Source organism: Amia ocellicauda, chromosome 20 (genome assembly GCF_036373705.1).
Source record: "Amia ocellicauda isolate fAmiCal2 chromosome 20, fAmiCal2.hap1, whole genome shotgun sequence".
Classification (NCBI taxonomy): Eukaryota; Metazoa; Chordata; class Actinopteri; order Amiiformes; family Amiidae; genus Amia; species Amia ocellicauda.
Genome location: NC_089869.1, coordinates 19,344,204 through 19,627,716, shown reverse-complemented (window position 1 = coordinate 19,627,716; position 283,513 = coordinate 19,344,204). Strand labels below are relative to the sequence as shown.

Here is a 283,513-nt window from a genome sequence, read left to right as displayed (position 1 = left end):
TGAAACATAATTACATTTTTTTAATTCCTTAATTAAATATAAACAGGTAACAGCTTTCTATGGCTCTATGACACAGTTTGCTTTTCATTATTGTGTTATTGAGTATATATATATATAAAGTATAATCATATTTATACTGCTATTTTTATCGTTTTACCAATTAGCTTAAAAGCTGCACTTAAATCAACTAGGTTATGTCACCTCCCTCGCCATGTTTACTTTACTTCCTGGCTACTACAGAGTTATTGACTTAAAGCAGATAAAACAATGCTTTAAACAGCTGTAATAATATAATAGTATCTCGTTCATTAGAAAATTACCCAATTCAACAATGTTTGTGGAGAATGCAAATTGCCTATTATTTGAATATTTATGTATGATATAATGTAATCTGTAAGGTTTTATATATATATATATATATATAATCACACACACACACACAGTCACAATATAAAGGAAAACGTTCATTCTTGTTTTTAATTATTTTCCTCTCATTTTGTGCCTGGTTGGCAGTAAATATATTTAACTTTGAGTCTGGTATTATAAAGTAATGTAGTCATTAAGCTGCTTGATTTGAGCTAGTGAGAGGGTAATAGCATGTGTATTCAAGGCACCATCAATCACCCAGCAGATGTAAGACATCAGACACTGACACAGTGACACCGGGGGATAAAAAGCACGCTCCTGCAGTGCAGTATTCCTGCTAATATAAAATAAATACTCGTAAGTAGAAAATGTTTGAATATCAAGCTATCCGTTCATGACACCAATGATATTATCAACAGCGAAACATATTTGAGAGTCTGTTCATGTTTACTTTAGTAAACATGGCTGTAATTGATAACCAGCTAGGACATGTTGTTCTTCATTGTAGACAGTTTGAACAATTCCCATTATATTTTATGGTTGAAGCTGCTGTAAGCTATTATTTTCACACACACACAGAGACACACATTTCTATCAATGAAAGGTTGTTCTATGTGTTAATATTGTACACAGCATTAGAATATTGAAATTATATTTCACTGCTGCTCAACAAACACCACATTCAAATATTGCTTTTCCTAATGGTTAATAGCTTCAAACATCAAAATCTAATAATAAATGATGATATCATTGCTGGGAATAATTTGGTTTACGCATTGTATGTTTCAGTATCTGCTTTGCAGCATGGATTTTTTTTGTTGTTGGTGACAATATGAGTATAGCAGATTGATAGCCTAATCTTTCTCTTTCTGAGCTGCACTGGAAATTTGCAGTTTGAGGGCTTGTGGGCTTATACATATATATATATATATATATATATATATACACACACACTCAATAACAAAATAATTGAAACCAAACTCAGTGTCATAGAGCCATTGAAAGCTATGTTTATATTTAATTAAGGAATTAATGTAAATGGGTGTGTTTGTGTGTGTGTGTGTGTGCATGTATGAATGTATGTATATACACACACACACACACACACACACTTACACACACAGGCACACACATGATCAGTGCCAGGTACATTCCGAAGGCTGTAATTGATATTAAGCTTCCTCTGAATTATTTAGGTTGCTCTGAATCATACATGTTTAATGCAATGTATAATTGTGCTTTCTAACAGTTAAGTTTACAATAAGAAATAGTTAATAACATCAAAAACAATAAACTGTTTCCTTAATTTAAGATGATAATTATATATGATTTTATATAATGTTTTGGGTGTGCCAGATTTAGTTGTATTTCAAAATTATTCAATCAAAGCATTAATATAAATACATTGTAATTTGCTGTGTTTCAATTTGTATTCAACATATTTAGCCAAGTGTCTATCACACAGCTTCTAAAGTGTTTTTAAACCTGTTCTGAATTCACGGTACTACTGTTTTAAATAATTGCTCCCAGGGATTCAGATCCTATCCACCTCTCCGTAAGTAATTCAGAGAACATGAGCACAAACAGCGTCAGCATTTTTTTTCCTTTGGAGATAATACTGTATAAAAATTAATGACAAACTATTATCAACTCTACACTGCCACCTGTGGAGGAAATTGGTACTGAAAGTTTATTTTTATTCCACTTAAGTGTTCATCTAGTCATTGTTTAATACAGAGGCAAGGTGTATTTTATAGGCTGATGTGTAGAGTAAATATAATCTTACCGGGCAATTTAAGCTCATTGATTTATTTCAAGAAAATGTACTCTGGTAGTGTTTCAACTGCTTACAAATGTATAGGTTTAAATATAACATCTAAGTCAAGGACTGCAAATCCCATGGTGCACAATGAGTCCCAGAAATAATAGCAGCACGTCTTCTGGGAAATAAAGACATTTCTGATTTCTCAATGCATCAGGGAATGGGCTGCAGTGCGATGGGTCTCGTTGCCTTCAGCTCCAGTGATGGAGAGATTTATCAGAGAATCATGAACAAAGCCCAGTCTATTTCCCTTTTTAATGATGTCTCTTCTCTCTGAACTTGTGCTGTTGTTTCAGAGCGGCAAACTTATTCCCCTCATTTCAGCCACAAGCTAAACTACATCAACAAATTAATCGATTGAGCAAAAAACACTGCATGATCTACAACAGATGAGCGGTTTACTAGCAGTTGGATATATATCTTAATGTCTACACAACAAAACAGAAGTAAGATTGTATTAAGATGACTAACATACATGTATTTGAATGTGGTAAATCGTTTGTGTGCACAATGACTGTGGGGTTTTATGATTATAACTTCCTGTTCTGAAAAGTAATCATTTTCTGTTGTCAGGGACCTTTGGGTGGTGGTCAGTTTCTATATAATTCACAGATCAGGCAGCAAGCTGAAGCAACACTAGGAGAAATATTGTCATACTTGAGGAAAGATATATCTTCTAAAGGTTTTGATTTCACCATAATAGTAAACTGACTCCTACTGCCTACTACCACCCCAAACTAAAGATGCAGTGGATCCACAGAAACAAAAGTTGAAATTAAACCAGGATTAGTTTACTCACCAAATTACTGGGCTGAAGTTGTGTATAAATGATGATACTACAGAGCTGCTATGGGGGTAGGGATGTGGTGTCTGGGTGATTACAAGTCCTGCCATATGAGTTATCATGGATTTCTGTGCTCAACGATCAGCCGTAAGGTTAATCAAATCTTTCCTAAGCCCTAAGTCAAACAAATATATTTAATTTCTATTTATGTCTTGTCGTATGTTAACAAATAATCTTTATACAACCACCACTACTGGATAAACAGTTCAATATGTTAACTGACTTATTGAGTAACTAGTGTGAGTTAATAATGAACTATTCCTGCTGGTCAACAGAATTCAACATGAGTGCTTATTGTGCAGATAGAGAGAGAGAGTAGACATAACAGCAACAAAGTTATTGAGCACACTTAGTAATGCATACTTTGTTTTTGACTTTAAAGTCTGCAGTGAAATGTAGTATCATCTCAAATGTCCTAAATTCCAAGTCATTATTGAGCAAAATACAACAGTGTAACAGTTCTCTAATATTGGGTTTCTTGGTTTCTGAAAGTTCTGTTTATTTCAAAAGCAAGCAGTTATTTTTTACAAACTGACGCCATTACAAATTGCTTCCAGATTTGGAAATAAAACGTATTTAATTTGAGAGGAGTTAAAAAACAGTCACAAGAACAAATTCATTTGACATACATGAGCAAGAAATAACTATAAAATGAAAGCCTCGGGCCAACTGTAAACATTGCAAATAACAACAACAAAACAAAACCCAATCCGCTGACGTGAAGAGTCAATGGATACAGAATGATGGTTATTTGTATTGGAAAATATTTGAATGGATTCACTCCATTTCCCATACGACTGCTACTGTAGTTATGACTAACCTCTCCGACAAGTGGTGCAAGGTAAAATTACTTAATGTGATTCAAAAACATCCAACTGAAATGAATTACAAATGCACCATTTTGTAAGCAGTGCAGGAATTACTAGCTTATGCAACGTGTGAAAAAGTACTCACTGTACTGTTGCTGAAAGGCCACCGCTTGTGCTTTGGGTACTAACCTTTAATAATATGTTTCCTAAATTTCATAGGGGCATACTTCTCTGGTAGTGGGGAAATAAAATGTTAAAGTCTTTGGCATTATTGTGAGCGGCACTGACAGTAACTGACGTTTTCCCTTTCAAATTCTCCGATTCTACCTTTACCTTCAGGTTTAAAGTTCTAGTGGAAACGCTTATATATTCTGATCCTCTACAGGATGACAGTAAACATGACTTGAAGGAAAAGGATTAATGACACTTGGATGACTGGATTTAATTAAAATTTAAATTAAACAAATTTAGAAAGATAACAAGAAAGACGTTCCAATTAGGGAGGTTCATTTGATGGAATGTCAATGTTTAAGAGATAAAAATAAAATAAAAATAGAAAATACAATCACACGAGAGACATCCTTCTGCATCTTTCCTTTGAGGCCAGATCTTTTAGGGACATTGGGGGTTTAAAATGCCTTTCTTTGGGTATCATCCTGTACAGCAACCTAATGTGTGTTCCCTTTTCTGTTGACATTTTAATTAACTTGTTGTATAGTGAGTTGAAATAACACAATCAATTTAAAACCATTGAGGAGGCCATTGATTATCGTGTATGTATAGCATTCCCCTGGGGATTTGTTGGCTCTAACCTTGTGAATCTATATAGTTAAAAACAAAATAATAAAGCTATGTGGAAAACAAATATTGTGTACAACACTATTTAATAAACTACTACTAATAATATGATGCTGTTTTAAAGACAGGTTGCATTGTTCGTGCTGAAGGTTATCATGCAGGTATAAATTAACTGAGAAGGAAACAGTTAAAGGTGGAGTTTTTACTTATTGATCTGACCTCGCAATATACCCGAGAAAGATTGAAACACTGAAGATTGGACGCCTTTCTTCGAATAGCACTTCAGTGATTGAAACCAAGTCCAATTGAAAGACTTTTAAGTTCCATCCACATATGTACAGTGCATCTATTAAAACAATATATACAAACGCTGGCAATAAAAACCACTGTTATATTATTTACACTAGTCCTCGCAAAAAAAAACACCACAAAATCATTACCGTGGAAATGTGGTGAGATTGTTTTTCACAATCCTGCATTCTGTTTGTTACACAATGTACGATTCTGCCGTCTCCTAGGCAAATTGTACATTATATAAACATTAGCATTATTATACAGGATAGAGGCTGAAGCAGAACGAGGGGAGAAATACTAAACTCAAATATAGTAGCTCGCTGTAGCATCAGGCCACATGATTCTAGGTGGTTTAAAATTTCTGATTTAATTATATTATACACACCTATCATGTTTCCCACCGTGCCTTTTGAAGTCAGGCTCTTTTGAGATTAGCAGCATTGCCACATTCGAGTGTAAGTAAATAGTTCTCATAATGATTTATCTGTAATTTGAAACATACACATGTATTTGCTCTTTCTTCACAGAGAAGGGAAATTCTTTCAATGTTAATTATTCTAGCCGACCATTATGCTTTCAAACAGCTGTGCTTTTTTTCTTTTTTTGTTTCCTCCTCAGTGTTTAATGTTGTCACATGTACATCAGCCCCGGCCTCATGTCTGAAGCATATTCAATTCGCTTTGCCCCATTTCTTTAGGGGCTTGTATTGAAACACCTTCAAAGCTCAGATACATTTAAACCGATCAGATCAGTACATTTATTTATATATGCAGGAGAATACTCTACACTATGCTAGGTGCTATGTGCCTACAATTTAGTTTAAATCCTATTTATTACTCATAAATAAGTTACATGTTCTCTAGTGGAGATCTGAGCATGATAAGTAAAGATATTCAACTTTACATGAATCAGTCAAGTGCATAATATTTAGAAACAAATGAAGGCCTATATGTTATATTTCGATAAAAACTCAAATCTGCTTGTTTAAAAGCAACAGATTTATAACAGACAACATTATATATCAATGTGCTTTTTATAGTCCAGATCTGTTAAATGTCACATACAGAACACAAGAGATATTTTCAAAGAGACCAACACTACAATGAGATATTCATAAGTCCTTTCCCCCCCCTCAATCATCAGACCAACTAAGGTTTTCTTTGTGTGTGTGAATATCAAACTCCTGAACCAACAAGCTCAAGTTTACATTTTCAATCTATTTTTCTGAAAGTATAAACAAGAAAATTGCTTTTTTTTGTATTGTGCACTTTGCACCTGTGGCAATTGTAAAGACACCTATCACAATTTGCTCCAGCAATTTCAAGGAAATCTTGGTTCACATCTCAGGGCGTTCACAGCATTTATTAAAAGCAATTTTCTAGAAATCTCTCAGACTGACATTGTTTTTTTTCATATTTACAGCAACAATGTTGATTGATATTCAGCACCGCAAAACATTGGATATTATATTTAATTTCCCTAACTCTAATATATGCAAAGGGTAACCAGGACATAAAACACATGGAACTGCAGGCATTTTGTTATTGTGGTCGATGTAAGCAGTTACAACACTGTAATTTAAATACTCTGATGTTTAACTAAAATGCAGACAAAAATTTGCTTTCATAACAAAAAATACAAAATCTTACATTTTATGACATGCACAACTTCCTCCATTGACTTGGCAATATAGTTTTAATGTATATATATTTCACAGTACAATTATCAGTACTAGCCTAGTTCCCTGAAAAGATATGGGGTAATAAATGACGAAGATATTTCCTTGTCCTTGTATTGAAAAGAGCTTACGTAATAAACTAAATACTGCATTGTACTGTACTATAAAACAAAGACAAAATGACTCGTCCACCATCACCCATTCTCGTTTTATTTCAGTAAATAGACTTGGAGCTCTAACACACACACACACACAGGGCAGGTTCCTGTCATATCTTTGCATAAGTGACAATATGTCAATAAGGCTTGAGCGTTGCAACTGCTTTTTCATTTTACACCATCAAATAAGTAAATGCATTAGCATATCTCCCAAGATTAGATTAGCACTAATACATTAAATGATGTATTGTGCAGAAACCAAGTAAGAACAACAAAAGAACGGTCCTAACAAATGAGAGGAGAAAGGTACATCATGAACTTGATTTATTGCAGCCTTCACAGAAAGGAATTAATAATTTACAAGGGATCTTTAAGTCTCAATGAATACCATTATGTAAGCTACATTCATGGAGCTCACTAGAACTTCAAATTAAAATAAACAATCAAAGACTGTCTTTAATGGGTTTAATTGTGGGTTTTTGTTTTTATTAAAGTCAGCTGAAAAATGTTCTTTTAGTTGAATAAGTGTCCATTACTTAACAGGAACAATGTTTATATTAATGTGACTTTGAAATGGTGACTGAGATCACATAATGCTGATGTAGACAAGACAATGTATTCTTTGTTATTTGCCCATAACTGAACAGCAAAAAAGGAAGCCACATCAGTATACAGAACATGCTTAAAATTATATGCAAGTGTTTACAAGCTTTAATTCTGTTTCCAACAATAGAGTCTCTTTCACCTCTTTGAGCATTTCTTTGTGCGATTGATGATGTTTTATTCAACAAGGCCAACATTATTGCTGTGTTCTATAACATGACTCCAACCACACTGAAATGTAACGGGGCATTCCAGTATTTTGCAATGAAAACAAGGTTTTAAATTACATGGTAATTTAGGAATGTGTGCAAAGCCAAAAGGCTGTTATAACATTCAAGGGTTCTGGATAACCCTCATAATTTTTCAGCACAAAAGCAAAATCAAGCATCTGGTTTTATGACCAGGTCAGACCAAGTGTTTATATCCTTAAATAATTTTAAACATAAATTATAGTTTTCAGATGACACAGGAAATATTTTTATTGTTTTTTTAAACTGAAAGTAGAGCTTATCTTACATCAAACTATGATAACATTGTTTAATATTTAATGTTAAGTCATCTATGGCTTGTATATTGATTCACAATGGTAGTTACATGACTAATCAAAGCCAGGTGGCTCCAGTATTCGATTCATTTTGAATTTATGAAATCCTGCTTGCTTTGTTCATTATTCTGGCCCTAGTTTGAATATCTTGAGTCAATAAAAAAAAAAAAAAATGCCTATTGCACCAAGCAGGAATTTGTTTGTTTAAAATGGCCATGTGTTTAAAGTTAGCAGGAGAAGGTTATTTGCCAACGTAATACACAGAATTAGCTTTTTTATCTGATGAGAGAGTCTGCTGCAGCCAAAGTAATACTAGAAAATAAACAGGATTGATTACACAGCACCTTTAACAATTACCATAACCTTGTTTGTATACCTCAAACGTTCATTAGGTTTATTTTAAGAACTTAATAATATCTAGATTGAACAGAAATGTGTTTTGCATATTATCAAGCTATCATATCAAGGTTGATAAACATGACATAGTTCAGCTCTTAAAAGTATTATGGAGGATGTAAAAATGGTTATTACCACACCAGATGACCTTGATCCTCATAAAGGCGACTGACTAAGAACTACAAAATACAGATTAACTTGGTATGGCTACATACTCTGTTGTATGTAGCTATACTGGTTAAGAACAAATAAAATACAACAATAAAACTAATAAAGAAAACAATGTGGTGCTCTATTTGGGTTAGTCCTTGCTGAAAGAAATATAAAATAAGAAGTCTGTGTACATGGATTATTTTGATAAATGTATAAATAACAACAGACTGCTGCTCACGATGTATTTAAAAGGCTGCCCCCTATAATAGTTTCTGCAGTCCTAGAAGAGGAGCCATTTCTCTTGCAGGTGTGCTATAAAGCATTAAGCCTTTTTGATATTTTCCAAATTAAGTGTTTCAATTAATCTCTCGGAGGTCAGACAATAAAATGCTTTCAGCTGTGTTCACCTTGAACCACTGTGATCGTCGCACATTTGTTTCTAACGGAGTGATCATGGCATTAGAGGTTTATTCCCCCCCAAAATGTGACAATAAATAGCAGTAGTTAGGGTTTCCCTTCAGGGAGTAACACATGACCTTGTTATGCCTGCTGATGTACATCTATAAATCCATCCAATTTGAATCCACTCCTGGATGAATGACACTCCATTGGGGGATGTTAATATATACATGATATCATTCAATGTATGAGAACAAGCCTCACCGAGGTCTCGCTTGGTAGTCCAAGGGCATATAAAGGCAATCCCCAGTCTGCCGCAGCTAGTTGCTGTCACTACGGCTGGGTGATTAGACATAAAATAAGCATGGAATAGCACTTGGAATGTATTGCCGTTCTTAATATCGCAGAGATACGCTTCCCAAGGCCGACGTGCCCGATACGACACAGACTTGCAAGGCCAGAGTTCAGCCCAGAGTCCAGCCTGCACCATTTACATACATGATGTGTGTCGCCCCAGAGCTGCTGGTGTTTTACGAGGAATCGATACATTACAATATCATAACTATGTATTAAAATCACGATTTCAAGTCATCCCAACTCATGACAGTTTCAGACATCTCTGGCTTCAACCCAACTGAACGCTGAGAGCACTAGTCTTGGGTCCCAAAGTATTTCATTTGGTAGGGAACCCAGAATCTGGTACGACCTCTTCCAGACAAATACATGAAGAAATGACTGCTTGCAACAGCTTTTGATCGTAATGACTGTAATTAGTATCAATGGATCTACTCCAAACAATAGCAAATGTCAGGGTTCTTCTCCAGCACCAAAGTAACGTATCTGATTAATTAAGTTAATCGATTGAAAATTCTCCAATCAGGCTCATAAGTGCGTGTTTATATGTGAAGCTGAAGACAGACACTTGTGGCTCGGTGCTGCAGGTCGGCCGTTTCACCAGCAGAGGGCGATGTACATCAAGGTCTGGACCTTTCCCTAAAATCCTTCAGAGCCGAACTATAAATGGGGTCACAATACATTTGGTTCACAAATGAAACCATCAATCAGTAAGGCCCAATACAGTCGGCTCCTAACATGTTCATATCTTGTAAATGTCCCCTTAAAACGTGAGTAATGGTGGTTAACTCACTCGCCCCCCGGCAGTACTCCTATTGCAAACACATGACAATAGTGGAGGGAAATATATTAAAGTTAATAAGCAGCCGTAGTGCACATGGGTTGTTTTATTTACTTATAATAAAAAGTATACTCAAACAAATATTTATTTTCTGATATTGGTTTAGATTTTTTTCACAGACTATAAGAAACGGGTTCTTTGTGTAAATGAAGTCCAATATAAGTCTGCCATGTTTACAGCTGGAAAGTTTCTCCAATCCCCTTCACAGTACAGGAGGAAAGAAAAATAACACAAAGTCTGTTACCCAGAGCTGGTAAATATGAACCGCTTCATTTACTGGGGGTACAAAAGATATAATAACAAAGTTAAACATTTTTATCAACCTTGCTCTTTTCCCTTAGCCATTTACAATGTTTGCAGTACATTGTTTAAATACCGAGCTAAAGGCTGAATCAACTGTTTAGGCTGTGAGTTACACACACCGGGTTGCAATAGCAGCTGTGCATTTTTAAGACCGTTAATGACTTACCAGAAATTATTAGTGTAAACAGTGTGCAAGCATCTTAGGAGGATTTAAGGTTGGCTAACACAGTGAAAGGCAGGTTTTATTTGGTTTGACTTTTTCGGTGGTATGTTTCACACATTTTAAAGGCTTAGTTTTACATTCCTTTCATTTTTGATTGATTCAAATGTACTCTTAATCTTTCTAAACTGGATTGTATGTTCATTCTTTATTTCTTTTTTGGAGAACTGCCTGAATATTTTAAAAAGGTACCGTTTAAAAAAAGCTAAATGAATTCTGTAAGCTTTATAACTAGCAAATCATTATAAAAGAAACAATTGCTGACAAAATATTCGGTTTCGGGGCACGATGTTTTGTTTCCCTGCAGCATCTCGAATGGGCTTAAGACTCTTTAAGTCGATCTATTCTAGCAGCGTAGGTTTCCTCCTGGACTCGCAACCTCTCACTGATCTCCATCTGTAAAGACAGAAGACGATGGTCAGAACGTCCCGTTACAGATATCTCTATACAATAACCACCATCCTGTTTGTAGACATCAACTAGACGCCTAGCAAGGCATTGTGTGATAACCTCTGATCACAGCACACTAACTCCACTGTGGGCTTCTTGCAAGCCAGTAACATTTTGAAGATGCAATGATCTATCAGACATGATTTCCCAAGAAGGCTTTATCAGTGGGAACAGAAACAGACATCTCAGAGATAACAGTATATAAGAAAACAGCATTAAGATGTACTATACATTAACAGTAAGGAATTATTCTCTAATTTCTAATTCCTGATATGTATGAATGTATACCTATTTGTATTATTAAATAAAAACTATTTAAAAAGCCTTATCACAAGACTGGTAGTGGTAAATCCATTAAAAGGAATAAGCAGCTTAAGCAGCATATAAGACATGCATAAAACGCAGTGCTTGCCATCTGCATAATCTTGAACTGTTCCCCCTTTCCGTTCAAATTATAATTGAAACCCAAACCGAAATGTAACACTGTGACCCGACTGCAATCTCACCACCTCTGCCTAGAAGAAGCAATACATTATGGATAAACACAAAATTAATTATGATTTCTACTGAAGGTCATTTGTCTCATTTCTTATGTAGTTCCAACAAAAGTCAGATTTTTATTATTACAATCTATATCACTTAAGTAAAACTTGATGTTGTATAGCTGCGAGACTTATTTAAGTATAAAGCAATTATAGCGTTTAATAATGTGGAATTCAAACAGCTGTTGTACTGCCCATATATCATGTGTTTCCCATTTGCGTCCAATTTATCACTGCAAATGTTTAACACATGTGACTTACAGTTCAAACATAACCCTCTAAACGTGGAAGATCATGGGCAATTCATTTCAAACCTACAATGTAGCATTTTGACCTCTAACATCACTTTTTAAAGCGAGAGCACAAGGAATATAACTGTGTCCTATTTGTGTCTTTAGCCAGTGTTATCTTTAACAGGGCTTGCGAGTCAATGCTTTTTTTTTGTCCTGAAAAGCGATTTTGTAGTGGATAATCATTATTGCTTGCGTAAGGCAACAGTGGCATTTTGCTGCGTACATTCATGACATTTGAAGAATCGTACAGCGGGCTCTTTCTGTTCCCTGCCTAATCTCACACTATGAAACCTTTCATTTGCCAATCCACTTATGGAATTTTAACAATATGGTTTGAGAAACAAGGAATTCAACCACAGTCTTCATGAGATTTGTAAATTTAAGAGATTACCATATAAGGATCAGACTGATGAAACCCACATGAGTAATTATACTCCTGGGAACTTTCACAACCAAAATATCTTTCAAAAAAAGCGGATGTTATCATTAAATATCACTCTTAAAGGAGAAAAGCAGATTTAAGTGGCAACATTAGTCAGCTGGGGGGAAGAAAGAAAAAAGGTTATTTTTGACTTAAACGAACATTGATCATAAAGGTCATATTCACCAACAGTGAGAAACAGCGAGAGCCCTAGATATTCTTTTAATACACTGAAATTAAATACGTTTCATCAGAGCTGCAGAAAGACTTCAGCCCGAATGGCAAGCATGCAGGAAATACACAGACAGAAACAAATGACTCTGTGTAACCAACTAATTTGTACGTGTATAAACTCTAGCGCTCTTGGGAAATGATATTTTTTCCCCTTTATACACATAATGCAGGAAAATATTCTAATTTTACCATACAGGTCAGGCAACTTCATTGAACTGCATGCTGACCTTCTGTGGACGTGGAAGCAGGCCATTGTGAATTTATAAAAATGACTTCAAATATCCTACTTCAGGCAATGCAAAAGCCAGATATACATATACAAAACCATTTCACAGAACTGTGTTCATAGAATCCCAGGTGTGTGCAAAATAAATTACCATTTCAAATTTGACATAGCTGAATAAAAGTGCATTTTTATTTATCTATTTCACTGTCTTCCAGCTCTGAGAAGCTAACAATACTACATTGTTTGTCATTTTAATACAATCATTTAAAAAAGTATCAAAAGTAAATGTCTTAGATAACTAATAATAGTTCAAAGATTACATTTATGTCAATATGAAGCAACTCGTATATGTATAGGCCTATTGTAGATGTTTTGAATGCTTTTTCAAAAGACCATGAAACCATTTGAAGTAAACTGATTAAAGAAAAGGATCTTGTGCTTTTGATTTGACTAATGTAGGACTTCCATTGCTGCCTTGTAAGCCCTGTTCGATTAGGAACAGGAAGCATTTAGGGCAATTACACAGCCGCCACAAACAACAACACGACATATCTTTCTAATTCAGTTTACGTCTTAACATTCTTGATATTAACCTTATCAAAGGAGAGTGCAAGGGTTTAAATGGGAAGGGACTGGAAGCTTCGCATGAAGAACAGAAGACAGAAGATGGACAAAAGAAGGTATAGAATGGATCTCAAGAGAAGAAACATCTAGGAGACCAAGTAAAAGATGGGAAGTTGCTGGTATGACCTGGAAAAGAGTCGAAACAAGTGGAAACTTGGGGAGGCCTTCATCTGTGCACCGATAAAGTCTGCCGATGGACACATACTATAGTTGCACAATACTGTTGATTCATGTCCTGTACTTAAATCACAAGACCAAGGCTGTCACTATGTATTGGCTATAACATACCTGCAGACTCCCGAGCGCATCTCCCGTCAGATGCCCCAGCACCGATCTCACTTCTTCTACAGCGAACCCTTCATGGGGATCCGTTACTTCAGTGTCAGCTCCAGACTGTGTCTCTTCCCGGTCTCCTCTCGGTTCTTTAACCAGCTGGCAAATTCAAAGTATGATGGGTCTCATTAGAAAATGACATTTCTAAAACAGGCATGTTTGTATATTTATTGTGATCAGACTAGCACTGTGTGAAATATTACCCTTTAATTTAAAACATACTTCTGTCATGTAGGTGCCAATACATGTTAGGGTGCTAGGGTGATGACGATGGGTATTCATCTGGCTATTCATCACTGAACTGAATCCTTGATTGGTTTTTGCATTACAATTTGATAGGACTGGTTATATAAACCTTTGAATAAAAATACTTGATGCATATTTAATCATCACCGGAATGAATTACTCTCATGTTAAATGTAAAGTTTATATAATCGGCTCATTATGAATGCTGCTCTGTGAATGAGTTATTAGAATAATGCATATTTGAAGTAATTTATTTAATGTCTTTAATGTGTGAAGTGGTGAACTTGTTATATTTGAGTTATTAATGTATTTAAATTTCATAGCAGTGTTTCTCTTACCCTTGGAGACTATCTTCAGCTTTAGATTTACATCCTGTTGGTTTATATATAGATATGGTCTATATAAAGATAAAAGTAGCCCAAGGTATCGGAACAGAATTGTCATCAAATACCACTTTATATTTCCACAACTATATATAATTATTTAAAAGAGCTTACATTGTTATTGAGCCCTTGTGGTTTTGTTTATGTTAAACACACTCATTTACTCGCACCAGATGATATCAGTTTAAAAAATGCTTGGTCAATTAGACAAATGACACTTACTTCTGCCGATAGCTCGTCTGTGTTCTCTTCGGCTGGCTGTGGGACCACATAGCGAGAGAAGATGTCCGAGGACATGCCTTCTTCCAAAGGTGCCACAAACAGGCTCTCTCCAGATCCGATCACTTCGATATCTTCCTTTAAAACAGAAGAGACTATCTCAGCCCAGTTGACCTTATGTTAGACAAACACTTTAACGTTTCAATGTTTTGCTTTTGTTGTTTTAAAGAAAGTCCACATTAGAAACACTGGACAAATCATTATCTGTATCTTTGCATTAATAGTTCTCATTAACTGCTATTATTTTGTTAGATTTTTTTTGTGATAGTTTTAATATTAGCATCACATATATTACATAGTGTGTGTACATATACATATATGAAGATGAATGCCATATATAATATATTATATATATATAGATAGATAGATAGATAGATAGATAGATAGATAGATATATGAATGCATGTTGCAAACACTTAAAATAAATCACAGCATATTTGAAATATTTGACAAAGGATGAAAGATACGGTAATCTTCCAAATTAAAATCATTAGAACATTTGGTTCCTAGAGCAATAAAACAGTCGAAAACAAACATTTTGCTTCAATTACTGCCACCTGTTGGGTAATATTGGAAACACATCTGAAAAACTAAATATGAATTTGAGGATTGCTTTATACACAGGGCTATGAAAGCAGACACAAAGGACACTATAGAAAACAAAAACACCTGGAACCAATTTAATATCTAAAGTGGAAACTTGATTAAATACTGAGGGAGATATGCAATTTTAGCTTTGAGAAGAACTTAGGAGTATGAGTATAATATTGGCATAAATACCCCCCCCACCCTCAAACCACTTCCATTCTCAGTTTTTTATGTAATCCTGAGATCTAGAAAGTATATATTGCCCTCTAATGTTTGCAAGGAAAACAGCTTGACCTAGTAGTAGCAGCTGAATAACATATCTACTTAATTAATAATTTTCTGGAAAGTGTTACAGTTAGCTTGGCAGCAAGCACCTACACTACATCCAAAATCAGCTGAAAACCCACAGAGGCTGCAAGGTTTATACAGAGTGGGTAATTAAGATGTAAGACAAAGACTACAAACAACATAATGTGATCTGGCTATTGAAGCCACATTACAGAAACATCACAGACATGTCTTCCTTATGTTTCTTTGAAAAAACAATACTTGTTGTATGGCACTATTTAAGGCACATTTAAATGGAGATATGTAATTGTTCCAAAACAAACAGCAAGGTGTATTATTTTAGTCTGGGGATTAGCTTTAGTTGCAGCCTCCCTTCCTGAAATGCGATCGGCTTAGAGAATATATTTACTGATATTCAATAGATGTCTTACGCTCTTCATCAAAATAAATTAAAAATGGGCCCATTTATGCAATCTGACATTTAGCGCCCATTACGACTGCTGTGTAGCGTTTGACCTGAATTACAGTTGCTGATCCTTGGTGTACTGCAGTAGACTCAAAAGCGAAAAAAACAAACCTACAAAACTGTCTGAAGTTCAATGCAAAATAAAATCAGTGGTTAACCTTGAAAGAAGGGCTGCTGGCACACAGATATTATTATTTTTCTTTGAATTAAAATGTGTCAGAGTACAGCCTGTCTTGTATTAATAAAAGGAGATGTTGTGTAATTAATAACAACAATGTACTAATATTATCCATCTGTGTTAAAAACAAAGCTTCTCCTATTTATCTTCATTCTTGAAACACCCATGTAGCAATAATGCACGGTGAAATTTCCGATATATAAACATTAATTTATGTGAAGATCTAACTTCAAACATGCTTCCAGTCCTTGAATGCTGTAAATGATAGCGTATCGGGGTATAAGGATGTTTTTGTTATTGCGGGCTCAGAAGTTTAAAAGTGGCGTGCATTTGATCCACTGCTGTTTACACAGGACAGAGCTAATTAAACGGCCTGCCCTTGAGCCCATCTGCTATGTTTCTGCCACTAGCTGTCTGGAGACATGATACATGCACTTCAGCAGCAGAGGCACTGATATTAGTTTTCCCATTTTCGGGTGTTTTTTCACAGTGCTAAGAAGCGCCACTCTCTTATCCCAAATCACTCTTCCAGCAGTTAAGTGGCACTTCCTTGTATAGTCCATTTAGCATAGCTTCCTAAGTTTAGGCAATTTTGATAAGCACGTTTAAAAATGAGCTCATCCTCATAGTCTCAGTCATGCGACATTTTCTGGAAACAATTAATTTACATAATTGAAACGGCATCAATGAAATGTTGCCGACCACATTTTCTTCCAGTTTGAGCCAGTTAGAAAACAAAAACAAGACTTCATTAATTGGAATACGCTGTCAGCAAAAGGTTTGTTCCCCCCTCTATAAGAAAAAAATGTTAACTCAAGTTGTTTTGTTCAATCTGTATGAATACTATTTTTGAACATGTATTTATATCGATTTAAGCCATATTTTCTATTTCGAAGGACAATAGATCACTGGGAACAAATACAGGAAAGGCCAGTCTGTCTTCAGAGGTCACTGCCCTTCCTACTAATACTATATAATTTCCTGTCAAAAGGGAGACAGGTTTCAGTGTGAAGCATATGTTCTTGAAATATAACTAGAACATTGAAACATGTTTACTTATAAATATTTAAGAAAGTAAAATACAAATCTGTATAAAGAACTAAAATAATGGTTTAAAAAACATAACACGGGCAAATATGTAAATATATACATATATTTTAATGATTAATACCTAATTTATGGATTTATTAATGCAGGAAAAAGAGGGTATTGAATCATTGAAAGACTTCACCACATCCCCATTTTCACTGCAACAACCATTGCCAACTGTAATAAAAGTTTATGACCTTCTGCAGAAAAGGAACTTGACATTCACCAAACCTTTTTTCTAATTACATTTTTTTTATATAAAGTAAAAATAATCATTTATGTAGCAAATGAATTGTATTGATTAAATGTTTATGAATCCTTCCTAATGCCACAGCTGCTGCCATCTGGTAAACGAGTCTCCTGCTCATTAATCCACTCCTTGGCAAATAAATAAACATGGACTTTCAAAGGCCTTTTCCCTATTTGTTTAGTAAGTGAAATGGCTTTGATTACACAGATTGTACGCTAGAAGGAGTAAACATAAATTTACAAGCTGCTAATTATAGGGATAAAAACTGAAAATCAGAATAAAGATTCAATGACAATTATTGCATGGAAAAAAGGGTAAACATCGACAAAACTCCTTGCTTCTCAGACTTTTCAAAAGCGCTCTTGCCAGCAGTACCTCAACACCTCGTTTTACATTTCCTCAATACGAAATACTAAATAGGTGTGGTTTTCAGCTACATAGGCTATATCCTCAGAAACTCTTTTCAGATCATACACCGATGAATGCTATAACCATAAATATTAGATATTACATGACATTTTCCTCTTTTTATTCATTTTAAATTAGAAGAGTGTGCAAGAGCATGAGTTGAACACGCAACGAAGGTGGCAGACTTCAGACATGCATTATTAATGAAAAACGGAGAGCAAATGAACGCAAGACAATCTTACTTCAATGCCCACGATGAGTTCCTCTCTTGGATGTTTAAAGAGAAATTCATACAGTTTATAATGTTGAAACACACTAGAAACAAACACAGAAAAGATAAGCAAGGGTAAATAAACACATCTGAACAGAGGACACGATCTCCAAAGGCAAAAACACCCCGTGTGCATGTCAAACTATTACATCTCGATGTCTTAAGAATGAGTAAATTAAAAGATTAGGCCACAGAAAACTCAACCTGCCAAAAGGGCAAAAATGTCTAAAAAGTGTAAATATTGCTTACGCTATTAAGTTTATTGATTCACCTATTTGCATGTTACGTCTATCCAAGATGACTTCAGATGGTAACAATAGGAAAATACAATTAATGACATTAGAATAAACATTTTGAAATCGTAATAGTAAACATTTTCAAACCATAAACAAGTTCAAATTACAAAAGGCAAAAAGCTCAACAGTTTGTATGGTACTAAGCCTACAGTTTGTTCTCTCACTTGTTTATTCCAATCAGTGTTAATGCAGTGTGTGTATTAATTTGTGTAGAGTTGATGTGACATGGTAATTAACTAATCCCCAACATTTCTATTACAGTGTATACATAATGTGTAATTTGTTTTCATTTATCATTGGTAGGGTTGGGCAATATTTCATTCTGTAAGCATTTTTAGTTTATTTTTCCAGAAAATGAACCAAAACATGAATAAATATGTATAATTCTGTTTTCATTCAAAGGGGAAAATAGCTGATAAATGTCATCAGCAGAATAACGCATGCAAAATAACGATTACATGGAGAACACTTGAAACAGAGCTGTATTGAGCTTCACAGTCCACAGTCATGCAGACACATTAAAATACATTTTGACCACAACAAAGATGCTCGTTTTAGGAACACAATGACAGTATTTTCAAACAGAGAGGGATTTTATGAGATTGAAACACTCATGACTGAAGAACTGTATATGTGTTGTATACACAATAGCTTCAGACTGATAGAATAGTGGTTTTATATACAATATCTGGTTAGATAACAAATGCCATCTGTAACTTGTTCAGGCTTTTGGAATGCAACAGAGCACTCTCAGTCAATGTTTGGGAAACGTTCGTTTTTATCTCTCCTGAGACAGTGAGAAATCCTGGCCACTAATGATTGCAATATGTGTTTCTCAGTCCATTAGGTTATGAATTATGCATTTTATGAACTTTAAAGGGAGGGGTAAAAACATGATTAGAAACCGATTTTTCACTTTACCTTTTAATGATACAATTCCTGCTTTTGTTAAATATTGAACTAGCAATTTGACTGTGGGGCTCCATTACAGAAGACTGAGTTTGATTGTTTTGAGAGAGATCGCGTTACTGCTGAACGCAAGACATAGCATTTGGGGAAAATGAAGATAAATAATTCGGCGCGAAACATATTTTTATATTTATGTATTCAAAACCATGAATTTATTTTTGGTAACTTTCTGTCACTTAATAATGTTATTTAGTTTGTTTCTTTTTTTCTCCTCTCCATAGCTATTTCCCATTGGACAATTACATCATAATAGGAGAACATATGTCAGAGTAAAACATGACAATACTAATCAGTCTTCTCTCTGACAATCACCAGCTTATTTTCAATTTCACCTGAAATGCTTAAAGATGGCCGTCAATGAATGGAGAAAAAGCTGATTCCTCATAAAACAAATCACATTCTTCGCCTGGACACAAATTGTCAGAGAACAGTGGATACTGCGATGAGGAAAACTGTGGGAAAACTACCTGGACCTGAAGTAGTCAGTGATAGACGTAGCTTGTGCCAGGCTGAAGAATTCATCTCCCTCCTTCTTTGACAAAGCCACCTGCCCAGTTTCTGCCAGCGCCGTTGCAAACTCTTTGAAGTTATCCACTAAGGGCATCTGTTTGTCTGTAATAAATATGTATTTGATATGAAATTTTAATTTTGTTCATGAGAGGCCCCCGTCTGACTCATCAAGTAAAAGCCTCTGCTCAGAGAAAGTGCAGACCATGACATGGGTCAAGTGTTTTGGGGATCCTCCACCGAGCGAAACTGGCCAAGCCAAGCCCTAATGGGGTTGGGAGGGCTTGAGCTGGCCCGCGTTTCCACCACCGGTCCAACAACAGCGATACCTGCTGCTTGCGTGGAAACTTTTGGGAAGGGGTATTCTCTCAAGGACATGAGGTGATTTATCTCAGGATTTGAGGATTTCAAACCCATTGTCTTCACTTAACAAGATACATCTGTCAGCCCCCAAGTGAAATAAGGCAGTTTTTACATCATAAGTCTTTTAATATACAGGCCAGAAATACACAAATGACAGCCAAAGTGTCAGAACTTAATTTGCAAATTGTCTTAAATGAACAGAGCTTTGAAGAATCATAAAAATAATCATTATTTTCTCAAGAAAAATAATGATAATTATATAAATGCCTCCAAGTTATTGTATAGTTAGGTTTGCAAATTGGGTGTCAGTGGGTGGGATTTGCATGCTCTCTTTATGGCCTTTAAATCACACCCTGAATGAGTAGTTCTAATACATCAAACCAAGACTAACCCGAAGACGTTCATTGTACGCTGATATTACCCTTGATATTTTCCAATACCATGTGTTGGAGAGTCATGAAGGCCGATATTTGCTGGACCGTGAAGTTCATTTCTTTTGCCCACCAGAACCCAGAGACGTAGAAATCCAATAAAGAGGCTTCCTTCAAGCATGTCTGATGGTTTTCAAATCCGAGTATCTCTTCCAATTTTCTATGGAGAAATACATACATTTACACATTGAAATACATACATATTTACATTTTTAATGCACAAGCTGCATTATGAGAATACATCATTTTTTTCTATTTCTTTATTACTGATATTTAAAAAAAGAAAGAGCACTATACCGATCAGCCATAACATTATGACCACCTGCCTAATATTGTGTAGGTCCCCCTTTTGCCGCCAAAACAGCCCTGACCCGTCGAGGCATGGACTCCACTAGACCTCTGAAGGTGTGCTGTGGTATCTGGCACCAAGACGTCAGCAGCAGATCCTTTAAGTCCTGTAAGTTGCGAGGTGGGGCCTCCATGGATCGGACTTGTTTGTCCAGCACATCCCACAGATGCTCGATTGGATTGAGATCTGGGGAATCAGAACCAGCATTCACTTTTTCAGCAATTTGAGCTACAGTAGCTCGTCTGTTGGATCGGGCCACACAGGCCAGCCTTCGCTCCCCACGTGCATCAATGAGCCTTGGCTGCCCATGACCCTGTCGCCCTTGGACCACTTTTGATAGGTACTGACCACTGCAGACCGGGAACACCCCACAAGAGCTGCAGTTTTGGAGATGCTGTGACCCAGTCGTCTAGCCATCACAGTGTGGCCCTTGTCAAAGTCGCTCAGATCCTTACGCTTGCCCATTTTTCCTGCTTCTAACACATCAACTTTGAGGACAAAATGTTCACTTGCTGCCTAATATATCCCACCCACTGACAGGAGCCATGATAACGAGATTATCAGTGTTATTCTCTTCACCTGTCAGTGGTCATAATGTTATGGCTGATCAGTGTATACTAAATGCACCTAATAAACTGTACAGTTTTAACTTCATTCACGAATGCACTATACAAAATAACTAAAAACTAGTTTGAGATCCTTACTTTTGCACTTCCTCAACACTCAGCGTCAACAGCACGGTAATCTGTGCAGAAGACAGGATTGTTTCAGGCAGGGGTCCCCTTTCACTGGCATCTTTAGCCTGGAAGGAATATTGAAATAATCCCATTATTACATTACAAAACAAACGTGGAGCTCAAGTCATTTCACCTCCCGAAAGGCAATTACCCGTTTACCAATGAGAGTCGGTACCGTTTCAATTGACCACAAACAGATGCGCTCTAGTGTTTAAACGCGCAGCTGTCCATGCACCCGTGTTTGCAGGACTGGGTTGTTCCTACAGGCCTGCGACGCGTTTCCCACCGTTAACACAACGACGCCACAGGACGAAATATAACCACCGAAGCTGATCCTATGTCCCCTACATGAGCCGCAGTCGGCCTCCTGTCGCTGGCGGGGGCTGCAGGGCCGTCCATGGGCGTCTCGGCGGCGCTTTGTTGTCGCTCGTCCAGCCGCTCCGGTACTTCCTGCTTCCCCCGTTACCGCGGCAACGACGGCCCGGGACTGCACGTGGGGTTAGGACACGCCCCCTGCAGCGCATCCTGCACCAAGCTCAGCATGCTCTTTAAAAGGAGGGATTTAGTCATTAATAATCTTATAAACGTTACTACTACTTTAGTAAGCAATCAACAGTATTCATAATAATTCTTGTTACTGTTGTTTTTTCACACTGTAGCAAGCTAATCATAATAATAGTTGTTGCTGGTTGTTTAAATCTGACTTTCCTGCATCCGTGATTTAAACTTAAACTATCCGAATGGAGACACATGTTGTGGTTGGTGCAGACGTTTCCTGCTGCATGCTTGCTCAGGCTCGTCACAACAAACATTCCCACGTCTTGGTAATAGTGATACTATCTGTGCTCAGAAACAGTTACCATTGGTTTTCATCCGTTTCCTGTTTTTTAAGTTGTAAAATACTTCTTAGATATCCTTCTTAAACAGTGGAAGTCGTCCATTTGGAGCTCTGTGGGGTCATGATCAAGCTGTCGACTTTATGATGCAAATAAAGACACGATTAAATACATATATACAAAAGTTGTAATGCGTCCTCTGAGATTAATCTTTCTTAATGTATAATATGCACGGTATATTACTAAAGCGAAGGTCCTGTACAATCAAAGCTTAGTGCGATGGATAGACAGCGAGCTTCAAAGATAAACTAGTGCAAGTAAGTGCAAAACATGCAGAAATGAAATTATACCCAATTTTGTGCATGTTCCACCATTTGTACGGGATTGTATGGAATCAGAATAAGCGCAATGTATTTCTAAGTAACATAAGTGAATTAGCATCTTCCACTGTGACCTAGTAAAACGAGAAAGAATCTGTGACTGGTCAGGACAGGAAAATGCTTACGTCACTGGCTGGAAAGGAGGTGTCAGAAATAAGCACCCCCTCCAGCAACACACGATTGTAGTATTAGGGGGATCGCACTGAGAAAGTGCTGCAGACTTTTCCTAGATCAGCCACCATGACTTTCTTTAACTTCGTGAGCGCCGTGATCACCAGGTTCTTCTTTATCCTGCTGTCCCTGATCGGAGTGTGGAGGGTGACTTTTGTCAAACAGGACAAACTGTACTGGCTGCTGACCATCCTGTACTTACCTCTGGTTGTTGAGATGATATTTACCTTGAAGAGGAGGAAAGGACGTGACTATAAGTGGTAAGATTGCATGAAAGTTTCATGAGAAAGTTTTCCTCTGCTGGAATGTTATCAATCTGAAATAAATGATAGGGAATTTAGAAACATTATATTATTTTACATATGCATTTTATGTACAATCATGCATGTAAAATATACAATGTGATCACACGTTCTGTGTTCAATTGTGTGGTTTGTTTCAGTAGTAGCTGGGGTTGTAGTAAGACACACAAACATGGGCAGTGAACAGATATAGCCTGTTAATGTGCTTAATTGTTATTACAGTTATTTAAAGCAATAAGAGTGGAAAATAGAAAAAGAAAAGTGGGGGAAAAACAGCCCACTCATAAGTTTGTACAAAAACACACTACCGGTACATCAAACAAGGACATTGTGCTTTTCAGACATCACAATATCCTGCTCTTCCAAAAGCAAGCATGTGGAATAAATTAAATGTAACAGCCTTTTCTGTAACAATGTGACCATTGACGCTGACTGGCATAATTGTCAGTGTAAATGTCAGTCTGTTTTTTTCTTAATAATATGCAGTTTCTGTCAGGATTGTATGGGATTTTCCCACACCTCAGATTGTTAAGATATATATTTGTTGCCATACCTTGCCATACTGATCAGTATTTTTATGTTGTAACAAACATACACAGATATTATTTATATTTTATTTGTCCTGGCTTAGTGTTTTTTTTTTTTTTTTGGTAATATATTATTATTGTTATTATCATCATCAACAACAACTAAAATAGCATTTTCTATATCTCAGGATTTCGCCAGCGATCTTACTGTTCCTTATAAGCATAATACCATCCATCTGGATTTTGGAGCTGCACCACCAAAAAAATAAAGCAAAAAATTCAGAGGTATGTTTTATTGACTTAAAACATTATAGATACATAGATAGATAAGTACTAGTTCAGCACAGAGAACACTATAAAGATTCCAGGTTAACACTTTGCAATAATGGGCACCAATTCTTAACCAATTAATGTGTGAATCCAACAGGACAGTAACATATGAATCCTTCATGCACTCCCACTATTAGATGTTGATCACATGTATCAGCCCCAAACCCAAACCTAGTCTGTAACACAATCACTAACCCTGACCCTATTTACAATTGTTTCTATGCCTCCTCAGTATGTAACAAACACTTAAGATACATAACTGATAAATTATTATATATAATGAACAGTATTAATTGCATTAAATGTTTCACCAAATAAAATTGTTCCAAATGAAGTGAAAGGTTTCGGGCATTTTAGCAAATGTCTGATTCAGTCATGCATGTTGTGATATGACTAAGATTGCCAGACATTTGCTGAAATGGTTGATTTTAGGAGCATTTTATTATGCAACATGCCAGATGTTTCACTTAATAGCACCTTTGTGTGTGCTAGAGGAGTCTTATATCTGGCCAAAAGAATTCCACCCTCCAGTGTAAATTGTGGAAGGTGGTTTGGATTGTTTCCAGACCATTAATGCAAAAGTTAATTTTTTTCTAGTGCTTGTGTCTTTCTGTTGTCCTTCTATCAATTTAAGTGAGTGTTTAACTCAAAGGTGATTAGCAAAATCTGCAGAAGAAGGGCATAGCATTTACGAAAGAGACTTTTCCAATGCATACCGTGAGTGTTTGCTTTGTTCATTTATATACAGTTTGCTTTCCTTTGGTCACTAATCATTGCATTTCTGTTTTCTTAGTGCAATCATTTGGATTCAATCGATAACATCAAGAATGTTTTGAACAGGAAAAATGAAACCTTTGCAAAGGTGGTGAACCTGTGCGATGATGCCTGGATCCTGGCGCTTCACCAGATCATGCTTATTCTGCTGATCGTGGGGAAGTGGCTGCTGCCCATCGGTGTGGGCATCAACAGGGACCAACTGTCCCAGCTGCTGCTCATGTTCGTGGGCATAGCGGCAGATATACTTGAATTTACCACCGAGACGCTCTCCAAAGTCAAGTGAGTGACAGCTCTATGCTTTGTTTCTAAAAAGTTTGTGTTAAGGATATCCTCGGGGAATTGAAACAATGGGACTTTCCTCTCCTGTTTCTCCTGCTCTGTGTTCAGTTGAGAGTGGAATTCATAACTGACCAGCTCTCTCTCTTGGATTAAGATTTCCTTTGAATGAAACCCAGGATTTTTCAGTCCATAGTACAGCTTGTGATTTTATTGGCGCTCCATTCATTCATTAATTCTGGTGTTGTGGCTTTCAAATGTCAGGCTTTCAGTTCTGATTGGCGTTTTCAAGCGTTGAGGTGTTTTTAATGCTGCACCATTCACCGAGCCAGGAACAAACCATCTTTAAAATGGTATTGGAAGAATGGTTAATGTTGTTAATATTGCCAATATCAATAAAAAACATCTGAAGTCAGCTACACTTCATCGGACAAAATTGCACTATTCATGCTGTCTTGTTCCACACAGGCATAAATGCAGCCCATAAAACCTTTACTCTTGTCTTTCCACAGGGATGGAAATAGTTTGGTGTATATCATCCTTTCTGTATGGACCCTGGGTATGCTGCAGTTTCCATTTCATGTTGCAGGTTTGTCCCTGACTCTTTTTATTTGATTTGTTTATTCATTTAAAATCCAGTAATCATTTCCAATATTCTCCAACAAAAAGGCAATTTATATTACAACCGGCTGCGAAGTGGGTTGTAGAGCAAAGTGAAAAGAGACAGGATTTATGTTTTTGTAAAACTAGAGAGTAAGCATTTCCCTATGTGGACAATGTTAGGGTTAAGTGGTCTTTCGGTGGCCCTTGCGCTGGCACTAGTACCGAGCAGCAGCCAGGCTTTGAAGGAGGGTGATTGTGAAGTGTGCCTTAGCGTTTTGGGGAGGTTTTACCAATCTCTAAAAGATAACAAAGTGGATTTCACAAGGCAGCTATAGAGAAGGCACTGGTGTGAACCTGCAAAGACGTAAAGGGCAAAGAGAACAGACTGTGTTACTACATTGGTAGTGATGCAGCCAAAAAATTTATCAATGAGGTCTCCAAGCCTTTGAGTCACCATGTGCCTGTGGTGTAAATCTGTGAGAAATTGAAGAAAATGGACACCCAGATTTGTGACCTAAAATATGATAAACAAGTGGACCTGAGCACGGTGGACCTGAAGAAGCTGAAGGTGAAGAACATGAAGAAGAGGAGTGGGGCGAGACATGTAAAGGCTGTGCTGAGAAGTCTGATTTTATTCGCAAAATCACTGAGCTCATGCCCAAGTATGCCCCCCAAGCTGCCACACACAGACAGATCTCTGATGGCCAAGCCTGTAGAAGAGGGTGCAGGAGGGATGATTGGGGCGCCGGGACAACCTATCACAGACTGTACATTGCTGTAGTTCCTCATTAAAGCGATAGGCTTTTTTTTTATTTATTATGACAAGGGTATCTTGAAAAGGAGAAAACAACAAACAAAAAAAACATCCAAACAATGTAGGGAAGCAATAAAAAAGGCAAACAGAGTGTTAGGGTATATTGTCAAAAATGTAGAACTGAGAACAAGGGCAGTGATGTTCAGACTGTACAATGCACTAGTTAGAGCTCATCTGGATACTGTGGACAGTTCTGGGCTCCACACTTCAAGAAAGATATCGCTGCTCTAGAGGCAGTTCAGAGGAGAGCAACCAGACTTATTCCAGGTCTGAAGGGAATGTCCTACTGAGAGACTGAGGAACTGAACCTTTTCACCCTGGAACAGAGGAGACTACGTGGGGACTTGATCCAAGTCTTCAAAATCATGAAAGGCATCGACCACATCAAACCAGAGGAGCTTTTCCAGATCAGCAGGGACACACGCACCCGGGACACAAATGGAAATTGGGCTTCAAGGCATTCAAGACAGAAAACAGGAGACACTTCTTTACACAGAGAGGCGTCACAATCTGAACAAACTCCCCAGCGATGTGGCTGAAGAGACAATTTGGGAACATTCAAAAACAGACTGGATAGGATCCTTGGATCACTTAGTTATTAATGGACACTGAATGAGCACGATGGGGCGAATGGCCTCCTCTAGTTTGTAAACTTTCTTATGTTCTTATGTTCTTATATGATTGACTTGAGTGTATTTCCATTGAATCATTCACTGAGTGTGTGCCCAGGCCCTTGATAATTGCTAAATCTCCAGCATGCAATAGGACAGAAAGATACTGAAGCATGAAGGACCATTGAAAGTAAATGGAGATGGGTCTTCTTTCCCTCACAAAATAATGCCTTTAGTGCTCAGGTGGACTAATCAGAAAAGCCAAACAGAGAACCTAGTCGTAGACGAGTCAGGCAGATGGCCAACAAGACACAAGAGCTTCCTGCTGTCCCTGGCAGTGCACTGCAGCCCTGAGATGCTCACAGATATCCATTCAAACATTCAAGGGAGGCTTCCAAAACTGTGTCAGATTTCATAGTGACTTAGCAATGCAATGTAATGAGCACTGAAGCCACCTAATGCATGTCACTCCTGGCTAAATGTGAATTGTAGGCGGTTTGCTGAGAGGGCTATTACAATAAGCGTATCCATTGTAACCAGCACCTTTGCTATTTTAAGGGCTTTATGAAATGTCGTCCAAACTCTGAAACGATTGGGTTCTATTTGTTCTGTTCTTTTTATGTTGCATCTAAAAGCAGGTATGTGGTAATTTAGCATTCAGCGTCTCTCTTTACAATCTCGTTAAAATTAGCATCATAACGGTAATGACAGCTATTATTACTGCTGTTCCTGTTGCGGGGGTTGTTACTTTTGTTACCTCAACAAGACAGGAACGGCCACACGATGAGCTCACCCCCCGCTCTGTGTTTTCCCCGCAGTGGTGAACTCGAGTGCTGACGATAGCAGGGAAGGACAGACAGCCTCTTTTATGCAGCAAAACCGATCTGAAATCTGGTGCATCGTGGAGAGCATCCTGATCCACGACGGGCCGTTCCTCGTGGTGCGCCTGGTGGTGATGATCGTGTACAAAGTGATCAATCAAATGCTGGTTTTCTTCACCATTAAAAACCTGCTGGTCGTATCACTGCAGATATACCGCCTGTATGTCTTAGTGCATCGCTACAGATTGCCTCTCCAGCAGCAGTAATGACAGGGCGTGCAGCTTGACATGTGACGAGTCCCTGTTTCATTGCCCTTAACGAAGATATCACATATGAGGACATTTTTGTTTTATTTTGTATTTCTAATCTTCTAAATTGTGGGATTGAGTAAATTGTTTCGGCAGGATTTTAGTAGTATTTTAATATTTAATATTTTAATATTATTAGCATCTGCTTAGTGAATGAAACAGAGACAGTGATTTATGTATCAGAGGGAACACTTTGTGTTACTTTGTGTTATGTTACCCATGTTTTTATTGTAATTATTGGACTAATGCTTCTCATTCTCATGCTGTCATTAGACAAGTGTTAAGTGTGTGAATCTGAAGAGACAATCATTAATCTGACTCATATATTCAATTATTAATACACAAGAACACATGAGAGGGAGGCTATTACGCAACTTGCTCATTGCTAATCAGTCACAGAATCTCAACAAACCTTTCCTTGAATGTGTGAAAAGTATTTCAGCCATCAATTACCACAAGTGTCGTTTTCAAAGCGGTTTGCGGTTATGATTTGTTTCAGTCAGGGACTCCTGTTTAATTTTTGATTAATGACCCACATCTTAATTCCAAATACTGTTTGGAATTACACACACGCACATCTGAATACCTTAGAAGGTGCTGGGTATCGAAAAAGATCATATCAAATAAAAAGAAAAGAATAACAGGTATCCTGATGAAGATCTCTGGTAGATCGAAACGTTGTTGAAAACCTGAGAACCATCTTTAACTCAGGGTGCACTATTTATAATATTTTTTTCTTTCTTATTTTTTTCCCCCCACAAATGAATGATTCTGAAACCTAAAAATGAGCCCAGGAGCCCTGAATATTATTGGTCATATTTCAAGTTTCATGACTAATTTCCCAGACTTTTGGTTTTGCAATCGCAATTTCTGCTGTTCTGGCAGCACAAGCATGAGATCAACTTAAAATAAGTACAGATGGTAGGGTTTTAAACTTGTCCAATGTCTCTTTGGGATGACTTAGTGATCCTGCTAATAAGTGCTAACAGAATAAAATAGGATATTCTTAGCACAATTAATGTCTCTTTATGACATCTCCTGTTTATTAAAGGAATTTGGAGGTGTTTCAGTTATACAGTTATCCATCGGATAAGTAGGAGAATCAATTACTTATAGATGCACGACCACACATTTGATCTCAATGTTTACATCATAAGTCCATAAGGCAAGAGCTTATATTACTAAAGCCTTGTAATCAATCTAAAATTAAAAACAGACATATGGTTACTGGGACACCTTATTCTCATTTAGGTTTTTTTAAGTGAAAAAATTGATTTGAATAATTAATGCTAAGCGTTAAGTTGATTAAACAAGTTTTAATATATTTTATCTGCACATTTCCATTATTTGCAATGTGAGAATGCTCTCAGAGGGGCACGATTCTTGCCTACGCCAAGTTTTCCAGGAATGCAACTCACACGTGTCTTGAGGGATTACTGTCAGGGGCATCGCAAGTGGGTAGGCATCCTAGGCAATTGCCTGGGGCCCCGGGCTGAGGGGGGCCCCCAAGTGGGAACCCCCCCCCCCCTCGGTCCACCGCCCACGGGAGAAAACTCCGCCGCATCCCCCACCCTGCGGCACCACCGTCAGAATTATTTTGCCTGGGGCCCCCACATACCCTAGAATCGCCTCTGATTACTGTATCTGGTACAGTGTTACTAACAATGTTTGTGTTAAATAAATAAAAAACAGCTAAACCATGAAAGCAGGTTAAAACTTAATGCAAAACATGTAATGAAGTAGGATAAAGCATGTTTAAATCAAAAAGATCTGGAGTAAAATCTGTTGACTATTGTAACAGCATAGAAAGAAATGTGAGCCAAATGTGTACTGTTTACGACTGAGAAGTATTACACAGGTAGAAATTTGTATTTCATTTGAACAAAACATCTGACACCAGAAGAATTTAAAACAAACTTCAGTATTTTTGTCTTGTTCTATTTTGTATGAAAATAAACAGTTTTTTGCTGTAATTCGAACTGTATTCTGTTGGAATTCTCCCACTGAAGTTACAAATGCAGAGAAATAAGATTAAGGTTACATTTCAAATACTAGGTCAATCTCAAACTTTTTCTCACTTTTTCCACTGGCAACATTTGAATTCTTATACTACAAAATCTGTTATATTAATTAATGTCGTTAATCTCGAGGTGGACCCACTATAGTCATTTTTTAATTGGAAACTTCTCTGTTGAGAGAAAAGTGCATTCAGGTTAGTGAGAGGGAAAGCGTTTTGGAGTTGTCAAACATTTCATGAAATGATGGTGCACACACTGTGCAGATTACTCCCAGAAGAACCCTGGATATAATTCCTCAGTGATCCTTGATGAAGGCCCCTATTAAATGCAGCTTAAATGATTTATAGGCTACACTGAAGGGAAATCCCAACACTCAAACAGCAAAGCCCAAGTGTACAGCAAGCTGGCATCATGGCAAACAAAACATTCAATTTGGGAAGTCCCTCTGTCACTCCGTTGAAAGAAGAACCCAGATTACTCAAGAAGAGGCCTGCAAATGATAAAGAAACATTCTTGCTTGGTGAAATCAGTCCGTTTCGTTGGCCATTCAAATGTATCAGTGATGTCACAGAGAACATCTAAATCCATATCTGCTCCTCTTATGCGGAGGAATGGGAACAAACAGTGTTGAACAGTACTAGTCACACGTACGCTCCTTTCCAATTATTTAATATGGAATAAGGTTGCTTATTTTCTTCGGTTGCATGACAGTAATGTCAGATTGTGTAACTGTGTAAAATGCAATTTTTTCTAACAGGGTAAACTCAGCTAACATGTTAAAGATGTAATTTATCTGGCTACTTGGTTGAAAATTGTTTCCAAATGTTCAGCATTCCCATTATGACTCTACTACAGTTTGACTCTGTGCCACTTTGGATCGTTGTTGCTGTAGGACTGCCAAAGGCCATTCAATACTACAATAGACAAAGAACCGCTCATTGGCTTCTTAAAAAAATACAGTGACTCATATTGCTTTGAATCATTTTGGACTGGTTTAAGCAAATCTAACAGCAGTTTGTTATAGTCTATAATTTCAGATTTTATATTATTCACAAAACCAGAATCGGTACATTATATATGTGTGAAAGCTTTGCGATTATGTCCCAAACTCTTGGAATACATCTTTGATGAGGGATAGGGGGAGGGAAATACTGTTAGAAGAAAACCTGACATAAACCTGAAACCGTATGAACATTGGTTCAGTGGAACAGTGGTTATTTTTTAAACATGATAGTGATCGGTAGTGGTATGTAACTTTTAACAGAGGCAGCCTTTAATTTCCTTTGATACTATTGAAAGCTGGTGTATGTTTTGGTCTCAGATGATTATTTCTTATGACCAAGTGAACATAAACATCTTCCCCATAATTCCTCCATTCGACTTCAATAAATAAATGATTTTAACGGCAACTCAGCAACTCAAACACTGAAATTTGTATGAAATTCACTACAATAATGATGGTTAAACATGGAAAAAGGAAGTGCTGTGGCATACCATGGTACCACAGAGTGCATGTTTAACCACAGCAGTGTAGATGGACATGGAGATGAGTGACTCTTCCTAATCAGAATAAGGAAGGAAAAGAAGATAAACAGCACATTGCTGATGTTTGCTCTCTTTTGGCTAGACGACTCAAAACACCACCTAAGCTCGGTTTCTGGCAGTACACAGGGTTGTATATACAGGAAAAATGCGTGATAACAGCCCTGGTAGTGTATCTTCCTGCTTTTGTTTTGGAGTTGAGGTTCACTGCCCATTTCAAATATTCATCCTGTTGGTCGATTCCACATGAAATAATAACTAGTGCTTCTGAAATTAGGAACATCTCTAATATAGCACTATGTATTGTTTTCTTATTTATACCGTACTGTGGTAAAACACATTGAGGAAATTGGAAGTGCTAGAAATAAAGTCGGTCTTTCCGCGTGTCTGTGTCTGCTGCCATGTTAGAATAACAGATTTAAAAGGAATATATTGAAGACACATTCACTGACTGACTACTGTTAAATTGAGCTCATCCATCTTCTTAGAGTCTGCAATAAACTGTCTAAGAGCTTAATAGAGTGGACTGCAATTAATGAACAAATGGGCTATTGAAGATTGAAATAAATAAAACTGGTAAGGCATTTCAGACACTGAGTCACTGCCATTCAAACTTCCACCACAGGATGGCACTAGGAAAAAAGGAAATGTTTTAAGCAGGTATCAATCATTACAAATTCAATTTACATAAAACAGAGCAATTCAAAATATAATACATTTTACAACTTCCAATTTACAATTTACACAGGCAAGTACAGTAAGTGAGATCCTAAGATGTAGGGTCACAGTCAAGGGCTACGGGAAAGGGAGCAAGGAGGAAACAATCAAAAACGCAAGAAGCAAATAAAACATGGGAGAGATCATCAGTAATGCTTGTTTTCTCAATCAACACTTTCAGTTTTTCTATATTAAAACTGCCATTGAGGTCAACTGTCACTGTCTCAGGGGTGGACCGCAAGGCAAGGGAGTTAGGACCCAGGTGCATTGTTTGTAGAGGCTAACAAGACACAAGGACTAATCAAGGACGTGGTCGAGAGAGACAGAGAGACACAAAGACAGGACTGGGAGCGAAAGAGGGAGAGAGACAGGAGAACAAGGAACCAGGAGAACAAGGAACCAGGAGAACAAGGAACCAGGAGAACAAGGAACCAGGAGAACAAGGAACCAGGAGAACAAGGAACCAGGAGAACAAGGAACCAGGAGAACAAGGAACCAGGAGAACAAGGAACCAGGAGAACAAGGAACCAGGAGAACAAGGAACCAGGAGAACAAGGAACCAGGAGAACAAGGAACCAGGCTTGGTGACACAGGTAGAACTGACAATACTTTGCCCTGAGTGAGGGCAGTGAGGGGTTTATAAAGGGAAGCAGAAACTAGAAAGGCAGGAGCAGGACCAATGAGAGCAGAGGAAAGGAACAGAAGTGCACAAGGGTGTGTAGGAATGTTAATTGAAAGATTGACAAAGGAAAGCAGTGAAGAGAGAAGGAAATAGCAAGGGAACATTGGCGGCATCTAGTGGGGATAGAAGGTAATGGCAAGGGAACCATGACATCAACAGGTTTCAGAAATGTTGGGAATTGAACAAAGGATTTTCAACATATGAGATATCACTGCGCCAATTTAAATGATAAATGGCTAGTGATTAAAAAGGGGCTCTACTTTTTTCTTCTTCACGACACACTTTCTCATAGATATCAATTGTTCCTGAATGATTAGCAAACTATGCGTTATATGAGGAGTGTCTCTCAAGTGCCTGTGGTATAACCCATACACTAGACATTTGGTAAACACATTATTTTTATATTATTGTATGAGTGTATAAAATACACATTACAAGGAAGTTCCCTCAATTCCCTCCCGAAATTACAGTGAATAGGCATGAGCTACAATGCAGTGTTTAACTGGTTGACTAAATACACGCCTCACCAAAAATCACAATTAAAGAAGTAGCCCTCATGACTTTACATCATAGAGCTCAATGTAAAGGGGGAAGGAAACCATTTTTGGAAATTGTTAACAGAAATATGTTGACATTTATTGACGACTTTAACATTCTCCGTGTCTAAAACCTTTCAAGAATGAAAATGTGCCCTATGGGAGAAACAGTGCACAACAATGCACATTGTAAAAAAAACAGCAAGGAAACTTAAGAGTTTCCTATTGGCTTCTACTCCACATCCCTCAGCGGCAGGACGGTGATGAAAGGACACTGTTCCCAGAGGAATGTGCAGTTTTTTTTGGACAGGGTATGATTTCCTAGAACGAAAGGATTTATTTTTACTTGTCACAGCGTCTGTACACACTTTTCAGATTCGGGTGATCAGCTTTCCTGGTTTCTGTGGAGGAGAAAAAATTAAATCAAATTTAAGTACAATTTAAACAGATGGTTTCCGAAGAGCCCCGTAAAGAATTGAAGTCTTTGAAGCACAGAGGATATTTCTTTAAGGAGCTCGGGAGAATCACGTGAGGGGGAACCCCACAGTGAAACTTAATTCTTAGCAGAAATTAGTACATCCATGGGTAGTTCTCTTATCATAGAAAAAGAGAAGTGAAAGTGGATAGAGGAACTTCTAGAGGATGTACCCTTAACAACCGCCTTGTTAGCTAGCTTGATAAATCCAATTTGCTAGGTCTGTATATATGCTATTATTTCTAATGCTAATATTAATATAAAACATTTATACAGTTAATATAAAACATTATACCGGTTCTTCAGTCCCTCCTGTTGGCAATAAAGCAAAGCGGAAAGAAGCCAAAAGAATCGTGTTTGTCATTTACAATAATCTCTTCCTCCTGAGGGGCAGGTGGTCTGGTGCTGCGTTTTCAGCTCCCATCCATCCCAGTCTGCCACCTATGAGGTAAGTATGTATGTACAGCGAGGTATTCACATAATCAGGGGATAGGAATGTCCTTTTCTTTGCTTTGTCAGGCAAACGATGCTGTAACCACACCTTACCGAATATTGAGCTCTCTTATGGAAGTTGCAATGGCCACCTGCACCTCAGATTATTATCAGGTTTTTATCCTGCCCCAGGTCATAAAGGTCAACCCGTTACAGTGAGGGAAAAAAGTATTTGATCGCCTGCTGACTTTGTACGCTTGCCTACTGACAAAGAAATGATCAGTCTATAATTTTAATGGTAGGTGTATTTTAACAGTGAGAGACAGAATAACAACAAAAATATCTAGAAAAACGCATTTAAAGCCGCGCCCTCGGCCTACTGTGTCTCAACGACAACGAGAACACCAGCCTCTTCTCCATATGCACCTCTGCCACTACGGGTCAAACATCGGTTCCTTCAGGACACGATTCATAATGTGCATATCTGCCATATGGAATAGATCGGTCATCTGAAGACACAATGTGTGGTTCGCACAACATCACAGATCCTCCTTATAAAAGGCATCTCTATCACATGGACAGTATACATTCACATAGTATAAGGACAATTAAAAACAATAATTATCTTGGTTCTAGTTTATCACAAATTATTTCAGTATAGCACTCAGCTGTCATCAGCAGCATCATATCTCCTGTGTTTACTGAATCAACTTTACTTCCTAGTGTAGATACTTTTTGTGTGGAGCTGTCAAGCTTTCAAAACAATGTGCTTATCTCTTTCCTATTTTTATCCAACTTAAATATCTGAGACCATTTTAACATTACATTATTACAGCAGCTCCTTCAAAAACAGAGTTAATAGTTGTTAGGTTAATGATGGCAGTTATTAATCTTCTTTACTTAATTATTTTTTTTACCAATAAACCATCATAACCATACATTTGTAATTATTTTCATAGAATCATTAGGAACAATTCCTATTTTCATTATTATTATTATTATTATTATTATTATTATTATTATTATTATTATTATTATTATTATTATTATTATTATTTATTTCTCTAATATTTCCATCCAACATTGCCATTGTCTTTATTTGTATTTTACTCAGTAATGGACATTCATTGTCCCTATATGTTTTCTTGGATTAAACCTTCATTGTTAATTATGGATTACATAATTCCATCCTTATTTTACAAAAGCTAAACCTGTACCAATATCTTTGTATAAACAATATCATCTATAATTTCACAAAAGTTAGAACCAAATTGGCACTGCTCTAAGGCCAATTCTATCACCAAATAGACTTATTATGCTATATACCTTTTTAACTAGAGCAAATATGTATTATTTGTTCCTTACAAAGCACTGGCTTTGTTACCACATACAATTATAAAACTAGTTTGTTTTTTGTCACTATTATACACCATAGTAATATTATTCAATGTGTATCCACTTACAGTTACATTGAAACATTACATATCATTTCACATTTCAGTCATACAGCCAAACAGCACAGTTCTTTAAATCCAGTAGTCAATCTATTAAACTATGGGAAGGATAATTAATTAAATGCCCACCAGACTCTGTATCCTTCAGTTGCACTTAGATTTAAAAGAGTTTGGAGTTGTATGACTATTCATGTTTCCTTTTAATCTAGTTCCATAATTATTTGTTTGTATACACAGCAATTTCCTTTTCAATGTATTGTCCTTTTCTGAGATTTCTTCAGGCCTTTCTCCAATTTTCCTGAAAGTTAAAATTATGTTATTTTCAGGAGAAATTAATCGTTAATGCTCTGTCCATCTATTCTTGGGCATCACCATCCTCCTGTTGGAATCAGCAGAGTTTCTTTATTACTATTACAATAGTATTCTTCTACAATCCACCTCCGTCCTGTCCGTCCACATAGACACTGGTGGACAGGACAGTGGGTAAATCAGTGGTCATGAGGACAGATTATGGGCCGCACCACTAAGAGCGGAGGCCAATGCAAGAGGGGAGAATATGCACTTTGATGTGTCATGGCATGTGGGCAGGGAACCTGTGGGAGATATGTGAGAGATATTAATTGCTGCAGGCTTCTGCAAAGACAGATGATAGTAGTTATTTTTCTATTAATCTGTATCAACATTAGCATTAGCATTAGTAATGTAGCTATGCTTTATTTCCCAGGACGTTACTGTTTGTTGACACTGTTGCTCTGTTTGTAGTACAACAATTGCATTTAGTTATAACGCAGCTCTCCAATCTCAGTCTTTTAAACGTTTTCTTTTTTTCTTCTCTGAGATTGCTGTCTGACAGGCGTGCAGGAGCTCAAGCCACAGACAATTTCACAACCCCTACCCCCCCTTTCCTGGGGGGTGGATCCCTTCCTCTATCTGATTGTTGGGGTCTTTCTATTTGTGAAAGAACTATTTCCATACAGTTTTTTGACTTACACTTGCCATAACCAATTATGTATTTATTTTACATTGTTATACTTTAAGTAAATTCCTTATTTTCCCTCATATTCCATTCAATCACCATCAGAAACTCTCGTGCTGAAAGTGGCAGCACATTTGTCCCACACAAAACAAATTCTCCTTTCTTAGCCTTTTAAGCCTTTTCAACTCTCAAACCCTTTTAAACTGCATGGTTAACTTTGCTCTGTCAGCTGTTCTTTCTCCTATTCCTAATTTCTTATTATAAATGTATTCAGGTTATATTTATTAATATGTATTATTACTATTTAATCACATATTTCACTCCATTATTTTAGCTAATGAATTCAAATATTTACTTAAAATATTTTAGGAAAATAAGTCTTTTCATTGATCTCAATAATGATTCCCAGGTACTTCAGGAAAACAAATTTTCAAGAAATGTGTCCAGTCAATGATTTCCCCAATGAAGAGCCTGCATGGGCACTAAGACTGTCCACCTGCGCGGCTCATATCTGCCTTTATTGTGTCAACTTTCTCCTATTGAAGTCCAATCTACACCGGTACAGGTTCAGAAGAACTGTTCCCGAAGCCAGATTGAACTGATCAATAGTTCATTTCTTACCTACTCAGTGTATTTAGGGATTTTGTGTTATTACTGGTGAAACTCTTTGTTGTGGAAATTATAGCAATTTATACATATTATACATCCATATTTCTAGGAAAACTTCTCAGAATTATTGCAGTTTCCTCAGATTCCTATTTTTTTATATTTTGTTCTAATTAAATTTTCATTTTTATTTCTGGTTTGTAAAACCTATTCTAATAGTATTTTTTCTTTACTCTTCTTAATTTAATATTAATCGAGCTCACTTATTCTAGACACATATGCTTCTATGGCATCCTTAAAATTCTTATCTGTTTCCTACATCGTTCATCTTAAAGCCAGGGTCTAATTTAACTTTTACTTCAGGTATTTTATGCTAGGCACCAATATTCAAATATTTCTGAAAGTAAGACTATAGTACGTCACCAATCTGTTTGCATTCTCGTGCCTGTATTTTCACATAAGGCTCTCTGTCTCATAATTCCTGTTTTCACAGACTGTCAGGGCTGCAAAGACACCAGTCTCTGCTCGAAGGCTGGCTCATATGGACTCCAACCTTGAACAAACAAATCCTGGTCCTTCTGAGTCTTAGAGGACACCATGACTATTTATTTCTCATTATTATTAATTGATCTATTTATTTAGTGTTTATTTATTTTGTATTACTTTAACATTTAATATATTCTTTCAAATTTCTGATGCCTTAGGCACTCTGTACACAGTTAAATATTTAAATCTTCATGAATCTGTTGTAAAATACCTGCATATTTTTTAAATATAATTCTGAAATTATTGGTTACTTCCATTCTCATTCTTATTCTGGGTTTTGCACAATATTTAAAATACAATGCATACAAAACATAGACATTTACCTTACATTACCTTCAGACTATACAAATACATAAACATGCAAAGCATATACACCTTGATATCCAAAGATAACACAGATACGAGATCTGTGGCATGTTTTATTGAACAGCCTTTATCATCTTTCTAATTATGTATTATTTTATTAATTTATTTATGAAGCTTCTTATTATTTAGAATAAAATGCAAAATACTCTCTCTCATTGTGATAAATTTCTTCTCTAAATTCGTATTATTCTGACAAAGAATTATGGAAACTTTGTCGGTTTTATCTTGTTTTTACTTGATTCCACTGCTCTCTATGTTATTATTATTATTATTATTATTATTATTATTATTATTATTATTATTATTATTATTATTATTATGGTTATTATGGTTATTATTTATTTCTTGGCAGATGCCCTCATCCAGGGCCACTTACAAAACATAAGTGCAATACAAAGTCTTACCAGGGAGTCCAGTCAGGATCCCACTTTGCCTTTTCCATTTTAAGTTTAACATTTTTAAACTTCCCTTGTAGGTATTCACATACAGACACATCCTGTGATGCCATTATGTCAATCCTATATTTTGCCAGCGATGGGGCTAATCGTTGGTCTTACAGTACCTCAGGTTCAGTTTGGCTATTGACTGCCACTAACACTGGCCTTAGCATACAAGGATTTCCTTGGACAGCATAGGGCTCAATAGGCCATGCAATGCCGTTCAGTTCCCTTTGCATCAGTCCCTCAGATCTGTCTCGGTCTGGAGTCTCCTCACTGAGCTGCGCATTCACTAACACACAAACTGATCTCCCACTCCGGGGCTCTCTGTGGTTTCTGGTCTCTGAACCTACCACATACAGTCTTAACACACATAACAAACAAACTGTACAGTCACACATTTACCCTTTATTCTCTGTGCTTCTACTTCACAGGTTCAATTTTAAATTACACTCTGAGAGCCTCAAAAATCCCGAGACCAAATTTAAATATACAGGGTGGTAGAATAAAAACTGACCCATTTTGGTCACAGGAGTGGAGGCAAGTGGTTCGTAACGCCATGTGAAGAGCCCCGTAACAAATTGAAGTCTTTGAAGCAAATAGGATAAATATATTTATTTAACGAGCTCAGAAGAATCACGTGTGAGGGGCAACCCTGCAGTGAAACTTAATTCTTAGAAGAAATTAGTACAGTTTTAATGGAAAAATTACGTAGGGTACTGTGACTGTTTATTCAATCAAAAGCTTCAAAAGGTGCAAGCTCTGCAAAGTTTGTAGGCTGTTCTTCCGGGGCGAGAGGGGGGGGTCATCTTGGAAGAAGAGACACAAATGGACACTAAGCAAACTTGCAAAAACCTGTGGGATGTACATCCGTGGGTAATTCTCTTATCATAGAAAAACAGAAGTGAAAGCAGACAGAGGAACTTCTAGAGAATGTACCCTTAACACATTTTTGCTAAATTAAATTTTTGCTTGTTAAATCCAGTTTGCTAGGTCTGTATATATGCTATTATTTGTAATGCTAATATTAATATAAACCATTTATACAGTTAATATAAAACATTATACCAGTTCTTCAGTTTCACCAACCTAGATTAGCTCTAGTCTTGGATTACCCTATTACTGTCAAAACTGCCAACTGGGTTGCCAGTAATCTACCATATCAAAAACAGTATCTTAAAAATTCACATTACGGTAATCAATTCAAGAATACCTTCAATTTTACTTAAGAAAAATGTTATCTAGACACCGTAAATTACCATATGAATTAATTTTTAGCAGCATATCACATTACAGTAATTGGTAGTAAAAAAAATAATCTAGAAAACCTTAAAATGTACAGTAAAGGAAGATCATCTGGTGTCAGTAAATTACAGTATAAATAGTAGTTTTATTACAATAATCCCTCGAGATATGCGAATTTGAGTTACGTGATTTATGAATGGACATCCAAGCAAGAGAATCGATATCAAAATGAGTGACTTTCTCGTAGATACACATTTGATGTCAATGTTTACCAAAGTCTATTCCAGAGCCAAGGGAGCTGGCAAGAGATTATTTTACTAAAGCTTTGTAATAAATCTAAAATTAAACCAAATATATGCTTAATGTGACAACCTAATTTCATTAATTTAAAGTGCTTAAATAAATTTGAACAATTAATGCAAAGAGTTAAGTTGATTGAATAAGTTTTAGTATAACATTTCAACTCTTACAATTTAGGACTAATATAATTACACAACATAGAAAAAATTAGGGCAGCAAGGAGTCACAAATACAAGAACCAAACACAAAGTGCATGACTAAGAATTTAAATTAAATCGATTTTAATTGAATTTACAAATACAATGTAAAAACCAACCGATCATCTAGTGGACCTGTACTTCTCTGTTTTACTCAAAACACCCAATGTTGGTTAATTCACTTAAAAGCCGTTTAACAGCGCTTTGACAAAAGCTTTGTTTACATTCCTCTAAAATTGCTCAAATAGCACTAACTGAATTATTTTGAAAAAAGTCTGCCAAAGATTTCCATCACTAAAGCAAATAAGAGTGCCAATAGTTAGATTGAGAGTTAGATTAAATCACATTTTATTTTCTCCCCTGAAGACAACACTTAAACACAGGGAACCTTAATACACAGAAGTTAATATAAGTTAATATAAAACTAAACTAAACTAAAAAATATATACATTTAATATAAAATACAAAGAATACATCCTAGTTCAAGGAGATAACAAGTGTAGACATGATGCAGTGAAGTCCTAGGTATGAGCTAAAGGGAACAGGGAGCATATGAGAAACAAAACAACAGTAGACCTAACAATGTATAAGTAACCAGGAGCACAATTAAGCATTGTTACATAAAGTGCAACGTTACAAGAGTGCTGAACAGCTCAGGAGAGTAAGCTGCTATATTACAAGTACAGTCTGAGCAGATGTGTCTGGAGTTATCTCAGGAATGTGGTCAGGGACTCCAATACTTAGGGGTGAGGGTTGAAACGGAGTGGGCTATGAAAATGTGCCCAAGTTAGTCTTCTGGTGCAGCAGGACTAGAGAGGTCTGGAGGGAGTGTAAGGAGAGATAAGGTAGGTCTGAAGCTAGCTGAAGTTCTGAAGGTCCAGTTGAGACAACAGTAGATGAGAGTCAAAGTCCTGAATTGGATGTGAGCCGAGATAAGGAGCCAGTGGAGGGAGTTGTGGAGTAGTGTGTGCAAATCGGGGCAGAGAGAACGCCAGAGGAGCAGCCCAGTTCTGGATGAGTTGGAGGGGGTGGGTAGCAGTTGCAGGCAGGCTAGCCAGGAGGGAGTTGCTTCATTATAGCTCAATAAACTATATTGGTATTATTCTAATTAAATCAGGCACTGAGTGTTCTTTGACCAAGGGAATTGAGATGGAGAGATCAGTAGAAGGGGAGGAGGAGGAGGAGGAGGAGAAAGAGGAGATCAGATTTAGAGAGGCTGAACTTGAGGTGATACAAGTGCATCCAGGAGGAAATAGCAGACACGGAGGAAGAGATGAGAGATGGGATGAGGGGAAAAGACAGGAAGATCTGGGCATCATCTGCACAGAAATGGTAGGAGAAACCATGGGATGCGCTGAGGGGCCCACATTTGCAGTGTGGACTGTAGGAGAACAACCAGGCAAGAGCAGTTCCAGAGATTCCAAGTTTGGCAAGGGAGGAGAGGAAGATGGAATGATCAACGGTGTCAAAAGCTTCAGAGAGATCAAGGAGGATGAGGACAGAGAGAGAGGCCACCCAAGAAGAGTTGAGGGAGTCAGTGACCACTAGAAGAGCAGTTTCAGTGGAATGAGCTATGCGGAAGCCAGATTGCAGATGGTCAATAAGTGAATGGTTGTTTGATTGTTTGAAAGCAGAGTGGAAACAGCCAGATAGGAGATGCAGAGGAGTAGATCAGGAGCAGTCGCCTGGAGGAGGCGAATGGGGACAGGGTCAAGATCAGACCCTCATAGGTGAGTGGGGAGAGGGTCACTCAAATCGGGCTGAGTGGAGGACAGAGGAGATCCAGGTCTGCGGGGGGAGGGATGAGCAAGATGAGACTTGAGAGATAGCACCATGGAGGTAAGAGAGTGAGGTGACAGGGAGAGGTGATTTGCATGGAATTCAAAGCTGTTAGTAGAGATAGAGGAGAGAAAGGGGGGACAGAGAAGAGAAGAGAAGAGAAGGGGAGAGGAGAACATGTATGTGGAGAGTGGGACAGGATTAAAAATGAAAGGACAGGGCAGCAGGGGTTGTTGTTCTCATTGGAGATCCATGTTTCTGTGAGAGCAAGGAAGTTCAGAAAGAGGTGGGAGGAAAAGCACAGATGAAGTCGGCCTTGTTGGAAGTTAAGAAGCAGTTCCACAGACCTCCAGAGAGGGGAGTGACGGGGTGAGGGATAGCCTCTCTTTTCCTGGCCTTGACCTGTGGCACATCTGCTAATTGCTCCTGTGAGCCGTGTCACAGGTAGAGAAGTAAGGCTCTGCTCTTCACTGCTAGGCCAAAGACAGGGTCAGCGCTGGTAAGAAGGCTCCTGAAAGGCTCTCGGAGGAGCCTTCCATCTGCTGGATTCACTTAGCAGCAACTCTATTAGGGCCGGATTGACGTCAATGCCAAAACAGGCTCTGACAAGAGGGCTGGAGCGGCCACACTCCTGCTCTCTGCATCTCTGGAGAGGGGGGTTGTTAATTTAAATCAGACATCAGTCAGGCAGCAAAACATAAAAGGAGGAAAGGATTCAAATATGAGAAACAAAACATGCACACTGCTGTTTGACCTTCCAGAAATACTGTATTTCCTTCATTCAATGTGGATAATAAAATACTTCAAAGGACTGACAGTGTCCTCTTTTAAACCGCAGAGATCTTCACATTTGTAAAAATCACTGAAGCACAGCCTTCTCTTAACTAATGTTGTTCTGATGTTAATTCCACCGCACCGCACCGCAATCAATCCATAAAGGTCTGTTTGATTATCTTTAAGTGCAGAATCACAGGTCTAATAGCAAAACCCTATCGATTGTAGATTGCCTCAGAAAAACAATCTAACTGGATTTTATCTGGTTCACCAATATATTAATTGAGCTCTTCATTTTCTAAAAGCTCTCATTTAGACTGTACTTTGCTTGGCAGTGTCATGCTGACTGAATCACAGCCATTAATTTGAAATTAAAATATCTATGTCAGCATGTGGTAGTGCTTACACGTGTGCATACATTATTGAATATGTATGATTATGTATGATAGAATGCATGATAGACTCAGAGATGATTTGTAGATTAGTCTTAGCAGTTACAATTTAGTTATTATATTATGATTTAAATGATTTACAGATATCTATAAATGAACAGGAAGTAATTTACAGATATATCAAAATGTATTTCAGATCTCTTTAAACGAATTCCAGATATCTTCAAATGAATTGCTGATAACTTATTTTAAAGTGCATCTAATTCATTTCAAGATATCTTAAAATATTTCAAGATATCTGTACATATTTAAAGATATCTTGAAATGCAATTGAAGATATCTCTCAATGATAACTTGGCTTGGAAGATGAATAGATGCAAATAAATAGAACAAAGCAGAAAAACAGGAGTCCTTTCTCTCAGTGTTACAATAATAATCCTTCAAGAGTTCTTACACATAGACTACTTCATTGTTTAAATTCACATAAAGCAATTGAAAAAAATGATGGTTTGATTTAGTGTTATCTTGTTCCAGTCCAGTAAATTGATATATAATTCACATAGTAACACCAGTTGTCCACCAGGTGGCCTAATGTTCTCATTTACAGTCTTATTTACAAAAACAAGATGTTAAAGCAGTTGAAAAAAACACAAAGCTGAAGAGACATAACATACAAGATGATTCACACACATATATATTAGGCTACATTATTTTGTTGGCAATACTCTTCTAGGCAGTTTAATCTGGTTTGAATCATTAATTGTGAATTACACTTTATGAATGGACACTTACTGTTTTGCCCTATTTACAAACAGATAATTGCATTTCACTGCTGTTTTCAATCAGCTATCACCATTGGAACTCAACAGGCAAACCTGGATCACATACTTTTCACCACAGTGGGGATGTTGCTGTTACCTCATATACACTTTTGTCATTTCCCCTAAAGTGCACTGGAATAATAAAACTAAGCTGTTAAAAAGGTACATTTTTGTACATCCAATTTTGTATTTTATTTTCTTGACTAATAATTATCACCTCTACTTTCAATTGGCATTAGAATGCTTCATGGGTTTTTGTTGTTGTTGTTGCTTTTTTATCAACCCGTTTTATTTCTCTAACAAATTAAGCAGAACAGTTACGTTTTAACCAGACACGTCTATTTAATATATTGTTCAACTTTCATAAAACCTTACATATGGCTCACAGGGGAACAATCAAACTAAAACAACAGTGGATCTTTTAGTTGCAAGTGTGAGCATTTTCAGACAGACAGAGCGCCTTTATTCAGGATACAGAATGTTACTTCATTCTATGGGTTTTGAATGCTTTTTCAATCTAATCTTAGCTACTGGCATGTCTAAGATCACAAAGCTATAGGAGAAAATGTGTTATTATGAAGATGATGATGATAATGATTATTAGTTATAGGAGTAATATTTTTATTTATGTCTGACTATTTTTAATCACTGGTTTGTAATATGAGTTTTTGATGGTGCTGTTTATTTTAGCTTACCAAAAAAGAAAACGACAACAACAAAAGCAACAACACAGAGATCATTATATTTCTTTCATTAACTGTAGACGAGCTATGATTTGGCATGTGAAAATATAGGATTTTGTCATGTAAATCTAGGAGGGCGAGTTACGTAAGACACACATAATCCATACTTATGCAATGTTGTCATGGAAACGATGGACGAGCACTCTGAATGCAGGTACGCTCTTCCCTGAGGATTAGTAATGCATTTATGGAATAATAATTCATGCAAAATTAAACAAAACAGCTAGGTAACAGAACAGACACACATACACACAAATGTGAGGAAACCTTTGGTGAATTGGCCTCACTTGAGGCTGCACACTGCAAATATTATTATAAATAATGTATATATTTTACTCAAAGATGATGCAGCATTTTTGGCAATTGATTACTGAATCAATGAAAAAGCACTACATATACTTTGAAAGCCTGCCTGTTCAAACAGCATGCAACTGCAATTATAAGCACAAACTAACTGACCATGAAAATAATACATGTTTTACTGGCCAGAGGTGTCTAAAATGTGTATTTGATTTAACGGATAACATGCCAGAATACATAATTTAAAAATAATAATATGAGTAATAAGTAGTATGAGGTAAATTTATTTCATATTTAATTCAGATCTTTTCAGTTCCTTATTTATGCCTCTGTAACTCATAAAAGCCAAAGCATACAAACATATGAACCACACAGAGGATATGAATGTCAGAGTCTGAACTCAGGGGCAGATGCATACATTTGAATGGCTTTGCGATTGGGCAATATTTAGAATCCATTGTATTCTCAAAATCAACCAAATTAAATAAAATGATGTTATCTGGTGCCTGCGGTTACAGCCAGGATAACTTCACAACTTTCTGTTGGGAAGAAGCAAAACATGTTTAAGCAAATGACAAAGCACAATCACTTTGTTATTTTTGACCAGGCTGTTGTTTTATATTTATATATATTCAAATTGCCAACTAACGCTGCTCCAGTATAGCTGAGATGTCTGGAAACGTAATTTCCTTCAGCAGACTGGATGCAATCTGTTGCATCAGACACCCATCCCACAAACATGCTTTAACCTTGTGACAATGTTGTATTTGTTTTTCTATGGCTAATTGCCAGGGTGTAATTGAACGGATAGCAATAGGTCCAACCAGCATCCTGGGAAGAATGTTTTTAAAAATCTGATGTTGCAAAATACCATCTGGAACTTGAATTTTCAACATCTGCATAAGCAAAGAAACATATTTTTTGTTAAATTAAACACACATCACTTTATTTCAGATTTTAAAATTAATCTGCAGGACAAATTGGTGGAAGAGTGATGAACACAGTTGAATGCAATGCAGCTGTGCTTACAAATAATATTGCTTTCATGGCTTTCAATCATTTACCATAAAGAGGTTGTACTTCCTGTGCATAGTGAAGAGAAACTTCTCTACATCTATACATCTGGACTTCAAATATTCATGGAATGGATGCTTTACTAAATGCTGAGCCCTTCAGGAAAATCTTTATTCTTATCTGCGGCCCCTGTGGAAACTAACCAAGCATAATTGCTGTGGGAAACAATGGAATGAAACTAAAAGGAATGTAAATAGCCAACATGTTTGTTACATTGTTTAGAAACAACCCAAATAACCCAGAAGCCTAATTTAGATTCAGTACATACAATTTACACAAGCTCCCAGGCCTTTCAACATGAAACCACCCTGAGCCATAAATAGTCTCTTTACGTTTACAGCTATCATGAAAAATGTAATTTTCATGGTTTTAATTTACTGTTCTCTCTCTCTCTCTCTCTCTCTCTCTCTCTCTCTCTCTCTCTCTCTCTCTCTCTCTCTCTCTCTCACAGTCCTACTACAGCCTCTGTATTAACTCTCATGTTCTCATGTTTGGAATATGCTGTTTACATGGCGGAATACATATTACATGGTGCAATACATACATACATGTATAAATGCAGTGATTGCCTGAGAAAATGTGCAGCAAACAGCGCCTGTTATAATCTTCACTACAACAGTGAGAACAAATGATAAGACCTTGGTATAAAAGACACAAGCCCTGTGCCTTTGACCGGTTCATATCTCCCAGTTCCAATATGTAGCCGGCTGTACGCTCAGTAAAGGAGTAAAACAATCCCGTCTGACTCATTGAAATCTAAAATTGTTTCATTGTAAGAGCTCTATGAATAGCCAGTGTCAATTGCAAGCTTTGTCCTCAACCGACAGTAAATGAATATACCAAGGTCTCTCTGCTCTTTATAACGTCTCTTGCTTGTTCTCTATTCAATTAACAACTAAATGCAGTTCTTAACTAAATGCAGTTATTTCTGACCAATGATTTGGAGCAGTCCATTGTGCCGAGAGCTCTCCTTCATGTCATTTCATTATTATTGCCATTTCTCTAGATTGGTGACAAACTGGAACAATGGTCTCTGACATCCCTGATTATGAGAAAAGCAAAGAAACTGTGAAAACTGAGCATCCTCTACTCCCTGTTATTGCTTTAGTTTATACTATAATTTGGCTGTGTTTAATTTAACAAATTCTCACTTTTGTGAGTGTCACGCAGTTAATGACTCATGAGTTAATCACACTCCTATGCTTCTCTAATGTATACACGTTTCCTATGAACATACAATAGTATATCAGTATTATTATTAGTAGTAGTATTTTTATTAAGAAGAAGAAATACTAGAAGTAGAAAACAAAATAAATATCTGTACACATAACAGGACAATATTGATAGAAGGTAGCAGAAAATATATTTGCTGGCTTTGCTTGGTCCATTATTTTATGAGCTTTCAAAGATGTAAACAGCCTGTCTCCGAACAATAAATTACTCTCAGTCATTACAATTACACAATTGTTGTTTACCGTGTTGTTGACTGTGCAATCCCTCACTCTGCTATGACTTGATTCAATGGATAAACAACTACAAATTAAGCAAGACATTTATACCGTTACCTATATATTAGTATGTCAAACTGGAGGTTTAATTGCTCCATAATCCACATGAAGATGTTTGTGTCTACTCCCACTTTGTAACCGCAAATTGTTTGCTATTCTAGTGCCTGCCAAAGGTAGGTTACACATCTTCTTTTATGAGTGTTTCATATTTTCATCTTGCATGAGTTTAAAGACTGACATTAGTAAAATGAATGTAAGGATTACCTAAGACTTTGCAAGTTATAACTAGAATTGATTCAAAATTAAACAATTCAAAGCCTGTATGATTACTGATATTATGCCAATCGCACACTATTATGATATCCTTAATGGCCCAGCTCCATGATTCTGTCTAACGTCTGTGAGACATTTGCAGATCTCATTAATTAGCTCTCTGCTAGGCTTGAACAAACATCAAAATAGATTTGAAAAATGCCCTGCTCCAAAACTGTAGGAGTTGTATTCTGATACCAAAATTTCCCTCGTTCTCATGTATTTTTACCTCAGTATCACAAAACCTCCAGATTGAGCCACAGGCTGTGTGTGTATGCCAGCTCATAAACAACTCAACAGAATATATAGGAAAGCATAGCAAAGAAAGAGAGAAACCAAGTGTTGAGTAACACAGGCTAATATGTTTTTCATGATGAACAGCTGGATGGCTCACTCAGAGATGAAAGGAAACAGTGAGAACTTGATATAACCCATTGTAAAGGATGTTCGTCTGTTGTTTGAGTGAAACAGATACAAATGGCCTTTGAAATATACTTCAAATGAAACAAAACATAAATCAGAACTTCCACACCTTAACCTTCTATCGCCTTTACCAAAAAAACTACAAAAAGAAGATAAAGTATAAAAAGCTTTTAAAAAAGCTTACAAAAAGCAAGACAAGGATATGGCAAGATTAACAAGTAAGATGTACCACAGGCCACAACCAGGCTTTGGATTCCCTCGGGCAGCAATGGTTATTGTGGGAAGGAAAACAGATCATTTTCCTGACAGAAAAAGTATTCAACACATACATTTAAAACAACAAATCACAGACAGGAACGCATTAATATTAAAAAATAATAATTTGAAGCTAGGACATTTAGGAGTTATAATTATAGTGTGCCCTAATTTACACTTGAAACAGCAGATAACAGCAATTTTGGGATCAAATATATAGTGACAGCCAGAAACTTCATACTTCAACTGAATGTGTTACCTTCCCCAACACACATCTGGGAATTCAACGGCTACAACTGAAAATCTTTGTTTATTCTGAAACCAAACAATATAATCTTCTACCATCCCTGGCTGCTGATTTAATATTACTTTACATTTCATTGTTTCTTTTTAAAATACCTTTAAGCATTATTATTATTATTATTATTATTATTATTATTATTATTATTATTATTATTATTTTCTTCTTAGCAGTCTTATAGATCTGTGGAACATTGAGTTCCAAATGACATCCTCTTGATCACTAATGACAGCAATAAGCATATTAAACTAAGACAGAATGAATGTCAGGGTATGATATTAAAATAAACAGCATTCCCCTCATTATAATCATATTGGAGACCCATTAAAATCTCATCTTCAATTAATTCCTTAGTGGCTACAGGATTTCTTAGTAAATAAACTGGTTTATTTAATTAAAAAGGAAACGCATATTAGATTGTTTATACATTGATTTTAATACTCGGGTGCATATCCAAATTTACAGACAGACAGATTGACTAAACTGTCAGTGACTTGGGTAAAGATCTTGGGTCTGGTATAAAATAAAATTGGACCACTCTACTTCTTATGGAGTCACTGCTCTGTAGACCCCAGGAGTTTATGTCATCATTAAAGACTTGCATATTTATAAGCTCTGTTGTACCTTACTGTGCTGTGCAAATGAATATTACCTGTTACAAGAGCAGACGGTATGTATACCATAATCAGGTAACTACACTAATATAAAACAAACCTAAAACCCTCACAACTGAATTCCTTCATGACTGAAACTGTTGTCTAGTGCTGTGTATGTGAGAAAAACCTGGAGGGGCCAGTTATCTCCACTCAATCTTCACACAGAGAGCTCATATGGGTGCTCAGAGGCTTGCTGAATGTAATAATGAACGTGCAATGCTTTCCCTACCACCAGCTAAGTGTCTAATACCTGCTTAATCTTTACCATTGATCTGTGAGGTAGTCAGGACATTTGTAGGCACTAGCTTTTCTTGTAAAAGTGGCAGCTTCTATTTATAGTGGGAGGAGGAACTTTAATGATAATTTTATACAAGGAGGTTAGCATCAGGACATGGCAGAAGAGCTTAAACTTAAGATGAGAAGATTGTATCAGACAGGTGAGTGGCTTATTTTTATAATAACAGTATAGTATGCAAAATGAGTAGACGCTGTAGTAGTCGCAGTATTGATAGTAGCAGTATTATAAACATGTGCTCCCTGACCTTTAGTAGAGCTAAAAGATTACATTTTGCTGAGGAGAAGGTATAATAATAACAGTACCAACGACAGCAGCAGCAGTAATGTATTCTCCCCAGCTAGAGTCCCTGAAGAATAGAAAAACTGAATAGGAGGTTTATTTCCTGCAGTAAAGAGACAGAAATGCAATATATGACACGAACATCTAAAACACATGCACCAGTGCACCCTGTCACTTATTTCTTGAGACGTAAGTGGAGTTGCTGTATGTGCATCGTATACTCAGAGTCAAATCTGTTGAGATTAAGATCTAAAAACAGCACTTTTGCAGATGGCTCCTTATCACTATCATTCTAAGGCATCCAACTACACTTATCTGGAGAAAGAAAAACACATAAACAACACATTTTCCTCACTAAAATTAGCTTTGTGAAGGGTAGATTTTAGTTCCTTCAGACTGGAAGATAGTCAAATCTAGAAATAATCACATAGTTAAATATGCCATCTCTAAAATATCTACAGTTTTAGAGTGTCTAATAAGAGTGGTAAAAAGATTGTAGATCTAACCTGTCCTACAATTTAAAAGTTATAATTCCATTTTATTAAAAATACATTAAAAATAAATATTATATTACATATCTTCATTATAGCCAATTGTATGTCATCTCAAGTAGTTTCATGCTGTTTTTATACCTGTTCTTATTGATGACCAAGCAGGTACACTCAAATGTGTTATGTCATGTTCAAAAGACCTGGAATCAATTATGTTAATCTCTTAAAGACTGTGGCCTTAATTAAATGCTTTAAGCAGGAGAGCTGGAGGTTTGATCACAACATAGTGATTTTTAGAGGAACCTCTGTCACTTGTAAGACACCAAATAAATGCACTTTTTAATTGAAAATATGACTTAGTAAAATCTATTCATTATTAGATATACAGTACTTCTTAAGAAGTGCAAATGGATGTCATTAAGCATGCCACCTCAGAGAAAGGTGTGTTTTTCATGTAGCAATAACCCAATTAAATGAATAAAGGTGATGTCAAAATGTTTGCAATATAACAATACTCGCTTAGTGACCCAACACATCTCTAAATCACACACTATGTCCTATTCCCTGATACCATTCTTCTCAATTCAATCTGCTGTTCAGTTGAACATTGACGCCACAGCTCCACTAATCCAGAGTAATTTGACCCCAGGATGAAAGCAGAGCTCTGGGGACCAGTATGGGTAATGCGTCTCCTGGGGGGGTTGGAATTAAGGTTTTCGAAGCCTATGACACCTTAAACAGTTCTCAGGTATCTTATGTCCATTATGCAATGTTTGGATTGGGAGGAATGTGGTCTCATTGGGTACACCATTCAGGCACAAACATTGACCTCCACTCACCTGCACGCTGCTGTCTGGAGATAATCGCATGGTCTGGGCATGCGTGCGAGCCGTGCGCAGATGTCCACAGTCCCGAGCAGGTCTGCGCTGCTCCACCAATGGGATCGGTGGGATTCTGCAGATCTGCGGAAATCTGCGCAACAACAACTGCACCACTGATGTGAGCGCCGCTGCTGCTCATGGTTTGTGCACTAGAGTCAACAGAAGCAACAAGTCGGGAAAAAGTCTCTGCATCGAGGAGTTTTCTAATTGTCACAGAGAAAACGTGGAAAATAAAAAGGTAGGGGAGTATCTTTCTACTTCTTAGCTCATTAATTGACAAATTAATATACATGTCCCTAGTATATACTGTGTACCAAATTAAAACGTGAAGGAAATCACTTTGGGTCCTTATGGAAATATTTACTCCAGACTGTGCCCCCAGAAAAGCGTTTGTTTTATTCTGCATCAGGTGCTTAGTATTTTTTTTCAGTGCTTTTTCAGTCCATTTGGGGATATTATTTCCTTTTATACCAACATTATTCTTTTATAGTCATACATCAAAGATAAATAAATGATAAGGCAAGGAATTTGTAAAAAGAACAGTGAAAAATAAATGGTCTTTATTACAAGGTGATAGATGACATCCATTAGCCACAAAGCAGATCTGCAAGTGTATTTAACAAGGGTATGAATTTTCTTCATCAATATCCTTACTTTCTAATTCCTTGCTCATATAACTGTGTGAAGTTTGAGGATTGAGTTACAAATGTGTATTTTGTCCAGGGGGTAAATGGCATGCAGCCCAAACTTTACATAATGATAAGATAAGAAAGGTTACAAATGATTAAATGTAGCTGATGTTGCTCATTTGTTTTCTAATAGCTAATCTGCTCCTGAGTTTCACCTGGCTGTGTCTCAAAAGGGTTAAGCTAACCTACTTGGTGCATGACATTAGTTTGTTCCAGCCCCCCACAAATCTGTGTAAAACCGTTAAACACTTTATTTTACTGCCTAGACACACCTTTTCTTAATTCACTTTTGTGACATCTGATTCTTGTTGCACAGATTTTAAAACAACCAATAGTAATAAAGCAATGCATAGCGTAGCAGTGTCTCATACTTACTAAGTGTCCATTTATGCACAATGAGGTGTAGATAACTATAACTATACTATACATTGGTTGGACTGGGCATTTGTGGTGTAAATGCCTTGTTTACCATTGGTAAATTTTGCTGGAATAGGGAGTCAAAGAAGATAAATAAAATACAGATTCCCAGTTCTTGAATGATTTTAATTGCTCAGTTGCCTTACCTAACAGTGACCTGGGCAGAGCGTGAAAGGCTGATGTAAAAACAAATATATATATATATATATATATATATATATATTGGTTCTGCCTTCTGTTTATTTCTTGTAGTCTGGAGCTGGTGCATAACTGTTAAGTATCGGCTTGTGTACAGCTCCACATGAAGGCAGTTTAAAAAAAAAGATGATATCTCTGCCTAGCAACACAGCTCAGAACAGAAGAAAGCACTGCCAAAATCTGCTCTCCCACTTAAAGGCTCTGTTTCAGATTTTTTGTTTGATATTAATTCAAAAATCTATTTAATCAGATAATGAATAAATAATATGGAATATGTTTAGAATGCATAATGCCCTTATGAAATCAAACATTCTGAATCCTTCAATCAAACTAGTCATCTTATTTTCATGAATGCCATATTCATCCATCTGGAGAAACGCTAATTTTCTAATGGTGCACGTAGCAATCCCAGGAGTCTCGCTTTGAGATTTAGGACCCTTTTCAATAGCCTAGGAGGTAACATTATGGGATCTTATAATCTTCGTGTTTGTATTTTATAATGAATCTGGAAATGGTTCAGTGCAAACAGCCACAAATAATTCACACCAAGAGCATCATATGTCATTGTACAAAGTATATTAGCCAAAAATCAATGATGCCAAAGGTTTAAAAGTTTGCTTCTGGACACTGAGCCATTGTGTTTCTCAGAATTCAGTGCAGTAATGTCCAAGTTAGTATCTCAGTGAGAATGGCACATTTGTGTCCTGTTGTAAGACTAACCTATACAAACCTAATAGGTGCTTATTATGTATGGGTGGCTCTTCACATTTTTGCAAGAAAAAATAAAAACGGTTACTTTGATCACAGCAAAGAGTAAAAAAACTAAACATTTTCATGTATTATGCAGAGGCGGTTGTGTATTGTTATTGTGACGCATATTGATTAATAAAATAAAATGCTAAGATAACCATGTATTTGCCATTTAGATTATGGTTTATATTTAAACCTTTCAATTTTTGTTGAATTAAATGTAAGCTTTTCTGACAGTAGAATTTGATTTATCTTCATGCATGGAAACCTTTGCATAACATTGTATATGAAAACAATGAGAGCTAACTCCATTAGCGTGCTTGTGTATGTAATGTGGGTCACTAGTTTTCAAAGCTATTAGGTGTGATATTCTGTCCTGCGCAGACAAAAGACTGGTATCAAAAACTGTTGATATTCCTGACAGGTGACTTCAGTACTTCAGTACTAACCTGATTAACTGCAGTGTTGAGAATCAGCTAAACAATGACTAAGAGAAGATGATCTCTATCTAAGTGGTGTTAATACACAGTAGTGGATTGCTTTGAAAGCAGTGTTGCCTCTGTAGATGATAGATAAACAGGGCTTTTAAGATACTCTTATAAGGTGACTGGTTCCAAATGCAATCTTTTGTGGTTGTATGCTTTATTATTTGGTTCTGTTAAATAGCCTACTTACTGGGTGACACAGTTACTAAACCGTACGAATGGTGACAGTAACGATAATATTATTAAAGGGATCAGATCAGATACCGCCAGTATCAGGAGTTTGATCTCCTTGTCCACCCTTGATACTCTCCAACCTTTCTGCCCAGTGTGGTCATGGTGAGACTCGAACAGTTCCTCCAGAGAGGGGAGCCATTTATCCACCGAAGACTGCACAATGGTTGGAAGTGATGATGCCGAGGATGATGATGATTCATTTTGGTGCTAAACTGGGAAGAATTTTTACACTGAGAAATGCAATGGCTTAGTAGTATCACTGTTAGATCTTCAACCTTTCTTGCACATATCAATATGATGCCTGTACCCCGTCCATCTGTAATTTTGGTTTACATTTCAGCTTTACTTCAGATTTGACATCCTGTGCATCTTATGTTTTGTTGTAGTCAATCACAGTGTCTTTTTACAGGAAATCAAGCAAAATCCATAAACTTCAAGGTAACACAATCAGTTACATAACAAACCAATAGGCTATGTCCTAGATTTATCTCTCTGCTGTCATTGTGACTAGAACAGTACAAGCTTAGTTTTTCCTTTTCATTGATTCTTAGATTGGATTTGAGTATTGAAAATAAAATGATTGTCCTGCTGTGAACTTGCGGTTTTGATGCCAGATGTTAAAATGGATGTGTTATTTATTGCCTTTGTGTGGTAAGTATTGTTTTGGGTTTCTGTTATTGTTTTGATAACCAAACCGTAAAATCAGATTGACTGTGTAGTTGGAGATACTCCAAGACAGCGGGAGACCATTTGCACATTTGTTATTTGTGTGACAACAGAATGGAGCATAACCATAGGTCTGAGGAGAGGGTTGTGCCCCTGAGAATCCATGTCCATTTCAGTAGTTCAAAAAGCAATCTGACAAACAACTGCTTCCCAAACCTGTTCTCTGATGATTCTGACTTGATGCAAGATCATATGAGATGTTGATTCCCCACACATTAAAAAACAATTCAGCTAACAGTCATCTGTAAAACATATGAAGTTATTTTGTGTCTAGATATTTCAAATGATTTTAACGTTGCAGTTTAAGTTAATTAATACAATACTTTAAAAAATGTCAAAAGTTTCTGTGTACTCGTATCTTTCAAGTTGTATCAGCTATGCTTTTATTTTACTTGGAAGAAAAAACATGAATAAAAAAAACAACTGATTTTATATTTAACAGCATAATTGTATTTCAGATAACAGGGCATTCATAATAATTAAATTAAAATGGGTAGAGGCCAGTTTATTTTCCTAATAAAGTGGTTGCTAATAAATATTTAATAGGTTGTTAATTACAAGGGGTCACCTTCAAGCATGGATCTGGCATGTCATTACAAGTAACATAATGTTCCCAGTGCCATTTCAATGTAATTGCACACGGCTTACTCTGTAATTGAATTATATGGATAAACACTCTGGAGTAATCATGCAATCATGTGATTGTATATGTCCAATTGCCCAATTAATAACAGTGATCAGTCTGTATTTGATGTATAGCCTTTTTCCTGCAAATACAAATTATATATACATGCAGATCTTTTGCAATAGCCTATGCTGGTGAAAATACGTGCTTCTCTCTGTCTCTGTGAGTAACATCTCCAGGTACTGTAGAGAATACTACACAGAGAAAAAGCTGCTGAGCCTTCAAGCTTGTACATCAACTAATTATCTGCTAATGGTAGAGGTCTGTTTTACCTTCATGCGTGCAGCTTAAAGTGTATTCCTGCTTGACAAATTACTCTTCTCCATTCTAGGTACCAGAGTAACAGTTATCTAAATGAAAATGGTCTCCTACCTACTGGGCTGCAAGCAGACTAAGCCGTGTCCCACAGACACAACATGATTGTATAGCTGAAAGGAACAGTGCATAGATCACTGAGACTGTATTCTGCTCAAGGGCAGGCCAAGAGGATCCTCTGCCTCATACTTTCTGCTTGCCAATTGGAGAGCTAGCAGAATTATGAATGAACCTGAAGCAGGAAAGCAAGACCATTTCAGTACTGTACACTTCAAGGCCCATTTTGTTGATTTAATACTGTCACTGGCTGCTACAATATATGCCAGAATAATTGTATTTCAAGTCAAACAGAAAATAAATGTTTTCTGCTAGGGCAATGATAGGAAACTTTTTTGCAAATGCAACTGGCTAGTCTGGTATTATCTGAGAAAAAAGTCCTTTTCTAATGCATTTTCTTTCATGTTGCAATGCCACCAACAAGTGATTCACAGAGAGCAGATTTAGTGTGTTTAAATGTCAGTCTACTGTGGTCTTTCAGCTTTAGTCCAAAGTTAAATTGCAGGCTGTGTAAAATAATGTGTATACATCAGTTTACAGTACACCAGGTGAATATCATTGTATGCATTCGCTGATTGAAATGCTTTTTGATGTAGTCCAAGCATCCATCAATTTATAGGATTGTCTCAGTTTTTGTTTAAACCCATCAATCAATTGAATTGCACAAAACACAGTTATAATCAATGTCTTGTCTTCTAATTAATCGTAGCTTCTATGTTGTTTGTGCACTTAGAATTATGCCTTGAGCATGACAATTGAAATACTGGTTACAAAGCCAAGCCCTGAAAATTGCAATGCCCTACCTATGAATCAGTGATCACTATTTTAGAGTTAAAATTTAAATCACGGTATCATATATTTATATAATCCTATTTATTTTATCCTATATTTATATGTAGCTGTACCTTGACAGCTTCAGTTCTTCTATTTACCTTTTTCTCTGAGATGGAAACAAATCTCCATCAGTCACAGTCATTTTGAACCAGTGGAGAATAGCTATTGACGTCAGAGTACAAAAGCTATGTCCCCAGACCAAATGCTGAGCAGCGCCCTTCTGATGCCAAAAAAGAAGAAATGACAATGTACTTTCAGGCAATCTTTAGCTCACAGTCACTGAAGGAAAAGAGCCATTGAACAATTGTTTTTTTCCCTCTTTGGCTGATGACTGATATCTTTTTTACAATTAAGCTAATTCAGATCATGTGCAGCTCAAAGTTTTAGACAATAGGGGAAGAAAAAGCACAGTTTCAATTATTTATTACCAATCTCCAGTGCTTGACAAAAAAGCAAGACAGTGCTTTTTCGTAAAATAGGAAACAGTACAGTAATGTTGGCATTGCTCATTTACTTAATTGATCTTAAAACCATTTATTTAATGGGAGCTTTACAGCTCCATTATTGGTACATTTTTCACAATAAGATAGAGCATCCAGTGACAGCATCCTCACCAGGAAAATAAATGATAAACCATAATGTAATAGTATACAATCAGATATTGCTATTAGCAGTGTGTCCTCATACTCTAAACTCTCTTCCACGTGTCTGATTGCATCAGGAATTTGTGGTGTTTTATCGGGGAGAGGTAAGAAGTTTCTACCATGAAGAAGAGTGCCGTCAGGTTTGTAATTTGCGACTGAGGCAGGTTCAGAGTCTTGATTTAATCTGATAGTGATAGAATCAAAAATATTTTAAAAAATACAATACACAAATATAATTATTGTTATTATTACCTTTCTTAAACAAGTTAGTTTTAGGTGTAATGAATTTTGATTTGTAACCTGATGTGAAGGACTATGGTTGGATTATTAGTCAGAGATAAGATTTTTAAGAAAACAAATAAAGAGTATTGAATATTGCTTGTGTGTCTGATAAAGGGCCACAGTGTCTAGTGCTCTCAAAGTTTTTTTTTTATGCATCTATGTATTGGCATAATATATTGCAACATAAAGACACTTTGATTTTAAGAGGCAATACTCATACATCAGGCTGTTTTTCTGGTTTCTGTTACAGTTTGTACAGATTGAGATTAATTAGATTTTTTCTTGTTTTGGAAGCACATTCAGTACTAATATTTGAAATATGTGGAAGTGCATTTCTTCATTAAAAATTACACTGCCCTTATTTTAAAACTTGATCCTGAAGTCAATCAAGATAAAGAGGACTCAACTCGGATGTGGGGAACCTTTTAATCTCCTAATGCCTTTAAGTGACAGTCACGTATTTAAGATATCCAGTGGCCTGGAGCAGGAACGTGGACTAATCATTCTTGGCAAGGTTGCCTTGAGATAAGTACAGTGTCTAGCTTTTTGACATCTACAATGCTCAAGTGATATGAGAGACGAATCCTGGGAGTTCTATGGGGCAATTTGTCACACTAAATAAACCCCCCAGTGTGTGTCTCTGTTTATATAGTATGGATCACTGACATCAGCCCTTGGTTTTTGCCATCTCTGCAGCATTACAGTATAAAAAATATATACTGAAGTGTTTTTTTCTATTCTTTCTTTGAATGGGCAATGGATTGCTATGTTGTATAGCTCAGTCAGAATGTGTATTTAAAATGAAATTTCAAACATTTAAATTGATATAAAAAGAGTTTAATGACTTTAAGTATTTACAATTTTGAATTACATACAAAATGTAATAAATGACATGAGCATGTATCAAAAAGATATGTTGTTGAAAGCATATTTTTTTATAAAGCTGTTTGATCTGATATAGATATAGATATATAATCCTTGTGTCTCAGAGAAAGTAAAAAAAGAAGGCAGAAAACAGGAATTTCCAAAAGTAACCTAAGGGAAGCTGCAGTTAACTATGTGAAATAAATGTCGGAAAAGTACTAAACAGCAAACTGAATTTCCGATCTCAACATGGTAATTTTATGAGCTTTTATGGCACTTGTATGGAGAGTCCACAGTGGAAATGTTATTGGATCTAGTAGTGTTACTCCTCCATTACAAATTCCCACAAACACAATAGTTAACATCAGCAAAGTTTCCACACATAAAACTGCACCCAAATTCTTTAAGTCTGTGAGGAATTGTGTACTGAAACAGCAAATGACTTATGTTGGTAAAGTAACATACTTTCATATTAAACACACCCAGACAAGCATTTGGAGAAATTGAATAATTCTATTTTTGTATTATATTTCCTAGCAGATGCCCTTATCCAGGGTGACTTACAATTGTTGCAATATTTCACCTTGTTTTTCCATACCATTACCCATTTATACAGCTGGGCTTTTACTGGATCAATCAAGGTGAAGTACTGTGCTCAAGGGTACAACAGCAGTGTCTCATTTTGTATTTGCATATGAAATCTTACAATATTGTAACATTTTTATTATGAGTAGATGTTTTTATCTAAGCCAACTTGCAAGGATTAAAATAAACTAGTACAGTGTATATACAAGTGTACAAGGGTACAGTTGCACATTCTATTTTATGAGGGGTCCTTATTATTTAAAAGAGCATGTCTTCTTACATATGATGTATTGCATGCAACAGCCACGACTGTTTTACATAAGAAATATGTATGTTGTTCCACGGCTCGTTGAATCGCAGACGACGCTGCCAAAGAAGACTTATTGACTTTCTTCAAGAACTAAGCCATCATCTGTCTGTGATGACACATGCGCAGTCGGCACTTTGAAGGATGACAAAGACCCTCGCAGAGTCCCTGACAGCCCCGATAATGATTGCAATAGCAAATAGTGAGAAACAGCGTTTGACTTCATGTGTTTATACATTATTAGTAGTAGTATTGTTATTATTATTTGATCTAATGCATGGTGCCTTAAAATGGGATGCTGTACATTTGAAACAGACGCAGTTAAGTGCTGTGTGTAGCTGTGTGTGTTGAAATGATCCAGCACATTACCCCACCTCGGATGGCCGTCCCAGCTGAGGACACTAGAGCCGAGCTGCTATTACCCTTGATCCTGGACGCTGGTGTGTAAAGAGAGGGGGAGGGTGTCAAGGTTGTGCGGCGCTGTGCTGCCTTTACATCCTACATATCCTATGTCTCCATAGCCCCGGCAATACTAGGCATGCTTTCCTTGGCAGTCGTTGCATGCACGGCGCAGGGATGCGGGGTATTGGGCGTGCTGGTGCGCAACACGGCATCAGACGGCGGCTGTGATGCTCCAGTCTGGACCACCTTGTTTTTCCTGAATGAAGTCTAATGCCCGCTATAAATAGCGGCGGGCTGGCTGACGTCACGATGCCAGCTGCAGCCGCGGTGCTGGAGCCGCTGTTGATCTCCTCAAAGAGCATTTGCAGGGAAAAGGGGCATGCTTTAGGAAGGTACAGAGAGTGCTGAAACGCTGGGGGAAAAGCAAGGGATCAACTTTGCAAGAGCTGGGAGACCACATTGATTACGAAATGATCTTGCAGCATTTCCCTAGCTAGCGCTGGGCTGTATGACTGTATGACTGCACAGCAACTGCTCCATTCATTGTATCATTATAGACACACTTTGACGTCTTGTCCTGTTTCTGTTGTGGGTGCAAGAGAACAATACAAACCCCATCCCCAAGCAACGGTAGGTGCTTTTGTCATTTCAATGTCCTCAGCACCTTGGCTAGTGTAGCACAGAACTGGGGTGTTGTTTTCATTGATGCATTTTTACATTTCTGTTCATTTTGTGTAGTTTTGGGTTGTGTTGTGACATATTGGCATGAGTTGTTTGGTATTTAAAGTGCATCAATGTCACGCCGTTGCGGTATCAAATGATGTGGCTTTACTAAGTTGCACCCAAGTTGCACACTGCAAGAGAAATGATATATTGTATTTATTTATTTAACATAAGAAAAAGGTTTTAATAGTTTTATCTTCAGGCTGATATGCTAGGGAGAAATCAGTTGTGGCAGTATTTGACCGCACCTGAACTTGTAGGAAGTTATATTGTCAGTATAGAGGTGCAAATGATGATGATGATGATGATGAAGGTGAAGTAGGTTTTAGTCGTGTCACTTGACCTGTAAGTTTATCCAGTCCAGGGGGGGAAGGGACACCGTCATGATCCCCAAACCCTTCATTTATTCTTTGCATTACACGCGTGGGTATGCAAGTGCCCATTGTATAGGTGTAAGGTGTACTTTACATGCAAGGCTATTTTTGGAGCCTATTGTGATGCGACTTGATCATTTGATATCCCGTCTTGTAATTAGATATGCAAAAACGGATTTTACTTATCCAAAGAAATGGCACAGATCATTAAGGGTTGCAGACTGGCAAGTGAACCAATTTGAATGAATAAAGTTCCAGTACACCAAGTCTGAGGGATTTCGTGGCCGTGTCTCTTTAATTGGTACAATCTTCAATTGACCTGGTTGCAAGTTAGAAAAAAAAATCAACCTGGACTGTGGTGGCAATTAGTAACGATGGGCAAAGTGTGCTTAAGAGGATATGCTCCTGTCATGCTGTGAAACACTTGGCCCTAGGTTCCTGGTCACTTACCGTGTTTCTGCAGTGCATAGGGAGCTCTGGAGTTGTGTGATTGCATTTACCATCCTAAGAGAAATACATTGGGGGTGGGGAGGGGGTGACATCATGCTGAAATGTATTGTGCATAAAGGATGGGATCATTCTCAAGACATCTATACAGCTGCATTGATCATTAGCATGAGCTGAGCACTGGCTCTTAAAACATTGTGGGGCATCTCTGGAGTCAGAATCTTTGACATACACACACAGATTTGTATTATTTATTATTGTTTTTTTTTATCCTACTGTGAGAGGGTTACTGTAAAAAAAATCACTTGAAACATTGTTATGTGCCAATTTTGGATCCTTGAATCACATGCTGACTTGCAGGTTTCTGTAAGACTGTGTCCCCTGTAGGCAATTTTCAATTTGTCCTTTATCAGTATAGCAGAATCACAGAATAAAACAGAATTATGTAACTTACCCCATTCACACTGAGATGCTCTGTTTAATAGCGTTTAATCATAATTATTTTGCTAGCTTTGCTAAGTTCAGCTGAGGGTGTTTCTTTATGAAATGTTATTCTCATCAGCTTCAAGCTCATTTTGTATGAGACAGAATTATTTTATATTATATAATGTATCTTTTTAAAACAGATTTTATGTAAATGCAGCACAGCCAAATTGTCAGATGAAAGTTTCAAATCCTACTGACAATGGAGCTGGAATCTGCCAGTCGTTTGCTGGGACTTTAAGGCAGTTAAAAACAAATACAATAAAGGCAGTAATGGCACAGCATGAATTTAACACAATCCAGGGTATGTAAAACATGCTTTACGCTCAGTGTATATGTCTGTGCTTTGTCATTGTCTCTTAAAGGGAGCACGGTGATGAACAATAGCATGGATTACGAGAGGCCAAACGTGGAGACGATCAAGTGTGTGGTAGTGGGAGACAATGCTGTGGGGAAGACTCGCCTGATCTGTGCGAGAGCCTGCAACACCACCCTCACACAGTACCAGCTGCTCGCCACACACGTGCCTACCGTCTGGGCCATTGACCAGTACCGGGTCTGTCAAGAGGTATGGGCTGATTAACTGTATATACATGTACAGGGAAGACAAACATGTATGCAGTATAGTAGGCTAGGTTACTGACAGTAAGTGTGAAGAGGTTATAGTCACGTTGTTGATTTCAGGTTCTGGAGCGATCACGTGACGTTGTGGATGAAGTGAGTGTGTCACTAAGGCTTTGGGACACTTTTGGGGACCACCACAAAGACAGGCGCTTCGCATATGGAAGGTAACTGACACATTTGTTTTATTATTAATATGTTCACAGAATAAAAATATAAGAGACAACATATTCATTTTGACATTAAAAGCCAGTCTAACAGTCTTTAAAACATATTTATACTGAGGAGCCACTCTTAGTTTTGTAACAAACTAACTGCATTTTAAATAATTCAAACAAAATTAAGTGTTGCAACACATTAACTGTAGCATTTTAACCAATAACTAATGTCAGAGTTTTTGCAAGTGAGCATTTATGTTGGATATAGATCTGAAATTTAAATGGTTTCAACTTTATACTCAAAATCATATCATGTTTTTTCAGTGAAACGTATTGTGTTGCTGATTTTGTTATTTTCTAGTTATTCAGATGTCTGATCTTTTATATTAAAATGTATTTAACATGGAATGGGTTCTATCTATAATGTATATTTGCTTAGCATGTTGCATGTTAAATAACCACACAGAAGCAACCATGGAAATACATCATCAGAATTCTGCATAAATAAATAAATACATACGTACATACACATTTGAATATTGCAAAGTGAACTGGCCGACTTGCTATCTGACCATGTGATATCTGCCCCTTGAAGCAATTATTGACTGAGTAATGTGCTTTGCCAGAGAAGTGAAGAAGTTGCAGCATTCCTCATTAGCTTAAAAGATCCATTCAGAGAATTGGGTGGTTTTATTGATTGTATGAGTGTGGTGGACAGAGATGCAATGGTTTTGTATATTGGTTAAATATGTATATACAAATGGCTCAGTGTGTTTGAGTCAATTGGTTCTCGTCCCATTGCTTCTGTTTTGCCTCTGCTATCATTCAAGTATATTCCAACCCTGATGTGGTGCACAGGTCCCCGTGCCCAGAGTAGCCTGTTCTAAATTGTTACACCTGAATCTGGACACAGCCGATTAACCGAGTGCCCCGTCCTTGGACCGCTCATCCTTTTAGTTGAATTCAATTTTCATTTGGTCACAATAATTGTTTTTATGTTTTATGGCTTTCTAAAAATAAAGGGGAGTGTTTCACATCGCGTCTCCAGATTGCCAGATTTGCAATTAGAAGATCCAAGCATGTGACAGTGGTTTAGTGGTCTGTTGGACGTGTGCCTGAAAAAAAGCAGATATTAATATCCCAGCTGTTGAACCTGTGCCTAGACTGCAGCGAGTGAGATATGTGTCAGAAAGTCTGACGGGAATAAAGTGCCCTCCAGGAATGGCTTAGTTAAGTGCTGATCAGGGTGCACTCCTCTGAACACAGGTACAGCCTGTAGACGACTTTGTCCTTGATGTGGATCAAACTAGCCAGTGATGTCTCTCTTATTTTACCTTTTTCCTCATAAATGAATCAGAATGAACACAGAACGAAATCAGAGTATATTCATAACATAATCTTTCTATTAGCAAACATTCTCAAAAACAGAATACAATGTATGGGTCTCTTTCCCATTTCTTTCCCAAATGCATTCAATTAGGGCCTGCAGTTACCCAAAGACTAACACTCTCGCATTATTAATGCAATCTTGAATTATTAATCTTGCCCTAGTTTTAGAATTTGAACAAAATAATGTAACTATATTCTCAAGTAGTTTGTAACTTTTGGTCTGTGGACTGACACCTAAAATGATATTTATAATAATTCTGTTGCTTTATTTGAAGAACAACTCAAAACATAGCATTGTGCTGTACCTGTTTTTGTTTATAGGGTTCCTATGATCTATATACAGGACAAGGCAATGAGAGAAACTGTAAGTTCTGTAGTCATGTCGTTGTTCATGACTCATGCTTTATGCATTTTCAGTCTGATTGCAAATTAATTACAGTAATGTGTGACGCAGTACCTTAACTCGTTGCTTGCAGTAATAGCTGGTGGTGCACAAAAACTTTAATACAAAGATAACCTAGTAATCAGCAATGATTTAGTGTGGGGAGTAGTGTAATTCTCAGCATAATCAATGTATTAGCCTCACTCTCAAAGGTTCCTGGTATGCCATGTCAATATGTCTGCATGCATTTCGAAAGAATCGACTACGTGTGCAAAACTAGAGCCAGAAGAGTTGTTCAGTACAAGCATCAAATGAGTCCATAGGTGGAACTAAACAACTCCTAGATCATTGTATACAGTCACTCGGGCTGGCATTGAAAATGTAGGATAACAGTATGCATGAACACACGGTTTACATAGCTGTGGCGCTGCAGCAAAGACAGCCTGGCATCCGTGCTGTATGACACTAGACTCGTAGCATGCAACGTAAAGTGGTGTTTGCTTTCTTCCAAGTCAGATGCAGAAGCACCTTGCAAAGACTGAGGCCTCATTTGTGTTTTGCTGTCACACAGGTCTGACGTGGTGGTACTGTGCTTTTCTATTGCCAACCCCAACTCTCTACATCACGTCAAGACAATGTGGTATCTTGAAATAAAGCACTTTTGCCCGCGGACACCTGTCATTCTGGTCGGATGCCAGCTCGATTTGCGTTACGCAGACTTGGAGGCTGTCAATCGAGCACGGCGCCCTTTAGCAAGGTATTCTCGATTTTTTTTTTAAATCTTTAACCACACTTTTATGTGTTATTGAAGTTATTATGAAAAACTAAACTTAGGTTTCTTTAAATGCAGCCCATTACTATTCTGGTGTTCAGATAACTACACAGCAATTTCATATTAAAATAAATCTATCTAGTATTTTAACCATGTACCCACATTTTTTCAAGGTTGTCACAGAACTTTCATAACTAAAATCAACAAGCAGTTAAATAGCTTTTCCGTTAATTTCTTTCAACAATAATAAATACAAATTTTCTTCTCAATCTCAAACAGGCCAATTAAACCCGGTGACATTTTACCTCCAGAACGGGGCAGAGAAGTTGCTAAAGAACTTGGCATTCCTTACTATGAAACCAGTGTATTTGACCAGTTTGGCATCAAGGACATATTTGACAATGCCATTCGAGCAGCTCTGATTTCCAGGAGACACCTTCAGTTCTGGAAATCCCATCTAAAGAAAGTCCAGAAACCTCTGCTACAGGCACCCTTCTTGCCTCCTAAGGCACCCCCTCCGCTGATAAAGATCCCAGAGTGCCCCCCCAATAACAGAAAGGGCCCCAGCCACCTGCTGGACAACCCTCTCTGCGCAGATGTCATGTTTGTTCTTCAGGACCACATTCACATCTTCGCTCACAAGATTTACCTGTCTACCTCATCCTCCAAGTTCTATGACCTCTTTCACATGGACCTGTCTGACGAGTCCCCGTGCGTGGTGGTCAAGGAGAGGCACGGCCGAGACCACCTGATGAGAACGCTCAGCCTCGACACAGAGGAGGACGTGGCCGTCTTGGCCACCCTCTCGCCTTGCTCCCTCAGAGCATCTAAGAGCGACGGCACTTTAAAAATGATGAGCTTCAATGGGAAGCACAGACGGACAAAGCTGTCCCTAGCCTCCTGGAGTAAGGCCTTTGTTAGCATCCACAAAGAGACGGTGGCCAACCCCATCACGGACGCAGCCGCCCCAATGACTGTGGTCAAGATGGACTTCTCTATTCAACTGGGCCCCTTCAGAGCGGTCCTCCGCTTCCTCTACACGGGCGAGCTGGAGGAGGAGGAGAGGGACTTGATGCAGATCGCACAGATCGCTGAAATCCTAGAGGTTTTCGATCTGAGAATGATGGTGGAAAACATTATGAACAAGGAAGGTTTCATGAATCAGGAGATCACTAAAGCGTTCCATGTTAGAAAAGCCAACCGGATTAAAGAATGTTTGGCTAAGGATACGTTTACAGGTAAGAAATCGTATGAATGCACGCTTCATTTTGTTTACCCCCACCCACCCAAAGAACTCGTTTTGTAAATGATATATTTAAGAATGCTACTCTCAAAATTGATGTTTGTGCCATACATAAAACATGTCTTATGAGACCAACAAAACAAATGGCATTCATGTTTATTTAAGTATCATGAATCGACGAAAAAGGTGATAAAGGGTAAAAACGATGAGGGTGTTGAAACTCTGATTTCAGATGAGATAGATGGAAAAGAAAGAGCTTTCAAAAGATTTGTTCTAGACAAATGACAGAAAGGCCAAAGCACATTAGTCAGAACGAGACTGAATTTCCGCTACGGGTGGCTGAATTCTGATTACTTAGATAAACAGAAAACATGTCGAAACGTGTCACAGCTGAGGTGTCTGAACACAAGTCCAATTCTGCTCAATGTATGCCTTTTTATATTTATTACCTTGTAGGGCTCAGTGTGCGCTTTTACCGACTGAGGCCCCTAAGTTTATTCTTATCCCACTACAGCTTGTTAGAGTTGGAATTAAAGTTGATGCTAGGGTAACAGATAATTCTGTTTTGAATGTGTCTGACAGATGTCACATTCAGGTTGGATGATGGAACCATCAATGCTCATAAGCCTTTACTGATCTCAAGCTGTGACTGGATGGCTGCTTTGTTTGGTGGATCGTTCATGGAAAGTTCAAACAATGAGGTAAGTTTAAAACACAAAGACAGTCAAGTGCCAGCATACACTGAAGTGTCTTCTACTGCAGCTTTTAATACAGTTTGAAGCATGAATCTTAAAATATTTCCAGTTACTTCAAGTTCCAGTCCACTGCACAGAAAGCCTGCCAAAACACATTACATTAATTCAATATTATTAAATATTTGTATCATAACATATGACTCTAATATCTTTGACTTTACATAAACAGACACAGATAATTGTAGCAGGTCAGAGTGTGTTCTAGAAAGACACATTTTGAGTGAGTTGCTTCAGTTTCAGTTGATGTTATGTTACCGGACTTGATATAAAGTGGGACAGTTTTATTTTAGCCTGGCAGTGCCCTACTTTTATCTTAGAATTTAGTGCATCACCAGAAGAATGGTACTGGCTGATATTTGTTCAGAGTTTTAACCTCTCAGTGTTGTATAACCTGTAAGCTTTGTCCTTGAAAAGATGTGCCTAATATATAAGAGTCCTGCCATCATAAAATAAGCTTAGTAATTGTAATAGAAATGCTCCATGTATACAATGTTAAACCCTGAAATGGTGGGCATCAAATGGTCAGATTGCCCTCACAGGATTCCAGGGTTAGGTATGGTCTGATTTATTAATTAGGCAGGAGTGGGTGTGGGGGGTGACATTATTAGAATGGAGATTACATCTGATGTGACGAATGAAGAAATGTAATTTTGTTTCACAGTTGGAGGGTTCTAGGAAGGGATTGACTGGAGTCATTTTCAGACAGGGATAAACTTTGGATTACAGGCATTATTCATTATTCATTCTCTGTGAAACAATCAAGTTGAATTCATTATATATTGAATATTATATATGATATAGTATATAGCAGCATGTCAGCATTTGTTATTGTCTCAAGAAAAATCTGCAATGAGGAATGCAAGATTATTGCAAAGCCACAATTCTTACAAGAAGAGACAGCTTAGAATATATCAGTTATCTCAAATACGGTGACATCTGAAAGAATGACTTAACGGGCCAGAGCTGGAAATTGAGCAGATAAAGATTATGGACTAGTAAAGCAGTAAATGAATATTTGAACATTGCTACCCATTTGTGTGTCAATGAAAATATTTGGGATAATTTATAAAGGCCAGTTGATGTTTTAGTGAAACATGACTTGACAGCTATAAAATGAAGCCTAGAATTGTGCATGAACTCTATTGTTATAAATGTAACACATACTTTTTTTTTGTAGAGAAGTGAATGCATGAGTTGGTGTATTTTAATCACGCTGGTTCACTCCCTCCATATTTGGCAGAGGGTTCGAACCCCTTAATAAATGATGTATATTTACACAATATAGCAACTTTCAATGCTGTTCCTACGCCGGTCACTGGGGTTAATGAAGTCTGTTGGTTTTCTACTGTCCACTGCAAGGGCCTGTATAATGATATCAGAAACAATTAAGGATTCTGTTTGTTCACGTTTAATATATGCCTGGAAAGTGCAATAAAGACAAACCTGACATTTCACTCCGACTTCTTTCAGCACATCTTGCCTTCAGCCTGATCCAAAAATATTTCTCCAACCAAAAGTATAAAATACCTTTCAGCAGTGACTTTTCATTAACACCCACACTGAGCTGCTAATGAGATTTTGTGTGTGTGTGCTCATTTCTGTTGCCATCCTGAAATAGAGACAATAACTCATGAAAGTGTGAAAGACAGCAAAACAAGAGGATTCTCTCTCTCTCTCTCTCTCTCTCTCTCTCTCTCTCTCTCTCTCTCTCTCTCGTTGCATATTTTCCCATTCAAGTTCAAAATCTGTGTTGCAGGTTTACTTCCCCAGTACGAGCAAGGTGTGTATGCAAACCGTCCTGGAATATCTGTACACCAATCAGCTGTCTCCAATGGCGGATCTGGACCCCGTGGAGTTAATTGCACTTGCTAACAGATTGTGCCTTCCCCGACTGGTAGCTCTGACAGGTCAGTATCGGCAGCTTATCAGGGCTGTGACTCAGGCTCCTGGGGAGTTGTATGGAAAGGCCTTATTAGAGAAACAGGTTTAAGCACAGGAAAGTAAATGTTAGAGGTATAACTGTTCTCTGTCACTGTTTCAGAACAATTTGCTGTGAATGAGCTGGTGAAAGCTTCAAAAGACGGAATTGATATAAACGGAGAAGTGCTCACATACCTGGAACTGGCCCAGGTGTGTATTCGAATATAATGTTTATGGTCAAATGGCAAACCTGTACTGTTTACTGTGTTATAGTGTTATACATCGTTCTCAAACTGCCCTGTAAATCTTTCCCACAATGTCTTTCAAACTCTGGCTAAATAGTATGAAGCGAACAAATGGCAAATACTTTTATTACATTGGATTTACAAAGTAATCTTTTATATTTTGTTGGTAATTGTTCTTCCTAATGGAAACATTCAAAAGTAATAATTGCAGTATATTATATATTTTAAGCACACAGATTTATTTTTTGTTCTATGTCTTTTAACTTGTTTTTTGTTTCATTTACAGTTTCATAATGCTAATCAGTTAGCAGCTTGGTGCTTACATCATATCTGTACCCATTACAACAGTGTCTGTGCCACATATCGCAAAGAAATCAAGTCTAAATCTCCAGGTATGCATGCCTGCTTTAATCCTTGTTCAGCTGGGTACCGATCAATAAAAACATCCAAGGGTCTATGATCTTCCCAATGTGTGAGCCGTGCCATTATATATGCATTAGTCTTCATCTAATGCAACATTTATGCTGCATCAGATAGTGCTTTAATCTTTCGTAATGGTCTGAACATGAACGCGTTCGGGACTAAAAGCGGTATAATGGATTTCTGTCACTTTCTGTATTTAAACAGAAAACCAAGAGTACTTTGAAAAGCATCGCTGGCCTCCAGTTTGGTACCTAAAGGAGGAGGACCACTATCAGCGAGTGAAGAAGGAGAGAGAGAGGGAAGATATCATCCTCAACAAATATCACTCGAGACGCAAGTGGTGTTTCTGGAGTTCCCCTTCTGCAGTGGCCTGAGCAGCGACTGCAGCTCAACCGCCTCAGTATGTGTGCATTACTGACATTTTAGAAACTCCGGTCTAGTATTTGCTGTCTTAATATTCAGAGGATGTATCTGTTAATGCACTGACATTTTTAATACAAACTATGGGTAATTATCCGTGTCAGGTTCGAAGCACAAACTTGTGTACACAAAACAACACGTGACATTGGAAATGTACAAACAGCAGTTTATTTATCACTTCGGCTGTAATGTACAAGATTGGTTGTAGGTTGTCTTTGTTAACCTTTTTGATTATATGTTCTTGCTTTTTACATTTTGATGCTTTTAACTTGGGCTCAGCAGAAACAGGTCAGCATCCAAACCTTAACGTTTGGAAATGTACGTAAAAATGTTAGTGTTTTTACAATAATTGTGGTAAACAAGTCATACCAAATAAAATGTTCAGTTGTATTGTTTTCTTGCTGAAATAGAATGTGTTTCCATTCATCAACTGAAGTGGAACAAGTGCTTAATAAAAATGATCAGACATTTAACCAGCTCTTGAAGCATCAAAACAAAAGAAGTCTAACGACCCTATTTTCAAAAGGTTACAATACTGTGATGCAATTGTGTAATTTGTAATGTTTTCAATATACACTAAGGACAAAATGCTGAAAATCGTGATGTCTGTGTGTGCTGTACGTGTATAACGTCATGGATGTAACGGCTTAAGCATTGAATTATTGCAGTTTACAGCAGACACAAAACCATGGATCAAACTGAGAAATATCAACGCAATAACTTTGTGTCTATTTGAAAATAGGGCCAACTTTGTGTGCTGCTTCAAAATATATCAGTAGCCAACCAAGTATTAGTAAACTTCAACGGGGGCTGGAGATCACAGCAGTTTTATTGCACATCTGAACTTATTTTTGTACAAACCGTTCAATATACTTCACTGCACTGTACCGACTCCTGTAGTTTAGCGCTGAAGAGACCTAACTCTAATAATTAGAAGGGCTTAGTTTCTTTAAATTAGTTCAGGGTTAACTTGGCATGGACCTAACCTTAACATGACTTAACATAAACCTGCTATTTGCATATATTTGTGTCATTATTAACTGGCTGGTCCTTGTTCGTAACTTGTGATTTATTCCATCGATGGGGTTTATCACAACTATTATAAGTACACATTCACAGATCATGTAAATAGTGCAAATGTAGAGATTACAAACGGAGTTTCCAAAAGCGTGCTTTCAAGAAATAAAGAATGAAAATATTTTGGGAAGAATATTCCTGCCTTTTGAATTGTAGAGCATATATAACTTGGATGTAGTATCAGTAGAGACTGCACTATCTGTAGATGTTAGGGTCATTCATTACAATAAGTAAGCGTCCAACTGTGATAATTCCTGTTACTTGGAAGGAATGTGGCTTTAACCTGGTTATAATGCGGGGAAAATTGATACTTGAAAAAGTATACTTTACTTTCATGAGTAGGATAGGTTTACTTTAGTTAACCAAAGCTGTGTGTAGATTGTCGTATTTACTAGACACCACGTGATTGTTCATAATGGTTATACAGAATATTACAATACTGTTGTCATCAGCTGCTAAAACCAAGTGGCTGGTTCATTTGGTTATTGCTGTCCAAGGCCTTTGATCTTGCTGGTCATTATCCTTAAAGCTGTTTGTTTATTTTTTTTTAATACTGTTAAATAAATTGATTGATTTAACTTAAACATACCATAGTTTTGTTTAGTGTTTTTGTGTGTGTGTGTTTGGGGTCACCTTTGTGCATGTTTTCGGAAAATAAAACAGAAGTCTTCAAAATCCAGAACTAAAAAGATAAATAAAATTAAAACAAGTCAAATCTTTTTCAGAAGGTCAATAATCAAATCCCCATATTTGTTAAGACAATACAGAGACGTTCAAAAACAAGTGTGTGAATTAATTTCTCACTTTAATCAAGTGCAGCTTGTCAAGTTTAATCGTTACAAATCCTGGATCATAAACATGTATTGTGAATAAACCTTCATTACAGGTTTATGACATAATTTGTATTGTCGCTCTCCTTAATTAAATTCTAGTATTCATCCTACAACACACATCAAGGTTCAGATTGACTAACGTAAGAAAACAATCCTTCATCATTTGTAAGACATGCAAATGAATGAGAAATGCTTTGATTAGAAATACAACTTAGACGGGGAAATATTTCCATGACATCGAACCAGCAGTTCAACCTGGGTGAAGATCAAAGCCTGTTTCTACGCCATTTGCATAATGCACAGTTTGCAGCAATATATTTATAATTCAGCTCCATGTTTTCGAATTCTAGCTCGGCTGCAGGTTTTCTTTTCGGCAAAACAGAACAGCCTTGTTTTCCCATCTATTTTTAGGCGCTTTGGGAAGCTAACGGGTTTACTAGATCACAGATAAGCTCTGCACTATTCCAGCGTAATCTTAGACTCTTAATAGATGATTAAGTGAAAGCAGGAAATTCTGCTGGGATTTCGGGGGCTTTTGCCTTGTAAGAGAAAATTACATGTTTTTGATATTAACCAAATTTATTATGCTGTACAGCGGCTGGTACAGAACACATCCAGCCTAAATCTATTCTCGCCATTAGTAGGACATATTCAGTCAAAATGAAAGCTTTTAATAAATAAAACTGCAGTGAGGGAAGGAGGGATTTAGACAGAAGAAGCTGAGATTATGGTTAGGGTTGGGCGCTTTTACCATGTAATAAAGTCTCAAAACCACTTACAGTTGCTGCTTACTGCTCAAAAATGTACACAATACAAGTACAATACATTTAAAATACAAAGTGCAAGAGCCACATTATGAGCCACATTATGAGCCACAGTACTCACTGACAACTGTGTAAATAATGCCTGCTTAAAATGTAAATATATTTTATTTTAAAGACTATTTTACAAACCCCTACATAAGTAAAGAAACCCATAAAGACGTTCCAGTAATGTGCATTACCCCCCACCATGAGTACTTTTCCAAATTCCTGTGTTGTTATTTGAAACCCAGAGAGACAGAGAGCGTTGTAAAATACATCTGTGTTACCACGAGCTGACCTGCCCTCTCCCAGAGTCAAGTGCGTCTTTACTGACTGATCTTGCAGCGTGTACTTTTGTCTGCAGGTAGGCTTGACTCGTGGGTTAATTGTCTTTCGAACGGCTTTGCCACCAGGCCCGGATTAGTTGGAAAGATCGTTTGTTTTAGGTTTATGAGTTCATCATTAAGGTGGTGAAAGTATGACAGAATAACTAGAAATCAATAGCTTTCCATAAACTGGATCACCCTTTTAAAAAGGTGAAGTGGAACAAATATGAAGAATAAAAAAGCCTAGTCGATTCTCTGGCAATGTCAAAGAAAACACTATGCAGTCAGTTTGGCACACAGTGGTCTGATCTACTACAGAATGAAAAACGTCACATGATTCAATTGCATCTGGTCTGATCTTTCCTTTATTCTTTTGGTGGGGGGTAATTTGTGTTGGATGCTTGCTGACTGTCCTGGATATTGATAAGGGCTTTTTGTGTTCTTGCATAATCAATGTCCCCAATAACAGCCCTGAAACTGACCCAAATAGTTGAAGACCTATCTATCTACCTATCGATATCTCTCTGTCTGTCTGTCTGTCTGTCTGTCTATATATATGCAACTTTTGTAACTTTGTATGGTTTAGCAAGAAAGCATTGTACAGTTTATCCACAGTTTATGCACAGCTTTCCAGTTGTGGCCTTGCTTGAGGGGTTAAAGAGTTTGAATGTGAAGAAACTGTGCATTGACTTTACTGAGGTGTTGAAAGGGGAGTTAGGCATACAATGGCTCATGTAATTGTCTAGACAAAACATTTATCAGATCTCATCCCAAGAACAGTGGACCGTGCAACCTTAGGGCACGGTGTGCTGAAAACATGGCAATGGAAAAGGCCTTCCTGTAATTATTATAATATGCAGGAGAGCATGGATAATTAAACAAAGGATATTTTCAATTAAAAGCATCTCTTTTTCATTCCACATCGATAGTCATTTGACAGTGTTCTGGATTATGCTTAAGAATATATAACTGCTTTATCTGGTGATCACAATAATATCAAGTCTTATGAAAATGCCACTGCTGCCCCTAAGCTTTCTAAATTACCCCCCCAAGTGAAGCAGAGTATCTTAAGAGCAATTTTAAAAGGGCACCCAGCAGTGATGTACATCCCATTCATGCAGGAAAATATAGTGCAAAACTACATTTTGGAGAATTCAGTTTTAATTAATTGACTAAACTCAATCAACCATGTCTGGTCATTATAGTCACTGAGAAATCAGTGTTAGGAATTTAAACTCGTTTCCTAAAAAAGAAAATGCTTGTCAAGCAATTTTGCAACAAAAATCTTAATTGCACTGCAAGTGTTCTGGAATGAAGCAATAATCTATTGCACGTGTCATTTTCCAAAGCAGCATCATTTTAACTGGAAATCGCTCTGTAGATGCTGCCGGCAGTGATTTGAAGAAAACTAATAATGAGAAAATGTTACGTAATCTAAACATAGTGAGCTTTAAGCTAATTTCTGTATATTAAAAAAATTAATTTCTGAACTACATTTTTTCACTACAGTTTTATGCACATGACTCATATTATTCCCTGTGGTGCACAAAATATTACCAATTTGCCACCACAGCAATGGAGGGATGATTTGTCATTTGAAAAAATATCTGGAAAATGTTAATGAAACAATGTCTTTAACAAGGGATCTCACACTTAATAACTCGTTTCATACATCTATTTAGCCTTCAAATAATTTCTCAGCATTTGATTCTGAGCGTTTGAGAGTTGCCGACAGTCTTGAATTTGCAAACTCTGTGTCTCATTATCCTGAGGCTTAGTATTGTTGTTCTTCTTTAAAAGCTTCCGAAATCTTTTATATCTGCGTCCCGTTCAGAGGCTCAGACTGAAATCAGCGTGAAGGTCAATATTTCAGTGTTCAGTATTTCAGATCCTGACCAGAATTCTCTCTTGCAAAGCTACTCAAAATTAAATTGATTTAAACTGTTAATGTTGGCAATGTGCTTTAGTAAGCATTCAGGATACAGGCTGCTTGATTTCCTGCCACCTGTCCCTGTACTGGACATAGCTTTTCAGATTATATAAGAAAAGCATATCTGTTGTCGGTCCAAACCCTTGTTATGTAAGCGGATATGGGTAAGAACTCCGATATAGCTGGCTCTTCCGTCCCTTTTAGGTAGAACTGGTTTGACATGAACGAGATGTTATCCATCAAACAGACGTTATGGTTTGAAAAGCACCTGCAGCTCTGTATGGAAGCTTTTTGAGCGATAATTAAGTAGCTTGAGGATATGAAAACTCTGACCACTGTGCTAAGTGACACAGTCCAAAAAATGATCCCCTCTGAGCAATCTGCTCAAACACAGTGACTGTCCTCAGATTCTCTGCCAATGCCCACTAATTATACATTAATCTAAGCACTTGTCACTGGAACAGTTATTGGTGACTAAATAAACCTATTCAGCGAGTATTTTGGAGTCACCAGGCCCTGGGGTTCTGGGATAAGCCTGACTGCTCCACACCTGACACCATCCATCTCTCCGGCTCACCCTGCAGCGCCGCGCAGAGAGTCAGGGCTTTATAAATGAACAGGATGGCAGTTTTGTTTAGCACACGCCACACAAGTCAATTGAATTTATTGAAAACCAGATTCACATCTCAGGGTCCATTAATCCACAAAGGGATTAGGTAATAGTAACAAATCTGTCTTAATGGCATCAGACTGGCTAGATGCCTTCCAACCGGGCACAATTCAAAGGCATTCAAGTCTGTGTCGAGGTTTCTAGTCATATCCAATTGGAAAAATAATACAAATAACAGGTTTGTTGTAAAATGATACCCTGTTTGGGGTATTGTTACCATTGTATAGTAAATTCAGTATACATGCACAGTATGTGAAAGGTTTAATTTCTGCCTCTGTATCATGGGTACAATGTTTAGCACCATTCAAACAAATCACAGATGCAATTGTGCCGCACCCAGCTTTGATTTTCCCAGATCCATATTAATGCTCATGAACACAGAATTGGCTTACAGTAGAGGTATGACCAGAATCCACCGAGCAATGTGACATAATACTGTCATCTTGTGGCCACGGGAGAGCATTGCAGCTGGTGTTTCAAGAGGTTGTCGAGGTAGTAATCGCTGCCGGCTGTGCTGATTTTGCTATCATACACAAAGCCATTCTGAAACACAGATCTCTTATCTTGTGCCATGCATTATTAAGGACTTTGCATATGGACTGCAAGAGGCCTGTCCTTCCATTAAGCAGGTGGTATGTCGGGTGAAAGTGGGCCACAGCATTGTTCTTAGATGTGCTAACAATCATAAAGCAAAGCTCAACCGCTCAAGCAAGAATTACTTCAAGACTACACAACTCAGGGATCATGTGAGCAGTTCATATCATGAGACTCTACCCCTGTCGGGAGCTGTGAATGAAACCAGTGCTCTTCGTGGTGGTTTTCCCGGGGCCAAAAGCCTTGTTAGTCGCGTCCCACACTCCCTGTTCATCAGCAGGGAATATTTACACAAGATGACGTTCGAATGCCAATCCTCCAGACGTGCCACCAGTCTGATTAATTAACCCACAGGATGTTTTTCCAGCACAACTGCTGTCTGAGACCTGGGCCTCTCCTTCAGCTGACACTCTCAATCCTGCCGGCCTGGCAACTGCACCATGCGAACAGTTACCAGGAACCCAGGCAGCTCTGGGCAGCGTCACGGCGTTTGTGAATGAGGACAGCGTGGCAGGCGAGAGGAAGCAGAGGGCAGATCTGAAGGGCTCAACTCTTCACAGCCCGACCACACCGTTCCCCGAGAGCTCTGCCCGTGTCCTACTGCAGGACCTTCTGCCAAAGTGGTGACCAGGCGCTTCCGAGGGCCGTGCATATACCCGATTGGAGGAGGAAGATCCCTGGCTCCCCTCAGCGCTCAGACACTTACTGGGACTTAGAATCCAAGAGTGGAGACCCTGAGGGCTGGCACTGTCGAAGACTCGAACAATCCTGTGATTGACTCGTGCTGTACAAGTTCAGTAAAGCAGCCCTCAGTCCATTAAAGCAGGTGGCTGGAACACACGTGCCCCCAGGAGACCATAAATGTGTGGGAAATGAGGAAATAATTAGTTACTTCTTATGCTAGTTGATGTGTCAGTCACCGGAGGCCATTGTCATTCTGTGTCATTGTCAACTGCTTTAGTGATTTATTACAACATAACGCTACACTGGCGACAGTTTTGGTGTGGAGGAACCAGAGCCACAACTTGAAGCTCAAAGTTGAAGACCCATACAACACGTACACACCTCTCAGTAAACAACAGTAATCTTTAAAGAGGTCTAAGTTTGCTAGGGACTCTAACCCAAACCCAGACCAAAACGTAACCCCAATTGAATCACCTACCTACACTCACCTAAAGGATTATTAGGAACACCTGTTCAATTTCTCATTAATGCAATTATCTAACCAACCAATCACATGGCAGTTGCTTCAATGCATTTAGGGGTGTGGTCCTGGTCAAGACAATCTCCTGAACTCCAAACTGAATGTCTGAATGGGAAAGAAAGGTGATTTAAGCAATTTTGAGCGTGGCATGGTTGTTGGTGCCAGACGGGCCGGTCTGAGTATTTCACAATCTGCTCAGTTACTGGGATTTTCACGCACAACCATTTCTAGGGTTTACAAAGAATGGTGTGAAAAGGGAAAAACATCCAGTATGCGGCAGTCCTGTGGGCGAAAATGCCTTGTTGATGCTAGAGGTCAGAGGAGAATGGGCCGACTGATTCAAGCTGATAGAAGAGCAACTTTGACTGAAATAACCACTCGTTACAACCGAGGTATGCAGCAAAGCATTTGTGAAGCCACAACACGTACAACCTTGAGGCGGATGGGCTACAACAGCAGAAGACCCCACCGGGTACCACTCATCTCCACTACAAATAGGAAAAAGAGGCTACAATTTGCACAAGCTCACCAAAATTGGACAGTTGAAGACTGGGAAAATGTTGCCTGGTCTGATGAGTCTCGATTTCTGTTGACACATTCAGATGGTAGAGTCAGAATTTGGCGTAAACAGAATGAGAACATGGATCCATCATGCCTTGTTACCACTGTGCAGGCTGGTGGTGGTGGTGTAATGGTGTGGGGGATGTTTTCTTGGCACACTTTTGGCCCCTTAGTGCCAATTGGGCATCGTTTAAATGCCACGGCCTACCTGAGCATTGTTTCTGACCATGTCCATCCCTTTATGACCACCATGTACCCATCCTCTGATGGCTACTTCCAACAGGATAATGCACCATGTCACAAAGGTGGAATCATTTCAAATTGGTTTCTTGAACATGACAATGAGTTCACTGTACTAAACTGGCCCCCACAGTCACCAGATCTCAACCCAATAGAGCATCTTTGGGATGTGGTGGAACGGGAGCTTCGTGCCCTGGATGTGCATCCCACAAATCTCCATCAACTGCAAGATGCTATCCTATCAATATGGGCCAACATTTCTAAAGAATGCTTTCAGCACCTTGTTGAATCAATGGCACGTAGAATTAAGGCAGTTCTGAAGGCGAAAGGGGGTCAAACACAGTATTAGTATGGTGTTCCTAATAATCCTTTAGGTGAGTGTATATTTTAGTGCTACTGAATTACTCGACTCCATACTATAAAACCACTCAATATAACCCAGACTGTTTTTAAATTAAAACGGCAGATTTAGTTTCATAATGAAATTGATTTTAAACAGTCAAATCTTCAGTTCATGCAGGGTTAACAATTCATTAGCTGCCCACAATTATACATTATATTCCAATTCTTTATTCTGAAGCCTTGTGGAGTAGACCTCTATAACATCTCAAATTAAGCCTTTTCAGTGCTAAATGCACCCATTTTTAAATTACATGTGTGCAATTGATCCTCATTTTCACATTGAAGTAGATAAAATAGAAAATCTACATAGGAGAAGAGATTTAATAAAATATTAAATGAGTGTGGATCTCACAACTGCTAAAAATGGAAAGGTTGGGAAATGAATAATCTGGTCAGACCACAAGAGGGCATGATTCTGCCAGACAATCATAGATCTTAAAACACTTTGAAGGATGCAAAACAAGGCAGCAGCAGCTTTTGAAGTACATTTTGAAGAAATAGAAACATCCAGTCTTATAAAGTAAGTTTAAGATGCATTTTTTTTCCCAGATGGATTGGATTAAATCTGCATCAAAATAACTAGACAGATAAAAACAGGAATTTGAATATTCACAATCTATCCTAACCTCCTTAGAAATTATTTTGTGCAATTTGTATTTAGCTCTGCCATTATAATGATCTGTATATGAATCCAAGCAGCTACTGCAGGCCACCAATCAAACTTACTCTTGAATTTCACTGTCAAGGCAAAGGAGACTATCAGAATTGAACAGACAAGGACTGTAACATCTTTTAAAACTTGTATACACAAAAGTATGTCTGGGTAAATCAGAAATACTGACTTCTACTCTATCAATTGACTCATCAGTTCAGCAAGTACTTCCGGCTCTCTGGAGTGACAAGATCAGGAACTGGTCCCCATTCCAGGGCCCAGCTAACACTGCACCAGTACTATGCACTCCCAGTGCGTCACCAAGCTTTGCCAACAATAGAATTGATACTTTGTCCGATTATTATATTTCCCATCATTAAACCATGGAAGTGCTCAATTAACAGCTCACTCCCCACTTGCATTTGATCAGGTCGGGTTGAGCATCTTAAACGCTACTCTTACAATAATAAAAATAAAGTTAATATTCAAAAGGTGCGCTTTATTATTGAAATTATACATACTGCTTTGCGGCAGTGATAGACAAGTACAAATCACAACTTTATTCTGAACACAAGAGACTATTTACAGAAAATGTTACAAACTCAAGATGGAAAGATGCCATGAGGAAAATGATTGGACCAACACAACAAATATATAAAACACATATATAGATATAAATCCTTAATTCTGTTAAGTCATCTGCTGTGGGGAAAGTCTTTTTGCGATTTGTTTAACAGGTGATAGTGTTTGCAGGAAGGATGGATTTGTCAAGGTCATCAAAGTAAGGGTGGGTTAGTGCTTGTCTTGCAGAAATCCTCTTTGGGGGGTCATAGATCAGCATTTTCTGTTTGATAAGAAAAGGGAGGACACAGTTTAATAAAACAGTAAATTAATGTAAATTAATTGAGCATTGAGATGCAGGTCTTATCTACAAAGCAAAAATTATAGATCATTAATAACATATATACCTCTTAATAAGAACTTACCCCCAACAAATCAATGCCATTTTGATCAAGATTTTTCACCAGTGAAGACAGGCTGCCTGATTTCCACTTTGGGAAGGTGTTTTTGTAATCTGGCAAGGACTCCACATCTGGCCACACATCATTATTGGGAGTCCCTAGGCTCCTAAAGGAGAAAAACAGGTTTTTATATAGATTAAATAATTCAATTTATACATTAATGCAGACTATTTTTAGATTTAATATTCAATGTTGATCAGACGGCCCATGATCACCACATACCTGAAGATCCTAAAAAGCTGATCGATTTCTGAATCTCCGTGGAACAGGGGTTTCTTCGTGGCCAGCTCTGCAAATATCGTGCCAATGCTCCACACGTCCACTGGGGTCGAGTACCGCGAGGCACCCAGCAACACTTCTGGTGCCCGGTACCACAGAGTCACTACCTGAAAGTGACAATATAGAGTCTGTACCAAAAGCTTCAAAACCATCAAGTCTCCTCACTCCTCCATCTTATACCGAGCTGATCTATAGAAATCCACATTTAAATTGCTCGTTTTACAATGCAAATTAAGACCAAGATGCCAAGTGTGTTTACCTCATGAGTGTAAACTCGCACTGGGATCCCAAAAGCTCTTGCCAGCCCAAAGTCAGCAAGCTTTATTACTCCTTTGCTGTCAATCAGCAGGTTCTGTGGCTTCAGATCACGGTGAAGTACTCTGCGACAGTGGCAGAAGAGGATGCCCTGCAAAATCTGGTATAAATAGCTCTGGAAGACAAAAACATCCACTTTAACATTACACGTATAACCAAAGTGAAACGAACATTTCAGATCCAGCGCCCACACATTACACACACAACTGGCTTGAGTTGTACTGTACCTTTACAAGCATGGGCTCCATATACTGGCCAGAAGGTATTGAATCCAGGTATTTCTTCAGGTCCATAGAGAGAAACTCAAAGATGAGGTAGAGCCTGGAGTCCTGCATCAGCACGTCCAGAAGACTAAAGGAAAAGAAACGGGGTGGGACTTAAGTACAGCAATTTTCACATTCAAAAATACATTTACTTTAGTCCTTTTACAAACCGATGCAACCGAAACTCCACAACCAGCTTCCTCCTCCAATTGGTTCCCAGTCACAACCCCAACAGTTGCTTTTCTAATTTTAACATCACGGGTAGAAACAAGCCGTCTCTTGCACCCATTTCACACGTGCGACTGGAGTCGAGAGGGTGCACGTCCGACCGCTGCCACACACCCACCCTGCTGCCGATTCACTCACCGGACCACGTTGGGGTGCTGCAGCTCTCTCAGCAGGGAGATCTCCCTCACCGCCGTGCTGGGCACCCCCTCCTCCTCGCTCTCCAGCCGGATCTTCTTCATGGCCACCACCTGACCCGTGGACTTCTGCCGACCTTTGTACACAACCCCATAGGTACCTGCCCGAAGAGAAGGCCCAACACTTCAATATTGACCAACGTGCCCCGTCATCATTTTCTGTCTTAAATGTGGAGTGCTCCATATGGGCGGGGGAAAGAGCATGCCAAGAATGAGTAAAGGCATTGAATGACTATACTCACCCTCTCCAATTTTCTCAATCTTCACATAATCATCCATGGTTGTATCCTAAAAAAAAAAAAAAAAAAAAACACAAAATAACAGGAAGACATTTACTGAAGAGGTGCAGTGGTGAACACTCAAGGTGAATAGATTAATTGTGCGCGATACAATTTGAACCATTTACAACCATCATATTGATAGTTACTTATTGCTCTGCAGGGCAAAAGGGACAATCTATCCTTAACGTTTGAGAAAAATGTCCTTTCCACGCCTGAGATTTTCAGTCACTTTGCAAAACACTCACATATACAGAATCAATCTCAGCAAGCCTAAAAAAAACACACACACACATATATATATATATATATATATATATATCCACACACACATTTTCCATAAACCACCCTATTGTGCAGTAAAATACAAATGCAAGTTAAAATTTTACTGGTAGTGGCCGAGGCTTTAATTTTTTAGGATTAATATTAAGCTTCTTGCTTATCCATGGCGACTTACAAAGTATAACATTATATATATATATATATATATAAATAAATCTGTGTTAGATGCAAGTTAAATACGTTGCTTTTTTCCTCTAAATGAGGGATGGCTTATTGTGTTCAGTCGACTTCCTACATTAAAATACATCTGATTGTGCAACGTAAACCACAACTAACAGCTCATCTTCCTCTCATTATCTATAGGATGCTTGTGCAGCAGTAACACCTCAGTGATTTAGGCAGCAGGACAGGCTATAATAAGTGAATAAGACGGGATTTCTCTTCGTTAACACACTCACGGTGTGTTAATATTGTAACACCGCAGACACAGGGCCAGTTTTGACAGCTGCCCTCATAAACACATACACTCATACTCCTATATATGCATATTTTATAGTTTTGGGCCATTTTACCCGGTGTGCAAATACACTGTCTCACTAACACGTTTTTGTTTGTTTTGCATACGTTGAATATATGTTAATTGAAACAGTAAAGTAGATTATGTGTATGTGTATATATATATATATATATATATATATATATATATATATATATGGACAGCAGTATAGGTCGAGGCTCTTAGGCCTTCCCTTCCACCCGCCGGCTTTCAACACAACATCCGGGTAACCTCGCCCAGACACCCGACAGTAAGTCAGTTTTATTATACACATTAAAACCGGAGTTAAATTAGATATTTCACAGAATTGAAATTCAAAGTGTATAAAACCTTGGAATGTGATTATAATCGACTTGACTAGAAACCCATATTTCTAGTAGTCGTGCGGTTCTAAAATGGACACAAAAACCATCAATTGTTCGAAAATATAAATGAAAACATCGTCATCTGCAATTTACACAAATGCTAAACAATTATATAGATTAATAGAGCGATAAAGTGAATAAATACCCTGTCCCAAAGCTGCACCTCCTGGCTCGTCCTGGTCGTTGCGGGGAATGGGCTGCCTGCGCTTTCAAACCGGCCGCGCCGCTGCCTTTCAAATCCAGCCAATCAGGGCCGCTCGCTTACTTTCAAAAGAGCCAATCAGGAGGCGGGAGTCTGGGGGCGGGAGAAGGCTTTTAAAACGCGGCGACAGAAAGAAGAGGGCGGCGCTGAAACCAAAAAACTAAAAGCGTTTCTGCGTTTCCAGGATTTGTTTGTCCATGTTGAGTGCGGGCGGTCGCCATTTGTTTTATAATGCAATACATAATTCATAATAATATTCTCTATTATGCGTGTACCAGCCCCCCCCCAGAATTGTTGTACAGCACTAAGCAGATTGTTTGGAAACTATATCTGAATCTAAAAAAGAAAGCAGTCTGGTCATATTGAACACCATTCATTGTGTCATTGCATCAGAAATGTAAGTGTAGTTATCCTATTTTAACAGGAAATTAATTGGTTTTCATAGAACTTAATATTAACAGGATATAAAATGTACATTAAATGGTCAAACTAGTACTTGTAAAGTTACATCCTAACGAAATCCACATTAAAATTGGGACAATGTCCCATATACTTATTTACTGAATTAGACAATATACCTACTTTAGAGTTACCACAAATGTCAAGATATATAATAGCATGTTCTGCTGATATTCAAACGTCGTTTTGTTTTTCACTACAGTCTACAGAATAGTGATTTACTGTATTAATTTAAATTAATTATACATTAGGTCTTCTTCCCAATTAGCCACATTTCGAGATCTGTCCCCCTCTAGTGGTCATAGTTGCACATCGCAGGTAAGGGGGCTATATTGACACACATAGGTGTGCATAGATATAATAATGTCCTTCAGGTATAGCATGTTAGTTTAACCTACACATTTATTTAAGGACATAAAAGAACATTGTGCATAATATTTGAATGCTGTGCAAGTGGAAAACAGTTAAATCAATTCCCCAAATCAGGGATACAGGGCATATACATTATATACACATATTCCAGGGCCATAACTAAATTATAAAGTTAAAAATGCACACAAAAGAATTACATTTCAAAGAAAAAAAAGGTTTATGATTATGGATATTAGATTTCCTACGGTGTAACAAACTAATGCTCATGATTAACAGTATGTCTCACGGTCTCTAAAGAGGATGACCAGGGGGAGGTCATTATAATTCCTACAACTCTTACAACTGGATTGCAATGGCAGCAGCAGCAGGAAAGCTGGTTTTCCTCCCCTGTGCCTTTGCTCCCTCACCGCCGCACCCAACTACAGCTCAACTCAGGTGAACGAACTCTGCGCAGACGCCCGCACATCTGCGCCATCGCAGCCACCCCATTGGCCGAGCGGCGCAGAGCTGCGGACACCTGCGCTGCGCAGAGCCCGGCTGCCTCGGCGGACTTTACCTGCGCGCTGCAGCCGAATCCCGAGTCTGACGCGGAAGGAGCTGCGCAGCCCGGGCGACACCACGCAGTCGGACCCGCAACTCTTTTAAGGTGCGGGGAGCCCTCTTACTACCGGACACGACAGCCCGAGTGAGCGGATCTGTCCGGACTGGAGCCGAGCCGCAACATGGCCTCCCCCCCTCCTGGAGGCAGCGAGAGCGGCGCTAAACAGGTGAGCGCAGGGGGGCAGTTGTTGTGTCTGATCTGCGAGGTGGGGGGGGGGGCAGCTGTTGCCATTTAATCGTCTTTTAATATCGCCCTGCCTGCCCGGGGGGGCTCACAACTTTCCAGCACAGTGTGACTTGAGAGGGTCGTGCACTGAGGTGGTGAGGGTGCAGGTACCAAAGTTTGCAAAAGTTGCTGAAACGAGAATGCGAGCTATGCGAGCGACGCAAGTGTTTTATTTTTTAATTTTGACTTAATTGCATGATTGTGTGCATCATTCAATCAAGTGCAACCCGTTCAGTTTCGTCCGCTGAAGCCCGGTCCGATCGCCCTGTCAGATGTGGAGAAGCTGGGGCTGCTGGTGCAGTGTGGGTTTACTGCAGTGTGCAGTATCCTGACTGTGCTTTTACATCGCATGTACAAATGCATAACAGCTTTAGTAATAATGCATGACTGTAATAATGTAATCGTCACTTTTCATTTTTTAATCAACCACTTTCACATTGTGGCGTCCCTTCCCAAAGCACTAGTGTTCTGGTGAATCGATGCATGGCTTTCAGTGTTTGCATTTTTGTTTTCATCAAATAGGCAGTTCATTAGATTTTGCTTTTACTTCCTTATGGACGGTGACGAGATTAAAATAATACTTCCTTGCAAGTAAATGATTAAGCCTACAGATGAAAGTGCATGTCTTTTATAGCCTTTGGTACTTACATAGCACATCTGTTATTGACAAGAAACAATAAGTGAGTAAAACTAAGTAGTGTGGCATAGCTCTGAAACATGTTGCTTTTCAACACGTTTAAATTACAGGTACAATGAATATATGCTTTTATTTTCCATCATGCTGAAGAAAAACAGATCAAGATTCGCAATACAGTCTCTTAATTGTATGAAACCAGGGTGCAGTCAAGATGATTGTGGGGCTCATTAAGAAGACTGCTTTACCAATAAATAATCATTGGTCTTCCATTAGCATAGTATTGAGATTATGTTTTTGTGGCAGTGCTTTCATCAGACGGTAATGAATACCTTAATGCAACCACAATTGACATCCAGCAGCTCAGAAAGATAATGGGAGTATTTCTGCTACATAACTTTTATCGATTTACTTATTTATTGGTTTGAACAGTTTGAATAGCATTTGACAGAACGCCTGCACCACGGGCACAGACCTTTCACAGACAGCCCCCAATGTTTGATTCTTTGGTGGCGGACACTGTCTGAATCCCGGTCAGCGTTAATCCCATTCAAATCGTAATTTTCCCATATAAACCGCTTAATCCTCGGTTAAATACCAGCAGCAGTGCAAGTTTATCGTGCCTGGAGAATAGCACGGACTGCATTTTGCTTCCTCCAGGCAGATCAGCTCTAATCGTCTCAGTCTACACACACACACACACACACACACACACACACACACACACACACCCGTGTCAGATTTTACCACACAGACATTAGTGCAATGTCTTCAGAGGGAATTAAAATGCCAGGGAGTCTTAGAAACTTCAAGGTATTCAGCAGTGCTAAAATAAACTTCTGTGAGACAAAATATTCCCTTTGTTTTCTGTGTAACCATTATTTTTTGATGAGTTATTATTTTGTTTTGAATGGCACCTTTCATTTTCTGTCCCGTCCAGAACGACATGCTGGTATCTGTTGTGTATATCTATAGACGCATGGCATAATGTCTGTTTGATCTCTGTTTGCTGCCACAGGGCAGGGCAGGCAGATATCCTGAATAAATCGAGCTGTAAGAACATGTTGTAGGTTTGCAGCACCATGATTTTACTACATTACTTCCTAGTAACTGTATCATTCCTGTCATTTTCCATGAAGGGAGCATTGTCATGTCAAGTGGTTTCAGGGCTTCTACTTTCTTTATTGCAAAAGCTTTTTAAGTGCCGTTGATATAATTGTGAAAGTGAAACTAGGATGGAAAGGGACGATCATATTTCCAGTTTTCCAGTGTGTTTCTGAACAATAACGCAAGGCCGTGGTCCATGTCGAAGAAAAACAACAACCATTACATACACTTAAGCGTTGGCCACAGCTTGTTACAGTATTGTGTAGCTAAATGTCCCTGAAGAATCACCTTGCCTTAGTGCCGTTTCAATACGAAATGTTGAATTTCTTCTTGTATTGATCTTCCACCTCCTGCTTTTGTTTTACTCGTCTGTTTATCTCAGCTGCGTTCTCTTAGTACCAGGTAGTTTAGTCCTTCCTGCAGTTTGCAAATAGTCTAAAATATGTAGCAGTTTTATTGTACTTTGTTTCAATAGGCAATCTGAATTGAACAGCAGTCTGTGTAATTATAATAGCAACAATAATAATAATAATAATTACTGTGCTTCCACATTACAGATTGTTATTCCAGTTCATGAAAGGCAGAATATTCCTCTGACTCTGATGTCCCTGCCAGTGTTTCAAATGCCAAACGCAAAATGCCCAGATCAATCATGTAGCGCGCCTAGAAAGAACAGCTCCTTTTGTGTGCTGTTCTCACAACCAAGATAACTGTCAAGAAGGGAATTTACAGGCGTTGTTTGTAGAAGTATATTACGCGCATTGGTTTAATTGCACACTCTCGCAGATTCATAAGTCTCAAAAATGCCTTTTGAGAGGCAGCTAAAGGCTGTCTGTACAGTGAGCTTCCATGCCTATTAAATTGCTTTTCACCGTGCACCTCCATCAAAAGCATTTGTGGATCCCAGCGTTCCTTGGCTCGCTCGATGTTCTCTGAAAGCCTGATTTAGGAGGTGGGTGTTACATTTAAAGCTGCTTTTATGTCCATTGAAATCCAACAAGAAGCTCCGGAGGCTCATTGAGCTTGTTTATTTATTTATTTAATTGGCTTTCCAGGTTTCTCCTCGATAAAATATTTATTTTATATTAAGGATGTCGATTCTTTTAAATGTTTCAATTTCTTTTTAAGCAGTACAGTGATCTAAAGAGATGGTTATTAAGTATCAAGCATTAGTGACCTTTCATTTGAAATACAGATCTTTTGAAAATGCCCATTGCATACATACAATAAATAATAAAGATAAATAATGCAATAAGCTTGTTTTCTTCTGATATTTTGACAGAGGATGAAAATAAACTAAAGATGCTTTATTTGGCTCTATAAGCTTACACAATGAAGTGCTTTTATGTTTTGTTCATCAGAAAAAGGCATTTTTAATGACTTCCCTAGAAAGGTCAAATAATGATAGAATAGCCACAACTATTACAGAAACTATGTGACAGGTCTGGTACATGCAGCTACACAATAGTCACACAAAATGTCTACCTTTGCACAATGCATGGGAGAACAAGCTTGGACATATACAACTATGTGTGCAGATATTCTATAGAATTTACACAAATATTTTAAATACATATTTTTGAAAAGGTGGCCATGACATCACATACACCATCTTTTATGCTTCCCACAATTCCATTAACGACAGACACAAACTCTTGCAGACGCAGCTCAGTTGTAAGCAATGGTCTCCTCAGCCAGCGTCAATCCCATCGGCTCCCACAGAACAGTTGGCGGTAACAAAATTCGCTACCCTCCCAAGAAAAAAATGAAAATAGGTTTGTTTCGTGCAGTCAAAGGTAAACTTAATACTCTGTGAAGACAGTAAGACTGTTACACTCCAACAGAAATGCCCGATCTCCTCATTAAGATATTACTTCTGGCCCCAGTCTCAGTAAGATCGATGGGAAGCGTGATTGCGAATGACTCACATTTACCAAGCAGTGTGAGAGGCAAACAAGCCAGCTGTTCCTTCATCTCCTTCAGTGAGTGACTTACAGGGACATAACAATTTGAATGGGCTTGTAAGGCCACGCTGACGTCACCCTGTGAAGTGCCATTCAGTACTTTCCTTAGATCTGTTATTTCTCCCGCTCTGCAACATCCCTGCTGGCCGCCGGGTGCTGCTTTGCTTGTGTGAAAGTTTAGAAAGGCCACCATTTTTTGCTTAGCTTATTTAAAACAGTAGCTATATTTGTTACGTTTAATGTTCTAGAACACAAACTTATAAACCTGTACCATGAACCTTCCGGAATAAACCTGTCCGCCACTTTTTATTTTCTCCCGATTTCAGGAAAGTACGAGGCGTTCCTGTAACTATTAGATCTTATACATGTTCTCGTCTTCCATTAGCCGGATATTATGTAATCTTGAACACGCAGTGGGATTTAAAATTCTTATCAGGGACTTTATCCTCCTCATCTGCACAGAAACCATAGAAGCAAATGGCTTCGGCATTGAACTGTGGTTTTGACTGTGCAGTATCTGAGCATCAAAGATGGGCTTTAATTGTATAATTCCACTATAGAAACAAATTCATAAGGCAGGCACAGATGTATAATGAACTAGTGATAAATGTTCCAAGTTAGTGAATAAAGCCCTTGGCACTGGCTGGCTAATCTGGTCTGACACTCACATCTGGATACATGGAAAATAAACGAATTCTGTTAATCGTGTAAGAGCATGGCACCTAGGAACAATAAACATTTTACATTCTGTCACTTCTGAGTGGCTCTAAGCTACACTTTTGTGACTTTGAAACAATGCAGTGTACAAGCACTTACGTGATGCCGTTTATCATGGGATTTATGCTACACTCAGATCATAACGGCAGTGTTGTTCTTTTTATTTAATACCCAGCTGCTAATGATGTAATAATGCAGTGAAAGAACAGCAGCTGCATTCTGACCTTACAACAGCTCCTATTGGCATCACGATGTAACCGAGATTACTTGCGGTTCTGTCCATCTCCACAATCACTGCAAATATATACGTGCATACAGTATATTTCTATTTATACATGTATATATTTCAATTTATACATGTATAAATGTATTTAGCACTGAATGCAGTAAGTTAAAATAGATTCAATGAGGAGACAAAAAACTGAGAATTAGAAATGTCTACAAAAACTGTTTTAATGCAGGCGCTTTGCAGTTCAAACAGGGAAGCAATAATCATGTTAGGTACTTGAGCGAGGTTTGAAAATACCACCATTTAGAGGATGAACATCTTAAATACAGACAGATGCCAAACCAGAGTTATCTGTCAATATTGTATGATGATTGCACTGTATTCTTAAAGAAACACATTGACTTTGCGTTTACACAATGATATGAAGGTCATGATTTTGTTTAGGGACCATCCTGACCTACAGCAGCTATTCTTTAGAAAGGCCCTCTCTGACGCTATTTTGAGTTTGGGGTCAGTCCGATTGGTGTTGTTTAAAGGCCATTGTGAGCTCAGAAACAGCAGTTTGATCGGTGGTCACATAATACTTATTTTCATCTGCTAATGTAAGGAAAGTTGCAGGCATCAGCACGGCATTTTGTAGGTATTACAGGCCACACAAAAGAACAAAGGGGGTTGTTCTCAGTGTCGTGGGACTGAGTGCAAATAACACGGCCTCTTCTTAATGTCCACAATCTGGCGGCCATGATAATCTTTGCAAAGTGACTGTTTGATTTTAGATGCAAATCTAATCTAAAAATGTATGTTTTAGTATAAACTTTGCCCTTAGTGCTAATGGCACTCCACACTGTTTTACTTGGATGCGGTTGTTACAGTATTCTTTTACAATATTTTTCATTCACAATGTTTAATTTCTTTCTTAAAATGTATCAAGCCCAGAATGAGATGTTTCGTATGTAAATTAATTTGCCTGATTCTGTCATTTAAATGCTATTAAAGCTGCAGTTTATTTATTTCATTCCAATTAAAGGGCTTTTATAACCTAATCAATTTAAGGCATTTCTACCATTTATGGACTTATTTGCAATCTTATATTGCTACCAGTTGTGGGACCTCCTTGTGAAACGGACCATATGCCAGAATAGAGAAGGTGTTGTGCTGAGTGATGCATCTGGAGGTTCAATCTGCCCTACAGTCACACATATATTCATTTATTTTAGTTTGTAAATTAAAGGTAAAGTTGTTGAGGCAATAGCAAGCTTCAGGCAGATGGACTAATCTTCCATCTGTTTCGAAATGTACTTTCCCCTTTAAAGGCACTCGCAAGACATGTCCTAAATGGATTTTGCAGATATGTGATTATTTTGTATGTTAGTATTATTAAAAATGAGGATGTGTCTGGGATCTAATTAGAAGTACAAGAAAAAGCTAATTAAAGTGCAATTATTTCAGCACTACATTAGATGCCACATTAATTATGCATGGCACATTCTTATCTAATAAAGCACCATGCAAAAATATTCTGTGCAAGAACATTCAATCTCAACCCCCTTGTTTCCGGAGGATTAAAAAAAACACAGGAAAATGATTTCAGTTGTACTTTGATTAGGAAAGTATTTTTCTGCTGTAGTGTTTTTTTTTCCAAGAAGGTAATTTCCAGGAACATATAATGTGGTAAGGTCATTTCTATTTTTTATTTTCTTTTAATATAGATGCACGCTGCATTAATTATGACACATCCATACTTTACCAGAGACAAAGTTACCTGTATTTGAGACAATGTGCCTCTCTACTCTTATTTGGAGAAACTGGATCATTTAATTGGGTGTGAAAATCAAATAGTGGAAGTACTTTCAACAATGAATGCAGCATCATTTCAATATATTGTAATGGGAGCCGACACCACCCGCAAACAAAGAAGTGTCTGAAGGGATGTTTCTACTGAACATCTCCGACACACTCCGCGTTGTAAGCATTCCTGTTTTCGGTGATAATATCCCTGCGTGCTGCTTTCAGATGCGTATCTTCTTATGAAAAATACCAGGAACTGAAAAGATGAACAGAAAACACTTGAGCCATCATCATCCCGAAGTGTTAAGTGATAGCTTTAAAAATCACATGAACGTCCCCGTCCCCCTTGTCAGGGATTGTCACTCTTCACAATAAACACTATTCTGATTCCATTTTGCTTTTATAAAGATTAAAAAGTGGGGTTTCTGGGATGAGAAGTTGTCTTTATTAGTTGCAGTTTTATACTACCCTCTTATAGCACAGTGAATTGTTTTTGGGGAATACTTTTTACCCTGTACCCAGCTCTGCATACCAAAGGGAGTGTAGCCTGTAGCAAATGTCATTGAAGTGAGTTTAAACTGTACTAGTGTAATATCTGTGAAGCTAATGACTAACCTGCTACGAAGAAAGCAGTCGTTTGTCTGCCTTGGGAAAGTGTATTTATTTAACTAAAGCATTACTGCCTTTACTGCTTGAAAGGACAGATATATTTTGATTTCACTTTTCGATTCCCTGGGGGACAATAGGCTTTTGCAGAATGTGCTTCAAGCGCATTCCTATGCCTTTATGTGCAAAAAATGAGTCAGTGTTGTTTAATTGGTCATCTTGGTGTAATTACGGTCTGATTGTTGTAAGACTTTAAATATAGTTCTGAACTGTAGTTGCCGCTGAGCAGAGTTACCAACGAAACAACCTGTCGATAATATTTAATTCCTAAAACTGGCAGGGCATTTTGAAATAAGGTCTTGAAGGAAAATAAATAAATAAACCAATATCACACATCCGGGAATGTGTCAGAAACATTAATAGGAATTTCAGTTTTTCAGTATATTGACATGAAACTGCAACTGGCCTAGCTGTGACTATGACTCTTCTTACCAGCTTTTAACTCCACGCTGCTCTCATACGCTTTTGTGCTTAACTGCAAAACAATGATATCATATCTCTAAAAATATTAGTGCATTGCTATATATGATTCTATTTCCGAAATAACATCCATCAATTGAAAGCTGTTGTGTTTAGCCATTAGCCTGCTGCAGCTTGTGCCTCTTTTGATAATTAACTTTAGTTTTTCTGTGACTTTCAGGCAGACTGTTGGATACTTTTTCCCACCCTTTCTTTTCTTGCATTTAACTGATGTACACTGTTCTTGCAGTGGGGGAAGTTTTCATTTCAACAATTCCACTGTTATAAAGTTGAGATTTTCTGCTGATATAGTTGAGCTTGGGACTGCACTGGGTGTTCAGCATTCATCTGATTGTGCTGGTCAGGGCCATAAAGGATGTTTAAGGTAAGACACGCATGGGGAAATATTTGATATATACAGCAGGGAGGGGTTTGCATGTCTGATGTTTGTACAGCGTACTCATTGTACACTTCACATCAAGGCAGACTGGTCTGTGTTTTATTGGTGTCACATTTCTCGTGTGTGTTTTGCTGGACGCTAGACTGCAGAGGCTAACAACACTTAATTTAATAAGAGCCCTGGGTATCGTACCACATTAGTTAAATTATGTGGATCAGAGAAGCTTTGTAAGCAAAGTCTCTATAGATTGAGATTTGTCTGTGTCTTAGTATGGAGTTTATGTTAGATTTTAATTAATTCTTGAAATGCTTAATGGGGTATTCACATTCGTCTTGAGAAAGCTGGCACCCGGGGAAAATTTTGTGCTTTTTATTCATCTTATTTAAGACAAGTGTGTATAGCATGTAACCGTGTTGAAATGGAAGAAACTGTTGTATATTGGTATGCCGTCAAAACACAACAGCATTGTTGGTTTTTAAATTGCGAATATCACTTTACAGTGCTGTGGACATGTTTGTTTATGGTTGAAACCGATCGCTTTGTGGATGTTCTTATATTAAAATGCAATTTAAGTACACGGATCATAGCACGTCTTGTCACAGCTGGGATTTACACGCAGGTGTGTTCATTCATGGTAATTATGTGGTTTTAAAATGAGCTCGTCAGGTTTGGAATGCATGGAAACTTCTGTGCAACCTTGAAATAGTAAAGCAGACTTACCCTGCGAAGAAGCAATTCACACAAATTACACAAATCCTACCAGTTAGCCTACTTCTTCAGTTGCTTTGATTGAATGTGGTCGTTAGGATGTTACAGGAAGCAACTGAAGAATACGATATTCAACAGTTGTCTTCTCAAATAATCTGACACTAGAGCTGAACTGCACTGTACTACAAACAGAATATTTAAACCTCTACTAGTCTGTGGTATTTAAAAAAGAAGTGTTACAGTACTGATCTTCTAAATAGTACAGATTAAAAATGAAATAACAATAATATTCTGCCTTGATTTAGGTCTTGAATACACAAATGTATGCTTTATGTTAAGATATACAATGTGTGTGTTTGTGTTTTTAGCTTGAAAGTGGGTTGACTGGATACAATATTTTTGTATCCAATCTTTCGGTGAACTAGCCCAACTCATTTTATCTTTTTCCTATGATGATCCTTTTTGAACTCACACAATTAAAGAACATTGAAGAATGCACCTGTCAAAATATTAGGAAATGAAATGAGAATTTTAAATCATGCTCTTCTGGCTTGTGGCTCAATAGGTTTGTTGAGAATTATGATGACATTTTAATTAGAGAAAACTAAATAAACATGGAAATGGCTGTGCTGGAGGGAAGTCTCCTTATTAAATGATTGTACGTGACCCCATCGCATCAGCATTCACGGCACGGCCGGCTTCTCCTTTGAAATGAGTGACACAACTCTTCCAGAGATCCCCTTTGAAAACAAAACCTGTTTTCTCATCATTAAATCCATCTCTGTTTGATGCTGCATTATATGAAATGTGCAATACCATTTTGTGCAGGCTGTTGTTTTCTACTTTCTGAATTGGGTTTTTAGTTCTTAATCAGCTGGTGTCATGGACCTGGGCTAGCACTACTCTATTTAAAATACAATTGGGTTGTCCAAAACTAACGCTCATCTGAAACTGAAAAAGCAAAACAGCCAATTCTTGAGACAGCCACGGACATCTTAATTCATTTAATGTGGTAAATTGCAAAACGACAGATTAACTCACAAATCAAATTGTCTCCAGAACACAAAAATGTACAACTACTGGCTATTAATAGCAGTCTAGTGCCTTTGCACAGCATTTTAACCATAGTCCCCAGTTAATACATACCAAGTGATATATTTAGACTTGTGTGTTTTGAAAGAAGAGTGGGTCTTTTGTGAACTCTCCTCACCATTTCCCTTGGGAGAATTTAAATGTTGTTAAATCCATAAATGGATTTTATATGGTGGAACGTTGCACTAAAACCATTAAGAAACACTAAAGATATATGTTTTCCTATAAAGCCTATATTTACATTTCAAAGGCACTAGTGCAAATAAACCACCAGGATAATAAAGCAGTCGCTCTTTTGAAAGCATCCCCCCCGCACCGAAAACAATCCGTGCACCCCATTTACGTTCACTGCACAACCTTTTTAGGAGTCGAAAAATGTCTTTTACTATCTTTTGTGCCGTGTCCTACCCCTCACACAAAGACGGATTATAAATCTGACAGGATAGTGTGAGACGAAAACCTTCCTTGTGGTTTTCTGTTTGTATCTGCAGTTTCTCAGATAGGTCTTCCTGGCATGAAGGTCTGTCTTTTGTAAGGCCATCGGTATTTGCACGGGGCTTCGATGTGGGAAACCTCTTGCCAATACATCTTGTTTTTCTGTCAGAACAAGTTGAGAGAGAGCTTCAGTCGCTTCCTGCTCACTGTGGCTCGGACTGCGCATTTCTTTTTGTAAGGGTGAAAAATTATGGTGTCTGGCTTTGTTGTTGTTTAACAAGTATGCGACTTTTACGGCAAAAGAAGGCCCTGTTGTGACTTGAAAGAGCAACATGAGGCTTCCAGGGAAAGCTCTGAAAATCACTGCCGTAACGGTGATGAACTTTCTTTCCACTAGAGATTTGCAGCTAACTGACAATACACTTGAAAGCAGATATTTTTAAAGACATACCGTTCTTCAGTATACTTTACATGCTTCAAAAAATTATTTGTTGGTTATGTTTACTGTGGTATCTGCAGTATATAGAAAACTGGAAACTGAATTTTAATAGATTGTTTATTGTTGTTATTATCATTATTTAAAAAATGACAGACCATTAATACAGTAATTCAAGAGCCCTGTTTATTTGATGCAACATCCATTAAGACGACTCTTGCCAAATTCTCACGATAAAATATGAAGACAAATGAGGAGGAGGATTTCTTTCAAAATCAGAGACCATACAGACAGAACAGATACTGTTAATCATGCTCTTTTACAAATAATAACCAAGTTTTATTTTTAATCTGGAAACAACTCTTTCGGTAGATCGCTTTACTTTCTCTTTACTGTTTATTTTTATGGGACAGCTGCCAGCGTCCACATACCCTATTAAGAAACACCTTCAGTTTGATTATTTTTGGACTAAATCCCGTTTTTATATAGACAAGCATCCAGTGTTGTGAACAGGTACAAATTATTAATAACTGATAAAAGTGACAAACAAGTATTTTGAGTATAAATTATATCTGGGGAAACATTGTGAATTAAAACCTTTATATCTGTGACCTGGCAGGGGTTTGCTGTAGGTTTACAGGCTAATTTAGACAACTGATTCTACCAGCCAAGCAAAAATGAATCAGTCAAAACAAACGAGTCCTTTAAAGAAAGTGTTTATGTGGGAGCTCTCGAAGAAACAAATAGGTGTATATATATATATATATGTAGGTCGTTTATCAGATGTAACTCCAAAACAAATGAATGGCTTGCACAGTTTATTGTCGATTGCAGTGATTGAGGTGTCTGCATACTCGAGAGCACCACACCCATTTCATCAAATGCATCACTGTTGACATTCATCAGAGAGCCGTCCGCGGCACGATTAAAGAATCAATAAATTGCCACAATCGAAGCTCCTTAGCGAGAGGCGCAGCCCAGCCAAGGCCCTGGGTAAGACTGGGGAAAATCCCCGGTCTATTTACAAATCGATATCTTTAAGATTATATGAGATGCTGCTCTTTCGGTTTCTGCTGGGAGAGTGAGCTCTGTAACACACATTCGGTTCCAGGATGAAAACCTCGTTATGACAGTTAAATCTTGGTGAACTTTGCCCGGCCTCCTCTGAAGGCTTGTCATGCTCTTTCACTTACACTTGAAACAAAACTATGAACATGTTTTGCACGGCTCAGTTACTCAGCTCTGAAAAAAGTGGTAATTTCCTAACCTAATGAGGATGCCAGTGTTTGTCAAGGTTAAATAATTCATTTCTGTGTGATGAACTTTCGTTTAAAGTGACATTAATATGCATATATTTGAATAATTACCCCACACCATAAATTGTTTATTAATCTGATATATGACTACATTCACTATTTATGATAAATATTGACAAATATTTATATATGCCTGTGTTTGAGTGACACAATCCAGCTTAATGAGTTTCAAGTCCGCAATCTGATTTTGCTCTCTGTTGACGTTTCAACCCCTACAGATTCCCGACTTCACATTCGTTTTGCTTTAACATAGATGTACACCACATATACATTGATATAGCCATCGCGCTCGATCATTGTCACTGCACTGGTGGATGAAGATCTCCGTGTCATTAGGGAATGGGGCCGTACTTACTGCGCTGGTCGGACAGGTTAGTGATCGTATTGGAGCGGACATCGATCTGCTGCTGGGGATGTTGTGAGCACCGTGTTCAAACCAGCTGGTCCACCAAGCTCCATATATAGTGTGCATTGTGCTGTAACTGATTTGTTTCACTGGCCTGACAGTTAAGGTACACGTAGCTACGTTTCTTTGTAGTCAGTGACCACCTCTAATCCCATAATTAGAACGTAATTGTGGGAAGGGGTTTGAGCTCGTTTATTTGTGCATAGATTTCTCTGGGCTATCTGGCAGCAGTGTGGAGTAATGGTTAGGGCTCTGGACTCTTACCTGGGTTGTGGGTTCAATCCCAGATGGGGACACTTCTGTTGTACCCTGTATGAATGTGTGTTTTGTTGTTTTCTGAAATTGTGAATCATGTAAAAGCTTTAGATCAAACTGCCCATTATCTCATTGGATACCAAGGGAAAAGGCTATCCTGAATGGTGAACCAGACTCTTAAATTGACAGTCACTGAGCTTAGTTTGTATTATTCCATGTTGGAAATGTGCGTTAAAAAGAGAAGGCTGGAAAAATGGAAAAGATACAATCTTCACCCCAACGTCACAGCCGTATTCTGTTTAATTAGGCCGTTGATTAGGAAAACCTCCAATGCTTTCTTGTTTATAATGAGTTTTTCAAATGGAAGCCTTAATGAGTTGAGATGAAGCTTTAATAATGCTTTGTTCTTTGTGATATGAATAATAGGTTTCCCGTATTCGTGAAAAGGACGGAGGCAGTTCGTGAGGTGTGGAAGTGGTGCCTGGGGTGGCTCTGTGACTCAGTCAGCTGAACCAATATTGAGTGACAGGTGGTGGTGTTCGTTCAGAATTGATAATGCACATCGAAATTAGACTCTATTTATAGATATTCTGTTTGATTCAGTTAGCAGCGGAAACCTCCCTCCCGAGCGAGGCAACAGGTGACAGCCAGACACAGACAAAGAGATCTATCTATATTTTTTCCGATTTCTCAGGAAATGTAGCCACTTTGAAGGTGGAGGAGAAAGTAAGCAATGGCACTCATATGATCCTCTGTGTGAGTCTGAGAGCACCCTCAGTGTGTCTTTGCAGTATCTTTCTAATTCTTAGATGCCAGCGTTGTGTGTATTTCAGAAATCAAGGTGTATAATCGTTCTGTTTCTGTCACAAAGAGCTATTGCACATGTGTAGGTGTACAGCTCTACTCCGTTTCTTTGTCTTGGAGAAAATGTTTGATGCCATGTTGACAGGTGGTGCAAAAAACTAAAAATATAAACTGAAATTGTCATAGATTAACTGGAGAAACTCTTCACTCCCCACAAAGATTGTGCTTTTAATGCCACTCCACATCATTTTGCTGTTGTTGCTTCAATGAGCATAATGGTCTCTAAGTGTCTCATAAAGCAGAGCTAACAGACATATTCAACTCCCCTTGTCACGGTGAAGTTTTCTTTTATTTATTTATTTATTTATTTTATTATTGTTAATGGTATATCCTTAGCAATTTAATGATGGGAAAAACTGTTACTATGCATGCTTTTTTTTAAGCATATGATCAAATTCTTTAGTATATGCTTTCTTTGCAAGCTTCGTATCATTGGTGTATGCCACTGCAAACGGTACAGACTAAAAGTAGGTCTTGAATGGGAATACTTTTCTTAGCTGAGTGCCTTCCAGCTGAGTCCTACATATTGAGGAGTGATTTCCACAGGGGACAAGTGAGTTGAAATGGTCACCTGCAGCTAATAACAGAGGAGGGACTGGAGTAGGTTTAGGAAAGTGACCGATATACATTGTATTACCAAAAATAATAGGACAAGCCTCCCTCTACTGGTACTAGATTGGGCTGAAAGTCTTGGGTTATGTAAAGGCTGTTTATTTTGAAGGGCACCATGATGGTTGGCCTACTGCCAGAATGGATGGATCTATAGTGACTTGAAGCATTTTAATCACTCCTTGTCCCTTTTGGTTGGCAAAAGTTCTTATTCAGTGTTCTAAATGATAAGTGCTCGGCTTTGAGTAGCAATAGAATATGTCCCACCTCCTGCCCCTTTGTTTTGGACTCACTCTCTATATTGTGTTTTCATTTACATGCAGTTTTCTTACAAGCATAGTGTTACTTGTTTTCCAGCTACTGTTCTCAGTGTTTTACATTATAGGTCAGTCGTGTTTGGACTGGGTATTGTTTCAGTGAAGACATACGGAAATCTTATTAGATGGCACCACAATTCTTAGAGGCATGTTTTACATTCACATTCGTATATTAAATAACTTGTATACGTATAGATAATTGACTTACGGCCTTAATGTACTGGAATTGTTCAAGAACAGTGGGCAGGGACAAAGGATGATGTGGACCGAACCAAGCACAACATGTTCTTTTTTGTCCGTTAGATGTAATTAAATGGCAAATGTCATTAAAGATGAGCTGAATGCCATTAACCCCTTCTGCCGGCCGTCTCTGTTGTCGCGCTGTGTCAGGAGCTCACATTATCGCATTAGTATTCCCGAGGAGGCCTGGTTGTCATGGGGAAACCATGCGTTTGTGTTGTGTTACCATGGGGACTTCCTGCCATAATGCACCTCAAGCAATCGAACTTGAGCATTTTTATGTTTCATACCACCTATGGCTCTGAATGTCAACTAGACTGGGGTGTCCCGAGGGGGTGTTTAAAAATAAAACAAATAAGTGCCTGGTAATATTGAGGGATGAAAACAATATGTTGTGAATGATGCAGTTTATGGTGGTTATTCTGTTCTTATTCCAGTTCTTTATTCTTGCCTGTTCCATTTTAAATGCTGGGGCACTATTTGTGTATTGCATAAAGCATGTGTTTCATCAGTCTGTAATAGTTTTGCATTTTATGTAAAAACAGTACAATACTACAATTATATCCTGTTAGTTGAGGGCTTGTCTAGACTGTTATTCTATTGGTCATATTTTGTTAATAATTAATAATAATTACTCCAGTTTGTGAGATGCATGCACATGCCAATAGACAGAGACAAACATAAAACTCCCTCACGTTCACACCAGCTGTCAGCTCAAAGAAACATGTAAACACACCCACCTGCACATAGATGTACACAGACATGTTAAAACTCACGTGCACTTTCATTCACATTTCTCTCTTGAGGCAGACAGTTCCCTTACATAAAACGTGCTAATCAGGAAATGCAAAGGGAAATACAAACGAAAAAGTGTATTTAATTTTCATTTGAAAATTATTTTAAATACATAGGACACATAGTTTATCCTAAGAAATATAATATGGGTTTATATTTGAGTAAAGATCAAATCGGTACTTCTGCAGCTGCCCTTATATCCCCCAAGAAGACCAAAATCACTTCGGGAAGACTGACTGGTTGTATTTTATATAACTATGTGTTAAGTAGCTTGTTCACTGCCTATAGGCGGACAGATACATGGATGAATTGTGCATGGTAATAATGTTGTATTATTAGATGATTCACAGGGAAATACCCTTCTGCTGCAATGAGTCATAATCAAAGATATTCTGGATACAACAGTGCAAAACCGTTCTTATTTCGTGGTTCAGGTTTGCAATTCGTGATGAATTACCGTGCACAGAAAGGACACTGTATTTGCGACTGCTTCGGTGTTGCCATTTGCAAGAAGCAGAGGTGTGAGATTTGCCGTAGACTGTGAGAATGGGTGCCAGTGTATAGAATCCATAATCTATTGTTGCACCTTGTGCGTGGGCGGATTTCCAGCAGTTAGTGCCCAGAAGAAAGGAGAACGCCAAGGGAAGGGACGTAAGAGAGACCATGGTTAACTGCTGCATGTCTGCTTTTGACAGAAGGAACAATAGGTTTATTCAGTCAGGCTCACCTTTTTTTGACTTGATGGAGGGGTTTAAAAGCCTCTCTTTTGTATCTTCATAAATGCTAATAATTAAATGTTTGGATTTTCTCTCTCAGTGGCTTTTGTGATTCACAAGGTTTAGCAAGACATTCTGTTATTGTACTGAACTGTGCTTCTGGGCTGCACAGTAACTGACCGCCAGTTTAATTTCTATGAATCCATGCACCGAATTTCAATTGAAAATCTATTGAAAATCAGCTGACGGGTGTGTTTCCCCCAAATGCATAGTGTTTTCTGAATATCTGTTGTTTTTGGTTACTTCAGTCTTTTAAATGTTTGCATCGTCATTGTCAGGTATTATTATTGAGAGAGGAACTGAAAAAAAACAAGTTGTGTTCTATATTTATTCACATCAATGCATTTCCGTTTCAGTTAAACGTATTTTGTGGAAATGCTGCAAAGTCCTGTTTACTTTATTCCCGTTCGCCCAAGTGTCTGTCCACAGTGGCATCTAGGAGAGAAAAGAAGTCATCTCCGCTGTGCTGACAAACACTATTCATGTACTAATGTCACACATATGACATTGTGAATGAGTAGGCGAGAATACAAGATTTTTCCATTATGATATTTAAAGACTGTGATGGTTACTTGTTCTGAAAAATATATAGGTTTCAGGGGGATAGATAATGTACAACAAACATTTTTTTTCCTAAATGCTTTGTTGGTAACACTGTACAATAATGGGCACCAGTTCCTAACAAATTATTGTTTGAATCTCACAGAAACACATGAGTGCCTCATGCACTTCCACTGAGTCCTGATGTTGATCACATGTATTAGCCCTGACCGCAAACCTAGTCTGTAACCCAATCCCTAACCCTGACCCTCACCTTGTTATACATGTGATTAATAACAGAATTCAAATGAGGGGTATTCATGTGTTATTACTGTTGTATTCATCACTTCATTAAGGATTGTTGGCCATTATTGTCAAGTGTGACTGCTTATCACTTTATCTAAATCCACCAGGGTCTCCTGTTAAAACCTGCAACAGCAAAACAGGAAAACTTAATTCCGTAAGACCTCAACAAGCCTGGGCATTCAGCATCAAAACAAGCTATCAGTTATGCAATCACTACTACAAATACTACAGACATTAGTATACAATTGTTTTATAATTGTTCAGTTAATGTTATTTACAGCCAGATACAATTATTGGGTGCAAAGTTTTCTTTCTTTCAGTGTATAGTGTCTAAAATAACCTTAAACCACAGCGGTTTATGTAGGAATTGGGCAAGCTTGATGGTCATGCTATGTTTTACAAGATGTCTAGAAAATCAAGGTTACCTTACAAAGTTGTACCCTGTCATGTTTTGAATGTTAAATTAAGCGTGATTCTTGTATGAAATGTGTGTTGTGAACTTGCACATTAATGCAGCTTTGTGATGTTTCTTATGGTCCACTCAGAGTGACAAGTGCCATCTGATCTCCCCCGAATTTGATTTGCTCTGGCACATACATCTGTCAAAGTTTTAATCTGACTCCATTGTGCACACGATGTCCTGTTTGTGCCTGAGCGTCTTCACTTTGGTTCTTAAAAATGTGTGTTTTTCGAAACCTCCCGAGACTCACTCACTCAGCTGTAACATCATCTGCCCAGACTTGGAAGGTTACAGCAGATTTTCCAATAAAACTGGTCAGATTAACCCTCTATAGGAATGTATTTACAGATATGAGACCCTTGCATGTCTGTCTGAACCCCCAATGTCTGTGCTGAAAATGGGGTTGGCTCAGGTGCATGTATCGGCAGAGGAGGAATCTGATTGGCCGGCTGCAGTTCAGTTTCTGGAGCACCGACACAGCTGATTTCTTCAGATCAGTGGTTCGGCGTCCTGTGCCCAGATTAGCCGTACATGTGACTCTCTGCCGACATTTCTCAAATGGCTCAAGCTGACTTCTTATGACTTCATGCTATATTATCTGTGGAGCAGAATTCACTGAGCTGACAATGAAAGTAAGCTCTTGTCAGGGTGCCATTCTTTCCCTACCCTCAGCACCCTGCAGTCCTTTAGCCAAACCATTGGACTTATTTATCTCATTAGTGTTAATCATCATTCTTGTCATACCCACCATTCACTTTCCATTTCCAGCCAAAACGTTGCTCTGCTTTCCGCCCCGAGGGGATTAGCAAAGGAGGACAGTTGATGCTAGTTGTTAGAGAAATGAATCCTGTTATCAGTGCATAATGTACATACAAGTCATAGTGATTTTAAAATTTTTGAATAGCCTAGATAGTGAAGTTTTCTTAATTAGGATTTTCCATCTGGGTTTTTGTCATGGTTTATTTAAGGATTGAGTGATGATGTCATGATAGAGTTGCCCGTCGGAGTCTGACGTAACTAGGAGATATACAGGAAGCTACGGCAGTTTACGTTCAGTGGTTTGCACGATGCGTGGAACGTACAGTCGCTTTTCATGCCGGGCAGATTTTTAAATATGGTCTTTGTGATCCTTTTAAGAAACGTCTGCAGATCGTTGTGAAGTGTAAATTACGAGCAATTTATACTTGTTATCTGGAACCTTACAGGCTATGGAATAATAGTATCCATGGAGATAGCGAGGGGAGTGATATAGTCTGACACAGTGAATTCTGAATATGCAACACGTTGTGTGATTGCTTTTGTTCCAAAGAGGTAATTGCCCGTACTTGGGTTAAATGTCAGCTTCTGTGACGACTGACATTTGACAGAGTGAATTACTTAGATCTCTGCATTTTCAAACAGTATAACAAGAACGCATTCCTCGCCAGTAGTCTTCATAGATCTGACTACAGCATTTAATTTTGCATATGTTATTGTAGTATTGTAGTAGCCTCTAAGCACCTTATAAAAATATCAGTAATACTTTAAACATTTTTGAAATTCATGATTAAATTCCATAGTGTGAGATGCATGGTATCCTTCACTATTTTTAGTTTTTGGTCTTTGCTGTAGCTCCTTAATTGTGCTGCATGTTCAATCAGGAGAGAGATCTCAGCTGTAGAATTAACACATATTCCTGCATGTTACATAAGATGACTATAACAAGAATTGGAAGCTAACCTAATGAGCTCAGATGTTAGCAAACTTCAGGATTACTAGAATGCAGGGACAGGTTAACACTTGTTAGTGTGGCTGTGAGAGATTATCTCATTAGGTAGTGTGCTGGAGCACCAGCAATTAGTTGCATTTGTGTGAGTGATATAGAGATGAGTATTTTATACAAGAAAACAAATCTGTCCCTTTAATAGGAACCCATCCCACCCCCCAGTAGATGTTTGGAGAAAGTATAGAGAAGGATGTCATGGTGACGAACGACTCCAGACAAGGTGAAGTGATAATGGCCGAGAGAGAGGGTCACACAGGTTACAGCTGACAGCCAGAGGTGTTGCTGGGCAGACAAACGGGGAAATATGTGTGAAAATCTCTGATTGCTATTGAAGGGAAGCCATGGAAAGATTTGTGTTGTGGTGGGCAATGAAAACATTCACCAAAAGCTCTTGCCAATTGCTAGAAACATTGGTTTGTGACGGCATGGCAAAAATTAACAGCATCCTTTGGAATAGGACTGGTAGTGGGATCCCTTGTTTATGGACACTCAACTAAGCAGATTTAATACATTAAACGCATGATCAAAGCCTTTCTTTCACTGCTTTAACACCTCAGAGAATAGAATCAGCGAACACAGCGCTGAAATGTGAAAAATAAGCTGATCCACAGCATCACTTGATTATACAAATAGCCAATGTTTGCGTCTATCTCTTTCTGGGAGAGCAGTACAGCTGTTTAATTATCGGATCAGAGTTGAGCGGACACAGTCATACAGCCACTGGCAATTGGATCACATACACGTGTTTTTATAACTGGCAGCAGACGCAGCAATAAACAAATATTGCAATCCATAGGTGTTGGTAATATATATATAGATAGATTAATTTAAGTTGCAATGCCTTAAAAGAGACTCAATTTTTGTTAAGGCTTGCATGTTGCCATAGAGGGTAAGTAATGAATAGTTATATACAAACTAATACATGAATCCATTCATTATCATTTAGATCAATTATGGATAATATTGTTTTTCTTTTATTTATTAGAGAAAAAAAGGTTTTAGGTGTTTACCAGTCTAATAGACATCCACAATGTAAATAATAATCACATGCAATAGGTCCACTCAGCACATATGTTATATATATCATTCATAATTTTAAAATAAACTACAAAACATATGACTTTTAATGGTACAGATTTATTTCCTTTCAACTCCAAATTGCAGTAATTACTTAATATACTGGAGTTTTTATTTTATTGTATTTGAAGTTTGTGTCCACATTCCTGAGCATGCAAGTCGTTATGTTCATGGCAATTTAGGTACCATTAAGGTATGCTGTAACAGGACAAACCTGTTTAACTATTTACCAAAACATTACCATGATATATTGAGGGATATTGATGTATTTTTAATTGGTGATTTTCACAATCAAGTATTTTAAATGTTAACTCTTTAATTGACTTTTTTCATCAAAGACATTCTAAAATTTAAAAATGTTACTGATGATATCAGTAGGTTATGATGGGTATATAGGTAACAGATTTAACTTGTTACTAGTGAACGTTAACAATAAAGATTTTAATTCTTGGTTCACTATATTCACTAACATACACTCACCTAAAGGATTATTAGGAACACCTGTTCAATTTCTCATTAATGCAATTATCTAACCAACCAATCACATGGCAGTTGCTTCAATGCATTTAGGGGTGTGGTCCTGGTCAAGACAATCTCCTGAACTCCAAACTGAATGTCTGAATGGGAAAGAAAGGTGATTTAAGCAATTTTGAGCGTGGCATGGTTGTTGGTGCCAGACGGGCCGGTCTGAGTATTTCACAATCTGCTCAGTTACTGGGATTTTCACGCACAACCATTTCTAGGGTTTACAAAGAATGGTGTGAAAAGGGAAAAACATCCAGTATGCGGCAGTCCTGTGGGCGGAAATGCCTTGTTGATGCTAGAGGTCAGAGGAGAATGGGCCGACTGATTCAATCTGATAGAAGAGCAACTTTGACTGAAATAACCACTCGTTACAACCGAGGTATGCAGCAAAGCATTTGTGAAGCCACAACACGTACAACTTTGAGGCGGATGGGCTACAACAGCAGAAGACCCCACCGGGTACCACTCATCTCCACTACAAATAGGAAAAAGAGGCTACAATTTGCACAAGCTCACCAAAATTGGACAGTTGAAGACTGGAAAAATGTTGCCTGGTCTGATGAGTCTCGATTTCTGTTGAGACATTCAGATGGTAGAGTCAGAATTTGGCGTAAACAGAATGAGAACATGGATCCATCATGCCTTGTTACCACTGTGCAGGCTGGTGGTGGTGGTGTAATGGTGTGGGGGATGTTTTCTTGGCACACTTTGGGCCCCTTAGTGCCAATTGGGCATCGTTTAAATGCCACGGCCTACCTGAGCATTGTTTCTGACCATGTCCATCCCTTTATGACCACCATGTACCCATCCTCTGATGGCTACTTCCAGCAGGATAATGCACCATGTGACAAAGGTCGAATCATTTCAAATTGGTTTCTTGAACATGACAATGAGTTCACTGTACTAAACTGGCCCCCACAGTCACCAGATCTCAACCCAATAGAGCATCTTTGGGATGTGGTGGAACGGGAGCTTCGTGCCCTGGATGTGCATCCCACAAATCTCCAACAACTGCAAGATGCTATCCTATCAATATGGGCCAACATTTCTAAAGAATGCTTTCAGCACCTTGTTGAATCAATGCCACGTAGAATTAAGGCAGTTCTGAAGGTGAAAGGGGGTCAAACACAGTATTAGTATGGTGTTCCTAATAATCCTTTAGGTGAGTGTAGGTCTACAATACAATACAGTAGGATTCAGGATTACAGCATTGCCATGTGTGGAAACATAATAATTAAAGCTGAAACACATATACCAAAAAGAGCCTGTATTTTCAAATGGGTTACTACTTGTCAAGTTACCTTTGATATTTAATAGTACATAAATAAATTGTGGTATCTACACGGAGTACAGTAGTTATAAGTTTGGCATAAACACATACAGGTCTGATTGCTACTTTAAAAAGAAAAATATATTGAATTAATTGAAAAAATAATTTGTGACAGAAAAATCACATAAGACTTTACACTGCCTCTGCATTTCTGACAGCTTCAAAAAGTCCAGACTTAAAATCCATTGATGGAAATGTTTGGTCGTGGAAGAGTATTTTAAAATGGATGTGGCCCTTACTACAAATTAGAAAACAAATACTGGTCATTTGAATCCTATTTCCTCTTTTCCTCCACACAACACATTCAGAGGGACTGCTTGGCCGCAGCGATCCATTCATAACCCGCAATAACGCCTACAAAAATTCCCCAGCAAATTTCCTGTTATACAATACCTCTATAGTAGAGTAATGAGTTTTGAATAGGCTCACAGCAAAATAAACAAACTATTAAAAAAAGAAAGTGTAACTGGAGGAAGTGCTAAATATTTATACAGCAAACACACCTTGTTGACTCTGCCCTTGTTATGCAGATTCGCATCCTTGCTGTGTGGGGTGCTACTGAATAAACAAATAGGGTTGTAACTTTCTGAGAAACCAATATCTTTCTCTTTTTAATTCACTTTCTTCAAGGCCTTCTTTATTGAAGTACAGACACCAGACTTCAGGGTGACAACGCAGTTGAAATTTATTTTAACCTGTGACGAAATCCTTTGAAGTTTTCAAAGATTAAATGATTTTTACCTCTTTTATTACTGGTATCTCACCCCTAAATAACTGCTCACAACAATTAATCAGCCAATTTACAGATATGTAAAATCTACATAATGTTGTTGGAAAAGATTTGACAGTAAATATGTGTGAGTCAGGACTGTACAGGAGCACAGCTGTAAAAACAATGGTTAACAGACTTAAATACAGCAAATTGCATATTTTATCCCTCTCCTTCCATCCTTCTTAACGAGGACATTATTTTTATGACCCATCCACCTGCTTTTATGCTCCTCAATAAAATGCAGATTGTGTTCATGATGAAGTCAGCGAAAATATTTGGTTCACTCCTTAAACAAGGCCAATGATCCCTTTTATTCTCCATGATGTAGGGGCTCTTTAATTAATTTAATGGATCTTTAAAGGACTTGTGATGCCGGACAGATTAAATAAGAAAACAAAAAGATAGTAATGGCTGTGAGGATTAATTAGCTATCTGCATGGAAGGAGGCTGCAGTTTAAAACACAACTGTCAGAGTGTAGAGCAATGACCTTTCAGTTTGACGAGAAAGTAAAACTGAATATGAATAACACCACATATCCAAATAATAATGAGTTACTTCCACTCCATATTGTATATTTATGAAGGAGAAGAATATAATTTTAATTACCCCCCTTTTTTTAATTTAATACTGTACCATAATGATTTCATAGACCCTATCTTTATGGTTATAACCATGGCACTGTTTTGTGTGAATTCTCGTGTTTGTATTTTACATCAGCACCTTTGAGCGTGCCACAGTTTGCATGTCTTCACTCCCGGCCTTTGCATCCCAGTTATTTGAAATACTGTTCAGTTTTGACTTTCATGGCACAGACAGTCAGGTATTTTCCATTCACATAAATAAGACCTATATGGCCACAGCAGGCAAGCCCGTTAGTCACCTAGGACTTCATTACTGAGTTGCAGCTAGCTGGTATCTAAAAGGGTCGATTCAGAAAGTCTTTGTCTGCGTGAATTAAAAACACCACTCACTGTCGTTTTTACTGACAGTGTGTTCTATAGTCACGCGGCTCACTGTAAGATTCGATACAAGCCCTCCGTTATTAAAATGTCAGATGCGGGGGTCTCTCAGATGTCTAGGCAGGTGTTAGGTTTTTAGATGCATGACTAAGTTACGTGCCATTCATGGTGTGATGACAGGACAGTCCAGAGCTTTTTAGAGCTGCCATACAGAAGAAAAAAAGCAGTGGCAGCTGGGCTGATTTTCCTACAGTGATTCTGTTAAATGGAAAACCTATTGTTAAGAAGGGCAGTTAAATGCAAGCTCCTTTCCATAGTATTTTTTTATCGGTATAATTACACACTATTATGAATCAACAGGGTCTTCAGCATGCCTGTATCTTTGATTATAGCTGGTGTTACATGAAAATAAAGCATCCTGCCAGGCATACGTCTAGCTCTGCTTCAAGAGGAAAAAGAGAAAAATCCATCGACTTGTTCCTGACCAGTCATCTACACCTGACATGAAGTGTGCGAACTTGACTGCATACATTCTGATTGAACAGGCCACAATTCAGACGTGAAAACCCTCGGCGAAAAAAAAAAAAAAAAAAAGCTGTGTATCGTTTTCAGCATTGGCAGAACAGGAAAAATATAATGTCACGATGACTGACAAAGAAAGAGATTGCGGATGAAAGGCCTCAATCTTTTTAATGTCAGTTTGCTGCTGCCGTCGCACACAGTATACCTAGCTCTGGCTCTGAAGTGATAAATCCTGGACAAGATTAAAAGCATGTCTGCTGTTTGTTCATTTTTCTATTGTAAACCATTGTGACCATCCTGACGGCTGAGAATCACAGGACACGTATCAATCAAGTCTGTGGAAATGACGGTATTTCTTCTTGCATATAAAAAGATTAATAGCATGCTATAGGGGTCATGCACATTCTCCCAACTGCTGAGGACTTGACAGATGGGCACTTAGGGAATTAAGGAAAAGGTCAGAGAATACAATAATAATAAAATATATATAATTACGAGGGCTCTTGGGGGAGAGGGTGTGGGAGGGATCCATCTGTTAAAAAATTTTCGGTTTGAAGATTGCTGATTAGTATCCAGGCTGTCCAGACAACATGGATGGCCAATCTGCAGCCACAGGACACTGGATAGATGTCTGTTAGGAATGGAGGGGGCAGTTTAGGCATGAGCTGTGCACCTTGTCCAGCTGGCACGTAAACTCAATCCATTCTTCCAATGGGGAACTGAAATGCGAATAAGTGTAGTCGTTGGCTCTGGCTCCCAGGGTCAGCGTGTCTGTGAGCAGCGAGAGTTCGGATAACAACTCGGCGTTCCAGAGTTAGTTTAAACTAAGTGAACTAAACTGAAATAAATAGCAGTCTCGAAAAGAACATCTCCTGCCGTGACTGTTCAGCGGCTCTCATGCAGTCTGAGCAGCGCCGTGGGAGGGGGGGATCGCAGTGACTCAGAGCAAGGGGTGCCCCTCTGTCACGGCCGCCATCGATCAAGGCCGAGCACAAGAGCCTCCTGTGTTGTGGGTGCCAATTAGGGGGCAGTAGTCTGAAAATACACGGTACAGATAGATGGTTGCTGCAAAATGGACCAAATGTAACCAAAATGGATGCTTTTCCAAGTGGGTGAACTGGGGCTGTGTGATGTGCCAGCCCTCTCTTCTCAGTCCCTGTATTGTGTGTCTTTTTTCCATCCGGTACCTTCGGCAGGTATGACTCACCTGCTCTGGTGATTATTTTACTCCTCTTCCTGACCTCAATCTTTCAGTCTATTTTAAATTACCTGTAATGAAGCAGCCGATTCTTTAAGACAGTTCTGGGCACGGTAACCTAGTTGGATGGATTCTGTAGCCACGTTCATGCTTGCAGTGCCAGTACAGTCTGGGTACCCCGTGGCTGTCAGAATCCCCTTACCCGCCTCTCCACGCTCAGCCGTAAAGAGGAGTTTTGCTGCTTATTCTGCGGGGCCCTGTCAGCTTTCAGCCTGTTAATTGGGCTGCACTGTTAAGTGGGGAAGAAAGATAAATGCAAGATAAATGTATTTAAAATACTGCATCATTGTATAAGAGCAAAGAGGAAATCAAGAGGACATCAAATCAGGGGATATCTGAGTGTTAAATCATATGAGAGAGACTGACATTTACACTGAACTTTACACCACAAATCTGTTTCTGAAAAGTATGAAGGACACTTTCAGTAACAAGTCAAGAACAGAAAAGGGTTTATTTTATTTATTTTATATGGGTTGCTTTTCCATAAGAAACTATTGATGTTTAAAATAAAAAACAAACAAACAAATAGCTTAAATAACATCTGATACTTAAGGAAGAGTGTTTGAAAATCTGTATATATAATCCAGAATGTAGCCTTTTGTGAATATTGATTTAACTTCCGAAAGTGCTCAGTATGTGCTTGCTCGTGCATTACTTTGCTTCTTTACAGCTCAAGCAGCATTTAACTTGCACTAACCAAGATAATAAATGTAATCACTTCTGCCTGTGCCAGTTGTGCCCTCTTTTTTCTCCTTTCTGCTTGAAGCTATGTTTCTCTTTGCATTGCAAGGGGCATGTGGAGGTCAAGTTGAACATGATAGACAATGGCAGTGTATTTTTGTCCCTTTGCATTTCCTGCTACACCTGGGAATGCAAACATTAATATATATTTGCAGGCTTACTGTCCTTTAATAAAGACAAAACCATAATAATAGTGAATAGTGCACATGTTTTGTTTTTTGTTTTTCTTCCTCATCTCCTTTTAGAAAATATATTTGCGCTGTATTGAGACCGGGGAAAAAGAGCCTTGTTTTTGTTCTTTTTATTAAAGCTAATTAGGAAGCAATAAAATCATTAGCTATTTCACCCAACTGTGGCAGCCAGACTTTAGAGACTTTAAAGCCTGAAACACACCTTGTTTTTTTTTCTGCATCTTTATGTAGTTTGATTTATTGATACTCTTACCCAGCATGCAGTGGGCTCGTCAGTGTGGGAGCTCCATTGGCTGCACTACATTGTTAGGTCCTTTGTTGATCCTCTGTTTGTCCAGGTCAAAAGTGTGATGAAGCAGGGAGAAGTAAAGGATTGTTGATAAATAATTAAATCCCCACAATTTTCCAGTACTTCATGGGAAGAATGGAGCATTGACTTATGGAAAATTAATTTGGAAACCTATTCTGCATGGCACACCTGTCTAAACAGACTGCTGACTTTGTAGAGTACATGTGTCCCTTTCTGGCAATGGTGGCAAATTGCAGGGGCATTTCCAATACACCCATGTTGTTGATTGGAGGTTTTAACACGTTAGATGGGGTTTAGAGCAATATTAGCATTATACGAAGGATGGGGTTTTCAGCTGCATTGCTTACCCTGTTTCAGAATGGGCCTAGTTTCTGTCCTCTGTCCTCAGCTTTCTCAACTGCAGTAGGTCCCTTTGCATCGGCTGTCCTGGGCAGAGCAATGCTCTAACTCTTAGCTCTTATCTGACCGACTGACCCTGAAGAATCCCTTGCTTCTGTAGATTGCTTAGTTAGCAGAAAATAGCAGAAGGAAATATTGCCGTTCTTCTGTAGTCTTGCACAGTGAAGTACACACTAACAATTCCCTTAGATAATGTAAAAATACTATCAAAATTGTTAAAGGACAAAATAAACCCCAAGGAATTTTTTTTTAAAAAGAAAGACACTAAATTTACTATTATAAACTTGTTTTGAATCTTAATTTCCCAGCCACTATTCCAGAGAATCTTTTAATATGTTCTCATTATTGCCTGCTCTTTTTTGGAAAATATTTCCTTCCTGCAATAGGCATCCTAAATGCCACATAAAGGTGAGAAGTATGTCAGAGAAAGGGGTTAGGAGTCGGCAGACCCCTGCACATTTGATTTGACAAAACTGGCGCCCCTCTGCAAATAGCAAAAATAAAACCAATACCTGAGAACCTCATAAAGAAATTGAAAAACTTTGCATTTCAGCCATCAAGATAGCAAGGGCTTGTGTGGTTAATGTTAATGCATAACGTTAATGGCATTACCTAACACACTTAAGACTTAATATAGTGTATTATTGTGCGTATAATGTAGTATAGTGTACAGAGCAATGTATAGGTCACAGGTGACGCATAAGTAACTTAATGCAAGAATGGCAACTACTATAAGTTTGGTATTTATTAAATATGTCTTTACTCTAGTAAATGTATCAGCAAATAAAGCTTTTTTGACCTGCAGCTCTCACTTTGTTGTATAATTACATTATCTTGTGCCTTGGCGTGTTTTTCCCATATCCTGCATTTTGTCCTGTTCTTGAACAGCAGATTACCTAATAACATATTGAGGGCCAGAGAAAAGAAACAAGACAATGCTTGTCTCACAGAAATAAAACAATTACAATTTAGATACATCACATACATGGCGCTAGTGTTCATCATATCACTCTGACAGTGTATTATAAAACTGCCCACAGCTGTAGTGTGCTGGTCAGTTCTGCTTCATGTGCACAAAGATAATAACCTCCAAGGAAAAAGAATCGAGCTTCACCGGGGTTATTTGCATTTGTTTTTAATTTGGGATTACATTTCAACACCATATCTCCTGAAATGCAAGGTTGAACCTATTATATAACTTGTTTTAATTGATGCAAAGTGTGTTTGACTAAGAATAAAAGACAGAAAGATTAATCCTAGTCATTTGTTTAAAGTACACCAAAGAGTTTATTGTTGTCTTCTACGATAAAATGTGTGGTGCTGCAGTCAGGGCTGGAATGATACCGACACTGAATATGCAAATGTCGTTGTTATATTAAAAAAATCGAACCATTTACTTAAGCCACAGTCTCCACAGGGTGAACATACGACGATGGGAAAGTTTTCTGTTCTCTGGAACTTAATCAGAGTCTCTGAGTTGGTCAGTGTGTCTCTGGAGGAGTGTAGGTATGATAACTATGACAGAGTGAAACTGCATTGATTTTACCATGGTAGCTGCTTAAGATAAAATGCCGCACTGCTACAGGATGGCAGGTGTAATATCCCTACCTGACTATGCAAGGGTTTACAATGAACAGGTGTGCCAGAGTAATGAGCAAGTGTGCCACAGAAGGTTTACTGTTTTTTTTACTCTTTATAGTAAATTACAGGCTTCACCGCAGTTTGTAAATGTTTTTAACGAGGTGGGCAGTTGGGAAGTCTTGGTGTATCAAAAGAAAAAAGTAGGTGTGTCTCAGATGTGAAATGTTTGGAAACACTCCTCTACGCTGTATCCTGGAGATTAAGCTCGAGTTCCAGGAAACTCCAGGGTAATCCTGCAGGTTTGGCAACCCATAGAGGCAGGCCTGAAAACCTCCAGTAATGCGTTTCTATAGACACTCTCTTCAGTAGATGTGGGGGTATAGTGGCCTAAAAAATATAATCGGATGTTTTTGCTTTTTCGCCAGCTTCCGTTTTCTGTTTCATTCAATCATTATTCAAGCAGTATCAGTATCATTGTACACTCACCTAAAGGATTATTAGGAACACCTGTTCAATTTCTCATTAATGCAATTATCTAACCAACCAATCACATGGCAGTTGCTTCAATGCATTTAGGGGTGTGGTCCTGGTCAAGACAATCTCCTGAACTCCAAACTGTATGTCTGAATGGGAAAGAAAGGCGATTTAAGCAATTTTGAGCGTGGCATGGTTGTTGGTGCCAGACGGGCCGGTCTGAGTATTTCACAATCTGCTCAGTTACTGGGATTTTCACGCACAACCATTTCTAGGGTTTACAAAGAATGGTGTGAAAAGGGAAAAACATCCAGTATGCGGCAGTCCTGTGGGCGAAAATGCCTTGTTGATGCTAGAGGTCAGAGGAGAATGGGCCGACTGATTCAAGCTGATAGAAGAGCAACTTTGACTGAAATAACCACTCGTTACAACCGAGGTATGCAGCAAAGCATTTGTGAAGCCACAACACGTACAACCTTGAGGCGGATGGGCTACAACAGCAGAAGACCCCACCGGGTACCACTCATCTCCACTACAAATAGGAAAAAGAGGCTACAATTTGCACAAGCTCACCAAAATTGGACAGTTGAAGACTTAGTGCCAATTGGGCATCGTTTAAATGCCACGGCCTACCTGAGCATTGTTTCTGACCATGTCCATCCCTTTATGACCACCATGTACCCATCCTCTGATGGCTACTTCCAGCAGGATAATGCACCATGTGACAAAGGTCAAATCATTTCAAATTGGTTTCTTGAACATGACAATGAGTTCACTGTACTAAACTGGCCCCCACAGTCACCAGATCTCAACCCAATAGAGCATCTTTGGGATGTGGTGGAACGGGAGCTTCGTGCCCTGGATGTGCATCCCACAAATCTCCATCAACTGCAAGATGCTATCCTATCAATATGGGCCAACATTTCTAAAGAATGCTTTCAGCACCTTGTTGAATCAATGTCACGTAGAATTAAGGCAGTTCTGAAGGCGAAAGGGGGTCAAACACAGTATTAGTATGGTGTTCCTAATAATCCTTTAGGTGAGTGTATGTGTTATGTTAACAGTCAGAAATACACACCATTTTAGTTGCATTGCTACTTCTTATCTGAGGTATTTTAATCCAACTACTTTGCTCTTGAAGCAGGACAAAATCATAATTCATATGGGGCATGGTTTCATATTTCATTAGAAAGAATATGAACACAGATTATAATCAATACTATAGTCTTAATATTAGTCTCATTGATCAGTCTTAATAGGTAGAACTGATTCACTCTTAACAATATATATGTATGACAATATTTCTTATCCTATGTATAAAGCAAGAACTAATAGATCTTCATTCTCGTTGCTGATGACAGTGCAAAGTATTGGAGCAAAACGGTCTCATTATTGCCACCACCCCCAGGAGAAATCCCGGGAATGTTTTACAGGATCTGCTGATGGCTGCACTCTTAACACAGTTATGCAAGTAAACCAGAGCTTGGCATTTGCACACCTCATGTTATAGACTGTAATATTCATGTTAAAAAGCACAGCACTGAGATCCCTGCCGCTCATTTGTGAGTTGAGTTGCTTGCTAGCAACTTGGAAACTATAAAAGTAATGTTGCTGCGTCCGCATAGTAAAAACTTAAATCTGGAATAGAAATATGTAATGAATGCAGATGGAAACACCAAAATAATGAATATTTCTTTGTCTGGAGGAATCCAAATATAATTAATTCTTTACTGTATAATAATATTGCTGCATTTCTGAAAAATCAATACTTTCTTGACATATGTTTACAGAGTGAGATCAGAGGTTACATTTGTGAACTGAAGAAGCGGCGAGTACATCTCCAATTACGGACCAAACAAATGATGATATGTCATAACCAATCAAGATTTTCAAGGACAAATTGCTCATGACGAGAAGTCTATTTCTAGTCTGTGGGATTTGTCTTTTCTTTACAACCAAATCTTTTAACAGCACAAGATGATTTAGAAATATCTGACTCATATTCTTTTCTTCTAATAGTATGCAAAGATATTTATTTGTTGGGGAAATGCTTCCAGCTTCCCAAATGTTCAATTATATAATGTAGCAATTACGAAACATTTCTGTGACGTCACCCTTCGATCTTATAATTCTTTAAATGTATTTTATTAATGGTCTCGTTTAAAGCCTTGGACAAAAATCCCAGAATAAAATATATGGAAGTAAGATCTTGACTGACACTAAGTGTATGGGTTCAGGTTCATTTTTATAGAATCATTTTTTAATGTATCTGTTGCATGATGCATTCTGTTGCTTGGAAGCCTTTCTTTTTTGTCAAGAAGGAATCTGATAAAGATAACAGGATTGTGCAAGCTGATGGGAGATGCAGAAAACGACCAACGTGACCCTTGAATTTGGAGCCATATGGTAGCCATCCCATTTATGTGTCCTTTGCAGACTTCCCTACAGCTCTCGTCGAAACAAACGTGTGTTACAATTCAGAGTTTGTTGTGAACATGGAACACTTTTAAGCTGTTTATGTAGTAGATCACTAAACAGATGGCTCCTGATTTGATACAGTAGCACTTATCTGCAAAACACTTGTTGTTGGCACTGACCTGTTTGTGAAGGACAGATGCAAACTAGCTCTGTGCAATGCCGGACACCGAGTAGAACAAAGTGGAACAAGTGTGTGGCTTTTTTGGGAACGGTAACCTATAGGGGTTTGGGTATTCCTGGCCTTTTCATTCCTTTGTCGTTTTGCCACAGGGATCCTCTGTACTTTTAAATCTTCCGTTTCCTCTGAGCAGCTGTATTTCTAACTGCACAGTCCATTACAATAACACAGAAAGTCAGCTTACTGCCACATCTCACTTATCAGGATTATTTTATCAGCTAAAAAGATAACCTAACCTAGCCCAACAAAACAAACAAATGCACTGCCATAGAGATATCAAAGGTTTCACTGTGTCTCGGCCACCGTCTATATGAAAAAATACACAATTTTATATAATTGCTTACTAAGCCAAAGCACGGTGCATTTTCTGCTGGCAAGGGAAAGAGCCACATTACCTAGCAAAAAAATTGAACTTATGCACAGTGTAGCTGAGACTGCAAAACTGTAAACTGTAAACTGAATCGTTTGCTAAAGGGGAGACGCTATTGAAGCTGTTATTTAGTGTGGGGAGCAGCAACACGAGAAAAGCCAACGGAGATGAATGCCTTGTCTTCGGTGCACAAAATCCCAGACCAAAAAAAAAAAAAGAGAACTCCCACTCGTTAACTAATGTTTGTCTCTGATACAGATCACTGCGTAGAAATACAAATTCACAGTTTTTACCTGGATGTTTTGGTACAGAGAGGGGGGAAAACAGTAAAGACCGTCGAGTCTGGCTTCATTCTTCTTCCTGTGGAAATCGCCCCTAGCATCAGAGCAAGCACTGCCATCACTCCCAATCAGGCTGAGCGGCCGCTAATTGATGTGGGAGAAGTGTTTATGCGGCCAAGATAAATAAAAGAGCTTTGACAAGTCTGTGCTTGGTGATAAAGTCCTAACATTACCTCCTTTTAAACGGTATGCTTGCTGTAAACCTTTGTTTGCAAATCTGGCAATTTTTTGTTGTTGCTGTTGTTGCTTGGTTGTTTATCTTTATTTACATGAATGCATGACTAGTCTAGTCAAAGTCAAATATATATCTATTTCTTACCTTTTTTTTAAATACCACAAACACTGTATTTACTGTAAATCCATATAAACACTTCATAATTGGGAAAATAGTTTTAAATCTACGAGTATGGAGTGGAGAATGAAACCACAGGCCTGAACTTGATATCGGGTATATTTTTAAGGAGATGAAAAAAACACCTTACAATAAATAAAGACGTCATTGACCACAGGTTTATCATTTTCTATTTGTGTATGTGTGTGTTGGGGGTTTCTGATTGAAGCCTAGCCTTGGTGCGAAATAGCTCAGACCACCACTGGCAAAATGTATGGAGGTCAATTATGGTGATGACAGTGTGAGGCAAGATTATTATCTGTGAATGAGAGATTGGCACGGATGGGATTGAGGCTTTTAACCTGATGCTTGTGGACACCTTGAAGAGTTAATTGTGTGATCCATTCTGTCAACTGGGATCACTTTGGAAGAATTCAACACAATATAGGGTGTTTCAATGCTTTTGTTCCTGTGACGTGAAAGGTTTTCACAAAGCGTCGCCATTTCTCTTGTGTTTGAATTGGTCAGAATTATACAATCTGCAATACTTAAAAAAAAAAAAAAAAAAATCTGGTATGTTGTTTTTGAAGTATGGGGGCAGGAGAGGAAATGGCGTCTTTGATTGGCTCCTCACGGCATCAGCCCGACCTGCTGAGATCTGCCTTCCTCTGGAAACGTTACACATGAGCAATCCGTGTCTGCAGGAATCTGTAAAAATAGCATGTACTCTAGGAAAGGGCAACTTGGTTATGCCTGGGGTTTAATAACAGGCAGCTATCTGTTATGAGGAGCTGGTAAGAGCCCTTGATGTCAGACGAGGATTTCGGTAGCTGAAAGGTGAAACATGGCTGCCTCCAGGTCGTAAACATTCACAGTTCATTCAATGGACTGTGAATAAAGCAGTTACCCCACTAGAAATTGTAATAAAAGGAGATGATTGTTCAGCTCGGGGGCTCGGATTGTGCAGACGAGCACTTGGACTGGCTTTGATTCTTCACAGGTGGAATCTGTTTGTTTTCGTTTGTATTTCTCATTATCCTCAGACTACCTAACGTCAAAACGAAAGCAACGCCATTGTTCGTTTCTAGATTAAAACGTACAATTGCTACAATACATCACATTATTTATACATACAATTACCCATCTATACAGCTGTTTTAACTGGTGTAATCTGGGTAAAGTACAACAGCTGTGTACATACTTCTTTTATATATGTTTTTTATAGTACTATACTGCCTAAAACCTCCTTCCTCAGGCAGGTGTTAGAAAGATGGCTTGCTCGCTCAGTACAGGAGCTTTAATTTGTCTGTCTCGTTTACCTCATGGCCAGCAGAGGGCAGAGTCGGGAGGAAACACGTGAAATGGTTCACACTGCTCTCCGTGTTCAATCCCAGCACTAGTGTACCCCTGCCGTTCATCTGCACTGTGTACTGTGATTTGGATGCCATTACTAATGAATGCATGAAAATCAGAGCAAATGTTTTTGAACTATTGTTTTTTTGACACCAGCATAATTAATCAACATGGCCAAGTCTAGAACAGTCAACAAATGTATGTGTATACATAATGTATGTATGTGTGTATATATATATATATATTATAAATATAAATACCTGGAACCAGATTTATGAAGAATACATATTTATTATAATATGATGATACATATTATAATACATATTAATTACAATTCCCCAATATATCCTATTGTATGTAAATAAATAAAACAAATTGTACTCCAGTTACACTGGGAGAGCCAGACACTGGTGCTAATCCAGCACCATGGCTACTGCTGATGGGGGGCTGGCTTTGTTAATTATTCATACAAAGGCAATTGTGAAAATTAAGCCAATTCCTCTTTTAATGTGCTAAGTCTGTATTGCCCAGACTGCCAGCGGAAATGTTTCTTTCTCTTCTCTTACCCCCCCTCCCCTGCAGCTCATTTAAACACAGACCACCGTATAAGGCAGGGTTTGTTTGTCTAACAGGAGCAGCAATAACTGGAGGATGCTCAGGGGGACTGTTCTGTGCTTTCGAGTGTGACACTGCTATTGTATTTAAAGTGAGGACTTGGGTGGCAGTCCAGGATTTAAATAAAGACCACCTTGTTTATTGTGCATTGAAGGAGGGAAAGAGAGAGAGAGAGAGAGAGAGAGAGAGGAAACAACAACTATATAAAACAAAAAGCAATAAAAAGACTAGACCATGCAATAGATTTCACAGCACTAGCCTCTCTGAGCCCTGTCATCAGCCAGCCCTCATTGCTTCTGTTATTGTTTTTGCATCCATTCTGCCGAAGGGAGGGGTTCTTCTTCAAGATCCAGTAACCTGATCTTAGTGGCACCGTACTCGGAGACTTCCTTTTCTGGAAGGACCTGATGCATCTCGCTAATGAGTTGGTCTGTTAAGCTAGCAGCAATTCCCAGGAATCACATCTGATATCTCAGCGTGCATAGGAAGAGAAAAGCATTGACTGGGGGAGAGCTTCTGAGAGTTGTCAGCAGTCTGCCATTTAATTTCACTCTCTTTCTCTCTCTCCCTCTCTCTCTCTTTGTGTGTCTCTCTCCCTCTCTCTCTCCCTCTCCCCTCTCTCTCTCTCTCTCTCTCTGTCTGTGCCTGCGAGAGAGTGTGTCTCCCCATCAGCACCATTTAGACTGAAGAAAGCACCAGAGGAGTAGAGGCTAAAAGTCTCTATTGGTGTCATCACTGGGGTGTGAGACCCAGCGGAGAAACTGCTCAACAGGATATTGATTTGCAGGAATATTAATCTCTTTGTTGCCACTGCTTTTTGTTCTTTTTCTTCTTTTTCCTCCCTGGCTTGATGTTTAGAAGAAAAGGTAACATCAACCAGTGAATCGGAGCTGTGGAACTGGTTCTGTGTATGGGCATCAGCTGCCCAGTTTACTCCTGCTGGGAACCCCTGGCACATGGACTTTTGCATTAAAATACTGAAAACACAGCTCTTAATGTTGGAATAAAAATCGGAAGAGAGATATAACCTAAAATGAGCGAGGAGGCTAAGGAAAAGGGCACCGGCAAGCCAGCTCACAGGAAAAAGAAAGGAAAAAAGGTAAAGAAAACATCTTTATAAAGTGCTGACTTTTTCAGGAGTGGGGCTTACCTGCTCATGGTTGGGGGAAAAGGGGTTGATTTGGATTTCAGTTTGGGGTTTTCCTCTGGACAAAGTTTGATTCCTTTGTAATAGCAACAGATTATATTCCCAGAGAAAAGAGGAATGTTCCTCCTGGTTCTAGTGCTGAGTCAGTGGGTGTGTTCGACGAGGGGTGTTTTTGTTTTTGGGTGGCACGTTGTTATGAGATTTCAGGATGAAATTGCAATAAAGGACCATGAGCTGAACCTCAACATTTAGGGTTTTATTCATTGGGAATGTTTTCAGTTTCTTTGGAAGTTTTTAAACCTTGTGATTTAAGCGTAACCCTCACACAAATCCTCCCAATGCACCTTCTGTTTGGTATTGATATTTGCTTGTTCTCAATTCTAATATATATTTGTACTAAGTTGTGTGGTTGACAGTCTGATAATTGCAACAACAAAAAAAATAAACAGCATGTTGTCATCTCATACTAAGTGTGAGGAGAATCAGTATTCGGACAAACAACATATAGTTTATTTCAAGTCAGAGGTTAAGCATATAACAGTGTTTTCATGTAAGCACAGCAGCAGAGTAAGCATCCCAACGCAGTACTTTTATTAATATAGAAAGACTATAGAAATCTGACTGAGGATTTCAGAACAGTTTAGAAAAAAATTAAAGCACTAATAATAATTAAACACTGCCTGATTAATGGCAGAAGCTAGATAACTTGAGTGTGCTTTAATTTAGCCTAAATGCTTTGTAAGCAGTTCTTTTTATGGTCCTGCTACGCCTTGCTTTTTTGTCAATGGATTAAACATGCTATTAATTGGTTACTTTACTTGACTATTGACTGCTTTGTACAGCAAAAGCAATAACTGAGTTTGTCTGATATTATTGCACTATTAATAAGAGCAGTGCAGTGGTGTTTGTCAGGTTACCCTGCCTTTGTTTCACCCAAGAGTGAATTGCATCTCGGTTTTGCCTGGTGGATGTTATTTGGTACAATGGATGTGCAATGTTCCTTCAACCTGTTGCTAAGTGTGCTCAGCGTCTGAGCCACCAAGACATACAAACAGAAAAGCGACCTTTCCATTTTTAAACACACTTGCTTTTCAGAGAGATTGCACACACACGGTCTGAACCACAGCACTTGTTCATAGAAGTGTATTATTTTTCCTCTTTTATTACGAAAGTCAGACCCACACAGAACAACAATCCAGTGAACCCATACAGTAATCAACTGTAAAGCATCAAAACAACTCCACTTCAGTGACCCACAATGTATGCATATTTGTGTATTTTGATTTCTGAGAGAGGGTGTGGTCTTGTTTAAAAAAAAAAAAGGAAAAAAAAATTAAAATCTTATTCTTATTATGCATGATAATAATAATTATCCTTAATTATCCTTATTGTTCTGTTTTGAAAGAAAGTATTTAAAGATTAGAGTCAAATCAAGGAGAGACCATATGAATGTGTATGATGAAGTACATCAAAATAACCGGAAAGTGCATAAAAATCAATACATGGCTCACAACAGAGCCAGTCAACTGTTTAGTTTTGTTTTAAGTGAAAATGTACACACAGCACAGCAAGCGATGGCTACGCAGCACAAAATGTCCAATAAATCCGAGCAGAACAACGTAATTGTATCCCCTTGCCATCAAGTCAGAAACAATAGCATATGGAAGGACGGCACAAGAAAGACTGGTGTGATTTCATCTGGCCTTTTGGTATCATTAAATTATTTCTATTTGATCATAATTGAATTAATAGTTTTTGCAATCATTTCAATTAGTTACACCTTCATTCTCCAAGTCGCGTTCAAAGCAGAGAACCCTATTGTAATATATTGTTGACATCAGACATCGGAGGGTACACTCTGTTCCAATGTTTTTCTTTCTTTTGTTTTTACATGCAAAATGTCGCTTTTCTGTTGAGATCTGGATATTGCTGTGGTTGAATCTGCATAGGAAAACCTCAGTAACAATGAATATGAGCAACACCAGAAGGAACACTAAATAAATTCCCCTCTGAAGCCTCGTGCCATGCATCCCTGTATACTGTTCAGCTGAACTGAGGTTTACATTGGGCCGTGATGAACGTTCCTGTGAATTACGATTGTTTAGATTCGGATCCTTCTGCTAACATGCAACACTTGGCCGGGGTCTCCGTGCATCACTCTTAAAATGACGACTTCTGCTGCCATTTGTTTGACCTTCATAATGGACTCCTTCATCAGGGCGCTGAGGAGATCAATTGTGTAAGCACTGAGCTCCTCCACTGCATACGCACAGCAGGGTGGCACGGGGTGGCTCCGCAGCGGGTTTAACTCGCCTGCTGCCCCGCGTTAGCCTAGTCATCTGTGGAGGTTAGTGCTGGGGTAGCCGTTGACACGAGTTAACTGCGTCTGATGGGGCCCCTAGTGCACATGTTCAATCTGGAAGCTTCCACGCTACTGGGGACATTTGAAAGCCTTGTTAAAAGCACACGCAACAGATGGTTTGGCTTGAGGAATTACAGATAAACATTTGTGTGTCATTGCCCCATGCCGTGTGTGTGTATGATTTGCAAACCCCAGGTAATCCGTCGCTTGCAATGTAATTGAGATGCTTGAAGTCGTACATTGCTGCACCCGTAGGTTAGCAAAAGAAAATGAACTGGGTTTAACTCTGATTACATCTGGGCATGGTAAACCGTGGACAGATAAAGCTAAGCCTGATCTACCAAAGATCAGCTACTCACTGACACTGCCAAGACTACAAGGTTAGTTGACAACAGTGCCCTGTCTTCTATTAGTGTTTTTGGAAGCTTCAAAATATGAAAACTAATCTGGATATCGTTTCCACCGTCATGCATGTTGATTTCATAACCACCGTGCTCGATGAACACAATGGCAGCTGAATCAAATACCATGCTGCTCAAAGCCCCGGAAAAGCGACTTCTTCGCGTGTTCTGTCAATTAAGTCGATATGTGAGAAATAAATAATGTCAGGATTTTACTGCTCAGTTTAGGATGTCCGTGTGCAAGCTGGACGTATAACCGTGCCAGCTGTGTCAATAATGAAAGCAATCGTGGTATGGAGGCAGTACAGTATGTTCAAGTAAGAGGAAACCTCTGGTGTGATTTAAGCTGTGAGCTCCCAGCTTCCTTTTAAGATGAGGAATAGGCTTTTTATTTGAACACGCTACCGAGATATCTTATCACAACTGAACAGTAGTGCTAGACAGAGGTACCTACGAAAGACATACATTTTCCTATTTGGACTATCTCTTTTTCTATCGATTTTTCAGAATCATAAAGGATTGAGGTTCCTGAATCATTAAAAAAATCCATTTGAGGAACAAGGAACAAAATAAAAGGACACAATAATCCTTGTGAAGTACTGTGCACAAATTGACAACACAATGAATATGCCCAGTCTCATATCTTAAGTAATCAAACATACAATATTTGAATGTATCAATTTCTATAAAGCATTAAAGTCTACTCTAAAATGACACCATAGGATCTTTTCTAGATCTTATTCCAGCCAGCAGATCTCACAGACAGTAAGCAATTTTTTAATATTTATAATTAGCCAAAGCATTTGCTGAGCTGCTTAGCAACACATGGAATGGGCAAGAAAATGTGTCTACTAAGAACACTTATCTGCATTTTGTCATCCTTGCACTTCCTACAATACAGAGCCCTTGAAGAAGTACCGTTTTTTAGGAGATGCTACTAGTTAGTCTCTATTTGTTTTGCTCCAGATCTGTACTCATTCATTATGAGAGATTGACCTTTAGATGCTGTTAAGTGTGCCGGTGCTGGATGTTGTAAACAGCAGACAGTGGCTGTTATGAAGATCTCCCTCGGCCCTTGACATGTCATACGTCGACACAGTAGAAGCATGCCATTTAATATTGAAATGAACGTCAATCACTGTGAGAAATGTTGATGCGATTGTGGTTCAGGTGGAAGTCAGGCTTCTGTGCGGTCTCCATCTGCAAGGTTTCGCTGTTCTCCATGGAACAGTTTCAGGCCAGTTACATCAGATAAAATAAAAATAAAGCGACCCTGGGTCCCCCTTGAGTAAAATGGGTCTGGATTGGACTGGAATGTCTTTGTTGTTTTTAAACGGGGAAATGTATACACATGAGGTTGGCTTTAATGATGGATTTGCATAGTCTTTTCTTCTGTAATAAATACATGACACAGATAGTGACATGCTAGATTTAGTGTGGTTGGAGGAACACAGATACAAAACAAACAAAAGGTCTTGGTAAAATGGTTTGACTTAGATCTTCGGCTATGCTTGTCATAATGTGGGTAAGCCTCACTCTGAAGATGGCTGTCTTCTCTTTGTTGTGTTAATTTCAGGTGGAATATGAGCTTTAGTGGGAAAGGATGAGGGGGTAGTTAAGAGCCTTGAATTATTCCGGCGATACTCCTTTGTGTTGAAGCCAGTCATGGAAAATGTAAGAATTTAATCACATGAGTGCACTTGAGTGCTAAAAGTGGTCTTTCCCTGGAGTTCCCAAAACACAGAAGCTGCCATGTTTTAACTGGACACGCCCTCATGTTTTATTCATGAGACAAATACAGCACAGAGACATGAAAAGCATGGGTCTACGCACATGTAAACTGCAAGAATGATTAAGTGGCAAGTGCTCTGAAGATATGCAATTAAGTCCTGTATGTTCCAGACTTCAAATGGAATGCAATGCTACAGTGATGTTTGGAAATACCAATTGTATGGCATTGGGTAAATATTTTGAACTTCTGATTAAATAACATTGACAGATTCATTTTTTAGGCTTTACTAATTTTGTTTCTGTACATGAAATTGATGTTTTGCTCTTAGGGGTTTAAAGAAATCAACCTCTGCAGGGAGGCATTGGGTATAATTGACTTGCTTTGGAAAGAACAAATGTTGCTTCTTTTTTCTACTGGGGATTCCAATGTGCTGGTTATTCTACAACACAATCAAACAAATTCATGTATATTTTAAAGTTTGGAGTTTGTACTTCACGAAAGCCATTGCGCGTTCATTTTCAGATAACAGTGACCTGAAAGTGAGATGTCAGTTGAGGAAATTATGCAAAGTACATCGTACAATGACATACATATAAATGTGAAAAACATGGCATGGGATGTAGCTAATTATTCTGTTGTCATGTCCGTACTGATTAGTCTGTGTAACGGTGTTCCTTTGCCCAGGTGTAACTGGATGAGGTGTTTCCAAGTCAGGGATACAAGAAACGGGTAGAGTGGAGTGATGTTAAAGCACGGTGCACCCAATGTGTGACAGGTGTGTAACCGTGGAAGTGCTTGTCTCAGCAAGTAATGCGATAAAATAATCAAACATCCGGTGAACTTCAGTCGGAGCCTAAGCTAGCAGGGTGTTTACAGTGTAAATGGAAACCAGTGTGGGTACATGCGGTTATAATTGGGATCTGAGACAGGAAGTGAGCTCTGTGGATCTCATTGGGCGAACAGTGTAGAAAGGAAGGAGAAGGGAACTGAGTAGCTGAAATAGATCCCAAACATGTTCTTAACCTCCAGAGGTTATAAACACTTTGACCAGAAGGTGCCATCTTTTTTTTTTCTTCCATCCCCTTAATGAGAAATACCATCACTGACAGTTCTGCTGAACACTCGATCTAATTTTGTGTTTCAAAATTGTCTTTTTAATGACTACTGGAATGGCATGAAAAATGACCCTAATCAATTAAAGAAGCATTTGAATTCACTTTTCATGAAGGAGTGGCTCTGCTTGGTACTTCATATAATTCTGGAACAATTCGGAAGAATTCATGCATAACATGTTTCTATGAACCATGAAAGCAAACTTAACTTCTTTTCATTTCCAAGGATATTAATTTTAATTAATTATACTCGCTCCAGTGTTCTTCGGACGTCTCCATTCACAGGACATTCTGTACACAAGTGTATATGCTCTTTAAATAGACTTTTACTGAGTAATGTATTTTGTATCTGGTTTTCCAAGAATTAACTATTATCCACTTGTCAGTTATTGTGACTAAGCTTATTTTACACATGCAACAATTTCAAACAATAAGGGCGAGTATCATTTCAGCAAATTCTGACAGAGATTGCTAATGATCAGCACAGTGGGATGGCGTGTCACTACGTGTTACTGAAATAAAACCCATGCAAATAAATGTAATATGGGTTGAAACAAGTCCATACTGAAGAAACACAGTATGGCCATTAATGTAGCTAAGCTTCAATATGTCTGAGACTGCTACTTCATTGTGACACATCTTCAAAATGGACTGTGTAATGATTAAGACGACAACAAATATGCCGCAGTTAAAGTGTAGAAAGTAAAAGTGCATTCCTGTATCACTTAAACAGGACTCTGTTTCCATAACTGCACAAAGACACATGAGCGCGTTTCACATGACTCCACTAACATCCACACGCTGTGCAGCCAACAGTTATATTATAAATAAATAAAGAGCAAAATATAAACTATTCCCTTGAATAGTTAACAGGAGGTTTGAAATAAAATCTTTAAACCAACAGAACTTCCTTTTAAAGACAGGAGTTTGATCCATTAAGTGTTTTTTGACAAATACTATATTAGGGAGTTGATTCTAGGTCCTGGCATGTCCACAGATGTGAACTATACAATTGAACTACTGTATCTGAACTAATTTGAGTTGCCAACTTTTCAGGGCACTACAAACCTATTGAGTAAACCATTCAAGAACACTATGTTCAATTGTCAAATTGGTGTACAAATGGAAAAGTAGAATATAATACATTATAATAAGTTATACATTATAGCAATAACAACAACAAACAAAAAGCTATATTATGATTTTTCCATTCTATATATTTTGTAAATAAAATGCTTATATGATGTTATAGATGTGTAGATCTTGTCATAACAATTTCCTGTAACAGACTGTGAACAAACGTTATTCCCCAAAGCTTTTAACAATTTTGTATTTTCTGTGTTATTAAGCTACAGAACCTGGTATACCTAACTCCAGTTTAATTCACTGGCCCACAGCTAAGGCCTTATTGGTCTTTAGAGTGGTATGATCGATGTTTTAATAGTGACGCATAGTTATTTAATTGATAAAACATATTCTTCCAAATATGAGTAACAACACAACATGTTTGAAAGTTCCCAAGTAAAGACCCTTAATCACACTTACATTCGTTTCAAAATAACAGCCCTTTAGAATAATAGGGAAATATTCTGCTTAGAGTTAGATGTACAAACACATTTTGAAATTTAAATTATTTAGTTTGTTTTGTATACTGGTTTTGGGCCAAAATGGCATGGGGCAGAACATTACCTTTATTAATAATTAAAGTAAGAGAATCTCTTTTGACTTGGAAAACTACCTCAGATGGTATTTGCTTATGGTGTTTTCCTTCTTATAATTGCTTATGTGTCTGGCCAATGGATTACATTAGTTTTAATTAGTAAATGGAATACATACATTATACAAATTGTATCTTGATGGCAATTATGTCCGGAGATCACTTTATATTAACGAATAAACACACAAAAGTGCAAAGACCAAAAATTAATGACAGTCCTGCTGAAAACAGAAATTAAAAAGAGTTAGCCGATTCAGTGATCGCACATGCTGTTGCATTTGCTTCTTGGTACGTGCAAAATGACTCTCTGCATCTTTGATTTGCCACCTTACACAATTGCCACAGTATTAGGTAAGTATAACATAAAGCTGGTATGACAGTGCGTGCAATTCTGATACTAGATGCACATTCTCACACTGATAATCCACATCAAAACACGGGGAATTCTTGGGAATACAGAATTATCTGAATGAAACAATCAAGCAGCTTTTTAATATATATATTATTTTATAATGATCTGATTCTGGGTTTTCTGGAAGAAGAGTCCTCACACATGTGGGGTTCCAGATTTGAACCTGTAATCTTAGTCGGTCGATTCAGCAGCCTCCCCGGAACTTAATCGTAGATGCGTATTTTCCCAGGGTCTCTAATGTCGGTGGAATGTGATAGGACCCTATGTAGTAGGTGATGGAAGAAGACTGGTCTGGAAAAGTGCTTAAATGTTTAACTGAACTCCAGTGGACCCAGGAGCCTGAGATTGATTTGACAGAAGTGTAACGTGATGCGTTGGCAGCACCAGCTGTGAGCGCGGATACTTAAGTTTGGTATTTAGACGATTAACTTAATCCAAAAGGAAGAGATAGAAAGACACATCAGTCCCTTTATAAAATAGAACAACATCAACAAAAAAGGTAAACATTAAATAAGATTAAAATGAACAGTGTTTTTCCTTTAAAGGCTTGTTTTATGTGAGGATCAATAGTATTATTCTTTAATTATCTTAAATACCAACTCTTAAATATTTATTTATTTTTCTGTAAAGAAAAGTGCTTAATAACTTTAAAAATATATTTATTTTGATTATTCCTAATATTTACATATTACATTACAAGGTTGCATATTTGTCCCCATTTTTCACCGCGAAAAAAATCGTTTCAGTTATTTTTTTTAAATTATATTCTAATTATGTTATTTTAACCTGCCTATGGGCAATGTGTTAAACAGACGGAACAGTTTAAAGAAATAATGTAGGTATTTATCATTATATAGAAGCAATTTAGGTGTTGTAAATTCCAAAGCTCTTCTGCCTATTGGAATAAATGAATTAAACCAGCAATTAAGAAATTGTCCTTGTGGATTAAAAAGTGATTATTTAATTTCTGAAATAAATTTCAGTCAGTGGTGAAAACAATTTAACTGTAAAAGAAGCATCTTGAGCCATAATCTATTGCATCATTTGTTGCCAGCATCGCCATTTTCTGCAGCCATATTGGGTTTTGCTGAGACAAACATTAAGCTTAATGCTGAAATTGGCCCAGGTTCCTGCGAACAGAACAAGCGGGGTTGCTGCAATTCTTTGGCCTGGTTAATGTAAATGGCCATTCCAAAGTCGAAAATACATTTCTTTTTTTATCACGTCCCGACTTCAGTAAATAAAATATATCAACATCGTATTGAATGACTGATGGGTGACACTGACTCTAAAATTAAAAAGTATTTTTTGTAATGGGCTCTTTAAAAATACATACAAAAAATCCCTTTGCTGTTCAGAGGAACCACTGCCTTTTTGTTTTATGTTTAATGAATGTAGTTGTGGTTCGGATGCCCTCCCACAACACAGTACGGCCGTGTTAGCATCACCGGGAGTGAACAAAGCTCCCCACTCCTGACCCACCTTTCATGTGTAAAAAATGCCTTCTTCTCTGGCATATACTCAGGAGTGTCTTCCCTGCCGCCAGGGGAAATTAACAGTACAATCGACATTTACTGTTGCAGAGAATTCCCCAGTGTTATAGCAGTATTATCTTATTCATGTTTAATAAGTTCGTGGTGGACCTGTTGCAGGCCAGCTAGTAGGAATCTTATGTTCTTTAGTGGCTGTAGAATGATCTAGACCTGATGTATCTCATTATCCAAGAAGATGCCTTTTAGCAGGATGAACATTATTTCCATTCTTCCTGGATGAAAAGTTATTAATGTATTCATTCTCTAATAACACTGACCTTTGACTGCGGCGTAGGGCTGCTGTGCCCAAAAAGAAAATGTTTTACTCTCGCTTTTAAAGTGGCTGATCTTAACACATTAATTACTTGTCAGGCAACAACAAGGTCACCGTTTACATCTGAAGTTTTTTGCTAAGCCGAAGATGTATAATGCTCATTAGAAAAAAATGCCTGTCCCATTTCCCTCTTCAGTTTCTTCGGAAGTGTGTTTAAAGAAGGTCACGTTCCTGGGAATAACTTAAATCAGACCTCTCAGATCTCCTCTGTTTGTCTGTAACATTCTTCATGCCGTGTGTACCACAGCATAGATGTGTATACTCATGTTTAAGGCATACTATTTCCCCTGTAAACTGTGCTTTGTTTTGACAATGTGAAAACCCACATGACCCTTCCCATGAGTACCTGCTGCTGGCCTGTCCGGATTCTACCTGCGAGGCTGATGTGACCGGGGGTGTGTATGGCAGGAGGTTACTACTCTAGCGTTTCTGGAAGGAATGAGAAACAAAAATGAGTGCCATGTTGTACAAACCCACCCCGTGGTATAGCGAGGACTGACATCTCTCTGTATAGGATTCTCTCGCTGTCTTGGTGGTGTCTACGCAGTTCGGCACAGGCTTGCCCTGTAAGCAATCCACTCTATGAGAGTGGTGTCCTGGATGAGAAGGGTGCTTTTCTGTGTGCAATACATTCACTGCTGCAAATCACTTGTACGCTTTGCCTTTACTGTATTTCAGCTATTATCAGCAAAACCAATTTAGCAGCTACTAGATTTCACAGGATTTGAGGGGAGCATAAAATAACGTACCTTTCGCTTTTTTTTTTTACCTCCGTACTAATTGTCCTGATCACATGGGCAGGCAACAGTTGCCAAAGTGGGTTGGTAAGTACATGGGCGATGGCCTTGTGTTATTATAACAGTGTCTCACTTTAGAGGCGTTTTGGTTACTTTTAAGTTGAGGAAAACTTAGTTTTAAATGTCATTATACCATGCAGACACAGGAGTGCACGAACCACAGAGGATAACGATGTCTCCTCACCTCGGATCTTGACCTTTCCTTCGCCGAAACAAGATATTCATCCTTTCCCTCTGTGATTGTAAAACACTGGTGCCGGGGCTTCTGCTGTCAGTTCATTCCACTTTTTACAGAGAAATATTTTTCTGACCTTTTGCTTATCTAACCGCTTATCTACGGTTTGGCACAGCCTTTTGAATTCTACCAGAGCTGCTGACCTTTTAGGTAGAAACTCAAAATCCACGGCTGTTGCCTTTATCTGTTAAGCCTGATCGGTCTCAATTCATAAATCGGTTTTAATTAGCAAATAAGTTTTTTTTCAAGAATTATAAAATGGAGCAAAGTATGTGTTATAGTAAATGGTACTAGTAGGTCGGGGGTGGAAAATACTTAACGACTTCAGTGAATTGGTGGAAGCTTAAACCTGCAGAGGAATCTCCGAAGATGAGAGTTAGTCTTATCAGCAAACCAAAAGTTAGCCCTGGGAATGTGTGAGGCATTCAAACAGAAATAGCTTCTAACTCTGGGACGATAAATTAACTTACACGTAAACAACTGAAGGATAGGGCGAATAAGCTGGGTGTGCAATAACGACTGCTTTACTCAGAATGGTGTTCGATATACGAGAAGAGAAGTGATTGAACAGCAGATGGTTGAGTGAATAATCATTGTTCGCAGTCTTACTGAAGTTATTCTGCAAATACTGCACTTTTGGAAGAAGTCTGAAAAAGGCACAACTATTAAGAGTTTCCATTTTTTAAGAGTAATTTATAGATTAGAAAAATAAATCGCAACTGACACATTATGATCTGATGTGAGTAATGTGGCCACACAAAACACTCGAATGTGTAGGGTGATGTAATGCTGCGAAGCAACTTCCAGGATATGGGTAGATTTGAGAATCATCCGGAACACTTATAGTCCTCCACTGAGGTCGATTGTTCCCAGTTACTTCCAGATGATTGGATTTTCAAGGAGACTGGCTTTGCTTTGCTTAACTATATTATTCCAGACAACTTGCTTTGTTAAAATTGCAGTGCAGAGTAAAGGGAAAAAGAAGAACCTTTTAATATGTTTAAAGAGATGCATGTTTTAAAAAATGTGTGTAATGCATGAGGGGACTTAGATAAATATGTAATTAAGACAGGCAATTAAAGCGCTTTAAACCTTTATTTGAAAAGAAGAGAGAGTTGAACGCATAGACCAAATTCTATGAATGCAGTCTGCCAGGCGTGCATCACTCATGCCTAGTTTAATTTAAAAACACAGCCATGTCGTGCCAATCTCGCCCAGTCTCCAGGAGTTTGGGATGATTTTTCAGCAGGCAGAGGCAGGTTGCGAACACAACACCAGGAGGGAAAGCATGCTTCTCTTATCTCGCTGCTCCTTTCTAAAAAGCACCGTAGGGGATATGATACGCCGACATAACGAGACTGCAGCAGATTAAACCCCCTTTAGTTGATAATACAGAGACTACGTTGACTCAAAAAAAGCAAGCCCTTCAGGCATCAGTTTTCTGCAGCTAGATGATTTATTTCCAGTGTATAGAGATATATAAAAATCTGGAATGAGAAAAGGTAATTCTGTAAGCTTCCAGTTGGCTGGTCTGGTACGAACCTGTGCCTGGAGTGCAGGATAAACCTTTAAACGTATAATCCATGTTGTGCCACCTGACAGCTGTAGATGGGAATTCCCTGTAGAGACGGAAAGCTGGGCAAACCCTGGCAATTAGGCGGGAGAAAGCCTTTTAAGGAGGGGTCTAGGAGTCACTGGCGGCATGAGTGGCCAGTGTCCGTGGCACGTTCGGCCTTCAGTCCAAATCGGCATGAACAGTAATTTGATGTTAGAAAATGGGGGGAATAATCATTGTTACTATGTTTGTTTTGTCTACTAGTCTTGTTCATTTTACAAAGCGTTTCTTAAAAACTGAAATTGTAAGGCATCTTACGTTTCAGACATGAAATTGCTCAGTGTATATCTTTAAATCTTAATATTTCATATTGCTAGTAGTACCAGCCTTGCAGCTCAGATTGATTCGTTTGTGAAGCTGTGAAACTATAAAGGCATGCTAAATATAAGTTTATGTGAAGAACAAAGAAGACACAACAAACAAAAAAAATGTGTTTGAAGAAGAAAGTGAAATACTAGCCCAGTATGTTTTTTTATTTATTAGCTGGGTTGAACAAGACAGTTTATAGAGTCACAAAAGCTGTAATTGGTGTTGACATCTTCTCTAGCTTCCCTGGATAAACTCAGTCTTAAACTACACAAATGTGTTTCAAAGGCATATCAGTGTTCACATCATGGGCTGTCCTAAATCTTAGGTGTGAACGTGGTCTTGGAGACATCATCCCATCCCCACTGCTTCCGCGGGCCGGGCAGAGGCATGCTGGGAGAATACGCAAATCCTGAACCACAATGATGGGATGATTGTCAGGGAAAAGAATAAATACACAAACCAGTGGTATTCATTTGTCTTATATTTGGCATAGTTTTACAATATTGGTGTTACAGAAAAATAATAGAGAAGATTTGCCTTTTCTATTCAGCTTTTAGATTTTGTCTCATTAGTCCTTCTGTACATGCTGTATCCTATTAACTCCACTCCCATGCATTGGGCATTATGAACTAATTAACAGAAGAGCCACTACCTCCTCTTGTTTGAGCACTGCAGGGATTTTTAGGAGAGCGATGTACTGTGAAGTATCTTTGCGTTTCCCCCGATTAGACAGGGTCCTCCAATCGTTTTTTGGCCAGTGAGGTGAGGCTCAACAAGCTGGTGGTTATGTCAAGGCCCCCCCACCTACAGAGCAAGATGGAGTCTGTTAAAAGCGCTTTGATGTTTTAGAAATGCCAGCCCTTTCATTTCTAGGGCAATCAACGGTGACTCATACAAAAGGATTAATCGAATAGTGTTCAGACTGGACAAAACCAGTCATCTACCTCAGCACAGCTATGTTTGGCTAGAAGCAAGAAAATAAAAGACTGAATCAGATAAAATAAAATAAAAAATGCTAACAAACCTGACCTTCTAGAAGTTGAGAAGTATCCAGAGTCTGCATTTCGGTTTCTGAGAGCTTGTAAGGAGGCAGCCTTCATTTGATTGTGGGTGTGAAAACAGACACCAAACCATAATCTAATTGTGATCTTAAGCTACACAAGTGCTTTGAATCAATTCTGAATTCATTGGATTCAAATAAACATGACAGAGTTCGGTGAAAATCAATTGATATCCGCCTTTGCTCATTATAATTCATGATATTCAAAGTGAGTTCCTTAGTCAGTGAAAGACTGATTTTCATAAGTAATGGCACACCATAGTTGAACCAAATGTACTGTTGGACATTAATAACCTTTGTATTGTGGCTAAATGTCCGTTCATTTCACAGCAGTGAGTCATAAAATATTCATCCTCTGTTTTCCCTCTAGGCATTGTTAACATCAGTGTCAGCAAATAAATATAGTGGCTCACAATATTGTGTAGGCTTATTGATTACAGTCAATCCACAATAAAATATTTCTTCATGGCGATATAAACATACCAGAAAGAACTACAACACTTTTGTACAGATTTCATTAAACAGAAAAGTACATATTTTTAAATAATTTAATATCTTCTATATTCAACTGTATGCAGTTTTAATAAGAGCATTGATTTGAAATTAAACGAAAGGAAGATATTTTAAAACGCCAAGTTGACAAATATCTATGTTTATGTTCCCCTTTGTATTTAAAAATCTGATTTCATGGATGTGTTCACAATTTTTGTTGTTATTGGCAGCCACGGAGAGCGGTTTTCAGAGTATTGAATGATACCTCCTTGCTTCTCCAAACCAAATTCCTGGAATGCCACGTGTTTCACCATCTCCACTGGGATTTATAATCAGACTCTCCAGAGACGAGGGAAATAAACAGATCTGCATTGAAAGCCAGTTAACCACATTATCCTGAGTATAATACGTGCTAATTAGGACTGCAGAACAGATCATATAAATAAAGCTTTGCAATATGTAGGATTTGGGAGAACTGGCAAATGATTGCCTTCCGGAAGAGCTGAGAAGGTCTTTTTGAAGTCAACAATCTGAGAAATTCTTTTAAGTTTGTTATTTTGGGGGGCTTTCTGATTTGAAAATATAATATTTACAGACAGACAACGACATAGTCAGTTTTTTTTCCCAACAGTAGGGTATGGCTGCACAGAAAATCAATTACTGCATTGGATATTGATGCGTGTTCCTGATGTCACCCACCCCCGTGGCTTACTCGCTCCAGGCCAGTCTGAGTCCGTGTGCTGCTGGCCTGACTGTAGAGTCATCTGGCATATTTCTTGCCTGCCATTTTCATGTGTCCGTGATGAGCAGGCCCCGTTGTGTAGGTGTGGGTGTGATTGAGACACGCTGTCTGTGTCCAGGCGCCAAGCGAGACCCCACACCATAAGTCTGAGTCAGGGAAGATGTGTGTGGACCTGTCCTCTGCAGGTATCGATTCCAGGCAGGCACTGACGAGAGTACCGTCGGGTCGCCTGTTTGAAAAGCCCCGTTCTCAACGTGAATCCACTTCCTTTATTGCAATCTTTAATTCCAGCCTGCTGGGATATCCTTTATGGACCCGTGAATCAGTCAAATCGCACACCCTCGTGGGCATGGATATCGGATCATGGAAGGAAATGTCATGTTCTTTTCATTTAGAAGGGATTTCCTTTAAAGTGCTTTTTTTTATGTGAACATATTTGGCACTGAGACGAAAAGGCCTTTAAATCATGTATATGATTACTCTCTTTCTGTTAAGAAAATACATTTGTTTTGTCATTACCTTAGAAAACGAGCAGCCATTCATGCCATCATCTTTGTCTTATTAATATAATATATTAATCTGTCTTATTAACATAATACAAATTGGCATCTCATTGAGATTGAGGGGAAGTTGTGATGGGAATCTTACAAATGTTGTCGGGATGTGAAAAGCTTTCATATACTGTACTTGTCTCACGACTTTTATCTGTGATTCAGTTTGCTTCTCTGCCTTACCCCAGAAATCCTCACAAAGGATCGCCTGCAGGTGAATTCAGGCAGTTCCCTGCTATTGAGCCTTTCAGAGTGCTTTCCAAATCACTGTCACTGAATCGTCGAGCAATGCCGAGGCAACTGAATGTGCTCGTTTCCTTCCTTCCTTAGTTTATGTGTGTGTGTGTATGTATATATATATATATATATATATATATATAAATTGCTGGAGAGAGTGAGTGACAGCGCACCGTGGCATAGTGGCGGTGGGGATCCTCCGCCGCCATTCGGAGCTCATCAATATTCCTTCTCACTGCTGGGAACAAACAAAGGAAAAGCCTCTTGCCAATTTATTTTCGGTGTCACTTTTCTAAAGCAGCAAAGAGACGTCACTTGTACACTGAGTACGTTCAGCGTATATTCAGAAAAAGCTGGGATCTCAGGAAGTGGGTTCGCCGTTTGATTTGCCTTTGGGTTCATTGTTGTGATGAGAAATCCAATGAGTGTCAGTTATTGAAAGAGAGAGAGAAAACGAGTGAATTCTAAATGCCCTCTTACTGAGAGTCTCTGTGGAGTTTTTTGTAAGGTCAAAGATCATTTTAAAATATCTTTTCTAAAGTGCAAAGGGATAAAGTATTGTTTGAGACTCATCTACCCTATAACAAATGACTGCTCAAAACCTCCTATAAAGTGATTTGTTTTCATTATAATGTCAGAATCTCTGAAATCAGCTGATGACTACATACTATCAAAGGAGCCTGCAGTTTGCATTGTTATGCCCTTCTCTGAAGTAAACCCACAGCTCTGACTGTTATGAAGGTGTTAAGCCTCACCTGGTGTGAACTTTCGCTACCCATATTCCTTCAAAAAGCAATTCCTGTAACCTCCTGTCTGACAGCTGTAATTCATGTGGGAAGCCAGGAGTTAATTTCCATGCTAAGAGGTTTACTTTCATACAAAAACAATAGAATCCACGGAAAGCAAAATGCATTGTTTTTCCAGGAGCAATCTGCACAGTAATTAAGAGCATGCTCATAACGGAGCGTGAATTTGGTTAGGATGCAAAATTGCCATGCATCCAATTTACAGTTTCCTGTGGGTCCTCAAACTGAGGTGATAACTATAATACGCGTCTCAGATGCCCTGATTCATAGGCCGGTGTGTAAGAGCCGAATCGGCACATGGAGCAATCCTCGTTGTGTCTGACTCGACAGCTATTTCCTCCCTGGCAGTAATGTGCAACACTCACGCTGGCATTTGTAACATTTCCTGGGAGGCTGTTTTTAATGAACCGAGAGTGTGTGGAGAGATATATTTTAGGCGAGAAAAGGGTGCATAATTAAAGTGAAATGGATAGGGTGATAAGTAAAGGGGACCAACTGACCGGATGTCTCATTCTGCAGCAGAGGAGGAACTCATTTAGTCGTATCCTGGTTCCCTGTGGGGGAACTGTATGTGCTGGCCGGGTAGAGACTTGTTTTAGATTGGCTAGAGCACATCACTCGCAGGGTATTTCCAGATTATAATGTCGAGGGTGAGTGGGTTAGCCTTGTAACCAATTCAAAAGGCAAATCATTTTCCATGATGGAAATTATTCCACTTAAATTTCTCCCAAACTGAAAAGCACCTCTATACTTTACCCGCACAACTATGCATATTGCATGTGCATTTAAACTTACTTTAATAAAATAAAATAAAAAACAGAGAAAGAATCTTAGTTGTATCCACGAATGTTTCCAATATATGTCAAAAAAAATCAGATAAAATTTAAATTTGCCATAAAACCTAAATGAAATAGAGGTCAAAGATATACTGTGTTGTAGACATAAGACCATGCATATAGAAATTGTGATATGAATTATTAAGACTGACACACAGCCCTAGCCTAATTTGAGAGCTGTGCAAGCCTTGTACTGTGACATTTGTCCATTACCTCTCACAGAGGCTACACTGGAGAGAAATATGTGTTATTTCATGGCATAATTGTGAATATATTGAGTACTTGTCAGTATAGATACAGACCTCATAAGTTGGTATACAGTAGTGTCTTCAGTCAGGTTCTCATCAGTTGGATCTGATGTAAAAATGGATGCTGTTTTATGTATAGTACGTACACATGAATGCAATACATGAAAGAGTATATCAGTTATTACTATGCAGGACTAAGCTAAATGTTTTAGTTTTCTTTATTTGTTTTACTTTTAAGGAAAGGTTGACTTCTGTTTTAAGTTCTACTAAGAGGGGAAAAACCCTTCCCCAGGTGTTTCTCTCCATTAAGCAAACATGTTGCAAAAGCTGGAGAGCAAAAATGTTATAAAATGGCAGCCTCTGTGACTGATCTCCTAGGATTTAGCGAGCCATCAGACAGAAAATGGGCTCAGTGCATATTTCCAGCAGAAGGAATCTGTGCAGCAATATTCAAGCCCAGTGCATATGCATTTAAAACCCCAATATTCAATTCAATTAAACAAAACCAATCTAAAACACAATTATATGAAAGGACCCCGATTGAAATGAATGAATATTGAAAAAGCCCTGCAAATGATCTGTCCTTTGTCTGCTTTGCATGAAAGGCAGACACCGTTGAATGAGGGGGGTTCCCTCGCTTTTAATATTGCCGTTAAAGGAGGGCTTTAAAGCCGGGTGCTTTGTGATTGCATGCATTAATCCTGTAATGTGAAATGATATGAGTGTGAAATGTTGGGAGCATCTGAAGTGGATATGGAAGAGCAGTCGGGCTGTGGTATGCTATTTGTGGCTCCTGTGTGCTCATGTCAGTTGCCTAGGAGATCCCTGGCTCAATCCCAGCAGCGACTTGCATGGCGCTCGCTTTCAGAGACCGCCACAGCAGACCGAGAGACATTCATTTGATGTTTCCGGAGCGATAACCCCTAGAGTTTTTTTTTTTTTTTTTTCCTCCACCTGTGCAACTAACACACCTGCTCTCTCCCTACTAAGGATTGAAACGAGACGATTCATTCCTTCCTTCACCCCTTTGACAGACGAATGTTTTGCTTGTTTATGTATCCGTGTGTTTGTGTCTTCTTAGATGCAGTGCGCTTCCGGGTCATGTGTCTACGCGCTAATTCCTCCTTAAGTCACTGCTAATTTGTTGATCTCCTCAACAGATTAGTTTTGCGGCCGGTTTACTCACTCAATCCTTTTCCCTTTATAGGTAAGTGAGTTGTGCACGTGTCCACCATATTGTCACTTTCACCGGCCGCTCCGATCTTGTCAACATCGCGGTGACAGCACTTTGACAGGATGCTCGCTTGTACTAAAAGTTCACTTTGTCTGGAGATTGAGGTGTAAGGGTTGGGAACCATGGTAAGTCTATCTTTACCAGTACGCTCTTCCTTCTCCCTTTCACGTGGCTCTCACAGGCTTGTAGTCATTAATGGCTTTCAGACACCATCATAAATTAGGATGAATCATTAATGAGAGACTTATCAAAGTGTCACATCTTGCCGGGGTCAGGGCTCTGTAATCTGCAGCTCCAAATTAGCAATCGAGGGGAGTGGGGAGTCGAGCTGCTCGGTGTAATTGTTGGGCTATTGATTTGGGTTAGGCAGCCATTATGTCAGAGCTTATTTTGTGGGGTCTTTTGTGGGGTCTTTTGAAAACTGGTTAGCATTTTTAATGAGCATGATAAATAAATCAGAAAAACTTGCCAGTGCAAATAGGAGAACCGGTGCTATAAGTAGATTGTGAATTTATTACGCGAATAGACAATTCTTGGATGTTTCATTTATTCCAGCCTCCTGAAAGTTAGTTTACTGCCTCTGATTAAATGACAGCCTGTATCATGCAGGCAGGTCAAATGTCATCCTTCCATATTTACTGCAAAGCTCCAGCAAAGTCACGGTTAGCAACGTGAATCGAACCGTGACTGTCGTTAGCTTTTAGAAACCGGACAATGCAGTCTTTTCATATATTTTATAATGTTTTTGTACTTGAATCACTTATTTGTATTAGTGCAATTATTTTAAGATGATCCCAAGAAACTGTGTCCTTGTTTTTATCTTTTGGATCCTGTGATGCAGTAAAGTAATTCATTTTGAAAAATCTTGTACTTTTAAAATATGCAGCTGCCCCATAGGTCATTTTTTTCTCCCAGCTGCAACAGCTTTTTTCACCCTCATGTGAAGAGTCATTATTCATTTTTAGAATATATTTAGTACTTTCTAACATTTTCAAAAAGTCTTCATTATTTTAGGAGGGTGACAACCAAAAGCAGAAAGGTCTAGAAATCGTACAAAATTTGACTGATCTTTGTTTCTCCTGAATTTTCTATTTGAAGATTGTACTTGATCCTTATTATAAAAATGGTGGAAATTTTTTATTAAAATATATGTTTATATATACATGGCACACTTCTAAAAGCAGCGATAGTGTGAGATATGTATAGGCCCTTAGCTGAATATGTTTACCCTGTCACCTCCCTGATAACTCATCTGAGGGCACTTGGGGTAAGAAACGGTGACATTCAGGGTTGAGAGCCCGAGGTTGTCTGAGGCTTGGATTGAAAAGCTTTGCATAGACAGGATAACTCCAAAGTGGAACAAAAAGGCTTAAAGACGGGCCTAAAATAAAGTGACAGGCACTTCAGCGCTCACAGGGGATTGTTTGAACCAGCAAACACAAATTAACAAATAAAACACCTTTTGAAAACCCATTTCATACTGTGGCTCCAAAGTTTTGATCGATGACCTTTGGAGAATTCTCTGAATGCATGTTAAGAATCATCCGACGACACTTTTCCTTAATTAGGAGAACAGATAGAAAGAGATACATATTAAGATAGTTCATAGTTCAATATTTGATTGCAACTGGTAATAATAATCTCAATTTAATTTTGACAGGGGTTTATTTTTGTATTGTACCTTTTACCATCAGTATGTAATTCAAAATATGCATTAACTACGACTATATGTTATTGACTGGATTTATTGCAACATTTCAGCATAATATACAACCTTTGCACTGTAAGCTGACGTCTTAATTCTTTCCTTCACTTTGTGTCTCTGAGGATTCCTCGGATGATAATCACTTCCCTGCCTGTGATTAAACTGAAGAGTAGCAATCGAGAACGCTTGAATGACGAGGTGATTTCTTTGGGTTTGTAAAGCAGACAGGAACTTTAGGTGAAAGTGCAGAGTCACTTTATTTGACGAGGACCTCGTTTTCTTCATAAAGATGATTTCTAATCCCCCAGCATGATCTAAGCAAAATATGTTGGAGTCTGACAAAGGCTTAGGCCAACTCGATTATGATTAAAAATAGGCAAACTTTCACATTTCTGTTCCAAGATTTTGACTGGGTTTCATTTTATGCAGAACATGCAGCAGGCACATTTTTATTTTAATAGGAACTCCCTGACACTCAAGCTTCATTGAAAAATAAAGAATATACCACAGAATTACACTTTTAGTACCAAGTCCAATTTTAAAGTCAGACTCCCAACTGCTCAAAATCACACAGCGTTGCTTGATGGCAGGTTGTGTGTGCTGCAGGCTTCTTGCATCTCCATAATGGAAGCCTGACATCAAGGACCAGTTTTATTACACGATTTAAAACAATTTCAAAGGCATACGATCTGAGATGCACATTGAAATGGTTCTTTATTGTGCATCTCAGCTTTTATTTTGCTTTTAAATGGTTTTAAATCATGTCATAACAGTGGCTTGTACCTCATTGCCCAGTAATGTCCCTTACATTCATAAAATGTTTGCCATATCCTTTGTTTTGCACCATTAATGCATGAGAGGATAATTGATATTTCCTTGGATATTCACTCCTCGGCTAGACAAAAGACAAAACAAAAAGTGTCATACATGGGGGTATATATAGATTTCAATAAACAAATGCAAACAATAATACATGTATTTATTAACAACAACAACAACAATACAGTTGTGTGTTCTAATGTTGGTGCACACGGGCCTTTTACAATTCCACACAGGGACGGATAGGGGCATTTAGTTCTTGTTCATAAACGAGGCGTGCGTTTCGGCCACACAGTATTGCATGTGCATAAGATGAGCACTCATGCAGAGATGGCAGGCTGGGTAGTGGGTAGCCGTCTTCACACACTGTCATGTGCTTTTTACATGTGACATTTCAAGATGTGATGGGATTCAAGTCAGGGCATTAAGGAAGAGTGAGTGCTTATCTGTTTGTACAGATAGTCTCAAGGGAGAGCCTTGTGTTAAATGTCGATAAGCTTCAGCATCTTTTGTTTGCGTTATTAGCATCTCTTGAATAGAAAGACAGCAATAGACTGTGGAGCTCCTTGCAAAAGCTTATTGGCATTTATATATGAAAATTAAAACGGGGAACGACTGAAATTCAAATGAGTTATGGACATTAAATTAATTTACAATTGTATATTAATGCGTTTAGTTTTCCAGGAAGGAAGGTACTTAAATTCCTGTCACAAGAAACGCAGGGTTGTCTTGAGTCAAGTAGAGAATATAACAGTGTCAGTGAGCGAATACTGCAAAAACATCGAATGTAAGACAACCCTCAGTGATTTGTGACAGGCTTTCCCATCATCAATGGCATTCATTCCCCGGGTATTTACTTAATTAACGGCATCAATCTTTAGCGATGTGCAATTAGTTATTAAAGAGATTTTGTGAAGCCCAATCAGTAGATTGCCTGATTGCTTGCCTAGGAATGCTGATGAATCATGTTGGGTAATTTTAGGAAATTATAAATGCATTCAGTACAGTAGCTGCTTATGTACAGATTTAAGGCAGAAAACGGTTTCAATCCGGAAAGTCTTTCAGTTTTTTATTTTTATTGTTTTGTCTAGTTTCTATGATCGGTAAATGTGGAATCAAGTGGTACACAAATCAGGGGGACTCTTTGAATGTCTTTGCAGTCAATTTGGGGTTAAATCTGGTGCACGTAATTTAATGTGTGGTTTTATTCCTAGTATGAACTAGGTAGTTATTTATGTCCCAAACTCAGTTATTATAATTTTTGTGCAAATACATATTTGTAATGAGTCACAAAACTGATTTGTGCTACAGCAATGATCAAGCTGAAATGAAAACGAAATGCTGTTAATTAAGAATCAGATCAATAAATTTGTTCACTATACATCTCCATTTGAGTTCTGTGAATTGTCTGGTTTTATTTTGCGAGCGCACAAGTCTGTATATAGAAAATTGTCTCCTGTTTGAAGCCTGGGATGTTGATATGTTATAACATTTTTCAAGCACGGAAACACCCCGGAGATCACTTTTTTTTTTTTTTCAGTCAGAGTGCCGTGACAGAGACGTTTGCCACAATCATTACCCATAGGAGTTTCTTTTTGTGTCTGTTTGTTTGTTTGCTTTTCTGCACCTGTGTGTCAGTAGGATATAGGATTATAGAACTGACAATTCTGCCTCCAAGCCATATGTGGTCTTTTTGCCTGTTATGTGCATTGGTATTTTTTGCCAACACTGAGCGCTCTACAATTTCATGCAAACAGTGGAAAAGTAAGGGTGACTTTAGACAACTAATACATGAAATCCCACTCCCCAGCTGTTTACCGATATAGTTTATAAGCTTCTACTTTGGAAAGTGGAGCAGCATTGATTTGGCACCATGCTACAGGCCCACATATGTTCAGAAACACGACACTTTGCATATTCTGCACTGTACAGGTCCCACACCCAAGGAACATGGGTATACCAGGCCGCCAATCAAACCGCCACATTCAAAACCAATAAGCATGTCTCTCGCAATGCCAGTGGCTTATTAACCATGCTGAATTATTAATTTGCAAGTCACACCTTTCAGAATGCAGGTGAAAACATCATTAACCTAGGACCTGCACTTCAGAATGTGATGCCTGCCGTCAGAATATAATATGATGCATGAATCTCTTTTTAAATGGATTGAAATAGTCTGACATGCCGTTGCAAGGAGGAGATTATTAGGACTGAACTTGTTCTGGCCAACGAGGCAGAGCTCACTCCGGAGAAATACTGCACTAAATCCGTCACAGACCGGAGAGATGCCGACAGCTTGTTGAAAGTTATTTATTAAATGGGCTCATTAAAAACCCAAAGAAATGAACCAGGAAGTACATTTTTCTTACCACAGCTAATCTCTTAAAAGCTCGCGTTTACCTTGATCAGCTCTTTCTTCCAGCTGTTGTGTCTGCACCAGAAAGCAATGTGCTGTGTGTGCAACATGAGATATAATAATTTTCTTTCGGTCTTTACTGTGCGCTTGTAATGCGATTTTAACATGCTGTCTGAAACAGTCATTAGTCTCGATGAATGGAGTGGTGGGGATGGTTACACAAATTGTTAAAGTTCTCCCTATCTGGGTTTCTTCTGATATTCTTCATAATTCGACATCCATTTGTCTCATTAGTGAATAATGTAATATTTCTTTGGAATTTAGGTAGTTTCGATGTCAGCTTATAATATAGAAACCATCCCTCTTTGGCTTTAAACACGAGACGCCACGAGTGAGATGTGAAAACAGCTCCCGAGGGAGGTGCGGCCGACACCTCGGCCTGCCCACTGATACCCCTCCCTCAGAAGTATCATAAAATTGATAAAACCACTTTAAAACAGTGATTTTAGAAGACTGACATTTCCAGTCATCAGCGGAGGGCTTTTTCTGCAGAACCCAAAGCTGCTGAAGGGTCTGGAGGGTATAGCAACAGTACAGCTGTCACACAAATTATGCCTGGCTTTGCCTTCAGAAATGCTTTTTCTTCCCCTTCAGCCAGAATGAACGAGTGTGATGTTGATTAAACTTGAGTAGCCTGTTTTGGCTCCGTCTTTGATTCAAAGGTTACCAGACTAAAAATAAATAAACAAATCAACAATATTTTCGCAGAAATATATTGGGTGTAGTTTTGTGTATGCTGTTAGATTAGAAATTAGTGGTGCGAGCACTGGGTCTATGGTGTACTGTGCTGTGATTTACATAGCTTTGGAGCGGTATGACGGTATCAGCCATCTACAGCTGGGCTGAGCATTGCCGACTGGAAAGACAAACACTGGCTTAACTCTTTTCTCCATCATGACAGGTTGTATCTCTGCCAATAGGCAGCGAAAATGATATTGAATCTCAATGAATCAGCTGGCATTGAGAGATCTGACAACTCCAGCGAGCAACCCACACGGACAGCTTCCTGCATGCTGTTCGGGTAAATGCATAAAAGCTGCTGATTTTCAATCCCAAGAAAATGAGAGAAAGAGAAACCCGGAAGCCCAGGCTGTGTTTCTCAAATGGGTCTCGCACCCGCTTTGCCCATCGGAGGCCTCCTTTTCCATGCCAGTCACTCAGCGCCGTTCCTCTTTTGAGCAGTCCTTCATCGGAGGCCTGCGGTTCACTGTTTCAAAAGGCTGACTGGCCTCAATCTTTTTTTTTTATTAAATAAATTACAAAGTAATATTATGGCTGATATTATTTATTCTGTTTCCATTTCAGTGGCTGTGAAGAGTAGTTATCCTTATCCATTATTCATTGTATATTGATGTGATAGAAAAAAAAAGGTATTCTATTTAACACGTATTTATATTATTTGATTAGAAGACATATCTAATTCAATGCAATTCAATATTCTTGCCTCCTTTGAAGACGACTATGTGAGTAATGTTATGTGTGAAATATAGCCTACCCTCGCTCGTGTGTGTTGAGGTTCAGCCAAACAGCTGTTATTCCTCGTTCACTGATTTTTTTTTTTTTCCAAAGGGTTGCAGGCAGTCCTGTCTGTGAGTTTGATTAGTATGAGATCATTTGAATCACCGTACTTGATTAACATTGTTAGTTCAATGGTGTCAAGTCCAATGATCAGTGATATGAAAATGAATTTAGACACCTTTTCATATGCACTGATATTTGCATCTTAGTTTGATGGTGAGGAATTCTGATGCACTCTTATTCCTTCCACTACTAGCAATCTCTTGTGCACTCCACTTCTCATTTCTTTCCATGTGTATCATAAGTCAGAGGTTAGAATAAGTTTGGTTTTACCTCTAAGCAAGTGTGTGCCTCACTGATATGAGACCTTGATAATGTGTCTTGATATGAGCCTCTACAATGGTTTCTGGTGTTGCATGCTGGATTATCTGGCCATACTCTGATATCTATAGGTATTATGCAAGTATCTGATCCAGCACCCACCACCGGGCAAGATGAAAGAAAAGCTAGCAGAGAAAGACATGTTTTTATTATTTGGTTAGGGTCACTTAAAGGCAACCTAGCGCAGATCCTTAAATGGTGGTTTTATGCATTACATGTTAAAATGTATGGCATTTTTCCATTTGGATTGTATCATATAAGCATTTTTTTTATCACATTTAATATTTAAAACTCACCAAACAATGGTGGATGTCAATAAGTGTCCTATTCCAGGGGTTCAGGTTGGGTCATAAATTCCTGAACACAGTGGAAAAACTACCGGATTTGTCTTCCCCGCGGCAACTCGAGTCATTATTGTTATCAAGTCAACTGAGTGTTCGTTTCACGGTCTTACTCCTTAATAGACAATGTGAAGTGTTGCTGTGTCCACGGCAGCAGGACATTATTAGTTTCTCCTTCCTAAAAACAGAGATTAATGTGCAGCGGACATCAAGTAAACGATCCTACAGTCAGAGGGAGGGGAGAATCGGCAGTTTGCAGTGATCACTTTGGTCGCAGTGAATTTAAACATTTGCCTCACTTGAATCATCCCGCTCGCATAAGCTTGTTTGTATGAATAGGCTAATACACGGTTACATATGCTAAGTGTGTTTTTCAGAATCGGATAGGTTCACTTGGTCAATTGTAACTTTCTTAATCAAGTACAATCTGCACAAAGTCTTTGTATAACGGGCAGTTATAAAACAAATGCCATCCCAATACTCCAGGCTGAGGTGACTGTACGGATATATATCCCATATGTACTTGTGTGCTGTATTCTTATGGCATACTCCCATAAATTACAGTGATGTACCGGTCTCCAGAAATATAACAAACCAGTTCACACAGACATTTTCCTCTTTAATATCAAGTTTTTTCATATCTGAAATTAAAACATTCACTTCTCTAGGTACCCAAACAGAACAATAGCACACAATGAAAAACAACCAAGGTACAGAATTTGTTGTGCTATACTCACATTCTGCTTTATAATAATAATGACAAGAGATTAGGTTTCTGAAAACACCAACATAAAATATGAATCTGAAAACAAGCAAAGCAGGAAAGCTGGTTCTTCTCAAAACATCCAAGACTCATTTATTAGTGTACTGTAAATACTTTTCTGGAGACTCCAATCAGCACCTAACAGGGTTCTCTGTAAAACTGACATGACTGGTTTTCATTTGGAGAACAAGAAAACGACTTGATTAAAAGTATGAATGTGTAAATGGATTTATTCTCAACCCGATGTATTTTACAGTGATATAGGCATATAGTGTGAATGCCATATATCAGAGCCCCCCGTGCATCCCATAGGTATTCTTGTAGTGAAGATGTCTTTATACTTGAATTTGATATCCCTGAACAAAGATGAGAGAGAGAAAGTAGTGGGGGTTGATAATATTATTGTTTTATGAAATGATGTTATCGTTTTTAGGACAGACTCCTCTGGAAAAACAGTTTCGGAAGGAAAGTATATAATTTTAGAATCCAGTGCTTTGCTATTTCTGAAACAGCCTCAGTCCTCGGGTAAGGTCACTGAAATGAAGGACACGCACATCGAAGGGAAATAGTGCTCTAAGAACTGAAGTTATCATTCATGCCCAGCTAATGGTTGTAATTTTTTTAACGTTTTAAATTGGAGTAATTTAATTTCCTTTATTTGGCAGTCTAAAGTGTGGGAAAGTCAGCCAATGATTGGTATTTTACAAGGTGGCGATATATTGCCATGAGCCTCCGTACTTGTTGCTGGAGCCACCCCTTCCATGAACATGCTTTTGGCACATATGTCGTCCTTCTATTCATGCAGGAACAGACCAATTACCTCCACAGCACGGGGGCAAAGGTCGGGATACACAAACAGCTTGCACTGATAGAGGCTATAAAGGCAAAACAAAAGCGAATGCCGCTTGGGGGGTGATGCCTGCTACGAGTTCAGATTATCCAGCAAAATACGAAGAAAAAAGGATTCCATGTAGCATTGATACAGGTTTCAAAGTCAATCATTTTATATTTATTTGTACCCTGTATGTATAATAAAAACAATGTGACATGATAGGCCCAAAAAAATGTTATTTTCCAGAGTAATGAAACGGGAGGTGGCTCTCAGCAGGAACTGTAGGGACTGAAACGGGGGCTGGTGGATAATTTCAGGGCACATCCCAGCATCTGCCCTTGTGACCGACATCGGCAAATTGAATCATTTATAGTAAACATGCTTTAGGCATTATTTAGCTTTTTGGAACATAGTAGAAGGTACTGTCTTTATGTCAAATGTACATTTTCAAGCATTTAAATGCTTATATGATAGAATCCAACTGGAGAAGACCCTTACTGTATAAAGACAAATAAAACCCTAATTTTAGGCCATGCTAGTTCTTTAAGGAGCAGGATAGGAGAACATTACAGTTGGACACAATTATGAAACCCTAGAGCTAAGCTCACAAATATATTTGTCATTTTTATACAGTTTAACATTTATGTCTGCTTATGTATTCGTCCAAATATTAAGAGGAAAGCAGTGCATCATGGTCCATGAAATCACTATCTCCATGTCTAGTTTTTGTGTACTGATTCAAAATAGCCCATATACTGAATCTTAGGGCTATTCTTCATGCAAATGAAATAAGTTGTTTTTTCTTGTATACGTTTAATATTCAAAGGGCCTCCACTGTTTCCAAGTCACATCCTGTGATCGCAGCCACAGCAGTTTCATGTCATACCAGTCTTTATATGTAATGTAGCTCATAAGTAAGATTTTGACTAGACAAATCTAGAAGTGAAATGGATTTAGTTGATGTCAACCAAGGTTTATCATCATAATGTTTTCTGACATTGTAATAGTTTCAGGTTTAAGTGTATGTTTTAGTTAAGTACTAAACTATGAGAAGTCATACATTCGACTACTATATTGCACCACTTTGTTTTGGGATTCCTAAGCAGACCGACAAATCCAATCACTATACTAAAGACTGGACCCCATACGAATATCAAAGTGTGACAGTGGCTTGTTACACGTTTGGGTTGTGTAGACAGGGACAGACATGCCTCCTCCTGAGATGCGTGTCCTCCCATACAGCATGAGTCTTACCTCACGTCTACCATTTCAGCTGATTAAATTATTGATTTATTTTTCTCTCGCATGAAACACTTGTTTGGAGCATGTGTTGAGGAGGTGTGACAATTGTACCTCTCGTAGACATAACCAAGGTCAGCGGCCTCTAACCCTGGTCCCAGAGATTGCAAAGTTTTCAATCAGACTGAGCTCTCGGTTATTGGCTTCCTTTGATCAGGATGTTGTGTTCTTTAGCCAAAAATATTTCTTGAAGACCAGGAATCTCTGGTTTCCTATTGCGTACATCCACTTTCTGGAAAGCATGTGTAGGTAAATGTAATAGGACTCTAATAGCGGTCAGTTGGAGGTTCACAACTTGGAAGCATCATCACGTACAAACAGTGTAATTAACCATTATTAACAGGCTGCTTATTGGTGAGCAAATCTACCAGAAAGTGAAATTTTGTTAAAGAAACAACATCTACATTTGTCAAAGTTTAAGCTTTCATTTTGTAACACTGCAAGCTCATTAGCTGCTTTTGTATTTAGACTGCTATAGTCATTTAAGATTCATCTGCTAGGATATGACTGCCCTTTAGTGGCAAAGAAAGGAAACAGCACTGACTAATTCCAGTGCTTTGCACAATAGAAAACCACTGTAATGGATTGTGGTGTAAAAGAACAGAAGAAAATTAGTTATTTTTTGCATTGGCTTTCCTGCAAGATCCCAAGAACATTGACCTCTTATAAACACTGTGAGGAAGCACTGAACTAAATATAGATGGACTTTGCCATATTTCATTTTAGCCTTCAGTCATCCATTCAGTCAGTGTTTGAATGATTTAATAAGAACAAATACCATTCCCTGCGACTGGGAGTTTTATATTTACAGCAACGGAGAGGAGATTTGTAAATAAATAAGATGGACTTGCCAGATATCCTCTTGGTAATAATTAGATGTTATATCAAAAACACACATTGCTCAACAAAAATATATCGTCTCTCGAAGCAGACTGGTCTTAGAAACATTAAAAGATAAAGGGTGAGTCTTGTCAGTGTGCTTGTGAGTCTGCAGAATGCCAGGATGCTTCAGAAGGTCTCCAAAGTGCAGTTTGGCTGAGATATTCATACCTGCTGGACAAGAAACTGCCAACTTACTAGATGTCTGAAAAAAAGTTGGGTTCCATCAGCAAGCAGGAGAAAAACAAGGAGGCCTTTGATTTTTGAGTGCTGTTCACCCCCACTCACACACAGCGAGGATTTTACGGTATATAAAATTGGGTGTGGCGATGTTAGGCAGGATTTATTTCTTTAATTACCTAATCGTGCTCTAAACCAGAACTGACTGGTAGATACCTATTGTTTTACCTTGAGAAATGTTTTTTTTTTTAACATTTTGTATAAAACGTATCTGTGGTACCCGGGGCAGACTTTCACTGCGCTTGGCGACCCGCTGCGTTGCTGTCTGTCCATAAACGATAAGACTGATGAGAGCAGAAGGATGTCCTGGTTACAACAGCTGCAACACTCCCTCAGTCTTTAATGAGGGCTGGATCATGAACAACGCCCATCCTGTTGCACTTCTCTTATATGACAGGCTGTTAAACTGTGCTGTTACCAGTTTTATTCAGTCATATGTTGTTTAAACTGGCAGTTTTTGTTTTCTTCCGTTATCTTTCCTCTAAATCGGGCCCAGCCAGTCCATATTAATAAACAGTGGTGGTAGAGGATAGCAGTGGTTAACACGGTGCACCCTTGTATAAAGACAATAAATGTGTGAGTACTGAACAGGTCATTGAAGCTCTGTGTATTGGGCAGTTCATATTTTCAATATTTTTTTAATTGATTCTCCATAATATCTGTAATGCACTTTTCTTCCTTGACAGCTGGGGGATTTGTGCAAATCCTGTGCATAGAACATCTCAGCTGCTGCAGTTCTGCGGATTGACCACAAGAGGGACTCAGATAATAACAAGAGTTTAATTCTCGAACTAGATTTTTTCTGCTTTAGTGTTGCCAGTATTTTATGTATTTATTCATCTATTTATTTGTGTTTTAGGAAGTGTTAATTAGATTGTTATGATTTTAAAGCGGCTGCTACAGTCAGATCCCAGTTAAAATAAAATGTCCAGCATTACCAACAAACCTTAAAAAATATTATAATAATGTGCTTCTTGCACATTGGCATATTTCTTGTTATTGTCCACATTTTGTCCATTTATCCTTTAGGCCTATATTGGTGTCTGATTATCTTGTCAAGATGAAGGTCTCAAACATTGTTGGACAACAATGGCTGACGGTGTAAAGGTATTTCTGTATAATTTGTTACTGGTTGCATTTCCTGAGTAAAATACATTGACAAGAACTTTCAGAAAGAAAAAGAATAAGGTAGATGTTTATTGGTGTGTTTTCATGTAGTGGTTTCTGAGATTCATCTGGATAATTAGTAGTAGAAGTAGCAGTAGGTGGATTGATGTTATGTAGGAGGTTTGTGACATAACCTGCATTATACTGCGTATTAAGATATATTTCACTTGTTCAGAGCATCTTCCCAGAGCACAAAGCGCAGAGATGATCAAGTGTTTGGGAGTTAGTAGTGCATGAAAGTCGCAGATGATTGATTTTAAATGGACGCATAAAGCACTGTCTCCCAGCAATGACCTTCTATCAGCACTAAAATGATTTACCTAATTAAAACTGTTTTGCAGAATGATCTGTGTTTATTGCAGATCCCCTAATTACCATGTACGCTTTATAACTTCCCTCATGAAGAGAGCCAGCTACACTTTCTATTTTGAGACTGTCTTTTCTCATATTGACCTACTTATCCTTAGCCCAGGTTCAGGAAAACATCTTGGCGTAGAAAATTATTCTGGAAAGAAAAAAAAGGTGGATGAATCGGCACACTTTTGTTGTTTCCAGATTAAGGCAAATATCTGTATTGTGTTCTTTACAGGGGCCTTAACCAATGCCTTGACATTTACTGTTGCTCCCATGTAATGAGATATGGGCTTCGTCTTTGTCTAAAGAATTTGGCTCATAACTCTATCCGCATTACTGATTACTGGCCCTTACTGTAAGCCACGCTGACATCTTAATGCTGTGTCTACACTGTCACTACATTCTGCTCATGGGAAGCTACGTTTGGATGACGTGAATTTGTAGACTCCCAGATACAACAGTCCAACGTTGTGTTTGTCGTTGTAAGAATGAAAACCGAGGGTTGTTGCAACATGTCTGCAACCGTTAATTTATGTTAATGTTAATCTAACCTTTGCAAATGATATATTCCAAGTCCTCTGTGAGTAATTTAAACTATTCCTACAACTAAAGTCTCTTACGGTTCTGTAACGTTGCTACAACATCATGTCTGTATAAAAACAAACGCCAAAATCGTATAAACATTGCACTGACATTATGCCTACCGCAATCAAACCACAGCCTCACAGCAATACTCTGAAGTGCTGTGACAACGTTGCGTGTAAACTGGGAACATTATGTGTTTTTTGACTTAAAATACTATACAACATGTTTGCATATGTCTTTCCTGGTGAACAGTTTGTGCTAAAACAGACTTTGCCTGTTTAATTGTCTTTCAGGCAGTAAAGTCATCTGTATCCCTGGATTTTTTTGAAGTGTTGAGTCATTATACTGTAATTGTTTAATTTTTAATTGAATTTATGTTGGTTACACAGCACGAATCTTACGACTGTGAGTTTATGTTGTACAGTCAGCAACAGCAGCGGCAACCATCTCCAGCCCTGTGCTTTTATTGGTCTTTATTTTCTGTCTGTACATGCGTTCAACACTCATAAACACTTTTCATGGCTTTGCTAAGGTACCATAATAAATCACTGCACAAACCTGCGCTTATACTTTGTAAGCCAGGATCACATTGCATCAATACAAATCTGATCCACTCCCCCCCCCGTACACTGCGCTTGTCAGGCGGAGACGCTTGCCCTGCCCTGCGAGGTGCGAGTGCGCCTTTTTCCCTGCCACTTAATGTTGCCTGGTAGTTCACTCATCTTCTCCGCTACAAATATATAACCTGTGTAAGTCTCTATTGCTATTTTTTTTTTTTTGCTGTAAAACTGTATTTCTTCTCACAACCCACGGCAACAACAGCAACATCAACAAAAGATAATCTGCCAGTAGAACAAAAATGCAGAAGAGCACAAAAGATTAAAAACAAATTATGTCACTCAGATCATCTTCTGAATGCATGTGTGCCGGCAGACAGCTGAGACACCGAGAGACACGCACATCTGCTGTCAACTGCCTTCTTTGCAGTATAAACATCTTCAATTAATAGGGTTGGAAGACAACATAGATGAGAAAAATATTTTTTTACATTCAAGGACCACAGCTCTGTTGTGGATTTGAACCCCTTTGAGCACGATGCGTTCGTTTCATCCCTGTGAAAGTGCTCCATAAAGGACTAATTCTTTGGTTTTATGTCTGGTTGCAGAATGAACTCGGATCCATTGATTAAACCGTAATATATTCTATCAGCCCATCTCCTTCCTTCTCTTGCTTTTTCCCAGAACACTTTGAGAGGTTTCCGCCTCTGGAATGAGCAGGTACACGCCTGAGTTTAACGATCGTGGAAAACTACCAAGCAGAGGTCCAAGTACAAACATGAGTACAAACTGGTCCATGTACACTAAATCTTCCATTGGATGCTTTTTTTAAATTATTAATAGCAACGTAGAAAATCAGCTACAAATATATACACCTGGCGTGCTGCCCTGTGTGAAGGTGAAATGGACCCGTTAAAAATCATTTCTGGGAATGGCTTTGTTGGCCCGGAGCCAGTGGTTTTAGAGGGTGGCTTCTCATTTTCTTTGTAGTACTGTGAAGGATACTATAGGCTTGTTTTTGGCAAGTATAGTGCCTTGATATTGTCACAGATGCCTCTCATATTTTGAGTACTAGTTTCCACTGTTATAGTCATACTTTATTTTTGAGTTTGTCTGTTTTCTTAGCAGTCTCGCCATTTATCCAACTCTAGAGATACTAAGATGGGGCATCCCTGGCTCTGTACATAATTAAGTGCATCCTCTCAGTCGAGATTAGTTGAAGGATCTTTTCCATCGTCAGCTGCCAGGACGCTCTGCACGTGTGAGAGGCTTGGAGCGTGGGGGGTGCAAGCCATGCTTCTGTTGGGTCTGTGCTGGAAACCATCTTGAAGCACATGTCGACGAACAGAGCCGCGGCGCCGGAGAACCATCTGGAAGTGCGAACTCTCTCGCTCTGTGTGAAGTCTCTGTGCTCCGACTCTTCCCCCAATAGCTGCAGTTCGGATCTACACAGACCCCAGCAAACACCGATGTGCGTTCTCGCCCCCGGCACACATCACCGCTTCCTACTGCGCCAGTCGCCCTATGTCACAGAATGCGGAATTTGAAAAAGTATTTCACGCTCCATGTTCTCTGCTGCATGCTAAATATTTAGTTAAACCGGTGCACCCAAAATTTTAAACCCTGCATTTAAACAAACTGACATCTCCATACACAATGGATCTTAGAATATTAATGATGCACTGTGTTGATAAATTATTTAAATTGAAATCACAAATGAGACCAGTGAGGAGACATTTATAGCCCTTCTATAGCTCAAGGATCCTGCTCCTGTAGCATACCAGACAATCCCAACTGTGTTTTGTAGCTGATGTCTGTGTCATTAAGCGACAACCAGCCTTTTCTCTTAGCTGCACCATCAGCTGACTTCTCCCTCTCCTTGGAACATTAACCTTGTGAGTCCGGATCTGCGTCTTTTCCAGCGGGTCCTGTATTGAAATGAAAGGGTTGTGCCTACGTCAGTCCATTTTAGTGTCATATAGGACATGAACGCATTTTTATTTTAACCTTAGACTTAACTGTATACAACCTCAATGTACAATCTATTGACACTCGTGCAGGTTGATTGCAAAGCCTAATTTTCTTATGTCGTACTCAGTTTTGTGCATTTGAAATCCAACCACTGACAGGAGAAAAATCCTGTAAGAATGGCAAAATCAGCAAAATATTGTTACATGTATGTGATGGCTGTTAAATATAGTGTAGAAAAAGAAGCAGACATAGACACAAATTATAAAAAAACACGTTAGACATGTGGTGTTCAGCATTTATCTGTTTAGAAAAAACTAATTTTCCTACATCTGCACCACACTGTTCCACCTGGAAAGAATCTGATTCGTCAGGATTCCAACGATTCTGTGAAAAGAAAGATGGAAAAGGAACGTTGAAGTTCCAAAAATCAGGTACGGTTTTCTGCGGTAAATTAATACGTTTTGTCGGAGAGCCTTCGTAAAGGAGAAATCTTGAAGTGTTCTCAAAAGTGCGCTCACTGTAGTTTATGGAAACCTGTCATATCTCTCCATGTTTGGAATGTGTTTTCATACTGATATGAGATACTTGTGGTGCCTGTCCTCTAGTATCTGAGGCGCTAATGATTTGAAAAAGAACTTGCTATGAAAATACAGCCAGAGCTTTGGCTAACCTAAGATAAGACTATTCATTCTGCTTTGGTAAAGACAGCATTGCTTGGTCCTTCATTTCGATTTTGTCAACGGAGCAGTCCCAGTTTGCAGTTATTATTTAGCACAAGTATATTCCACTTATGTCAGCTGCAGGGTGGGCTAATTGGACATGATGAAGGTCAAGCTGCTGTCCGCTGAAGAGAGGTCCAGATGCCAGGCCAGTTTCCTTGTTGTATAACAGTGCTGAAGCCCGCTTACAGTTCTTCATTTCAATCAAAATCAGTCTAAAGCTCTTTATAACCATTAGACCCCAGTGAGGATTTACAAATATGGAAGCGGCTCTTCCGCTATTGCACACAAGTAAGATATACGTGCTTCTCACTTAATACACTTGAAATCCAATCTGCTGTAATAATACTTTACAATCCGTTGTTCAGTAGAGATATTTTAAAAGAGGTATTTTTCCTTTTTTAAGTAATTCCCACAAAACATCCGCCTCTTAACTTATCAGTCCTGACTTTTATTCTTTCATTTCTCCATAGGTTCTGAACTGTCATCTAATACTACTACTGGGCATCAATAAATACATGTATGAAAAAAAAAAAAAAAATATATATATATATATATATATATATATATATATATATATATATATATATATATATATATATATATATATATAAAATTAAAAATGTACACACACAAATATGCAAGAGTCTGGAATACCCATTTCTCACTACACACATTTCTGCGTTCCAAAACACCGCCTACAAAAATGTCATTAGCCTTTGCCTAGCAACCAAATTTAAATTTTGTCTAATCTGGCTCTGGATGAGGCATGATTGAAAATCACAGCTTTCACGGCACAACGATGCTTCAAATTACCTTCTTCGATGCACAAAAAGGATTTCGCGAACATTTTTCACATTGCCTGGCCCTCCAGCTTAATGCGGTGTGCAGACGGGGGGGAGTGCGGTGCTGGAGATACCGTGTGCTTTTTGTGTGTTTTGCTCTAATCCAGGTGACAGGATGGCGTAGTGGATTTCTGAGGCCCTGTATGTGGTGTACACTGGCACACAATCAGACTGAGGCTGACTATGACTGGAGCTTCTTCACGCCCATCGTTAATATTCAGTAGCTGCAGTCAGTCACCGAGGACTCAGGTGGCACAGTATAATATAAGATTATAGGGGTGAACTAATGCACAAAGGCTATTAATGTTAAAGATGGCTCACTAGGAAAAAAAGCATTAAGCCGAATGCACTTATTATTATTCCAATTAAAAAAGACCAAGTAATATCCAGTAATGGCTGTGGGAAATCAGATGCCTGCAGCAGAGCACCAGCATTTGAACATATTCGGCGCTTCACTAGCATGTCACTATATAATAAACAAATTACGTTGGCACATACAAATGGACTTGTGTGCCCCCTGTGCCACAACACCTCTGCTCTGTGATGCACCGAATAATGGATGCAGATCATAAGACTCTGGGTTGTGTGTGTGACTCATGAAGCAAGTAAATGACATTTTTATTTAGTTTTTTAGTTTTTATTTTTCTTTCTTTCTGTCAGCATCAGCAGTAAAGCAAAGCAAAGACCATTCTCCATTTTCTAGCAGGTCTCGCTGTGGAACGGCACCATCGCAGTTTGGTCCAGATTGAATCGTATTTTGGACAATAAGAGTACAGCCAGAGTGAAACACTGACACTACTGGTTTATTACTGACACACATCTCCTCCTCCTTGTGTATGCTAATCTGCACCGAATCACAGCGGGAGCATCCCCCCGTTCCCTCCACTCAGATAGGCACTTCCAGCTGGTGGCAAAGCATACAGCCATAATACAGTCTCCTCTGTCCCAGCTGCCTTTTTCATTACATTAACGCATGAGAATGGCTGCATTGTTTGGATGGTTTCAGGTAAAGACTAGAGGAATATGACGAAATCAACAAAAAGGAAAATGTGGTTTCCCTAGAAACTGGTAGCTTCTGCAGTGGTGATGCTTGCCTTCAACGTCTCTCTCCTGGCTAGCTTGCAGTGGATGACATAGAAAGCAAAGATTTTTTTTTTTCTTCCTCCTGCTCGGTCTTAAGAAGGATCCTTACCTTTTTTCTTACCCCCCTCCCACCCCCTCTCCTATAGTCACCTCATCTCAAAGGATATTTTAGCTTTTCACTATGGCTCATGCAGCTTCCCAGCTGAAGAAAAACAGGGATTTTGACATTAATGCTGCAGAGGACGAGAAAGAGAAGAAAAAGACCAGGAAACGGTCCCGGGAGCGGAAGAAAAAGGTATAGTGGAGCATGCCACATAGAACTGCGATCCTTTGTGTTAATTTTGACACCAGCATGCACACTGGGGGGCTCTCACGGGGTATATACTGCTCAGTGTATGTGCTGGGAATCTGTACTGGGGGAGACTCCTTTGTCTAAGGGTTAATATGTTTTTATGCATTTTCAGCCTTCCCCCCCCCACCTGATTGGCATGTATCATATAGGAATTTCACCTGTTTAAATGGCAACACTGTGGACTGCAGTGATGGTGCAGGAGGTGTTTCCTCAACAAGGTTAGACTAGGCATTTATTCAATCGTTTGGCCATGATCATATTTATAGTACAGGCATGTTTGTCATGTTAGGTGTTTTGAGACACTTGTCTGTATTACGTGTGTTAATGGTTAACACAGTATGAGATTTGTATTTATTTATTTACATATACATAAAGCAGGTGTCTCTGAAATGCCTTTGCGTTTAAACAAATGCAAATCAACTTTCTTCTCAGGATATATACGTGTAAAAAAAGGACTGAACAGTGTAAGAAGTAATAAGAAATGTACTGCTGTACATTTGTAATTTTGGAGGTTAAGGCATTGTTTTGTCTTATTGTCCTTTAAAAAATTATCTCGAACCACATGTCTTATTGCTTTCCCTTTTTAATGGCTATGGGTTTATCTGACACAATCAGGGATTTCCATCAATATGTCTCATGCTTTTCTAAAAATGTACAATTCGTCTGCATTCATAGGCAGACAATAGAATATTGATGTCCCTGCTGTTTGTCCTTCAGTGCCCAAACAGTTTTTACAAATGCCAATTCTCCCCTGAAAATAAACAGCATCCACAATCATGTCTCACGTAATGAGTCGGTTCTAATAGTGTTAGATCTTTTTTTGTCTTCCAATTTCTGAGGATTGTATGTATTGTACTATAACAACCAGCATCATGCATTGTGATGCTGTATTCTTTGTTTCTTTTATTATAGTAATGTGAGTGAAATAGTTTCTCCAGTTTTAGCCCACCTGCTAATATATATGTATTTTTTGTTCATGACATTTCCTTAGGAAGTTCTGTTATTTGCTTCAAACTGCGTTTCCTGTCTTTGCAAATGTTTTCCTCTGCATGCTAGTCTGTGATGCAGGCAGGGTCTTTTGCTCTTGGTGCAACTCCTTATTTTTTTTTAACCTCCAGTGCTTGGCTTTCCCGTTGACTTTCCCGTTGTCCAATATTCCTGCAAAACTGCATTATCTACTCGTACGTAGGAAAACAAAAAGCCAAACTGATGGGATTGTGTCAGGAGATTTCCACTTGGCTTCACATCTTGGCAGTTGTAATTTCTCTCAAAATTGTCATTGAATGTCATTTGACAGCATCGGGCCAGCTGTTCCCTTTAATGGCAAGCGCACGTCGGTGTGGTTAAAGGGCTGAGAGCTCACATTCATCAGTGAACATCTACAAGAAAGAGAAAACATACTTTGTGTTGTTTATAGTATTTGCATAGAGGACGACCAAGGCTGGGTTGTTTAGATTTGCGAATGCTTTGTATGTGTTTATCTTGGCTCCATAATATAGAGGTAAATATATTTTCCGCACTAATGGAAGCTAGATAAAATTGCATCTTTACTGTGTACACCCTCATAGTAAAATATAAGGATCATAATGATTCAGGTTTGACTTTCAAAGACCAGCCATTTTTATCCCAGCTCCACTAAAGCATACACAGCACTCACAGGACATCTACTTAATCTCCACATATAAAAAGCTCATATTTGTACGTTTTCAGCTTTAGTTTATGCACTGTTTTAACATGGCCTCTGTCTCTTACTCTTAGTGATTATTCTGTGTATATGTTGCAGATAATTTTGACAGTATACACGAAATTCAGTGCATGTGTACCCATTGTCCTACAAGTAGTATATCTGTATGCATGTGGCGTGGGCTTGTTCAAATGCACCAATCCCAGGTGGCCAGTCTTGACCTGCTGAGACCACTGTCCTGTCATTAGGCCCGCATCCAGCTTCCGACTCTCAGTGCGGCCGTCTTCAATGTCACTTACTTTGAACTGCAATGACATGGCGTCGATACAAGCTTGAGCATTTCTTCTCATCAGTGCTGGAAAGTGAGACAGTGATTAAGTTATGCTGAGGCAATTGTATAAGTTAGAATTGAAGGAGCGATGTAGATAACTTAATGTGAAAATGAACCATTCATACAGCAGCATGCAATGCAGGTGTTTGCCCGGAAAGGAATCATCTAGAAGACACTGCTTATTGATCGTTAAGTTGTCTGAATAGTTCTGTCCGGCTGTAGATTTGTTTTAAAAGCTGAGTGCTGTGAGAGCTAGCAAATTAGTCGTGCATGCAGCAGTTGATGAGAAATGTAAGTAGCTTTTTCTGGTTGCAGTGGATTATAGAAAGCAGCATTTAGATGTTTAAATACAGCAGTCAATTTAGAGACCATAATATGGCCGTTTTTTCTTGCGTTTGTAGTTTCAAATAAATATCTTGAACGTTTCTAAACGTCTTTCAAAACAACAACACAATCTTTAGTTGTGCAAACTGGAGGTGACTTGAAGGTGAAAGGGATCCTGTCCGATTGTCAATCATGTGTCACACGACCCAGCTGAAAAGCCTGTTGTTTTCACACGGAGATCAAAGATACAGCTGTTTTTGTCTGGAACAGGCAAACCTGTTGTGTGGATCATTTAAATCCAGCTGTTGCATTAGACACAGTAAAACTTGCATATCGGGTGTCCCGCTCAATACCAGCCATGAAAAATCTATACTACAGTCTGGGGAAACACTGTCGTCGGAAGAAAACGCTACACAAGTCATTTGAGAAACATCTTTATTTTATCTAACCTATGCAAACAGAAACCAAAGAGAGCTTTCGTAGAATCCTAAATTCCAAAGGTTTAAATCTTCAAATATTGTGTTAGCCGGCACATAGAGATCAGTTCTGGAAATGCCTGATTCATCTTGTGTCATACTATACACATCTCAATGTAGCCTCCACACTAGCTGCATCCATCAGTGATTCGACTTTGATTAGAGGAACACTTCTCTCAACTCAACAACTGCTTGCTCTTTTTGAGGCGATGGACAGAACTTAAAATTCATCGGGCAAATCCAAAGAAATTGCAGCTGAAATGTGACATAGATGTTTGATATGTTGGTGGAAAATGTACATATAGAAGAGAATCTAAATAATTCATTCTGCAATACAAGGAACTTTATTGTACCGAAATATCCCTCTATCCCTATTATTAGACATAAATTGGTGGTATAAATACAACTACTACTATTTTTATTGATTCTCTGTTAAAAAATGAATGTAGTTTTCACATGTTATTTAGTGTAAAGATGTCCATAGTAGCAATACTACTAATAAATACAGATTGTTTTTATACTTGATTAAAACACAGAAGAATATTAAAAAAACATGCGTTGAAAGAAATTTCCCCTCTTTTCAAGACCAACCTATGAGAATGCACTGAATGTAATATATTCAGGCTAAACATGTGATTAAAAAATAATCAAATAAAGTATTTTATATACACTATTCCTGTTTATGAGTATAAAACATCATCATTGCATCTGACAGACTCAAATCTCCCCTTTTAAAATGTAATACTGTTTTTAGTCTTTGTTCAAATAAATGACTCAATAAAAAATGCCTTCTCAGATTCTGAGTGTAGAAAGACATTATTGTCCAATCTTTCTTATTTTATAGAGCAGTAAAACAGTGAAAACATATAGGCACGAAAAAGTTATCACTGACACACGAATTCAACCTTCACGTTTCTCTGAACATTTTGATAAACTGCATTTTGTATTCCGCAGCATACCTTTATAGTATTCATGCATACCTTTACGTCTTGCATACAGAAAATAAACATCTGTAATGCGTAAGCCAGGGCTATGTGTCGTGACGGTGTAGTTTGTTTACGGTATTAGCAGCAGCACATAAAACATTATTTAATGTAGAGACATTTCCCACTGAATTACACTGGAAACTTTGCTGGAACACGACATAGATTTCTTATATTATCAGCGTTCACTTTTTTTTGTACAGCACAGTCTTTGCTGTATAGAAAATACATTTGGAACCAAAATAAAACAGACAAATGCAACCTGACCCATCAACATCTGTGTGTTATTGTTTTCAATAAGTGTTACCCCTGAAGATGACAGTTCATCTGACTTATTAACCCCAATAGCAGGAAGAGGCCAGCATGTCTTTTATTCCAACAATATTGAACATGTAACTGCAGACTTGTCAGCTCCTCTGGAGACAGTCTGCTCCCTGGAGTTTTAAAGGCAGAGGACCAGTGTTTGCTGCTAAATTGCTTCTTGGAGACTTGCTACATGGTGGCTTTAGACCGAGGGACACGAGCGACATTGATGAGAAGCATACATCCATTGTCGTCGTGCAGCGTTATTGACTGTAACCAGCATGTAGCACTGAAACCAAGATGGATGCACACAACAGCAGACCTAAATCATAATATCATAATCATATAATAGAAAGCTACAGTCCATGTGAAATATATGCCCATGCTGTATTTGTGCACAGTTTCAAAACGGCAGAAATTAAAATAGGCAATTATCTGGGCAAGCAAGGAGCTATCTGTCTTGTGTGTGTGTCTGACGCCTCCCCAGTGTATATCGTGAGCCAAAGGTCAAGGTTGTGTTGGGGGGTCGCTTCGTTGTGAAACCATTTGTATTCTGGAGCAATTACTGTGGCTGTGCCATTGGAGCACGGAGACAAACGCAACGCCCCTTTTCTTCCATTGAATTTCACAATGACACATAACTACCGGTATGGCCAATATTTGAATGGATTATGTACCTTGGTCTATAATAATTTATTTATCTAAAACAGCAATGCGGCTGCAGTTCAACAAACATGTTATTGCAGCATTTATCCATTATTAGTAGCCCTATACTGCCATTGGATTTTATTGAGACCATTTTCGTAGCTTCCGTGTACTTTTAGTATTCTCTCAATTGCTTATTTCATTATACCCAATTAGACGGTAGCTTATACTGTGTGAATTATGAACAAGGGCAGTCAATTTAGGTCTGGATTTGGGCCGCTTTTTCAGTCCAGTGAGAGTAAACAGAAAAGTCACCCGGTATTCATTTGAATCAATGGTGGATCAGGACTGCAAGTAAAAAATAAAACCAGTGATTCATTTCGATAAGGATGTGATTAAAAACAACCTTCAAATTAAGTCAGGGTGGCAATTATATAATGCGACATAACACGCACTGGAGTTGATGCAGTAAACGAAAAGGGGAAAGGGGGCTGAATCTGCTTTGTGTTTATTCAGGGATGAGCCCGGCTTTTTATCTGCAATTCAGTGCCTCCTCCACCCCCGTGCTACCTTCGCCGCGATGCTCTCCCTCTCCGTGGGCTGAGATGCACGCATTCATCAGCCAGCGCCGGGCTGCGTCTCTCTGATGCTATCTTCCCACTGAGACGGAGGGGGGATCCTGCAGCAAGCTTTCCACACACACTAAAACCATCCCTAACCAGTGTCCCGACTCCATCAGGGTTTCCTGTTAATCCTCTGCTTTATTTTTCCTTCATTTTTTTTTATGTCAGGCCTCATTTTTCAACACCCCACCTCCCCCTCCTTTTCATCTGTCCCCCATTGTGTAGGGAAGCCCCCTCCCTTTCCATGTGCCCCCCTGTTCTGGCAGATTACAGCCCCTGGTATTATTACGCTCTTTCACATTGGAATTCGCTTTCCCAAGGGAGAGCAAAGGGAGCCAGGCTGGTTTAAAGGATTGCAGCATGCATTTTTATCTGTCGCGGCATGATTTATACATCGTGTTACGCTGTGACAAGGATTTGATTTGTCTAGTATCGTCTGGCTTTTTACTATGAAAATCGTCAGCAATGCTCTTGGGTTTCAATGGTGAGGTTTGACGAAAAAATCAGCACAACACATTTTAATACACAAACGGTCTAGTGCAACATACAGACTACAGGGTGGCCGAGCTCATTAGAAGAGCCTTGCAGCTGAATTTGGTTTTGGGTTGACGTTAAGCCTTCCAGCCCAACTCGTGTTGTGTAGTGGAAATGTAGACCTTTATGGGTAAATCAATTGCAATCACAGATCTGCTGCTTGGACGAAACAAATCGATCGTCCTGCTCACGATAGGTATAGGGACCTGGCACATGTGGACAAGGGCACAAAGAAAGACTCTCTTCTGCTTATGTACACACCGAAGCGCTGCAGGGAATCACGAACAGCAGAATTATTGTGCCCTCTCCAGGGATAAAAGACATCACTGTGAGAATATTACCTTTTTGCCCCTATTAGTGTAATCCTTCAATTATTTCCCACAGAGGTTTTCTAATATGTACATCGATTAGATAATAGGTGTACATTTCTTTTTTGGTGAGGACTGAGTGCGAGGCGCAGGGTAGGGGTGGGGGTGGGAGAATCTCGTTCTGCAAGATCAGTTTTTATTTCCTGTTTTTGGTGATGACATTGGCTCATCAAGTGGCTAAGTGACAGTTGTGTGGAGTGTGGGGGTTTGCATAATTCTGTTCAAGTGCCCAGTTTATGTTGCAGATCAAAAGGAATTACCCCACCTTTCAAAATCATTCATTTAACTGTCATGAAAATGGTGAAACAGTACAAGTAACATGTAAGACTGAATGTTTACATAAGTCTTTTGAATGCAAAGTGTTACTTCAGGTTTTCTATCATCCCTCTTGTATGTGAAAACAGCTTTTTAAAATGTATAGTTCTTACTCTATGCAATTTGTTTGTGGTTTTGGTAAGACAGCTATAGTTGCCATTTTCCTTTTATTCTTGCGGTTTTGACAAAACGTCCTTGACTGCTGATAAACTAATGTCACCTGTCAAAGGTAAAACAAATTTCTACAGCCATTCGAAGCACAGTCCTGGCAGTGCAGCAGCAGGCAGTATATCTACAGCCGATCCACTTGTGTATGATTACATCTGAGGGAACAGGGTACTTATGATAATTAGTGCTGTGTGATTATTTAATTATATTTTAAAAATATATATACATATCTGTAAGGCCCTTGACAATTAGTTTTAATTTCCGCCAGGCTGTGGGCAGGAACCTGGGAATTGAAACTGTGGGACTGGTGTTGGGGGCTGATGCTGGTATATAATGGCAGTTTACACTCCACACATGAGTCGGGGGAGGGCAGCGGCTGGAAAGTTTAATAAGATGCAGAGCTTTTATGAGAATCATGGTGCAGTGGCTTTTATCGTTTACTGGCGACAGAGCTTTTGCAGTGCAGAACTGAAATGAGAATCTGTGCTCCCAGTGGCTGTAAAATAGATATAAATGCACATGTTCTGGAGGTTTTCTTTTAAGGAACCGTAACTTCAATTTCTCCCATAGTCTGTACTGCATTTTTATTGAATTGATATATTACATATTTGAATTTGTATATTATGTGGTATATAAGGGTTCAGAAATCTGCTCTCGGGCTAATCGTGTGGTAAATCACTACAGCCTCTCTTCTGGGTATAGACGCTGGTTCTCGACATGCTGGTCAGTTCCTTAGCTGCAACCCCACCCCGATGGTTGTTTTATAGTTTCCCGTCGTTGAGACCTTTTATCATATACTTTCTGTTTTGTGTGCATGAATAACGGGCTATTGCTCTGTAGACATCAGTGAGCTGATCTCATTTTAGAAGCATGGATACACTGCTTTTGCCCCACGGCTAATAAATAGTAAACACTGTAATCCTGCAAGATCATTCCTGTTGTAAGCATCTTACAGGTGGACGTGAGAAGATGCTGTGACCTGTGTCAGGTGTGCTGGTATTCATTCCTCCTGGCTCTCAGACACAGGTGCGATAGTGAAGAGGCGGGATGTGTGTATTTATTGTCAAATGTAAAAGAAAAGAATTGCAGAGATTGTCGTTTCTCCTCAGTAAAGTTGCTTTTAATATTTCGCGTGACTAGTGGATTTAGGTTACTGAATGAGGCTTAGACTATCAGGCCTTTCTTCATGTTCTTGCGGTAGGAGATGTTTCAAGGTGAACCAATGAGGATTGTGTGGATATGAGAGTTTTGCGCATCGCCTGGTCCTCAGTTCATTGGAACTGTTCAGGTTTGCGTGTTTGCTGATTTCAGAGCTAGATTTTGTACTTTGTTTTTATGTTTTGTTCTTTTTGTTTTAGTATTTTCTTTTTGCAGCAATAATTCTGGCATTGAAATGTTGTCTGCTAAGTGCAGAAATAAGGGTCTATTGAGTCTTCTGTTTTGCAAGCAGACTTATTCTTTTCCCAAGTACACTTCATCAAGACCATTATATCCAGACGTTTTTGTTCCTGGGAGGGTATAATCTTTTTTTGGATGAATTTGAGATTCCCTCCTTTCGTTTATTTTGAGATACACCAGACAGCATGGAGGATGTCTTAAAAATAACATCCCCTGGGTTCACCTTTGTTTTTCACTGGGCAAGACAAACCAGGTTTATACGTAGCACGATATTGATTAGGTTTTGAATGTCTTCCTGGCAATAAAACACATTCTGAGTAAAGAGAATGAGGGTACAAGGCTATTTAACCTCTTTTTTTGATTGCTGTGTGCTGGAAATGCATAACAGTTTTGATTTCACACTGTATAGTACAAGCTCACCATAATAATTATGTAAAACAGCGCGGAAAAATCAGGAATTTGTAATGCCAGCAGCATTCCTGCTCAGCATCCATCTACAGAGCACTGGTGCTGAGAACTGGTCTTCTAATGAGGATGCAAACCCTGGCTTCCTCTCGTGCCCCTGGCTCTCTTTGGTCACAGACACCAATACATCGTAGTCATGGGCTTGTTAACCTATATATACATAAGAGCCCATAGTATTCCTCCGCTTATTATCTCAGATGAGAAATAACTGCTTTCTCTGGCAAACCTGTCAGAATTGAATAGTGTCTAAGTGATGTTAATTTTACTGCAGCGTCTACCATGCATTCATGTAATGTTTCTACAAGCTAACTGGCAGTGCTCAAGAAACAGAAAGGATCCATCCCATTTTTTATGTTCACATTTTGATTTTATAATTTGGCAGTTTCAGAGTGACAGGATAAATGGTAACAGCAACCCTCAGGATTATTATTATTTTTTATTTCTTGGCAGATGCCCTTACCCGGGGCGACAGTTTTCACAAGAAACATTTCCAAAGCATTACAAAGTGCAGAAAATACAAGCGGTGCAAAGTACAATAAGCACACAAGCCAGTACAAATAAGCTAACAAGTGCAGACTGTTAATGCGCTCAGGGGTGGGGCAGGCATCAGAGAAGTTGCGGTAAAATGATAGAAGTGCTAACAATACATTCAGTGCAGGGTGATCAATCCTGTTAAGCTATATTACAACACTATTGACAGTAAAATTAGTTTTCACAAACACTTCTCTTTGCCATTTTAATATCTATTTTTATATTTGTTCCGTTTATTTGTTTTTTGCTTCAAGATGGAAGTAAAGCAGTCTCCGCTTTGTAGAAATTATTATTTTGTTTCTGCATTTCTGTTCAATTCTAATTGAATAGGCTAGAAAGGGTTTGCTATTGTTGAGGTGCGCTTTGTGTTGCCATCTTTGTTGGCAGCTTTGGAACTAGAAAATATAGCGCTTTAAATTTATTTGCATGAAAAGGCAATAGTGTTTATGTTCACTTTACCTACTGAAGAGCGTAATCGGTGTTCATAGTCAAAGGACATTTCAAGATCATTGCAAATGACTTAAAGGCTCGTTATAGCTCCTCACAGAGCCAGACTGGCACTGTCATCTCTGGGGGACAGAGTCTAGGCCGCTTCGGCAAAACTTTGAGAAAAAGATTGACTTGCAAAATAGGGTCAGTGGAAGCTGCAAACAGTGACATCATGTGAGGCTCAGAGCCCTACAGTCCGCGGAGCATTCTGTTGCACAACACCTGTGTAGTCTTCAGTTTAAAAGAGTGTGTTCACTGAAATAGACAAGCCTGTAACATCCAGTCTAAATAAGTCTTTTGAATCCTATGATTAAAATATGATATGTGTGCTTGTACTTTGTTCGATTTAGGGTGGAGTCTTTTGGTGGAGTGTGTAGCTCTTTGCCAACACTGCTTCTTTTGTGGTGGAAACCGAATTTCCTTGGCACATGGGTATTAAAGAGTGGCAATAATACAAAATAATAATACAGCAGCTGTTCTCTTGCATATTTTTTCCACAGACATTAGTTGTGACACTCGTTGTTCTAGCTGCTTTGTGATATCATAGAAATCTTGACTCCAAGACCACCCAGTTGCAGAGATTAAAAAAAGCACAAGAAAAACTTACTCACATCTCCTCCTGCCATTTGCTGAAGCTGCAGGCGGATTGAGGCTAAGACACGTTCACCTGGTCCTCCTATTAGCTTTTTTGCTTGGGTGAAAGATCTGTACGTTGATTTGAAAATATGTCAGATACCATTACTAAGATTAGTGTCTGAACTGTTTACTTTTTTGTGTGTCTTAGGAAATGACAAAGTCTTTGCCTGCTTTATCATTTCCATCCTGCCTTTTAAAGAAAGGTGGTTTGGGATAAGAAATCTAAGCGTTTGACATTAGCAAAAGCCTATTGAACGGTATTACGTATTATGATCACAGATTCATTTTTCCTGTTTAATCTGATATGCAATGATGTATGGTCTCCAAAGAACCTGTTTCCCCATATTTTTACCATCTGTTATTGTTTAGCATTCGGATTAAATCTGTATTTTAAAACTGAAGGCGAGACACACAGCACAACAGCCCTTGGCTTGTGGTTAGTGTACTGTGAAATTTGGAGTCATTGGCCAAGAAGTAAAGGAGGAGGTGAACCGGAAAAAGTCCATCTGTGAGCTTTCTCAAACTTGTGTTTATTACACATTTATTAGTATTTAATATGCTTTCTATTAAAAGAAATATGCTTGAAGTGAACATATGAGAAAGTAAACATGATGCTTTGCACATGTTATGTTTAATAGCAATGAAGAAATGCATTGTAGCACTGATCGCTGGTTTTACAGTCCAGATCAACAGAGGCGGATCAGATTACTTCTGTGATTTCAATCAGTCCCGTGTTTTCAGATGATTCCTTTCATGGGGAGATCTCTGCTGGTGACAAGAAAATTAAAAAAGCTTAAAAAATGACGCAGATTAATCTGGTGTCTTTGTGAAACAAAGGGTCACTCTGGGGGTGGAGAGGGACAGATGGTCGTCCATTTGTCTAGTCAGTGTCTTTCCTGAATCTAGAGGAACCTGACGCTGTGCTGCACCTAATAAATTGCCTGTCCTTTTTATTGATCCAAATAATCTGGAACTCAGTCAGGGCATTATAGAACGTTATGAGATAAGGATTAAATGAATTTGACTGTGTAATTGAAAATGGTGATTTAACTTAAGCAATCGTGTGCAGAGGGATTTTGTTTGTTAGATTAGGTGTAATTTCTTGCTTTTCACATATTATAAGGGTGACAATATCTCCCCTTGCAGAGACACAAGAGATCTGTAGCTGTAGTTTGTTTTCCTATTTAAATAAATATAAATATTACATTGTGAAACCAAACTGGGGATATATACATCTATGTGTCAATATATTTTATTTAATCTAAGTGTCACAATTAAACTAAATATGTCCATTGATTGTTATTAAAAAAAGAACTTCAGAGAGCAGTGGGATTGATCTCTATTGTGTAGGTTGTGCGCCACACTATTTCTGCTGTAATTGCTAGAGGAAATAGAGCTGCAGAACGCTATTTTCCATTTGCAGAATTGAATAAGGGCTGGCATCACTGAGTTTGCTTCTTATCTGCAGCTTGAGAGCTGTAAAGAAATGTTGGACTGTAGGGTCTCAATTCCTATATCCGGCGTCTTCACATTTTTCTTTTCTTATTTCAGGAAAGGTATTATGACGCCATGTTATGTGATAGATATATTCATTTGACACCTCTTTTAAAAATGGTGTATTTCTAAAAGTATTCCTTTGCTTAATCCCCAACCCCCACGTGCACACACACACATTAGGTATCCAGTTTACTTACCTTACAATTATTTTTGAGTGGGAGAAAGGTCCCACAAGGCCGTCAAACGTTTTTTTTTTTAACTTCTGTTTCTCCACTTAATTTGATTTCAAAGGCCGAAAAAAGTTATTTGCCAAAGTATTTTTAAAGAGTTGTAATGGAAATGAACAGGTCTAATTTCAAATGCAGGCCTTTTTTGTCTGTTTAGTCCCAGCAGCAAATTAAAACAGTTGATCAAAGCAACACCAGGAAGACAGTACAGAGTATGATGTCATGAGGAAATCAGCTGGGAGAACTTTTCATTGCACTAGAGTCGTGTGGTGTGTGGATATGCAACTGTAGAGGGTGTTGTATGCTTCTGTACTGAGAGTATGGTAAAAAGGAAGTACTTCTGAATATAGAAAGATTGCAGTACATATCCAATATAACGGCTGCCCTCCCATAAGCAGTTAAAGAGCTTGGAGGTCTGATTTGCAGTGAGAGTAAGATGTTGTTAAGAAGAAAATGATTTGTTTTAGGCACAAAAGCTTTAAATATTCCTCCAATAAAGATATTAGTTTGTGATTGGTGATCTCATTATAGCGTCCCATGCTTCACTGTCTGGAGAACAAACAACAAGATGTTGTCTGTCATCAGCCACCTTTTCAGACAAGAAACAAATCTTAACCTTAAACCTTCAAATGCCTTCAAAGATGTATTAAACAAGTTTAGACAAAATCTTCCAACAAACCAAAACGAAACAGGAATATTGTCTTGGGTGCTGATACCTGAAAGCAATGCTCTTTAAATGGTAATTAAGTAAATGGGTCATTACGTGAATTAGAGAACATGTATGCTTAAACTATACTTCAGCAATGTAATGATAAAGTCTTGTGAAACATATAATAATAATTATAATAATAATGAAAAAATGTGCACTTACAGTATTAGTTGTATTTTCCTATGGTTTTAATGTTCGGGGAATTTAAATGTAAAAAAGGTGTACATACTCAGCCATCAGTTATTCATGGCTTTTTCCCCTAAATGTCGGAAGCGATTATGCTGCAGTCAAAGTGAGTAGTACGAGTCCGGGCTCCAGAGAAGTCTACACTGTGGAGCAGATGCAGTTTCTGGAGCCTGGCCATGCCTGCACCTGGACATCCATCAAGCACACAAACACGGAGCGAGCAAATCCTGTGTGCCTGTGGCTGGGAACCTAGTCTGGGAACTTACTGCTATGAGAATCAAGTTGCTCCATCAAAGAGCAATTGAGTAAGAATTAGAGTTAATCAGAGAGGCGAATGCTATCATCTAAGATAAATCCTTGTAATCAAAACAGCATAATTTTCCTGCAACGCAAACATGCAGCCATCGTGTGTTGTTGCTGTCATTATTGTCAGCCTCTTGGAGTGCAGGAAATCTCATTAATGGTCCTGTAGCTCACAACGCAGCCGTGCGCCGTACAAACCCTACACATTTCTGTGCAGTGGCTGATTTATTTTCATCCATGAAGTTCACGTTCTCACAAGAATAAGCTGCTAGCAACTGCAAGAGCAGATGCCTTGAATTTTCTCATTGTCTGTGTATCCTTATGTATTATCTTGTTATGTTTTTTTTTTTTTTTTTTTTATCTTTTTTCCTCTTTAATCCACTCAGGGTGGTTGGTTAGCATACTGTGTCCTGGGGATATAACACTAGCTATTTTCCTTTGCGAACATAATGATATGAGCCACAGCAAGCTCAAAATCTGTATGCATACAGTAATGACTGTGCAGTATATGAGCAAGGTGCTGTCTTTGCAATTTGTGTTTCCTATATAATGTATTTTGTAGATCTACTGTGGGAGGATTGGCAGTGGAAGTTGTGTAGCATTTCTCCTTTCACTGTGCTATTCTGTGAGGCAGTGTAAAAGCCCTTCTGGGTCTCATCTGAGTTGGGATTTGAACCCCCCCATCACACCGTGCCCCTGATCACACAGTGAGCCCTGCGCTCCATGGGGAGTCCCTCGGCCGTGTTAGTCAGTAGAGACCCCGTTTCCTCCGCCTGACTAGCTCTGGCACTCACCATCACAGGCACACAGGATTGCAGTAACGGAGCATGCAGGGTAGGGAGATATGTCAGTTGCAGAGCCAGTCCAGGTGCACTTTCATCACACACGAGGTGGACATCAGCTGTCGTACTGGGGTACATCTGCAATGCACAACACTTTTGGGCTTAAATATGATAGCATATGCAAGGGAAGTCAAATACCTGAAATGCCAAATACTCCTTTGTTAATTAGATGTAGTAGCATATGGTCCACTTTCCCTATAATATTATAATACTGAAAGAAGTAGAATTATTATAGTTTTTTTTATCCATTATCCATTTTGAAGGAAGAGTTTTGACCCATGTGTGTCTTCATCTGGTAGGCTAATTTGGTGTAAATCTCCTTAACAACATTTTAAAACATATCATTATTATCTACTCAGACACTATAGATATCAGTAAAGTCGTTTCTAGAATTAAACATCATTAACATGCTTGCATGTTTCTAGAGCCAGGGATTCCTGTGGTATCTTAATCAGATCGTCTGGATGAGACAGAAGAACGCACAGCCGTCTGAACCAATGGAAATGATCAAATATCACAGACTAATTCCTTGCGATTCCCTTCTGCTTCACCACAGCTTTAACCAAGACGTTTGTGGAAACTGAGCCTAAGTGAAAAGATGCAATGGACAATGCAAAAGGGCACTGCTCAGTGATTAGCAGAGCATGTGAGTAATACATGAAGCAGCAACATCTGTAAGCATGAAACAATGTTATTATTATTCCAGAAACTGTAAAGGCTGTCCACTGGAATACTGTTGCTCTCCTCGGCCATGTTTGAGCAGATCTCCGCTCACACCGAGTCCTGCATTATTAACCTGGCGAGCCGTGGGGTTGCATTGTTGTGATAATTGCTCTCCGCTAGGGCTTGATGTAAGACCATTGATTTCATTTTACTTTACAGCTGCAGTGATCGTGCGCTGCTGACACCGGAGTTGCACTGCGCTGTGTGTGGATTTATGCCGACACCAAAGCAATTGCTTTGTTCTTTTGAGGCGGTGTCTGTGCACAATTCATTCATTTTGACAAAGCTAAAAATGTATCCACACATTAGGGGGGAGGACAGATCACATGGTACGTATTTAAATTCCAGGACACAACCAGGGAGATCGAATGTGCGCAACCATGTGATCATTACCAACGGAAACGCACTGCTCTTCAAATGATCATGTTTAAAGAACCTGTTTTTTTCCCAGCTGGGGTTTAGAGGGCAAGGGAAGTGGCAGGTGGTGATCACAGTGAAAGCCCAAGACATACATTTAAGCAGATTAGCCAAAAGGACCTCCAACTAATATGTCCCTCTCTGGATCTGCAGCAGGTTGAACACAGTTTGTATCTCGGGGGAAGCTAGCTGACCTATTCCAGTTGGAACGATAAATTGTAAAAAATGCAAAGGCGTCTCAAGGTGACATTGAGACCGGGTCACTCAAGTGAAACAACTTTTTCTTGTAACTGTCTTTTTCAAAAACAAAATGCAAATCGTGAGCATGTGTCTTGTGTACCATATCATGTCTTTGAGTAATAACAAACAAGGCCTGCCCAAGAACAGGGGCCCCTGCAGTTATGCCAGCATTAACCCATATGCAGACCGCACCTGTGGAGAGCAGATGACAGGGTAGGTCATGACAGGGTCTCCACACACCCAAACTATTGATTTGCTGAATTAATGAAGCAAGAGTCATAAACTTGGGCCTTGCAGGGGGACCAACCTGGGAATTTCTCACCAGAAGTGTTTGCTTAGTTGAAAATATGACGCGTTAAATGTATAGTGTAGGTTACGAGTAATGCAAAAGCAAACAGAATATAAGATAATTTAATTTCCCTTAACTTATCTTTCATTTTTTCTTCAGGGGATTGTTTAAAGCACAATAACATACATTAAAATGCCAGCAGAAATTTAACTTGGTTGCAGTACGGCAGAAGCACTAATCTAAACGGTAGTGGGGGTTTTTAATACTGATGACAGCCCACTGCAAAAACAAAATAGAGAAGGGAATAGCAATTGACCTGAAGCTATTTTTCACATACAGTGGAGATGGGTCACACGAGTACACCCACATGTGTTTGCAGATTTCTCACAGACAGCCATGTCGAAAACAACATTGGAAGAAACCATGTTGAATGTGCAGGTTGAACGTACACTGTGCAATCTGTTGTAGAAGTGTACAGACTGGGATCCAAGACTATTTCTTGATACAAGAAGAACTCAAATAGGTTTTGGCAGCATAGCAATCTTAAAACTGGTTTGATATCGTTTGTTTTGTCTCTGGCTTACCCTGGCTTGTGCTTTTAGGAAGCCACATGGACATAAATAACAAATAGCAGAGTAAATAATATTTCTGCTTCCCAACTGTAAAGCGGCAGTCTTAGACATGACCTTAAAAGGATTTGTTTATATATTGAATCCTTTCTGCTTCTTCTTCTTCTTCTATTATTATTATTATTAGTATTATTATTAAGTGTAAGAGGAGGCTGTTATCAGCTCAGATTATCTGCTGGACAGATTGGAGTGACTCTGCCGCACCTCTGAATTACATTTTGACTTTGGCTGCCCCCTCTGATTGGCCCAGCAGAAGGGTAGAGATTCATTACATCAATCAACTAATCTATTCCACTTTCATTAGCTTTCAAGCATAAATTAAAATCAATATTCCCAGCTGTACTCCTTAGGGCTGCATATATCACTAACCAGTGAGGGCAAAATATAGACACCACGCACTGCAGCCACGCAATTTGCTCATTGTTATGCACCGCAGGGATTTGTCCTTCATTTAAGGGGACGACACCAACGCACAGCCACCTTCTCAGCAGATGGTGTCAAAACCTGGAAAGTCGTGGGATAGTCGGAAATACAGGTCATAGGTGGGGGTGTCGGGTCAATGTGATTTGGCATTGTGGTGGTAACCGTAATCCTTTTATTCTTTTCCACTGGTCTTTCTGGAAGGATCCCGCCTCTCTTTCAGTTGTTTCAGTCTTTTTTACGCATCTTCTTTTTAGTATTGATCTAGCCTTGTCAAATGTATCGTATTTTCCTGGTCTTGAAATGTTGTCCTGATTGAACGGAGAGGCTGAACAACTAAGAGCTGGAAACAAGCGTTTGGCCAAAGCTTCTTAATAGCAGCCATCACAGAGGGAAGAGAGTGAGACACCACAATCCTCGCATGAAAACCATAAAGTGCATTATTGTTTATTTTCCAATTATGAATCTCTTGGGTTCCGGTGTGTATTTGCAAGGCATTGTTAATTAGATGAACCAATAGGATACTGTGATTCTGAAAAAGTTACTTATACTAATATATATATATTGTACTCTTCTGCAACACTAAAACCTGTTATTAACAAACAACATGGCATGAAAAAAGTACTGCTGTCAGGACATTATACAGTACTGAATTCGATGGTGTGGTTTTATCTTAAAAAAATAAATCAAGGAGTTCTTACAAGAATATGAAATATTAAGCACTTATTTTTTCTTTTATTATTATTTATATTATCGTAAGTCTCCTGACAGGCTTTAAATCTGGAGCAGAGAAAAAATAAATCTGTCACGAAATCACACACTTACTCATTAAAGTGGGACAGGCTAAAATTAAAACCATCTATAAATATATATGTTTTTATTGGATGCTGTTATTAGCTTAGTGAAATCATTCAAAGAACAATAATCTTCATAAGAAACCCTTTCCGTCGATACCAGAGAGAACAGATTGTGAATTCATTGTGAATCAATTAGATCGTTTGTTTGGAGTAGGTATACAATCATGTAGCCAGAGATTCAATAAATCACCCCCTGCTTTTTGTCTCAAGTAATTCATTGGTTACTCAGTCAAGCAATGATCCTCCCCTCCGCCTCCAAAAAAAGTATTTAATTTTGGACCACAAACCACTAGCTTCTCGGTGGTCTACAAGTACCAAAGTGAGGTTGATGCTAGGCGGTCCTAGATTCTTTGTTCGGCAACTGTATGGACGGTGAATCAGTCCACAGTCCCATTTCAAACCCCTCTTCAAATTGAAAGTCTCGGTAGCTGTTAGTTTTCCATTACTATGGATACAGTACACCTCTGAGAGGGCATCATAAAGCTACGAATCGAGCACTCACGTGTTCGGCAGCATCTTAGGTGATCCGGTCTGTTTCAGAGGCAGACATTTTCTAAGCCAGAATCCAAAAATAGGGCAAGCTGGCTGGTTTTGTTGTTTCAGATTTATTTTTATTACATCCGATTTCTCTTGAACACTGACATAGACAGTCGCTGAACCTTTGAGAGTGGCTCGTTCTTTGTTGGGTATTGTGTTTCTGTTTCTTTGTTTGTTTGTGTGTTCGTTTTTATAATCTCCACTGTATGTCAGCTGTGTAAGCAGTCGTCTATGATTGCAGTTCCATATATTTTACTCACTGTTGTAGAGAAAATACACTTAGGTGTGAGTGCCAAGAAAGACTCATAACATGTCACCTTCGTATGGTGGTTTCTTTGTTTATCTATAGTCAAAAATGCCTCCCCCAGGTGTAGCACTCCTGAATGTAATAAAATACAGAATTAAAGATTTCTGTTAGTGTGTTTGTGTTGAGTATGACAGTGTATGAAGACTAATGAGGTGAAGTTAATCATGAAGTTTAATTAAGTATAGCACAGCTGTCATTGGGCATTTTCTATGTGATTTGTAATGTAGGCGGGCATCTAAGGTCTGGACAATCAAGAGGAGTGGTGGTACTTTTTTAAAGGACACTTGTTTTTTTATTTGTCAGCTGCAGATGAAAAATCTTTACAAGTGTGGCTGGGTCAGTGTGCTGTCCGTGTGAGTATCTTACAGAAACATTGACAGGCTTCTTTTTGGAAAAGATGGCTCCCTTTTTTAAGGCCCTATTTACAATTTGAGAAGATGAATAAATACAAAAGTAAAAAATAAAACATATTCCCCATTATTTCATTTGCAAAAGCATTTTTTTGGCGGATGAGCGATGTTACTCTGGTACATTTGGCTTCGTTCTCGATCACATTTCCCTTCCTGCCTCTGTTTGGTTTTTAGAGACCGTCAGTGCAGACCATATTTGTTTCAGATTATTTCCGCTAATTATCTACACGATTGGTGTCCTCCTCTCACAAGCCATCAGCAATTTCTCTTTGAAAACACCAGCAACCCCACCCCCGGGGGGCAAGAGTGTTTTCACAATCTTATGCATCTAAACTACACTAATTGAACAAAGAGCAATTAAGGTACCTGGCTAGTAGAAAAGCTCTCGTATTATTTTTTAACAGGTATTCTTTGAAAGGGAATATTTCACTAACATACCATAACTCCATACCAGCACTAGAATACCCGACCTGGTTGGGTTTGGATGAACTAAACTACCCGCCTCTGTCAGAACGGAAACGTCACACGACAATACTTTCAAAAGTCTCTGGCAATTATTTCTATTTTGTAGTGCATTAAATAATCAAGCTTGCCACAGAGATGGATGTTATTTATGCAATCAGGGGAAAAGCTTGAAGAGGCAAGCTAGCCAACATTACGGCATTGGCTCCAGACCCAGAGACACACAGTGCTGTTTATACCAGGGGAAATGCAACCAAATCCTCCTAAGCTGGGGCAGTTTACTTTGTGCGGCACTCCAGCGGCATGGCTGATTTGCTCTTAATGGTGGCGGCTGCCTGAAAGAGCCCGCTGGCTGGGGGCTGCTTTGTGGGGGAAAGAGCTGATAAGCAGGATGACAATAAGCCTGGCACAGGACAGATTCCAGGCAGGCCGGCCAGCGCAGCCCCAGCACAGCTTCTGATTCTGCTGCTATTTTGGTTTCCTACATATCATGATTACATACACTCTCGGTGACTAGAGGCTACTAATATGGTAAGTCAGGGCGCGATCCACTGCCGGGTGCTGCTCTGAGGTCTGCGGGGCTCTGCTCATATTGTCAGTCCTTGTTGACATTAGATCGCGTTGTTTTATTTCGGTGTAGCTGGCCGGGTCCTCTGGTTATTTCTTAAGAGCACAGATTCATGCCGGAACACTTATTTACATTTCTTCTGAGCAGGTATTTTTAGCAGTGGCATAATGTCACCGTGCGTTTCCTAATCCCAGTGGCATCTAATCGAATACTCGGGTTTCACTCTTAACTGCGGGAAAAATGGCAGTGGAGGAGGGAGCAGAGTTCCCAGCACCAGTAAGTGCTTCTTTAAAAACCTTTCCTTTGGAGCAGCAGTTTCTTTTAATTGACTTAATGGCACCATATACTTGGTGCTTTAGGATTGTTTGAAGTATTACAAGGTGGAAGTAATTGAGAGGGATGTAAAGAATCTTTTTGCTCCGCATATTGTTGACGGCATAGGGGGGTAATATAGCTGCATTGTACAAGGGTCGCTTCAGTGACATTGCATGGGTCTAAAAGCTCTCACACAAAACCCCAAAAGGTTAGGATTTCTTCAGGAGTGTGTGCTGCTTTAGGAATGGAAGAAATTCATTAATTGTTTACCATATTTGTAAGCCACCTGACCTTGGATGTTTTGTGGCAAAGGCTGAGCAATGCTGCAGTTCACTGGGAGAATGGGAGGAAGCTCAAAGGCTTTGTTCTACTTGTTTCCTACTATATCGCTGGCACACATTATTGTGTCTCAAGGACCTTCAGTGGATGAGGAGGTTGCTGTCCCGGGGGAGATTTTAAGGGTGATATACAGGAGGGTGTGGTGGACAGATTTGAGGGCAGTGGAGTGTGAAATATAAAATATTCCCCCAGTCAAGATATCTGCACAGCTATATAGCTTTATAGAAGAGCTTCTGACCTTGAAAAACCATCAACCTTGGCTTAATTGCACAGGCAGATTCAAATATCATGTGAATGTTTCTACTCTTAAATGTAACCTAATTAGATATGTTTTCCGTAATGAATTACTATTTTGTTTTTAGATTTTTTTTATATTTTCTTCATGGATTTACACAGATTCCACCTGCCTCTATGCTATTTTGCTACACATTCAAAAGTGTCTTCAGTGCAGTGTTTCGCTTTGTGCTAAAAGTAAATGGGGGAAAGTAACAGGGTAAATGATCGAACATGGCAGGAAACGTGTAATATGTGCAAATTAGGAGTTACTCTGTACAAACAGTCACCTTGGAACCAAATGAAAATAATGCTGTTATGAAAATAATGCTTATGTTGTAAAAAGCCAATGAGAAAATAGTCAGGTCTGTGCCTTGATATCCCACTATTTACCCTCGATTTGTCATTAAGGTGTCGACATTTAAATTATGTATTTAAATATTCCTTTCAGAAGCAGGTGAAACAGTACAGTACTGACTTTCATCTTAACTTGTTATCTGTGGTGCCTGGTAACCTTCTACAAACAGTGGGCTCAGATCTGCAGTCTTATTTTGTTCAAGCTATTATGGTGAAGGCCTACCAGGCTCCAGGGTTTCTTGTAAGAAAAACTGCCCAACTGAACGAAACGTGTGAGGGAATTGGCCCGTGTGACCTGGGTGTCCTGTGGAGCGTATCTGTGCTGTTTTATTCATTTAAGTACTATTTTATGTTCTAGAGTACGAATAGTATTTCAATTCCAGAACTACGCATATTTGAATTTAGAACTGCCCGAATCACATCTAGAACTGCATGTGAGGCCCCATGAGGAGAACAAAAGTGCCCGCCTTACTGCTTGCTGAAATGTTTTGTTTTTCATAGTGTATTGGCTTTTCACTCATATTAATAATATTATTTTCTTATTTATTCTTGTAGGTATTAAACTGATTTGAGTAATGCAGGTTCACAATTCATAACTTTAGCGTTAGCAAGGGTGCATATGTCCAACTGAGAAATGTTGTTTGTGCTGTTTAAATTGGTGATTAATAAGGCTTACCTGGCTCTGTAAGGGTAAAGGTCCTTTCGCTTGCATGGAGTATGAGTGACCTGAATGCACCCCGAGAAAGGGAAGAATCAGGAAGACTGTTTGAGCCTGTAGTTACTGTAGAGCTTCAGATCCTTGTAGAGTATGGTCTATTAAGGGCATTGTCATTTCTTCCACTGACACTCCAAAGCTAGCTGAGTGAAATGCTTGTTGATAACAAGGCTAGGATCTGTGCTGTGTGAAATGTTATCTCCAGCTCTCCCATACTGAAGGTCCTATAGAGTAGACGTGTGATGCCAGTGTCAGTCAACACCATTTCCCAATGGGTTCGCCACACACTTCAGAAGGACGTTCCTTACCTTTGCATAGATAAACTGAAGCAATGAACCGTGCTGGAGTCACCAGGGTGTTCATTCTTCCATAGCCAGTGTCAGTACGGTGGAGGTTGAGTAAGTAGCTTGGAAAGGAAAACAAAATGTTGGAGCTGTAGAGATTCCTGTGTGGATATTTACACGTTTCAATGCTCCATGCACACAAAACCATTACAGCTATATACAGGCACGTCGTCCGAAGTCAAGGTGCAAAGTGTATGTGTTCATCTTCATCCGTGAGGTGAAAAGTTAGCACACTACCTTTGCTCACTGTAATGGAAGTATAAAAATTTACCTGTGAAAATGAACGATTTGCTTGGAAGAGACGAGAAAAACCTTGACAGGGTTAAAGGACAATGTTGCGTCTTTCACAGAATTGCCACTTTTTGCAATTTTGGCCAAAATATGACTTGTGGGTGTTTGAAGGGAAACTAGCAGCATCATTGCATGTTTTGCACACTGAGGACTTAACTCCAGAGCTTAGGACAGGGAATGCTGAGCAAATCCTGCATTTCAGTTTCAACACACAAACATATACATGTCTCAAGGTTAAAGGTCAGGTGAAACATGAGTCACTTGTTTCAAGAGGTTCCCATGATCATCATAGTAAAGATATTGATTCACTGCTGCATGAAGGCCTTCCCCAAGATATTTCCACTTGTTTTGATGTACAGCGTCTCTTTTCCAGGTCACACCACCACTTATTTAATTTTCCCATCTTTTTCTAGGTCTATTTTCACCTACTTAAATGGTTGCTTCTTTTGTCCATCTTTGTTCTGTTCTACTTGCAATGTGTCCAGCCCATCATTGTTCTCTATTTCAATGATGTCAAATAATTTTGTTTGTTCTCAGTTTTTTTGTTTTTCTATCTCTTGTTATTCCAAGCATGCATTTTTCTGTGCGTCTTTGTGTCATTTCCAGTTTCTGTATCATTGCTGCATATTGGTGAAATAAGTTTCTCTTCAAGCAGATGGGTAGATTTCCTATGTATAAATTAATATTCATTTACTATTTCATTTCAATTTACTTGAGAGTACATACACATGACATATTACAGTATCTGTTTACACCTTTGGAAAAAGCTGGAATATTTTCACTGTGACTCCGAACTTGTTTACATGGCTTTTTGTCGCTGGCTTTACTGGCATTGTTGCCAGTATTGAGCTCCGTTTCTCTGGAGCGGTAAGCTTCTGTCTCCTGGCAGCGTTTCTGGTATGATGCTGATAGTCTGTGGAGATAAGTATGACAATAAAATAGCTGCTGGTCTCTAGATTTGAACAAAGCAGCAATAGATACTAATCTGGTGATGACTGCCTGTAATGCCACTGCACACTGGTGACTTTTTACCAGCTGAGATAATTACAGGATATGTAAAGGGAAACGGCTTAATACAAAGAATATTTTTCTAGTGACACGATGGCTCATTTCACGGGAAAAGTGTTGGTCATAAGTCCAGTTTCACATCAGATAACGGCTTCCTGTTCAATTGATTTGCTTTTAAAGGCAATACAGTTTTATCATCTTTTGATAATATCATAATTTGGATAATGTTTTAATAATAATCCACTGGTCATACTACCCTTATTTGTGGTTTGCTTTGTAACCATCGCTTTTTATTTTTCTCTACTGTTGTCATTTGGATGGGAGGATGCGGGACATAAAAGCAATATTTTTGTGTGTGTGTGTATGTTTGTGTTTCAAGGCAGTTTCACCTGTTTCCCTGCCACTGCCAAACAGTTGTACATGAATGCAGTGAAACGCATATAAAGTAGCCGCTGTCTCGATGCAGGTTAAATCAGTTCGAAGTGCCGTTCCCCAGAGAGAGCAAGCATGTGATGCGATTTCTAGATGGAGGCGGTTAGTGCGCTGCCTCCCTGGGCATTTTCTGACCCGCCTGTTCCTCAGCGCAGACACTGCAGCAGCCAGCGCCCCCCCCACATGTATCTCCCTCCCTGGACTGAGAGACGGCAGGGCGCGCTGCATGGCTAGACTGTAGTGCACAGCCTGGTCTCTGTATGGGCGTCTTCAGTGAGGGCTTGGCTTGTCTTATGCGACAGATGCTTTACGGTCTCCTGGTTTATTCATTTTTTTTTTTTTTACACAGGGGTGTTATGTTTCAAAGGTCGTATCTAAGGCCAGTGATATATCAAAATTATTTTCACTATTTTTTCTTTGAAGGATATCTGTTTGAAAATCGTTGAGAGATGATGCACCATTTTAATGATTTCTGTATTGATTTTGTATATGATAGCCTTCATTTCTGCCTGTTTCTATCTTTCTAGATCTTATTTTTTTTAGAAAGCATTCCCTCCCCATAGGAAAATTTGTAAATGATCGCTGAGGAACCGTCTGATTCTGTCACTCTCCCTTTAATTGAATATCTAATCCCAGATATTGAACAATGAAACAAATACATCAAGTTCGTCTTCCTTAATTAGCCGAGGTCTGGAGATTAAGACATCCAATTTCCAGTCTTTCATATTCAGGTAAAATGTCCATTAATCTTATGCTTCTGGGCAAAATCCGGAGCTTTCCATAACCAATTTGTCTGAACTTTTTAATCTATAATTTCTTTCAAAGCAGTCTTCTTTAATCCACGTTTAATATTTCTTTATGGTCATCTTTTGAACTAAGTCTTCTCATTCTTGTATTAGAGGTGAATTATTAAACAGGTTTGCCATGCATATCGTTTTGTCTTAAATTTTTAATTCTAATGTAATGCTTTTCCTAATATTGCACTTCTTGTTGTTCATGTATTAATTATTATTATTATTATTATTATTATTATTATTATCATCATCATCATCTAATGGATGCATTTATAATCTATATTTACAAGCAGGATGTTTCCATTAGGATACATTTAAGTTATATATGTAGAGAAACAATAACACAATTAACACCAAACCCACATAATGGATTAAACAGAGTCACCGGGGAATGGACTGCCCTGCTCAAAGGTAGAGCGCTCTTCTAGCAATATGAGGAAGCTCTACTGTGAAAGTACATAGTGGAATTCATTTTCCATATCCTGGCATTCAACACCCCGAAACTTTACATTCAGCAGAACAGACGCACATCGAGTCCCTGACAGGCTACACGAGGAGCCAGGAAAGCTCTCCGGGGGTTGTTTGCCATTACATAACCCCAAACAGCTGTTATTTGGTGTGGGATTGTGTGTGCATCCAAGCGTGTGCACATGTGCGTGCTTCCATGTATATTTCTCATTCTGGGGGAACAGAGAGATTTTTTGCATTGTTGTTTTTGCTAATAATTACATAGGCTATTTCTAGTGGTATCTATTCCTGCAGACCCTACACGGCTCCACACAAAAACATATCCATTATACATTCTCTAAAGAAAAGTTAAATGGTTGCTATATGAGGTGTGCTATACTTTATTCATGGCTGTGCTCTAATACATATAAACAGTGTTGTGTGAATACAGTCAAATGAGTGTGCATGCTCTGGTTTTTCCGATTTTATTCATATACTAGAGTTTGGACAGAAAAATGTTCTTGGAAACGAAAATGACTGTAAATTCCCAGGATATTGGAATCGTAATTCATCCGAAAGGTGCTGAAGTGAGCAAGGTTACTCATTTGATGGTGCAGTCTTGATAATGAAATTGCTTTATGAATTATCTTGCCAACACTGGATTTGCGCCAACATGCCAACCCCTTTAGAGGAAACGAAAGGTTACCCAGTGAAGGAAGAAAGTTTCACTGCATTAGTCCCCAATACCAATATTGTATTGTATCAGGCAACTGCAGAAAATCATACTGAAGGGAAACTAAACTGTGTATTCATTGAAATCCAGCAGAGGAATATGGTAGAAGACAGACAGTTACAAACGCGGTGTGTGTAGCCGTCCTGCACAGTCACTCCACAGAGAGGGACTGATTCACCCCTAGACCCCGAATCAAGACACATTCCTGATTTATTACGCTCAGATCTGTTTGTTGATTTTCACTTTTATATTAGCTTTCCAGAAACAGTATTGTTCCTGGAACAGACAGTAGCTCAATTAGACAGTCAGTTTACAGTAAGTGTCTTGGTACGGTGCTAAATATAGACCAAACCTAGCCCTCTAATGCAGCAGAATTCCCTCATTAAAAACGACAGAGACACAAAAGGTGTTTTTCAGTCTTCTGTCTGTTGCTTTGTGGAATATACACCCATACTTCTAACCTTCTCGTGGCATAGCTAATGGGGGTTGGAAACGTAAAAATACTTGGGTATTACTGTTTTGGTTGGTGCTGATTTTCAGTTTTATTTGGCTCTGATGAGTGCGGTCAGTACTGGATTATTGGTAGATAACATGTTACAGACTGTTAAACTATTGTGAAACTATTTTCCGGGCATGCCTTTAATATGATGCCTATATAAATATGATTACTACTTCGCCAGCCAGCCAACCAACGCTGGCGCAAGCCTAGCAAAGCACACTGGCAACTGCACATCAAACTAATCTGGCTGGATAGTTTATTCATAGGAATTACTCAAAAAGTGGTGAAGATTTAGCACAGATATTTGATCACTATGTGCCAGCAAATTCGGTCCCCAGGGTTTCAGGAAACCAATTCCAAGTACATGATGCCTTATTATGTATTTATGGGCTTTATTTGTGTCTTTAGATTATCTTTCATTTTGGAGTTAAAATTAAAAAAATACCAATTGACATTATTGAAAACACTTCAGTATAGGATTTCTATATTCTAGCATCATGCGATTCATCATACTGGGCTTGTTGTGCACCTTTGTGCAGAGTCTCCCAGCCCTGAAATTCCTACACAACCCAAAACAATGTTCATCTCGAAGTTGATCACTGAAATCAGTTAATTCTTTGAATATTTAATCTCTTTGCCTTGCCTGGAAACACTTCAAGCTACGCCACTGTATCTATCTATCCATCTGTCAACCTATATCAATAATACAGATATTGATAATAACCAAAGTAAAACAAAGTAAAACAGAAATATAAAAGGGATTATTCCTGTGAGTGTCTGTGCAATATATTTGTGTATGTGTTCTTGAGAGGGTAAAGCAGAGTAAATAATGCTGAGCACATGCGACTCCCTGCATTGGTTTGCCCTTTTGTGTTTATCGGTAAAAACAATGAAGCGGAACAAAATGCAGCACGTCCCTGATCTCATCCAGTTGCACGCTGGTAATGGGCTTCCTGCTGTAGGTGGTGTAGGAGTATCTATTGCTCCTGAGTATTTCTCTTATCAGCAGCGAATGAGAGGGGGAGGGGAGCTGCACTACATTGTTATTCCAGTTTGTTTTTGCAGCTGTTAACCCAAAGAGGGTCGAAGCTAAACCATAAAAAGCTAAAGATGATGATGTGAACTAATATGACAATTCTCACAGAGTGAAGTCTCAGATAATGTATATCAAGTATACACTATTACATTTATTGATCTATATATATATATATATATAATTTGAGACTTCACCCTATCATAATCTGTGCAATATAAACATCATTACCTTGTTCATTAAACTATAATATCTCCCATTTGAGCGAGCGTGTTTTCATCCTGGTGTATGTGACTAATGGCTTTTTACGGTGTCATCCAGAATACCAGTTACCCAATTTCTGGCTACTCCACAATCAACCCACAATATATTTTATTCGCTGTTTGCTTGGAAGTTGTCTCTGAATTCTGAGACAACAGGATCAGTGGACTTATGATCGTCAATACAAAATAAACAAAAGATCTGTTTGACAGGAATGAGTAACTGTGTTTTTTGTTTCGTGTTTTCACAGTCTGACAGCAATGCCAGTTACTTGAGAGCTGCCCGGGCAGGGAACTTGGAAAAGGCCCTCGATTATCTTAAAACTGGGGTGGACATCAACATCTGCAATCAGGTCAGTGGCCACTCTCCTGTCAAATTGCTCTTCTCAAATTTGAAAACTTAAAAATTATTAACTCAGTGTTCTGTACAGAGATTTTGTAAAAAAAAAAAAAAAAAAAAAAAAAAATGTAGCAGATTTTCTATTTGCTTTAATTTGTTTTATAGTTATTTTCATGTAATTGTATGAAAAGGTCAAATTACAAATTGCAACTATAGTCAGTCAGGCTTAAACCTAATTATAAACTGTGAAAGAGAATTTCCCTACACGTATATATATGGATGGTATTTATAAATTAATAGTAGAGAGCGCTTTTACATTTATTTTAAACAATTATGCCAACTTACTTCTATAACATGGGCATGGTTTTGACTGTAGCTAATTTCAGATTTGCAATACAAATAAATGAATTAATCAACGTCACCACTTGTTGATTACATAAAATTAGCAAGTGAACAATTTATTGTACTGAGAAATCTAAAACTGTTTAACAGTGGCATTATCGTACCACCGTGGAAAGGAGAGAAATAGCAGAGAAGAATGCACATTGAATTTTTCATGCACCTAGCCCTTCATCAAATTTTTATGATCTTACAAGAAAAAGATGGCGGACATGTTTATTTTGAGGAAGAATGTGTCGAGCAGGACATGAGTTAAAATCTGTTACCATTATAACCCTGTGGTGATCTACTGTCCAAATCATTCAGTCATTCAATGTTCAACATTCAATACGCATTCAATACGCATTTACATGACTAAACCATTACATTATAGTTATAAAAATAAGATGCCAGTTGTTGTGTTTAGTTATATATGTATCTGTGTACAAACATGCTTAAGAAGAACCCTGATACATTCTCACACCCACGCCCCCTGGTTTGAGAATGGCATTGCTGCTGTGAATCTGGAACAGTTGTGTCAAGTAATACACGTCTTAATGCGTGTTTACAATTCATGAACATACTCGTTTAATGCGCATTTGCAAATGACACGCAGAGAGTCCTTTTGCATTTGTCACGTGCATTTATTTGAAGATTTTGACCATAGTGTTTCTAAAGGAACCATCCAGGGTGATTTTATCTTAGTTTTATGAGGGATATGTTTCACCCTTAAAGGTTAAATCAAGACAACATAAAAACGTTGCTGCTCTGATTGAATTTTATCACTATAAAATAACAGCACGACCCACAGCATCTTTTTAGAGCCACAATAGCATTCTCACATGTCTTGCTGGTACTGACGTAGGCTCTATGCCCATTTCTGTGCCCACTATTTAACCATGTTAAAATCTGTCCAGTTTCTGTATTACCTTTAAACCTGTAATACACTGAGGAAAGGTAAAGGATCATTGCCAATTTTACAGTGGTGTATGTGTCCGAGATTAAGGGTTGCATGCCTGTATGGCAAGTATAATTGGTACAGCACACTGCTTTAAGGTGTAAGTCCGTAAATTTCTTGACCTGATGTCAGGATGCACTCTTGGTACATCCAAGAATGGTTATATGGCGCTTGAAAAACTGTCCTAGCAGGACACTTTGGTACATTGACATTGTGGCATTTTGAAGATGTTTTTCAACACAGTAGTATTATATAATGATAAAACACAACAACAACAACAACAACAACAACAACAACAACAACAACAAGACATCAATGTTTTTGTTTGTAGTCTTGAATTACCATTTAAGCAAATCTTAAGTGCTCAACTTGGTGTCTCGTGATAGCCCCTAGTGTGTGTGTGAATTGTAACCATTTAACCACTGATGAGGTACAGCAAATGGAAATATTATAATAATTACACTGTTGTTGTCAGAGGAGCAGCGATCGGTTTAACATAATTCTTTGTTGGTAACTCGAGTCAGACTGAAACATTTCTGATGACTAAGATTTGTCAAAAACTGACCTGTTCAGATTGTTGAGTAAAACCAAAAATAATTTTGACCGTAGTGTCACACCGTCCACACAGAACTGCAACCTCTCTCTTGACTCCCTGTTTCCCTTCCTCAGAATGGGTTGAACGCTCTCCATCTTGCTTCCAAAGAAGGCCACGTGGAGGTCGTCGCAGAGCTGATAAAGCTGGGAGCCAATGTGGATGCGGCAACAAAGGTCAGTGCTGTGTTCCTTCCCCATAATTGGGCAGCTGCAGATTCTGATAGATTTGCAGAGAAATCCCATTTATTTGGGGGGGGCTAGGCAACACGAGTTTCACTTAAAGCTCTGCTGTGTAAGCTAGGCTTTAATGACATTGACCTGGGAATCTGAACAGACTTATTGCAGCTGAGGAAGATTCACAATACAGTCTAGCTGTACGTATCGCGCAACAGTCTATAATTCACTGAGCGTTAGGTACATTTGCACAGAAAATCTAAGTTCATACCCTTCTGATCTGCTTCTGATAATTTCTCAAGGATGTTGAATAAAGGAAATGTAAGAAATGCATGTGATATAGTGTATGTTTAAAAAGGGACAAAAAAGAAACTGGAGACTGATTAAAAATATACTCTGTGGATTCCATAGAGTAATCTGCAAATCCTTGACATTTTAGGAACTAAAGGGTATAAAAATAGAAGGCTGGACAACAGACACGCCACAGAGCTGGCATAGGTGTTGACGCTCAAATGAAAACACAAGGCTGTCTGTCCGGGGCAACTGGGCACAGACAGGTGTAAAACATTAGCTGACTTGTTTTTATATCCCTCTAAATCCAGAAAGGAAACACCGCTCTGCATATAGCCTCCCTGGCTGGACAAACGCATGTGGTGAAAGAGTTGGTGACAAACGGAGCCAATGTCAACGCACAGTCCCAGGTGAGAACTACACACGGGTGTGGGAAAATGCTTGAGAAATGTCGGGAGAGGTATTATTTATATTGGTTTTGTATATTGGATTGTTATAGCATTCAAAACGTCTCGGTGGCTATGTTCACATGCAGAGAATGTGATCAGTCCGGATGAATTAATTCCGATTGAAGTCATGAAGGAGGTGTTTGTTTATATGGGATGTAATCAGAATATTTATTTTTGCACATGCATAGAGCACCATTTAGTGTCAAGGTTATTATGACTACAAAAGCTCATGCCATTCTTGCCAGTGGTAGCGGTAACATGTGACATTTGTGACATATAAATGTGATGACATGAAGCACTTTGTAGATATTGCCCTTTGTGCAATATGCCGACACTCATGAATCGTAGCATCTCCCAGATTGTGTCTGCATTACATTTGCTAGTATGGCATTCATAAAATTTGTTTCTACACAAAGTCCCAGGTTTAGGACTGGCCTGCAGAGTAATTCGGTATTTTATTTCTGGTAATGTCGAGTGCATGGCTTACCTTCTGTTACTTGACATGCCAGGCACATTTCTGCACATCATCAGAAAGCACAGTGGTATGTTTTATGCATTGCATTGTCAGCAGCCACACCGCACCGGATGCTGACAGTGCAGTAAGGCACACTAGTGTACATTGCAATGATGTGTAAAGTCTGACGCTCCCCATAAACTCTGAGGGACTGTTAAAAAAATAATAATCAGTCAATGATATTTCACTCAAAATAAAGTCTGTACACAACAGCGTCTGCAGTGTCAGCACCCCTTGGATTCACAGTGAGTGTCACGTACGCACTGGCTCTCAGGACAGGGCTGTGATGAGTGACAGCTATAAGTCACCCTGAGTAAGGGCGTCTGTACAACAAAATAAGAATAATGAGGCCTTTAAGCACTTTATATCAGACTAATACAAATTATAGTACCCAGTTACTCATGTTTGTTCCCCCACACTAAAGCAGGCAAAGCCAAAATTATTCAACGTGTCAGTTCTTACAAACGACTGCCGTATGATCTCGAGCCCTGAAAGGTGTGCAATGGCTCTGCTCCGTGTGCATGTGTGTGACAGAGTGTCATGTCCTCTGCCACGCTCCGTAGCGGAGGAAACGGCAGTTTAGACTGTTGTCTCCGAGATCAGGTCTCCGCTGTTTCACTAACTGCATTGTTACGTGGCCAGAATGAATAATAAGGCACGGCCCCGGTGAAAGTGTGTGTGGGTCTGAAATGAGCTCCAGTGAAGATGGCTGCTGTGTAGTGTGACCTACGTGTGCATTCTGCAGACGGCAGTGCGATTCCTCCAGGACGTCTCTGTCAGGCTGCTGTAGCACGGGGGCTGGGAGGCAGGGTGTGTGTGATTGCTACTCACAGGGTTATCAGACAGACTCCAGGGAATTGAGGTCTGCCGTGCAGCTACAGTACCGATCTTCAGCACTGCAATGTTATTACTGTGGGCTTTCATGTTCAGTCTACTGCTAATATAATGACATTGTTTTTTTCGTGTTGTTCGAGATCCCATCTAAATGAAATGCTGTGTTGGTTTATTTATTTATTTATGTATTGCCATTTACAGGTTTTTTATGACAGCGCAATAAAAGCCTGTGTTCTTACTGCAGTAGCAGAAATTATGATGTGAATTGTGTGTGGCAGTTTCATGTGTTTCTTTTTTAAATATGTTTTCTCTGCATGTTTCAAAGCTGCCTATTGCATCTGCAGTTGAGATGGCCAGAAGCATATGCTGGTGATTTGCTGACACCCAGTATCAATTTTGACAATAATATTAATACATATAATAATATTTCATAAGTGACAGTTTTATGATTGTTTTTTTTATTTTCATTTCTTAAATTACAAACCAGTCATTTGTCCAGTGTGTGCATCTAGTCTTTAACTTATCTATGTATTTAGCTGCCCTTTTGTAAGACTGCGCAGTTATTACAGGATTAAGACTCCCCCATCCCGGTGCTGAAAAAGATGGGTGAATGTACATTCTGTGACATGTGCTTCTCGTTAATACAACAGAACAGGGAAACAAAAACTTGCCCCAGTTCTGATTTGACATTAATACCAGGGGGGGACTGTACGCTTCTTAATTCCTTACATCCACAGCAGGGTTTTCTCCTTGCTGGAGGTTTGCAGACTTCTCGCTCGACAGATTCCTTCAGAAAGGACTTCTCGGCTCACACTCTGACAAGTAAAAAAAAAATCCCCTGCACAAAAAGTGTCTTACAGAAAATAATATTCTAAAGCATTTACACTGTCACCCCTTCTCTCAGCCCATCATTTAGAATATATTTGCTAGCTTTTGTTTATTGATGGGAATGACCTTCAATACCAGAAGCAAATGATGCCTGCCAATCTCAGAATATGAATAAAGTAATTAATGTTATCCGTAGGTGACATGATGTTCTGTAAGCACAACTTGTTTTGCAATGTCTTAAAATTAACATGAATCCTCACAGTATCAGGCAGGGGGTTATTTGAATTAATTTAAATCAAGTTTCCTGCTTTCTCTTTCACAGAATGGCTTCACACCGTTGTATATGGCAGCGCAAGAGAACCACCTGGAAGTTGTCAAGTTTCTCCTTGATAATGGTTCGAGTCAAAGCATTGCTACAGAGGTAAGGGTCCCAATACGTCATTTCAGCATAGGACAAAAATCTGGGATACACCAAGGTGTTGGTACCAGTTAGTAATGCAGAGTTAAGATGTATATAATCTGACTATTGCTAATATAGATGACTGCGATTTCTAAATAGATTAATTAGAAAAATGTGCCATTTCTGTGAATTTATATATATGTGTATCTGTACCGTTTATATCTGAGTTTCGTCTGACAATGTGCTTGAAATCCCTGTTTAAAAATACCAGTTCTAAGAATGGAAACCTTATTAAGTAAATTAATTATCATGTTTCCATCCAAATACCACCTAGTAGACGTGTTCTGCAGTATTATGCTAATTTAAGATGTGATGACACCGGGAACACGATGTGATGCTAGTATCTGTTAGAGGATAACTCATTAATGAGGGTCTGGGCATGCCAGCTGGCATCAAGCTAGTGCTTGCTAAGGCATGCATGATTGAAAGATACAGTACCCTTCTGCTATGGGTGATATTTTTTACTTTTCTCTGGATATCTGGATTGGATCTTCCAGTTGCACTGCTGGGCACCCGCATGGACCAGCAGCATTACACAGATCCTAAACTTCATCCCGGAGTTTGTATCTGTCACTGTCAAACGACCTTCCAGGATTAATAGATGAGAGAAAATTGAATTACTAGAGCCCAACACTTGGCACGGATTACCGTAAAAGGGTTCACAATCACGCACTGTACTGTCAGTAAAGACTCTTACACCCAGTACATCATGGCCTTCCGTCAAGACCATCGACTAAACAACTGGGGATGTTTAGAAGCCGTCCTTGAAAATGTCGGAGACTGCAGCCGCGCCATGGCAAGACTGCCTAAATTATGTATGGTGGGGAACATATCTATGTTTGATGTAACTCCTCGTGGTTAATAATTCATACACACCAGGCAGGGTTCTAATAAAAATGCGATCTCGTGACATTACACAGATCAAAAGATTATGTCTGCATGCATATGCAGCTTGTGGATATATTAGGATGACTAACAGACAGGCTTAATAATAATAATTAAAAAAAAGCCCCAGAAGATTTGGGAGGATGTATAATTTCGTGATACAATCTTGCTCCTCTAATAATGCATTGTAAATAACAGTCTCATGTCCTTGATTCAATTATTTGCTCAAAACTGTGGTAATCATATCGATTTAATAATAAAGTGATTGCATTCTTCATCTTGAATAGATTTATAATGTATCTATGTATGTATGTATGTATGTATGTGTGTATGTATTTCTTTGGTAATACAAAATATCCTCCTTAGATTACATTTTTTCAGGCATAATGTGTTTCCCATTCAACACATTCGAGTTTTTGGACTGTTTGAAAATGAAAGCAATTCTTTATTGTTTTATATCTTTTTTTTAATATTGGTGGAGAGGCTTTTTCAATCGCATTTGAAAGGGATATATTTTAAACATTTTGGTTTAAAGTCAAGTCTTTTTGAAATTGGAGCTCGAACTTAAATCATGATATAACTGATGGACAGTAAAGTGTACAGAATAGGGTACATTTAAATGTTTTCAATACCTTTTTACTGCCAGTGCAATCACGAGAGCACGGACAGTAACTGTTTTCTGTGCCACAGTTAACCTGTTTGTATATCAATCCGTCTTCACTTTGATCATAATATCTCTTTGTTCATAAAACACAAACTTAATCAATGACCAACTCTTTTGTTTGTAATGGCTTGGATCAGATGGGGTCCCCTCCTTCGGCCAGTAGGCCACAATGCCTTCCCTTGTGAACAAAGTGGGTAAAGAGACCAAATTCACATGAATAGATTGTCACATTGTGGGCCTGGCATCGGATACATCTTCCAGACCTGATCACAATGTGGCACTTTTTTCCCGGAAAGGCCAGTGTGCGTGTGCGCTGCTCCCAGACTGTGCGGTCGCTGTGTAAGTGTGCGCTGTGTCCCCCTAGGACGGCTTCACCCCGCTGGCGGTGGCCCTGCAGCAGGGACACGACCAGGTGGTGTCTCTGCTCCTGGAGAACGACACCAAGGGCAAAGTGCGGCTCCCGGCCCTGCACATCGCGGCCCGGAAGGACGACACCAAGGCCGCCGCGCTGCTCCTGCAGAACGACCACAACGCGGACGTGGAGTCCAAGGTGCGTTCAGGTCACTTCTTACGCTCGGGAAAACATATACGTGGAATAGGAACAAGCACTTTAATACTGTAAAGCTGTTTTTGTTTTTTCTTTAACTTGGTGGTGCAGGAATAGCTAAATAAATATCCAGCTTATAAACTAATGTTTGAGAGAAGTAGTAATATATATATATATAAAGAATGGATGCTGTTGTTATTTCCCTCAAAATGTCCAATCAACAGCCAGTGGAATGAGTTTCCAAATGGCTTTTGAACTGAAGAAGAAATACAGAGAAAATCTTAGGATTTGCATTGTATATGACGAAAACAAAGTTTTCTCTCACATAGTCATTATTAAAGCTGGGTTGGTTGAGTATGTAATTTAGAAACAGTCGCTAATTTTAGATATAAATAAGTTGTATGTGAATTACCAAATTAGAAACATTTTATTTCTGTTTAACTGCTTGTATTATAAGCCAAGTAGGGAATGATTATGATTTTAAATGAATAGCTGCGAACCTCAGCCCGTGTGAAAGTGCACAAGCTGAGCAATGTGCCAATATTGTCTTAACCCTGTCGAGCTGTAGTTCTTTTTAAGAGGAATGCACCACCCAGTTGAGCCGTGCGTCTGTCGTGCTTGTTATCACGATTTTCCTGTCATGTAAGTCATCCTCTAGCTTTGTGCTTTCATGGTCCCATTGTGTGCACTAACGACGCATTTTCTCTTCTCTTCACTGGTGGTTGTGCGACCGTAGATGATGGTGAATAGAACGACGGAGGTATATATATACTGTACACACTGCACCACTCCCACCGCGTAGTGCTGCTGCTGCCTCATCTCTTTCCTCTTTTATGCATTGCTTTGATTTTTCTTTCTCCAAAATTTCCTGCTTCTGTTCGAAAAGTGGCATGTCTCAATAACATCGACACAGATTGTGGATTTCTGCAGCTGAAGATTGGGCTTTGCTTTTTCACAGTGAAATCAATCAATCAGTAAAGAACCCAGCAAACGAGATAAGGTCTTGAGACTTTGGCCTAACCAGGTGACGAGATCTTTCATCCTGGATGTGATTTGGTGCAGTGCAGTCTGTTAAGAAGGCCGTGGTTATCCAGCTGCAGAGAGCCCTGTCATGAGTCGGCATCTAGGTCTTAATCCTCAGGCTTTTGCATGACACTTACCCTTCCAGGTGTCAACGAAAAAAGAAAGGGTCCTAACGATTCCAGATTGTGCAATCTTCTTCAAATATTTTTTCTTCGGTCAGCATGGCTGCTAGGCTCGCTACAGCATTTGCAAATGCATATAGTTTTCTGAGAGGCTTGTAAGTGGGGGGATTGGGTCTAACGACACTGCATGATCTCAACCAAAGTTAAACCCTTAACACCGAATCAAGAATAACAAACGTGTAAAGAAAATCTGCTCTTGGAAAAACGAATATTATAAACCTTATGGAACTTTATCTGAAACACGACGCAGCCCAGGGGGGTCGATCCATTTTAAATTTTATACAGCGATATATTTGAAATGCTTTTGTATCCTTTGCCACTCATCAGTGTAAGCATTTCTTCCTTGTGGTGGAATTAGATTTTTGTCAGACAAACATTTGATTCAGTGCTCCTATGGTTTATAATAGCGATAATTCCCTTCAAAGCTGTTGGTGACCACACAATAACCAATAACACCGAGCTAACAGGAAACGGGGAATCATTAACAGTGACACCACCTGCTTTGCAGTGGATTATTGGATGATTGATATGAAAATACCTGTAATTAAACAGACCAACGAAGATGATCGTACTCAGGCTGTCCTTGTCTTGTTCTGACAGAATTTGATCTACCTTTGCTGTTTCAGCAATACAATGAACTCCATGTACTTCTATACTGTAACAAATAATGTGTGCACAGCTGCACAAGGATTAATTAATTTTGGAATTGCAATATTGTGTCCATACACTCCCCCCCACCCTTGCAAACACAATAATTCCTTTGATATCAGTCCTAATTGGTTGTCCAAACCTGTCTATGCACTTCAACAGAGGCTACTGGAAAAAATAGTTCCTACATTTTTTCAATTTATGAATGCGTTATGTTAATAGCTTATTAAAAAGAATGTGCTTTTACTCTTAATAGAGACATATTGCAGATATCCTTAAAGTAGAGTAATTGTAGAAACAAAAATGCATGAGAGTCTGAACCTGCTTATTGTAAATTACTATTACAATACTTAATGTTAAGCCTCCACCAATTAGTTTTTATTGTTAATTTCTGATTAATTTGTTGTTTTTTATTTGGTCGAATGTTTCAATTGCACTTCAGCATGTACAGAATGGGAAGTTTGATGAACTACAGATTTGATAGGACAATCCTAGCCTTATCTGCATTCTTTCACCTGTAATAACATATTCTACCAATGCTTGCAGGTTAAAATGCAATAAGACAAGAACATACAGTGAGTAGTTGGAGTCACAGATCAGTCCTGAGCAACGGGCCTCTCTGTGGGGATGTTCTGTGGTTGGTGATGGGGGGCTGGATTACTAAGGAGCTTGCTATGCTAAAGAAGCTCAGATCGTAAACAAATAGGCTGCAGAATCTCCACGTCTTAAATGTATCACACAAGAAATGAAGGGTTGTATTTCTTCTCTGATCCTGTGAAATCTGCAGACGGCTGTCGAAGCAGATGTGAAAAACCTCTTTGTATTATTGGAAATCATAAAGACAACCTCTTGAATGGATTTGATGCTCCTTTGGCTGGGCTTTGTTGGTGGTGGTTGGGTTCTCGGGGCAGGGGTGGTTCCACATGGAAGAGAAATATATTAATGTGTTTCAAATACCCATACATGGATTTAATGCATTGTATTCACTTTCAGTAATATATGCTGTGTGTAATACAATATATATATTCAAGAATATATTACAATAAATTCAATATTTCAAAATAGATCAAAAATACATTATATGCTATCTATCTGTCCATCTGTCTATCATTTAGTTCACGTTTAATTTTTATATATATACAGAATGGTTTTATCAAATATATATTATATCTTAGGAATATGCAAACAATATATACATTTACAATAATATTGAAAACATGATTTCTGGGATAATTTAAAGAAATTATGTAGCATATTAATATAATTTATGGAAAGAATTAATAGAAAATCTACCATAAGTAATAATACATAATTAGAAGATTTTATGTGTTACCTTTTCACACACTTTGTCACTAAATAGAAAAACAGATGGAAAATGCCTGCCTATGTCTATCTGCATGACCATGGGGAAGGGCTATGCAAATTAGCTCCCAGGGGATTTATGGCCCCGCCCCGGGACTTATTTTGAATTTGATTAATAGCTGCAATGTCGTCTTCTTTTGTTTGGCTGCCTATGCTCTCCTTGCCTGTGTCGTGTGTGTGTGGTTTGTGTTGGTTATGTTTGCTTGTGTGTGATTGTGAGTGGTGGCCCTGTTCAGATCTCTTTCTTCACCACTTTTTGATGTTTTTCAAGAAGGTAGAATGTCCCCCTCCTATTACTGTGGTTTCTGATCTGTTGATATATACACACACACACACACACACACACACACACACACACACACACACACACACACACACACACACACACACACACATATACATTCCTCTTCCATATGGGACCCTATGAATGGTGGTTGGTTTTAATCCGTGCCTTATCTCAGTTGCATTTCATTCACTGTGCTCCTATTTTTTTGCTCTGTTTCTCCCTTAGAGTGGCTTCACTCCCCTTCATATCGCAGCTCATTATGGGAATATCAACGTAGCGACGCTGCTGCTGAACCGTGGAGCTGCTGTGGATTTCACAGCCAGGGTAAGGCCTGCGACAATCACGGGACACAGTCTTCACAGTCTTAATACACACTTATGTAGGTACTCCCTGCTTTAAAGTGTTCAGAATTGACAATATCTCATAACTACATTTATGAAACACCAGAAAACATTAATATGTCTATTATGGATTGTAGAGTTTGGAATTGGGATTTTTTTCCCTGCTGAAGCCTCGTGTTAATGGATACCTGCCCCCAAGTCATGCCAAGATGTATGATACACTGAGTTCAGTTGCTGGGGTCCTTCCTCCACCGTCCCCCAGCCAGCAGACCCAGCCAGAACCACACCTCTTTCCCCTGCTGATTGGCCAGGCCTTCTGCCCACTCCTGCATCTTCCAGCATCGTGTGAAATATGACCATAGGAATTAGAGAAATATGGGTCTGATTAATCCAGGAATTTCAAAATGAATCCACTGTGTCAGAGTACATCATCAATTAGACCATGTGAAGTGCAGGCATTGAAATCCAGCCCTATTAAGTTTCAAAAACAGTCGTTTCATATATATCACAATATTTAGAATTTCAGGTGGATTTCTCAGAGGCTTCCACTGTTTTGGGTATCTACCCCATAACCCATGAGTACAAATCCAAAAACACACGTCTTATAATTAGGATGGAGGTTAGACAATGGCCTGTATTATGAATAAACTCCCTTCAGTGTGTCTCACCAATGCGTTTCCTGTATGAGTTCATATAATGTAGCAAAAACGAAAGCCTTCTGAAAAGGAAGGAACTATTAAATATTTAATATGCAAAAATGATGCCAAAATGGCAGAAGTATATTGGAAGTCGTCACTAGAGGGTGGTGTTACACAATATCAAAAAACCCCTTCGAACCAGGGAGCAGATATACACTCTGCTGAAATGAAAACATAGCAAAAATGACCCAAAGCGAATGGAATATTACTGCTTTGTGCTATTTTAGTGTAAAAAGAAAGAAAGAAAGAAAGAAAGAAAAAGATCTGGAACAAGTAAACAAAAACAACAAGAGGGCAGGTTTATTGTGTCATGTGTAGCGATTTACTGCTTCTGTCACAATGATGAATTACAGCAGGTGAGATGCAAAGAGAAGCCATTCCTCACAGGACATTCAGGGAAGGAATGGCATTATTTGAGTAACACAGCACATAAACACAGCCACTGAATTGCACGATAAAAATATAAAGTACGACGACTCCAGTCTTATTTATTCATAAAATGTGTGTGTGTGTGTGTGTGTGTGTGTGTGTGTGTGTGTGTGTGTGTGTGTGTGTGTCTGGTTGATTTGAATCCATGTGTTATCTTTCACAGAACGACATCACACCACTGCATGTTGCTTCAAAGAGAGGCAATGGAAATATGGTCAAACTGCTGTTGGAGCGAGGAGCCAAAATTGATGCCAAAACAAAGGTGAGACTAACCAGAGCTTTCGAAGAGGAGCCACGCAGTGTTTCAAGCTGATGGAAATGAGAAGTCTGTGGGAGAGGGATTTTCCATTTTGGTTCCATGATCCGGAGGGGCATGTTTATTTGATGGAGCAAACAAACGGAAAAAACTAATCATTAGGAAGAGTGTTTTTATTTTGTATTCCAACATAATGGCCACAACACATAATCAAATTAGAAACTGAAGCAATTGCACTAACGGATTGGGAAAAAGCAACACATAAGAGAATGTGTTTGCTACCTTTTAACAAAAATAGGTGTTGATGTCATTTTGAATGCATTGTCACATCTGTTTCGTGTATGAACCAGTTCTGTTTGCCTGAGGGTGGGGGAGAGGGACAGTTACCCAGACATACTTCCCGTTTAATCTGCGGGTGATGAAAGCTAGTACATCGAGGTGGGCCCGGACAAGTAAAGTCAGGGATGTCATCACTGGAAAGCCCCCACTTTCCCGCTCGCTATTTCTCATGGAGAGAGAGTCGCTCTGGGGCTGGATTTGGCATCTCCCTCTTTGTTCGAAAGAAAGACTTGGCTCCGTGTCCAGGGAGTAATCCAAAGTATACAGCATGTATGAGTTATGTGAACAAACAACAACAGCAACATGTTGAATTATTAAAAAGGGAACATATGTTTTATATAAAAGCTGTAAAGCATATGTTTGCAGCTGGGTTAGGAATCTTGTTTTCTGATACATTTTTTGAAGCTCCACCCACCTCCCGTAAGAGAAAACTGAAAACATAAACAAGCCTTGGTATCATCTCTACATGTTGTACCTTAATCTTTTAAGTTTGTAAAGGTATGTCAAAGGGATTTGTCTGATTCTAGACCCTGTTTTGAGTTTCGGTGAGAGAACTTCTCATTATCAATACATTTTGAGTGGATCACCAATCTGACCAATCTGTTTTTATTTGGATTCTGAATTTAAAAAGAGGCGAACCGCATAAGTATTTGTGTTTGTATACATGGATGCAAAAATGTCATGTCTATACATATAGCTGAACCCTCTCTCTCCAAACCAGGATGGACTGACCCCTTTACACTGTGGAGCTCGAAGTGGCCACGAGCAAGTGGTCGAAATGCTGCTGGACCGTGGAGCCCCTATCCTGTCCAAAACAAAGGTATCCCTACTGGTTCCTTTACCTTTTATTTAGGAAGTAAACCTTTGTAAAGAGGTGCTCTGCTGTTGCAAAAAGTATCTTATACTTACAGCCTAATTGTTAACTGATATGGGTTGAGTATATTTGCCTTTCTGAGGTAAACGTATTCTGAGAAAGTGGATTTGACCTTTGCATCAGAACTCATTTTTGTTGTTGTTGCTTTGCATTTTTCTGTTACGGATATCGTATCAGACTCAACATATTCACAGACTGTTGATCTTGATGTTGTTGATCTGTCCTTGTGTTGTCGCTCGTGTTTTCCTCTCTTTCTCTCTCTCTCTCTCTCTCTCTCTCTCTCTCTCTCTCTTGCTCTGTTATTGTACGTCCTGTAACGTTTCCAGGAAAATCTTGTGCTCAGACCTCAAACAGCTTTATCAGGGGGGTGCTAATATAATTGTGCATCTATGCTCCACAGAACGGGCTGTCTCCACTGCACATGGCGACGCAAGGAGATCATCTGAACTGTGTCCAGCTCTTGCTTCAGCATAATGTGCCGGTCGATGACGTCACCAATGACTATCTGACAGCGCTACACGTTGCGGCTCACTGTGGTCACTACAAGGTTGCCAAGGTCCTTCTGGACAAGAAGGCTAACCCTAATGCCAAAGCACTGGTGAGTTGAGAGGCAAGGAAATGATGCCTCTTACCAGCCGTGAGCCGGTTCTTCCTTGGGTGGAGCTCTTAAGTCATTCTTTTGCCTTACTCACTCATTAAAAATAACACACTCACCCCCTCCCGTGCTCCCCACACTCAGATTTTGAAGCTGCAAAGAAAGTAAATTAATACATGAAGAGTTTAAGAGTCTGTTATGTGGCTGCAGCTTTTCTAAAGGTCCTCTATTAATCTCTGAGTGAAGTAAATTGCATACATAAGCGGGACATTATATGAATCTGACCATATCCTCTTCTGCTGTGCATGTTTCTGACTTGCAGAAGCTAAAAGGTTAATAAAACTGGCAAATTATACTGAGTATGTTGTCATGCACTTAAGTAATTTGAACATAATGGGCGTGTCAATGAAGTTTATTGAAAAAATAAGGAAGAAGCACAGAGGAAATGAGGAAGAAGTAGAGTTGTGCCAAAGCCTCGACATTACTGCATCTGAGGAGCCTAATTATTCTTCATATAAATCTTTATTAACTGCACACATGTTTATATGGTTACCCTAACTGGTAAACATCTGAGCAAAACATTAAAAGCTTCTTTTTTTTTTTTTTTAGATACTCCATGTTCACTATACTGTGCCAAAATGTCTAAAGAGTATTACATGTTTTATTTTTAGAATGGTTTTACGCCACTTCATATCGCTTGCAAGAAGAACCGTATTAAAGTGATGGAGCTTCTGCTGAAACATGGAGCATCAATTCAAGCTGTGACTGAGGTAGGAGAAACCAAAACAGAAAGCCCTCTTATATCCCTAATTACTGACTGATAAAGTTTAATAAAGCATGTTTACACTAGTCACATAGTGACACAGCTTAAAGTGGTTATCAATGCTTTAGTGCTTTGTGTTTACTGTTTGGTTAGATGTAGCTTTTATTTGAAATGATCACATCAGTCTCCAAAGCTAAGTCTACTGTTATGCATAAGTATGATTGAGGCTTGTGTACTTTTTTGAATCATTAATTTCCATTAACTGAAATTAAGATGTTTAAATTGACATAGCCCATCAGATATGCTGATTACATTGCTTACAGTATTACACTTAACCATACAATGTATACTTAATCCTAGTTAGATTGCAAAATCCCTTCGTTTGTTTAATATTCTCAAACTGTATTGCAAAATGATTTGGTTTTATTGCAGTCGGGACTGACACCAATACACGTCGCCGCTTTTATGGGACATGAAAATATCGTCTCTCAATTAACGCATCACGGAGCATCGCCAAATACAACTAATGTGGTGAGTGCTGGGAAAGATGTTGTTCAGGTAGCCTTAATGACATCACGTACAAGACAAGCAGCCAGAGAGGGGATGATACTAGAATCTGACATAAACAAATGAGAAACTGGTAGACAAGCTTATATTGCAGCCTTGAAACACTCCTTTCTATCTTACGGAGTAAAACAACAAAACTCCCTCAGCTTTTCCTCTGTCCATTTGACGATCTAATTTTAAACAATTTCCATTTCGTTAACCTTCCCCCAATTCTTGTTTCTTTTTCTTTGTTTAATGACATATTTGTAGCATATGCTGCCTCAGAACTCAAAACTCAGGTTGTGCTAACACTGTAATTAGAGGGGGTTACGGCAGGGTGTACAGTAACACCATAATCATAGTTTTCCAAAAGGTTTACCAATTCATTAGACTTAACTACAGTTTAGTTACCTTAGTAACGTATCTCGGGCTTTGCTGCGCTCAAGGCACAGGGCTGCCTTTCATTTCAGCAGTCATAACACGGCTAGCAGACAGTATGGGGAGAGGGTTTCTCTTTGATGCATGGGCAACAGAAACAAAGGATCTGTGTTGGAGCTCCGTTACACCTTCCCAGAAGTTTTCCTTTTGTTTTGCAGAGGGGAGAAACAGCTCTGCACATGGCAGCCAGGGCTGGACAAGCAGACGTTGTGAAATATCTGGTGCAGAACGGGGCTCAAGTGGAGGCAAAGGCTAAGGTAGGTTTAAATATTATAGAGTTAATTATGTGCAGGAATGGTACTATGTGACTGGAGTGAAAAAGTCTGTAGGAACTTTTCTCTGGTGGATCTGGAAGTTTTCCAAAGTCACTGGCATTTGCATTTATGTCTGTATTTCATGGAATATAATAATGTGTTATTGGTGTATAGATATATGGAGATATGTTTGTGTAGCTTGTTTTCATATAGTTGACTTTCAAGTCCCAAATGTTTTTCTAATTCCCCCAAAAATGTACACGACTCACTTGAAAGCGGTCTCTGCTGTGCCATAAGGTATAAGATTAAATTCTTCTGTAGAAAATGTATAAGAAATTCCTGTGGTGACCTCTAGAGGTTTGAAGAACAGCGATATTTTTAGTTTTGCAGTTTAACCCATTTAAGGCATTGTGTGCTGTTTGGAGGCCATTTCAGAGTGGGGGGGGGATTTCTTTGGACTGATTGCATGTGCCTGTTTTTTCTTCTGGAGGAATCTCTTATATCTGCAAGAAACTGTTGACTGCTTGAAGTTGGCCATTTACATAGAAGAAGAAACTGGCCATTAAAAAGTCATGCAAAGTTATATGTCTGGTTAACTACCACTCATTGTAATAATGGCTTCCTGGAATAAGCGGTCAAGGGATCAGGAAGGGGACATTAAGGACTAACTCGCAGTTTTTATTGCACACTTACGTATGAAATATTAATGCTTGCAGGATGACCAGACTCCGCTCCATATCGCAAGCCGGCTGGGCAAAGCGGATATTGTCCAGCAGCTGTTGCAGCACAGGGCGTCTCCAGATGCCTCCACCACTTCTGGGTACACTCCCCTGCACCTGTCTGCCCGCGAGGGGCATGGAGACGTGGCCTCGGTGCTGCTGGAACATGGAGCTTCTCTGGCCGTCACCACCAAGGTCAGTGACTCCCTCGTCGTCCCATGCTGATCAGAGTTGCATGTTCCTCTGGGGTTCTGCAGACCTTTCAGCTGTTCTCTGCCGTCTTTCACCCTGACACTAACATGTGCAATACAATACAGTACAGAACGGAGGACTTAAGACGTGACACATGAAACTGGCGCTCCGAAAACCTTTCTCCAGTACTATCGTGTACCATACCGCCCTGCTGCAGCTCACAGCACAATAACATGTACAGTGAGGGAAAAAAGTATTTGATCCCCTGCTGATTTTGTACGTTTGCCCACTGACAAATAAATGATCAGTCTATAATTTTAATGGTAGGTGTATTTTAACAGTGAGAGACAGAATTACAACAAAAAAATCCAGAAAAACGCATTTCAAAAAAGTTATACATTGATTTGCATGTTAATGAGGGAAATAAGTATTTGATCCCCTATCAATCAGCAAGATTTCTGGCTCCCAGGTGTCTTTTATACAGGTAACGAGCTGAGATTAGGAGCACTCTCTTAAAGGGAATGCTCCTAATCTCAGCTCGTTACCTGTATAAAAGACACCTGTCCACAGAAGCAATCAATCAATCAGATTCCAAACTCTCCACCGTGGCCAAGACCAAATAGCTGTCCAAGGATGTCAGGGACAAGATTGTAGACCTACACAAGGCTGGAATGGGCTACAAGACCATCGCCAAGCAGCTTGGTGAGAAGGTGACAACAGTTGGTGCGATTATTCGCAAATGGAAGAAACACAAAATAACTGTCAGTCTCCCTTGGTCTGGGGCTCCATGCAAGATCTCACCTCGTGGAGTTTCAATGATCATGAGAACGGTGAGGAATCAGCCCAGAACTACACGGGAGGATCTTGTTAATGATCTCAAGGCAGCTGGGACCATAGTCACCAAGAAAACAATTGGTTACACACTATGCCGTGAAGCACTGAAATCCTGCAGTGCCCGCTAGGCCCCCCTGTTCAAGAAAGCACATGTACAGGCCCGTCTGAAGTTTGCCAACATCTGAATGATTCAGAGGAGAACTGGGTGAAAGTGTTGTGGTCAGATGAGACCAAAATCGAGCTCTTTGGCATCAACTCAACTCGCCGTGTTTGGAGGAGGAGGAATGACCCCAAGAACACCATCCCCACCGTCAAACATGGAGGTGGAAACATTTTGCTTTGGGGGTGTTTTTCTGCTAAGGGGACAGGACAACTGCACCGCATCAAAGGGATGATGGACGGGGCCATGTACCATCAAATCTTGGGTGAGAACCTCCTTCCCTCAGTCAGGGCATTGAAAATGGGTCGTGGATGGGTATTCCAGCATGACAATAACCCAAAACACACAGCCAAGGCAACAAAGGAGTGGCTCAAGAAGAAGCACATGAAGGTCCTGGAGTGGCCTAGCCAGCCTCCAGACCTTAATCCCATAGAAAATCTGTGGAGGGAGCTGAAGGTTCGAGTTGCCAAACGTCAGCCTCGAAACCTTAATGACTTGGAGAGGATCTGCAAAGAGGAGTGGGACAAAATCCCTCCTGAGATGTGTGCAAACCTGGTGGCCAACTACAAGAAACGTCTGACCTCTGTGATTGCCAACAAGGGTTTTGCCATGAAGTACTAAGTCGAAGGGGTCAAATACTTATTTCCCTCATTAACATGCAAATCAATGTATAACTTTTTTTAAATGCATTTTTCTGTGGGCAAACGTACAAAATCAGCAGGGGATCAAATACTTTTTTCCCCCACTGTATATAGACTACCAAGGCCATCAGAGTGGTCTCCTCTCTTTTGTTACCGTCACATGCTCCTATTAAACAGTCCACATCTCATAACTCCAGGTCTCTGCATAAACAAGGTTACAATTCTGATGTGCTTGCACTCACAAAAACTACCATCAAGATTGTTTTTAATGACAGGACATTTAATCTTTAATTATAGACAGAGAAAGAATACAGTCAATAATAGTCATAATAAACGTAATTGAAACTCTGGTTACAAAAATACCATTTAGGCCCGTAAAAAAGGGTGACGCATATTAGCTTGAATGACACGTGCATTTCAACATGGCCCCTTTAAGCCTAAAGTCATTTCTCACGCTTATTAAATCAGTAATGAATGTTCTGCATAGTCGTGAAGGTGGACTGCAGAGAAAGGCAGACAAAGACACCTTCTACATAGAGACTACACACGGAGACCGCTGATGGTTTGCTTCTGCCAGCAGTGCTGTAATCCCCTCCTATGTACTTGAAATGCGACTGCAGTCTGGTACGTTTCCAGAAGGTGACCCTCGTCTGAAGCACAGATTAATGATTGGCAAACCCCACTGAGCATACACACAGTGATACGCAGCAAGAAACATCTGTCAGCAGACAGGCGCGCACTGCATGGGAGGGTATTCGAGAAGAATGCTTACAGGGCTGTGGCAAGTGTTAGATCACCATGCAAACAAAAAACATACCACATTTTTTTTGGTGTAATATAATGTAACATAATGGGTTTTTCATTGACATACTGTGTTCTATTCGAAATGAACCCTACTTTGATGTTAGCTCGGTTTGAAATGGGAATAACATTTAAATCATAGCAATTAGATACTATTTTTAACACTGCACCAGATTGTTTTTCTTTCCATAAATGTAAACATCAATATACTTCAGTGGGAAACAGCATCTTTAGGAGGCACGGTATTTTATTTTGGTTACATTTTGCAATTAGATGATAAAATGCCCACAACAAATTCCAAAATAACTAGGCCACATGGTGTCAGGTCTTACTATAATGAGCGCACCCGGAGGATCGGGTACACAGTCAAATTGATTTTTAATGTTTTCCATGAGCAGAAATGGCGCTAAAAGCTTTAAAAAGTGTGATGAATAGAATCCTGTGTGCCAAAACGAGAATCAATAACAGTGGTACATTTCCTCACACTGATGATGGGCTCAGGATTAATATGTAAACAGGAAAATAACAAACCAAAAACATGACAACAATCCAAAAAAATAACAAACAAGAAGAATGAAGTTTGTCAGGGTAAATACCCTTTATATATACACATCTGTCCATTGCACATCTTTAGTAATGTTTCAGGACACGGTTTTCCGAGTGCTTCCTAACACAAGGGCTGCACCACTGAACACGTTTGATTTTGTCTCTGCAGAAAGGATTTACTCCTTTACATGTGGCGGCTAAATATGGGAAAATTGAGGTTGCCAACCTGCTGCTGCAGAAGAATGCGTCACCCGATGCTGCGGGAAAGGTAGGCCTTGCTGAGCACCACCTCTCTGCCACCATGGAAGATAATGACATTGTGGACTTTTTCCATGGGGAAATGGCAATTAAGTGTATTCTGTGAAAATGTATGTATTTACCATACTGTAAAGGAGAGTATGTTTAATTGTAAAAACTATTGTTCTCAAAGAAAAGTGACATTTTCCCAAAAGGTTTGACAATAGTACCTTCCTTCATTTATACATTATTTTAAAATACATATTTTTTAAAGCAGAAAGTTTATTTTAATAATTTATAGTAAAATATCTTATAATAATTGATTGATAGTAAAAAGTTGTATCTTGTGCACATTCTTGGCTGCAATTCGTGCAGCTCAAATGACAAATCTCGAACATTAGCTTGCAGTCCTTGAAGAAAAACTTTTTTTTTCCAATGTGTTTTGTTTTTCTTATAACACTGTCCAGCGTGCCTCCCATTTCCAAGAACTGACTGCAGATTGCAGTGGGAATTGTCTTGGTTTCCACTTACAAAGTAATTGCTTGCAGGGTTTCTAGTTGTTCTCGAAAGCTTCTGAAACAAAAGAATTACTAAGTGCTGTCAGCTGAATGGAGTCTCCCTCAAACGAAACAATCCGGAAAAAGTAATGCAGCATTATCGGTATGTGATACACTCCCTGCAGAAAACATTAGGACCACTTATTGTGTTCTCCTTAATTAAATCAACTTTTCTGCAGTCATCAGTCACCGTGGTTCACTTTAGATAGTGGATATAAATTAGTACTTTAGATATCGCCTTACTCTGACTACCTGCTTTTTTGAGAGAACTTTCTAAATTTCAGTATGGTGTTCCCTTAATGTAGTATGTATATATATATATATATATATATATTTTTTTTTTTCATGCTCGTTATCCTATATCAGCAATAAAAAGCCCTGGGCATACTGGCGCTAGGAGAAAGTATGTAGTTGTGCTGTCAGATCTGGGTTGAGCACACAAAGCTCAATTCTGTCAGGAGTCAGCACTCTGCTGCCTGTTCCCAGCACCCCCTCTGCATGGGCGGCGCCACGGTGGGCTCATGCTCTAACAGCTGTGCCTGCAGTTCCCCTTCTTAAAGGGACAGCAGAATATCTCCCACATATCGGCCTGTGTGCATTCATCTCGATTTGACAATGAGAAACGCAAGCTGCTGAGATCTGTGTGTTCATTATAGCTGAGCAATAGGTTTCTACATGCAGGTTGAGTTGGCGGTGCCTCCACAAACACACAACTCGCCACGTCCTGTTATGAGATGTCTTTCTATTTACGACTTGACCCTTCTGTGCACGACTGTGTTTTTTACATGTGTCGGAAAACCCCCCAACGTATTTTATTATGACTTTAATGTTTCTTCCTCTTGAAACATTGTGTTTTGTTTTCTCTTCAACAGCTGATTGTTGCACCGTCAAGAATGTCTGTGTCCACAAATGACCATGTCACTTGTAAACATGTTTGAAAGATGTTAAAGAAGCTGATGTAACTCACTTCTTTGTACTTGTCTATATTCTCTACCTACTAATGGAGTCTATGCATGTATTTTAGAGTGGTTTAACTCCACTGCATGTAGCTGCACACTACGATAACCAGAAAGTGGCACTCCTTCTCCTGGACCAGGGAGCGTCCCCCCACGCAGCTGCAAAGGTACAAATCAAAGCCCGAGTGTGTTAGACTAGAATGGACGTCTCAGTCCCGCAGGTGTCTTGACATCTGCTCTAACACATAAACACAGCTTTCTAACAGCTCCTCATTCCCGCCCTGTGAATGTGAAGTGTCTGTCTTCAAATCACTCCCCATCTTTCTGTCTCTGGATGTTTTGTTTGTTTGTTTGTTGTTTGTTTGTTTTGTATTTTTAACTCAGACTCGAAAACAATCTCTTTTTCCATGAGATCTAGAAAACAGATGCTCAACATGTCTGACTTTATTTGAAGCCTAAACAAAATAATTGTTTCCTGGGGCTGTTGCCACTTCTTTTTTCCGCCCCCAATCTGTGGACATTTTTTTTGCTGAGTGGGAAATGGTTTTGTAATTGGGTATTCATCTCTTGCGCCGGCGCACACAGGAGAGGAGACGAGAAGTGCCGGGTGACTTTTGGGGGTAGGGAGGCTTAGGGGAGGGAATGAGGCTTTCAATGGCATAGTTTCATGTTATCAGTACCTGCAAGTTAGTCCTTAAAATACTATATGCAACAGTGTACAGATGAGAAATGAGGAATTCTGACATCCCAGACTCATCTGCGGATAATTACTCTACTTAGATGTAAAATGTACTCTCCCGGTCAAGGGCTACGACAGAAAGTGATGACACACAAGCAGTCTGCGTGATTTTGTATCATGTGAAAAAAATGGCAAGGAAGGTAGCAGAATGAAAAGCAAATCGATTCCATTTTAGCCTTTTGAATTTGTGTCAGACTCAGGTGGACTTCTGTTAAAGCAAAGAAGTAATTTGGAGTTGAGAAAAATGAATGCCGTTTGCAGTTGTAGCTCTTCACTTTGTATGTGTGTGTGTGTCGGAAAGGGGGCTCAGTGGGATCCCAAAGCAGAAGTGGTGACCTAGATACTGCCTTTGTTTCCCCATGTCAAGCAATTACTAGGCGAATGTGAAGTGAGCCAGTGATGTGCTGCTACACGGGCCTGCTCCCAGTCTGTGAAATCACTGCTGGCTGGCCCTTGCATCAACTGACAAAATCTGTCCTTTACATCACTTCCAAACAGTACTCTTTTCATTGGTTTGGGACAACTAAAGACCGCATTTTTTGGTTGTTGCCAGTGTACTGTACAAATGTTACTGTTTTGGAAATCTAATAAATCTAAAAAATATGGCATTGCTGGGTTGAGAGCACCGGTCTGAGTCATTCGACTGTGGAACATGGTAAATTAATTTTACATCTGTGTAACCTAGGGATTTTTGTTGCTTAGACAAAGAAATAGAAGTCTGAGTAATAATGTCTGAAAAAGCTCAGCTAAATCAAGTTGTTAGAATGAGGGGGAAAAGTCAGATTCCTCATCTCTTCCTTAGGTGTAACTGTGCTGATCTTTATTTTCCAGTTACTTAATTTTCCAGTTATTTTCCAATATACGTAATGAATATTATTTATTTGTATTGTTTGCTTTTGAAGCCTCCATCTTTATTTAAATGTTCCAAAGTCCTAAAGAAAAATAAATTCTCAAAATATCGGATTGTATTTAATTTATTTTTGCGTTGCTCGTCCTGAATATTGTTATATAACTGTAGCATTGATTGGATTGGACTGGGATCTCAATGGAGAAAGGATTAAAAAGCAAATGGAAAAAACGTATAATTAGGTTTAGAATATAGGACAGCATATGCGTGGCATTTGTGCGGCAGTAAGAATAGAAAGCTTGACCTTTAAATTTGGTTGTGTTTAATTGTAAATAATACATACATGACCTATGGGAAAGAAGGGACAAATAACTGTCTGAATCTATAATGCACATTTTCTGGATGATGTTTTTTTCATTCATTTAAATGTGTGATTCATTGATTAGGGACTCGAGATGCTTTGTGTGACCTGTTGTTGAATAAGAAAAGCTTTAGCTGGATGCCAGCATCATTTCCTACTCCATATCCTTTCTCTTTGCTTATTGCTGATATATATTTGCTTCTAGCATAACCTTCCATCTGCTTCTCTCATCCATCTACAATAGCGCTAGGAAATGTTTTAATTCATATCTCTGTATCTCTGTGCCATTTACTGTTTCTGTGCAGCACTCACACATTCACCCAGAGGTCTAATCGTGGGCTGCAGGCCTAGAATGTTTGGGTGGGACAATCTGTCCCTGTCCACTTATTAAACAATCTGTTTCTAATTCATTTGCTTACTCGTGCAGTAAAGTAAATTATAGCATGAAGGAAACCTCTAGTGAGGTGTAGTTGTTATTATTGTTGCTCCTATAATTGTCATGCTCATAATATAGGTAACTTTCCACTGTGAACTTGCACAGACGCATCCTTTGTAGGTTTGATCAGCTGAAGAAATAACCCTTCAGTTGTGAGAACTGCATTATGAACAGATGGTTCATTTGTGTGTATAGATACAAACTAGAGATTGTCAATTAAGAACCGTAGAATTGGCTGATAACCGAATTAAGTTCCTGCACCGTAACATGTAGCACAAGTGCCAATGGTATTTTGATGGTTCTGAAGAAAAGCACGACACGCTGACGTTATTCTGTTTTTCGGTGTGCTTCTAGAATGGCTACACCCCTTTACACATCGCTGCCAAAAAGAATCAGATGGACATCGCCACCACGCTGCTGGAGTACGGCGCCGACACCAACGCGGCCACCCGGCAAGGCATCAGCCCTGTCCACCTGGCCGCACAGGAGGGCAATGTCGACATGGTGTCCCTGCTGCTGGCCAGGAACGCCAACGTGAACCTGGGCAACAAGGTCAGAATATGGCTGTGGACTCTGTGTATAAGGGCTGGTGAAGTAACTCACACTGTGCTTAACCAATGCTTTAGCTAACTCCCATAAATCTCTTTAAAGCTATGTAATGTCAATAGCAAGCTTTTAATTATTAGTATTGTTTAAAATAAATTAATTTGTTAGCACCATTTTAATTTGATTTATTTGTAAAGTACCAAAATAAATAAATCATTCTGTATTGAGAAATTCCACCATAAGCACGATGCATATGTATGTCCCTCCTGCAGATGAAATGTTAATCTGAGGGTCTGTGAGAGACTCTTCAATAGCAATCAATCATGTCTAGTTTGCCATTTAGTCACTGTTATTCATTTTGGAAAACAGCATAAGCTCAGTGACTGATTATTATCATTATTGTAATTATCATTGTCATTGTTACTGGCTTCCTGAAATCTTCACTGTTGCTGTTTGTTTCTTCAGAGTGGTTTGACTCCTCTCCATTTAGCTGCTCAAGAAGACAGAGTCAATGTTGCAGAGGTCCTGGTCAATCAGGGGGCAAGTGTTGACCCACAGACGAAGGTAAAATTATTTACTGCACTACCACAGAGGCACAAAACATGCCAGTGCCCCTTTTATTTAAGCATTATCCACCTAGAAGTAGCTTTTTATACTAGGTAGGATAAAAATTGTAATATTTTAAATGTAAATAACTTCCAGCTACCAATGAAAACATGGCCTTTGTTTAGGGTTTGTTCTTTTCAGCGTTCGTTTTATGCCAGTCTACCTGCTTTTAAAGCAGCCACTAAGCTATCTGCATTCCTTATCTAACATAACTTTGTCTATTAATAGTACAAGGAGTTTAAGTAAATCTGTGGAAAGTGAACTGTTTAATTCAAAGGGAAATCAGAAGGCCCTAACTATAAAATGGTTGTGCTTCTCACAGGAGAGAACTGTTTGCCACTAAAACTCAGTTGTAGGAGCGTTGCATTTTCTTTCACCCGAGAGATTTCCTGCTTGAGAAAATTGTGTAACAGACTGATGCACTTCCAGCGTTTCTCTCTGTAAACATGTGAAATGCAATACGCCACTACGAGGCCAGAATGGTGCAGAGGGAGAGAATCATTCCCCTCCTGAATCAAAGCCGTGAGCATGAGGTAATCGAAGAGATCTATAACGTGCTCCTCGACTGGAAAGTTTGGGCTGATCGCTCGCTTGTGGAAACGCAGAGATGTGAGCGGACGTCCACCTTGGTGACCTGTGTGCAGGTCAGCAGGTCCCCTGAGCGCTCTCCCAGTGGCTGAGCTGGTACAGGAGGGCACTGATGGGCAGCTGCACTGAGCCGGTCTGACAGAGCTGCAGGCGTGGCAATCCTCTCATGCTTCACTGCAGGCAGCTGTACAAAGAAATGCAGTGCTGCATGCTGGATTGGTAACTGGGAGAAGCGGGTTGTGAGACTTAGCCTACAGAAGACCAGTAAATAATGTGCTGAGTCATTCTTGAAATTTAAAGAACTTTTCATCAAGAGTTGAGGAATCCCAGTGCAACCTCCCCCCCCACACTCACATAATACTTATACTAGTCATCAACTTGTCTCACAGCCTCCAGTAGAAAAGGAAGTGACTTGTAATTAAGTGTAATTGTGCATGAAGGCATTCACAGTGGCACAGAAACAGGTAAAGGTGTGCCTCGGTCAGGCATGCACAGGCCTTGCTTAAAAACCCACCTCGGATGGAGTAGAAGTGTATTGTTAAGTTAAGTGCCCAGCTCTAATACGGTACCTCTTTCTCTGCTCTTAGATGGCATACACTCCGCTGCATGTGGCGTGTCATTATGGCAATGTGAAGATGGTCAACTTCCTCTTACAGCATCAAGCTAAAGTCAACTCCAAAACTAAGGTATGTCCCGTGAACATTGAAATGCTTGAATTTAGTGTCTCTGGGGCCATGGCCAACGTCTCCTTTCTGGGTTCCCTGCAGAATGGCTACACACCCCTGCACCAGGCGGCGCAGCAAGGACACACCCATATCATTAACATCCTGCTGCAGCACGGCGCGTCTCCCAACGAGCTGACGGTGGTGAGTGCCGGAGAGGGATTTCTGAAGCGTTTTGTCCCGGTGAAGTGAATCTGCTTAGCTAATGCATTCTGCTGAAGCGGTTCAGTCAACGAGGCAGAAAGGCTGGCATGTCGGCCGGGCGCAGTTACTGTGATGGATTCAGCTGGAGAACAGAGGCTGGGCTGATTTAGTGAAATTCGTTGGCATCCATGTCCTCACCAGTACACAGTCCTGAGTTTGTTTTTTTATTTGAATATATCTTATTAGGCCTTGAAGAGAAAGACTTTTAAAAGGTACAAAGAATAAAGATAATTCCCCCCTTTAGAGGAATGTTGTGGATAGTTGAAGCACTGTAGGTTTTGAAAGACGTAATTTGAGGCTTTCACACACCTTTTATCAGCAGTGTTAAGGAAAACAGTCCATGTTGGATCCATGTTTGAGTGTTCGTATACAAACAATATGATCAATTAAAGAAACTGAAGTAATTCCCAGAATCCATAGTAGATTTCAATTTAGCCATGTCTCAATATCTCAAGTTTGATTCAAGAACTTGACCAACAATAATCCTTGTACATTTCCTGCTTTTTAAACTTGTTTCTCACGATCTCCAGAATGGAAACACTGCTCTCTCCATTGCCAGAAGGCTTGGCTACATCTCAGTTGTGGACACTCTGAAGGTTGTGACAGAGGAAACTCTAACCACCACGGTAAGAGACGCTGTCAGTTTGTGTTACTGGCATGAGTACATTTTAGCAGTGTAAACATAGGTGCTAATATTATTCTTTGGATGGCTGTCAGTGCTTAAAAAGGAAATAGAAAGAAAAATGAAAAGGAATGTCATGGACAAGGTCTTACTCTTAAGACGTTTGGCGTTCCTGGGTGGGTGTTGGATATATATGAGCACATTATGAGTGTTTTATTTTGATGGATGATGTTGTGAGAACTACAAGGTCCCAGAGATAAGTGGCAGGGCCTTGTTGAAAAGTAATAATGTTTGTCCAGTTGTGCATGAAAATAATGTGTTTAAAATAGGCTTTGGAAGTACATTGTCTTATCCTATGAATACTAGGTAGGGTGAGAGTTACACTTCTGTACGCTTTAATAGCACAATCTATTATGGTACAATAGAGAGTGATGGAATAAACAAAATGTTTGGGCTCTTTCTGCAAATGTGTGCCAGATAATGTCACAATTTATAGATATTTATTTTCTAGATGATTATTACAAGAAGCATTCCCAAACTCTTAATCAAATGGATGTTAAGACAATATAATGGGAATGTTTCTATTTGTTTTGCTCTGTTCTTTGGTTGCTGAGAAGTTCTCATCCCAATCGCTCTACTGCTGTAATTTATCATATTCCCCAAAACAAACAGTAGTTTAGTAGAGTCCTGTTCAATCTCTCACAGTATCGGCTCGGACTTGTGTGTCCAAACATTCTATTGCCCAGATCCCAGAATTGTGTTGGATTAAAAGCTCTGAACTGGGAGTCTGCTTTTGTTGATTTGCACTTTAGATATTCAGGAGATGAAAGGTGTTATGTCAGCATTAACATTCACCCTTGAGAATGTAGATGTGACCATGAAACAGCTGTGCAATATTGAGTTTAAAATGAAACCACATTTTTCTGTTACTTTCAACAGACTGTGACAGAAAAACACAAAATGAATGTTCCTGAAACAATGAACGAGGTCCTTGACATGTCAGATGATGAAGGTATGAGTATACGCTATAAAAAAAACAGTTCATTTATGATCCTGTATTTGAATTGTTTCTTTTATACACTTATGTTGCAAAAAAATCTATAATGCTTGAAAAATTGTTAATTGAATACACCTCTCTGTTTGTTATCAATACATATATACACTGATCAGCCATAACATTATGACCACCTGCCTAATATTGTGTAGGTCCCCCTTTTGCCGCCAAAACAGCCCTGACCCGTCGAGGCATGGACTCCACTAGACCTCTGAAGGTGTGCTGTGGTATCTGGCACCAAGACGTTAGCAGCAGATCCTTTAAGTCCTGTAAGTTGCGAGGGGGAATCTGGAGGCCAAGTCAACACCTTGAACGTGTGATTCATCAGACCAGGCCACCTTCTTCCATTGCTCTGTGGTCCAGTTCTGATGCTCACGTGCCCATTGTAGGCGCTTTCGGCAGTGGACAGGGGTCAGCGTGGGCACCCTGACTGGTCTGCGGCTACGCAGCCCCATACGCAACAAACTGCGATGCACTGTGTGTTCTGACACCTTTCTATCAGAACCAGCATTCACTTTTTCAGCAATTTGAGCTACAGTAGCTCGTCTGTTGGATCGGACCACACGGGCCAGCCTTCGCTCCCCACGTGCATCAATGAGCCTTGGCCGCCCATGACTCTATTGCCAGTTCACCGCTTTTCCTTCCTTGGACCACTTTTGATAGGTGCTGACCTCTGTAGACCGGGAACACCCCACAAGAGCTGCAGTTTTGGAGATGCTCTGACCCAGTCGTCTAGCCATCACAATTTGGCCCTTGTCAAAGTCGCTCAGATCCTTACGCTTGACCATTTTTCCTGCTTCTAATACATCAACTTTGAGGACAAAATGTTCACTTGCTGCCTAATATATCCCACCCACTGACAGGTGCCATGATAACGAGATTACCAGTGTTATTCACTTCACCTGTCAGTGGTCATAATGTTATGGTTGATCGGTGTATATATATTGTACATTTAAAATAATGTAATTTCTTTAACATTGTATTTATTTAAATTACACAGTTCGTAAAGCCAATGTACCTGAAAGTCTCAATGAAGCTGACTATATTTCAGATGTTGAAGAAGGTACTTGTGCAATTTTTTTATGCTGTGGTCCTTTGCCGATATATGAAATTACCCCTTTCTTCATTAATTCAAAACTAACTTACTGTCTCCTCTGTCTGTCCCATGCTTTGTTGTCATGGAGCCTTTATTTCCTGCTTTGGTATCTGTGGAATATGCCTTATTTTTGGTTGCTAAGCGATCACTTGAATATGGAAGACTTTAATATGCAGAAATCTCTGTTTGCTTTTGTGCCCATTGATCCTTTCTGAGTGTCGTCCTCCCCCCCCCTCGGAAACATTGTAGTCATTGTCATTCTGTACACGTAGGCGTACAGTAAACATTGTTTCAGAAGCTACGTTGTTTTTCTTTCATTTGTCTGACATCAGCGCAGACATTGAAGAGGTTTGTTTGGACACTTAGCCGAGTCTTTGTGTTGATGTGTTTGTGTGCTTGACATCGGACTTGCCTGCGGGTTGGTACTGTAGTGGAGAATTTTACCTTTGTGTTGACACCTCCACAGTTCAAGCTGGAAACAATGGGACTTTATTATAGCTTGAAGAGGTGTTTGGAAACTGAGGAATTTGATACCATGGCCAGCTTTGAGCTGAAGGCCTCTGAAAGAAAAGGATTTGAGGTCAACACAATCACAAAACACACAGCCAGACTGATCACAGATTTCCCTTTCGTTTCTCTAAATCATAAGATACTACTAAACTCTGGACCTACTGAAAGTAAATCTAGACAAAAGCCTTAATGGGAAGGAGGGTGAGGACTGCAAGCAGTAGGGAACTTTATTGATAATAAAAGATAAATGAATACTCATGCCTGGGTTTTAAAGCAGTATAATATTTTAAAATAGTACTTTAAGAAAGCATGTCAAGTTACTTAAAAGGCAGTTTAAGGATTAAATGAATTATATTGCTATCACTTCATTGGGTGTGCTTCTAATAGCTCTTCCAAACATCATTCCTCACCTTCGAATCACATGGGACAGTATTTTAGCAACTTTTTATTCTTAAAATAATTACATTAATATATTCGGGATCATTCATACTTCCAATAAATAGCAAGGTTTTTAACCACCTAATGTATGTGTTTAAAAATAGATACTCTTGTAACAGTGTTGCAACAAAAAGGTGATTATTTTGATGTATACAGTTGCGTCTGTATCCTTCATGAGACCAAAACTGATATATATCATAACAAATGAGTTCTTACACTTACACTGATTCCCATAATGCACTGCCTCTGAGAGTGTCACTGCATGCAGTCAGGGGCTTTTAAAATGCATGAGTTTGTTCAGGCAGTGTCACTGAGGTAACTAAAGAAGACAGGATCATGTTTCGCTGTCAGCTGAGGGTCTTAAATATTCAGTCTGAGATTATAATGACATAAAAAACGGGACAAAGACTATTTTTTTCTTCTTTTAAATTCCCCATTGATTTACAAAGAGAAATTACAGACTGTATTTATATCACAGCAGGAAGGTCTTGTGGAAACCTGAAAATAAAATATGGAATACAGTTAATAATAATTATCATTATTGTTTTTTAATATCCCTGTAAACTTTTGCATAATTATGCATTCTAGACTATATAAAAGATACATAAATATGCATATATCTCAACTGCTGCACTAAAATGTTGCTCTCCGGGTTTGAGTCGCAAGCAGTTTATATTTCATACAAAGCCCCATTCAATAAAAAAAGGAAAGAAAGAACCGCTTGGTTTAAGTACTGAGGCTTCTTGGGCCAACTGTTTAATGAGAGGTAAGACACCTGATTTTCATTTGGCAGGGTAGATGGGTGGGTTTCATGGCAGCTAGTAATGGGTGGGTTTCTTTATTGAGAACATGTAATGTCGTTGGCAAGTCAATGCTGGGCTCAGACTCTGTCCTAGGGATCAGCTGTTGTGTTTGGCAATAGACACAGACAACGATGCAAATTGCCCTCTAGAAATTAACATTGTGCAAAAGCGAAAAGGATATTAAAACAAGTAAGTGTTTCTGTTCAGTTATGCTAATTAATATTTTGTTTATAGGTTACCATAGGGCCTTTGAGATGCTGTACAGTGTGAACATATGGCTTTTCTCTTTTGCAAAATGGTTAATCAGTATAATACACAATCAATGCATGTTGCGCTGTCACGTGACACAGACTTTACTAGCCTGAGACTTGTATTGCTTTCCTTTTTTATTCACATGCAATTTTAGTTCCCTTTTAAGAAAGAAAAAAACAATCCTGTCTAAAGTAAAGTGTGGTTTTGCTTTCCCCTTTTTCTTTTAGATAGCAATGCAAGATATTCACCCTTCTGTTGCTTCATTTAATTTATTGCTGAAATACAGAGGGATAAGTCTGTATTTATAACAGGTATGCAGAAGGAGGAAGACATTTTAGCTGGAAGCACAAATACGTTCACTCCCAGTCAGAGTATTAGTTCCTCCTAATTTAAGTTTGGCAAATAAAATATTGTCCCTCAAAAGTTGTCTCTCAAAGGAGTTTATTTCAAATATGTGATCATGTTTTATGTCTCTGACTTGCAGATGGGCTCATTGTTAACCGCCTAGAGTCGAGTGTCAAATTACAGGGTACACCTAAGAATTACCATGATTAACATACAAATAACTTCTCTCTGCCTTTGTGTTGCCACTCAGTTGTGTTACCGGGCTGCAGCACAAGTCTTAAATCCAATCAGAAGAAGCTTTAAAGGGCTGCCTAAAGTATTACCTCGGTCAATCTTGACCTCGAGTGCCTGCGACTGTTCTGTAGCGATGTGTGTGAAAGCCCCACACAGTTTGAACTTTGTTAGCAGCAGGAACAACAGCAGTGCAGTTTGCAGCAGCAGCAGCAGCAGCCGGCAGTTTCAGGTGCAGGAGGAAGGAGAGCTGAGTAACTCTGTGTTTGAGGACGAACTGAGAACATGACCTCCCTGGATTAGCATGCTTTTGCCTCAGTGGATTAACTGAAAAAGACCTGGTCTGTGGACTAATCGGATCCCTGGAAAAAGGAACTGAAAAGCAAAAGGAATAAAAACTTTATACCTAAGACTGGTGGTAGAAATGGCTTCCCAACTACGTAAGGTTTCCTAACATAGAAATTGAGCATTTCAAGGAGCTGCTATTTTTGGCATGAAGTATTGCTTGGTGCCTTATGTTCTGAATAGCGCAGTTGATGAATTGCTGCCCAAAATAATCACCTTATACCCCAGGCCGTAGAACTGGGAGAAAGCTGATCTGTTTATTTGTCCACTATGGGAAATGCAGTAGCTTGAAACTTTTGCCTCTGGCAGATCAGGCATTTGAGAAAAAAAAGAAAAAGAAAAGGGAAAAAATAATAGCTCAGTGTGCTCTCATGTGAAATAACTTCTCAGAGGCGGACATTTAATTGAAATGTATGTAAGGATGTGAGGAGATTAGATTACTGCGGCTGAGTTTCCAGTTGTTTGTCAGGAGGACGGTTTTCTAATTCTGAACTGTAAGGGGTGCAAGGAGAGGGGATCTTTTTCTGATGGGCTGCAGGGTAGAGGAGCTGTGTTTGGGGGAGGGGTTGTGGCGTAGCGAAGCAGCAGGGGACAGGGGTTGAGTGCTGGCTTTGTCGCTGCTGGAATGCTGTTTTCCCCCCAACGCTGATGTGCACTTGCTGAGTTCTGCTATCTTAACCCTTTCTGCTTTACGGCTTTCTCTAAATTAAGGAAAACATCTGCATTTGTTTCTCCAAGACTAAAACAAAAAAAGAAAAAGAAGAATTAAAGTTAATTCTACTGCTTGTCATTCACGTGTCCCACCAAAAGCGGGTATTAACAGATTATAGGAGTTACTTGTTTGCTTTGGGAGCCAGTTTTACATTGGTGTCACTTCTGAAAACTTTCTTTCTTGCTGTTGATTAGAAGCAAATGCAATGTTCATAATTTGTACAGCTGTAAACCAGTCACTGAGCTGTCTGACGGTTCATGGGTTTGCGCTGGATGATCATTGTGGAGCTGGAAAATGGCCTGTGGGTTGTGTTTAGATAACATTGATTGGTTACCAAAAGCTTCCAGAAGCAACTGCAGCTCATGTGTGTTGGGACAGTTTAGTATGCTGAGCCAGGCTGCAGCCGTTTGTGCCGTGTTTGAGTAACTCTGAGGCTTCTCTGTCAGGTGAGGATGCAATGACTGGAGATACTGACAAATACCTCGGGCCACAAGATCTGAGGGAGTTAGGAGACGACTCGCTTCCACAGGAAGGTTATATGGGTTTCAGCATAGGAGCACGGTCTGCCAGGTAATGTAATCTCTCTACGAGTTTCCTTTCTCATGCAAAGACATTTGTTGTCATTGCTTTTGCACATGTTTTATTAGATACATAAACACTTTTGCACATATTTGTGTATGTATGTTTGTGTGTATGTATGTTTGTATGTATAAAGTAGGATCAATCAGTTTTAATATTACAATAAAACCAATTATTATTTACTGCTTTACTTTTGTTAATCATATAAAGTTTATGTAGGTTTAATAATCGTACCGTTTCCTTTTCAACTTACTTTTAACACTTGACCTTTTAAAATCAATACATAAATGCATGAACAAAGTATGAACATATTTAAGAAGGCATATGGTGATGCTTGTTTTTTTAATTCATTCGTTGGACACTTATGTGTTGTTGGGTTTTTACCACCAATTTTGTCTTATTAATAAAGCAAGCCAATTCACTAACAAAATATTGATTTGATTAAGTATTTCATTTCATCTTTAAACTTTTTAAGAAATGATGACTGGTCAAAATCACCTTATTTATTGCAGTGGCTAGAGGGTGACAACAGTTATTTACATTCTGCAGACAATCCTCTCATTGAAAAGACAAGTAGTGATGTGGCTGTTGCGGCTCATAGCCCATGTATACCATGTTGTGCAAAGCTGCTGCATCTCTACTAACCTATACATTCGCTGCGAGGGCTGTTCTGTGTTTAGATGTGAGAAATTAGTGCTGCTTTTCTTTGTTTCACTAATTCGCCCTTTCAAAACAGAGGTTCACTAATGTTTAACCTACATGTCTAAAGCCTGGGGAGTTTTTCCCTCCATGTAATGATTTTTTAATGAAACTTTTATCATTTCCTACCTTTTGAAGGGCACTTATGATGTTCGCAACATAGTCATGTGTGCTGTAGCTAAACAGAGCGTCTGCAGTGCCGTTGTGTCGAAAGAGCCTCCAGCGCCCATCCACACATCACAGTATTGATGTGACCAATGTCTGTATGCTTGGCTGCGTTATGAACCACAGACACGCACGGAGCCTGTTGTTTCAATACACGTATTTCTAAAAGACCAAGCCGTATTAACATAAAAAAAGCATTGTGACTGGAAAAGCTAGGGTCCATGAATTCTTGGTTGAACCATTACTATAAGTTGCTAAGAAACTTTATTTTCCCTTCTTTTCTTTCTTTTCCTGCATCAGTCAAGTCTGCATGCAGTTTATGCTCTTGGACAGATATATATTCTCCTCCAGATCGTATGCTTTATACAGAGTATGTTCAGGCACGTGCCGACATCCTGACAACAGATCCCGAGTGGGGGAACTGGGGCATATGACTGTCTCTGAGTATAACACATGCAAAGGCAGAGCATTGATGTCGATGTCATTAAACCACAGCATTTCTGCTTGATCGTCTTCTGATTCTTTGCTTTCAATCTCTTCTGTTTTCTCCCCTCCCCCCCCCCACTAATTTCGTACCATAGCCCTAAGATCAGGTAAGAGGGCATGACACATTTCCAGTAGTAGTGTCTTATATATCTCCCTGACCATTACAATTTCATTAAGCATTGCCTTGTGATGTGCTAGTTTCATTGCTCTCCATCTGTAGAAAATAGTTTTTTGCTTGCTATTTTGTTTTTTCAAAGAGTCACCTTTTTGCTCATCAAAAAAAGAAACATTCCAACTTTTTTCACCTTATTAGATGGTTAGATGAGACCAGCTTTAGTTTTAATTAATTTTATGTTGCTATTACAATGCATTTATTTTATTTAAATGATCGTGCTTGTGAGTATATGCTTTGAGGTTGTCAAAACAGGTTAAATTGTCACTGCATTGTGATAAAGCCAGATTATAAACCCCCTTTTCCTTTGTTTGGACGCTAAAGGTGATGCATACCATAGCATGGGCTGTTTTTACTGTCTCTATATGTATCTTCCAGGGATCATAATAAAACAAAAGACTAACTTTTGATTGTATAACATATGCTCTTATATCACGATAAATATGATTAAAAACACTTACAAACGCAACAAAATTGTAATTTTCTCCTTTGTTGAAATACTGATGGACAAATCTTCAATACAGTACAATATTACAATTCTGTTACCATTTGTATTCTGCTCAGGGATGCTAGCATTGAGAACTAGTAAAGCTGTGCTCTCATTGGAGCTCTCCTTATATTTGTACTGGCAGTGTCAGGTGACCAGGTGTCAGGTGGGAGGGCGAAAGTTATTTCGCAAACCTGCCATATTGTTTTTGCTTTCCCCAGATTTTGACACACAACTCCTTCCATTTCAGCTCTTGACCATACTCACGAAGTGTCACTAGACACCGAATAGGAAACAGGCAATGTCACAATCTTTTCCACTCCGGGTTTTGATTCGCACCTGCAGTGAAGAGATATTGTGAAAGTTATTTTACGAACACTGCATTCTCAAGAGCGGTCGAACATAATGATACGACATGGTACAAATAACTAGTTGATTTCAAAGTATTTCAGTGAACGTCTGATCTATCCAGTGTCAATTTTGGATACAGCTAGCTGATTCAATTTAATCTCAATTTAAACATTCTTCCACCATTTAAATGTGAGTGTTTGTGTTTTGATAACTGTTAAAAGTGCTTCATATAAAATATAAAAATAAATTGTACAGGTGAAAACTCATTACCTTAAAATGGTGAGAAATGGGGTCTGTGACAAAACGTCCAAAGCTTTAAAATCAAAAACCTTCTATTCAGTTGATACTTTAAATTTTTTGTTTTGTTTTGTTTGTGTGTGTCTGTGAAAGTAATACCAATTATACACCCACTCACATTTCATTTCACTCCAATTCAGCCTAATTATTACCAGACTGACATAACCCTAATACAGTTTTCACCTATTACCTCCGAAAGCACTTTCCATTTTCTCATTTCCATAATTGAATAACTTTTGTCCAGTGCTGTGGATTTTATTTTGAATGATGCAACAACTCCCTGGAAGTTGCATGCAGTAATCAATTTTTTTTCTGTTCATCTCATTGTCACCCCCTATTGTATGGTAACTTGTAAATACAACAGCCTGCGCTCCTTCAGTTCGGATAGGTCCAACACCCTGAACCGCAGCTCTTTCGCCCGAGACAGCATCATGATCGAGGAGATTCTGGCTCCTACAAAGGACACGGTAGGCCTCTCGTCTTATCAACTAGTATGGGGAGATATTTGTTTTGTTGAATAACTAATATGTATGTTCAATTTGTATCATTTATTGTCGCAGTAAAATCAAAGACTGTCTCTCAGCTACTACAACAGTTTGTTCGCAAAGTTCAAAGAAGGCCTGAAGTAAAAAGTAATTTAGTCTGCGATGTTTTTAGTATTAACCAGCACAGACATGTAAACTAGTTTCAGCCAGCATTAAGGGCCTGGTTATTTATTCACTGTAATGGGTTGTTTTTTCATTTGAGACTGAGCTGGCTTTGGGCCTTGAGTGTATATATAGTGTAGTCAGTCAGCCTCGGAGCCCAAGGCTGGGGACGTGAAGGCAAAAAGAGCCAGTGCAGAACCAGGGTCCTCACCGTGCTCTTATTTTAGCAGAAAAACAACATTACAGTGCTTACTTTGGAGCCAGAAGGTCAGGGGCTCAAATGTAAAATATTTGCTTTGGCCGTTGGAAAGCCACCCCTCTGCAAACCCACCTTGAGGCTTCCAATATTATTCTCCTTTAAGACATTTCACCTCAATCGCATGGTACAAGTTGGTACGTATAGGACACGTATATATTCACATTGTTGCTCAGCAAGAGACTGAAGCACGACTGTAGTAATGAGATAATTATCTCAGATGGACTCAAAGGCTTTTAAACAACAGGTTCTTTCTATGAGTCATGAGTAACTTGGTGATCTAAATGTATTCAAAATGCAGACATTACTTGCCATGGGCTATTGTATTGGGTATAATTTGTTTAACTGTACTGGAAGGTTATAGACTTTGCATATATATAATGCCTTCAGACTGTATTCAGACCCTTTTCACATTTTAGTGCTTTAAAGCTTGCAGCGATGACACTTTAAATAAGTAATTAATGTGTTATATACATAACCTACTCCATGGATTCAATGCAAAAACAAAAATATAGAAGTAAATAGTGAAATAATATGAAATAATTACAGAGACTAGAGCATAGTTTTGGCAAATACTAGAGTAAAACCTGTTTCAGTCTGCTAAACACTTCAAACTGGGTCAAAAATGCAACTTTCAGTAGGACAGTGATCCAAAGCACAAGGACAAAGCTACACTGGAGTGGCTAAAGAATAGGATGTCCTTGAGTGGCCCAGTCAAAGTCCTGACTTCAATCCTATAGAGAATATTTGGAAAGACTTGAAAACTGCTGTCCTGAAGTGATCCCCAAGCAAAACAAATGGTCAAAAAATTGCACCAAGCCAATGTGCAATATTGGTGGAGACTCAAAAAGAATTGCTGCCAAAGGTGCTTCTATCGAATATTTTTAATTTCACATATAAAATGTCATCATTTTGTAATTTCACAAAATGGGACACCATAAGAAGGGTCTGCATACCTTTGCATGGCACTGTATACATATACATATATACATATGAAATATAGGTACCCTCTGTTATACCTCAGTACCTGCCAATGACTAATGAAGTACGCCCGCACTGTAGTAATGGGCAGAGATTACTAACACAATTTGAGGCGATGATGAGCAGTCCTGAGAAATGAGTTCTGAAACCCTGAGCATGTATTTTATTTCAAAAGGACCCTAGGTAAAATGTGAATTTCAATTGCCCACCGTGCGGATTTACCCATGTATTAAAGATGTGTCTTTTTCCCCTCAAAAGCTTCAGAGTGTCTGTAAAGACATCTCCTTCATTATTGACCCTCAGAATAAGGTATATGATACGGTTTCCCACTTGCTCTTTATTTCAAGTTATGTTTTTACAGAGCTCTAATGTGGACTAACGTTTGCTTTGCTGCATATCTGCCGTCTATTTGCATTTCTCCCTCCCCATTTCAGCCATTTTTAGTAAGCTACTATGTTTTGATTTTAGAGTTCGTATTCTAGGATTTTTTCCATGCTGCTACAGTTCTATATAAATCCACAAGCTGTAATATATATATATATATATATATATATAGTATCATTTTTTGTTTTTGCAAATAAAGTTGAAGTAGAATTCAAATTTTTTCTTATTTTTTTACTTATCTTCATCCATGGGGCCAAATACATTAAAACTACAAATAAAAATTACATACAAGGCTGTTTTTGTACCTCTTGCTTTGAAATGTATACTCTAGTTTTGGAAAATGTAACTGAAGGTTTGGATGTTTTATAGCACCTGACCGTGACAAGGGAATATGACTCAGACTCTCTGAGACGGTACAGCTGGGCAGCAGACACCCTGGACAATGTTAACCTTGTCTCCAGTCCAATTCATTCTGGGTAAGTGCCACGTTATTGTGATGGAAGAAGACTTGTCACCACTGGAGTTTTCAAAGCAGCTATGTTAATTGACTGTTTAATTAATTCACTTTATACCTTTTGCTGTAAGGTTTACAAAAGATGTTCAAACTAATTCAGAGGGGTACTTAAATGATCAGACCAGATTACTCACTGAGCCTTTTTCTGTGCCATGGGATGTAGCTGAAAGTTTGGGTTTTCTTAGGGCGTAAAAGCATAAACTAATACAACAAGGTGAATTGATTGACACCAAAACAATGTGAAACACGACTGAGCCGGTGTGATAGACAAGACAAGATAGTACATGAAGGTTTATTAATGCTGGGAAATTGTGATTAGAAATGTTTGCAATAAAACAACAGCAATAAAATGTTCTCTGATGTATTAACTGTTGAGAAGGTGTACATTTCCTTATAAACCTATATTATTCTGATCCTTGCAGGTGGGTTGTTCACATGATCCCATAATTTAAACTTCCCATATATATATTATATATATATATACTGTATATATAATACTCTGCATATAAACACATCTTAGTTTGTTTGCATAACTGCATAGCAATTAATACCATAGTGTAGTTATGCTTGTTAAACCATAATTCTAGTGATCTCTGCCTTTACTCCAGTTTCTCTTTTCCGTTTTCTTTTCTGCAGTATCGCGTGAAAGTTTTCATTCCCTCTTTTGCAGCGGTTTCTTTTGCTTGCTTCTTATTTGCTTCATAATAACAAATATAATGACAATAATAATCTATTTCTTTACATTGCTTTCTACATTGTTTCATTTTATTTTGCAGCTTTTCCTCTCCACTCCCCCAGTATGACTCCAGGTGATAATTCTGTCCTGTGATCAAACTGTTTCTTTACTCTGTCTGAGTGTGTGTCTCATCTGTATAGTCTTTCACGTAGATTAATTGCCCATGGTAGCTGTGTTTGAGAACTGAATGTAGTTTCCCTTATAAGGATACACTAAGTCAAGTTTATCCTTAAAGGTATTGAAGTTTAGTATTTCATGTAAAAAACAAACAAACCGCATGAAATTGATTTTACACACTTCAGTGGAAGCAGTCGCACCTTTGTCAATTGTTTTTCCCACAGTAGTGATATACTTTACTATCACACATGCTAGACTGGAGTTGCTTTTGGGTATCCTTCAGTTAATATGTAAATACTTTTCAATTACCTAAACAAACAAGTATGTAAATGCTGTTGGATGTCCATGATTCCAAATGAGGTTAGATAATTACCTCTAATTGTTGTCTAAGGACAGATAAGAGGGGGTTCTTCTCAGGATTTTCCTCTCACTTGCTCAACATCAATGTAAAATATGAATTTGTTATAAGCTGAAGCTTATTCCAGTGGAATCATTCACAAAGACATCTGCGTTTTGTGATAGTTAACAAACTAAAACCAAAGCTGAATTTAATTAATTGTATTAATGCATGCAAAGTGTACATGTAGAATTGCTTTGCTACTGAGACAGTGTGTTCTAACTCCACAGCAATTACCAGCAATAAGGGTTTTACATTTAATATAACCTCTAACGGCTGAGATATTATTTGGGCGCGTTTCAGTGACAAGGTTAAAACTCTTGACAGCAACGCCAAGTGTGTCAGATATTTCATACAGAATAAAATCCATTACTGACCAGTTACTTTTTGTTCACTATCCAGTGCTTCAGATCTTGAGCGATTTGCCTTGGCAGCATCCCTAGTAAATGTGTTTTTCCAAATTCGTACTTGTTCACCAAACAGATTCTTTTAAATTATGCTTTTTATTTTGACACGAAGGAGATTTAATCACTGTAAAACATACCCTGCTGGTGTCATATCACAGATGGGCACAAAGCATGTCATCAGAATTGTAAGTCTAAAGGGATTACTGGGTTAACTGCCAGGGCTGAAAACTCAACAGCATCATTTCTCTCTCTTTCTCGTTTTATTTATTTATTTATGATTTTGTCGTTTCTGGACTATAGATGCTGAAAGTAATTTTGGTTTGATGTAACCACAGCATGGGAGGGCTCCCTCTGAGGCTAGTGAAGTAACTCCGGCCCCCCTGCGCCAATGTGTTCCCCTCACAGGTTCCTGGTGAGCTTCATGGTCGATGCCCGTGGGGGCTCCATGAGGGGCAGCCGCCACAACGGCATGCGCATCATCATCCCCCCGCGAAAATGCACCGCGCCCACCCGCATCACCTGCCGCCTGGTGAAGAGACACAAGCTGGCCAGCCCCCCGCCCATGGTCGAGGGTGAAGGACTAGCCAGTCGGCTTGTGGAAGTCGGTCCAGCAGGTGCTCAGTTTTTGGGGTAAGTTAGGTTGGCACAATTTTGCTTTTGTTTCCATGTCACGGCACCCATCGTTTTGACCTTTTGTAGTTGCAGAGGGTAAGGAATCATAAAAAGGAGAGATACGCAAGACCAGCCGGGCATTTTGGTTTCACCGAACGGCTACACTGTCACTCAGATCTAATGAACGACTGAACAATCTTCATATGTGTCTATTTTCTGGTTAAGTAGGTCAGGGAGGTGTGTTTTGCACACTTTACATTTACCCCCCAACCCCACCACCTCCTCCATTGCCACTCCAGTTATTCCATCTGTCAGGAGAACAGAAAAAGAGGACTGCTCAAAAAATACAGCCCCCCACAACAGTGTGTAGAGGACTGAAGGAAGCCAATCCACCGGTGTGGCGAGAGGTTGTGTACTGGAAGTTCATTATTTAATCCTGAAGTAGTGCCTAAATGGAAATTGCAGCATCCAGCGGGAATGACAGTTTGTTCTTTATTTCCCCTTTTTGTTTCTCTTATCGCTGCATGGATGTTATTCAGTAAACTCCACCTTCCTACCAATCCCCCCCCTCTTAATGAGGGAGAGAGTTTGGTTAGCCGTATCCTGCAGCTTGGGCCGCGAGGAACAAAATTTATTGGGTAGGAGACTGTTTAGAAAAGACGCAAACTGTCCAAGCAAATTATTATTATTTTTTTATTATTATTATTATTTTGGTCACTCTCATATATATATTTATTTTGTTTCTCTGAAGTTTTCAGTTGATCTTTCACTGAAAGACGATCATGGTGGCTTGATTTTTCAAAGCTGTGCTAACTTTTTTGCGCTTGATAGGCATGAATTTCACTGCAAGCATCCTGCTGTCATGACTGCTTTACTTCTTATACTTTTGTAACTTGATCTCCCACAGCTGCATCGAATACATTTAAGTCCTCAGTGGAAGGCTTTTAATTTCTCTGAATTATGGAGAAGGTATCTGCTGACTTTAAAATCTTAAGTCTCTTCACAGGTAAATTTGTAAGTGGAGTAGGAGGAGATGGTTCGAAGTAACACATATAGCAAGAGCTCTTTAGAAATAGGAAATGTAGTTAATGTACAATAACTTGCTGCTTAAAACTGTAGCATTTTAGAACAATCATCTTTGTATCATTTTGAAATTTATATATATATATGTTTTTTAAGAATCATCTGCAACTTTTGAGAATCATCTGCAACATTTTTGTTGTATGTAGTATCTGTAAAAGCATCCATACAATCTGAACTTCATTCGTGGTGCTTAGAAAATTGATTTATAGTTCTATATGTGTTCACAATACTTATGATTTTTATCTTTGGTACCTTCTCTGTATCAGTGTGTTTTCACATTAAATGTCATGCACTAAATTGTACAATCATGTTTGTACTTAATGTTGGTGTAGACAGTATCGTTCTTGTTACTACACAGATTGTGCTTCATAGAAAAGTATGGTTATGAGACCCAGTTAACACATACAGTTTAATGACAAATGTTAAATTTGACATTAAAAAATACATACTTTTAATCTGAGAAATCAAAAAATTCGAAGAAATACCTTGTGCAAATGTAGCATAGAAAAGCAGATATAATGAGCAGATATTGAATAACCATTTGCAGGCAAATTCTACAATCATACAATTGGCAAATGAAAATACCAAACGTAACTTATTAAAAACTATATTTGAGTTACAACCTGCGTAGGAAACAAGGATACTGTTTCAGCATATTTGTTAAGAAGCTGCAGAGTCCACATTAATTGGTTTTCAACTGCCTTTCTGCTTTTTAAGTCCAACGTTTCAGGCTTTTCTGCAACTGTCCGTTTCAAAATCATTAGATGCAAGGGTTTACACAGAGAGTTCATCAGAAAGATCTGATGCAAATCTTGTCAATTATAAAACCATGTGTTCAAATGCAATTTGTATCGTAAGTTGATCTCAGCATCACAAATCTTAGTCTCAGAAACAAAGACAAATGTGAACTGCTTGTCAAACATGCGCTGCTTTAGAAAACCTCTAAATCTTGGTATGGGTTGCAAGTCTTATGCAGTAGAAGTGAAAAAGCAATGAAACGTAAGCGCTAACTGTGAATTAGTGAGATGAAAGACACTCTCTCTCGCACAGCGTTGATTTCAGTTATAGCTAGGCGAATACTGGGAATGTGAATTGGGAATGTGGTATTTGAGTGTTGCTGCATTATCCTTGAGTAAGACCAATCATATAACACCCCTGACTTCTCTCCTTCAGCTTTCTTCTTTTACAGATATGATTCTGTATGGAAACCCTTGCTACTATTCCAAATTCTTTCTATTTTCTATTTTTCTAACAATGAAAGGATTATGCAGCTTTTCAGATGCTTTACTCTCGTGTCAAGTGCAAACGCTATCACTTTGTATGTATGTGTGTGTGTGTGTGTGTGTTTTTTTCTTTTAACGAATGAAGCATTTTGTGATCTGCAACCACTGTCAGATAATGAGTGCCTCTGAAGGATTGCAAGTTGGTTTAGTGCTGGGTTTGCACCGCCATCGTTCATCTTTTTCTTTCCCCCGTAGAAAAAACACAATCACAAGCAACTTGAAAAAGAAGTGTTCCCAGCACTTGGTCTTGCCCTTAGGTACCATTGCTAAAAGCGTGTGTTTCTTCTAGTCCTGTCATAGTGGAAATCCCCCATTTCGGATCAATGAGAGGAAAAGAGAGAGAACTGATTATACTGAGGAGTGAGAACGGGGAGACGTGGAAGGAGCACCAGTACGACAACAAATCAGAGGACCTAAATGAGATACTAAATGGGATGGATGAAGGTAGGAGTCTGATTTCAAAGCACACTCGGGCTGAGATATTTTTAATTAAGAGATGTAAATAGCAGCGAGTCCTGGGATAAGTTACCAAAACAGATGGTGGTTTATTTTGTAATGACAGGCTGGGTGCGGCCACGTTACTGAAGAACCTTTTAATAGTAGCGTGAACCTCAGTTATTTTTGAGACCGTTAGAGTTTCATCGTCTTCTCATCTGACCACTGAAATTAATCTGTGTATACAAACAAGGTTATTGAAACCAGCGGGAAATGATATGGAAGAAAATGTGTCAAGCTAATTCCATGCTTCTATTGACTTAAAAGCTTCAATTTGTCTCAAGCATCCCTGCTAATGTCATTTCCCAAAAACACTGCCCACAAGCTATCCTAGTTGGCCTGGTTGGAGTAAAAGCTCTTTGCCATTGCAGAACTGGACAGCTCTGACGACCTGGAAAAGAAGCGCATCTGTCGAATCATCACGAAAGATTTCCCCCAGTATTTTGCGGTGGTGTCCCGGATTAAACAAGAGAGTAACCAAATGGGTCCAGAGGGAGGGGTTCTGTCCAGTTTGACTGTGCCGCTGGTCCAGGCCTCCTTCCCTGAGGGAGCTCTGACCAAGAGGATCAGGGTCGGCCTGCAGGTAAGAAAACCCAGGCTTAATGGTTCCTGAAAAGAAGAATATTGCAAAACTGTATTTTTCAACAGAAGTACAACAGAAACTGAGAATCGTTATAATTGTTTTGCAGGCTCAGCCAGTCCCGGATGAAATAGTCAAGAAGATTCTTGGCAATAAGGCCACTTTCAGTCCCATTGTGACTGTGGAGCCCAGGAGAAGAAAATTTCATAAACCCATCACCATGACTATTCCTGTGCCCCCTCCATCTGGAGAAGGGGTAACCAATGGATATAAAGGAGACACAACACCTTGTTTGCGACTTCTGTGCAGCATAACAGGCAAGTACAGTAACATCCAATATATCAGTTTAAGCTTTATCTAATTCTGTTGGAAGATTGAGCAGCTAGGAAAGAACACAATCTGTCAGACAGGTCACAAGGAACTGCGGAAATCAGAAGGCCCGCCTTTCTGTCACTGGGATGTAAAATAAGTTCATTTAATTATGCCCTGTATCTGAATTACATGAATGAGAAGGGGAGAATGAAAATAAACATTACAAATATATCTTGTTATAAATATACTATAGTGTGTGGGTGTGTGTGTTGCTTGTCAGCTTGTTACAATTTTAAAGGGGATGCTGTTGCTTCTTTCACAGGAAGACATGAGACTATAGTACATAAGGGTAGAGGCTGCATAATTACAGATCAAAGCCTGTTAATGAACTACAGGGCAACAACTCAGAATGCTTTTTTTGGGCTGGAATTTCTCATTTCTTACATTTTCATGCCGATAACAAACACTGAAGGCTCTTTTCATTTTCTGATGTCATGTTACTCGATAGTCCATTTTCTGAGGATTGGAAATGCCCGCTCATACTCTCCACGGGATGTACACACACAAACTGCTGGGTTTGGTCATATTTTCAGGCTATTAATTAATTATGCTTACAGGAGGCACATCGCCAGCCCAATGGGAGGACATCACAGGAACTACCCCGCTGACCTTCGTTACTGATTGCGTTTCTTTCACAACAAATGTGTCTGCCAGGTAACAGATCATTAAACATTACAGAAGTTACAACTGTAGTCATGTATATTTTAAATAAATTCATTCCTATTTTGTATAAAACAGTGTTGCAACTCTGTTAAAATCATGTGCTCATTTTTGGAAAAGTCTTGTATTAAATTAGATATTTTTTTTCATATACTTTGGCCCTTTACGCTCGTGTAAATGCCAGATACTTTGGAAGTTATGTATCTCTTCAGTTGGTTGCTAGGCTTCCTCATGCTGTATATAATATACAGCGGCTTGAATCATTCAGTCATATTCAAATGGGAACACAAATTATTGAAAAATATGGCTTCAACAAAAATTATTTCCTTCTGCTACTGTAATATGTCTCTATATAATCTGTATGTTTCAAATTCTCTTTTCATTCTAGGTTCTGGCTTGCAGACTGCCACCAAATCCCAGAAACAGTTGGCCTGGCTTCACAGCTCTACAGGGAGTTAATCTGTGTTCCATACATGGCGAAATTTGTCGTGTTTGCCAAAATGAACGATCCAGTAGAGGCCCGCTTGCGGTGCTTTTGTATGACGGATGACAAAGTAGACAAGACTCTGGAGCAGCAGGAGAATTTCGAAGAGGTCGCCAGGAGCAAAGACATCGAGGTGCGTTCTCAGCTCCAGCAAGCTGTGAGAGAGGAGAATGCTGTTGTTTTTTTCACCTGGTTTGCTAAATAAGAAATATATTTGCGCTTCATAAGATTGAGTGATTTATACTGTGCTAAATACTGACGTTTTTTGACGTGACTTCAGTCAGCCATCTTGCAAAAAAAGGCTGTATTGCATTTAATCCTTTAAAAATTATTTCCCTCATGAGAATATGGAAAATAACCTCTCGGTTGAAGGCAGCATTCAAAGTAGTGAATGATATATACTTAATATGTGCAATCATGATGCTTAGCCATAAACTGTTTTCATAAAGTGCACCTGTACAGTTAGTTTTGAATGCCTTTGTTCTAAATAGTTAATGAATGTTATATTTTTCCAATGTTTGCGCTTCAATTCATGTTTTATCTGGTTGTCTTTATACATTTTATATTTAATACCAGCCAACCAGAGCTTTCACTCTGTTCCTCGCTTCTGTTTGAACAATAGACTCTTCATCCCAGTGTCGCTGAGAGGGCGGTGGTGTTGAAAGACATGAACCTCCACAAACAATCATTTATAAATGCCCCTTGCTCTTCCCCAGCTTGGACAGACACAAACATTTCTGTTTTTCCTCAAGGAATAATCAAAGTCTCGCTTCTGGCTACCGTATGACGTTTGAGTGGAATGTGAATGAAGTCATTAATTTAAACGGACATGTCATTGTTTTACAGGTTTTGGAAGGGAAGCCCATCTTTGTGGATTGCTATGGCAACCTGGCCCCTCTGACAAAAGCAGGGCAGCAGCTGGTTTTTAATTTTTATGCCTTCAAAGAAAACAGACTTCCCTTTTGTGTGAAGGTAATGCACAATGTTCCCATTTCTCCTTAGTGCGCCCTTGAGCTCCGATATTAAATTCAATTTTGTGTGAGAAGCAGAATGTACCATTATACCAGGTAGCCTATTCAAAGCCTTTATTAGCTTATCTATTTGATTGACTTAGTAGTTGCCAAAAATATGTCCTGTGCTCTTGAGTGTGAGTGGTTTCAATCCCTTTTTATCCTGTGACTTTTAAAAGCAGTAATCCTGATCCCTTCTAAACTGAATTGGATCAAGTAGCTTAATTGGAAATCCCTAAAAAAACAGCTCATTAGAAATAGAGGGTGGAACAATGTTACTGCAGCTCATTCAATCTCAGTTCACATAAAACAAAATCAGAGGGAAAACGCTAAACATACTTTATTCTACACCTTTTATAGGTTAGAGACAATAGTCAGGAGCCATGTGGGCGACTTTCATTCCTCAAAGAGCCAAAAACGACTAAAGGACTTCCACAGACTGCAGTCTGCAATTTAAATATCACACTGCCAGCTCACAAGAAGGTAGAGTAATATTTTAATCTTTCTATCAATGTCATATCATACCATGTCATTATAAAAGGGATAGTCGTCATTTTGGTAGAAAGTACTTTATTCCATTTAGGCCGCTGATTGTGACTTTTATGGGGTTTTTTTTTTAGTTACGTGTTCCTTCCATGGCTAAATCTTGTTCTTTCTGATTGACTCTTTGATTTAGTGCTCATGCTTTGGCTGATGGTCCACATGCTTTAAGTGGTGCAGTGATATATTGTAATTCATGTGTTACTTTGCAAATAAATGTTTTCTGTGTCATTTGTGCTCTTTGCTGCCCCTGCGGTCGCTTTTATAAGCTTACTCTGTGTGCATCCAATCACCCTTTTCATATCCTGATATTTATTTTCCCTGCTGTCCATTGTATTATCCCCTGTTACTGCAATGCATCTTGGGAACCAAAAAGGAAATGGAGTCAGATCAAGATGAAGAGGTAATATATATATACACTCCATTAAAGGCATGTTGTGTGTTGTGTGCTGTTGTTGTTGTTATTGTCTTTCTTTAGTAGTAACTGGGCATTGGTCCAATTCATGGTGTAGTTTACATTGGGCAATAACACCTAGCAATAAAAACATAAAATGCCTACACATCTTCCATTTCAGTACTCACTAGAATCCCCAGTAGTGATAGATTAAAATAATATAATTGAATTGCCCATTCCTGGTTAATGCCAAAGACATTGTCTCCACACTGGTATGAACAAATTTAAGGAATTAAGAGCAGAACCCTTTAAATGATCAGCCACATTTTCCCATTCACAGCAGGATGTGGTCATGTCAGTTATCTCCAGTACTGGTCTGCTACCAGTTAGCGAGGTGTAATTAAACCCCCGTCATCCTATGTTTTAATAAAAGGCATTGAAGGGAAAAAAAGGCAGTAGGCCTCAGAATAATATTTACCTTGACGTGACTTCGAACACGCATTAATTGAACAGTTATAATAAAATACCAAAGTACCAAAGACTAAACGTTAAAAAGTATTTTTAAAGTAAGTAACTACTACCCTCTTATTGTTTCTGCAGACTGAAAAGCCTGAGCGACGTCATACCTTTGCATCTCTCGCCTTACGTAAGCGCTACAGCTATCTGACTGAGCCTGCAATGAGTGAGTTTAATGTTTTCACTAACATTGACTAATTTCGGTAATAATTGCCTGAAAAGAAGTAAAGATAATATTTATGATATATATATATATATATATATATATATATATATATATATATACATATACATATATATACATATACATATAAAAATATATATCTATATGTGTTTTCCGCATAATCCTGCCATACATAACGTGTAAGTCCACATGCGTGTTTCTGGTATACTTTGCATGGTTTCTTGCGATTTTTAAGTTGCTGTGCTTGCCCACTTTGTTAAATATTGTTTTCCTTGTTAAAGCATTTTGTTTTGTAATCCCATCCATGAAAGAAGGATATATTACAACATCCATAACTTATTTTACTTTGATTTCACCACAATAACAATTAATACTGAAAACTAAAGTCAAAGTAAAATTCCTTTTTAATTTTTGGTTTTCCTGATTTAAGAAAGCTCCTTGCTCTTATTGGCTTTGTGATTGTGCAGCGTTTTTTTGTTTTTGTTTTTTTTAACAAAAATGCATGGAAGATTGTGAAAGGACTTTCTTCCAGGTGCTTCACACTTTGCAGATCAAACGCCTGTCACTAAAGGGTACTCAATCATGCATGACATGCATAGTTATTATGGATTTAAAACCTAGTCATCAGAACCTGTGTTTTGCCATAATATATTTTGCTTTAAAACAGGTACAAGGGGGCTTATAGTTTTGATTTCTCTTTGGTCAGAACAACAAAATTAAAAACATTTAAATGGACATTCAAATCAAACAGATAAAAGGCACTTTAGCATAAGCAGTAAGCAAGAGATTTAGGAAAGTAGCACATCGAAAGTCAATAGAGTAGACGTTTTGTTGTTCTGGGTTCTGTGTTTGTCTCGACATATTTCGGTTCCGTTTGTCATTGTCTTGCGCATTGTGTAGCTCTGTGTGCTTTACTGTGCTTCTTTTTCTTCTGTTCGGTATTTTTTTGCGTTTGGACCATGGATCACAAGGATCATCTTTCTTTTGCTCCATTTTATTTGATCATTTTTCCATTTCAGAATCTCATGAATGTATTGTTCTTCCTTCTTTGATAATACAAGAATCACTGACCAATTTTTTTTTTCTCTGGTCTCTCTGTTTTTCAATCATTTTTGTTGATTTTATGTTGGATTTTAATTTAATTATTTAAGAAACAGTTGAACGAAGTGCAACAAGAACACTGCCTGCTGGTTACGCTTACAAACCTGTCTTTTCAACAAGATCTTACCAGGCATGGTCAGCAGCTCCTATTACCATCCCTGGACAAGGAAAATCTGGATTTGGTTCTCTATCCAGTTCGTCATCCAACACCCCATCAGCCTCGCCGTTAAAATCAGTGTGGTCTATTTCTTCTGCGTCTCCAATCAAGTCAACATTAGGAGCGTCCACGACGTCTTCAGTGAAGTCCGTTAGCGACGTTGCTTCTCCAATCCGATCATTTAGGACTATTTCTTCCCCGATAAAGACTGTAGTTCAGCAGGCTCAATATCCTGTTCAGGTCTCCACTACATTAATGTCTTCACCAGGTAAATCCTCCATTGGGCCAGAACCTACATCAGTAAAAGGACTTGCATCATCACTGTCAAGGACTTCCCCTGTTACCACTGCAGGGTCTTTACTGGAAAGATCTTCAATCACCATGACTCCACCAGCATCTCCAAAATCGACAGTCAATATGTACAGTTCAAGTTTGCCGTTTAAGTCAGTTATATCCTCTGCAGCACCTGTTACGTCTTCCCCTATGAAGGCAATATCTGCCCTCTCCTCAGTGAAATCTAGCACAGATGCTGCTGGGACACCCAAAGGAATGCTGGTGTCTTCCTTGTCTTCACCTGTGAAGTCTGCTGTGTCCTCTACAGAAACAGCTATGCTCAATGGCTCAGTTTCACCGATTAAATATCCATCTTCATCTTCCACCCTGCTGATCTCTGGAGGAACCTGCAGTCTGCAGGAAAAGATACACGCAACAACACATGCGGCCACCACCAGTGTCAGTGCAGCAATTGACGAGGTGGAAAAGTCCTTTAGTTCCTGCACCGCACCTGCCTACGCGCCACTTAAATCGATGTCCTCTTCAACATCCTCAGCGTACCAAACAATGAGAACTCAGTCCACAAGTTCTATATATGCCTCACTGAGATCTCCATCCTCACCAACCACTTCTGTCACGTCGGCTACAATCACTGTGCCAGTGTATTCCATGGTAAACGTCTTACCAGAATCTCAATTAAAAAAACTCCCTGAGACCACTTCTGTTACAAAATCCACAGCTGCTATCCTTTCACCCTTGAAGACTATGCCCACGGAGGCACGCACACAGTCCCAGTCTTCCTTTTCTAGGACTTTGTCACCAATTAAATCTTCCTTGTTTATTTCCCCAGCAGCCCTTAAAACAACGACCACATCTTCTTTATCTTCAAGTCAGGAAATATTGAAAGATGTTGCAGAAATGAAAGAGGACTTAATAAGGATGACTGCTATCCTTCAGACAGATTCCAGCTCGACCTCTAAAAGCTTCCAATCGGACACTCCAAAAGAGCCTAAAATTGAAGACGAGGAACCTTTTAGAATAGTCGAAAAGGTCAAGGAAGATCTAGTTAAAGTTAGTGAAATCCTAAAGAAGGATGCTCTGAGTGAAAATAAAGACTCTTCTAAAGATAGCTCACCCGAAGAGGACTGGGTTGAGTTTTCAAGAGATGAAATAGAGGAAGCCCAACAAAATGCCAGGAAATGTCTTCCAAGCTATGACATGGAAACTGTTCAAGCTAAAACAAAATCAGTTTCTGACAAAGATTTTAATTTAGCAAGGGTGGTTGACTACTTGACAAATGAGATTGGTGCTAGCTCTCTTTCGAAAAAGTACAGATATGATGAGGTGAAAAAAGAGGGGGAAGAAAAACAGAAACGTGTCCTCAAACCTGCGATAGCACTGCAAGAACACAAACTAAAAATGCCACCAGCGAACATGAGGTCCTCTGCCTCTGAGAAAGAATTATGCAAACTTGCAGATGCTGTTTTTGGTACTGATTCTATATTAGAATCTCCAGATGACTTTTCACAGCACGACCAAGATAAGAGTCCTCTGTCAGACAGTGGCTTTGAAACGAGGAGTGAAAAGACCCCTTCGGCTCCTCAAAGTGCAGAGAGCACGGGGCCAAAGCCACTGTTTCATGATGTACCCATTCCCCCTGTAATTACAGAAACTCGAACTGAGGTAGTCCATGTTATAAGAAGTTACGAGCCCTCGACAGATGAAACTCAGGAATCCCAACTGGAGGAAGCTGGGCAATCAAAAGCACCCATGTGTATAGAATCAGACCAGAAAACGAATGGATCCATTAAAGACAAAGTTAAGGCTTTTCAGATGAAAGTTAACTCTGAGGAAGACGATCACAAGGCTGCTATGAGCAAAGGTATGCGTGTTAAAGAAGAGACCCATATCACAACGACTACCCGAATGGTCTACCATAAACCCCCCAGCAAAGAGGCCACCTCTGAACGAATCGAGGAAACAATGTCTGTCCGTGACATAATGAAAGCATTCCAGTCAGGTAGGGATCCCTCCAAAGAGCTAGCTGGCTTATTTGAGCACAAGACTACCAGCGATTCTATCAAAGGAGGTGAAACTTCACCAAGACATGCTGAAAAAGATATAAAAGCAAAGCCCAAAGTCGAAAGAATAATTGAGGTTCATATTGAAAAAGGCAACAAGACTGAACCGACTGAAGTTATCATTCGCGAGACAAAAAAGCACCCCGAGAAAGAAATGTATGTTTATCAGAAAGAGCATTTGCAGGGGGATCATGGAGGCAGGGAACTGACAGACAAGGTAGATGTTGATTATGAGGCACAACAGGAAGAGGAGGAGCTTACTGCTGAAGAGTCACTTCCTTCCTATTTGGAATCATCCAGAGTGAATACTCCTGTATCGCAGGAAGAAGATAGTCGTCCTAGTTCTGCACAACTAATCTCTGATGATTCATATAAAACATTAAAACTATTAAGCCAGCACTCTGTTGAGTATCATGACGATGAGTTATCAGAGCTAAGGGGAGAGTCATACAGGTTTGCAGAAAAAATGCTGCATTCTGAAAAGTTAGACATATCTCATTCTGACACAGAGGACTCTGTGACGGACCAGCCACATGCCCTAAGCTCAGAGACACAGGGAGCAGAGAGTTATTACAGTGAAAAAATGTCCTCCGCCCCCAAGAAAGAATTCCTTTTGAAGTCTTCAAGGGATGCATCGGGGAATGGAGCAGGTAAAATTGCTAATAAGGATGAGCACTATGACAAGCTAACAGTCCTGCACTATACTGCAGAGCCTGGTAGCCCAAAGCATGCTGTGTGGATGCGTTTCACCGAAGACAGGCTTGACAGGAATAGAGAAAAACTCATATATGAAGACAGAGTAGATCGGACTGTAAAGGAAGCAGAAGAAAAACTGAATGAGGTTTCTCAGTTTTTTCGTGACAAAACAGAGAAACTGAATGATGAGCTTCAGTCTCCAGAGAAGAAGCCCCACAAAAAAGATTCCAGAGAAACACGGTCTGGGCCTAGTTCTACCAGCAGCAGCCCTGAAAAGGTGCAGCATAAAAATGGAGCAAGTAGTGAGGAATGGGGTAAGGCAAAGCTAAGAGAACCGTCCATGGGCAAGTTATTTGGCAGCTCTAATGAAAGGAAGTGTGCGAGCTTGCCAAACAGCCCCGAAAGACGAGTGTTTTCTCGGTTTACAGATGACACAGTGAAACAGGGAGATAGTGTTCCACAAAACAAGGCAGGTGAGGCTTCCCAACCTTTTCAACTACAGCCATCAAAAGTGAGTTCTGTAAGACAAAAATTTGAACCAGATCAGTTTCAGCAGACGCAAGAAAAAGGTCCACAGTGTGGGCAGACAAAAACCCCTGTGAAAAAACTGCAGGAAAGCAAGCTTCCAATATATCAGCCTTTTACTGGAGCAAAGACTCCAAAATCAACAGATAACACAGATGAAGGTGTGACTCTTAGGCAAGATGTAGATAGTGAGAAAGTCAAAGTCGCCCCTTCACAAAGCACTGACACTGTTAAGTCCCAGAGTTCTTCGGTTGCTCAAATACAATCAAGTGACCAACACAAACACATGTCGGAAACTACGTCTCCTAAGCATTTACAAGGAGCAAATGGGAAGGATCCCAATTCAAATGGAGATATGGAAAAAAAAATCTTCAGGACTTGGGAAAACCAAGGGAATTCAAACTACAAGGCACAAAAGGAGAAAATAACACACACACTTGTTCATGATTCATTAAAAGAGAGCAGTGATAGTGATAGTAGAGAAACTGACCAACAAACAAATGGGTCTCCTGCTAAAGAATCTACAATATGTTCCCCATCAAAACAAATTATCTATACAGAACTTGTAATTCGGGAAGATGTTGACAGCATGGGTGACGCACGAACCAAGACCTTAAAAAAAAAGGTGGAACTAAGTCCATCGCAGATCCCAGTCAGAATGTCATCTAGTGTATCAGACAATGACCAGTCCAAAAGGTCAAAGCCAGAAACACTTACTAAACCCTCAAAAAGAAGTGGGTCACAAATACCTGCCTTAGGTAAGAACAGATCTCAGGGTAGTTCTGAAACTAGGGATGAGATGGAGTCTTCCACAAGCAAATCTCCCGATTCATTAGAATGTAGTCCTATGAAAGACTCTTTCTCAAATGATTATGTTGATGCCAGTCCGATAGAGTATATGGAGAAAGTAGCACCATTAGTAACTGCTGAAAAATTCAAAGATATTAAAACCTTGCCTGTCTATGTTAGTATTTTTCAAGTAGGCAAGCAGTATGAAAAAGAAACGACAGGTGGACAGCAGGGATCATACAAAAAAATAGTTAGTCAGGAAAGTCGGACTGTGCAGGAGACAAGGGGAGCTTTTATTACAGTTAAACAGAAACAACCACCATCTCCACAAGGTAGCCCTGAAGATGACACCCTGGAACAGGTTTCATTTCTGGACAGCTCTGGGAAAAGTCCCTTAACACCTGAGACTCCCAGTTCTGAGGAGGTGAGCTATGACCTTACCTCCAGAACACCAGATTCACTGATAGCTTTTATACCAGGCAAACCAAGTCCGATCCCCGAAGTTTCCGAAGAATCTGAGGAGGAGGAACAAAGCAAACCATTTTCCTTTAAGGAATCTCCACCGGAAAGGAATAAGCTACCCACCTCTGAGCCCACAAATGACAACAAAGAGTCTGGAAAAAGAATAAAGGACAAAAGAGTTGCCTATATCGAATTTCCTCCACCCCCTCCACTGGATTCCGAACAATCAGATGCTGAAAAAAAAGGGTCATGTCCTTCATCGGAAACAGAGATGGAAATGATGGAAGTCAATCTTCAGGAGGAACATGATAAGCATCTACTTGCTGAACCTGTTATAAGAGTTCAGCCGCCGTCTCCTCTTCCACCTGGCGCAGATGACAGCTCTTCGAGTGACGATGAATCAGTTTTTCAACCCATTCCTTTCAAGAAGTACACCTTCAAGATCTCGGAGGAGGAGAAGGAGCAGGAGCAGAAATCCAAACCTAAAAAGCAAGAGAGGAATGGAAACTACAAGGAATCTAGCCCCAATGGTGCTGGAAAAGGGGACGATTTTGAATTTGAACAAAATGGGAATGACCAATCGATAACAGACTGTTCTATTGCAACAACTGCCGAGTTTTCACATGACACTGATGCTACCGAAATTGATTCTCTGGATGGATATGACCTACAAGATGAAGATGATGGCTTAAGTGAACAAGATCCCAAGCCGTGTAGCCTGCCCATTGAGGGTAAAAAAGATATATGGGCAACAGAGGGCATTTTGAAGCCATGCGATCGCTCTTTTAGTCAAACGAAGCTTGAAGTCATTGAGGAAGAGGGTAAGGTTGCAAATGAAACAAAAGGTGACTCGGACAATAAAACAGAAGAAGAACAGGATGGCCTGAACTACACCTTAGAAGGAAGACACCCTGATAGACAGGGATTTCCTGATTCTTACTTTAGCTACAAATTAGAGGAGGAGTTTGCCACCCCGTTTAAAACAGTTGCAACCAAAAGCTTGGACTTTGATCCTTGGTCAAGCAAAGGAGGCGATGATGAAGTTTTTGATGCTAGAATAAAAGATGACGAGCCCAAGCCTTTTGGCTTAGCTGTAGAGGACAGGTCTCAAGCAACTACACCAGATACAACCCCTGCCAGAACCCCAACTGACGAAAGCACTCCAACTAGTGAGCCCAATCCCTTCCCGTTTCATGAAGGGAAGATGTTTGAGATGACTCGCAGTGGGGCAATTGACATGAGCAAGCGGGATTTTGTTGAAGAAAGACTTCAGTTTTTTCAGATTGGTGAGCATACTTCTGAAGGGAAGTCAGGGGACAAAGGGGAAGGGGTTAAAAAGACAGGTGCAGTTGTAGCAGAGCCACTGTCGGGAGAATCCCTGATAGAAATAAAGGTAGAAGCCCCTGCAGACAGTAAAACAGTTGAGTGTGATATTATTCAGACCAGCACTTACTGTCTGGACACATCTTCTGCTGACAACATAGTGGAGATGTCTTCATGTACTATTACTGCCTCCAAAGTTGATTCTAAATTACGTACCCCCATTAAAATGGGAATTGCTGCTTCCATCACAATGAAAAAAGATGCTGGTTCAGTGGAAGTGACTGATTCTAAAGCTGAAACATCAGATAATCATATCTCAGAAAGTTCAGACCTAGAAATGCATGTGGAAACTAAGCCTATCAAAATGACTGACCTCAGGAAGTTGCCAGAGAGAACGCTGTTTCCAACAGATAATTTCAATAACAACAATAACTTTGACTCTTCAAACATAGAAGCAAATTACATTCAGTGCAGTAGTGTTGTGTTTAATTTACAGTCAGCCCCCGAGCCCTCTGTTCAGAAGGTTAGTACGATAGATGCTTTATTCTTTAGCGAGTCAGAGAAGCTAAAGGAAAATAGCAAGCAATGGGAGCAAAGCAGAGACATGAATAAATTGATGGACACTGAAGTGAAGCTGCCAAAATCAAGGTTGCCAATTAAGGCCTCCAATCCAGCATCACGTATACAAACTCCAGCTCAGAAAGCAGGGAAGCATAACCTAAAAAATTGTGTTAAAACTGAGGGCAGGAAAATAATAGATATTACTACATCTGTAGAACCCAGGTCTAGAATTCCAGTTAAAGATGTCACAAAGGGTAATGTTAGTCCTCCTATTACAGTTCACATTGTGTCCCGGTCAGGAAAGATTGAGAAGGAAAAATCAAAACAGGTACCTTCCAGACTACCTGTTAAAGACAGATCTAGCTGTAGCACGGCCCCAGCCACTAAAACAGGCCGAGACCACTTGAGTGAGGTCTGTAAACGCTCCATTGAATACTTTAAGAGTATTAGTGGTGAGACATTAAAACTTGTGGATCGCCTTTCTGATGAAGAAAAAAAGATGCAGTCAGAACTGTCAGACGATGAAGACAGCACGTCAAGGAACACGTCATTGTCCGAAGCCGCTCAAGTATGCCAACCGTCCATTACACCGAGGTCTGCTAGATACTCGAAAACTGAGGCAGCGCCTATAAAATCAAAGGTTGAAAAGGCCGACAGTGAGAGAAGGAGGAGTAGGCGGACTGGTGGGAATGAAGGCAGTCAGGTTTCAGGGCCTCACGTGGCTCACATCATGGAGATCAAGCCTAGTTTGTAAAATTTTAAACTTGTTGATCTTAGTGCATGAGCCGTTGTGATTGCCTGTGGCGTGACTTAACTGTAGCTGTCATTCTGTCATTGTCATCTGTGTGTACTGTCCTCTCAGAGTCTATAGAAGTAGTCAGTTTCCGCCGCATGCTAGAGTGACTGGTGCACCGAGCAGCTGGCTAGTCTCCCGTGGAGCGCTACTGAGTCTGTGTCTGTGCGGCTAGAGAGAGTGCAGCTACGACTCCATCGAGTTGTATCACAAACCACACCGCATTAGCCCAGCACACAGGCCGTCAGCATGTCTAGTCCCATTGACACTGTGAAACCACCTAGTTTTTTGTTTTTCCATGAAAATCCATAGACTTAAAAACATTTAATTCTATTGGGGTTTATTTTTGTTTGTTGGTTATTTTTTTGTTTTTTGTTTTCTTTTTGGTTGTGTTTTCAGTTTTTCTCTGTTTTTATTTCTCGTCTGAAAGGGCTTGCCTGCATAGACTCATAGGATACATAATCACATATCTAACCTGAGCACCAGTGCGTAGTTAACAAGCGGTAGTCGGTAATAAAGTGCCTGTCATCCCTTTCCTTGCCATTGCCAGGACAAACACTGAAGTGGTACCAATTGGAATGTAAATGATAACCAAGTAATATTAGACCTTATTTTATATGTGGTGTGATCTACTACTTGACTTAATATAAATAAGCTAAAATCAATATGCCTGAATTGATCAATGATAACACCGACCATTACCTAAGGACGATGTCAAGTATTTAAAGTATTTTGTTTAATTGTATTTACCTAAATCAAAAAATGGCCAGAAAAGGTTACAGCCTCTTTTTAATCATCCATTCCTAAATCTCAAAATGGAACCTAAATCTAACATTTGTGCATCACAGGCCCACAGAGTCCATGTGACCGGACTGATCTGCGAATGGCAATAGTAGCTGATCATCTGGGTCTGAGCTGGACTGGTAAGCTTGACAGTAAAGTGAGAAATATTGCCATCTAAAGGACATCTCTGAGTTAGCAAACACAGGGAAATACACCTATTAAACTAACATTCATATAATTTATTGTACTTTGTTCTGTTATTCTTCTTTCTTGATCTAGTATGTTGTATTTGGCTTTTTGATAACTGAATATATATTAGGTAATACATTTAAAAAGCTTTCAAGGAAGTGAATGTATCAGGGGGGTGCCATCTGCAATACACAAACCTGACTGCATTGCAGCAGCACTAGGCCCATTTTACATCTCTACAAGGCTTCTAATGTATTTTTAATGTGTTTCAGAGCTGGCCAGAGAAATGAATTTCTCAGTAGATGAAATAAACCACATTCGAGTGGAGAACCCCAACTCGTTGACAGCACAGAGTTTCATGTTATTAAAGAAATGGGTTAGCAGAGACGGTAAAAACGCTACAAGTAAGTGCCTCCTTTCCGATCGCTTACGTTTATTTAAATGTTTCTGACTAAACAGCTGTTACACATACAAAGGTGTTTAGAGCTATTCAAGGATTATTGGTGTTCTCTTAAATCCCAATGTTTTCATGACTTCAAATACATTTTTTGGTCAAATGTATTGAATCCCCATCGATTTGCAAGTTTGAATTGTTTTAGGGGAGCTGTTGAAGCCTTCGAGGCATTATTACACGTATAGCAAGCCTCTGACAATAATTACAAATATAACTTCTAATCCTGATGGCCTGAGTGACCCCATAATTCGTCAGATTTAGAGGGTCTTTACTGAGGTGGCTGAAAGCATTCGCTGAACAGAAAGGTGACCTCTGTAGGTCTGCAAGTTCATATCTGTTATTCACGGCTGAGAGGATTTCTGTGGGGTTGCTCCTCCACCCGGACCCACAGGACCTCAGCTGCCTGCCCCCCCCCTCAGCACGGGTTTAGATGTCTTAAGGCAAGAAGCACCATGAAGCCAATGTGACGTCCACAGACCAAGTGAGAAAGATAAGCATAGAGAGATGAAATGGCCCTTTATCTGGAGTTTGCTCCTTTGGAACGGGTCCTTTTGTAAGATGTATGTTTGTTTTGTTTTTTAATTGAAATGTCTAAACAGCACAGTCTTTTCCTCCTCATTAGGAGTAAATACAAAATGTTCTGCTAAGGTGAACATTGAAATGAAAAATAAATACATCCATCAATAAATAAATAAAAACATTACCCATCTCCTCTCGGGCATAAACCCACATTTATAAGCTGAAAAGTTAGTTGGTTTGTTTGTGTAGTTTTGTTTTAGTTTCTGTTGGTCACAATATTAACCCATATCTCCTCTTCCCCTGTTCTAGCTGATGCCTTAACTGCAGTCCTGACAAAGATCAATCGGATGGATATTGTGACCTTGCTGGAAGGGCCAATATTTGATTATGGTAACATTTCAGGCACAAGAAGTTTTGCAGATGATAGCGCTGTATTCCTGGATCAGGCTGATGGTAAAGTTTAGCTCCATCTAGCTGAACTCTATCTGTCCTTTTTGTCCTCTTCTAGAACAATGTCTAAATAATGAAATTTAACATGCTTTTTGATGCCCAATTGGACAATAACAGGAAGGGTGTCTAATCTCAAATTGCCCCTAGAAGTATGAACTCCCCTGATCAACAATTTCCTGATCTTTTTAGTGAGTTTTCCGTTTCCTCATCTACAGGGAAACAAATTAAAATAATAACGCTAGTGAAGTGTATTCAGAATACAACTGTGTTTACATCTTTTTAAGACACTTCCAAGCATGGTGCTTTTTCAGTGGTGTTTGGTTCCATAATAGTTATGTTTATATGTATTTACCTTTTGATGGATTGTTCAAATCTGCCTAATCTTTCAAATGTAAGAAGGAATCCACTTAGAATTGTTTTTTTTTCCTAATAGTTCGATATTAAAGGCCAGTTTGATGGGTTGGGGGGGCTCAAATATAAGTCAAAGGCATACATGGAAACATAATTATGAAAACCAAATCGCTTTCTTGGCATGCTGTTGCACACCGCTTTTAATGGGTAGATTTTTCCTCTGTTTGAGCCATAGAAACGAATCTCATTTTAATGCTTTCTTTCTTTGGTTGTAGCCTTGGTAATGAGGGAAAGTCTGCTTTTTTGTAGCCTTAGATCTGCTTGGTCCTGTCTCTCCTATCTCTCTGAACCTCCCTAGAACTTTGCTTCCTCTGCAAAACCAGACCACCTCCACCTTCCTCTGGCACTGGCAACCCTCCCAGCAATCCTTCCTGGCAGTGTAAAGAATCCGCTTGTCAGTAAACGTAGACCAGCCTCTCTCCCCCCCCGTTCACTCTACGCTGCACTATCGTCTTGCCGTGGCCGGGCCTGCGGCTCTATCCATCATGACTTCTTAGTGTGTTGATACCTGAATTAGGGCTGCCTTCTTACATGTTTAGGTCTTGTCTTGCTCATGTCGTTTGTGTTTTTTCTTTTTCTTTATATCTTCAGTGTGCTTGATAGTTCCTTGTTCCCCTGCCACCCCCTCCTGTCCCAAATCCCCTTCCTCTTCGACTCCGTGTTCACATTTCAACCACGCCTCTGTGTCTGAGGTCTACCTGTAGACTTGTGTTTTTGTCATCTTTCCAACCCTTTGAGTCACATTTTCATTGCCACTCACAACATTTCACATCAGATTGTTTCAAGTACATTTTAGACGCATTACGTGCCCAATAACTTTGCCCTTTAAAGACTGTGCAAAATATAAAGAATAGCAAAAAGAGCAACATTTGTTATGTGTTTTTAAAAGATAATTGCCTGCATTGTTGCAGACTTATAAAAAGAATGTCATTAACTTTTAAAAAGAAAATGGCATTCCTATCGCGATGGTGATTGATACATTTGGAAATCGAATTTACGTCTCTTTGTGTGTACGTGATAAATCTATGTGACATTTTCCCTTTAATTTAATTCATGCATTTCATATGTGGTTCCTGTGATGTGTTGCTCCATGTCAGTCCAACTATGTTATCTTACCCAGGTTACAACAGCATCCAAATGGAACTGCAGACTCCCACTGGGTTGTGTTATGAGCCGCCCACACCACTCTGGAAAGATGATGTTTTTAGTGATCAGCATAGCGTAGACTCTCCCACTAGAAACCCCAGTAGACCCAGCAATCTGTCATTGCCTCTGCAACCGCAAAGCTCTTCTGCCACCACAAAGCCACCCAAGGTCTCAGCAGAAGACACCTCTCTGGATGACCACAGAGCAGCCCACCAGGAAGAGGATTCACAGCTTAGTCAGGAGTCGCCCACCTCTCCCGAACACGGTGACAAAGCAGGGGTCGCGCAAGGGCAAGGTACGTTTTCGGAAAGGTCGCGGCGGCGGGATGAGCGGCCAGAGGGAAGCACCCAGGCAGGGGCCCCCGGTTCGGCTACACTTGTCGGGGTCATTGCAGAGGGAGAGGGCAGTCAGTCTGGTTCTGAGGAGGAAGAGGAGGAAATGACAGAAGAAAAGCTTAAGTCTCTTCTGGAAGACATTAGACTGGAGGAAGGCTCGGAGGGCCAGGAGATGACAGAGGAAAGATTGCAGGCTATTTTGAAACAAGTACAACAAGCAGAAAAAGGCATGTCTTCAATTCCAGGTTGGCACAGCGAGACCTCAAGCGTTAACGTGGAGCCGCCCACACCTGGTCGTAGTCTAAGCTCTGACTTGCTAGATCGACAGGAAAACAGGTACAAACTTCTCTTATCTGTTTATGTAAATCTGGTTTTGTTTTCAAAATGTGGAATTAATGGAAATCACAAGTAAAAGACTTGTGCATGAGAGCTTTAAACAAAGCACCAGCATAAAAAGATTTGAAACCTTGTTTCATTCAGAACCTCTGTATAGTGACCAATTCGATTATATAAACATGACTATATAAGTAAAGAACACATGTTTACTGTAGAGAAAAACTAAAAGTGTACACTATTTTATTTAATATGCTTCTGAAGAAAAAAAAACACACACAAAACATTAACCTGGCCAATCAATGTAGCCAACAAAACTTGACCAACATTACAAGCTGTGTCTTAACAAATAACATATATAACTACTGCAATAACATGCCGTATAGAAAGACTATGTATTTTTTAATTTTCAGTTAACTGTATTATGCTGTATGTCATTTGATGGATGATTTTGGGCGTACTGGAGTAACTCTTGGCATTTTGCTTTCAACTTCACCCTCTAGCCAAGAGCAGTCCAGTGAGTCCATTACCTCATCCTCAAAGGAACAGGCAGGGAAGCCGAAACAGAACGGAGAACACGTAGAGCTCCTGTCGGGGGTGCAAGAGCCTGCCAACGGAGTGAAAACCCAGGCCAGCAAGCAGAAGGTCCAGAAGGGCTCAGTCCGCATCGAGGAGCACCCTGCGTCCGAGCACCCCCGGTCCCCAGAGGAGCTGAGCAAGCATGAGCCGGTCACCCCCGCATCAGGTAGCAGCAAGAGATCGAGCTGGGAGTCTCTGGAAGATGGCAGGGCCGGACCAAGCATCAAGGAAGAGGATACGGTCACATCAGAGCACAGAGTGCAGGTAATGCTGTATTTCTTTTCTGGTTAAACCGGTGCTTTGGCAGAGATTTCATATCCTTTTAGAAAAGAGAATATTCTGTCCTGTTCTATTTTTTCTGATGTTGGCTTGCAGGGATTTTCATGGACTGATTTGTACGAAGCACCCCAGAAGGAAGATGGGCAATCTTAATTTATATTCTATTTTTCAAAGGAGGAGAATATTTAAATACCAATAATTCTATGACTGGAATGACATTTATACACAAGATAGGAGGTATATTAATGTGATATTAATGTTTTCTTTTTTCTGATTACAGTATATATCTTTTTTGTAATACTTTTGATAAGTTACTTCTAGGTCTCTTCAGGACTGGTAAAATGGAGTACTCATAATCAAACTAACTAAGCATATGTAAGATCTGATGTAATTCCTATGCATTCCCAATTGAACTCTTGTTTTTTCACAGTGATAAGCTTGTGTTTTTGCAAGCCCTTGTAAAGAAAATTAATGTGTTCAAGTACATAATTGTTTATCCTTGTTGTTGTTTTGCTGGAAATTTGCGGAAGACAACAGCAGCCGAATCATACAAAGCTAATCCCATGTTAATGATCTCAGCACAGACTGGTGGTTTAATAATCTCAGCAAAGATCTTCTGCCCCATACCATGCTTTTAAGGTCGCTGGTTGTTGTGTATATGCATTTGTTAATACAATATGCTGAAATACATTTATCAGGAACATAGAGATAGTGACTCAAGCTCGGAAGAAGAACGGACTGTCACCACCAGAGTTTTCCGGCGACGGGTGATTTTGAAGGTATCCAGTGGTTCCAGTTACTAGTTTGGTGCTCCTAGCCTTGGTGTGGACTCCATTGTGGACTGCTGTGGTGTCATGGCAATTTCTCTGATATATAGTTGTCTTTGCTGTGGTTTTGGCTTTTTGTGAACACGGGCATGTTTTTCATTCTGACTAGTTTGATAAAGGTATGTGAATCAGCAGCTGGTAGTTTCAAATTATAATGGGGTATTTTTTATAATACTTCCATGCATGCCTTTAGTAAATATTTCTCCACCAGAGAATATAAGGAAAATATGTATTTCTAAATATTACATATCTGATGATTTTCAAAATAAAGATGGTCTCTGATGTAAGGGTTCCGTTCCCCAACTCCAGAGTCAGAAACCCAATACTTGCACTGCTTACTCTTTACGTATCTAACTTACATTTTCCGTAACTCTTTCCGTAAGATTTTTCATAATGGGGCCTACGGGAACATTTTACGTAAAGTCAAATTTATGTAAATCAGGTGCAACGTAACTTTGGGAAGTAGCTTAAAATGCCATTTAAATTGTAGTTTGTTTGTGAAATGTTCCCAAGACAACTCTGTTTGACTAAAACATTTTCAGAATGGAATATAGAAGTTAATTCCACATCAGAAAAACAACCACTGCAAGACACATTTTAAACATATTCAATGAAAATAAAAAAAAATGTAATGGCATTTTAAGTTTTAAACATTGTTTCTAACAGTTTTAGCCTTACAAACATCAACTTGTTGAGTTAATAAAACCTGCCTTTTTGTTTTGATAGAAAGAAACATGTTTCAAAACATATTTTTGTATTGGGGAATATTATTCTGATGTTGATGGCAAACAGAAGCAGGTGCTTTGCATGATATGTTCACTCTAAGGCTGTGCAACAAACTTCTATTCATATTATTTACAGCATTCCCTCTTTCACGTGAACAGTAAGATTGAATCCATCTAAAAGTCACCAGACATTTATGTTTCAGTATTACGGAGCATTAGATAACTGTATCATCATATATCAAGCAACACACATTTTTGCACACCCCTTGCTGGTTGTGGTTTCCAAAATAGAAAATAGATTGCATTTTATAAACATTGCTTGTTATAACCACCATCTCCTGTCACCTGCATTCATTTGAAATAATTGTATTGGTTTTGTTGTTTGACTGTAAAGGATACAGCTGGGAGTTTTACACTCCCATCCTATTCCAAGCAAAACAAGATTCAAGCAAAACATTTACCTGTTTATCTAGCGGAGAGTTTCTGGCTTTGGTTGAGAATTTCCCTGCTGTAACCACAAAATATACAACAACCAATTCTGCACTATTAAAGCAATTTAAGAATAGCTACAAGGAAAGGAATCGGACTATCAGATTTTTTAACAAGACATGAAAATCTTTTCCTGCGACTGTGTCTCTTTTGCTGTTGTAAAGCAACACTTTTACACAGTGAAGTGTGACCTCAATTCTTCCTTTTAAAATATATGAACCCACGCATTGGCAACAGACAGATGGTGATTGTAACTTATGTAGAGTGTGAAGATTTTTTTTTTTTTTTTTTTTACATGTCTTGTTGTGCATTCTTTAGGGAGAGCAGGCCAAAAACATTCCTGGTGAATCAGTCACAGAGGAGCAGTTCACAGATGAAGATGGTAACATCATAACGAGAAAAGTAATTTCTGATCGATGTTCTCTGGCCTTGCCCACACAATGCACTTCCTTCTGGTCTGGAAACAGCGGTACCTGTTGCTGAGCATGTATCCCTCTTGCAGGTTATCAGGAAAGTAATCCGACGTGTGGTTACTTCAGATGACAGAGAGCGTGCAAAGGTGAAAAGAGAAGTGGACTCCAAGCAAATGCCACACGTGGAGGAGGAAGCCAGCTCTAAGTTGTTAGAAACACAAAGTGCAAAGGAGGTTGGGGGAGTTCAAAATCCAACTGCACTGTCTGAATCTGGGCCGCAGGATCCTGATCTCTGTATTCACTCAAATCAGAATCCTGGTGCCATTTTGAGTTTGTTGTGGTTCGGCTTCTAAAGTGTCTGTGCAAGAAAATATATGCTGTCCATCTCTGACCCTCTCTGCTAAAACAAACGTACACATTATCAACAAGATATGTAAACCTTCTTACCATCAGCTAAGATGTTTAAATTAATAATTAAGAGTTAGTTCATTGTATTGAATCTTATGAAACATTGTAACATCTTGACATACACTCACCTAAAGGATTATTAGGAACACCTGTTCAATTTCTCATTAATGCAATTATCTAACCAACCAATCACATGGCAGTTGCTTCAATGCATTTAGGGGTGTGGTCCTGGTCAAGACAATCTCCTGAACTCCAAACTGAATGTCTGAATGGGAAAGAAAGGTGATTTAAGCAATTTTGAGCGTGGCATGGTTGTTGGTGCCAGACGGGCTGGTCTGAGTATTTCACAATCTGCTCAGTTACTGGGATTTTCACGCACAACCATTTCTAGGGTTTACAAAGAATGGTGTGAAAAGGGAAAAACATCCAGTATGCGGCAGTCCTGTGGGCGAAAATGCCTTGTTGATGCTAGAGGTCAGAGGAGAATGGGCCGACTGATTCAAGCTGATAGAAGAGCAACTTTGACTGAAATAACCACTCGTTACAACCGAGGTATGCAGCAAAGCATTTGTGAAGCCACAACACGTACAACCTTGAGGCGGATGGGCTACAACAGCAGAAGACCCCACCGGGTACCACTCATCTCCACTACAAATAGGAAAAAGAGGCTACAATTTGCACAAGCTCACCAAAATTGGACAGTTGAAGACTGGAAAAATGTTGCCTGGTCTGATGAGTCTCGATTTCTGTTGAGACATTCAGATGGTAGAGTCAGAATTTGGCGTAAACAGAATGAGAACATGGATCCATCATGCCTTGTTACCACTGTGCAGGCTGGTGGTGGTGGTGTAATGGTGTGGGGGATGTTTTCTTGGCACACTTTGGGCCCCTTAGTGCCAATTGGGCATCGTTTAAATGCCACGGCCTACCTGAGCATTGTTTCTGACCATGTCCATCCCTTTATGACCACCATGTACCCATCCTCTGATGGCTACTTCCAGCAGGATAATGCACCATGTCACAAAGGTCGAATCATTTCAAATTGGTTTCTTGAACATGACAATGAGTTCACTGTACTAAACTGGCCCCCACAGTCACCAGATCTCAACCCAATAGAGACAAATGCCTTATATTGTCCAGGTAAATAGGGTGCAGTGCTTTGTTTGGTAGTTAAAGCCTAAAGGTCTTTGTGTGGTTTGACTTGGTTTTGCCCTGGTGTGTTTTACTAACATACTTTAGCTGTTGCTAAAATTTGTCATGAGGGTTCCTGGTTTTGTCTGATGTGCAAAATGCAAGGAAGGAGAAGTCGTTTATTTTAATTTTTCAATTTTTTCCCACCAGCACGTTTTTTCACAGTTCTTCTTCATTGAATCCCATAAGCGGCTGCTTTGTTTCTGTGCTTCAGCGTACTTTGTGCAGCCGAAAACTGTCAATACAATTTCTAATACTTCTCTTTCTTTCACAGCACGGGGATGGATACAAACTGAAGAAGAAGGAAGTCAGGCATGTGGAGAAGAAGATCCACTCATAATGGACGCTGTGCTTTGCCTGGTAAGCGCACCTTAATGCAAATTCAGCATAAAGTTTAGATAAATCCACGATGCGATAGAACACCAACTGAAAATCCCAAATGAATGTCATTGCCTCCTCTCTGCACTCGTTCTGTTAGTTATAAATAAGCTCGGCTTCATGATGCATATGAGTACAACTGAAAACTGCCTCTACCAATAACATGCAGACACTGCTAAAAAAGAACATACCAAAAGAAGATTAGATACTCTTTCCCATTGTAAAGCTAATCCTTTTTACTGACCTGCTTAGTCAGAGCTATTGTGAGGGACTTGCATTACTCGGATTACAGCATCTGATGGGCCGAGGAATTAAAGCCCTTTTTGAAAATGGTAGAAAGATAAATAAATGATTCATACAAAAGAACGTGGGGTGACACAACACTCAGTATTTTGACCACTAATCAGATGAACAATGACAACAGAGGTCAGAGAAAGAAAAGTAGACTATGTTGCTATTTTTTGTGTAGATGCCTGCATAACAGCAGTGTAAATAATAATATGAACTCATTGGAGATAATGTAATATATAAGTACTGCGGGAAGTCAAATTTGGTCTGCTATAGAATGTAATAAATTGACATTAAGTTATATCAAGGACTGACTGCAATGTGTCTTACTGTTTTACTCATACAGTAATGAGAAAGTAGGTCAATAGAACGATCCGGTTGTGTATTGGAATTATTTACTTGGCAAAAGGCTGTCTGGTTTTAATATTTTATTTCTGTTGTCCCTGCGCAGGTGTGCAAACCTTTTTTATTAGTATCCTGGGGAGGGATGACTGGAACTCAGAGCTGACCATCTCCAAAATCAGCAAATAAAAAGTGTGTCTGCAGCTTCCACATTAACGCATGGTTTTACGCAAGAGGACTTTTTGATTTAGCATGAGCATGAAAACTCACTTTCTTTCAATGACCCGGAGCGTTCTAATTAATGACATGATGTGCCATGGTGTCAATAAGACTTCTCAAGTTGAGCGGTGTCATCACAAAATGGAAATAACAACCACAACAACAACCACAACAACAACAAGGAAAATATTTACTGTGACCAAAGATGGCACAAGAGAAAATCGAAGGGTGAAAACAGAGGAACACTTTTGAATCACCTTCTACACTCGCCTTATATTTTTCTTGGACCCATAATGTCAGGGTGTAAAATGCTATTTTGTTTCTTTGTAACAAGATTACCAGTGATTTTGCTGTATATAAATTACACTGTATAAATTCTAAAATAAGTAGCTTACATATTGTGAAGGCACTGACTTAAAAACTTTACAGGTGCATTGGAATTGAATGATGATGATAAAATGGTTCCACTTTTAAAGGAAGGTTTGAGTGTAACTTCACAGATTTCTTGTATAATTATTAGCAGGTATAATGTTTGTAAATGAAAAAAAAAAAGCTAGCTTGATTTTAACAGCGGAAGCTTCTTTAAAATCTACTGCGACTTTCAAGAATTCTCAAAATGGGAATATCTGTAGTTCTGTGAAAACATTTCTTCAGAGTACTAATATTTTGATGCATGCGATTCACCTTATTTTAATTACAATTTTTCTAAGTTTGCAAACACTATATTACGAATAACAAAACTTTTATCTGTGTATACACATAGCCCTAATATTTGTCACTATTGCCAGTTTTTTAAAGAAATATCCTTCAGACATCCAACATGCAAAACAAGGGTGGGGGGGGGGCACTTCATTTTCCTGCTTATAGAAGGGTTACTGCTTGCAAATATTAAACTGATGGCCTGCTTCTGCAGACATAGGCTCGAACACTACAAGAAAGAAATGATCCGAATGTATATGCTAGTAGACTGGCACGCTGTAAAATTATAACTGTATCGTGTGCATTGGCTATAAGATGTAGAAGTCTTTCTGTAAGCCAATCATCTGTAATCATTCTAGCAGTGTATCAATAGGTTTTTAAGGCTGCTGTGGTTAAAAAAAAGGGCATTTTTATTTGGGTTTTGGTGAGATATTTCCTTTTGTTGAATCTATTCATATGAGAACACCTGACGCATTCATTGATATTAGCTCTAATAACATGTATGGAAAAAAACAAACACTGGATGATCTAGCTGATTATTTAAGCATAAAATAAATTGTGTTCAAACTCTGAAAGTGTGTGTTCTTTTTAGACTTGAGAACCTGTATATGAAGTATCTAGCGCTGTTTTTGATAGTATATTAGTTACTTCACAAAAATGTTTCATTACATTTAGGTTTTTCTCATTAGTTTTGAAGAAATACCCCTCTTACATATAGGCTGATAAAAGGAGGATCCAATGTACTGAAAGCATGCAGGAGACATACAGTACATCATGTTTTTTAGTAATTCAAGCCTCTGTAGGGTCCTGCTCTGTATCCTCTAAACTTGTAAATAGACAAAACAAACAAACAAACAAACAACTGGAGGATGGAGAGGTCTTTAGCATGGGGAATGCTATACAGCAGACAGTTGTTTTACTTGTTTGTTTACAACTATGGAAGGCCATTATACAGAATGGTACAGAATTACACTGCAGGAGGAGTTTACGAATGAAACCATGAATACAAGACATTGTAACTTTTAAACTAATCCAACAATTTGCATTTTTTTTACGGAGACGGAGTTCTGTAACACTGAACTATGTGGCACTGGCGATTTTCTCTAATATGGATAATACAGACCTTACGGAATAGATGCCACAAGTCCGTGTTTTTTTGTTTGTTTGTTGAGTTTGTTTTCGTTCTTTTTTTTCATTTACCTTCTAATTACTTACACCCCTGCTGCAGAATCTGAAATAATGTACTATTAAAATTCACAGGGGAGGTCATTTTCGTAAATTTCATTCTAAAAATATATATTCTTACTTGAAATTTCTGTCAAATGAATATGTACCCTGCTTTTATTATCTTGCCAAAAGATGGTTTTAAAAAGTCCGCCAAATGCAGTTCCTCTAGAGAATTGTATCTAGAAATAGCACAGTGACACTGTTATACATTTAGGACTTTGAGCTGTTGAACTTCATCCATAGCATTCATCGTTATTACTCCTATTTTTGTATTTGTCATTAAAACCACATGACAGCATAATCACGTTGTATTCATTAATGATCAAATGTAATACCAGTCACAATTTTTAAATAAATCAGGAATAAAGTCAAATGAATAAAAAAACTAAAACTAAAAAAAGTTTGTTTTTCCAGAGTATGTTTCATGTACACTCTTTGATATAGGTACATATTGATATTTGGTATAGGAAATGGCAGACTATATGTATTGTGTAAGCCCATGAACAAATACAACATATAAAACTTTATTGTACACCTTCAAGATAGCAATAAGAATCGTAAAAAGAAATAATGATCTAGAATACCAATCGCAAAACACACTCCTTTAGTATTTTAGTTTTAGTTGAGTTTAGTTTAGTAGAAGTCACAAATGAAAATAACATGTATGCAAATATTTGAGGTCACACAGCAGGCCCCAGCTGATACACGGTTAATACATCCTCTGTATAAATGAGGGGGGAGCTGGGTGTAAATTCTTAAGCTCAGTGTTGCATAACAGCTAACCCACAACACTTTGTTTTCAAAAAGACAGTAATAGGAAGGCACACATCCAAGTCTTTAAATACACAAGTGTTGCAAGTCTTTCCTGCCTAATTTCACATTGTCAATACTGCAATTTCTGCTTTTCCTTTCTGGGTGTTTTGATGCTTCATCGAACCAAAATGTCATGTGGGTTGAGATGGAGACAAAATCCCCTACAGTCCTCAGTAGCCAAGAACTCTCTCAGCTGGAGGTGGATGTAACATCTGGTAAAACAGCAGCAAGTACTGATTTCATCAACAATCACAGACTTTCTTAATTTTGGGAGACCACTATTCAGGAATTTGAATAGTAGTTGTTGTTTTGCAGGGGCTTTTCTACTGTACACAACACATACACTTTCTCATGTTGAATAGTATAAATCTGCAGATGCCAACAGGTTTCTTTTTTTTCCCCTTGTAATACAATATTTCAGGTTAACTGGGATCTCAATACATACATGGTACTACATTCAGTATACTGTAGTGATTATTGTAATTGTGACACACCATGGGGTGTAATTAGTGAAGGGCAGTGTGTGTGGGTGAAACGCCTTCCACATTTCACTGTGAGTGCACCTGTTCCATTAGATGCTGAATATAAGCAAAGATCCAACTAAGATCTTTGCATGGTACCTATTGGGAGTTGGGGGAGTGCTCATCGCAGTATAGGAAGATGAGTATTAATGCCTTTGTGAGATTCACAGAACTCCACCATCATCAGAACGCCTTCCAGCATGTCTGAGTTTGCCCTCTGAGGCAAAGTGTAGGAAGTTCTGTGAGCTGGCACGATGCAGACAATAATATACATCCTTCAAGTCCACCATGGTGAACCAATCGACCCCGGTCGGTGGGCCTGAGGGATGGAGAGCTGTAGGAGCAACTTGAAGCGCAACACCTTGAGGTGGCAGTTTAGGTCTTAGATCCAAGGTGGGGTGGAAACTGTGTTCTTTCTTGGTCACCAGGTAATAGAATCCCTCATGCTGTGCCAGAGGGGGCACTTTGTGGATGGCATGCTTGTGGAGCAGTGCTGAGATCTCTATCCAAAGTGCCTCTTGCTGTAAGGCGTCTGTCACTTGTGTCCATGCCACACCCCTGAAAATGGGGGGGCAGCAGGCTTGAAATTGTAGGGAGTAGCTGTCTGTTATTATTATTATTTATTTATTAACAGACGTGGGTGCTATACTTTGGAGCACACAGGAGTCATGATTGTGTGCCAATTGTGTTAACTGAAGGGTGTACGGGTGGGCCAGACACTACTGGAGTCCTTAAGGCTGTGGCGCAGGTGATGGGGAGGCTGTGGAATGGGAGTCCCTGAGCGGCCTGGCGGCAGCAGTGACCTTAGAGTGTGACACCAATAGACAGGGCACCAGAGGGTGTGGGGCAGTGTCATAGGTCACCTGGGGGCCTCGGGAGACAGTGGGCATACCCGAGGGTGAGGGTGCGCCGGAGGGGGAAGGTGTGGGTAAAGCAGTCGAGTATCACCTCAACAGTTGGGCTGAACGTGAAACCAGGTTAGATCTGCACATCAACGAATAGTGTCCGGTGCACATTGGGCACCCTCCTGGCCTGGGAAAGCCAGAGTTGACATCACGTCACCACCACACTGGTGCCACCAGCGAGCGGCCATTGGCATGCGCTCTGTGATGCATCACACCCACCAGAGTGTCAGCAACCGTCTGCTATCTCACTCGGGTGAATCTGGGTCAGGAAAAGAGAGCATAGCATAGGGGGATCAATTCCTCCTTAGTGCCCACACTATTATTGATGCATAATACTCCTAAATTACACTATTACTAATTTGATTACAAATCACTGATATTAACCTGCATTCTACATACAAATAAGATATCCAGTAATACATAATGCAAAAAAAGTATTCAGATGCCGACAAAGTGTTTTCACATACTGTGCATTCTAATTATTATTATTAGGATCATCATCATCACAGGGAGGTGCCCCTCACTTGAGCTGAAATATCTCTTCTCTTGCACTTGGTGTCGCACCTCCTGGACGTGCGCTGTAGTTTTAATGCTAAGCAAGAGGGGTCGCGCCGGTCCAGGTTTCTCCCCCCTCTCCGCCCAGTTTGAAGCGCTGCTGCCCCTTCCTTGCACACACACTCGCTCGGCGAACATGGCGGACAGCGCAAGCGAGAGCGACACCGACGGAGCGGGCAGCAGTGTGGCCGCCCCGCCGACCTCCTCCTCCTCGTCGTCGGCGGCCTCCTCGGCCAGCAAGCCGGGCATCGTCATCTCCCCGTTCCGCCTGGAGGAGCTGACGAACCGGCTGGCCTCGCTGCAGCAGGAGAACAAGGTGCTGAAGATCGAGCTGGAGACGTACAAGCTGAAGTGCAAGGCGCTGCAGGAGGAGAACCGGGATCTGCGCAAAGCCAGCGTCACCATTGTGAGTAGCTGTGTGGAGGGGGATGAGGGGGATCAGGGGCACGGTTGTGGCCTAACCGGAGCACATAGGCTGACTTACGGGGTACTGAGACCGTGGTGGGGCCATTGAATCTCCGCATTTTACAGTAACAGGGATGTGTTTGCAATGCTTTCCGTTGTGTTTAGAGAGAGCACCCGTAGCGCACCAGCGTGTCCCATTAGGCCCCGTCCGAGCCCAGCACGACACTCACGCACGGTTTACTGCCGCTGCCGAGGCCAGGTCTGTGTGTCGTGATGTAAACATGTACACTTAACATGACGGGTTTGTGTTATTAATCCAGCAGTGATAAGGATTTAACCCGCAGATCCGACCTTCAGCGCGGATTTAAGCTTTGCACGACCAAACGAGACCAAAAATATGATCAATAAACTTAAAAATAATACGCTTAACGGGGACGTGTCGACTGAAGTAACTGAAGTTTTTATAGCAAAAATATGTCACTCAATTCAGATGTGCATTGTATCAAGGGGATGAGGTTTATTATTATTATTATTATTATTATTATTATTATTATTATTATTATTATTATCATCGATATTATGAAATGCACGATCTCAATATTGGGATGCTTTGATGACGACACGCATCGGAGGAATTGTAATTGCAATAATGTGTCGATGTTAGAAGATGGAGGGGGTGTTTTAATGAAATATATATGTGCATTTTGCTAAAATTGAGGAGAAGTCCGAGTCCTTCAAATCTGGGCCTTGTGTAGGGGGTGTGCAGCCTATTGCAGGTCTGTACAGCGTCCACGACAAGGGCAACCGTCGCCGGGATTATAGTAATTGTTTAAATGAATAGTTTACGGTAATTATTTTTAAATGGCATGCATGGAGGTGACACAGTGGAGGTGGGAGTGTAGCAAGGTGCTGTTTTTGAGTGGCAAGTCCAAGCAAAATGGTTGCTGGTTGTGTCATGCAGATTCAGAGAACCCCACAGTAGTATTTAATCTATGTAAAATGTGTATATGTGTGTGTGTGTGTGTATATATATATGTATATTACTATATAATATACATGCATACAATTCTTCTTCTGACGTATAAACCTTTATACTTGAGAATAGGGAGAATGAGTTTGAAGCCAAGCCAGGTGCTTGTGTTGTCATTTTTAAGGGCCATGTTTGGGTGGAGACTGAAAATGCACGTTGTTTCAAGACTCGTATTTGTTTGACAGCTGGGTGCTCCGCGTAACGTCAGAGACTTAAATCTATATTTTTGAATAGCTAAATCTAGTTTGTACTTGATGCAGGTTGATTTGGTAGATGTGTGTTTCAGTGACATAGACTGAAGTCTTGTCATTACTTGTAAGCAAATCAAATGCCTTTAAGGTAATTAAAAGAGTGTCTACTTGAAGATTTGATTACTCATGCACACAACCCTATCTAAAGTAAAACAGTGTAATTAATAGATGGTCTTGGTATGATCATCTTTCCCTACTATAATGGAAATGCACTGATATGATTAGGGTTCTAGTTATAGTAGCAATGCTTTTTTATTATGTAAATCTAATATAGAACATTTGGTATCAGGAAATGCACTGACACCATTGTTTTATGGTCCCGATAAGACCAGAGATTTCACACATAATATGCAAAGAAACTCGCTCAGTAAGCTATATTTCGAGTAAACACAAAGTTGCAACATATCCTGTCTCTGACTTAACTTTTTTTTTTTATTATTGATTGCTGTTGTGAAGCCTATCTAGGCATACACTTGGTATTGCAAGACTTATCTAAAACAATTTGACAGAATCTCTCTTATTATATTTGATGTAGCTATGTGGAAACTGGATATGGATAATGAATGGATCTCCTTGTTATATTAATTTGCTGGATGACATTTGTTGATTCCCTCATGTGACTTTTATATTGTGGCATTAGTGCAAAAATATCGTAATACATACCCACATATGCTTGTAAGATTTACCTTCAAGTGATGTAATTGACATGTTTGTATGTTATCTTGGGCAGTTTAGGGACATTGTATGTAATCTTTATCAATGCTTAGTCATCTAGGAGCTTTGGCCTTATTACTGTCAGTGTCCTGCAGTGTTATGTTTTAACTTGATATAATGTGCATTAAGTTACTACTTGTGCTAGCATGTTGTATTAGATATTTGATGGTGCACACCATTTGGCTGCAAGATCAGAACGGTCTCGTTGAATTGTGTGCACCTCAGGGAAAAACTAAAAACAATGGACTCGCTCTTTCTGCAGGTAATCAAAATAAACATAATGCAGCTTAAAACCTGTTTTTGATTGAAGATTGATTCAGTATTGTGAAATTGCTGGAGGAAAATAATTGGATACTCTCCCAGAGTTGAATTGGAATTGGAATAGACGCACCTTATGTCAAGCACTAAGATTTCCTGTCTTTACCCTTTACTTTTAAAGTGGTTATATACACCTAACAATATAATATCCAATGCCTTTGCTGGTTAGGATCCTTGATACTATGAGTATGATTAGATACTTTTTCAAATACTTGGCTTTCTCTAAGATGGTTTTAATTGATACATGTTAACATGTACCTGTCATTTTGGAGTCTATTCCTGAAATCACTGCTGGTGTCATAGAACGTGACCGTGGGTGGGTGGGTGGATGGATGGATGGATGGATGGATAGATATATCCACTTCAGGCATCTAATCACCCTGAGGTGGCCCCTAGCCTCGTGCTGTTTGATCAAACCCACCACCCACCCTGTTTAATGAGTTTAGAGCATGGTGATTTTTTAAATTTATTTTTTCTCTTCCTGTTTATGTTCATTTTTATATTTATATTAATTTGTAGATGATACACGTGTACGTGATGTGCATCTTGCTTGCCTACCTAACAGTGTAATCTCTCCTGTTATATGTGCAGCTGTCTTCGTGGGTCGCATTCAACTTCTATTGTTTTTTGTATGTCTTGTAATGTAGATATCTCTCTTAACGCCTAAACTATATTTGGAAACTTTATCCCGAGCTGTATTAAGGGTGCCAGACTGAGACTTGACACTATATGAATAGATTTCCTAAATATTAAACCCTAACCACAACCTGAACCCCAACTTAAGCCAACAATAACATTTTAAGATAGTATCGTACTGATCGATATATATGTTGAGAGATTTTTTTAAATTCTCCTTTAGTTATTAAGTGTCTAGACTTTAAAAAACAAATCCTGGTTACCTATCTTTTAAGAGATCTTTGTAGGCTATTTCCTCTTTAAAGTTTAAAAACAAGTTTAAAAAAGAAACCCTGCAAACCTGTTTTTTTATTTGCAACCATCTGTTCAAAAATGTATTTTTTCTGTGGCTCACAGGGCAGGAGTGGTCTGTGACATCGATTGTTAGTGAACGGTCTGCAGAAAGCACATTTTAACCAAGAGCAAATGTTGATAACTAACCATAATGTAGTAAGATGGAAGGAGCAATACATAATTTTACCTTAAGTAATCCTATGCAAGAGCTCTTGACCGGATACTTATTACTTGTTTGGTCCTTGGAGTAAAGCATATAGGTCAGTGTTTTTAGCAGGCAGCAAGTGAGTGAGTAGCATCATGAAAATGCCTAGGAGATAAATTCTCACTATTTTAACTAGACCTAGTTGCTAGTAATTTAGGGGGGGAAATGCATGTCCACTTTTGCTCAATTTCAAATTTTAATTAATTTATTTTGAAACAAAAACACAAAATCTATATTGTCAGAATACAGTGCTGGAGGGATTAGGTTCTTGGAATTGAATGGAATTGGCTTATGTAATTGCCATCTTTAAATTTGATTTAGTTAAAAGCCATTGATTATGGTAATTTTCAGTAGACAATATAATTGTCTTGTAATTTTTAAAGAGGTGCTCCTATTCTGAGTGTGGAGAACTATGTATAGATTAAACTGGGGGGGACAATGAAAAGTACCTTATTAAGGCATAATCTTATTTTATATATATATATATATATATATATAATAAAATTGTCCATTGAAATGTGACCTTGCATTGTTGGATGAATCATTAAAACAAATGGATGTATGCAATTCTGTGATGTTTATTAGTTTAACATGTTTGTTTTTCATTCACAGCAAGCCAGGGCAGAACAAGAAGAGGAGTTCATCAGCAACACCTTGTTCAAGAAAATCCAGGCGCTGCAGAAAGAAAAGGAAACCCTCGCTGTCAACTATGAGAAAGAAGAAGAATTTCTTACGAACGAACTCTCCCGAAAACTTATGCAAGTAAGTACCTGCTCATGGGACCACACGTGTCAAATCTCCTCTCTTCTGACCTAAAATGGGTCCCTGTCCAGAGTTGCTGTATGTTTATAGTGAAGCTAGAGCTCTCTTGGAATTGGTTTCATTGTCTGTCTTATTGGCTAAAATAATGAAATGCATAAATTACAGATGATCAATGTCTAGTCTATGTACAGCAAAGTGAGCAGTACATCAGGAAGGGGTCACTCAAAAGAACACGATGGTGCAGGAGACGGAGCTGTGAGTCAGATGTTTAACCTTGGCCCTACACTGCACATTGTTCAGATCTATCCCATCAGCCCTGGAATCTGTAGATCGCATATCAGGAACTGAATGTTTTATAGCAGAGAAGCTCAAAAGCAATAAATACAAATGAGCTAAACATGGCATCCAATTTACAAGGTTGTCAGAGGTGTCCAAATGATAAACAACCAGGAGTCTTCTCTTGCACATAGTCCATGGAGAAGTAACTGTCATATGAGAGGTTCAGTGAACCAATTTACAAGTGTGTAACTGCTAAAATGAGGTACCTGACATTGTACTCTTCAGTGCAACAGTGTGCATGCTGTAGAAGTGAGAACTGCACTGTAGCTGTTAACATACTGTACAAAGCAAAAGTATGGTGTACAAGGATCTAAGATAATGCAAAGTTTCCCATTGATTAATATGTATGATGGAAAATCTCCTGCTTGCTGTGCCTTTGTACTGATAGTAGAGTTCTTCAATCAGTAGATGACAGTTTAGTTTATTGATGGATCTTAGATAAACCTGAGATTTATTAAAGACAGATTGAGTATTCGTGCTAAGTACGTGTTAGGGTGTATACTTGGCAGCCAGTGTGTCATGCAGACTTACCAGTGTGTTACACACAGATATACAGATTTGTTACAGCTACCATGATGCTGCTGATTGTAACGTGCTCGGCACCTTTATGATCTGTGCATGTGGTGCTGCTGGTCTGGCAATGTTTTTCAGAAATGTGGCCACACCTCATAGTTACCTTTGAACCTCTTCTATGTGGCCACTTATTTGTTTTTATATTAACATTTTTTTCTGAACCCAACATTTTGGAGGCTATCGAAAAGTGCCCTTCCTCAAAGTACAGAACGCGTCATGCATGCATCACATAAACTCGAGAATCTCCCGGCTGGTTGAAATATGATGATGCTGAAATCTTTGTTGGTATACTTCAGAGAACTGCATTCATAATTTCAAATCTTTTATAGATTGTTTACAATGAATACAAGTAGGATTTGCATGGAAATTTAACCACCTCCCCTACAAGAGCATCTTGCTTTTTAAGATTAATCAGAACCATTATAATATTTCTGACTACAAGTCACTGGGGTTATAGTCCGCACATACACAAGGTGGCAGAGGGACTAAGAACATCATAATGAAAGCTATTCTTTCAAAAGTGACTTTCAAGAACATACAAATTCTAGAATGAGAATGATGGCATGCAAAAAAAGATAAATAATAAACAACAAGAAAAAGCTGTTCTCTTTCAAATGCATTGCTGTTTTTTTTTTGTTCATTGTGCTTGTTGAACACATTCCTTTTTCTTTTGTTCTTGTTCAAAAGAGAATGTTGCTGAAAATTCTCCTTTTAGGTACTGTTAGTAATTGTATTGTTCCATGACCATGTATTGTGTATTGAAAAGACTTTGCATACCAATTTATTGTCTGTATATGTACAAATGGAATCCTGTCTATATCAAATTAACACATTTTATTCCTTATAGTTCGTGTGTGGGTGAAAAAAGTAGTGACTGTGTATTACAAAGTCTAGTTAATTTCTGTGCAAAAGATTAACTGAGCAGTGAGCAGGACTGCAAGGGTAAAAGGTCCGTTGGCAGAATAACTGATATTTCATAAGGGACTCAAAACAGTTTATAATATGACAAAACATATTGTACAAACATTGTGTCTTTTAACATTGTTTAAATAAAATTGCTTCCCATGTTCCAAGATGCATAAGACATGCAAAGTCATTATTGAGCTCAGCGCTCTGATCCTATATTCCTGTTGATGGAGTGACCACTTCCTTAGTTTATAATATGTTGTATTGGAGTAAGGAATAAGAGAGTGCATCGCTCCCTACTCTGAATTTAAATGTAGAGGAGTGTATGGGAATGTATTTTGTTTGTTAGCATGAGTTATAGAACTGTATTTCACACATTGTATTGAAATATTATCAATATTAATAAACACTCCCACAGGGTATGCCCTGGAGGGGGTTGGACAATTCACGAATATTTGAAAGTAGAATCATGTAAGCAACTTATAAAGATCTATGATATAATGCATCAGTGCAAGTAGACAACATGCTTCAAAGAAAGCCTAGCTCAAGGGAAAGCTGATGTTTTAATTTTCTGGATGGTCTTTTTCTTTCCTCCTCCATAGTTACAACATGAGAAAGCCGAACTCGAACAGCATTTAGAGCAGGAACAGGAGTTCCAAGTGAACAAATTAATGAAGAAAATAAAAAAACTGGAGAATGACACTATCTCGAAACAGCTGACTCTGGAGCAGGTATTTTTGACGGTATCAATTATTCTTCAGTGGATATTCAGATTTGTGTGTGTGTTTGTGCATGTCTGTGTAGTATGTGCTGACGCTGCAGAACTCAAACAATGTTACACCTTGTGCATGAACTAATTCAGTTTTTAGTCAAGAATACCCATAATGCCTTCACAAGCTTCTGCATCTTTAATTAGTTTTTTAAGCTGAGAACTTAGTATACATTATTCTGTTACTTGAAATAAGTAAACCTTTCCTTTTGTTAATACATGTTATGCTGTACACATCAATTCAAGTGTAATTTGATATTTGTAATTCCTAACAGCATTATATGAATACAATTTATTTTAATGAACACCTAAGGGTGTATAACTAACAAAAGAGTATATTGCAGTTCATCATATTATGAATTGTGATCATCTCTTATGCAGTTCCCCCAAAAACTCTTGATCTCCAAGCAAATCGGTTGCAACAAAAAGTGTTAAATATTACTTTAGCAAAATAGCGTTTGCATGTAAAGTGTGTTTGCTTTTCCCTATTATCAAAAACCCTTATCTTAAGGTTTATCCTTTAAAAACAATGCATTTGATCTCAGAATAGTTTTTCCCTTTCATTCCAATTTCCTTAACTTTTTAGTCATTTCAATAACTGCTTCGTTTATAATGCACGATTGTAATTTCCTGTCTGGTGGAGGAGACTCCTAAATATCATTAAAGACTTGGCATCGTTTGATTTTCTAGCTACGACGTGAAAAGATTGACCTTGAAAACACATTAGAACAGGAACAGGAAGCACTAGTCAATCGCCTCTGGAAACGGATGGACAAGCTGGAAGCAGAGAAAAGGTCAGTTTCCATCAATTAAGTATATTGTGCTGCTCTCAGTATGGCTGCAGAGAAATTGTGTGCCAGTTTCCTCTCGTTTTTTCATTCTCTTTTATTATAATAATGTATCCAGCATCGTTTTGAAGGAAGTAGAGTTATAGTCACAGATATTAATCACTTTTCTGACCTGTCATTAGATATCCGTTACATGTTTAAGTTGGCTTGGTATTTGTTTGAGTGTGTCTATGTTTGTGTATAGGTCTCCTTTTGTCTCCTTGCAGCCGTGTAAATAATTACTCCCTATAACATGGATTATTCTTTACAAATAGATTACATGAGTATCTTGTTTGCATTTATCTGGAAATCCAGAATCCTGCAGGAGAAACTAGATCAGCCCGTGTCGGCCCCCCCGTCACCCAGAGACATATCCATGGAGATTGACTCACCCGAGAACATGATGCGACACATCAGGTTTTTGAAAAATGAAGTGGAAAGGCTAAAGAAACAACTCCGAACGGCTCAATTACAACGTACGTGAACATCTTTTAATTGGAAGGAAACCAATTAGTTTATTTTTAACTTATCAATTTTATTTTATGTTTTGAATGTTTTTATTATTTTATTTTGTCTTTGGTTTGTGTTATTTGCCAAATTTTCCATATTACACTTTAATTCTGTACCTTGTTCTTATAATGCATCCAGTGCAATGCTGTGTTCAATGTCATGCATGCTTTTTATTAGATTTTCGAAAATGAAATGAAATCAAAGTTTTTGGGCAATCCTAAATAGCTGAAAATGTAATCTGACAGGAGATGATGCAAAGCAATATAATTCATATATGTAAATCACTGGCAGAAGAAAGATGGAAGAAGCTGGATTTATTCTGGTAGATAGTATCTCGTGCATCTAGTCCCCCTCTGACATTTGAATGATCTGTTCTGAAGCCTCTAACGTTGCAACACTGCCTTAAAGCCACAAGAGGGAACTCTAGGACTTGTATACCTTTCAAAACATTGTAAATTAGATGCAATTTATAGTGTTAAAACTGACTACAGTTGCAGCTCTTTTGTATTGTAGGATTCTGTCACTCAAGCGAATCTAGGCCAAAATAAACTCAAGTTACCTTGTACTATTATTTATATATATATAATGTGTAGTCATTTCTGAATTATTCACTGTTCAGAGTGAATACATCTTTTCAAGTATGTTGATTTTAAATGCCTTAATGTCTGGACAAAGGATATTTTGTTTTCTTTTAGAGATACAAATCTGTTTTTTCACAAGGCCTTCGTAAGCATGACTAGTACCCAGGCACTGGAATTCGTGTCGAATTGCCAGGCATTTCACTGGGTGAGATGTGTATAGTGCAAGTTATTAGTAAAACTTGATATATAATTAAAGTTAAGTTTTTGCAATGATACATTATTTGTGGCCGTTTGTAATTTATATCAATGGTCAGGGTATTTTCTGTGGGGAAAAAAGATTTCTGGTTTGCATTGATTTAAAGGCAGACCATATCTGAGCCTGGAATCAGATCAAACTTTCCAACATGGTTCTGAGGGGTTGGGACATGTCTGTCACTTTCTGTAGGAAGACAATCTCTTTCGGGTGGGGTTGTAGATATTTGAAAAGCAAGTACATTTTTCTTGTTTAAGTAGTATTTAGCAGTCTTCCTTATAGATTACAGGCTTAAATGTTTAAAGTCTATTCCAGCCTATAGAAGTGAAGTGTACGTTTGTTTAACTTTTTGTCCTGCCAGCAAAATCTCCCTTCTCGTGGATTACTGTGCTTAGCATAGTTCTGCAGTTAGGAAGACGGTTATATTGTGAAGTAGTGTCGGATAAAATGAGTGGGTCTTTATTGCCGTTTATTCTTTTGTTGGTCCTTAAGTGATAACTGAGGCACTAAATTCTACAGTGTTGAAATCTCCTTGATAATTAGGATTGCACATACTGTGCCTGAATATGTAATATTGTCCAATGATTACAACTGTTCATTGTTTTTACTTCTAGAAACAAAAAATAACTCTATTAATCTTATTTCTTTAATTAAAAAATATTCTCTCTTTTTAGAAGGAAGAGATTAGTTACCTTGATCTGTTGTTCAAACCTTGCTTCACTAAATTATGGAGAGCAATATCTTAAAATAATCCTTTGTGTGAACAGTAATTTGATATGGAAAATCCTACTGGAAAAGCAATAAGCTTGTATTTTAAAAGATAAATTAAAGCAATACAAAGAGTTCCCATTATACTTCATGTGAAATACAAGTGAAGGGTATATTAAAAAAAGTAGAAGGGCATATAGCAATGTAGCATTTTCCCCCAGTTTATGTGAATTTATACGAGTTTTTTTTTATCTTTCAAAAACCTGAACCTAAATGCAATGGCCTGCAGTTGGAAGTCATGGTCATAAGGCCTCCTGTCTGCAGTTTCTAACATGCAGTAAAATCATTGTTTTAGACACTGAAAAAATGGCCCAGTACATAGAGGAGGAACGGCACATGCGAGAGGAGAACATCCGTCTGCAGAGGAAGCTGCAGAGAGAGATGGAGCGCAGAGAGGCCCTCTGTCGACAGCTTTCCGAGAGCGAGTCCAGCCTGGAAATGGATGATGAAAGGTAATGCCAAATCACATATTTGTATTTTATTGTTCTATATCTTCTTGCATTGGGAAACCTTATGTAAAAAGTTGTGTGTCCATTATTGAGTACTAATGCAAACGGAACCCAAGACATCAAAATCAGATCACTTTATTTTAAATGAATTGAATGACTTGGTGGTGACATCATCAATCTCAAAAAAAGAACTTTCTGACACTTACTGTTCCCACCTTCCCATATAAACATTTTCTTCCCTGTTTTCCTATCATCATTTGAACCCATGACTGTCAAGTGCTTTTTTTGATTTATGGACTTCAAGTGAAAATTAATTTTACAATTGTTGAACAATAGGCCTTTTCCTTCCAAAGAACTGACGTGTCGTAATTCTGATTGGCTTTTGATATGCAGTTTTATCCGCCAAAAACAATTCTATGGAACATTTGTTTAATGTTTAAGTGAATTGTTGTGTCAAGTGCTCTTCACGAAGGCCACAAACCTTTTCATGAAAAATCTTCTGAAAAATGTATTTAATGCAAAATTTCTGTTATTTATATTTTTGTTACTGATGTTTTTTCTGCAGTCTGCACCTTTTCTCGTCTATTAACACCTGTTTCTAAAGACACAATCACAAACCTGTGGGAGTATAACTCTCTTAAATGGCACCTGCTTCAATCCTTTCCAGTTAAACCACCAAAGCTTGTGCTGCTCAGTGTAAACTAAGCAGTGTTGGAAGAAAAAAAAAAGTCACTGAAATTTACTCCCGGGTATTTTGTTTTGTTCTTAGACATTTTTTAATCATTCACGCTTGCCATATCATGTTATTGTCATATCTGACTTGAAAGCTCAATCATTTTTCACTTTTCCCCGTATTTCCCTTTCTTGCTTACCTCTGCATCCACAAGCATCATATCTTTGGTTTAGATTAGGGCAAGGAGAGAGTGTAGGCATTTTCTCTTGCTTTCCGATAATGAACTGTATTTCATGTGCATAAATAAAGCTGACGTTCCTCTTCTTGCTGCAGGTATTTTAATGAGATGTCTGCACAAGGACTTCGTCCCCGCACAGTGTCAAGTCCAATACCTTATACACCATCTCCGAGTTCAAGTAGGCCAATCTCACCAGGTATGTATAAGTGCATTCAGGGTGGTTTCCTTATCTTCTGAAAATCAATGCACCTGATTGGTAGCATTTTAGTATATTGTGTACAGACACAAGCCTCCATAAAGACCACCTTTGAGTCTTCTATATTCACAAAAAAAGTGATATCCTTTTTTGGTTCAATATTACCAGAGCTCAAAATCGCTGTTCTTAACTAGAATTTCTCAGAAGCTACTTTTTGGAAAATTGCCCAATGTTTTCCTCCCTCAGTCTTTCTCTTTCAGCTGTGCAACAAGTAAATAATTCACCTTTTTCCTTGCTGGTTTGATTATATAAAGAATTCAGCCCAAAAAATCACTGAGGTTACTTTTTCTGTCAGACTAAATGTTTTCTCATGATTCAAAGTACTGCATTCGGCCAAATGGGAGGAGACAAATTGTGCTGACACCTGACGCAAAGAAAGTGGTCAACTCCAAAGTTTAGTCAGTATATTACTTCGCCATTTAAAAAAATAAATCTCTTCATCAAATGTTTAAAGTTGGCATGTATAAAAAGGAGTTTTAAACTGAAGTTCGGGAGGAGGACAACGTGACTTTCGCCTTCCCAAGCATAAGTTTCTGGCAGTGAATACACTTTCCCAGCACTCATTGCTTTGCATCCCTCCTCCACCCAACTTTGCCTTGGCAACAGCTCCTTGGCTCCTCAAACCTTTTCACATAATACATATTAAAACAATATGAGACAGGTTAACACCTTGACATTGTATTTCTACCCATTAATTAAGAATTAAGTAAATGATCAGCCATTGGAAACATAATTGCTGTACCTTCTAATTATATAAAGCCTCAAACATAACTATACAAAACAAGAAATGGGAAGCAGCCTTAGAACAGACCTTACTGTAATCAGAGGTTGGGGGGGGGGGTTCTTCATAACCTTGAGTCACAGTGAGCCTGAACAGAATATGAGCGTTGCAGTGTTGAGTCATGCAGGCTCAGTCAGGCACAACACCACTGCTTAAACAGCAAATTAAATAAGACATTTTTCATTGCTTCTGCCAGTAGGGCATTAGATTGAATCATGTCTGGAGATCTTGTATGCAAGCATAAGATTCTCAGCAGTAGCCGTGCCCAAATAAGGTAGGCTGTCTGCAGTATATGCAGTCGACAGGAATGATCTGTGTGCTTCAAGGTTCTGCTTACGAGAAACTTGGTAACTCAAGACACTTAATGAAAAGGTGGTAAGTATACAGTCTGCCAAGGGTCACCAGGACAGGCAGTGTTATTTGAAACCCAATCACATGGATGCTGTAGGGTTCTTGGTACTAATGTAAAATGTATTTTAAACTGTATTGATACTGGTGAACATATGTTTGCTCAACCTCTCAATAACCAAAGTGTAGACCACAACAGTAGGACAACATGGAATAGAGACACGAGATATGCCGGACGATGGTGTGTGTGTATTACAGCAGTGGTTCTCAAACCTGTCCTGGAGTACCACCTGCCCTACTGGTTTTTGTTCCATCCGAGCTCTCAATTACTTAATTGAACCTTAATTGAAGTACTTTGATTACATTTGACTCCTTAAATTGTGTAACTGATAAAAAAGAAAAAAGTTGGTTCTTTAATAAGATAATTTCCTTCTATAATTTTATACTTAACTTAAAATCCCTACAGTTAAAAATAATTTAAAGGCTCTGATTTAGGAAATTATTAGACCAATTAAGGGTTCAATTAAGTAATTGAGAGCTCGATTGGAACAAAAACCAGCAGGGTAGGTGATACTCCAGGACAGGTTTGAGAAACTGTATTTTACAGGAATAAAAACACTTGTCTTTACTGAGAAGGGACCTTAAGTACGTTTTGTTTTTCATTAGGTTTCTGTAGTGCTGTAGTAGTGTTATCTGACTCCTCTCCTGTGAGAGGCATTTGGCTTTTGTTTTGCTTCAGCTCTGCTATGCAGGCATGCCTCCCTACAGAGATAAACACGGTCTGGGAGAACAAGATCGTGTATATAGTGTGAGATAACAAGGTTGTGAATTACTCTGTGGCAAATGTTTGGTCTTGGTATTTTCACATTGAATGATACAATCGAGATGAATTAGAACATTAGTTAAGTAATTTAGTATTGTGGATTCATGAAAGCTGTGGAAATAAGACAATGGAGATTAAAATTAGACAGGTCTTTTCATACTGCTGTAAATAATTGCATACTTTCCCTGTCTTTTTCAAATGCTACTAACCTGTATAATGTTATTTATTTTTACCATTTTGTAGTTTTTAGAAACTTGAGGGAAGATCCTTAATACTGATCCTAAATATAGCCTTTTGCTTAAACATCTTGCCATTTTAAGTATTTGTTTCGCCATTTTAACTATCATGTCTTCTGCAGGTCTATCATATGCAAGTCACACTGTGGGATTCACACCACCGGCATCACTCACACGGGCTGGAATATCCTACTACAACACCCCGGGCCTTCACGTCCATGTGGGTTCTTCACACGGTATTGCGGTGAGTACTTGTGCCGTAATACGTTACAGAATTGTATTGGTCTGTGCTCTAGATTTGGAAGACTGGAGTTTTATTTTGTGCACTTTTCATGCTATTCATTTACTTTACTACAGCATTTCTTAAGTTGTCCAGAAACATTCAGCTACAGCCTTGTTCAGAGTGAATTTCTTAGCTTTAAAGCTTGAGAACTGATATTCTTATTGAGTCGGGTGCCATGCTTGGCTCCAGAATTTTAACCTGGTCATGGTTGGCCAGATTTTAAAATGAAGTATTATTTTGGTAAGTAGTTTAATTAAACACTAGATTGGTATTAGAGATCCTATTCTGTGAATGTGGATCATGGCGACCCAGTTTCTCATATTTCCTCACACTTGCCTCGTTTGTACTTTACAGAACTTGTGTGTTCTCGCCAAAAAACACTGCGTTTTATTATTTTATCGTAAGAAAACTGTGAGGAGGTTTCCTCAAAGTGGTACACTTCATTCCATTTGCCGTTGCTAACTTGCAAGGTCCTATGAATATATAATAGTCATCCCCTTCCTTATGCAGGATGTAATTTCTATTTGTGTCCAGAAGGCATTGATGGTTTCTCACCAGCTGAGTTGAGAAGGTTTCCCCATTAAAATACATGTATTACTACATGCATTAGCTGTACTTTCTTATAGTGCCCATAAAATCATATTAGAGAAATTGTAGTTTACAGGGGAGTTACCAATTTCAAAATGCCATTGCATAATAGATCTTGTTGTTTCCAATCATGGCTTTCCCCATGTTAATTAACCTAATTTCCCCAGCAGTGCAGGTCTATTGCTTGTCTGCTTGCTGTGAATATTTCATAGAAACTCTAGGCTGCATGTCGCTTAAATATTCAAATCATATATTTGCATAATATATGTATTACACCCATTCACACACATCACCTGACTTTCTGGGTTTATTTAATATTTGGAAATCATTTTAGTTTATAGATTTTGTATTCGAGAGATTACTCTTGAGTTTTCAATTATAGGCTTGCCCTTTTTCTTTAGTTCTCATTAAGTTTGGCTTCTAATCACTCTTCAAAAGGGGCAAAGAATTTGTTTTTCAGCTGGTTACTATGGGAGCTAGTCCATGTTCCAGAGATTTGCATGCCCTATTTTTTCTGACATGTGCCTTTATCCTTTTAAGTTCTGAGTGCTTTCAATCCGATTTGTGGTACTTGAAAACTTAGTATTAAGCAAAATAAAGTATTTCTGACAATATGCTTTAATCCAACCTCCCATGTATGGTTCAATGTATACGGCACAAATATTTTTAAACAATCATGTGTTGAACCTCTGCTCCGCTCAGTGTTGGATTGGATATGTCCCACCTTTGCTTTTTCTAAATCAAATCAGCTTCTTTCAGTTTAAGGAGTATAAAAAGTGCTTTTGATTTCATACAGCATTGGGAATACCATATAATCTGATAAATCCATTTAGAATGAATACAATCTGAGGTGGTTATTATATGGTTCCTCAATATTCTCTAATGTGACTTATTGAAAGTTCTGTCGGTGTGTGTTTGCATTATTCATGACCCCCTTTCCTCTCTTTTTATATGCAGAGACCTTCTCCAAGAAGAAGCAACAGTCCTGATAAATTTAAACGTCCGACACCCCCCCCTTCTCCCAACACGCAGTCCGGAGTGCAGCCTGCGCCGCCCCCACCCCCGCCAGTGCAGCCCATGGTCCAGTCCCCATCGTCCCAGGCAGCTCCTTCCCAGCATTCAGTGCATCCCTCCTCACAGCCATAGTGCATGTGCTCTGCCACAGCTGCGACACGAGTGGACTTGACAGAGCAGGTCATTAAAAGCCAAAGGCTTAACCGACATATTTGGATTTGACTTCCTTGCACTGAGATTATATAGGCTTCACTGTTAACTGTGTTGTAAATGTTTGTTTAGAATGCAGCCAGTGTTGTGGCACTACGACACTAATCCTAACAGCGTATTCTTGTCAGTGCTTACTGGAACTACAGATCTTTTGGATCTGAAACGTTTGCCACTCAATCTGTGAAAATACTGCATTGTTAAATGTCATGATGCTCAACTCCAATGGCTTTGATGCTTCATTTAAAAAAGGGAAACCTGTTATTTCTTTTCCAGTACAGAGTCAGCAGACATCGGAAGATATAATTAACCTGCAGAATGCCTCTATTTATTACGGATTTTCCAAGCACTATAGAATCAGCACTACATTTCAAATGTATATTGGTAACTGGTACAAAAGCCACTGAAAACTATCAGTGCCCGTGTGATCATTAAATTGTACGATTTTGGTTCCCCCCCCCCTCTTCAGGATTTTATTTTTGTATTAGTGCTTGTGACATCCTGATGGCTTATCCTTGTCGAAAAAGAAATATAAAAAAATATATATATATTTAAGACATTGAATTGAAAGGTACAGTAGACAAACAGACAATATATGTAGTTAAGAGGCATATATAATGGGGACTTTTTTTTTTTTTGATGGTTTGGGGGACTGTTGTGACATAATTTATATAAACCTGTACAAATTGCATATTGTTAGTTAAAAATCAACAATCTTTAGGTTTTGCAAAATTATATTCTGAGCACAGATTAGAGTGCTTTTGTTGGCTTTGTATAGTGAAAATATAACTGCTTCTGAAGGCAGGGAGGTTGTGCTGTCGGTTTTAACTGGTGCTTTACACTCGACAAAGTGAAGCCATTTAGAAATATTGAGGAGACGTGTGCATAATCTTGTTTACGATTTAAAAATATACGTGACCGCATCACAGCAAAATCATTGGAAACTCTTGGAAGGCTGAGCTTAGAAGTACATCAGAAGGCTTCAAAAGTACCTTGGTGGTGTTTAAATGCATCATTTCTATTCGTTGATCTAATAAATTGGTTGGATATACTTTGCAGTGGAATAGATAGTGTCTTTTTGATGAGGAAAAAGCTGTATGGTATACTTGTTGGTAGAGCTTCACAAGGACGTTTATCTGCCTGTCAGAATTGTAGTCCACTTTGCGGACATATATTCTGATACACAGATGTCTTCTTTGGATCTGAATTCCATTACAGACTTTAGGATTATTCAGAAGCTCATTTTAAGCGAACGTTGGTGTAATTCAGTATTTGTGATACATGACCTTTTGGTCACTGATGTGAGCTACTACTTATTACTTTATGGTTCTTGCTATGAAATTCACATCACAGGTATTCCATATGCGGTGTCCGTGTCAGTGCTACCACTGTGATTTTTTTGCAGAGTACATTATAGAATAGCTGCATATATTAACTTAAAAGATTTACCATACTGCTAAATGAATGACTTGCAATTAAGGGCATGTGGGACCGTGCTACATTAGAGCAAGTATAGTTAAACAAAAAAGCTTTGCCGAACTTGTGAAAGTCTATTTCATTTTTGAAAGTGGTTGAACTGTCCAATATAATGAGTATTGATTGTGAATTACCAGTCTTAATCTTTTTCACCTTCAATTCGGGTCAGGCTGAATCCAGTTTTGTCTGTGGTCTGTTCGCTCTGCCACAGATGCATTGCTAGGCTGTGAGAACAAACCCTCTCATCTTTTATATTGGTGCTTCATTTTCAGGCTCTGAACAATGTTATTTTACAGTCTTGAAAGCACCAACAGTAGTGTTTCATGCCTTTCAATCTGAATTCACTAGTGATTCAGCTGTCCTTTTCATGGTGGCAATACTTCATCCTTCAGCAACTGCAATCGAACCTTTTGAGGAGTAATTAAAGATTCTTGCTTGTTCAATTTACAAGGCCTTCTGGTCTCTTACACAGGAAATATTAAGGCAGAAACTCAGTGTCACATAAAAAATAATGCATAAAGCGCTTATTTGTGAAGATGTCAAACTGACACTTACATATTTGAAGCCCAAAAACCTTCAAAAGTTTGAGGGGAGAAATGTCTGTGGTCAAGTTAGAACAGTTTTTTTTTTTTTAAATGCAGATGTTGACAGAATAATCATTACACATGTATCTATGTTTAAAAGACATAACTAAGTATCAGGTGAGGTGATTTTTTTTTTTTTAATTATCCAACTAAACTGCTTTTATGATGGGGTTCAAATAGAAAATGTATAGAAAGTTTTTTGGTAATGCTAAGACTAAGAACACCCTATTGGTTTAGCACTAGAGCAAACTATTCTGAGTAAATATTTCACTAAACATCTTAAAGAGTTTGTGTGTATTTTAATTTGATATGCTTTAGTGGAGGGTGTCAGTTAACAAATGACTGGTTTCAGATTTCCGGTTTTAAAATATCGGCATCTATTAGAATTGATTTTACTTTTTTTGGGGGGGGTTAAGTTGTAAATATAATGCATCATTTCCGTTGTGAGAGAACCTTTTTTTTTTTTTTTCTCTTTTTTTTTCTTTCATATTCGTTTACCGCACACAGGGAGATTCTGTGGTGTTCACATACATTTCAAACTTTTGCAAGTCCAGATACAACTTTTTATTTTCTGTTAATTTTTGGTTTGCTTTGTTTGGGGTGGTTTTTGCTATTTCTTTAACAGACTATTGACAAATGAATGTAAAGTTTGTTCGTGTTTAACTGCAATCATAAATGGATGGAACACCTCCGAGCCTTAATTCACTGTGGTATGGCTAAATGTAAGCATTATCTAGCTTTTCCCCACATCTAATAATTAAAGCCTTAATATGCGTTATGAGAGCGATCTTTGGTTTTAAATGGTCCTATTTCTGTCCAGTCGTCTATTCATTTCATCTGTGTACTCTAAGGGGCATCACAGAATATCAGTGGACACAAGTAGTAATCTTAAACATTCACCCTCATACTAAATGTTGTATGGAAATTATCTATGAGTAATGGGAATATTGCCAATCTGAAGTATATCTAAAAGCTACAGGTTAAGTATCATGTGTGTGTGGGGGTCTGTGGTTATTAAGAGGTGCGACAATGGTCTGGATATAGCCGGACCGTTCTTGCTTGCGTTTACCCACTTACACTAGTTTGTGACGCACATTGCTATTGCAAGTTGGCATTCATATCCGTACTTACACACCTTTGCGAAACTGATGTGGGTATTCTGCCAATGCAGCTATTTTAAATGTTGTATGTGATAGAGGTATATAATACTTATCAAGATCCTAATCTGTCTAACTTTTAATTATGACGTCAGTCGCAAGAGCTGAGTGTTCATCTGGATTGAACTTTGTTGTATTTGGTTTTATTTTAAATGTGCTTTCCTATTCAAAGCACTATTTTTATGTGTGATTAAACTTAATTTGCTAGATTTAAGGGGGTCTGGGCATACAATCCTGTAGCTGGTTCAGAGGTGAGATATTAATACTTAAAAAATTACGATAATGGTTTATCAATATTATTGATCTTCTCGGCAACTGTCCAGCAATTATCCATTTGAAAAGCTAAAGAAACCATGAGTAATCTTTTCCAGTAAAGCTTATACTCTGGTACCTTGTACTGTACCCCAAAAACAATTGTCTTGTGAAGTAACAGGACATAAGAATGAGAAGTCTTTTCTCAAAAAAAAATTATACATTTATTTTTCTCCTTGTTTATTTTTAAACATGTACTTGTGGCACCAGATTAGTAGCCCCAAATCTATCTTTTTCTTTTCACTGAGCCACTTTGAAACTAGCAGCAAAAAAGCTTTTTAATAATTAATAGCCACTTAGTGAGGCTGTGTGCCAGGAGTGAATTGCAAGTCTCCCTAGAATATACTGGTTCAATCCAGCTGATAAAAATAATTTTCATCACTCAAGTTCCTAGGGGATTAATGCGATAAAGCTTTTTAATTCACATGTGCAACACCGCACCAGGCAAGAACAGGATAGGGACATGAACTTACTTTTGAAACTAATCCAAAGTCCATCAAGATTAAGATCTTAAACAAAAAGAGGAGTAAAAAGAAACTTTAATTTTTTATTTTATTTGAAGTGTGAACTTTGGGCAATAAAAAAGCATACCATTCAGTTTTTTTGTTTTTCATAATGCCGTGTGATGGTAATGCTAAGTGACTTGAGCTAATCCATGAAAGAATCCCGTCTACAACACAACACAAGTCCGTGGCAGCTGTTAACATGCAGTCATTTAATTGGGAATCCTGTAAACAGACTTCCACTAGAAAGATGCCAGAAAGATTACATTGACTTGTATTACATTACATTTATCATGCAGAATTGACCATTGCCCCTCATATTTACTGAATTCAGAAGAGCCTGCTGACCTTCAACACATATTGTTGTAGCTGCTTCCTTGACCTGAAGGAACACAGGAGCATCCTCTGAGATGTGGGCTTGCACCCAGAGCTTGACTTCTTTTCTCACACTTGTGATTCTGGTACCAACAATGTGTGTGTTGGAATACAGACAGTTTCTGCTTACAGTGCCTAAATAAGTTTCACAGGGACGGACTGATGTTTCACACCAAGCCGAGGATCCCCCATCAGATTCCATCCCAGCAATCCTGCTGACCCTCAACTGGTTTTGGAGCCACCGCAGTCAGCGTGGTAAAGTCTGGATTCAGTCCACCAATCTCAACCATTGGGAGATTAGCTGTTGTGTTTTGTTTAGACAGTTGGATGTACAATAAATTAAGAGCAGTCTTTTCAAGATTCTTTATTAGATTTGTCTGTAATTATAAACCATCAGCACTCTTGTCTGACCCTTACATATGCAAATCTATATGATGTCTGGTGTGTAGTTTTTGCAGTGCAGTCCGACGAGGTCCCAGCGCTGTCAAGTTGTCATAATGTTTATCAGGAACAAGTGAGGCTCAAGTTTCGCCAACTCTTTCACCTGATATAATATTCACATGAGGTAAGTGAGATGCCGTTGAATGAACAGCCCAAACATGTGAATTTCTAACATGAAGGCATTTTCAATAATTCCATAATATGTCAGTGTTCAAATATACAGCTTCGTACATTTGATCCTAAAGTGATATAATAAGGTGAGGTTACAACATATCTCTATCAAACAAATGTCCTTCCCCTCTCTTATTATAGTGTGTTTCATCACTGATATGCCATCTAGGTAGAATAACTGTTTATCCCCAACTCTTGGTAATTAATTAACCTCTACATGTATTGCAAAGTTGCATTTTAAATTTTGTATTGACCTTTTGTAGACCTTTATGTCTGTAATACATTAGCTTCCATTAACCATTGTTAAAATAATGTATTACTTTAATTGTGTACATATTTATTTTGGACCCTGAAGGAAAAGTTTTTAATCTCTGTTCCAGGAACACTTTGATCTGGAGCACAGAAGTCATATAAACTGAATCTTCATTCAGATTCCAAACACTTGTGGAATTAAAATAAATGCAACTTAGAAACTGTTAGGCATTGTATTTCAGGTAAACAGAGGGGTGTATAGTTTTCCACCCACGGCCTTCTATTCCGT

At 38.9% G+C, this 283,513-nt stretch overlaps 6 protein-coding genes, 1 long non-coding RNA gene and 1 pseudogene across 43 annotated transcripts; 5 read left to right on the top strand and 3 right to left on the bottom strand.

Annotated features, from left to right (window-relative positions):
• Positions 1–10,090: 10,090 nt before the first annotated feature.
• cabcoco1 (ciliary associated calcium binding coiled-coil 1) lies at positions 10,091–22,282 on the bottom strand. 2 transcript variants are annotated; one of them, XM_066693346.1, is made up of 8 exons: positions 22,152–22,282; positions 21,771–21,868; positions 20,708–20,877; positions 19,884–20,028; positions 18,123–18,195; positions 14,557–14,691; positions 13,661–13,804; positions 10,091–10,978 (listed from the first exon to the last, which is right to left on the bottom strand). In XM_066693346.1, the coding sequence occupies exons 1-8, from the start codon at positions 22,200–22,202 to the stop codon at positions 10,904–10,906; spliced, it is 891 nt and encodes a 296-aa protein (XP_066549443.1). In that variant the 5' UTR covers positions 22,203–22,282; the 3' UTR covers positions 10,091–10,903. The 2 variants fall into 2 exon arrangements, with proteins under 2 accessions (XP_066549443.1, XP_066549442.1); XM_066693345.1 differs by having other exon boundaries at positions 22,128–22,274.
• Positions 22,283–23,162: 880 nt separating this feature from the next.
• tmem26b (transmembrane protein 26b) lies at positions 23,163–30,532 on the top strand. Its single transcript, XM_066693467.1, has 5 exons — positions 23,163–23,450; positions 24,208–24,304; positions 25,143–25,405; positions 25,915–25,991; positions 28,249–30,532. Exons 1-5 carry the CDS (start codon positions 23,260–23,262, stop codon positions 28,515–28,517), a joined length of 897 nt encoding a protein of 298 aa, XP_066549564.1. The 5' UTR covers positions 23,163–23,259; the 3' UTR covers positions 28,518–30,532.
• LOC136715999 (mesencephalic astrocyte-derived neurotrophic factor pseudogene) lies at positions 26,179–26,967 on the top strand (annotated as a pseudogene).
• Positions 30,533–52,278: 21,746 nt separating the features above from the next.
• Positions 52,279–72,869, top strand: rhobtb1 (Rho related BTB domain containing 1). Of its 3 annotated transcripts, XM_066693396.1 has the most exons (11): positions 52,279–52,613; positions 55,700–55,799; positions 63,242–63,444; positions 63,561–63,664; positions 65,998–66,183; positions 66,478–67,436; positions 68,024–68,142; positions 69,953–70,103; positions 70,238–70,326; positions 70,648–70,753; positions 70,989–72,869. In XM_066693396.1, exons 2-11 carry the CDS (start codon positions 55,763–55,765, stop codon positions 71,156–71,158), a joined length of 2,124 nt encoding a protein of 707 aa, XP_066549493.1. In that variant the 5' UTR covers positions 52,279–52,613; positions 55,700–55,762; the 3' UTR covers positions 71,159–72,869. The 3 variants fall into 3 exon arrangements, with proteins under 3 accessions (XP_066549493.1, XP_066549494.1, XP_066549495.1); XM_066693397.1 differs by lacking the exon at positions 55,700–55,799 and having other exon boundaries at positions 52,280–52,613; XM_066693398.1 differs by lacking the exons at positions 52,279–52,613; positions 55,700–55,799 and adding an exon at positions 61,018–61,479.
• Positions 72,870–80,974: 8,105 nt separating this feature from the next.
• Positions 80,975–84,509, bottom strand: cdk1 (cyclin dependent kinase 1). Its single transcript, XM_066693751.1, has 8 exons — positions 84,424–84,509; positions 83,040–83,085; positions 82,742–82,898; positions 82,340–82,463; positions 82,057–82,227; positions 81,741–81,904; positions 81,483–81,624; positions 80,975–81,340 (listed from the first exon to the last, which is right to left on the bottom strand). Exons 2-8 carry the CDS (start codon positions 83,074–83,076, stop codon positions 81,227–81,229), a joined length of 909 nt encoding a protein of 302 aa, XP_066549848.1. The 5' UTR covers positions 83,077–83,085; positions 84,424–84,509; the 3' UTR covers positions 80,975–81,226.
• Positions 84,510–85,864: 1,355 nt separating this feature from the next.
• On the top strand, positions 85,865–258,431 carry ank3b (ankyrin 3b). Of its 34 annotated transcripts, none has more exons than XM_066693735.1 (48): positions 85,865–86,078; positions 187,952–188,053; positions 190,046–190,144; positions 190,747–190,845; positions 193,383–193,481; positions 195,434–195,619; positions 196,353–196,376; positions 199,343–199,441; positions 200,749–200,847; positions 201,902–202,000; positions 202,455–202,652; positions 203,321–203,419; positions 203,845–203,943; positions 204,555–204,653; positions 205,367–205,564; positions 208,713–208,811; positions 210,362–210,460; positions 213,031–213,228; positions 213,688–213,786; positions 215,004–215,102; positions 215,184–215,282; positions 215,873–215,968; positions 216,904–216,976; positions 218,019–218,081; positions 222,197–222,320; positions 225,351–225,453; positions 227,624–227,730; positions 228,545–228,577; positions 229,831–230,055; positions 232,693–232,847; positions 233,270–233,481; positions 233,588–233,795; positions 234,408–234,504; positions 234,899–235,127; positions 235,841–235,966; positions 236,365–236,487; positions 236,921–236,947; positions 237,539–237,620; positions 247,248–247,322; positions 247,644–247,775; positions 248,654–248,797; positions 250,326–251,022; positions 251,523–251,862; positions 252,576–252,656; positions 254,237–254,320; positions 254,421–254,564; positions 256,205–256,290; positions 257,048–258,431. In XM_066693735.1, exons 1-47 carry the CDS (start codon positions 86,034–86,036, stop codon positions 256,268–256,270), a joined length of 6,183 nt encoding a protein of 2,060 aa, XP_066549832.1. In that variant the 5' UTR covers positions 85,865–86,033; the 3' UTR covers positions 256,271–256,290; positions 257,048–258,431. The 34 variants fall into 34 exon arrangements, with proteins under 34 accessions (XP_066549832.1, XP_066549828.1, XP_066549823.1 ...); XM_066693731.1 differs by lacking the exon at positions 85,865–86,078 and adding an exon at positions 121,628–122,326; XM_066693726.1 differs by lacking the exon at positions 85,865–86,078 and adding an exon at positions 159,775–159,907 and having other exon boundaries at positions 225,366–225,453.
• LOC136716196 (uncharacterized) lies at positions 170,850–181,992 on the bottom strand. Its single transcript, XR_010805132.1, has 3 exons — positions 181,821–181,992; positions 173,954–174,079; positions 170,850–171,002 (listed from the first exon to the last, which is right to left on the bottom strand). It is a non-coding gene; the product is annotated as an uncharacterized LOC136716196 (long non-coding RNA).
• Positions 258,432–261,932: 3,501 nt separating the features above from the next.
• ccdc6b (coiled-coil domain containing 6b) lies at positions 261,933–280,800 on the top strand. The gene is made up of 9 exons (XM_066692719.1): positions 261,933–262,283; positions 266,382–266,531; positions 268,952–269,080; positions 269,809–269,912; positions 270,261–270,421; positions 272,353–272,509; positions 273,513–273,613; positions 275,984–276,105; positions 277,690–280,800. The coding sequence occupies exons 1-9, from the start codon at positions 262,014–262,016 to the stop codon at positions 277,876–277,878; spliced, it is 1,383 nt and encodes a 460-aa protein (XP_066548816.1). The 5' UTR covers positions 261,933–262,013; the 3' UTR covers positions 277,879–280,800.
• Positions 280,801–283,513: the final 2,713 nt, after the last annotated feature.

Bases quoted from the DNA above. Each gene is read 5' to 3' on its own strand.
- cabcoco1 (XM_066693345.1), bottom strand. From the start codon at position 22,202: ATGGACGGCCCTGCAGCCCCCGCCAGCGACAGGAGGCCGACTGCGGCT. The intron at 13,805-14,556 runs GTAAGTGTCATT...TGAATTTGCCAG, and splicing joins CAGACGAGCTATCGGCAGAA to CTGGTTAAAGAACCGAGAGG. The intron at 10,979-13,660 runs GTATGTTATAGC...CTGTCTTTACAG, and splicing joins ATGCGCTCGGGAGTCTGCAG to ATGGAGATCAGTGAGAGGTT.
- tmem26b (XM_066693467.1), top strand. From the start codon at position 23,260: ATGACTTTCTTTAACTTCGTGAGCGCCGTGATCACCAGGTTCTTCTTT. The intron at 23,451-24,207 runs GTAAGATTGCAT...TCTATATCTCAG, and splicing joins AAAGGACGTGACTATAAGTG to GATTTCGCCAGCGATCTTAC. The intron at 25,406-25,914 runs GTGAGTGACAGC...GTCTTTCCACAG, and splicing joins GAGACGCTCTCCAAAGTCAA to GGATGGAAATAGTTTGGTGT.
- rhobtb1 (XM_066693396.1), top strand. From the start codon at position 55,763: ATGTTAAAATGGATGTGTTATTTATTGCCTTTGTGTG. The intron at 66,184-66,477 runs GTATTCTCGATT...AATCTCAAACAG, and splicing joins GCACGGCGCCCTTTAGCAAG to GCCAATTAAACCCGGTGACA. The intron at 68,143-69,952 runs GTAAGTTTAAAA...TCTGTGTTGCAG, and splicing joins TGGAAAGTTCAAACAATGAG to GTTTACTTCCCCAGTACGAG.
- cdk1 (XM_066693751.1), bottom strand. From the start codon at position 83,076: ATGGATGATTATGTGAAGATTGAGAAAATTGGAGAGG. The intron at 82,899-83,039 runs GTGAGTATAGTC...CTCTTCGGGCAG, and splicing joins GATTGAGAAAATTGGAGAGG to GTACCTATGGGGTTGTGTAC. The intron at 81,341-81,482 runs GTAAGTTCTTAT...CTTATCAAACAG, and splicing joins ATGGCATTGATTTGTTGGGG to AAAATGCTGATCTATGACCC.
- ank3b (XM_066693716.1), top strand. From the start codon at position 239,152: ATGTCTTCACCAGGTAAATCCTCCATTGGGCCAGAACCTACATCAGTA. The intron at 252,657-254,236 runs GTATCCAGTGGT...TGCATTCTTTAG, and splicing joins GGCGACGGGTGATTTTGAAG to GGAGAGCAGGCCAAAAACAT. The intron at 254,321-254,420 runs GTAATTTCTGAT...TCCCTCTTGCAG, and splicing joins GTAACATCATAACGAGAAAA to GTTATCAGGAAAGTAATCCG.
- ccdc6b (XM_066692719.1), top strand. From the start codon at position 262,014: ATGGCGGACAGCGCAAGCGAGAGCGACACCGACGGAGCGGGCAGCAGT. The intron at 270,422-272,352 runs GTACGTGAACAT...TCATTGTTTTAG, and splicing joins CCGAACGGCTCAATTACAAC to ACACTGAAAAAATGGCCCAG. The intron at 272,510-273,512 runs GTAATGCCAAAT...TTCTTGCTGCAG, and splicing joins CTGGAAATGGATGATGAAAG to GTATTTTAATGAGATGTCTG.